The 251191-nt window shown below is 40.1% G+C and overlaps 2 protein-coding genes across 2 annotated transcripts; one reads left to right on the top strand and one right to left on the bottom strand.

Moving 5' to 3' along the window:
* The first annotated feature begins 41606 nt into the window (after positions 1–41606).
* CCDC7 (coiled-coil domain containing 7) lies at positions 41607–221599 on the top strand. Its single transcript, XM_036336754.1, has 16 exons — positions 41607–41923; positions 43789–43881; positions 44845–44928; positions 100736–100756; positions 101120–101152; positions 120159–120325; positions 131205–131266; positions 133008–133064; positions 157468–157543; positions 171457–171487; positions 171924–172013; positions 188198–188283; positions 205744–206160; positions 206668–206809; positions 216383–216448; positions 221357–221599. The coding sequence occupies exons 1-16, from the start codon at positions 41645–41647 to the stop codon at positions 221597–221599; spliced, it is 1947 nt and encodes a 648-aa protein (XP_036192647.1). The 5' UTR covers positions 41607–41644.
* Positions 205136–207252, bottom strand: LOC118676667 (heat shock cognate 71 kDa protein-like). Its single transcript, XM_036350916.1, has one exon. It carries the CDS (start codon positions 207209–207211, stop codon positions 205283–205285), a length of 1929 nt encoding a protein of 642 aa, XP_036206809.1. The 5' UTR covers positions 207212–207252; the 3' UTR covers positions 205136–205282.
* Positions 221600–251191: the final 29592 nt, after the last annotated feature.

Here is a 251191-nt window from a genome sequence, read left to right as displayed (position 1 = left end):
AGATAACAGATCAGGAAAAAGTTACAATATGTGCTAAGGCCCTAAGGCAGAATGAAGTGTGGGGCACTCCAGGGAGTAAATTGAGGCCAATGTCTGTATAGCATTTTGAGAGAAAGGGACATTCAATAAAGTCAGAATTGTAGTCTCATCCTGCAGAGTGATAAGTTACAGAAAAGAGTTCCATACCTAAGCAAGTAAATTGTATTCAGAGAGTAACATGTTGGAATTTAAGATCTGGGAGCTTTTAGTGATGAGAAGATCCAGAGAAGATCCAGAGTTTTGAATTGACATAGCTCAATCAATTACAGTGTTTTGATATTGTATTTTTTAAAATCAACATTTCATCTGCATGTTACAGCCATTGGTTATGACTCAGTTCATAAATAAATATGAATAAGAAACAAATATCTAACATTATACATATTACTAGTAAAATGAAAGGGAAGAACTCATACAACTATTGCTTCAGTTTTCTGCTTCTCTGTAGAAGTGTTGATTTTGGTATTTAGATCCTCTCCCCCCTCCCCACTCTCGAGAATATGCTTTTATTGATTTTAGAGAGAGAGGAAGGGAAAGAGAGAGAGAAAAAAAAGATAAATGTGAGAGAGAAACATCGGTTTCCTCCTACATGTACCTCGACTGGGGTTCAAACCCACAGCCTGGATATGTGCCCTACCAGGAATCACACCTGCAATCTCTTGATATACAGGAGGATACTCCAACCAACTGAATCACAGACCAGGGTGATTTTGGTATTTTTAAATTAAAAAAAACACCTTATATTTTATATCAATAGAACAAAGCTCAATAAACACTTTTTATTAAACAAGTGTGGTAAAGCATTATTAAAGGTAAAATTTAACTAATGGGAATAAAATTAGTTATTCTTTTTTCATTTACTAACTGGTTGTTAGCAAACCCAAATTTTATGTACACATGGGCAGAAGTAATGTGTTCAATTTATTAGCTTTCAAGACCAAGTCAATAGTGTGTAATCCCTTTGAGTGAGCTTTGATAGTAATAGGAACTTCTTAAAAAATCAAATTGTGAACCAGATAAGTAGTACAGTTTTTATTCTAAAAAAATTTTAAAGGTAGTACAGATTTTAAAAATCTTTACCTTTCAGAACTGTGAGGTGAGGGAAGACATTTTGAATTCAGAAGCTAGTTTCTGTGGAGACTCCATTCCATCCAGACTTTTTTTTTTTACATGAGAGATAAGCACCATTTATGGGGTCCCTTCCTCATAGTCAAATTCAATTCTTAGTACATTCAGTGTGAGTAACCTTCAAAGTATTTTTCCTGTTAAAATCAGTGACTATTTTATTGCTGTCTTGTGGAAGGCTGAGAAGGGGAACTTATGAAATGCAAGAAATCTGATAATCTTAAATCTAATAATTTTATGCTAGTAATATGATGCAGTACCCCATAATTAAATACAATAATATTTTGCAGTAAAATATAATCACACTAAATGAGGTTAAAACAGACTACAAGTAGCCTCAGCTTTTGTCACCAAATGCTACAACTCATTTAAAAACATTCAGATGTCAAAGAATAAACTCAAAATGGATAAAAATCTTAAATTAAGTTGGGAAACAATAAAAATCCCACAAGAAACCATAGGAAGCACAATCTCAGACATCTCTTGTGGCAATATGTTTATGGATACATCTCCTAGGGCCATGGTCGGCAAACTGCGGCTCTTTGGCCCCATGAGTGTGGCTCTTCCTAAGCCTGAGGAGTACCCTAATTAAGTTAATATCAATGTACCTACCTATATAGTTTAAGTTTAAAACATTTGACTCTCAAAAGAAATTTCGATTGTTGTACTGTTGATATTTGGCTCTGTTGACGAATGAGTTTGTCGACCACTGTAGGGCAAAGGAAACTAAGAGAAAATAGACAAATGGGACTACATCAAAATAAAAAGCTTCTGCACAGCAAAAGAAACCATCAACAACATGAAAAGGGAGCCCACTGTGTAGGAGAACATATTTGGTAATAGTACATCTGATAAAAGGTTAATATCCAAAATATATACAGAACTTAACCAAAGGAAGACAAACAATCCAATTTGAAAATGGACAAAGGACCCAAATAGACACTTCTCCAAAGTGGACATACAGATGACCAAGAGACCTATGAAAAAAGTTCAAAGTCACTGATCATGAGAGAGACACAAATTGAAACAACGAGGTATCACCTCACACTTGTCAGAATGGCTACCATCAACAAATCAACAAATGACAAGTGTGGGGAGGGTGTGGAGAAAAGGGAATCCTAGTACACTGCTGGTGGAAATACAGACTGGTGCAGCTGTTATGGAAAACAATATGGAGTTTCCTCAAAAAATTAGATATGGAACTGCCATTTGACCCAGTGATCCCACTTCTAGGAATATATCCTAAGAGACCTGACGCACCAATCAGAAAGAATGTATGCACCTCTATGTTCAGAGCAGCACAATTTATAATAGCTAAGGTCTGGAAACAACCCAAGTGCCCATCAGTAGATGAGTGGATAAAAAAGCTATGGTACATTTATTGAAAGGGTTAAAGAGGAGAAACTAAGATGGCAGCATAGATAAACACCGGGAAATTGCTGCCTCCCACAACAATTGAAAGGTATAGAAAAAACACAAAACGGACATCGTCCAGAACTACAGGAAGGCTGGCTGAGTGTAAATTCTACAACTAGAAGGAAAGAAAAGCACACTGAGAGCCAGAGGAGCTGCAGAAGTAAAGTGCAGAGGTACGGCGGCTCGCACGCGCGGAAAGGGGCTGGCACCTGAGGACGCGGCTGTCTTTTTGAATCCGGAGGGAGTCACAAGCTCCCGACGGATGTGAACTCCGGTTCCAGGAAGTATCTGGGGACCCAGGACTCATACGGGGAGAAACTGGACTGTCTGGCAGCTGGCGAACTTGAGGGAGGCTTTCCCTCAGAGGTGCTTGCAGCCATTACCGGGACGCTGAGACACGCGACTCCTCAGGGCAGGGCTGAGGCTCTGCCATAGCTGCTTGCTCCACCCTGTTGACTCCCTGAGACCCCGCCCCACCCAGGCTGAGGCAGAGGCTTTTGCACATGTATGCCCCGGCCCTTTGCAACCTGATAATTACCTAACTGCAGCTGGGCCAGACAGACCCAGAACTTCCAAGAGAAGGCCCAAGGCCCCACAGCGGCTTGCATTGCTTCACAGCTGAGCCTCATCAGGGCACCTCCAAACTCCAAAAAAGGAAGGGGAATCTGCAGTTCTCTTCGTAGCTTCTGCTGTGTAACCTCAGACAGAGGCTAAATTAGCACCTCCTTAGATCCAAGAGCCACTGTACCCAGTGGTCAGAGGGGGACCATCCAGATCACAACTCCTAAGATCCATAAGGGACACACTCAGGGTGCAGTCTCAGTGAGCACCAAAGCCCCACTGAAGCAAGTCTTGCCCCAGAAGGGTGTCTCCAGCACAGAAGTTCTCCCACTGCAGACACAGCTGATTCTCACTGCCAATTGGCCTGGAGGCCAATTCTTCCCAGTGATCCTACAACAACCAAGGCAAAACTACAACAAGACTGTGCACAAAGCCCAAAAGGGGGTGCACCAAGAGTGTCCACCTCAAGTAACTGGGGAGGCTGAGCCACTGGGCCCTACAGGACACCTAGCACACAAAGCCACTCTATCAACACAGGGAAGCAGCCAAAATGCGGAGACAAAGAAACAGGTCACAAATGGCAGAAATGGAGGAAAGCAAACGACTGGATATAGAGTTCAAGGCCACGTTTATAAGGTTTTTCAAGAATTTTATGGAAACCGCCGATAAATTTAGTGAGTCCCTCAATAAGTATAGTGAGACTCTGGAGGACATGAAAAAGGACCAACTAGAAATTAAGCATACACTGACTGAAATAAAGAATAATTTACAGAGATCCAACAGCAGACAAGAGGATCCCAAGAATCAAGTCAAAGCTTTGAAACAGAAAGAAACAAAAAATACCCAACCGAAAAAGAAAAAAGAAAAGAGATTCCAAAAATATGAAGATAGTGTAAGGAACCTCTGGGACAACTTCAAGCGTACCAACATCAGAATTATAGGGGTACCAGAAGAAGAGAGAGGGCAAGATATTGAAAACCTATTTGAAGAAATAATGACAGAAAACTTCCCCTACCTGGTGAAAGAAAGAGACTTAAAAGTCCAGGAAGCGCAGAGAACCCCAAACAAAAGGAACCCAAAGAGGACCACACCAAGACACATCATAATTAAAATGCCAAGAGCAAAAGACAAAGAGAGAATCTTAAAAGCAGCAAGAGAAAGACAGTCAGTTACCTACAAGGGAGTACCCATACGACTGTCAGCTGATTTCTCAACAGAAACCATGCAGGCCAGAAGAGAGTGGCAAGAAATATTCAAAGTGATGAATACCAAGAACCTACAACCAAGATTACTTTATCCAGCAAAGCTATCATTCAGAATAGAAGGTCAGATAAAGAGCTTCACGGATAAGAAAAAGCTAAAGGAGTCCATCACCACCAAACCAGCATTATATGAAATGCTGAAAGGTATTCTTTAAGAAGAGGAAGAAGAAGAAAAAGGTACTCTTACCATTTGCCACAGCATGGATGGAACTGGAGAGCGGATAAATACCACATGATCTCACTCATTTGTGGAATATAATGAACAACATAAACTGATGAACAAGGACTGATCCAGAGATGGAGAGGCATTGATTGGACTGTCAGGCCTTGGAGGGAAGGTAGGGGTGGGTGGGGGTAAGGGGGAAAGATCAACCAAAGGACTTACAGGCAAGCATATAGGCCTAACCAATGGACACGGACAACGGGGGTGGGGGGGGGGTAGAGGGTAACGTGGGGACAAGGACACATATGTAATATCTTAATCAATAAAAAATATATTAAAAAAAAAGAAAGGGTTAAAGAGAATAAAATGGGGCAAGGAAAAATTTATTGTACTTAGCAGATATCTTGCAGCTTTGAGCACAACATAGCTCAGATAACCAGAAGACACCTGGCATGAGACGAACCAAGGATGGACCAGACCCTTACATCAGCAGAGCGGCTTGCAGCCAGCAAAAATTAATAAAAACCTATCTCTCCCTGCTCTCTTCACTGATGCCTTTTTTGGTTTCAGCCCACCTGAACCCAGGTGTCAGGAATAAAATCTCTTTTGATCATTATGTCCTCATGTCATTGTGCGTGGATCTAGCCCACTCTGGACCTTTCATTTATACTATGGAATGCTATGCAATAGTAAAAAAGAAGAATCTGTTACCCTTTGAGACAGCATGGAGGGACCTGGAGAGTATCATGCTAAATGAAATAAGTCAGAGAAAGACACAAGTATCTCATTCATGTGTGGAATCTAATGAACAAAATAAACTGATGAACGAGTGGATCCAGACACAGGGAAGCATGGAACAGAGTGTGGAATATTGGAGGGAGGGAGGGGGAGGATGGACAGGTGGGAGATAATCAACCAAAGACCTTATATACATACTAGAGGCCCGGTGCACAAAAATTTGTGCACTCGACTGTGCACTCGGGGGGGCCCCTCAGCCCGGCATGTGCCCTCTCGCAGTCTGGGACCCCTTGGGAGATAATGCCCTGCTGGCTTAGGCCTGCTCCCGGGTGGCAGAGGGCAGGCGCAATCCCTAGGTGCAGCCCCTGGTCGGGCTCAGAGCAGGGCTGATTGGGGAGTTGGGGCACCGCCCCCTGTCATGCACAGAGCAGGGGGGATTGGGAGATTGTGGCGCCACCCCCTATCATGCACAGAGCAGGGCCAATCAGGGGGTTTGGGCGCTGCCCCCGTCACACACAGAGCAGGGCCAATCGGGGTTGGGGCACTGCCCCCTGTCACTCACAGAGCAGGGCCCATCAGGGGGGTTGGGGCTCTATACCCTGTCACGCACAGAGCAGGGCCCATCAGGGGGTTGGGGAGCTCCCCCCTGTCAAACACAGAGCAGGGCCGATCAGGTGGTTGAGGAGCTCCCCCCGTCACTCACAGAGTAGGGCCGATAGGGGAGTTGGGGCACCGCCCCCTGTTACACACAGAACAGGGAGGATCAGGGGGTTGGGGCGCCACCCTCTATCACCCACAGAGCAGGGCCGATCAGGGTGTTGGGGCACCGCCACTGTCACACTCAGGGCAGGGCCGATGGGGAGGTTATGGCTCTACCCTGTCACACACAGAGCAGGGCCGATCAGGGGGTTGGGGCGCTGCCCCCTGTCATGCTGATCCCCGTGCCAGGAGGCCTCGTGGCTCCTCTGATCCCTGTGCTGGGAGGCATATTACCCTTTTACTATATAGGATAGAGGCCTGGCGCACAGGTGGGGGCCGGCTGGTTTGCCCGGAAGGGTGTCCCGGATCAGGGTGGGGGTCCCCACTGGGGTGCCTGGCCAGCCTGGGTGAGGGGATGATGGCTGTTTGCAGCTGGTCACACACCCTTCAGGGTGGGGGTCCCCATTGGGGTGCCTGGCCAGTCTGGGTGAGGGGCTGAGGGCTGTTTTCAGGCTGGCGGGTGACTGAAGCTCCCAACCGCTCCTTTTTTCTTTTTTTTTCTTTTTTATTCTGGGCCAGCTTTAGCTCTGAGTCTTGGCTCCAGCTCTTAGGCCTCCGCTGCTGAAAGCAGGTTTCTGGCCTTTGTTTACCTTCTGTATTTGAAACAATGTTGCAATCCTGCTGGCTGAAGCCCGTCGGACTAAAGCAGGTTTCTGGGGTTTTGTTTAGCTTCTATATTTGTAACATAGTTGCTTAGAGTTGCAGCTCAGAGGCTGGCAGCGGCAGGCGGGGAACATTGGTTTCCTCCGTCACTGAAGCAAGCAAGCCTCATGTTGGCTTTAAGTTGCCTGGCTGCTGGCTGCCATCTTGGCTGGCAGTTAATTTGCATATTGCCCTGATTAGCCAATGGGAAGGGTAGCGGTCGTACGCTAATTACCATGTTTCTCTTTTATTAGATAGGATATGCATAACCCATGGACACAAACAATAGGGTAGTGAAGGCCTGTGCAGGGGTAGGGTTGGAATAGAGGGGGTCAATGGAAGAAAAAAGGGGACATACGTAATACTTTCAACAATAAAGATTTATTTAAAAAGTTTTTAAAAATGAAAACTTTTAGTTTTCAGACTTTAAGAATTCATAATTATGAATAAGGGATTCTGGATCTGTGGTTTTTAGTCCCATTCAGGTAATTAAAATAATTATTCTTAGCTTAAATCGAAGCTCATTATCATGATGACTATGAGAAATGTTACAATTTGGGGATGGCCAGATTTCCATTTGTGGATACTACTAAATTCCTGTATACTCTATTATTAAATTTCTTTAGTTATTTTTGTGGTCTTAGAGGAATCCTTTTAATTTTACCCTTTATGATTTACCTCATATTTTTCCTCTTAAGAACAGTGAAAAGTTATGCTTTATTTTTATTGTTTTTGGAAAACTTATGTTAAAGGAGTCCCTCACCAGAATTTTTATTTTCAAAATATTGTGGGTTGTTGTTTTGTTTTTTTGGTTTTTTTTTTTGCCTTTTAACACCTTTTTAAAAAATCTCTATTGTTGATTGTATTACATATACCCCTTTATTCCCCCATTGACCCCCTCCAGCCCATCACTCTCCTCTACCCAAGGCCCTCATAAACCCCTTCTTCTGTGTCCATGGGTTATGCATATATGCATACAAAATTTTTGGTTTATTACATCCTACCCACTCACCCTCCCCTGCCTTTCTTCTGAGATTTCTCACTCTGTTCCATGCTTCGGTGTCTCTGGATCCACTCCATTCATCAGTTTATTTTGTTCATTAGATTCCATTCATGAGTGAGATCATGTGATACTTGTCTTACTCTGACTGGCTTATTTTGCTTAGCATAATACCCCATAGCTTTCTCCATGCTGTCCAAAAGGGTAAGAGATCCTGCTTTTTTACTGCTACATAGTATTCCATGGTATAAATGTACCACAGCTTTTTTATCCTTTCATCTACTGATGGGCACTTGGGCTGTTTCCAGATCTTAGCTATTGTAAATAACAATGCTATGAACATAGGCATGCATACATTCTTTCTGATTGGTGCTTTGGGTCTCTTAGGATATATTCCTAGAAGTAGAATCACTGGATCACTGGGTCAAACAGAAGTTCTATATTTAATTTTTTTGGGAAATTCCATACTACTTTCCATAGTGCCTATACCAGTCTGCATTCCCACCAGCATGATACTAGGGTTCCCTTTTCTCTACATCTTGCCAGCACTTGTAATTTGTTGATTTGTTGATGGTAGCCATTCTGACCAGTGTGAGGTGATACCTCATTGTGATTTTAATTTGCATCTCTCTGATAATTAGTGACTGAGCATTTTTTCATATGTCTCTTGGTCATCTGTATGTCCACTTTGGAGAAGTGTCTAGGTCCTTTGCCCATTTTTTAATTGGATTGTTTGTCTTCCTTTCGTTAAGTTGTATGAGTTCTTTACATATTTTGGAAATTGACCCTTTATCAGATCTATCATTTGCAATTATGTTCCCCAATACAGTGGGTTCCATTTTCATTTTGTTGGTGGTTCTTTTGCTGTGTAGAAGCTTTTTATTTTGATGTAGTCCCATTTGTTTCTTTTCTCCTTTGCTTCCCTTGCCCTAGGAGATGTATCTACAAACATACTACTGTGAGAAATATCTGAGGTTTTGCTGTCCATAGTTTCTTCTAGGATTATTATGGTTTCACAACTTACATTTAAGTCTTTTATCCATTTTGAGTTTATTCTTGTGAATGGAGTAAGTTGGTGGTCCAGTTTCATTTTTTTTGCATGTAGCTGTCCAATTTTCCCAACATCATTTATTAAAGAGACTCTCTTGACTCCATTGTCTGCTCTTGAATCCTTTGTCAAATATTAATTGAGCACAATGGCTTCAGTCAATTTCTGGGTTCTCTGTTCTGTTCCATTGATCTAAGTCAGCCGTGGGCAAACTACGGCCCATGGGCCGGATCCAGTGGCCCGTTTGAAATGAATAAAACTATTGAAAAAAAAGACCGTACCCTTGTATGTAATGATGTTTACTTTGAATTTATGTTAGTTCACACAAACACTCCATCCATGCTTTTGTTCCGGCCCTCCAGTCCAGTTTAAGAACCCACTGTGGCCCTCAAGTCAAAAAGTTTGCCCACCCCTGATTAAGTGCCTGTTCTTGTGCCAGTACCAGGCTGTTTGATTACAGGGGCTTTGTAGTATAAACTGATATCTGGTATTGTGATCCCTTCCACTTTGTTCTTCTTTCTCAAGATTGCTGTGGTTATTTGGGGTGTTTTTTGTTGTTATTGTTGTTCCATTTAGATTTTTAGAGTATTTGTTCTAGATCTGTTAAATATGCCATTGGTATTTTGTCAGGGCTTGCATTGAATCTATAGATTGCTTAGTGTAGACATTTTAATGATATTAATTCTACCAATACATGAACACAGTATACTCTTCTACTTGTTTATATCTTCCTCTATAACTTTTTTCAACATCCTGTAGTGTCCTGAGTACAGGTCTTTTACCTTCTTGGTTAAGTTTATTCTAAGTATCTTAATTTTTTTGTTGCTATGGTAAATGGGATTTTTTTTTTTTAAAGTTTCTCTATCTGAGAATTCATTACTGGTGTATAAAAATGCCACCAATTTCTGGGTGTTAATTTTGTATTCCGCTACATTGTCAAATTCATTTTTTAAATTTAGTAGTTGTTTGGTGGGGTCTTTGGGGTTTTCTATGTACAATATCATGTCATCTGCAAATGAGAGTTTGTTTCCTTCTTTCCCATTGGTGTGCCTTTTACTTTTTCTTCTCGTCTGATCGCTATGACTAGGAGTTCCAGTACTATGTTGAATATGCGTGGTGAAAAAGGACATCCTTCTCCTGTTTCTGTTCTCAGGAGAAATGCTTTTAGTTTTTGCCCATTGAGTATGATGGTGGCTTTAGATTTGCCATATATGGCCTTTATTATTTTGAGGTATGATTTCTCTATTCCCACTTTGTTGAGAGTTTTTAGCAAAAATGGGTGCTGGATATTGTTGATGATTTTTTGTATCCATTGACATGATTATGTGATCTTTGTCAATTTGTTTATGTGATGTATCATGTTTACTGATTGGCTAATATAGTGCCAGCCTTCTATCCCTGGAATAAATCTCAGTTGGTCATGGAGAGAGATAGAAACATCAATGATGAGAGTGTCATTGATTGTCTTACTCCTGCCTGCCTGATACTTGGGATCTAGTTTGCAACCTGGGCATATGCGCTGTCTCAGAAGCAAACTGCGACCTCCTGGTTCATAGGTTGATGCTCAACCCATTGAGCCATGCCGTCTGATCAGGGCTTGTTTTTTTGTCTCCCCATGTTGGCTGCTTGTTAGAGTTTGCTTATATGTATTAGGTAGATCTGCTATGACTCCCAGCCTTTTTGTGGGTCTCTGATGCAGGCCAATGTTAGACACTGTGATGGGCCTGCATTCCCTGTTTGGGCTATCAACAACCCACAGCTTGTGGCTCCCTCTGCCGGGGGTAGGTAATTTTGGAAAGGACCAAGATTGGCACAGAGGTAAGCTTTTCCTAGCCTTGGGACGAGAACAGATCAGGCAAAGACTCAATAAACCCAGATATCTTCTTCTGCCTGCAGGCTGATTATTATTCTCAGTCTCTTAATGAGCCTCACACTGTAGACCACAGCAAGATGTAAACTCCACAGGGTGGGACAAGAGGTTTTTCCAGTGGTTGGGGCAATTGCTTCCCCCAGGCTAAAATTGCCTTGTTGGTAAAGGTCTGCCAGAAAAATTATGATCTCTGCATGATGGGGGAATGACTCAGTACAGGAGTCCAGGAGGCTGCCCTCTGACCTCTCTTCCCAGAGCCACCAACCCTGGAGTCTCCTCACACAGCTCTAGTCGACTCTGCCCAAGGTGTGTGGCTGCACATGAAATTTTGTGCATTGTCCCTTTAAGAGGGTGCCTGCATTTCTAGCTGTCGCTCCCTGGCAGACAGCAACACTGCTGCTTTTCACAGCAGACTTTCTTTTAGTTCTGGTGTTCTTGGATGGGGATCCTGGTTTGGAGTTTAGACCCCAGAGTTCTCAGTGGTAACTCCTTAGAGCTGAAATATTCCTCTAGACTTTTTCAGCTGGGTTCTGTGGGAGCTCAGCCAGCCCTCTTGCACCTCTGTGCTTCCTACTAGTCTCTATGTGGTCTTCACTTTTTGTCCTTATTTTTATTTTTTTATTTTACTTTATTTTTTAAATTGTTTTATTGCTTAAAGTATTACAAGAAGTATTGCATATGTCTCCTTTTGTCCCCCGCCCTTGACAATCCCCTGGCCTCCCTACCCCCCAGTGTCTTATGTCCATTGGTTATGCTTATATGCATGCATACAAGTCTTTCGGTTGATCTCTTACTCTCCCCTCCTGCCCCCCAACCCTCCCCTGCCTTCCCGCTGTAGTTTGACAGTCTGTTCAAGGCAGCTCTGCCTCTGTATCTATTTTTGTTCATAAGTTTATAATGGTCTTTTATTATCCATGAGTGAGTGAGATCATGTGGTGTTTTTCCTTCATTGACTGGCTTATTTCACTTAGCATAATGCTCTCCAGTTCCACCCATGCTGTTGCAAATGGTAAGAATTCCTGCTTTTTTAGAGCAGCATAGTATTCCATAGTGTAGATGTACCAAAGTTTTTTAATACACTCATCTACTGATGGGCACTTAGGTTGTTTCCAGATCTTAGCTATGGTGAATTGTGCTGCTATGAACATAGGGGTGCATATATCCTTTCTGATTGGTGTTTCTGTTTTCTTGGGATATATTCCTAGAAGTGGAATCACAGGGTCAAATGGGAGTTCAATTTTTAGTTTTTTGAGGAAACTCCATACTGTCTTCCATAGTGGCTGCACCAGTCTGCATTCCCACCAGCAGTGCATGAGTGTTCCTTTTTCTCTACATCCTCTCCAGCACTTGTCGTTTGTTGATTTGTTGATGACAACCATTCTGACAGGTGTGAGATGGTACCTCATTGTCGTTTTGATTTGCATCTCTCGGATGATTAGTGACTTTGAGGAGGTTTTCATATGTCTCTTGGCTTTCTGAATGTCCTCTTTTGAAAAGTGTCATATTAGGTCCTTTTCCCATTTTTTTTTTATTGGATTGTTTATCTTCCTTTTGTTAAGTTGTATGAGTTCCCTATAAATGTTGGACATTACTGGTGATAACATTGGCAAATATGTTCTCCCATGCAGTGGGCTTTCTAGTTGTGTTGTTGATGGTTTCTTTTGCTGTGCAGAAGCTTTCTTTTTGATGTAGTGCCATTTGTTTATTTTCTCTTTAGTTTCCAATGCCCCCTAGGAGCTATATCGGTGAAGAAATTGCTTTGGCATATGTCTCAGATTTGTTGCCTTTGGTTTCTTTTAGTATTTGTATGGTTTACCGTCATATATTTAAGTCCTTTATCCATTTTGAGTTTATTTTTTTGTATGATGTAAGTTGGTGGTCTAGTTTCATTTTTTTGCATGTGTCTGACCACATTTCCCAGCACCATTTATTGAAGAGACTGTCTTGACTCCATTGTATGTTCTTGCCTCCTTTGTCAAATATTAATTGAGCATATTGGTTTGGGCCGATTTCTGGGCTCTCTATTTTATTCCATTGATCTATATGTCTGTTCTTGTGCCAGTACCAGGCAGTTTTGAGAACAGTGGCTTTGTAATACAGCTTGATATCTGGTATTGAGATCCCACCTACTTCGTTCTTTCTCAGGATTGCTGCAGCTCTTCGGGGTCTATTTTATTCCAGATGAATTTTTGGAGAGTTCGTTCTAGGCCTGGGAAATATGCCATTGGTATTTTATTGGGAAGTGCATTGAATTTATAGATTGCTTTGGGTAGTATGGACATTTTAATGATGTTGATTCTACCAATCCAAGAACATGGTATGTTCTTCCATCTGTTTATGTCTTCATCTATCTCTTTTTTCAAAGTCCTGTAGTTTTCTGAGTAGAGGTCTTTTACCTCCTTAGTTAAGTTTATTCCTAGGTATTTTAATTTTTTTGGTGCGATGGTAAATGGGATTGTTTTTATAATCTCTCTTTCTGTAAGTTCATTATTGGTGTATAGAAATGCCATAGATTTCTTGGCATTAATTTTGTATCCTGCTACATTGCTGAATTCATTAATCAAGTCTAATAGTTTTTTGCTGGAGTCTTTAGGGTTTTTTATGTACAATATCATGTCATCTGCGAGTAAGGACAGTTTTACTTCTTCTTTTCCAATTTGGATGCCTTTTATTTCTTCTTGTCTAATTGCAATGGTTAGTACTTTTAGTACTAGGTTGAACAGGAATGGTGAGTGGGCATCCCTGTCTTGTTCCTGTTCTTAGGGGAAATGGTGTTAGTTTTTGTCCATTGAGTATGATGTTGGTTGTGGGTTTGTCATATATGGCTTTTATTATGTTGCGCTATGATCCTTCTATTCCCACCTTGCTGAGAGTTTTTATCAAAAATGGGTGTTGAATTTTGTCAAATGCTTTGTCTACATCAATTTATATGACTATGTGGTTTTTTCTTTCAATTTGTTTATGTGATGTATCACCTCTATTGATTTGCGGATATTGTACCATCCTTGCATCCCTGGGATAAATCCTACTTGGTCACGGTGTATGATCTTTCTGATGTACTGCTGGATTTGATTTGCTAAGATTTTGTTGAGGATTTTGGCATCTATGTTCATGAGGGATATTGGCCTGTAATTCTCTTTCATTGTGTTGTCTTTACCTAGTTTTGGTATTAGGGTGATGCTGGCTTCATAGAATGAGCTTGGAAGTGTTCCTTCCTCTTGAATTTTTTGTAGTAGTCTGAGGAGGATGGGTTTTAGTTCTTCCTTGAATGTTTGGTAAAACTCCCCTATGAAGCCATCTGGTCCTGGGCTTTTGTTTGCTGTCAGCTTTTTGATGACTGCTTCAATTTCTTCCATAGTTATTGGCCTGTTGAGATTTTTAGATTCTTCCTGATTAAGTTTTGGAATGTTGTAATTTTCTAGGACTATGTCCATTTCCTCCAGGTTGTCTAGTTTGTTGGAGTAGAGTTGTCCATAGTATTTTTTAACAATCATTTGTATTTCTGTGGGGTTTGTTGTTATTTTGCCTCTATCGTTTCTGATTTTGTTTATTTGGGTCCTCTCTCTTTGCTTCTTGGTGAGCCTGGCTAGAGGTTCATCAATCTTGTTTATCCTTTCAAAGAACCAGCTCTTGGTTTCCTTGATTTTCTGTATTGTTTTTTTGGTCTCTATGTCATTTATTTCTGCTCTAGTCTTTATTATCTCCTTCCTTCTGCTCACAATGGGGTTTTCTTGTTGCTCTCTTTCTAATTCTTTGAGTTGTAGAGTTAGATGATTTACTAACATTTTTTCTTGTTTTTTGAGATAGGCTTGTAGAGCTATAAACTTCCCTCTCAAGACTACTTTCATTGCTTCCCATAGGTTCTGTATTGTTGTGTTTTCATTGTCATTAGTTTCCAGGATGTTTTTAATTTCTACTTTGATCTCATTGGTAACACAATAAATACTTAATAACATGCTATTCAGCTTCCAAGTGTTTGAGTATTTTGAGTTTTTTTTTAATTAAATCTTTATTGTGCAGATTATTACATTTGCTCCTCTTTTTTCCCCCATAACTCCCTTCGACCCAGTTTTCACCCCACCCTCCTCTCTCACTTCCCACCCAGTGTCCTCATCCATAGGTGCACGAATTTTGTCCTGTCTCTTCCCGCATCCCCCAAACCCCTTTCTCCCCCAAGAATAGTCAGTCCACTCCCTTTCTATGCCCCTGATTCTATTATAATCACCAGTTCATTCTGTTCATCAGATTCTTCACTTGATTTTCAGATTCACTTGTTGATAGATGTGTATTTGTTGTTCAAAATTTGTATCTTTACCTTTTTCTTCTTCTTCCTCTTCTTAAAGGATACCTTTCAGCATTTCATATAATCCTGGTTTGGTGGTGATGAACTCCTTTAGCTTTTCCTTATCTGTGAAGCTCTTTATCTGGCCTTCAATTCTGAATGATAGCTTTGCTGGATAAAGTAATCTTGGTTGTAGGTTCTTGGCATTCATCACTTTGAATATTTCTTGCCACTCCTTTCTGGCCTGCAAAGTTTCTGTTGAGAAATCAGCTGACATTCGTATGGGTACTCCCTTGTAGGTAACTGACTTTCTTTCCCTTGCTGCTTTTAAGATTCTCTCTTTGTCTTTTGCTCTTGGCATTTTAATTATGATGTGTCTTGGTGTGGTCCTCTTTGGATTCCTTTTGTTTGGGGTTCTCTGCGCTTCCTGGACTTGGAAGTCTATTTCTTTCACCAGGTAGGGGAAGTTTTCTGTCATTATTTCTTCAAATAGGTTTTCAATATCTTGTTCATCTTCTGGCACCCTTATAATTCGGATGTTGGTACGTTTGAAGCTGTCCCAAAGGCTCCTTGCACTATCTTCGTATTTTTGAATTCTTTTTTCATTTTGCTTTTCTGGTTGGGTGTTTTTTGATTCTTCATATTTCAAATCGTTGACTTGATTCTTGTGATCCTCTAGTCTTCTGTTGGGAGTCTGTACAATATTCTTTATTTCAGTCAGTGTATGCTTAATTTCTAGTTGGTTCTTTATCACAACATCGAGGGTCTAATTAGATTACTTATAGATCTCATTAAGTTTATTGGCAGTTTCTAGAAAATTATTGAAAGACCTTAAAAGTGTGGCTTTGAACTCTATATCCAGTATTTTGCTTTCCTCCATTTCTGTCAATTGTGTCCTTTTTCTTTGTCTCCACATTCTTTATGCTTCCCTGTGTTGATACAGTGGTTTTCTGTGCTAAGTGTCCTCTAGGGCCCAGTGCCTCAGCCTCCCCAATTACCTGAGGAGGACACTCTTGGTGCACCTCCTTTTGGTCTTTGTGCACAGTCTTGTTGTAGTTAAGCCTTGATTGGTGTAGGTATCACTGGGAGAAATTGGCCTCCAGGCCAATTGGCAGTGAGAATCAGCGGTGTCTGCAGTGGGAGAACTTCTGTGCTGGCTATACCCCTTTGGGGCAAGACTTGCTTCAATGGGGCTTTGGTGCTCACTGAGTCTGCCCCCTGAGTGTGTCCTTTATGTTTCCATGGAGCTGCAAACTGGATGGTCCCACTCTGTCCTCTGAGCTTCCTGGCTCCTGAATCTTTAGGGATGTGCTAATCTAGCCTTTGCCTGAGGCTATCCAGCAAAAGCATCCCTGCAGGGCTTCGGCAGGGCGGGTGCCACAGAATCAACAGGGCAGTGCTAGCAGTTATGGCTGCTCTTAGTCTTGCCATCAGAGGCTTTGCTTCTCAATGTCCTGCTAATCGCTGCAAGCCCCTCGGAGAGAAAGCTGCCCTCAAGTTCCAACCGCTGCCAGACAGTCCCACTTCTCCCTTATAAGTCTGGGTCCCTAGAGACTTGCCCGGAACTGGAGCTCAGAGCCTGAGACTCCCTCCCGATTGAAAATGACAATCTCACCCTCAGCTGCCAGCCCGCTCTGCACGCACCTCCGCACCTTAGTATTTTACTTCCGCACTGCGCCTCCTCTGAGTCTCTGTATGCTTTTCTCTTTCCTTCTAGCTGTAGAATTTCCACTCAGCCAGCCTTCCTGTGGTTCTGGGTGATGTCCGTTCCATCTTTTAGTTGTATTTTTGAAGTAGTTGTGCGAGGCAGCAATCTCCGGTGTTTACCTAGGCCGCCATCTTCGTTGCTCCTCTTGAGTTGTTTTTGTTGTGGTTTATTTCTAATATTATGCCCTTGTGGTCTGATAAGATGCTTGGTATGATTTCAATCTTCTTGAATTTGGGGAGACTTTGTTTGTGACCCAATATGTGGTCTATTTTTGAAGATGTCCCATGAGCACTTGAGAAGAATGTATATTTTGTGGCTTTGGGGTGAAGTGTTCTGAAGACGTCAATTAAGTCCATCTGATCTAGTGAGTCATTTAGGATTGCTCTTTCTTTGCTGATTGTTTGTCTAGAGGATTTATCCAGTGATGTCAGTGGTGTATTAAAGTCCTCTGCTATGATTGTATTGTTGTCAATCTCTCCTTTGATATCCACCAGGAGTTTTTTTATGTATTTGGGTGCTCCTGCATTGGGTGCATATATGTTTATCAGGGTTATATCCTCTTGTTGTATTGATCCCTTTAGTATTATGAAGTTGCCTTCCTTATTTCTTGTTATGGCCTTCACTTTGAGGTTTATTTTGTCCGATATAAGTATTGCTACCCCAGCTTTTTTTTTTCATTTCCATTTGCCTGAAAGATATTTTTCCATCCCTTCACTTCCAGTCTGTGTGAGTCCCTTATTCTGAGATGGGTCTCTTGTAGACAGCAAATATATGGGTCATGGTTTTTTATCCATTCAGCCACTTGATGTCTTTTGATTGGAGCATTTAGTCCATTTACATTTAAAATTATTATTGAAAGGTACTTGTTTGTAGCCATTTCTATTTTTTGTGCCTGTTTTCTTTCTTAGCTTTTTATTTCTTCTTTTTACACCAGTTCCTTTAGCATTTCTTGCATTGCTGGCTTGGTGGTGATAAACTCCCTTAGCCTTTTTTTGTCTGTGAAGCTTCTTATTTCCCCTTCAATTTTGAATGATATAGACTTGCTGAATAGAGTATTCTTGGATTCAGTCCTTTGCTTTGCATCACTTTGTAAATTTCCGTCCATTCTTTTCTGGCCTGGTGTGTTTCTGTTGAGCAATCACTTAGTAATCTAATGGGAGATCCCTTGTATGTAACTTTCTGTCTCTCTCTTGCAGCCTTTAAGATTCTCTCTTTGTTCTGAACATTTGCCATGGTAATTATGATGTGTCTTGGTGTGGGTCTTTTCGGGTTCACCTTGTTTGGGACTCTCTGTGCTTGTGTGACTTTTTTCTTCCCCACCTCAGGGAAGTTTTCTGATGTTATTTCTTCAAATAGGTTTTCTAACCCTTGTTCCTCTTTCTGTTGTTCTGGCACCCCTATTATTTGTATGTTGTTTCGTTTCATGTTGTCCCATAGCTCCCTTAGGCTCTCCTCCTGTCTTTTAATTTTTTTCTCCAATTGCAGTTCAGTTTGGGTGTGTTTTGCTTCCCTGTCTTTCCCTTCTGATGTTCATGGATTTCATGCACTGGGCCAGTAGTTCTATTATAAAAATACTAGAGGCCCAGTGCACGAATTCTTGCACCAGTGTGGTCCCTTGGCCTGGCATGTGGGATCAGGATGAAACTGGCTCTCTGACATCCCCCAAGGGGTCGCAGGTTGCGAGAGGGCTCAGGCCAGGCTGAGGCACCCCACTTGTGCACGATTGGGGTCAGTGAGGGATGCAGGAGGTTGGCTAGCCTGGGAGGGACCACGGGAGGACTCCAGGGCATGTCTGACCTGTCTTGCTCAGTCCTGATATGTGGGATCACAGCAGCAAGCTAACCTACCAGTTGGAGTGTCTGCTCCCTGATGGTCAGTGCATGTCCTAGTGAGCAGTTGAGCAGCCTTAGCATATCATTAGCATGTTACATTTTGATTGGTTGAACAGCCAACTGGATGACTGGACACTTAGCATATTAGGCCTTTATTATATAGGATATGCTTCTTAAGACTAAAAGATAGGCTACAGATCAGAATTTCTACATCATTGAATTTAATTGTAAATTAACAAATGACAAGTGTGGTGAGGATGTGGAGAAAATGGAACCTTTCTCTTTCTTCTTGTTTCCTTTGCCTAACTTTTTCCTTTCTTTCTCAGTCTACTTGACTTTTTTTGTTTGTTTTATTTTACTATTTCCCTTTTTCTATCCCCTATTCTTATTTTTTGTTCTCTCTTCTTTACTTTTAGAATCTTTTTTCTGCCCTTTTTATCTTCCATATCCTCTTTATTTTATTTTTTATTATTAGCAATATTATCTTTCTTTTCTTGCTTAATATTAGCCTTTTCTCTTTCATAATTCCTTTTTCTCCTGGATTGTTTTCATTCCAATTGTCAGGATATTTTCTATGTTCCTTCTTGTTTCCTGTAGATTTTTCTATGTTTTTCCTTGTCATCACCTGTACAACAGCTCACATGATATGGTAGTAGCTGAGCCTCAAAGATAGCCAGCTTGAGAGGAAAGTCCTCCCACATATGATCCAATAAAAATTAAGACCCAGTTATAGTCCAGCCAGCATGGCTTAGTGGTTGAGCAACTTATGAACCAGGAGGTCATGATTCAATTCCTGGTCAGGACACATTTCTGGGCTGCAGGCTTGATCCCCAGTGTGGGATGTGCAGGGGATAGCCGTTCAATGATTCTCTCTCATCATTGATGTTTCTATCTCTCCCTCCCTCTCTCTTTCTCTCTGAAATCAAATATGTTTAAAAAAATTACCCAATTACAACAGGAGAGACCAAATAATCGACAAAAGGGTAATGTCTAGAGTAGTACAAGGAAATTGCACCACTGGGTCCCACAGGAAATTTGCCACAAAAGCCCTACCCCACAAGACCTGGAGTCATAGCAAGTATATCTAATATATAGATACAAACACAAAGAGATAACAAAAATGGGGAGATGAAGAAACAACTCCAAAATTAAAGAAAAGGAATAATCACCATAAAATGACATAGATGAGATGGTGGTAAGCAAGATACCAGATGTGGATTTCAGAGTAACGATTACAAAGATGCTCAAGGAACTTAATGGGAAGTACAAGAAAATTAATGGGAACTACAAGGAACTTAGTGGAAGCTACATAAGCTTGAAAAATGATAGAGTAATTTTGAATAAGAATGAGGCAGAAATGAAGAATCCTATATCTGGTGTCAAGAATATGCTGGAAGGGATTAAAACCAGGCTTGAATAAACAGATGATCAAATAAGTGAATTAGTAGACAAGGTAAAAGAAAAGCACTCAATCAGAGCAGCAAAAAGAAAAAAATACATAAAAAGCATGGGGACAGCTTAAGGGAACTTTGGAACAACACCCATATCATAGGGGTAACAAAGAGACAAAAAAGTGAGCGAGGAATGGAGAACCTGTCAGAAAAAATAACAATGGGAAACTTCCCTAAAGTTGCAAAATATATATTCTTCTCAAATGCACATGGGACATTCTCAAAGATAGACCACATATTGACACAAAATAAATCTCTACAAGTTCAAGAAGATTGAAATAATATCAAGTATCTTTTCAGATCACAATGGCATGAAAGTAGAAATCAATTACAATAAAAGCACTCAAGTCTATTTCAGAGATCTAGAACAAAAACTCAAAAAATTTATGTGGAATCAAAAAGAACCCAAATAGCCACAGCAATCTTGAGAAAGAAAAAAGAAGTGTGAGGAATCACAATACCAGATATCAAATTATACTACAAAGCCACTGTAATCAAAACAGCCTGATACTGAAACAAGAACAGGCATATAGATCAATGGAACAGAACAAATAACTCAGAAATCAACCCAAGCCGTTATGCTCAATTAATATTTGACAAGGGAAGAGAGAAACCAAGATGGCAGCATAGGTAAACACCAGAAATTGCTGCCTAGCACAACCACTTCAAAAACAGAACAAAAACACAAAACGGACATCATGCAGAACCACAGGAAGGCTGGCTGAGTGGAAATTCTACAACTAGAAGGAAAGAGAAAAGCACACTGAGACTCAGAGGAGGTGCGGAAGTAAAGTGCAGAGGTACGGAGGTGCACATGGAAAGATCTGGCAACTGAGGATGCGGATGTCTTTTTCAATCGGGAGGGGACCTCAAACTCTTAACTGCTCTGAACTCCAGTTATGGGCGAGTCTCTAGGGAACCAGACTCATACGGGGAGAAACTGAACTGTCTGGCATTGGCCGGAACTTTAGGGCGGCTTTCTCTCAGAGGTGCTTGTAGCGATTACCAGGACATTGAGACTCGGGACCACTTAGGGTAGGACTGAGGTAGCTGTTTTCTCTGCCCTTTTGATTCCCTGAGACCCTGCCCCACCCAAGCTGTGTGCAGAAGCTTTTGAATATGAAAGGCCTGGCCCTTTGCAATCTGAAAATTACCTAACAAACTGCAGCTGTGTCAGAGAGACCAAGAACTTCCAAAAGAAGGCCCAAGGCCCCACAGCAGCTTGCATTGCTTCACAGCTGGGCCTCATCTGGGCATCTCCAAATCCCAAATAAAGAAGAGGTATCTGCAGATCTCTTCATAGCTCCAGCTGGGTAGCCTCAGGAAGAGGCTAAGTTAGCACCTCCTTGGAGATCCTAGAGCCAGTGTACCCAGTGGTCAGAGTGGGACCATCCAGATTACAACTCCTCAGATCCATAGGGACACACTCAGGGGGAAGACTCAGTGAGCACCAAAGCCCCATTGAAGCAAGTCTTGCCCCAAAGGGGTATCTCCAGCACAAAAGTTCTCCCACTGCAGACACAGCTGATTCTCACAGCCAATTGGCCTGGAGGCCAATTCCTCCCAGTGGTACCTACAACAATCAAGGCTTAACTACAACAAGACTGTGCACAAAACCACAAGGGGGTGCACAAAGAGTGTCCTCCTCAGGTAATTGGGGAGGCTGAGGCACTGGGCCCTAGAGGACAACTAGCACAGAAAGCCACTCTATCAACACAGGGAAGCATAAAAAATGTGAAGACAAAGAATCTGGTCCCAAATGACAGAAGTGGAGGAAAGCAAACTACTGGATATAGAGTTCAAAACCAAACTTATAAGGTTTTTAAAGAATTTTCTAGAAACCGCTGATAAATTTAGTAAAACCCTCAAGAAATCTAGTGAGACCCTCGAGGTTATGAAAAAGGACCAACGAGAAATTAAGCATACACTGACTGAAATAAAGAATATTATACAGACTCCCAACAGCAGACCAGAAGATCACAAGAATCAAGTCAAAGATTTGAAATACAAAGAAGCAAAAAAAAAAAGACCCAACCAGAAAAACACCCAAACGAAAAAAGTTTCCAAAAATATGAAAATAGTGTAAGGAGACTCTGGGACAACTTCAAGTGTACCAACATCCGAATTATGGGGGTGACAGAAGAAGAGAGAGAGCAAGATATTGAATACCTATTTAAAGAAATGACAGAAAACTTCCCCTACCTGGAGAAAGAAATAGACTTACAAGTCCAGGAAGCGCAGAGGATCCCAAACAAAAGAAATCCAAAGAGGACCACACCAAGACACATCATAATTAAAATGCCAAGAGCAAAAGACAAAAAGAGAATCTTAAAAGCAGCAAGAGAAAAACAGTCAGTTACCTACAAGGGAGTACCCATAGGACTGTCAGCTGATTTCTTTATTTTTGAAATTAAATCTTTATTCAGATTATTACATTTGTTCCTCTTCCCCCCCCATAACTCCCCTCCTCCCAGTTCCCACCCCACCCTCTGCCCTCACTCCCCACCCACTGCCTCATCCATAGGTGCACAATTTTTGTCCAGTCTCTTCCCGCATCCCCCACACCCCTTTCACCCCAAGAATAGTCAGTCCATTCCCTTTCTATGTCCCTGATTCTATTATAATCACCAGTTCATTCTGTTCATCAGATTATTTATTCACTTGATTTTTAGATTCCTTGTTGATAGATGTGTATTTGTTGTTCATAATTTGTATCTTTGCCTTTTTCTTCTTCTTCTTCTTCTTAAAGGATACCTTTCAGCATTTCATATAATACTGGTTTGGTGGTGATGGTCTCCTTTAGCTTTTCCTTATCTGTGAAGCTCTTTATCTGACCTTCAATTCTGAATGATAGCTTTGCTGGATAAAGTAATCTTGGTTGTAGGTTCTTGGTATTCATCACTTTAAATATTTCTTGCCACTCCTTTCTGGCCTGCAAAGTTTCTGTTGAGAGATCAGCTGACAGTCGTATGGGTATTCCCTTGTGGGTAACTGAGTTTCTTTCTCTTGCTGGTTTTAAGATTCTCTCTTTGTCTTTTGCTCTTGGCATTTTAATTATGATGTGTCTTGGTGTGGTCCTCTTTGGATTCCTTTTGATTGGGGTTCTCTGAGCTTCCTGGAGTTGTAAGTCTATTTCTTTCACCAGGTAGGGGACATTTTCTGTCATTATTTCTTCAAATAGGTTTTCAATATCTTGCTCTCTCTCGTCTTCTGGCACCCCTATAATTCTGATGTTGGTACGCTTGAAGCTGTCCGAGAGGCTCCTTACACTATCTTCATATTCTTGGGTTCTTTTTTCATTTTGCTTTTCTGGTTGGGTGCTTTTTGCTTCTTTGTATTTCAGATCTTTGACTTGATTCTTGTGATCTTCTGGTCTGCTGTTGGGAGTCTGTATAATATTCTTTATTTCAGTCAGTGTATGCTTAATTTCTAGTTTTCTTTATCACAACCTCGAGAGTCTCATTAGATTTCTTGAGGATCTCACTACATTTATCGGCGATTTCTAGAAAGTTTTTTTTTTTTGAAATTAAATCTTTATTCAGATTATTACATTCGTTCCTCTTCCCCCCCCATAACTCCCCTCCTCCCAGTTCCCACCCCACCCTCCGCCCTCACTCCCCACCCACTGCCTCATCCATAGGTGTTCGATTTTTTCCAGTCTCTTCCCGCATCTCCCACACCCCTTTCCCCCCCCAAGAATAGTCAGTCCATTCCCTTTCTATGTCCCTGATTCTATTATAATCACCAGTTCATTCTGTTCATCAGATTATTTATTCACTTGATTCTTAGATTCACTTGTTGATAGATGCGTATTTGTTGTTCATAATTTGTATCTTTATATTTTTCTTCTTCCTCTTCTTAAAGGATACCTTTCAGCATTTCATATAATACTGGTTTGGTGGTGATGAACTCCTTTATCTTTTCCTTATCTGTGTAGCTCCTTATCTGACCTTCAATTCTGAATGATAGCTTTGCTGGATAAAGTAATTCTTGGTATTCATCACTTTGAATATTTCTTGCCACTCCCTTCTGGCTTGCAAAGTTTCTGTTGAGAAATCAGCTGACATTCATATGGGTATTCCCTTGTAGGTAACTGACTTTCTTTCTCTTGCTGGTTTTAAGATTCTCTCTTTGTCTTTTGCTCTTGGCATTTTAATTATGATGTGTCTTGGCGTGGTCCTCTTTGGATTCCTTTTGTTTGGGGTTCTCTGCGCTTCCTGGACTTGTAAGTCTATTTCTTTCACCAGGTAGGGGAAGTTTCCTGTCATTATTTCTTCAAATAGGTTTTCAATATCTTCCTCTCTCTCGTCTTCTGGCACCCCTATAATTCAGATGTTGGTATGCTTGAAGCTGTCCCAGAGGCTCCTTAAACTATCTCTGTATTTTCGGATTCTTTTTTCATTTTGCTTTTCCGGTTGGGTGCTTTTTGCTTCTTTGTATTTCAGATCTTTGACTTGATTCTTGTGCTCCTCTGGTCTACTATTGGGAGTCTTCATAATATTCTTTATTTCAGTCAGTGCATGCTTAATTTTTCGTTGGTTCTTTATCACAACATTGAGGGTCTCATTAGATTTCTTGAGGATCTCACTATATTTATCGGCGGTCTCACCAGTCTTTTCGAAGGCCTTACTAAGTTTATCGGCGGCTTCTAGACAGTTCTTGAGGGACCTTAAAAGTGTGGTTTTGAACTCTATAGCCTCCATTTCTGTCATTTGTGTCCTGTTTCTTTGTCTCCGCATTATTTATGCTTTCTTGGTGCACCCCCTTGTGGTCTTTTTGCTCAGTCTTGTTTTAATTCAGCCTTGATTGTTGTAGGTAATACTGGGGCGGGGGGGATTTGACCTCCAGGCCAACTGGTTGTGAGATTCAGCTGTGTCTGCAGTGGGAGAACTTCTGTCCTCTAGGGAGGTGCTAATCTAGCCTTTGCCTAAGGCTATCCCACAAATGCCTCTGTGCAAGGCTTGGGCAGTGCGGGTCCCAGGGGATCAACAGGGTGGGCAGAGTGAGCAGTTATGGCTGCTCTCAGTTCTGTCCCCAGAGGCTCTGCCTCTCAGAGTCCCAGCAACTGCTGCAAACCTTGGAGAGAAAGCTGCCCTCGAGTCCCGCTTCTCCCGTTTGAGTCTGGGTCCCAGAGACTCACCTGGAACTGGAGCCCAGAGCCTGAGACTCCCTCCCAATTGAAAAAGACAACCGGGCCCTCAGCAGCCAGCCCCCTCCCCACGCACCTCTGCACCTTTGTATTTTACTTCCACACCGCACCTCCTCTGAGTCTTGGTATGCTTTTCTCTTTCCTTCTAGTTGTAGAATTTCCACTCAGCCAGCCTTCCTGAGGTTCTGGGTGATGTCCGTTCCATCTTTTAGTTGTATTTTTGAAGTGGTTGTGCGAGGCAACAATCTCCGGTGTTTACCTATGCCGCCATCTTGGTTTCTCGAAAGTTCTTGAAAAACCTTATAAGTGTGGTTTTGAACTCTATATCCAGTAGTTTGCTTTCCTCCATTTCTGTCATTTGTGTCCTGTGTCTTGTCTCGGCATTTTTTATGCTTCGCTGTGTCGATAGAGTGGCTTTCTGTGCTAAGTGTCCTATAGGGCCCGTTGGCTCAGCCTCCCCAATTACCTGAGGTAGACACTCTTGGTGCACCCCATTGTGGGCTCTGTGCACAGTCTTGTTGTAGTTAAGCCTTCATTGTTGTAGGTAACACTGGGAGGATTTGACCTCCAGGCCAATTGGCTGTGAGAATCAGCTGTGTCTATGGTGGGAGAATTTCTGTGCTGAAGACACCCTTATGGGGCAAGACTTGTTTCAGTGGGGCTTTGGTGCTCACTGAGTCTTCCCCCTGAGTGTGTCCCTTATGGATCTGCTGAGTTATAATTGGATGGTCCCGCTCTGACCACTGGGTACACTGGCTCTTGGATCTAAGGAGGTGCTAATCTAGCCTCTGCCTGAGGCTACCCAGCAGAAGCCAGCTGTAAAGCAATGCAAGTTGCCCTGGGGCCTTGGGCAGCTGCAGTTTGTTAAGTAATTTTCAGATTACAAAGGGCAGGCCTTTCATATGCAAAAGCCTTCATGCACGGCTTGGGCAGGGCGGCGCCCCATGGGATCAACTGGGTGCTCAGAGTGAGCAGTATGGCTGCTCTCAGTCCTGTCCTCAGAGGCCCCTGCAATCACTGTGTGTGCCTCCAAGAGAAAGCTGCCCTCGAGTTCGGACAGATGTCAGACAGTCCCGCTTCTCCCGTATGAGTCTGGGTCCCCAGAGACTTGCCTGGAACTGGAGCTCAGAGCCTGAGACTCCCTCCCGATTGAAAAAGACAATCGTGACCTCAGCCGCCAGCCCTCTCTGCATGCACCTCCGCACCTTTGTATTTTACTTCTGCACCGCACCTCCTCTGAGTCTTCGTATGCTTTTCTCTTTCCTTCTAGTTGTAGAATTTCCACTCAGCCAGGCTTCCTGATGTTCTGGATGATGTCTGTTTCATCTTTTAGTTGTGTTTTTGAAGTGGTTGTGAGAGGCAGCAATCTCTAGTGTTTACCTATGCTGCCACCTTGGTTTCTCTGTCAGCTGATTTCTTAACAGAGACTATGCAGGCCAGAAGGGAGTGGCAAGAAATATTCAAAGTGATGAATACCAAGAACCTACAACCAAGATTACTTTACCCAGCAAAGCTATCATTCAGAATTGAAGGTCAGATAAAGAGCTTCACAGATAAGGAAAAGGTAAAGGAGTTCATCACCACCAAACCAGTATTATATGAAATGCGGAAAGGTATCCTTTAAGAAGAGGAAAAAGAAGAAAAAGGTAAAGATACAAATTATGAACAACAAATACACATCTATCAACAAGTGAAGCTAAAAATCACGTAAATAAATAATCTGATGAACCGAATAAACTGGGAATATAATAGAACCAGGGGCATAGAAAGGGAGTGGACTGACAATTCTCAGGGGGAAAGGGGTGTGGGGGGTGCGGGAAGAGACTGGACAATAATCATACACCTGTGGATGGGGACAGTGGGGGTGGGTAATGGCAGAGGGTGGGGTGGGAACAGGGTGGAGGGGAGTTGTGGGGGGAAAAAGAGGAACAACTGTAATAATCCGAGCAATAAAGATTTAATTTTAAAAAAGAGCTGGTTCTTTGAAAAGAGAAACAAGATTGACGAACCTTTAGCCAGATTCAACAAGAAACAAAGAGATGACTCAAATAAATGAAATCTGCAATGAAAGAGGTGAAGTAATGTCTGACACCACAGAAATACAAAGGATTATAAAAAAATGCTATGAAAAATTCTATGATAATAAATTGGACAACCTTGGCCAAATCGAGAAATTCCTATAAACATACAATCTTTCCACACTGAATCAAGAGAAATAAGAATACCTGGATAGACCAATCACATCTAATGAAATTGAGGCAGTAATAAAAAACCTCCCAGGCAACAAAATTTCATGGGCTTTGCAGGGGAGTTTTACCTAACATTAAAAGAAGAACTAATACCAATTCTTCTCAAAATATTTCAATTTTTTTCAAAAGGAAAACTTCTAAGCTATTTTTACAAGTCCAGTATTATCCTAATTCCAAAACCAGATAAAGACATGACAAAGAAAGAAAAATATAGGCCAATATCACTGATGAACATAGATGCTAAAATCCTCAACACAATATTAATAAGTTGGATCAAGCAATACATTAGAAATATAATACAGCATGACCAAGATGGACTTATTCTGGAGATGCAAAGCTGGTACAATGTTCACAAATCAATAAATGTGATAAATGACATTAAGAAAATGAAGGATAAAAATCACAGAAAAAGCATTAGACAAAATCCAGCATCCATTTTTGATAAAATCTCTACATAGGGATCATATCTCAAAATAATAAAGGCCATATATGACAAACCTAAAGCCAATACATACTCGGTGGGCAAAAACTAAAAGCCTTTCCCTTAAGAACAGAAATAAGACAGGGATGTCTGCTTTCACCACTCTTACTCAACATAGTACTGAACGTCCTTTGGATCAGGCAAGAAGAAAAAATAAAAGCCATCCAAATGGGAAAGGAGGAAGTAAAACTGTCACAATTTTCAGGTGACATGCTATTGTATATAAAAAATCCTATAGAATCCACCAAATAACCACCAGAGTTGATATAAGAATTCAGCGAAGTAGCAGGATATAAAATTAATATCCACAAATTGATCACATTTTCATACACCAATAATAATCTCATTGAAAGAGAAACTTTAAAAAAAATCCCTTTTACCATTGCAAGAACAAAAAAATTAGATATTGAGGAATAAGCTTAACCAGAGAGTTAAAAAACCTGTCCTTGGAAACCTACAAGACATTGAAAAAAGAGACAGAGGAAGATACAAACAAATGGAAGAACATACCATGCTTATAGATTGGTAGATTAACATCATTAAAGTGTCTATATTACTGTAAGCAATCAATAGATTCAATGCAATTGCTATTAAAATACCAATGGCATATTTTACAGTTCTAGAACAAATACTCCAAAAATCTAAATGGAACCAAAAAAGACCCTGAATAGCTGCAGCAATCTTGAGAAAGAAGAAAAAAGTTGGATGGATCACACTCCCAGACATCAAAGCCAATGTACTCAAAACTGCTTGGTACAGGCAAAATAACAGGCATATATATATCTATCTATCTGTCTATCTATCTATCTATCTATCTATCTATCTATCTATCTATCTATCTATATCTATATCTATATCTATATCTATATCTATATCTATATCTATATCTATATATATATATATCTATCCTATCTAATAAAAGAGAAACATGGTAATTAGCCATACCTCCACTACCATTCCCATTGGCTAATCAGGGTGATATGCAAATTAACTGCCAGCCAAGGTGGTGGCCGGCAGCCAGGCAGCTTGAAGCGAACATGAGGCTTGCGTGCTTCAGTGATGGAGGACTCCAACGTTCCCCACCTGCCGCTGCGGCCTCTGAGCTTGCAGTTTGAAACATTGTTACAAATATAGAAGCTAAACAAAACCCCAGAAACCTGCTTTCAGCCTGCCAGCCGGGATCTCAGAGCTGGAGTTGAAACAGTGTTTCGATTATAGAACCCAAATAAACCAGATACCTGCTTTCAGCAGTGGAGGCCTAAGAGCTGGAGCCAAGCCTCAGAGCTAAAGCTGGCCTAGAATAAAAAAAAAGAAAAAAAGGAGCGGTTGGGAGCTTCAGTGACCTGCCAGCCTGAAAATGGCCCTCAGCCCCTCACCCAGACTGCCCAGGCACCCCAGTGGGGACCCCACCCTGAAGGGTGTGTGACCAGCTGCAAACAGCCATCATCCCCTCATCCAGGCTGGCCAGGCACCCCAGTGGGGACCCCCACCCTCATCCAGGACACCCTTTAGGGCAAACCAGCCAGCCCCCACCCGTGCACCAGGCCTCTATCCTACATAGTAAAAGGGTAATATGCCTCTCAGCACAGGGATCAGTGTGACAGGGGGCAGCGCCCAAACCCCCTTATCGCCCTGAGGCTCTGTGTGTGACAGGGGACGGGGCCACAACCTCCCTATCTGCCCTGCCCTGTCGTGACAGGGGAAGGCACCCCAACGCCCTGATCAGCCCTGCTCTGTGCCTGATAGGGGGGAGCTCCCCAACCCCCTGATCACCCTGTGGCTCTGTGTGTGACAGGGTGTGGCGCTCCAACACCCTGACCGGCCCTGCTCTGTGTGTGACAGGGTGCGGCGCCCCAACCCCGCTCCCCACAGGCCCTGCTCTGTGTGTGACGGGGTAGAGCCATAACCTCCCCATCGGCCCTGCCCTGAGTGTGACAGGGGGTAGTGCTCCAACCCCCCAATCGGCCCTACCTTCAGCGTGACTGAGGGTGGCATCACAACCTCCTGATCGGCCCTGCTCTGTGCATGATGGGAGGAGCTCCCCAACCCCCTGATTGGCCCTGCTCTGTATGTGACAGGGGTGGCACCAAAACCCCCTGATCTGCCCTGCTCTGTGCATGACAGGGGGTGGCGCCACAACCTCCCCATCGACCCTGCCTTGAGTGTGACAGGGGGCGGTGCACCAACCCCCCAATCGGCCCTACTCTGAGCGTGACTGAGGGTGGCATCGCAACCTCCCAATCCACCCTGCTCTGTGCATGACAGGGGGTGGCGCCCCAACTCCCCAATCGGCCCTGCTCTGAGTTTGACCAGGAGCTGCAGGGCAGGCACCTAGGGATTGGGCCTGCCCTCTGCCACCCGGGAGTGGGCCTAAGCCAGCAGGTCGTTATCTCCAGAGGGGTCCCAGACTGTGAGAGGGCACATGTGAGGCTGAGGGACCCCCCCCCCCCCCCGCCAGTGCACAAATTTTTGTGCACTGGGCCTCTAGTTGAATATAAAAACAAATGTACAAGGAATCTAACGGGTGAAATAAACTGGGGAATAAAATAGAATCAGAGGCATGGATACATGGAATAGACTGATGAATTTCAGAGGGAAGGGGAGTGAGGGTTGGGAAGAGATTAACCAAAGATCTTATATGCATATATGCATTACCTATGGACAGACAATAAAGCGGTAAAGGTCTACGGTGGAGTGGGAACTAGGTGGAGGGGGCAATGAGGGAATAAAGTAGGACATCTGTAATATTCTCAACAATAAAGATTTTTAAAATGGGGTTCATAAAAAAAAGAAAACAATTTCATTTACTATTGCAAAAAAATAAAACTAGACCACCAACTTACACTATACACAAGAATAAACTCAAATCTGATAAAAGTCTAAAATACAAGTTGTGAAACTATAAAAAATCCTAGAAGAAAACATAGGCAGTAAAATCTCAGACATTTCTTGTAGCAATATTTTTACTGAGTTATCTCCTAGGGTACGGGAAGTAGGAAAAAAATAAAGAAATGGGACTACATCAAACTAAAAAGATTTTTGCACGGCCAAAGAAGCCATCAACAAAATGAAAAAAGAACCCACTAAACGGGTGGACATATTTTCCAATGATACAGCTGATAAGGGGTTAATTTCCAAAATATATAAAGAACTTATGTAATTCAAAACTAGGATGACAAACAGTCCATCTAAAATATGGGCAAAGGACCTGAATAGACATTTCTCCAAAGAAGAAATACAGGGGCTAATATAAAAAATGCTCAACATCACTAATCATCAGAGAGATAAAAATTAAAACCACATGAGTCCTGGCTGGATAACTCAGTTGTTTGGATCGTTTTCCTGATGAACCAAGGTTGCAGGTTCAATGCCTGATCTGGAGGCATACAAGAGTCAACCAGTGAATGCATAAATGGATGGAACAGAATCTCTCTCTCTCTCTCTCTCTCTCTCTCTCTCTCTCTCTCTCTCTTCCCCATCTCTCTTTTTATCCCTCCCTCCCTCCCTCCCTCCCTCCTTTCTCTCTCAAATTAAAACACACACACACACACACACACACACACACACACACACACACACACCACAATAAGGTATCACCTCACACTTGCAAAATGGCTATCATCAATAAATCAACAAAAAGCAAGTGCTGGTGAGGATGTGGAGAAAAGGCAACCCATCATGCAATTTTGGTGGGAATTCAGACTGGTGCAGCCACTGTGGAAAACAGAAGTTTCCTCAAAAAATAAAAAAATGGAACTGCCTTTGACCCTGGAATCCCACTTTTGGGCATTTATCCAGAGAAACCTGAAACACTAGTCCAAAAGAATATATGCACCCCTATGCTTATTGCAGCATTATTTACAATAGCCAAGAGTTGGAAGCATACCAAGTGCCCATCAGTGGATGAGTGGATAAAAAAGCTGTGGTGTATTTACACAATTGAATACTGTGTTGTAAAAAAGAAGGAATTCTTATATTTTGTGCCAGCATAGATGGACATGGAGATTTTTATGCTAAGTGAAATAAGCCAGTCAGAGAAAGACAAATACCATATGATCTCACTCATATGTGGAATCTAACAAAATAAACTGACAAAATAGAAACGGACAGGATACATGGAATAGATTGACAGCTGTTGGAGGGGATGGGGTTGGGGAGCTGGATAAGACAAGGTGAAGAGATTAAACAAAAAATCCATAGACACACACAACAGTGTGGTGATATCCAGAGGGAAAGGGTAGTGGGTGTAGGTAAAGTTGGGCAAAGGGGGGATAAATGGGGACAAAAGAGATTTTGCTTTGGGCAGTGGGTGCATGATGCAGTGTGCAGATGATTTTTTTTTTAGTTGTACAATTAAAACCTGTATGGTTTTGTTAATCAATGCTATCTCAATAAATTAAATAAAAAAGGAATAATGAACTCATTTATTTCATAGATTTGAGGCATTGCATAGTTTGATATTCCATGCTTAAATTTATTCACATTTTAGATTTCTTCACTTTTACTTTATCAACACTGATACTTGTCTTTGATTCCAAGCTATGATGGATATTAAGCACAGAGAAATAAGGATGCTGGATTTCTTGATTGACTAATGTTGAGTGGCTTGTTTATGTAATATGACAACTTGATCATTCAGATTTTGCCAGCAAAATAAGAAAATGATTAGATGTAATCAATTTTTAAGGTTCTGAAAAATAGTAGAAATTTGCTGTCAAATCTAGAAAATTTGAGGACCTCTTTTAAATTATAAACATCTCTTTTCTGATTTTTAGTTCCATCTCTCTTACCCTTTGTCTTCATATCAGTTTTCAGAGATTTTGACTTTAGTAATTCAATTTTTTGTAAATTTCCTCCAATTAAATGTACTGCCAATTTTAAAAAAATGTTGGTGTAGTACTTAATAAGTTTGATCACTATACGTGTATTTTTCTCTTTGTTGTTGGTATAATCCATACTGAAAATTGCTGGGGTCCAACCCCAGCAGGTCCAGTGGTTCCCAAAGGCATAGACGGAGTCGGCGAAGAAGGAAGGACACGGAGACAGTGTTCAGTTGATCAGCAGCCTAGCCAGGATCTCCAGCCAGGATCTCCAGCCAAGTTCTGGTCTGGATCTCCAGAGAGGTTCTGCTGTTTATTGTCTTGTTACATCCGTATTTATACCAGTTGATTTTAATCCTGTCAATTTCTATTACAAAGGTTAGGGCGTTTCTTATCTCCATTCCAGGGAGTAAAGATTATGTAGCTTAAGCATGGTTCAATTGGGGTTCATAAAAAGAACTACAAGATTGTTTGTAGTTAAAGTGATTAACTACCCGCCTGGCACTTAGTTAAGGAGTTTCATCCCCTCCCTAACTTCAGGGAAAAATCCCTACCTGGGGAAACAACCTTTCTCGGAGAGATGACCTTGGTTAAAACACACAGCGCTAAGGGGAGCAAACATATTAAGAACAGTATGCTATATACGCCAGGTCCCTTGAAACATATGCTGTGCAGATGTTTCTATCCTGCAGCGACTGTGTCAAGCAGCAAGGATGGACTGGCTTCCGGCAAATTCCCCCGTTTTTATTTTTTAAATGATAGCGCATGCAAATCAGTGGCCACCTCTCAGATTGGGCCGTTTAAAACTCGGAAGAAGACTGACAAGCAATGAAAGTGAGCATAACTATAAACATAGTGGATGGAGTGCACAAGGAGCCCCATTCCTGTAGAAGGTTGCTGGCCTCTTCAGTCAAGGGATTACAGCTGTCCTCAAGTTGTTGGTTTGATTGTCTTTGTTGGTCTGGCTAGCGGGCGGCATCACTGGCGACGGGCTTCCCGAAGCATCAGCGAGTTGAAGGGCTGCATCAAAGGGTCCATCAGGGCCGTGGTTGATGGTGGTGTTGGTGTCCGAGGAGGAGTAAGCTGTGCCCTCTGGGTCAGCTGATATGGAAGATGGAGGGTAGTAGAGAGAAAAAGAAGAGAAAGCAAAAGAACTACAAGTCATGGAAATGCTTAGAAAAAAGAGGGAGAAGAAAGGGAAGAAGGCAGCATCCGACACAGCCCTTTCCTTCAGCTGACCCTTTCCCCATGGTCCAAGGTAGAAATGGGAAACAAGTACTGTTGCAGTGAGAGGGCAGCTGCTGTCAGCCAGTCTCTGTCTTTACCTGGGTCCCGATCTGAGCTGGGCGTGGGAAGCGGGAAGCAGCCATGGGGACAGGAGACCTTCCTCAGAAGGGGCGAGTGTTCAAGCCCCTGAACCATTGGGGGGGTGAGGATCTGTGCCCCACCTCTGTTGAATCCCACGTTCTCTCCTACTGGCCCCCGACTGTGCCTGTCTTAGGTTGCCCCACCCTATGGGGTCTTACCCGTCTTTGACTACCAGCCATCTCTGGGCCAAGTAGGCTGATGTGAGGTTCAGTTCTGTCTCCTTGGTAGCCTATGCCCCTCTGGCCTCCATGCCCAGCAACTGCCTTGGGATCCCCTTGCCTGCTGGCGGGGCCCCGGCATTGATCACATATCTTGGGGAACCCAGGTTTCTTCTCCAGGGAGGGCCCAGCTCACGCTATTGGGTGAGAGACAGATCCATGGTACCAGCCACCATGAGGCTTCAACCTCAGCATGAACAGAGAGCTCAGGCAACAGCTATGGGCAATTGGATTGTAAGAAGAGGGTCCCTCTTGACACAAGGGTAAGAGGGGCCAATACAGGACAAAGGAGAGTCCCGGAAAGGGCTTTCTCAGCCCAGGATGTCAGGCTCTTGGCACAAGACAACTCCATGTATGGTACATATACCAAACACTCCTAGTCACGGCATAAAAGGGAGGTGCCCTTCCTGGAACAGTAGGGTAGGGAGATTCTAGAAAAGGCTGTGTTCAGGAAAGAAGGAGAAAGGCCAAAGAACCAGCAAACAAGTAGTTAGATTTTAAAGAAAGGGAAAAGGAAAGGAGATGTGGGGCAAAGCTGGGACATGTGGAAAGACAAAAAGGAGGCACATGTGATCCTCCCAATGGACAGATTGTTCCAGCTCAGGGCTGCACATCTGCTGCAGCCGGTCCATCCTAGCTGCTTGACACAGTCGCTGCAGGATAGAAACATCTGCACAGCATATGTTTCAAGGGACCTGGCGTATATAGCATACTGTTCTTAATATGTTTGCTCCCCTTAGCGCTGTGTGTTTTAACCAAGGTCACCTCTCCGAGAAAGGTTGTTTCCCCAGGTAGGGATTTTTCCCTGAAGTTAGGGAGGGGATGAAACTCCTTAACTAAGTGCCAGGCGGGTAGTTAATCACTTTAACTACAAACAATCATGCTTAAGCTACATAATCTTTACTCTCTGGAATGGAGATAAGAAATGCCCTAACCTTTGTAATAGAAATTGACAGGATTAAAATCAACTGGTATAAATACGGATGTAACAAGACAATAAACAGCAGAACCTCTCTGGAGATCCAGACCAGAACTTGGCTGGAGATCCTGGCTGGAGATCCTGGCTAGGCTGCTGATCAACTGAACACTGTCTCCGTGTCCTTCCTTCTTCGCCGACTCCGTCTACGCCTTTGGGAACCCCTGGACCTGCTGGGGTTGGACCCCGGCATGTGGCGCCCAAACAGGGACCCCTAGGTAAGCCCCACTCTCAGGATGGATAGGACTCCACCGTAGGAAGAGGGTGGATAGTCTTCGCCGACTCCGTCCACACCTTTGGGAACTTCTGGAACAGGATTCCCTTAGATGTAACAAGATAGAACTTAGAAGACAGAACCTACACAGAACCTAGAGATAGAACTTCGCTGGAGAGAACATGGCAAAAGATCCTGGACAGAAACTGGCAACAGAACCTAGAGACAGAACCTAGCGAGAGAACATGGCAAAAGATCCTGGACAGAAACTGGCCACAGAACCTAGAGACAGAACCTAGCGAAAGAACCTGGCTGAAGAACCTAGAGACAGAACCTGGCTACAGAACCTGGATAGAACATGGCAAGAGAACCTGACTAGAACCTGGTGACTGAACCTGGCTGGAGAACCTGGACAGAACCTGGCTGGAGAACCTAGTGAGGGAACATGGCTACAGAACCTGGCTGGAGAACCTAGCAAGAGAACATGGACACAGAACCTGGCTGGAGATCCTAACCAGAATTTCGCTAGAGATCCTGGCTAGAGATCCTGGCAAGGCTGCTGATCAACTGAATGCTGTCTCCGTGTCATTCCTTCTTCGCCGACTCCGTCCACACCTTTGGGGACCCCTGGACCTGCTGGGGTTGGACCCCAGCAGAAAATTGCACAAATGGATAACTCTTAACCTTTTTGATTTTTTAGCATACCCAGAAAATCAGGGCAGGAAACATTTCTGGCACTCCAGAAAGCTTCCTGGTGCCCCTTTTAATCAATCCCAACTGTAACTACTAATAGTATACTGGAGGTTGCTTGCATCAGCTCTTGTGAGCTGATTGTTAAATTTTCAGGAATTTTGAGAGGCATTTCTTAAACACAACTGATATTAACAATGAAATTATATCAAGTTAATATATTAAATATAAAAAATTACTTTTGTCTACAAAGCTTTGTTTGGAGAGTGTTTTAAATTAATAATTTTCAAATTTTTAAAGACAAAATTAATGTACTGAAGTGAAACTATTGAAAAAACTGTACCTTGGAAATTGCACATCAAAGTACATGGAAACTGATGGCAAGAAACTGCTCATGCTGCACAATTCCTTGGGACTATAGAGTCTGGCAAATGGCCTCCAGAAAAGGTCAGTTGAAGAGGTTTAGACAATGGCAGATGAAGGCCTGGGGCTCAGGTTTTGCTGGTGATGGCCAACTTTTCAAAGTACCCAATCAGCTCGTGTTTTATTTCTACAGGCCAAATGCCTGAAAGAACCTGAGCTTATGAAGGAGCGAGAGTGCAACCAAGAAAGAGGCCGCTATCTGGTCATTACTGCCCCTGAAGACCCCACAGAACCAGAGATTCTCACTTCCGCCCAGGAAAAGCCAGCTGCAGGAGTCCCTCCGGTGGCCAGCCGCTTACGTCAAGCGTCAGCTGTGACGTGGCGTCAACGGCCTGACCTGGCGGTTGGCGCCCTGCGGTCGTTGCTGCGGCCCTGGGCGCAAAAGCCCGGCGCCTTTGCTTTCAGCATCAATGTCAGTGTGTAAAATAGCGGGGCTGGAGCCTGGAGGGTTTTGTGTCTTCCATCTTGAAGGAAATCTGGGCGGCTCAGAATTTTTAACCTGGTCACCTTAGAGCCCCTCGGTCAAGGCAGAACCAGCCGCTAACCTCTCCACAGCCGCAGCAAGTGTATCCACTCCTCACAGGGGAGACTGGTGAGCCACCTCCCTCATCAAGTTGGGAGGGTTTTCATTAGATTCTTGGGCAAAAACATTCTTGTTTTCCTCCTAATTTTAGCGCTGCGTGTCTGCCTCAGTGGCAATGGTTCTTCTTTTGATGCAGAATCTCAGGCAAATCATACTTTTCCAACCCTCTCCCCCCTCCCCCCTCCCCGCCCCTGGTTTTGTATGCTGGATCATTATGGTTTGAAATGCATATCAAATTAACCCTCGAGGGAAAGCCAGAAAACACTTTTCTTTGTGGTGGAAAGTGACTGATAAACTTGGGCTAGTTTACGGTGATATAATGTCAACCTCCTAGAATTGTTAGGAGGGGTTTAAATGAATATACGCATTCACCGCGTGTAACTTTTGTATTAATGTGAACTTCGTGGATCCATTTTTGAGGTGATTTTCTAGCACCGGGGGGAGTACCCCATTCTTCCCTCACTGGTTTCTGGAAATAGCCCATATTTCTGCCTTACGGTCTGTTACTGTAGGTAAACTTTTCCTGTGCCCATCTAAAGCGCGTTGATCCATTTGTGCTTTAAAAACCATTTCTTCTTGTTTGCTCAAGGATATCAGTCCAGCAATTGTCCCCTCCACCACGCATACATTTTGCTTTCTGTTTAATTATTTCCATCAGTATATGTATTAGTGTCCTAAGGCTGGCATGACAAAGTACCACAAACGGGGTGGCTTAAAACAGTATAAATTAATTATCTCACAGTTCCAGAGCACAGAATTCTGAAATCAAGGTATTGGCAGGGCTATCATCCCCTGCTTCTTCCTAGTTTCTGGTTGATGCTGGCAATCCTTAACATTCCTTGGCTCACAGCGGTGCTACTCCAGTTTCTGCATTTGTCATTACTTGGCCTTCTTCCCTGTTTGTTTTTATGCATGTGTCTTCACATTTCTTTATGAATATGGCACCAGTCATTGGATTTTGGGCCCACCCTAATCCATTATGACCTCATGCTAACTTGATTACATATGCAAAGACTGTATTTTTAAATGTGGTCATAGTCACAGGTGCCAAGAGTTAGGACTTGAACATATCTTTTTGGGGGACACAATTCAACCCACAACAATGGGACTAGTCTAAATTTTGACAGTCTACTTCCATGGTCAGGTACATACTTTAAAATTCTTTGGGAGGACTGCCCAGTCCTTACCGCCATCTGGGGTGGTGGGGAGGGAGGAGGTGGGGAGAAACCTTGGCACCATGGCAGCGTTGGCTTCCATTTTCCTCAGCAACTAACGCCTCCTGCTTCCTCCCCAACCTGCGAGGGCCTTCGGGCCATAGGCTGGGACGGGAACCTGGTTGGGTAGCGGCAGACTCAAACCCTTTCCTAGAGGGGCTGAGGGCTGACTCCTTTCTCCCCTTTGCCTAAAAAACAATAACAACAACAGAAACTCTTTGGGAGGACTTACTGTCTTGAGTCTTAATCAGCTTTAGAGAGAAAGAGAAGTAGAGTCAGAGTCTTAAGCTTTAAGGTCTGCTCAATCATGATTTGGTGCTGCCTTGATATTAATCTGTTCATACCCTGCACCTAAGATATTACTTCTGTGGGACTAATATAAAGGGTATACATTAGCTTAAAAATGGGGGAAAGCTAAGAATAATATTTTAAAGTTTTCTAAATATATTCTCTCACTGCTATTACTGGCTTCTTCCCTCCCATCGGCCCCCATTCTTTGTGCCCATACATAAATCAATCTTCAGTCACCTCTCAGGGTTTCTTACAGGTGTTCTGTTTTGTTTTGTTTTTAATTTAAATTTAAATTTTTAAACATGTTGTTGAAAGTATTACAGATGTCCCTCCCCCAACCCAATTGATTCCTTCTAGCCCACACCACTCTCTGCCCCTGCCCTTCACCACACTATTGTCTGTGTCCATAGTTTATGCTTATATGCATACAAGTTGTTTGGTTAATATCTTCCTACTCACCCCACCTTCCCTATGAGATTTGACAGTTTCTTCCATGCTTCTGTGTCCCTGGATCTATTTTGTTCATTATATTCCACACATGAGTGAGATCATGTGATACTTATCTTTCTTTGACTGGCTGATTTCACTTAGCATAATCCTCTCCAGGTCCATCCATGCTGTCTCAAAGGGTAAGAGATCTTTCTTTTTTACTGCTGCATAGTATTCCATAGTGTAAATGTACCACAGTTTTTTTTGTTTGTTTTTTTTAAATATATTTTGTTGATTTTTTACAGAGAGGAAGGGAGAGAGATAGAGAGTTAGAAACATCGATGAGAGAGATACATCGATCAGCTGCCTCCTGCACATCTCCTACTGGGGATATGCCCGCAACCAAGGTACATGCCCTTGACCGGAATCAAACCTGGGACCCTTTAGTCCGCAGGCCGACGCTCTATCCACTGAGCCAAACCGGTTTTGGCAACCACAGTTTTTTATACACTCATCTACTGATGAAAACTTGGGCTGTTTCCAGATCTTAGCTATTTTAAATTGTGCTGCTATGAACATAGGGATGCATACATTCTTTCTGATTGGTGTTCTGGGATTCTTAAGATATATTCCTAGAAGTGGGATCACTTAGTCAAATGTCAGTTCCATTTTTAATTTTGGAAGGAAATTCCATACTATTTTCCACAATGGCTGCAACAGTCTGCATTCTCACCAGAAGTGTACTAGGGTTCCTAATTCTCCACATCCTCACCAGCACTTGTCATTTGTTGATTTGTTGATGTTAGCTATTATGATAGGTGCAAGATGATATCTCATTTTAATTTTAATTTGCATCTCTCTTATGATTAGTGACTTTGAGCATTTTTTCATATGTCTTTTGGCTATTTGTATGTTCACTTTAGAGAAGTATCTATTTGGGTCCTTTGCCCATTTTTTAATTGGATTGTTAGTCTTTTTGTTAAGTTGTACGAGTTGCTTATATGTTTTGGATATTAACCCTTATCAGATGTATCATTGGCAAATATGTCCTTTCATACAGTGGATTACCTTTTCATTTTGTTGATGGTTTCTTTTACTGTGCAAAAGCTTTTTATTTTGATAGTCTCCTTTCTTTATTTTCTCTTTTGATTCCCTTGCCCTAGGAGATGTATCTGTAAACATATTGTTGCAAGAGATGTCTGAGATTTTGCTGCCTATGGTTTCTTCTAGGATTTTTATGGTTTTGTAACTTACATTTAAGTCTTTTACCCATTTTGAATTTGTTCCTGTGTGTGGTATAAATTGGTGGTCTAGTTTCATTTTTTTTTTGCATGTATCTGTCCAATGTTCTCAACACCATTTATTGAAGAGACTGTCTTGACTCTATGGTATGCTCTTTGCTCCTTTGTCAAATACTAATTGAGCATTATGGCTTGAGTCCATAATTTCTGGGGTCTCTTCTCTTCCATTGATTTATATGCCTGTTCTTGTGCCAGCACCGGTCTGTTTTAATTACAGTGGCTTTGTAGTATAACTTGATATCTGGTATTGTGATCTCTCCCACTTTGTTCCTCTTTCTCAAGATTGCTGTGGCTATTTGGGGTCTTCTTTGGTTCCACATAAATTTTTGGAATGTTTATTCTAAATCTCTGAAATATGCCGTTGGTATTTTGATGGGGATTGCATTGAATCTATAGATTGCTTAGTGTAGTATGGACATTTTAATGATGTTATCTCTACCAATCCATGAACACAGTATATTCTTCCACTTGTTTATATTTTCCTCTATCTCTTTTTCAACGTCCTATAGTTTTCAGAGTACAAGTCTTTTATCTCCTTCGTGAAGTTTATTCCTAAGTATCATATTTTTGTTGTTGTTGTTGCAGTGGTAAATGGGATTATTTTTTTAGTTTCTCTTTCTGAGAATTTGTTATTGGTGTATAAAAATGCCTTAGATTTCTGGGTGTTAATTTTGTATCCTGCTACATTGCTTAATTCGTTTATTAAATCTAGTACCTTTTGGTGGAGTCTTTGGGGTTTTTTTGTACAGTATCATGTCATTTGCAAATAATGACAGGTTTACTTCCTCCTTTCCAATATTGATGCCTTTTATGTTTTCTCCTCGCCTGATGGCTCTGGCTAGGACTTCCAGTACTATGTTGAATAAGAGTGGTGAAAGTGGACATCCATGTCTTGTTCCTGTCTTTAGAGGGAATAGTTTTTGGTTTTGCCCATTTAGTATGATGTTGGTTGTAGGTTTGTCATATATAGCCTTCATTATGTTGACATAAGATCCCTCTATTCCCACTTAGCTGAGAGTTTTTATCAAAAAAGGGTGTTGGATTTTGTTGAATGCTTTTTCTGCATCTATTGATATGATCATATGATTTTTTTCTTTCAGTTTCTTTATACGATGTATCATGTTTATTGATTTGCAAATATTTTAGATTTTAAAAAATAATAATTTTTGTTAGGGATGTTTCCATTTTCATTTTTTAATTTCTCCAGAGTTGATTTGGAGATTTAACATCTTTATGGCAATATATAATCCTGCCATCATTTTTAATCTGAAATCTTTATCTTTATTCTCAGGAAGGAATAAAATTTTTTCACCTATAATTTGGAAGTTAAGTAAATAACAAAATGAAGCCAGTAAAGCATCTGTTGCCCTCTAGTAATAAATTGGCAAGTGTTCCAGAATTAAGTTACAACAAAGGATTTCATAATTCACCATTGTCACCTAAACCAAAGGAAAAACAAAGTTCAAAGTTAGTGCGTGAGAAACTTGAACCAATGGTCTTAAGATCTCCACCAACAGGAGAATCCGTTGTGAGGTATGCTTTGCCCATTCCATCAAGTAAGACAAAGGAATTAATAGCAGAAGATGAATTGCTCAGAAAAATTACCAAACATCTAAAGATGGTAAGTCATTTGTTTGTTCCTGTGTGGAGGGTCCCATGACCTTTTCTGGGTTTAGTGATTTGCTGGGTGGACTCACTGGGTTCAGCATATAGTCATATTGATGGTTAAGATTTATTATAGTGAAAGAATACAAAGCAAAACCAACAAAGGGAGAAGAAGGCACATTGGTGAAGTCTAGAGGAAACAAGGTACAAACTCCCAAGAGTCCCCTCCTTTTGGAGTCACACAGAACATGTCTTAATTCCTCCAACAACAAATTGTGACAAAACATATGAAATGTCTACAAGAGAAGTTCATTGAAGACTCAGTGCCCAGGGTTTTATTGGGGCTTGATCACCTAGGTACTCTCTGCTTATCATGTATCAAATTCCAGACTCCCTGGAGGAAAGCAAGTGTTAACATTAGTTGTTATTTGTACAAACAGTGTAGGGACAGATGAGTTAGCGAATGGTGGGAACCCTTCTGAAATCCAAGTTCTGAGATGCATACAGATCTTTTCTTAGGAATAGGTTTTTTGAAGTCTCATGCCTGCTCTGTCACCTAATCTCTGCACTTTAGAAACTTTAGCTCCTGGTTTTGGGAAATAAATTTCCCTTTCTGTGGGGTTCTTTTTGCTCAATGATCCAGAATCTATATATATAAAAGGCTAAGCGACTGGCTGACTGGCTGGTAGCTATGACACACACTGACCACCATGGGGCAGATGCTCAACCCAGGAGCTTCTGAGCGACAGCAACTTTGCAGAGTGCCCTCTCACACTCCAGGACCCCTCAGGGGATGTCAGACTGCCAGTTTCGGCTTGATCCCCGCAGGCCAGGCTGAGGACCCCACCTGCCGGAGGGACCCCGCTCACTTTGCAGATGCCCTTCAAGCCCTGGTGCTGCCCCTGGTTTGGCCAGCCGGGGAGGGACCATAGGAGGTTGGCTCCAGGGCATGTCTGGCCCGTCTCACCCAGTCCCACCCTGCTGGCCACCTTCTAATTAATTTCTTTCAATGTGCGTGAATCTGTGCACTGGGCCTCGAGTTAAATTATAAATGTACCAAATGCCATTGGTATAAACACTGAAAAATGGGGAATATCACAAACATAAAAAAAAAAATAGTTTGCCAAACTTCCAAAATATAAGTTTGCTCAAAGTTTGAGGGGTTAATTCAGATAATTTCCTTTAAAACAGTGGTTGCCAACTGGTGGTCTGCAGACCACTGGTGGTCTGTGAGGTCTGAAAGGTTGGCGACTGATGCTTTAAAAAATGTATTGTTTTCTGATTTCCATCTCTCTATTTTCCCTACTCTCTCCAGAGAAGAAAGTTGAGTCAGTTAAATTTTTAGGAATATGTCAGTGGTAAAGTAAAGTTGATGCTTCAGCTATGCCTAGGTAGACCCTCTCCTCTTAAAATACCTGTCAATACAGAAATGGAAGAGTCATAGAGCCTCTTTTGCTAGGAAGTAGGGTTAAGGACTGTTGCTCAGGACTTCTTCATGATGATATGAGCTGGGGCATAAGATGGAAAATTTAAGTTGAGTACTGGCAAAAATAATTTTTTTCCTTTACTGATTTTAGAGAGAGAGGAAGGGAGAGGGATAGAGAGATAGAAACATTGATGAGAGTGAAACATCATCAATGGGCTGCCTCTTGCATGTCCCCCAACTGGGTATTGAGTCTGAAACCTGGACATGTGCCCTGACCAGGAATCAAACCACGGACCTCTTTGGTTTTTGGATCGACACTCAACTGCTGAGACACACTGGCTGTGCAGAAATAGTCTTATTGCCGAAAAGGTCCTGACATGGTTGATTTAATATATTTTTACATTTAATGTAATAATTTTAAACTACAAATGTACTTAGTTTGCTTTTTCTCTTAGGTTGTTTCTACTTTGGAAGAAACCTACGGAATGGGCAGTGAAAATGTAGAAAAACCACTTGTAAAGTCTGAACTTGAAGAAGTATCTTTATCTGTAAGTATATGCAAATTCTAATGTAGAGAAATGAACACTGAAAAGGGCTAAGATTTTCTTTTGTGTTCACATATGTTTACAGAATAAATTCCTTATCCATTAAAAATGATCCACTTAGGATACTTAAAAATAGTGTACTGATTTTTCCATCCTCTGTCAATGACACTTCCTTAAAGTTTAACACACACACACACACACACACACACACACACACACACGTGGGCAAAAAAGTTTATAGTTGTGAGTACATAATCTTGTATTATTATTTATTGTTGTACTATATTTTTTTCCAAATGAACAACTGTAAGCCTACTTTTGCCCACCTCTATGTACTTTATAATCAGAAGTCATAATTAGCATTCATTTTTATTTTATTTTATTTTAAATATATTTTATTGATTTTTTACAGAGAGGAAGGGAGAGAGATAGAGTTAGAAATATCGATGAGAGAGAAACATCGATCAGCTGCCTCCTGCACATCTCCCACCGGGGATGTGCCCACAGCCCAGGTACATGCCCCCGACCGGAATCGAACCCGGGACCCCTCAGTCCGCAGGCCAATGCTCTATCCACTGAGCCAAACCAGTTTCGGCCATTTTTAAACACAAAGATATTTATAAGGTATACCCATAGTAGTTACTTTTTTTTGGCCATTCATAATATTTCAGGAGTCTAAGGCTGGGGTTGCTTGATTTTCTGCAACTAGATAGACGAAAATGAGAGCAGAGACATAACTGGGAATATGACATTAATGAGCCACTCCCGAGAATGTACTTATAAATTTTCTGGGAGAATTTGCTAGTATAGCATTTGGAGCCTGGTTTCTTGCCTAATGTGTTTGAATTAACCTAAATTACATACACAAAATTATTTTGAAAACTAGTTAAATATACTAAAATATAGATGAATATACATACAGGTTCTAAAATAAAAGCAACTTTCTGTTTGTTATTCTTTTCAAAGGTTGGGGATGATCTAAATTCATTCTTGGTATGTTGTTCACAATTTGCAGCTCAATTAGAAGGAGCAGTTAAAGAGGAGAGTCATGTATGTATTCTGTGTAAACTATCAAGTATAAAATATTGCTTACTATTTTAATAATCTTAATAATAATATAAATAAACAATATTAATAATAAACATTTAAATTATTAATTATTAACACTAATTTATTAATAAAATATTTACTGTTATATTGGTTATTTGACTTGACTGTGATTATCCAGATAGCATTATTAGTCTAGATACGATGCCTTAATTAGTTATAAAGAGCATTAGAAAACATTATTTATTTTTCCTTATTCTTTTTTAAATCTTTATTTTTTGAAAGTATTACATATGTCCCCCTTTTTTCCTCATTGACCCCTTCTAGCTCACCCCAGGCCTTCACCTTCCTATTGTCTGTGTCTATGGATTGTGCATATGGAAATACAATTTCTTTGGTTGATATCTTCCCTCCCACCCTCACTTACCCTCTGAGATTTGACAGTCTGGTCCATGCTTCTCTGTCTCTTGATCTATTTTGTTCATTAGATTTCACATATGAGTGAAATCATATGGTACTTATATTTCTTTGACCAGCTTATTTCAGTTAGCTTAATCCTCTTCAGGTCCCTCTATGCCAATGATGGCGAACCTATGACACTCATTTTTTTTGGTTGATTTTTCTTTGTTAAATGGCATTTAAATATATAAAATAAACATCAAAAATATAAGTCTTTGTTTTACTATGGTTGGAAATATAAAAAAATTTCTGTATGTGACACGGCACCAGAGTTAAGTTAGGGTTTTTCAAAATGCTGACACGCCGAGCTCAAAAGGTTCGCCATCACTGCTCTATGCTGTCTCCTTCTTTTTTACTGCTGCATGGTATTCCATGACGTAAATATAATACAGCTTTTTTATCCACTCATCTACTGATGGGCAGGCACTTGGGCTGTTTCCAGATCTTAGCTATTGAAAATTGCACTGCTATGAACATAGAGGTGAATACATTCTTTCTGTTTGGTGTTTCCAGTTTGCTAAGATATACTCCTAGAAGTGGGATCAATTGGTCAAATGTCATTTCCATATTTAATTTTTTGAGGAAACTCCATACTGTTTTCCATAATGGCTGCACCAGTCTGCATTCCTGCCAGCAGTGTACTAGAGTTCACTTTTCTCCACATCCTCACCAGCACTTGTCATTTGTTGATATGTTGATGGTAGCCATTCCATTAGGTGTGAGGTGATACCATTGTCATTTTAATTTGCATTTCTCTGATGATTAGTGAATTAGAGCATTTTTTTTCATATGTCTCTTGGTCATCTGTATGACCACTTTGGAGAAGTTTACAATTTAGGTCCTTTGCCCATTTTTTAAATGGCATGTTTGTCCTCCTTTTGTTAAGTTGTATGAGTTCCTTATATATTTTGGATATTAACCCCTTATCAGATGTATCATTAGCAAAGAGAATTTCTTTTCATTTTGTTGATGGTTTGTTTTGCTGTACAGAAGTTTTTTTTTATTTTGATCTATTCACATTTCTTTGTTTTCTTTTTTATTTCCCTTGCCCTAGGACATGTATCTGCAAACATATTGCTATTAGAGATGTCTGAGATTAAACTCCCTATGGTTTCTTCTAGGATTTTTATGGTTTCCTGGCTTACATTTAAGTCTTTTAGCCATTTTGAGTTTATTCTTGTGTATGGTGTAAGTTGGTAGTTTAGTTTCATTTTTTTACATGTATCTGTCCAATTTCCTTAAAATCATTTATTGAAGAGACTGTCTTGACTCCATTGTATGCTCTCTCCTCCTTTGTCAAATAATAATTGAGTGTAATGGCCTGGGTCGATCTCTGGGTTCTCTATTCTGTCCCATTGATCTATATGCCTGTTCTTGTGCCAGTACTGGGCTGTTTTGATCACAGTGGCTTTGTAGTATAACTTGATATCTGGTATTGTGATCTCTCCCACTTTGTTCCTCTTTCTCAAGATTGCTGTGGCTATTTGGGGTTTTTTTTGGTTCCACATAAATTTTTGGAATGTTTATTCTAGATCTCTGAAATATGCTGTTGGTATTTTGATGGGGATTCCCTTGAGTCTGTAGATTACTTTGTGTAGTATGGACATTTTAATGATGTTAACTCTACCAATCCATGAACACGCTATATTCTTCCACTTATTTATATCGTCCTCTATCTCTTTTTCAATGTCTGTAATTTTCAGAGAACAAGTCTTTTACCTCCTTCGTGAAGTTTATTCCTAGCTATGTTAATTTTTTTGTTGCAGTGGTAAATGGGATTATTTTTTTTAGTTTCTCTTTCTAAGAATTTGTTATTGGTGTATGAAAATGCCTTATATTTCTGGGTGTTAATTTTGTATCCTGTTACATTGCCAAATTCATTCATTAAATCTAGTAGTTTTTTTGATGGAGTCTTTAGGGTTTTTATGTACAATATCATATCATCTGCAAATAACAGTTTTACATACACCTTTCCCATTTGGATGCCTTTGTTTTTCTTTTTCTTTTCTTTTTTTTGTCTGATGGCTTTGACTAGGACTTCTAGTACTATTTTGAATAAGAGTGGTGGAAGTGGATATTCCTTTCTTGTTCCTGTTTTTAGAGGAAGTGGTTTTAGTTTTTGCTCATTGACTATGATGTTGGCTGCAGGTTTGTCATATAAGGCCTTTTTATGTTGAGGTATGATCCCTCTATTTCCACTTAGCTGAGAGTTTTTATCAAAAAAGGGTGTTGGATTTTGTTGAATGCTTTTCTGCATCTATTGATATGATCATATGATTTCTTTTTCTTTTAGTTTGTTTATGGGATATATCATGTTTATTGATTTGCAAATATTGTAACAACCTTGTATCTCCAGAATGAATCCCACTTCTTCATGGTGTATGATCTTTTAATATATTGCTGGATTCAGTTTGCTAATATTTAGTTGAAGATTTTAGTATCTATGTTCATGAGGGATATTGGCCTGTCATTCTCTTTCTTTTTAGTGTCTTTATTTGGTTTTGCAATCAGGATAATGCTGGCATCACAGAAGGAGCTTGGAGGTGTTCCTTCCTCTTGGAGTTTGGAATATTTTATGGAGTACAGTAGGTCCTTGGGTTACGCCGGAGATCCATACCTATGGCGCGACGTAACACGATTTTCGCCATAAGTCAGAACCCACCTACATAAGTACCTACGTCACTTACATGGAGCCACATACACAGCAGTAATGAAGTGAAACAGTAAAAAAAGTTTAAAAGATAACAATTCCTGACCTTTACTTGTGGTAAATAAATAATAAAAAAATAAAGCATATATGTACATACGTCGAAATGACAGACCTATTTTTAATAAATAAATGGGAGATGGCGTCGTAACCACAAAATGATGTATGTCGAGTCCAACGTAACCCGAGGACTGTCTGTATAAGTGTTAGCTCTTCTTTGAGTGTTTTTGCTAATACTCCCCTGTGAAGCTGTCTGGGCTAGGGCTTTTGTTTGCTGGGAGTTTTTTGCTTACTGCTTCAATTCCATCAGTTGTTATTGGCCTATTGAGGTTTTCTGACTCTTCCTGATTCAGTTTTGAAAGATTGTATTTTTCTAGGATTTTTTCATCCACACTGTCCAGCTTGTTGATATATAGTAGTTCATATATTTTATTACAATCCTTTGTATTTCTGACATGTCAGTTGTTACTTCACTGTTTTTCATTCTTATTTTATTTATATGGGTCCTCTCTCTTTGTTTCTTGATGAGTCTGGCTTGTTCATCAATCTTGTTTATCTTTTCAAAGAACCAGATCTTGGCTTCATTGGTGCTTTTGTATTGGTTTTTTAGTCTTTATGTCATTTATTTCTGCTGTCATCTTTTAAAAAATATTGTTGATAGTACTACAGATATCTCCCATTTCCACCCTTTCACCCCTCTATTCCCAGCCCCTAGCACCCCCCTCCCAGTCTTCACTATCTTATCTTCTCTAATCTTTTTTAAAAAAATATTTTTATTGATTCCAGAGAGGGAGAGAGAAGGAGAGAGAGATAGAAATATCAATGATGAGAGAGAATCATTGATAGGTTGCCTCCCACACACCCCACACCAGGGATCAAGCCTGAAACCCAGGTATGTGCCCTGACTAGGAATCGAACTGTGACCTCCTGGCTCATAGGTCAACACTCAACCACTGAGCCAAGCCTGCTGGGCTCTTTTCTTTTCTTTCTTTTTTTTGAAATATATTTTATTGATTTTTTTACAGAGAGGAAGGGAAAGGGATAGAGAGTAAGAAACATCAATGAGAGAGAAACATCGATCAGCTGCCTCCTGCACACTCCCCACTGGGTATGTGCCTGCAACCAAGGTACATGCCCTTGACCAGAATCGAACCTGGGACCCTTGAGTCTGCAGGCCGACGCTCTATCCACTGAGCCAAACCGGTTAGGGCAGGGCTCTTTTCTTATCTTTATTATTTCCTTCCTTCTACTTACTCTGGACTTTTCTTGTTTTACTCTTTCTAATTCTTTAAGTTGTAGGGTTAAGTAGTTTTTTTTTTTTTTTTTTTTTTAGTTTGGCCTGTAGTGCTATGGACTTCCCTCTCAGTATTGCTTTTGTTGTGTCCAAGAGATGTTGGTTGCTGTGTGTTCATTTTCATTTGTTTTCAAAACGTTTCTTACTTCTTTCTTGACCTTATTGTTAACCCATTCATTGTTTAGAAACATGCTATTTAGACTTCATGTGTTTGAATGTTTTTAATGTAGTTGATTTCTAATTTCATTCTATTGTGATATAAGAAGATGCTATTATTTTAATATTCTTGAATGTGTAGAGAGTTGTTTTGTGTCCTAATATGTGGTCTGTCTTCGAGACTGACCCATATGCCCTTGAGAAGAAAGTTGTTTATTCTGCAGCTTTGCTTGAAAGTTCTATAAATGTCAATTAAATCCATGCCATCCAGTGTGTCCTTTAGAGTCACTGTTTCCTTGATAATTTTTTGTCTGGAAGATCTATCCAGTGAAATCAGTGGGCTGTTAAAGTCCCCTACTATTACTATTTCTGATCTCTCCCTTAAAGTCCTCCAGAAGTGTATATATATATATGCTATTATAGTGGGTGCATATATCTTGTTAGATAGATTCCTTTAGTGTTATATAGTGACCTTTATTGTCACTTGTGATGGCCTTGATTTTGAAGCCCATTTTTTCAGATATGAGTACTGATATCCCAGGTTTTTGTTTTTTATTTTTCGTTTCCATGGAAAATTTAGTTCATCCCTTCACACTCTTCCTGAGTGAGTTTTGTTCTGAGGTGGGTGTCTTGTAGACAGCATATATTTGGGTCATTCAGCTACCTTATATCCTTTGATTGGAGCATTTAATCCATTTACATTTAAGGTTTTATTGGTAGATACTTATTAGTGCCATTTTAATTCTTTATGACTGTGTTTCTATATATATTTCTTATTATTGCAGCAGTTCTTTTAACATTTCTTGTACTGCTGATTTGGTGATGATAAATTCCTTTAGCCCCTTTTTTTGGTCTGTGAAGCTCTTTATTACACAAGCATTTCAAATGATAACCTTGCTGGACATATTAATTTTGGTTTCAGATCCTTGCTTTTCATTACCTTGAATACTTCATGCCATTCCCTTCTGACCTATAGAATTTCTTATGAGAAATCAGTTGACAGCTTTATGGGAGCTACTTTGTAGGTAATAAATTGCTTTTCTCTTGCTGCTGTTAAGATTCTCTCTTTGTCTTTAATTTTTGCCATTTTAATTATGATGTGTCTGAGCATGGGGCTATTTGAGTTCTTACTGCTGGGGACACTCTGTGCCCCCTGAACTTGTGTGACTTGCTTCAGCAGGTTAGGGAAGTTTTCTGCCATTATTTCTTCAAACAGGTTCTCTGGCCCTTGCTTACTTTCTGGTACTCCTGTGATGTGAATATTGTTACATTTCATGTTGTCCCACAGCTCTCTTAAATTGTCCTCCTGTTTTTTCTTTTTGGTTCTCTGATTGAGTGGTTTTCTTACCCTGTCTTCTAATTCATTGGTACAATCCTCAGCTTCTCCTAATCTGCTATGTATTCCTTTCACTGTGTTCTTTACTAGTGTTATGTCATTCTTCAGTTCTGACTGGTCTTTTTTCATAGTTACTATAACTTTTCTCATTCTGTTGAGCATCCTTGCCATCATTATTCTGAACTCTATATGGGATACATTTCTTTTCTCCATTTTATTTAGCTCTTCTTCTGGATAATTCTCTTGTTCTTTCACTTGGGCCTGTTTTTTTGTCTCCCCATTTTGGCTCCCTGATTGGTGTTTGTATCTATATATTAGGTATATCTGTTACCAGTCCCAATCTCTAGTTCAGGACAATGTCTGATGTTGTTTGTGACTGGCCTTGAGTATCCTGTTTGGCGCTATCAGCAATCCACAGTTTGTGGCTCCCTCTGCTGGGACAAGGTACCTTTTTACAGGACTAAGAGTGTACCAGGGTCTGCTTTTCCTGGCCTTGGGCCCAGAAGGAGATCAGGCAAGGACTCAAAGCCTCCAGATATCCACCTCTGCCTGCAGTCTGATTGTTATTAAGTCTTAACCAGTTAACTGCCATGTTTTCAAAATGGAAACCATCCCCACACGCCACAATATTTTTAAATTTAATTTAAAAAATATCTGACTCTGGAGTTGAGTAAAGGATGTCATCCTCTTCTTATGAGGTGCTTGATTCAATTATTTCTTCATCTGATACCGTTTATGGGTATTGAATTTTATTTGCACAATATATTACAACAATAAATTCAATAACAAAATAATGATAATTTTCAATTCTGCAGAAATATCAACAAAAGCGAGCATGAAATAAAAATAAATCATCGACATGAAAACACTAAATTTTGTTGATGTTCCAAAAATGAAATCTGTAAAAAAAAAATGAAGAATGCACACCATGTTTACCATTTTTTGTGTGAAATTCATAACATAAATCTCAAGTGTCACAGTGACCAATAAAAATCTCAAGTGTCACAGTGTTTATCTCTCACGTGTCTGAGTGGCAGCCCTATATATCAATACTGGGATTTCTTCCATATGCACTGGAATATTTATGAATTTAAGTTACCACAATTTTCTTTACAAACCCAGATATGTCACTAACAAGTCTGATTTTAAAATTGGGCAACCAGAGTTGATATGCGAGGTTTACGGCTATTGATGCACATGGCGTGTGGGAAAGGTTCGCTGATTGTGTCCATAGACGCTTATGGTGTGCAAAGGGTTAATTAATTTCAGGCTATTGACCATAGGATAGGGTGAGAGGTTTTCCAACAGGGGCCATTGCTTCCCCCTCAAGCAAAAATTGCCCGGATGGTAAAAGTCTGCCAGAGGAAGATATCCTCTGTAGTATGAGGGAATGACAGTACAGGAAATGGGGGTGGCTGCCTTCCAAGCTCTAACCTCAGAGCCCCCAACACTTGATTCTTTTCACCCAGGTCAAGTCCACTCTGCCCGCCCTCTGCCAGAGCCCTAGGTGAGTGGCTGCACATGAAATTTTTCTGTGTTGGCCTTTTAAGAGGATTCCTGCATATCCAGCCATCTCTCCCTCTGAAGTTTTGCTTCTTTTCGAATCAGAATGCTTTTTATTTTTTCTTACTATCTGATTGCTATGACTAGCACTTCCAGCACTATACCAAATAGGAGTTGATTTCTGATTTTATGCCATGGTGATCTAAGAAGATGCTTGATATAATTTCAATCTTCTTGAATCTGAAGAGACTTTGCCTGTTTCCCAATATGTGGTCTATCTTTGAAAATGTCCCATGTGCACTTGTTAAGGATGTATATTCTGTATCTTTGGGTGAAATGTTCTGAAGATGTTGATTAAGTCCATCTGATGTAGTGAGTCATTTAGTATTGCTGTTTCTTTGCTGATTTTTTGTTTAGAGGATTTATCCAGTGGTGTACATGGCATATTAAAGTCCCTTACTCTGATTGTATTAATGTCGATTTCTCCCTTGATATCTTCCAGAAGTTTTTATCTAATTGGGTGTTCCTATATTGGGTGCATATATCTTTACCAGAGTTATATTCTTATTGTATTGATCCCTTTAGTATTTTGAAGTGGCCCTTTTTATCCTTCACTTTGAAGTCTATTTTGTCACATATAAGTATTGTTACCACAGTTTTTTTTTTTTTATTTACATTTTCCTGAAAATTTTTTTTCCATACCTTCACTATCAGTATGTGTGAGTCCTTTTTTTCTGAGGTGCATCTCTTATAGGCAGCAAATATATGGGTCATGTTTTTTTATCCATTCAGCTACCCTATGTCTTTTGATTGGAGCATTTAATCCATTTGTGTTTAAGATTATTATTGATAGGTGCTTGTTTGTTGCCATTTTTATTCTTTACGCCTTCTTCCCCTTCTGTTTCTTCATTTTACAGCAGTTCCTTTAGCATTTCTTGCATTGCTGGCTTGGCGGTAATAAATTCGCTTAGCCTTTTTTGTCTGTGAAGCTCCTGATTTCCCCTTCGAATTTTGAATGATAGCCTTGCTGTGTATATTATTCTTGGATTCAGTCCCTTGCTTTGCATCAGTTTGTACACTTCATTCCATTCCCTTCTGGCCTGATGTGTTTCCGTTGAGAAATCAGTTGATAGTCTGCTGGGAGATCCCTTGTAGGTAACTTTCTTTCTCTCTCTGGCAGCCTTTTAAGATTCTTACTTTGTTGTTGATGTTTACTAATTTAATTATTATGTGTCTTGGTGTTGGTCTTTTGGGGTTCATCTGCTTTGGGACACTGTGTGCTTCTTGGACTTGTGTGATGTTTTTTTCCCACAAATCAGGGAAGTTTTCTGTCAATGATTCTTCAAATAGCTTTTCTATTCCTTGCCCAGCTTCCTCTCCTTCTGGCAGGCATCCCAATTATGTGGATGTTGTTTCATTTCGTGTTGTCTCAAAGCTCCCTTAGGCTCACCTCCTTCTTTTTAAGATTTTTTACCCCCAGTTTTTTTTCTATCTTGTCTTCTGACTTGCTGATGTGGTCCTTAGCTTCTCCTAGTCTACTGTTGAAACTTTCCATTGTATTCTTTATTTCAGCTATGCCATTCTTAATTTCCTCTTGGACCTTCTTAACTTCTTCTTGATTCTTACACATGTTGTTGAATTTGTCTTCCATCCTTTTCAGTGTCCTTATAATCATTGCTCTGAATTCTTTCCCTGACAAGTTGCTTACCTCCATTTTGTTTCTTTTTTTTTTTTTTTTTTTGCTGGTGATTCTTCCTTTTCTTTCATTTGGGGGTTGTGTCTTTGTCTTCCCATTTTTGCTGTTCCTTTGTGATTGTTTCTATGTATTAGATTAAACTGCTATGCCATTTAGATTTTTTGAGTTTGTCTTATATAGTGGATTTTTTGTGGGACCCAGTGGTGCAATCCCTCAGGTCTTCTGGGCTAGTTATACTAGGGATTCCCTCTTGGGATATTTGGGCTCTCTTGGTTTAGTTGTGTCTTGTGTGTTATTGTCAAATTGGTGTATGGAGTCTCCTGTTAGGATGTCTGTTTATGTGGCTTGCTCTCTACCATGTTGACTGAACAGCACAAAATACAATTTGACAGGACACAATACAAAGGAAACAAAACATGGAATGTACTCATGACACAGATAACCCCAAAAAAGTGATCAACAGAGAAAAGAGAATTAAGAGAGAGAAAAGAGAGCAAAAATGATATCAAGAAAATAAAAAAAAGGTAAGAGAGAATTAGAAAAAGAAGAAGAAAAATACCACAAAACAAACAAATAAACCAAAAAATGAAAAAAAGAAACACCCAGAAAAAGGGGGGGGTGGGGATAGAACCTGTAGAGGCAGAGCTTATATACAGAAAGTAAGGTTCAGGAATTCAATGAATAAGGGAAGGACCATGATTCAGTATAGAGGAGGTAGAAAGAGAATGAGTGTATAAGAAGAAAAGGAAAATAAATAAAAAGATAAAACAGAGAACTGGTGAGGCAATCCATGGATGGAAAGGTTGGAGATTGCCTAGAGAGAGTCAGTGCAGGAAAGAGAGAGATACATAACCAGACACCCTGAGAGGAATGAACAAGTGGAGACAAAGAAACAGCCCTCATATAAAGTAAAAGGAGGAATCACCAGAAAAGGAAGTAAACTAAATGGATGCAAGCAGTATGTCAGAGAAAGAATTCAGAGCAACGATCATAAGGACACTGAAAAGGATGGAAGACAAATTCAACAATATGTGTAAGAACCAAGAGGAAATTAAGAAGAACCAAGAAGAAATGAAGAATGACATTGATGCAATAAAGAACACAATAGAAAGCATCAACAGTAGGCTAGAAGAAGTGAAGGACTGCATCAGTGAGCTAGAAGACAAGGTGGGAAAAAATACGCAAGCAGAGCAGCAACGGGAAAAAAACTTAAAAAACAGGAGGAGAGCCTAAGGGAACTTTGGGACAACATGAAAGGAAACAACTGCTGGGGTCCAACCCAAGCAGGTCCAGGGGTCCCCAAAGGTATGGACGGAGTCGGCGAAGAAGCAATGACACAGAGACAGCGTTCAGTTGATCAGCAGCCTAGCCAGGATCTCTAGCCAGGATCTCCAGCCAAGTTCTGGTCTGGATCTCCAGCGAAGTTCTGCTTAGGATCTCCAGCCAGGTTCTGTGGCCAAGTTCCCTTGCTAGGTTCTCCAGCCAGGTTCTGTCCAGGTTCTCCAGCCAGGTTCAGTCACCAGGTTCTAGTCAGGTTCTCTTGCCAATTTCTGTAGTCAGGTTCAGTCCAGGATCTTTTGCCATGTTCTCTCAATCTAAGTTCTGTGTTCTAAGTTCTGTGTTCTAAGTTCTGTCTCTTGCTGTCTTGTTACATCTGTATTTATACCAGTTGATTCCAATCCTATCAATCTCTATTACAAAGGTTAGGGTTTTTCTTATCTCCATTCCAGGGAGTAAAGATTATGTAGCTTAAGCATGATTGTTCATAGTTAAAGTGATTAATTACCCGCCTGGCACTTAGTTGAGGGGTTTTATTCCCTCCCTAACTTCAGGGGAAAATTCCCTACCTGGGGAAACAACCTTTCTCAGAGAGGAGACCTTGGTTAAAACACATAGTGCCAAGAAGGTGAGCAAACATATTAAGAACAGTATGCTATATATGCCAGGTCCCGTGAAACAGCAAGCATGGACCGGCTCCCGGAAAACAACAACTGCATAATAGGGGTGCCAGGAGGAGAGGAAACTGAGCAAGGATTAGAAAACCTGTTTGAAGAAATAATGACAGAAAACTTCCCTGATATTGGGAAGAAAAAAACTCACACAAGTCCCAGAAGATCACAAAGTCTCAAACAAGACACATTACAGTTAAATTGACAAACACCAACGACAAAGCAAGAATCTTAAAGGCTGTAAGAAGGAGACAAATTTACCTACAAGGGATCTCCCAGCAGACTATTGACTGATTTCTCAACAGAAACACATCAGGCCAGAAGGTAATGGAATGAAATATAAAAGTGCTGCAACACAAGGGTCTGAATCCAAGAATACTGTGCCAAGCAAAGCTATCAATCAAATTGAGGGTGAAATCGGGAGCTTCACAGACAAAAAAGGACTAAGGAAGTTTATTACCACTAAACCAGCAATGCAAGTAATGCTAAAGGGTCTGCTATAAAATGAAGAAATAGGAGGATAAGAAGGAACACAGGCATAAAGAATAAAAATGGCGACAAGTACCTATCAGTAATAATTTTAAATGTAAATGGATTAAATGCCCCAATGAAAAGACATAGGGTAGCAGAATGAATAAGAAAACATGACCCATATATTTGCTGTCTACAGGAGACCCACCTCAGAACAAAGGACTCACACAGACTTATGTTAAAGGGATGGATAAAAGTTTTTCAGGCTAATGTAAATGAAAAAAAGCTGGGGTAGCAATACTTATATCTGACAAATTAGACCTTAAAGTGAAGGCTATAACTATATAAGGAAGGCCACTTCATAATACTAAAGGCAGCAATTCAACAAGAAGATATAACTCTGGTAAAGATATATGCACCCAATACAGGAGGACCCAAATATATAAAAAAACTTATGGAGGATATCAAGGGAGAGATCAACAGCAATACAGTCATAGTAGGGGAGTTTAATACCCCACTAACACCACTGGAGAAATCCTCTAAACAAAAAATTAGCAAAGAAACATCAATCCTAAATGACTTATTAGATCAGATGGAATTAATTGACATTCCATCCCACAGCCACAGAATATACATTCTTCTCAAGTGCACATGGGTCATTTTCAAAGATAGACTACATATTGGGAAACAGGCAAAGTCTCTTCAAATTCAAGAAGATAGAAATATAGAAATCATATCAAGCATCTTCTCAGATCACAATGGAATAAAGTTAGAAATAGACTGCAATAAAAACAATGAAAAAAAAAACACACTAAATAGCATACTATTAAACAATGATTGGGTTACCACAGAGATCAAAAATGAAATAAAAAGCATCTAGGCAACAAACGACAATGAAAACACAACAATCCAAAATCTATGGGACACAGTGAAAGCAGTGTTAATGAGGAAAGTTCATAGCTCTACAGGCCTACCACAAAAAAAAAAAAAAACACACAAGAAAACATGGTAATAAATTATCTAACCCTACAGCTCAAAGAGTTAGAAAGAGAACAACAAGAAAAGCCCAGCATAAGCAGAAGAAAGGGAATAATAAACATTAGAGCAGAAATAAATGACAGAGACCAAAAAACCCAAAAAACAACAAACATACCCCCAAATATCAACAAAACCAAGAACTGGTTCTTTGAAAGGATAAACAAGATTGATGAACCTCTAGCCAGGCTTACCAAGAAGCAAAGAGAGAGTACCCAAATAAACAAAATCAGAAATGAAAGAGGTGAAGTAACAACTGATCCCACAGAAACACAAAGGATTATGAAAAAATTCTAGGAACAACTCTAGTCCAACAAAATGGACAACCTACATGAAATAGACATATTCTTAAAAAATACAAGCTCCCACAACTCAATCAAGAAGAATAAAAAAAACCTGAATAGGTCGATAACTACTGAATAAATTGAAGCAGTGATCAAAAATCTTCCAGCAAATAAAAGCCCTGGTCCGATGGCTTTATAGGGGAGTTCTACCAAGCATTCAAAGAACTAAAACCTATCCTCTTCAGACTATTTCAGAAAATTCAAGAGGAAGGCACACTTCCAAGCTCTTTCTATGAAGCCAGCATTACTCTAATCCCAAAACCAAATAAAGACACCAAAAAAAAAAAAGAGAGAGAAAACTACAGACCAGTATCCCTGATGAGCATAAATGCTAAAATCCTCAACAAAATTCTTGCAAACTGTATTCAGCATTACATTAGAAAGATCATACACCATGACAATGGTAATTATTCTGGGAATGCAAGGATGGTACAATATCCGCAAACCAATAAATGTGATACGTCACAAAAACAAATTGAGAGACAAAAATCACAACCAATGCAGAAAAGCATTTGACAAAATCCAACACCCTTTCTTTATAAAATCTCTCAGTAAAGTGGGAATAGAGGGATCATACCTCAACATAATAAAAGCCTTATTTGACAAACATAGCCAACATCATACTCAATGGGTAAAAACTAAACTCATTTGCGATAAGAACAGGAATAAGACAGGGATGCCCACTTTCACTACTCCTGTTCGATATAGTACTGGAAGTTCTATCCATAGCAATCAGACAAGAAGAAGAAATAAAAGGCATTCAAATTGGAAAAGAAGAAGTAAAACTGTCCTTATTTGCAGATGACATGATACTATACATTAAAAACCCCAAAGACTCCATCAAAAAACAACTAGATCTAATAATTGAATTCGGCAATGTAGCAGGATTCAAAATTAACATCCAGAAATCTATGGCATTTTTATGCACCAATAATGAACTAACAGAAAACGAAGCTAAAAAACAATCCCATTAACCATTGCACCAAAAAAAATTAAGATACGTAGGAATAAACGTAACTACGGATATAAAAGGCCTGTACTCAGAAAACTGCAGGACATTGAAAAAAGAAAGGAAGACATAAACAAATGGAAGAACATACATGTTCATAGATTAGTAGAATTAAAATATCCATACTATTCAAACAATCTACAGATTCGGTGCCATCCTTATTAAAATACCAATGGCATATTTCACAGACCTAGAACAAACTCTCCAAAAATTCATCTGGAATAAAAAAAGAACCCAGATAGCCACAGTAATCCTGAGAAAGAAGAACAAAGTTGGAGGGATCACAATACCAGATATCAAGTTATATTACCAAGCCACGGTTCTCCAAACTGCCTGGTACTGGCACAAGAACAGACATGAGGATCAATGGAACAGAACAGAGAACCCAGAATTTGACCCAAGCCATTATGAAAAATTAATATTTGACAAAGGAGCAAGAGCATACAATGCAGACAAGACAGTCTCTTCAATAAATGGTGCTGGGAAATTTGGTCAGATACATGCAAAAAAATGAAATTAGTCCACCAACTAACACCATACACAAAAACAAACCCAAAATGGCTAAAGGACTTAAATGTAAGATGGGAAACCATAAAAATTCTACAAGACTCCATAGGCAGCAAAATAGCAGACAGATGTTGTAGCAATATCTTTACCAATACAACTCCTAGGGCAATGGAAACTAAGGAGAAAATAAACAAATGGGACCACATCAAAATAAAAAGCTGCTGCACAGCAAAAGAAACCATCAACAAAACAACAAGAAAGCCCCTTGCATGGGAGAACATATTTGCCAATACTATTTCAGATAAGGGTTTAATCTCTAAAATTTACAGGGAACTCTTACAACTTAATAAAAGGAAGATAAATGATCCAATAAAAAAATCAGCAGAGGACCTAAATAGACACTTTTTGAAAGAAGACATATAGAAGGCCGAGAGACATATGAAAACATGTTCAAAGTCACTAATCATCCAAGAGATGAAAATCAAAACAACAATTAGATACCATCTCACACCTGTCAGAATGGCTATCATCAACAAATCAACAAATGACAAGTGCTGGTGAGAATGTGGAGGAAAAGGTACCCTCGTGCACTGCTGGTGGGAATGCAGACTGGTGCAGCCACTGTGGAAGACAGTATGGAGTTTCCTCAAAAAGTTAAAAATGGAACTCCCATTTGACCCAGTAATCCCACTTCTAGGACTATATCCTAGGAAACCAGCAACACCATTCAGAAAGTATATATGCACCCCTATGTTCATAGCAGTACAATTTACTATAGCTAAGATTTGGGAACAGCCTAAGTGCCCATCAGCAGATGAGTGGATAAAACAATAGTGGTACAGCTACACAGTGGAATACTATGCTGCTGTGAAAAAAAGGAACTTTTACCATTTGCAACAGCATGGATGGAACTGGAGAGCATTATGCTATGCGAAATAAGTCAGTTGGAGAAAGATAAATATTACATAATCTCATGTGGGATATAATGATCAACATAATGTGATGAACAAAAATAGATCCAGAGACAAATGGCAATGGAGGTGGGGGGTTTGAGAGCAACCAAAGGACTTGTATGCATGTATATTAGCATAACCAATGGACACAGACACTGGGGCAGTGAGGGCTTGCCTGGGGTGGGAATGGCTGGTGGGGAGGGGGGGTCAATCGAGGAAAAAGACATATATAAAACTTTAAATAAAAAGATAAGATAAAACAGAAAAGTTTTTTTTAAGTTTATTGATTTATTCATTTATTTTTGAAAAGGAGGATAGAGAGCAGATAGGCTTGAGTTTAGTGAGTGAAACTAATTAAAGAATTAGAAGAGAACAAGAGAGGAGAGCAAAAGCATAAAAAATTTACTAGCTAAGAAAGAAAAAAGGGAAGGGTGCATGGATTTGAAGTAGGGAGAAGAAATTAGATATATAAGTAAGCCAACAGAGAGTACAATAATAATAACACATCAATAAAGCAGATACAGAAGATCAATTTGTAATGAGTAAAAAGAAAGTGAAAACAGAATGAAAATGGAGAAGTGAGGAAGAAAAGGGTGGAAATAAAGAAAAAAATAAGATAAAATATCAACCAGAATAAAAAATAGAATGAAGAAAAAATAATACAAAATAAATAAATAAATAATATAAAAATAAGCAGGTAGGACCAATCTGCTTGCTTTGCCTGTCTGCCTGCTGTCAATCTTAATCACTCAAGTGTCTGTTTCTGACAGGGCTTTAGGTGGGGGTGGTTCTGTTTTGCTTTTTGGTACAGAATGGCCCCTCTTCAACCCAGTCCCTGGGGGCTCTTTGGGGCTATTCACATCTTTGTTTCCTTTGTAAAGCTCAAGGTGTAGGTTGGGTGTGTCTATAATTAGCTGTCTCAAGGCTGCTGGGATGTGCTGACTCTTCAGGAGAAAAATGGCTGCTTAGGTTTGGACAGTCATGAATGCCTCAGTGCCGCATTCCTGGTCACCTCTTCCTGTCCTGCGCTCCTCCACATCCTCTCCCCAGTCTCCATAAATCAGCACCTTTATGTGCATCACAGCCTTGGGAGAGTGTTTATAATCGAAAGGTCCTATAAACTGGATTTAGTGGATAAAAGTAAAGACAAAACAGAGGCAAAACAACCACGCAACTACAAGTTTCTCTTCACCTGGTACTGTGCTGCTTGGGCAGCTCATCAGGCTGCCTTTCTGGGTGCAGCCTCTTGTAGCTGTGGACTTAGATCTACATTCCCCAGCTGCCAGCAGCCCTGTGGACTTGCTTTCCACAGTCGGATGTTACACCTGTCTCCAAGGGACACGGACTTGGTGGAGTGCAGCTTCCTCTGACACTCTTGACGGTGGTTGCACGTCTGTCTCCAGCCCAGATCCTTGATCCTACCATTCTCCAGGTGTCCTTTGCCCTTCCTGGCTGCAAATTGTCTCACCAGTTGTATCTAATTCACCAATTCTGGGTGGATGTTATTCAATTTAGTTGCTCCTTTTATCTGCTCCTGGACAAGGTGCAGGACACTTCTGCCTATTCGGCCACCATTTCTCCTCCTTCTGTACCACAGATTTTTTACCCACTCATCTACTGATGAGCACTTGGCCTCTTTCCATATCTTGGCTATTGTATATAATGCTTCTATGAACATAGGGAATTGCTTTAATTCATTTTTGGATTGGTCAGTGTGAACATAAAGGAATTGAACTAATTTTTGAGTCTTGGTTTTATATTCTTTAACTTTGCTGAGTTTTTAAATTAGTACTTTTTGTGTGTGGAATCTTTAGGGTTTTATACATATAACACCATGTTGTTTGCAAATACAATTTTTCTTCTTGTTTTACAATGTCTGTGTCTTTCATTTTTTTTTCTTTGCTGATTACTCCATCTAAAACTTCTCGTAATATGCTGAATAGTGGTGGCAAGAGTGGGCATCCTTGCCTTGTTCTTGGTCTTAGAAGAAAAGCTGTCAGTATTTTCCCATTGAATATGATGTTAGTTGTGGCTGTTCTTACATGGATTTTTATGTTGAAGTAATATTTTTCTATTCTTAGTTTATAGAGTGCTTTTTATTTTTTATCATGAAGTGTTAATTTTTTTTTCAAATGCTTTTTCTGTATCTGTGGAGATGATCATGTGGTTTTTATTAATTTTATTTATGTGGTATGTTACATTGTTACCTACTTGATATATTATGTTGTTACATATTATTACATACTAGAAGTCCAGTGCAAAAATTCATGCACAAGTGGGGTCCCTCGGCCTGGCCTGTGGGATTGGGCTGAAACCGGCTCTCCAACATCCCCTGAGGGGTCCCAGATTGCAAGAGGGCACAGGCCAGGCTGAGGAGCTCCACTGGTGCATGATTGGGGCCGGGGAGGGACGTGGGAGGTTGGCCAACCGGAGAGGGGCTGTGGGAGGGCTCCAGGATGTGCCCGGCCCATCTCACTCAGTTCCGTTCTGCTGGACCCCAGCAGCAAGCTAACCTACCAGTTGGAGCGTCTGCCCCCTGGTGGTCAGTGAATGTCATAGCGATTGGTTGATTGGTTGACTCTCTGCCTCTTGGTAGTCAGTGCACATCATAGTGAGCGGTTGAGCAGCCCTAGCATATCATTAGCATATTACGTGATTGGTTGAACGGACGACCGGACGACCAGAGACTTAGCATATTAGGCTTTTATTGTATAGGATGTTGAGCCGTCCTATGTTCCAGGTATAAATCATACTTGGATATGTTGTGTGATCCTTTTTAAATGCCTTTGAATCTGTTTGCTAGTATTTTGTTTAGGAATTTTGCATAAATATTTATCAGGGATATTGGTCTGTGGTTTTCTTGTGTTCTTGATTAGTTTTGATATCTGGGTAATGCCTCATGGGATAGGTTTGATAGGTTCAATCCTTTTTGGTTTTTGGGAAGAGTTTTAGAAGAATTGGTGTTATTTTTTTAAATGCTTGGTAGAATTCTTTAGTGAATTTTTCTGGGTTTGGGATTTTCATTGTCAGGAGACTTTTGGTTATTGCTTCAAACTAATCACTATTATAGGTCTGTTCAATTTATTTTTTATTTTTTTTCGTGGTTTGGCCATGGTAGGTTTTATGTTTCTTATAATTTATCTATTTCTGGGTTATCCAATAATTTGTCATATAATTTGTCATAGTAATCTCTTATGGTCCTTTGTCTTTCAGTAGACATTATTGTAGTAGCTCCCTTTTTCTTCTAATTTTAGCTATTTGATTCTTCTCGCTTTTTTTTTTTAATTTGGCCGAAGACTTGTCACTTTTGCTGATCTTTAAAAAAAAATTCTTGGGCCCTAACCAGTTTGGCTCAGTGGATAGAACGTTGGCCTGCGGACACAAGGGTCCCAGGCATGTTCCTTGGTTGTGGGCACATCCCCAGTGGGGAGTGTGCAGGAGGCAGCTGATTGATGTCTCTCTCTCATTAATGTTTCTAGCTCTCTGTCCCTCTCCCTTCCTCTCTGTAAAAAATAAATAAAATATATTAAAAAAAGAGTTATATCTTTAAAAAAAAACAACTCTTGGTTTCATTGATTTTCTCTGCTTTAATATTTATTATTTCCTTCCAGTTTTGCCCACTTTGTATTTAGATTGTTCTTTTTTTTTATTGTTTCTTTAGGTATAAGGTTAGGTTTTTAGTTTGAGATCTTCTTTTGTAATGTAAACATTTACTTCTATACATTTCTCTTTATTACTGCTTTTGTTGAATCCTGTTACTTTTGCTATTTTATATTTTCTTTTTCAATTGTCTCCAGATATTTTCTAATTTTATTTGTGAATTTTTCTTTGACCCATGGGTTGTTTAATAGCATGTTACTTAATTTTTACGTATTTGTGGATTTGTCCCCTGTTCTTTCTGCTATTGATTTCTAGTTTTATTCCATTAGGTTCAGGAAGATGTTTTACATTATGCTTGTCCCCTTAAATTTGTTAAAACTTGTTTTAGCCCTGGAAGGTGCACTTGGAAGGTTGTGGGTTTGATTCCCGGTCAGGGCACATACCTAGGTTGCAGGTTTGATACCCAGTTGGGGTGTCTATCGGAAGCAACTGTTCAATGTATCTCTCACATTGATGTTTCTCTCTCTCTCTTTCTCTCCCCTCCTCCCTATCTAAAACCACTATAGCAAAAACAAAAACAATAACAAAAACTTGTTTTGTGTCCTAACGTGTCTATTTTGGAGAATGTTCCACCTGTGCTTGAGAAGAGCAAGTATTTTTCTGTTGTTGGATGGAATATTTTATATATTCTTATTATGTCTATTAGTTCATGGTATTGGTCAAGTCTTCTGTTTCCTTATTGACATTTTGTATGATTGTTCTACCCATAACTGAAAGTGGGTTTTTAAAATCTTATAATATTACTAGAGGCCTGGTGCACAAAAATTTGTGCACTCGGGGGGAAGGGGGGGCCCTCAGCCTGGCCTGTGCCCTCTCGCAGTCTGGTACCCCTTGGGAGATAACGCCCTGCTGGCTTAGGCCTGCTCCCGGGTGGCAGAAGGCAGGCCCAATCCCTAGGTGCAGCCCCTGGTCGGGCTCAGAGCAGGGCCGATTGGGGTGTTGGGGCGCCGACCCTGTCATGCACAGAGCAGGGCGGATCAGGAGGTTGCGATACCACCCCCAGTAACGCTCAAGGTAGGGCCGATTGGGGGGTTGGGGCACCACCCCCTGTCACACTTAAGGCAGGGTCAATGGGGAGGTTGCGGCGCCACCCCCTGTCACGCACAGAGCAGGGCCAATCCGGAGGTTGGGGCACTGCCCCCTGTCACATACAGAGCAGGGCCCATCAGGGGGGTTGGGGCTCCTTACCCTGTCACGCAGGGACCAGGGTCGATCAGGGGGTTGGGGAGCTTCCCCCTGTCACGCACAGAGCAGGGCCCATCAGGGGGTTGGGGAGCTCCCCCCTGTCACGCACAGAGCAGGGCCCATCAGGGGGTTGAGGAGCTCCCCCCTGTCACTCAGAGAGTAGGGCCGATAGGGGAGTTGGGGCGCCGCCCCCTGTCACACACAGAGCAGGGCGGATCAGGGGGTTGGGACGCCACCACTGTCACACTCAGGGCAGGGCCGATGGGGAGGTTATGGCTCTACCCCATCACACACAGAGCAGGGCCCATGGGGGGGGGGGGGCGGGTTGGGGCGCCGCACCCTGTCATACACAGAGCCGCAGGGCGATCAGAGGTTGGGGAGCTCCCCCGTATCAGGCACAGAACAGGGCTGATCAGGAGGTTGGGGCGCCTTCCCCTGTCACAAACAGAGCAGGGCGGATAGGGAGGTTGTGGCCCCACCCCCTGTCACACACAGAGCCGCAGGGCGATCAGGGGGTTTGGGCTCTGCCCCCTGTCACGCTGATCCCGGTGCCAGGAGGCCTCTCGGCTCCGCTGATCCCGGTGCTGGGAGGCATATTACCCTTTTACTATATAGGGTAGAGGCCTGGTACATGGGTGGGGCTGGCTGGTTTTCCCTGAAGGGTGTCCTGGATCAGGGTGGGGGTCCCCACTGGGGTGCCTGGCCAGCCTGGGTGAGGGGATGATGGCTGTTTGCAGCTGGTCACACATCCTTCAGGGTGGGGGTCCCCACTGGGGTGCCTGGCCAGCCTGGGTGAGGGGATGATGGCTGTTTGCAGCTGGTCACACACCCTTCAGGGTGGGGGTCCCCACTGGGGTGCCTGACCAGCCTGGGTGAGGGGCTGAGGGCTGTTTTCAGGCTGGCGGGTGACGGAAGCTCCCAACTGCTCCTTTTTTTCTTTTTTTGTTTTTTTCTTTTTTTATTCTGGGCCAGCTTTAGCTCTGAGGCTCCAGCTCTTAGGCCTCTGCTGCTGAAAGTAGGTATCTGGTTTGTTTCAGATTGAAACAATGTATAACTCCAGCTCTGACTCCAGCTCTGAGATCCCAGCTCGCTGAAAGCTGGTTTCTGGGGTTTTTTTTAGCTTCTGTATTTGTTAAAATGTTTCAAACTGCAGGCTCAGAGGCCTGTAAGGCAGGAGGGGAACACTGGTTTCCTCCGTCACTGAAGCAAGCAAGCCTCATGTTAGTTTCAAGCTGCCTGGCTGCCGGCCGCCATCTTGGCTGACAGTTAATTTGCATATCGCCCTGATTAGCCAATGGGAAGGGTAGCGGTTGTACGCCAATTACCATGCTTCTCTTTTATTAGATAGGATTGTGTTGCTCTCTGTTTCTTCTTTCAATTCTGTCAGAGTTTGTTTCAGATATTTTGGTGCCTAATGTTAGGCACACCTGTATTTATAATAGTTGTATATTCCTGGTGAGTTGATCCTTTAATCCTTATGTGATGTCATTCTTTGTATTTTTTGGGCAGTTTTCATTTTAAACTCTATTTTGTCTGGTATAAAATTGGCTACCCCTACCCTCTTTAGGTTTCTGTTTACATGGAATACCTTCTTCCAGCCTTTCTCTTTTAACTTGTGTCATTCCTGAGCTCTAAAGTGAGTCTGTTGTACGTAACATTTAGTTGGATCTTAAAAAAATAAATTTAACCATAATATCTGTCCTTAAATTAATTTGTTTAATTGATTTATATTTAATGTAACTACTAATAAGGAAGGACTTACTATTGCCATTTTGTTAATTGCTTTCTCTGTCTCTTGGCTTTTTTCTTCCTCTTTACCTTGCTTGCTCTCTTCTTTTGAGTTTTGTTGATTTTTGTGTAGTGACATATTTTGATTTTCTTCTCATTTGCCTTTTTATATATTCTGCAGATACTGATTTTGTGGTTACTATTGCAATTACATGCAATTTTTTAAAGTATGATAACCTATTTTAAACTGATAACAACTTAACTTCAATTGCATATAAAAACACATATTTTCTCCCTTCTAATATATGTTACTGATGACACAAATGACATCTTTTTATATTGCATGTTAATTAACAAATTTATGAGTTTTTATGCATTTCAATAAAAATTCTGTACCTGATTTATAAGTGATTTACTCACTTACTTTGCAATATTATAAGATTTTTGTATTTGTTGATATATTTACCTTTGCAAGGTAATTTTACATTTTTAAATGCTTTGTGTTGATATTTATTGTCCTTTTTATCAGTTGGTAGGATGCCCATCAGCAGCTTTGTATGGAAGGTATAGCAGTGATGAACTCCCTCCACATTTATTTTTAATCTGGGGAAGCCTTATTTTTTTTAATCTTTATTGTTCAGATTATTACAGATATCCCTCTTCCCCCCATAACTCCCCTCCACCCAGTTCCCACTCCACTTTAGGCCCTTACCACCCCACTGTCCAAGTCCATAGGTCCTGCATACATGCATATAAGATCTTTATCCACTCTCTTCCCGCACCCCTCCACTCCCCCTTCCCCCGGAGAATTGTCCGTCCACTCTATTTCCGTGCTCCTGATTTTATTACATTCACCAGTTTATTTTGTTCATAGATTTTTTATTCATTTGATTTTTATTTTATTTATTTTTAAAAAATATATTTTATTGATTTTTTACAGAGAGGAAGGGAGAGAGATAGAGAGTTAGAAACATCAATGAGAGAGAAACATCGATCAGCTGCCTCCTGCACATCTCCTACTGGGGATATGCCCGCAACCCAGGTACATGCCCTTGACCGGAATCGAACCCAGGACCTTTCAGTCTGCAAGCCGACGCTCTATCCACTGAGCCAAACCGGTTTCGGCTCATTTGATTTTTAGATTCACTTGTTGATAGATGTGTATTTGTTGTCATTTCATTATTCATAATTTTTTTATCTTTACCTTTTCCTTCTTCCTCTTCTTAAAGAATACCCTTCAGCATTTCATACCATACTGGTTTGGTTGTGATGAACTCCTTTAGCTTTTTCTTGTCTGTGAAGTTATTTATCTGACCTTCAATTCTAAATGACAGCTTTGCTGGGTAGAGTAATCTTGGTTGTAGGTTCTTGCTATTCATCACTTTGAATATTTCTTGCCACTCCCTTCTGGCCTGCATAGTTTCTGTTGAGAAATCAGCTGACAATCGTATGGGTACTCCCTTGTAGATAACTGTTTTTCTCTTGCTGCACTTTATATTCTCTCTTTGTCTTCTGCCCTTGACATTTTAATAGTGATGTATCTTGGTGTGGTCTTCTTTGGATTACTCTTCTTTGGTGTTCTCCGCACTTTCTGGACTTGTAAGTCTATTTCTTTCACCAGGTAGGGGAAGTTTTCTGTCATTATTTCTTCAAAAAGGTTTTTAATATCTTACTCTCTCTCTTCTTCTGGCACCCCCATAATTCCGATGTTGGTACACTAAAGTTGTCCCAGAGGCTCCTTACACTATCTTCATATTTTTGGATTCTTTTTTTCTTTTTGCTCTTCTGGTTGGATGTTTTCTGCTTCCTCGTATTGCAAATCATTGATTTGATTCTTGGGATCCTCTAGTCCAGCGATTCTCAACCTGTGGGTGGCGAACAATGAAACTACATCCTGCATATCAGATATTTACATTACGATTCACAACAGTAGCAGAATTACAGTTATGAAGTAGCAGTGAAAATAATTTTATGGCTGGGGGTCACCACAACATGAGGAACTGAATTAAAGGGTCACGGCATTAAGAAGGTTGAGAACCACTGCTTTAGTCTACTGTTGAATCCCTGTATATTATTCTTTATTTCAGTCAGTGTATGCTTAATTTCTGACTGGTCCTTTTCCATTCTTTTGGCATTCTCACTAAGATCCTTGAAGGTCTCACTAAGTTCCTTGGAAGTTTCTAGAAGATACTTGAGTAACCTTATAACTGTAATTTTGAACTCTATATCCAGTAGTTTGCTTTCTTCATTTCTTTCATTTCTGACACGTTTATTTGTCTCCACATCACATTTTGGCTGCTTCCCTGCGTTTGTTTCTATGTATTGCGTAGCTGCTAAGTCTCCTTGAGTTGATAGAGTGGCCTTGTGTCCTATAAGTGGCTCAGCCTCCCCAGTCACCTGAGGTGGACACTCTTGGTGCACCCCTTTGTGGGCTGTGTGCACAGTCTTGTTGTAGTTGAGTCTTGATTGCTGTTGGTATCACTGGGAGGAATTGACCTCCAGGCCAATTGGCTATGGGGACCAGCTGCGACAACAGTGGGAGAACTGCTATGCCGGAGACACTCTTATGGGGCAGGACTTGCTTTAGTGGGGCTTTGGTGCTCACTGAGTCTGTCACTTATGGAGGTGAATAGTTGTAATCTGGTATGGTCTTGCACTGACCACTGGGTACACTGGCTCTTGGATCTCCAAGGTAGTGCAAAGTCAGCCACTGCCTAGAGCCATCCAGCAGGAGCTACAGAGTGATCTGCAGATTCCTCCTCTTTGTATGGGTTTGGAAGTGTCCAGATGAGGCCCAGCTGTGAAGCAAGGCAGGCTGGTGCTGGTGTGGCCTTGGGTCTTCTTTTGATAGCTTTAGGGCTCCCTAGTCTAGCTGCAAGCTTGTTTGACAAGTTTTAGGCTGAGAAAGGACAGGCCATTCATATGCAAAAGCCTCTGCACACAGCTTGGATGGGGTTGTAAATTGGGTAGGGCAGGGTCTCAGGGAATCTCCAGGGTGGAGCAAAGAGCAATGGCTGCCAGTCAGCCCTGTACCAGAGAGGTCCCAGCACAAGAACAATGACTGTTGTGAGCACCTCTATCTGGAAGAAAGCCACCCTGCATTCCCACTCTGATGTCAGACAGTCCAGTTTCTCCCTGTAAGTGTCTGGATCCCCCTGAGTCTCGCCCGGCACTGGAGCTCAGAGCAAGCAGGAGCTTGTATCTCCCTTCCGATTAAAAAAGTGGCACACTCGGGTGCCAGCCTGTTCTATGCTTCCGCACCTCCTACCAGTCTCAATGCGCTTTCTTCGTTACCTCTCTAGTTGTAGTTCTTCTACTCAGCCAGCCTTCCCACAGTTCTGGATGATAGTTGTAATTTTCATGTGATTGTGAGGGGCAGCAAGTACATATGTTTACCTATGCCACCATCTTGGTTCCTATCTGGGGCAGTCTTGATTTCTCCCTCATTTTTGAAGGATAGTTTTGCAAGATACAGCATTCTTCTTGATTGCATTTTTTTTCTTTCAGTCCTTTGAATATGTTATTATACTCCTCCCCCCAGCCAGCAGGCTGTTTGGTTAGAAATTCGCTGATGATCTGATAGAAACTACTTGTATGAAATGAGTCATTTAGATTATCTCTCTCTTTGTTGTGACTTTTGACAGTTTGATTATTGATGTATCTTGGTATAAATCCCTTTAGATATTTTTCTAGTTGGAGTTCTTTAAGCTACTTGAATTTATATGTCTATTTTTTCCTTCAGATTTTAGAAAATTTCAGCATTTCTTCAAGTAAATTCTCTTCCCCTTTCTTTGTTCTCCTTGGATTCACATAATGTGTATGTTGTTCTGCTTCTTGATATCTCTATATCCCATAGGCTTGCTTCACTGTTGTTGTTTTTTAAGCTTTAATTCTTTTCCCTTCTTTGTCTCAGTAAATTTGAATATCCTGTATTGAGTTTGCTGAATCTTTTCTCTACCTGGTCAAATTTGCTCTTGAGCCCCTATAATGAATTTTTCAAGTAAGTTACTGCATTCTTTAGTCCAGAATTTCTATTTTGTTTTTCTTCATGGTTTATATATTTTTATTGATGTTCTCATGTTGTTCATGCATCATTTTCCTGATTTTGTTTAGTTGTCTATCTGTACTTCATTTTAACCCATTACACATCCTTAAAATGATAATTTTGAATTATTTGTCTGGCAATTCATATACTGTATTTTGGTTTCTTTAATTCTAGTTTTTGATACTTAATTTAATGTTAATATTTGATGGTTTTCTTTTTCTTTGTATTGTTATTTTTTGTTGTTGGAATTTTGGCATCTGAAGAATCGGCCAATTCTTCCACTTTGTGACCTGATTTTTTTATATGAAAGATTTTTGCCAAATTGCCTTAATTCTGGAGACCTCGCAAACATTTATTTTTGTGTGTAGGTGGTCCCGTGCCTAAATTGCATATAATTATATATTGCATATAGTCTGCTATGGAAGAAATTTGTAGATTTCTATTCAGGCATTCTCCCACTATCTCCCTGTGATACTGCAGTCTGACTGGTGCTATTGTAAATCATAGTACTGGAGCTCCACCTTGTGTCTATTTATCGTACTGCAGACTTTAGTGCATGGTGGATGGCTTGTTCTTAGAGACCCTCAGCTTGGCACTGGGTTCCCTTCAGTAATACTTGGAGAGAGGCAAGAGAGAAACCAGACCCTTGGGCGGTACCCTGGAAATGTGATAAATTTGTATGTGGGTTCTAATTCTTTCTATCCCTAAGTGAAAAATGGGAGTTCAGGAGATCCAAGTGTGCTGCCTTGCAGAGGTAGTGAAGGGGATGTGTCAAGTTGAAGTGGAGAGAGTAAAAAAAATTCCTACTGGGCTTTGATGTGGTTGGCTTTGTCCTCACCTGGGGCTCAGCAGCCTTTTAACTGATTTCTGGATTTGTCATGGAGGCATCTAGTTTGTTTGATGTTAAATCTCTGTCTTCATGGGGGAAAGAGGATATCAGGCTTCCTATTTGCCATTTTGCTGAAGGAGCCTTTTTTTTTTTTTTTTAAATTTATTTTATTGATTTTTTACAGAGAGGAAGGGAGAGGGATAGAGAGTTAGAAACATCAATGAGAGAGAAACATTGATCAGCTGCCTCCTGCACACCCCCTACTGGGGATGTGCCTGCAACCAAGGTACATGCCCTTGACCGGAATCAAACCTGGGACCTTTCAGTCTGCAGACCGATGCTCTATCCACTGAGCCAAACCGGTTAGAGCCCTTATTTCTTTTTAATGTGAAATTTTATTAGGAATCAAGATCTAATTGTTAATTGTACCCACTTGATCCTAGAGTGTCTTAGCTTTTCTGCCCTTTCAGCAGACAGAATTAGGGAACATATGCAAGTGTATATATACATTTGATATATTCATACATACATATAAAGTACACAAATATCCTATATAATAAAGAGCCAATATGCAAATGGTTGTCATGCCCTCATGCCATCATGCTGTAACAGCTCTGACACTCAACACTGGGGAGAGAGGAATGGGGACCAGCCAGGCACAAATGAGCTCACGAGAGAGGAATGGGGACCAGTCAGGCTGTGGCCTGGAAGAGGGACAAGCTGCCCGCCCCACAGTCCCGGGGCCAGTTGCTGCGCCTGTGCCTGCGGCTGGCCAGAGGGAGGGAATCCTGGGTCCTGGGTGCAGGGTGAGGCAGAGGCAGTTAAGGGCGATCAGTCCAGCAGGGGAGCAGTTAGGGGTGATCAGGCCGATAGGGGAGCAGTTAAGAGACAATCAAGCAGGCAGGCAGAGGTGGTTAGGGGCAATCAGGCAGGCAGACAGGCTAGGGGTTAGGAGCCAGCAGTCCTGGATTGCAAGAGGCAGTTGGACATCCTATGAGGGGTCCTGGATTGAAGAGGGTGCAGGCCAGGCTGAGGAACCACCCCCCTGCCCTGTGCACTGGGCCTTTAGTATGTATATAAACTTGAATAGACATATTTAGAAATCTGGAGTTTTTATAGACACCTTCATTTCCACAGTGAGAATCCTAACTCTCAACATCAACATATACTCATTTGCTCAACCCTATAATATACTTCTAGGACTGTTTAAGAACTTCTTCACCCATGCCACTATAAAAAAACCCAAAAAACCTGCCAGAGAGATTTCATGATTTTTTTTTTTTTTTTGCAATTCCTTCCCTCAACTCTTGTCCAAGACTGAGTATAACGTATGTTAAAGTCTGTATTCATGAGTTGGATTAGTTCTTTGCCTTTTCCTTTGTTAGTTTCATCTGTTTAAGTTTGCTTTTAGTTTTAATTCCACCTTTTTATCCTTTTTTTAAAAACTTTTTCATTTATTTTATTTTATTTTATTTCCCTTTATTGAATAAGATATTTCAAATGTGTCCTTATCCCTCCAATGTCCCCCTCATCCCTCCCAATCCTGCCCTCACCCTCACCCCTTGTTGTCCACATCCATCACTTATGCTTATATGCATGCATACAAGTCCTTTGGTTGATCTTTCCCCCTCACCCCCACCCTCCCCTGCTATCTCTCCGAGTTTTGAGCATCTAATCGATGCTTCTCTGTCTCTACATCTGTTTTAGTTCATCGGTTTAGGTTGTTCATTATAATCCACAAATGAGTGAGAGCATGTGATATTTATCTTTCTCTGACTGACTTATTTCACTTAGCATAATGCTCTCCAGCTCCATCCATGCTGTTGCAAATGGTAGGAGTTCCTTCCTTTTTACAGCAACATAGTATTCCATTGTGTAGATGTGCCAAAGTTTTTTAATCCATTCATCTGCTGATGGGCACTTAGGCTGATTCCAAATCTTAGCTATTGTAAATTGTGCTGCTATGAACATAGGGAAGCATATATCCTTCTGATTGGTGTTTCTGGTTTCTTGGGATATATTCCTAGAAGTGGGATCACTGGGTCAAATGGAAGTTTCATTTTTAGTTTTTTGAGGAAACTGCATACTGTTCTCCACAGTGGCTGCACCAGTCTGCATTCCCATCAGCAGTGAACGAGGGTTCCTTTTTCTCCGCATCCTCGCCAGCATTTGTCATTTGTTGATTTGTTGATGATAGCCATTCTGACAGGTGTGAGATGGTACCTCATTGTCGTTTTGATTTGCTACTCTCAGATGATTAGTGACTTTGAGCATGTTCTCATATGTCTCTAGCCTTATGTATGTCCTCTTTCAAAAAGTGTCTATTTAGGTCTGTTGCCCATTTTTTGATTGGGTTGTTTATCTTCTTTTTGTTAAATTGTATGAGTTCCCTATAAATGTTGGAGATTAAACCTTTATCGGAGATATCATTGGCAAATATGTTCTCCCATGCAGTGGGTTTTCTAGTTGTTTTGTTGATGGTTTCTTTTGCTGTGCAGAAGCTTTTTATTTTGATATAGTCCCATTTGTTTATTTTCCCTTTAGTTTCCATTGCCCTACGAGCTGTGTCAGTGAAGAAATTCCTTCGGCATATATCTGAGATTTTGCTACCTGTGGATTCCTCTAATAATCTTATGTTTTCCTGTCTTATGTTTAAGTCCTTAATCCATTTTGAGTTTATTTTTGTGTATGGTGTAAGTTGGTGGTCTAGTTTCATTTTTTTGCATGTGTCTGACCACATTTCCCAGCACCATTTATTGAAGAGACTGTCTTGACTCCATTGTATGTTCTTGCCTCCTTTGTCAAATATTAATTGAGCATAGTGGTTTGGGTCGATTTCTGGGTTCTCTATTCTACTCCATTGGTCTATATGTCTGTTCTTGTGCCAGTACCATGCAGTTTTGAGAACAGTGGCTTTGTAATACAGCTTGATATCTGGTATTGAGATCCCACCTACTTTGTTCTTCTTTCTTAGGATCGCAGCAGCTATTCGTTTTTTTTTTGTTGTTGTTGTTGTTTGTTTGTTTGTTTTTTATTCCAGATGTATTTTTGGAGCATTCTTTCTAGATCTGTGAAATATGCTGTTGGTATTTTAATGGGGAGTGAATTGAATCTATAGATTGCTTTTGGTAGTATGGACATTTTGATGATGATGATTCTACCAGTCCATGAACACGGTATGTTCTTCCATCTGTTTATGTCTTCCTCTATTTCCTTTTTCAATGTCATGTAGTTTTTTGGGTAGAGGTCTTTTACCTCCTTGGTTAAGTTTATTCCTAGGTATTTTAATTTTTTTGGTGCAATGGTAAATGGGATTGTTTTTTTAATTTCTCTTTCTGTAAGTTCACTGTTGGTGTATAAAAATGCCATAGATTTCTTGGCGTTAATTTTGTATCCTGCTACATTGCCAAATTCATTTATTACGTCTAATAATTTTTTGATGGAGTCTTTAGGGTTTTCTAAGTACAGTATCATGTCATCTGCTAATAATGACAATTTTACTTCTTCTTTTCCAATTTGGATGCCTATTATTTCTTCTTCTAGTCTTATCATTTTGGCTAGCACTTCCAGTACTATGCCGAACAGTAGTGGTGAAAGTGGGCATCCCTGTCTTGTTCCCGTTCGTAAGGGAAATGGTTTTAGTTTTTGTTCATTGAGTATGATGTTGGTTGTAGGTTTTTCATATAAGGCTTTTATTATGTTGAGGTATGATCCATCTATTCCCACTTTGCTGAGCATTTTTATCAGAAAAGGGTGTTGGACTTTGTCAAATGCCTTTTCTTCATCAATCGATATGATTATGTGATTTTTGTCTCTCAACTTGTTTATGTGATGTATTGTGTTTACTGATTTGCGGATATTGTACCAGCCTTGCATTCCTGGAATAAATCCCACTTCGTCATGGTGTATGATCTTCCTAAGGTAATGCTGGATCTGGTTTGCTAGAATTTTGTTGAGGATTTTAGCATCTATGTTCATCAGGGATATTGGCCTGTAATTCTCTTTCTTTGTGGTGTCTTTATCTGGTTTTTGGATTAGGGTAATGCTGGCTTCATAGAAAGAACTTGGAAGTGTGCCTTCCTCTTGAATTTTTTCGAATAGTCTGAGAAGGATTGGCTTTATTTCTTCTTTGAATGTTCAGTAAAACTCCCCTGTGAAGCCATCTGGTCCAGGGCTTTTGTTTGCTGAAGCTTTTTGATTACTGTTTCAATTTCATCAGTAGTTATTTGCCTATTCAGGTTTTTTTATTCTTCCTGGTTGAGTTTTGGAAGCTTGTATTTTTCTAGGAATGTGTCCATTTCATTGAGGTTGTCCACTTTTTTGGAGTAGAGTTGTTCGTAGTATTTTTTGTCAATCCTTTGTACATCAGTAGGGTCAGTTGTTACTTCACCTCTTTCATTTCTGATTTTGTTTATTTGGGTCCTCTCTCTTTGTTTCTTGGTGAGCCTGGCTAGAGGTTCATCAATTTTGTTAAACATTTCAAAGAACCAGCTCTTGGTTTCATTGATCTTTTGTATTGTTTTTTTGGTCTCTCTGTTGTTTATTTCTGCTCTGATCTTTATTATTTCCTTCCTTCTGGATACTGTGGGCTTTTGTTATTGCTCTCTTTCCAACTCTTTGAGTTGTAGGGTTAGATCATTTATTGCCAGTTTTTCTTGTTTTTTGAGGTAGGCCTGTAGAGCTATGAGCTTCCCTCTCAGGACTGCTTTCATTGTGTCCCATAGATTTTGGATTGTTGTGTTTTAATTGTCATTTGTTCCCAGGATGCTTTTTATTTCTTCTTTGATCTCTCTGGTAAACCAGTCATTGCTCAATAGCATGCTATTTACCCTCCAAATGTTTGATTTTTTTCAATGTTTTTATTGTAGTTGATTTCTTATTTTATGCCATTGTGATTTGAGAAGATGCTTGTTACGATTTCTATTCTCTTGAATTTGAAGAGACTTTGCCTGTGTCCTAATATATGGTCTATCTTTGAAAATGTCCCATGTGCACTGGAGAAGAATGTATATTCTGTAGCTTTGGGGTGAAATATTCTGAAGATGTCAATTAAGTCCGTCTGATCTAGTGAGTCATTTAGGATTGCTGTTTCTTTGCTGATTTTTTGTTTAGAGGATTTATCCAGTGTTTTCAGTGGGGTATTAAAGCCCCCTACTATGACTGTATTGCTATTGATCTCTCCCTTGATATCTTCTAGAAGCTGTTTTATGTATTTGGGTGCTCCTGTATTGGGTGCATATATGTTTACCAGAATTATATCTTCTTGTTGAATTGCTCCCTTTAGTTTTATGTAGTGGCCTTCCTTATCTCTTGTTATGGCCTTTACTTTGAGGTCTATTTTGTCAGATATAAGTATCGCAATCCCAGCTTTTTTCTCATTTCCATTTTCCTGAAATTTTTTTTTCCATCCCTTCACTCTCAGTCTGTGTGAATCCTTTGTTCTGGGTTGGGTCTCTTGCAGACAGCAAATATATGGGTCATGTTTTCTTATCCATTCAGCTACCCTGTGTCTTTTGATTGGAGCATTTAATCCATTTACATTTAATGTTATTATTGAAAAATACTTGTTTGTGGTCATTTTTATTCTTAATGTTCGTGTTTCTTCTTGTCTTTCTGTTTCTTCTTTTTACAGCAGTCCCTTTAGCATTTCTTGCATTGCTGATTTGGTGGTAATAAACTCTCTTTGCCCTTTTTTGTCTGTGAAGCTCCTGATTCCACCTTCAATTTTGAATGATAGCCTTGCTGGGTATAGTATTCTTAGATTCATCCCCTTGCTTTGCATCACTTTGTATATTTCATTCCATTCCCTTCTTGCCTGGTGTGTTTCTGTTGAGAAGTCAGCTGATATTCTAATAGGAGATCCCTTGTAGGTAACTTTCTGTTTCTCTCTGGCAGCCTTTAAGATTCTTACTTTGTCGTTGGTGTTTGCCAATTTAATTATGATGTGTCTTGGTGTTGGTCTTTTGGGGTTCATCTTTTTTGGCACTCTATGTGCTTCTTGGACTTGTGTAGTTTTTTTCTTGCCAGTATCAGGGAAGTTTTCTGTCATTATTTCTTCAAACAGGTTTTCTATTCCTTGCTTCTCCTCCTCTCCTTCTGGTATCCCTATTAAGCGAATGTTGTTTCATTTTGCATTGTCCCAAAGCTCCCTTAGGCTCTCCTCTTGCTTTTTAAGCTTTTTTCCAGTTGCTCCCGTGTTTGTGTGTTTTTTCCTACCTTGTCTTCTAATTCGCTGATGCGGTTCTCAGCCTCTTCTAGTCTGCTGTTTAAGCCTTCCATTGTGTTCTTTATTGCAGCTATGTTGTTCTTCATTTTCTCTTGGTTCCTTTTCATGTTGGTGACATTCTCATTCAGCTCCTTATAATTCTCATTGAGTTGTGTGCATTTGTCATCCAGCTGTTTGAGCATCCTTATAACCATTACTCTGAATTCTTTCTCTGATAAGTTAGTAGCCTCAATTTCATTTAACTCCCTTTTTGGTAATCCTATTTTTCTTTCCTTTGTGGGTTGCTTTTTTGTCTTCCCATGTTTTGCTGTAATGTTTTAATTGTAGTTCCAATTGCTTTGCTACCCAGTTTCTTTAGGGTGTGTTGCTCCTGGTGTTACCTCTCAGGTCTCCTGGGCTTGGTAGTCTAGTGTAGCTCCCTACTTGGGCTATTTGGGTTCTCTTGATGTAGGCCTGTGAGGTGGAAAGGCGCAACTGAGGTGTCTAGAAGTCAGCAGCTGTGGAGGGGGTGTTCCAATTTTTTCTGTCTTATGCCCTTGATTGAAATCACGCATGCCCCGCAGGGACTCACAGTGGCACCCAGGAACCTTCTATTGGGGTGGTGGGGCTGAGGAAGCCTGCGTTCTGGCAAAGCATGACTGTGGTGTTCAGAGTTCTGTCGTTGTGGGTTGGGTAGACTCAGCTTTTGCTGCTGCCTCCCTGGTTGGATACATGGGATTCCAGCAGCAGCTCACAGAGGCACCTATGGTGTATTTGCCAGCAGGGTGTACTGACACACTCTGAAGGGCCCTGGCACTGAAGTCACTGGATTGCAGTGTCTGTGGGCAGGTATCCCAGAAGAGGGAAATCAGGGTTTCTACAGCCTAGTAGTGCACCCCTGTTTGTTTAAGTGCACGACCAGCAGGGCTCGCAGTGGGGCCCCAGGGCTGCCTGTGGAGCGGTGGTCTTGGGAGACCTGCACGCTGGAAAAGCATGCACCTGTAGTGTCCAGAGTTCTGCAGCTGTGGGGTGGGGAAACTCAGATTTTGCTGATGCACTTGTGGTGGATAGGCTCGTGTTCCCCGTAGCGGCACACACAGGAGCACCTGCAGCGAGTTTGCTAGCGCAGGCGCACTGAAGCACTCTGAAGGGCCCTGGTACACTTTGGGCAGGTATCCAGGATGGATGAATTCCGAATTTCTACTGCCCAGGGGAGTGCGTCCCTATTAGTCCAAGATCGGACCCAGCAGAGGCTCACTGCAGCTTCCCCAAAGTGCCCTGTGGATAGAGGGGCTCAGGAGGAGTGAGCAACTGTAGCGGTGCAGTTTTCAGGCGCAGTTCCCTGGCACTGAGCTCTGACACACTCTGAGGGGCCCTGGTGCTGAGGGGCCCTGGCGCTTAAGTTGCACAGCTGGGTGTGTGGGGGCAGTTATTCAGGCAGAGGGAATTCAGAATTTCTACTGGGTGGCAGTGAGCCTGTGTCTACAAAATCACACCCAGGTGAGTCTCCCAGTGACTCCTAAGAGGAGTCTATGGAGTGGTGTGCCTCGGAGACCTGGGCGCTGGAGACAATGTCGGAGGTCTGCCACTGGGGAGGGGGAGGCTGCACTTACTGCGTTGCTCCTTTGGCGCAGAGTCCCAGAGTCTGTGGGTGGGGCTGCAGGATTTTGGTTGGAGTGGCTGCTGGGTCACGGGCAGTGTCCAAGGCCTGTCTGGGTGGTGGTGCTGCTGAGTTCCTAGAAGAGGCTGCTCTCCCCTTTAAGATGGCATGGGCTCTGTGCCTGGGTTCGCAGTACAGGGAGTGCCGCAGCGTTGGTAGTCTCTCCGTGTCCCAGAGAGCCTGGTCTGTCAGCCTCTGCTGCTCCTGCTGGATTTAACTGTCCCTCACTCACTCACACACCACACATTCTCCATTCATCCCCTCACTCACTCACTTCCTATCCCTCACCTCCGTCCTGCCAGCCGCCATCTTTTTCCATCCTTTCTATCCTTTTTAATTTAATTTTATTTTTGGGACATATAGAATCCTATATAATAAAAGGATAATATCCAAATTGACCCTAACAGCAGAATGACTGGGAATGACTGGTCACTATGACACACACTGACCACCAAGGGGCAGACGCTCAATGCAGGAGCTTCCCCCTGGTGGTCAGTGCGCTCCCACAGCGGGAGCTCTGCTCAGCCACAAGCCAGGCTGAAGGCTGCCATCACAGCAGTGGTGGCGGGAGCTTCTCTCACCTCCTCAGCAGCGCTAAGGATGTCCGACTGCAGCTTAGGTCTGCTCCCCTCTGGCAAGTGGACATCCTCCGAGGGCTCCCGGGCTGCCAGAAGGATGTTTAACTGCCAGCTTAGGCCTGATCCCCCAGGGAGCGGGCCTAAGCCAACAAGTGGACATCTTCCAAGAGGTCCCAGACTTCGAGAGGGTACAGGCCAGGCCGAGGGACCCCCCCCACCCCCGAGTGCACAAATTTTTGTGCACCAGGCCTCTAGTATTAATATATTTGTAGAAGGAAAAATTAATGCAAATGGTATAGTTACAGAAGTATCATCCACCCCCCTCATATACCTCTTTTTCTTGCATTCCTCAGCCCCTTTTCTTCTCTTGTTGGTAACCAGCTTCATTGTTTTTGATTTATCTTTCTTATATTTCTTTTAAAAGACAAGTATTTATCTATTTCTGCAGTTGTTCCTCCTCTGTTTGTTTCAAATATATATATTTTTGCTCTAGTCATTCTATTATTATCATACTAGAGGCTCGGTGCACAAAAATTTGTGCACTCGGGGGGAGGGGGGTCACTCAGCCCGGCCTGTGCCCTCTCGCAGTCTGGGACCCCTCGGAAGATAATGACCTGCTGGCTTAGGCCTGCTCCCGGGTGGCAGAGGGCAGGCCCAATCCTTAGGTGCAGCCCCTGGGCGGGCTCAGAGCAGGGCCGATTCGGGAGTTGGGGCACCGCTCCCTGTCATACACAGAGCAGCGCGGATCGGGAGGTTGTGATTCCACCCTCAGTCACACTCAGGGTAGGGCCGATTGGGGGGTTGGGGCACCATCCCCTGTCACACTCAAGGCAGGGTCAATGGGGAGGTTGCGGCGCCACCCCGTCATGCACAGAGCAGGGCCAATCAGGGGGTTGGGGCATTTCCCCCTGTCACTCACAGAGCAGGGCCCATCAGGGGGGTTGGGGCTCTGTACCCTGTCACGCACAGAGCAGGGCCAATCGGGGGGGTTGGGGTGCAGCCCCCTGTCATGCACAGAGCAGGGCCCATCAGGGGGTTGGGGCGCTGCCCTCTATCACCCACAGAGCAGGACCGATCAGGGGGTTGGGGTGCCGCCACTCTCACACTCAGGGCAGGGCCGATGGGGAGGTTATGGCTCTACCCTGTCACACACAGAGCAGGGCCTGTGGGGGGAGGGGGTTGGGGTGCCGCACCCTGTCACACACAGAGCCACAGGGCGATCAGGGGGTTTGGGCGCTGCCCCCGTCACGCTGATCCCGTTGCCAGGAGGCCTCTCGGCTCTGCTGATCCCGGTGCTGGGAGGCATATTACCCTTTTACTATATAGGGTAGAGGCCTGGTACATGGGTGGGTGCCGGGTGGTTTTCCCTGAAGGGTGTCCTGGATCAGGGTGGGGGTCCCCACTGGGGTTCCTGGCCAGCCTGGGTGAGGGGATGATGGCTGTTTGCAGCTGGTCACACATCCTTCAGGGTGGGGGTCCCCACTGGGGTGCCTGGCCAGCCTGGGTGAGGGGATGATGGCTGTTTGCAGCTGGTCACACACCCTTCAGGGTGGGGGTCCCCACTGGGGTGCCTGGCCAGTCTGGGTGAGGAGCTGAGGGCTGTTTTCAGGCTGGGGGTGACTGAAGCTACCAACCGCTCCTTTTTTTCTTTTTTTTAAAATTTTTATTCAGGGCCAGCTTTAGCTTTGAGGCTTGGCTCCAGCTCTTAGGCCTCTGCTGCTGAAAGTAGGTTTCTGGTCTTTGCTTATGATGTTGCGATCCTGCTGGCTGAAGCCTGGCTGGTTTCTGGGGTTTTGTTTAGCTTCTATGTTTGTTACATAGTTGCTTGCAGCTCAGAGGCCTGCAGCGGCAGGCGGGGAACATTGGTTTCCTCCGTCACTGAAGCAAGCAAGCCTCATGTTAGTTTCAAGCTGCCTGGCTGCCGGCCGCCATCTTGGCTGACAGTTAATTTGCATATCGCCCTGTTTAGCCAATGGGAAGGGTAGCGGTTGTACGCCAATTACCATGTTTCTCTTTTATTAGATAGGATATTAAAATTCTGCATACCTCTGTGTCTATTCCTGGTGTCTCGTTTTTACTCTGTTAGTTGATCTATTCATATCCCACATTGTGTTAATTATAATAAAAGTAATTATAATGTTTTAATACCTTTCAGAACTAACTCATCTTTCCTTACATTTTTGCTTTTTAGTGTTTTGTTAGCTGTAGTGAATTGAGTTGTGGACCCCAAAGAAATATGTCTAAGTCCTCATCCCCATTACCTATAAGTGTAACTTTATTTTGAAAAGAAGGTCTTTGCATATGCAATTAAGTGTCTTGAGATGAGATTATTTTAAGTTTTTCTTTCTAAATTTAATAACAAGTATCCCACCCTAGCTGGTTATGCATTGGCTTGATCCCTGGTTCGATTCTGGTCAAGGGCACATGCCTGGGTTATGGGCTCAAGCCCCAGAAGGGGGCATGCAGGAGGCATCCAATCAATGATTCTCTCTCATCATTGATGTTTCTATCTCTCTCTCTCTCTCCCTTTCCCTTCGTCTCTGGAATCAATAAAAATGTATACAATTTTTAAAAAGTATCCGTATAAGTGATAGAAGAGAAAAAGCCACAGAGGACAAGGTCATGTGAAGACAGAAACAGAAACTGGAGTTATGTATGTATAAGCCAAGGAATACTTAGAACCATCAGAAGCTGGAAAGAGGCAAGAAACAAAAGCTCCCCATGAGCCTCTACATGTCAGAATAGGTAGTATATTAGTTTCCAAGGACTGCCAAAACAAATTCCCACAAATTTGGTGGTTTAAAACAAAAATACATTCTCTCACATTTCTGGAGGATAAGAACTTCAAAATCAGTGCTTCAATAGAGCTCATATAATATTGTTTTTAAAGAGTGCTTTGTTTTCTCCATATAGAAAAATGGAAACGTTTAAATGTTTATTTCTAATGTTTTACTTTTTGTTGCTAGTCACGCACCACATAATGACATTTTAGTAAATGATAGAATGCACATACAATGGTGGTTCCGTAAGATTATAATGGAGATTTACTGTACCTTTTCTAGGTTTAGACATACAAATACTAACCATTGTATTACATTTTCTAGTGCAGTAACATGCTGTATAGATTTTGTGTAGTAGGCTAATTCACCAATTAGTTATGGTGTATGATGTTTTTAATGTACTGCTGCATTGGATTTCCTAATATTTTGCTGAGGATTATAGTGGTTATGTTCATCCGGCTTATTGGCCTGTAATTCTCTTTCTTTGTAGTGCCTTTATCTGGTTTTGGAATTAGGCTAATGCTAGCCTCATAAAGAGCTTCCTCTTGGAGTTTTGGAATAGTTTGAGGAATATAGGTTTAGTTCTTTTTTGAATGTTTATGAAAACTCCTCTGTTAAGCCATCTGAATCAGAGCTTTTGTTTGTTGGGAGTTTTTTTTATTTTTATTATTATTGCTTCAACTTCATCAGTAGATAGGGGTCTATTTAGCTTTTCTGATTCTTCCTGATTGAGTTTTGGAAGATTATATTGTTCTTGGGATATGTTCATTTCATCCAGGTTGTCTAGTGTGTTTGAATATAGTTGTTCATAGTATTTTTAATGATCTTTTGTATTTATGTAGGGTCAGTTGTTACTTTGCCTTTTTCATTTCTGATTTTGTTTATTTGGGTCCTCTTTTTGTTTCTCGATGAGTCTGGCTAAAGTTTCATCAACTTTTATTATGTTTTCAAAGAACCAGCTCTTGGTTTTATTGATCATTTGAATTTTTTTTTTGTCTCTATGTCACTTATTTTCACTCAGATATTTATTATTTCCTTCCTTATATTTAATCTGGGTTTTTCTTTGTTCTCTTCCTAATTCTTTTAGGTGTAAGGTTAGATAGTTTATTAGAAGTTTTTCTTGATTTTTGATGTAGGTTTGTAATGCCATGGACTTTTCTCTCAGGACTGCTTTCACTGTGTTCCATAGACTTTGTTTTGTTGTGTGTTTATTTTTATTTTTTTTCAGGAAGTTTATGATTTCTTCCTTGATCTCATTGGTAACCCATTCATTGTTTAATAACATGCTATTTAATCTCCATGTGTTTGAATGTTTTTGATTGTTTTTATTATAGTTGATTTTTTAATTTTATGCCATTGTGATCCAAGAAGATGCTTGATATGATATCAGTCTTTTTAAACTTGTAGAGATGTAGTTTGTGTCCTAACATGTGGTCTGTCTTTGAAAGTGTCCCATGTGCACTTAAGAAGAATTTATATTCTATATCTTTGGAGTGAAGTGTTTTATATATAAATTAATTCCATCTAATCTAGTGTGCCACTTAGAATCACTGTTTACTTGTTGATTTTTTTTTGTCTAGAAGATATATATATAAGTTATGTCAGTGAAGTGTTAAAGTCCCCGACTATGATTGTATTGCTTTCCATCTCCCTTAAAATCCTCCAGAAGATTTTTATGTGCTTGTTTGCTCTTGTATTCAGTGCATATATGTTTACCAGAGTTACTAGTATATCCTCTTGTATCAATCCCTTTAGCATTGTGAAGTGGCCTTTATTTTCTCTTTTATGGACTTCACTTTGAAGTCTATTTGGTCAGATATGAGCATTGTTACTGCAGCTTTTTTACTAGTATTTTTCATTTCCATTTGCCTGGAAAAAATATTTTTCATCTCTTCAGTCTTATCCTGTGTCAGTCTTTTGTTCTGAGTAAGGTTTCCTGTGGACAGCATATATATGGGCCATGTTTTTTTATCCAGAGCCATTTGCATTTAAGGTTATTAGTGATAGGTACTTATTTGTTGCCATTCTTATTCCTTAGGCCTGTGTTATTCTCTTTCCCTCTATTTCTTTTTCTTTCAACATTCCCTTTAGCATTTCTTACAGTGCAGGCTTGGTGGTAATAAATTCTTTAAGTCTTTTTTGGCCTGCAAATCTTTTTATTTCACCTTTGTATTTGAAAGATAGCCTTGTTGGATAGAGTAGTCTTGGGTTCAGTCCTTTGGTTTTCATTCCTTTGTATACTTCAAGCCACTCCCTTCTGGCCTGAAGTGTTTCTATTGCAAAATCAGCTGACAGCCTAATGTGAACTTTCTTTCTGGTAACGCTTTGTCTCTGTCTTGTAGCCTTTAAGTTTAGTTCATTGTTTTTAATGTTTACTCTATTTATTATGTGCATAGGTGTGGGTCTTTTGGGATTAATCTTCATTGGGACTCTCTGTATTTCCTGAACTTGAGTGACTTAAAAAATTTTTTTTCTTTATTGATTAAAGTATTACATATGTGTCCTTATCGCCCCATTGCCCCCCCCTCCCCCATATCTCCACTCATGCTCTCACCCGCCTGGTGTCTGTGTTCATTGGTTAGGCTTATATGCATGTATACAAGTCCATTGGTTGATCTCTCCCCCTTGCCCCCACCCTCCCCTACCTTCCCTCGGAGGTTTGATGGTCTGATTGAGGCTTCTCTGTCTGGATCTGTTTTTGTTCATCAGTTTATGTTGTTCATTATATTACACAAATGAGGGATATCATGTGATATTTATCTTTTCTGACTGATGTATTTCGCTTAGCATAATGCTCTCCAGGACCATCCATGCTGTTGCAAATGGTAGGAGTTCCTTCCTTTTTATAGTATGTAGTATTCCATTGTGTAGATGCACCACAGTTTTTTAGTCCATTCATCTGCTGATGGGCACTTAGGCTGTTTCCAAATCTTAGCTATTATAAATTGTGCTGCTATGAACATAGCGGTGCATATATCCTTTCTGATTGGTGTTTCTAGTTTCTTGGGATATATTCCTAAAAGTGGGATCACTGGGTCAAATGGGAGTTCCAGTTTTAGTGTTTTGAGGAAACTCCATACTGTTCTCTACAGTGGCTGCACCAGTCTCCATTCCCACCAGCAGTGCATGAGTGTTCCTTTTTCTCCGCATCTTCGTTAGCACTTGTCATTTGTTGATTTGTTGATGATAGCCATTCTGACAAGTGTGAGGTAGTACCTCATTGTTGTTTTGATTTGCGTCTCTCAGTGATTTTGAACATGTTTTCATGTCTCTTGGTCTTCTTTATATACTCTTTCAAAAAGTATCTATTTAGTCTGTTGCCCATTTTTTGATTGGGTTGTTTATCTTCCTTTTGTTAAGTTGTATGAGTTCCCTGTAAATGTTGGAGATTAAACCCTTATCGGAGATCACATTGGCAAATATGTTCTCCCATGCACTGGGCTTTCTTGTTGTTTTATTGATGGATTCTTTTGCTGTGCAGAAGCTTTTTATTTTGATGTAGTCCCACTTGTTTATTTTCTCTCTAGTTTCCATTTACCTAGGAGCTGTATTGATGAAGATATTGCTTCAGCATATGTCTGAGATTTTTCTGCCTGTGGATTCCTCTAAGATTTTTATGGTTTCCTGTCTTATGTTTAAGTACTTTATCCATTTTGAGTTTATCTTTGTGTGTGGTGTAAGTTGGTGGTCTAGTTTCATTTCTTTGCATGTATCTGTCCAATTTTCCCAACACCATTTATTGAAGAAACTATTTTGACTCCATTTTATGTTCTTGCTTCCTGTGTCAAATATTAATTGAGTATAGTGGTTTGGGTCAATATCTAGGTTCTCTGTTCTGTTTCATTGATACACATGTCTGTTCTTGTGCCAGTACCAGGCAGTTTTGAGAACAGTGGTTTTGTAATACAGCTTGATATCTGGTATTGAGATCCGACCTACTTTGTTCTTCTTCCTCAGGACTGCTGCAGCTATTTGGGGTCTTTTTTTTATTCCAGATGAATTTTTGTTGAGTTCGTTCTAGGTCGTGAAATATGCTGTTGGTATTTTAATGGGGATTGCATTGAATCTGTAGACTGCTTTGGGTAGTGTGGACGTTTTAATGATGTTGATTCTACCAATCCATGAACATGGTATGTTGTTCCATCTGTTTATGTCTTCCTCTATCTCTTTTTTCAGTGTCCTGTAGTTTTCTGAGTACAGGTCTTTACCTCGTTAGTTAAGTTTATTCCTAGGTATCTTATATTTTCTGGTGCGATGGTAAATGGGATTTTTTTTTTAGTCTCTCTTTCTGTAAGTTCACTATTGGTATATAAAAATGCCATAGATTTCTTGGCATTAATTTTGTATTCTGCTATATTGCTGAATTAATTTATTAAGTCTAATAATTTTTTGATGGAGTCTTTAGGTTTTCTATGTACAGTATTGTGTCATCTGAGAATAATGACAGTTTTACTTCTTCTTTTCCAATTTGGATACCTTTTATTTCTTCTTCTTGTCTAATTGCTATGGCTAGCACTTCCAGCACTATGTCAAACAGGAGTGGTGAAAGTGGGCATCTCTGTCTCATTCCTGTTCTTAGGTGAAATGGTTTTAGTTTATGCCCATTGAGTATGATGTTGGCTGTAGGCTTGTCATATAAGGCTTTTATTATGTTGAAGTATGACCCATCTATTCCCACTTTGCTGATGGTTTTTATCAAGAAGGGTTTTGGATTTTGTCAAATGCTTTTTCTGCATCAATTGATATGACTGTGATTTTTATCTCTCAACTTGTTTTTGTGATGTATCACGTTTATTGATTTGTGGATATTGTACCATCCTTGCATCCCTGGGATAAGTTTTTTTTGGTCATGGTGTATGATCTTTCTGATGTAATAAATGGATTCGATTTGCTAGAATTTTGTTGAGGATTTTGGCATCTATGTTCATGAGGGATATTGGCCTGTAATTCTCTTTCTTTGTGTTGTCTTTACCTGGTTTTGGGATTAGGGTAATATTGGCTCCATAGAATGAGCTTGGAAGTGTTCCTTCCTCTTCAATTTTTTGGAATAGTTTGAGGAGGATAGGTTTTATTTCTTCTTTGAATGTTTGGTAAAAATCCCCTGTGAAGCCATCTGGCTGCTGGCTTTTGTTTGCTGTCAGGTTTTTGATGACTGCTTCAATTTCCTTCCTAGTTATTGGCCAATTGAGATTTTTAGATTCTCCCTGATTGAGTTTTGAAAGGTTGGATATTTCTAGGAATATGTCCATTTCCTCTAGGTTGTCTAGTTTGTTAGAATAGAGTTGTTCATGGTATTTTTTTTTTTTTACAATCATTTCTATTTCTGTGGGGTCTGTTGTTATTTCGCCTCTTTCATTTCTGATTTTGTTTATTTGGCTCCTCTGCTTCTCGGATAGATGTTCATCAATCTTGTTTATCCTTTCAAAGAACCAGCTCTTGGTTTCATTGATCTTTTGTATTGTTATTTTTTGGTCTCTATGTCATTTACTTCTGCTCTGATCTTTATTATCTGCTTCCCTCTGCCTCACTCTGGGATTTTCTTGTTGCTCTCTTTCTAATTCTTTAAGTTGTAGAGTTAGATGATTTATTACCATTTTTTCTTGTTTGTTTAATGTAGGTTTGTAGAGCTGTAAATGTTTCTCTCAGGACTGCTCTCACTGTGTCCCATATATTTTGGATTGTTGTGCTTTCATTTTTATTCATTTCCAGGATGTTTTTTTATTTCTTCTTTGATCTCTTTAGTAACCCAGTCATTGTTTAATAGCATGCTATTCATCTTCCAAGTGTTTGAATTTTTTTGATTGTTTTCATTGTAGTTTATTTCTAATATTATGCCATTGTGGTCTGAGAAGATGCTTGATATAATTTCAATCTTCTTGAATTTGGAGAGACTTTGCCTGTGACCCAGTATGTGGTTTATCTTTGAAAATGTCCCATGCACACTTGACAAGAATGTATATTCCATGGCTTTGGGGTGAAATGTTCTGAAGATGTCAATTAAGTCCATCTGATCGAGTGAGTCAATTTAGGATTGCTGTTTCTTTGCTGATTTTTTGTCTAGATGATTTATCCAGTGATTTCAGTCAGATATTAAAGTCCTCTACTATGATTGTATTGTTGTCGATCTCTCCCTTGATATTTTCGAGGAGTTTTTTGTGTGTATTTGGGTGCTTCTGCATTGGGTGTATATATGTTTACCAGGGTTATACCCTCCTGTTGTATCGATGGCCTTCAGTTTGAGGTCTATTTTCTCAGAAATAGGTACTGCTACCCCAGTTTTTTTCCCCTTTTGCCTGGAAGATATTTTTCCATCCCTTCACTTTCAGTCTGTGTGAGTCCCTTGTTCTAAGGTGGGTCTCTTGAGGGACAGCATACATATGGGTCATGTTTTCTTATCTATTCAGCCACTTGATGTCTGTGATTGGAGCATTTAGTCCCTTTTCATTTCAAGTTATTATTGATAGACTAGGGGTCCAGTGCACAAATTCATTCACCTTGAAAGGAACTGTGGACTGTGAGGCTACGATGGGCACAGGGACGGGTCTCAGCCCATCCTCTGTGCTCCCATCTAGGCCTCCCACCTTGGCCTCCGATCACCTGTCTGCCGGCTGCCCCGCTCCCACTGCCGCTGCTCCCACATGCTGAGGGCACTGGCCCCACTCGCACCCGCTGATGGCACAGAGTGATTGGGGCTGACGCCAGCAGCAGGTGCAAGTGGCGGCTGCTGCCCCAGTTGCCCCTCAGGAGCAGGCAGAGGTGGAGAAGCCCTCAGAGGTGATCAAGTCCAGCAGCCTGCCTGCTGATGGCGCCAAGCGATCAGGTCCAGCACCAGGCACCGAACGGTGGGTGCTAGCAATTGCTCCAGTGCCAGCAGCGGGTGCAAGCGCTGGGCAGGACCATGGTGCGCAGGAGCAAAGGATTTTCAGTAACCACCAGAGGCTCACCCTGATGACAGCGACCAGCACCCCACCTTGGTCTGGTGCCACGGCTCACCTGCTCCACCATCCTGCTGTGGCCAACTCCTGTCATGTTTTGCACATGCCCCCCTGGTGGTCAGCACATGTCATAGCGACCGGTTGTTTGGTTTTTCCAGTTCCACCATTCAGTCTATTTGCATATTAGACTTTTATTATATAGGATACTTGTTTGTAGCCATTTTTATTTTTTTGTGCCTGTGTTCCTTCTTCCCTTTTTATTTCTTCTTTTTACACCAGTCCCTTTAGCATTTCTTGCATTGCTGACTTGGTAGTGATAAATTCCCTTAGCCTTTCTTTTTGTCTGTGAAGCTCCTTATTTCCCCTTCAATTTTGAATGATAGCCTTGCTGGATAGAGTATTATTGGAGTCAGTCCCTTGCTTTGTTTCCTTCCATCTTGTAGCCTGATGTGTTTCTGTTGAGAAATCATTTGATAATCTAATGGGAAATCCTTGTACATAACTTTCTGTCTCTTTCTTGCAGCCTTTATGATTTTCTCTTTGTCTTGAACATTTGCCATCATAATTATGGTGTGTCTCAGTGTGGGTCTTTTTGGATTCATTTTGTTTGGGACTCTCTGTACTTGTGTGACTTTCTTGCCCACATAAGGGAAGTTTTCTGACATTATTTCTTCCAATAGGTTTTCTAACCCTTGTTCCTCTTCCTGTCATTCTGGCACCCCTATTATTCATAAGTTGCTTCGTTTCATGTTGTTCCAAAGCTCCCTTAGGCTCCCCTCCTATCTTTTAATTTTTTTCTCCAATTACAGTTCCGTTTGGGTATATTTTGCTTCCTTGTCTTCTAATTCACTACACACGACCACACAGTCCCCTTTCACTCCCTCACTCACACCCTCTCCCTCTTCCATCTTCTTGCCTCTGTAGTTGTAATAGTATTTTATTACTATTATTTTTTCTCATTAATTTCTACTTTTTAAATTATTTTTTAATCTTTATTGTTGAAAGTATTACATAGGTCCCCTTTTCCCCCATTGTCCCCTTCTAGCCTGCCCTTCCCCTTCCCCCACCCTTTACTACCATGTTGTTTGTGCCCATGGGTTATGCTTTTTTTCTTTAGTATTTTTTACTTAAAATTAAATTTAATGGGGTGACATTGGTTAATAAAATTATATAGGTTTCAAGTATACATTTCTATGATACATGGTCTGCATGTTGTATTATTTCCTTACGTTATCTTTTCATTTATTTTTTTTCTATGTTTTGAGTTTTACTTTATTTGATTTTTGTGTTGATATTTTTGGGGCTATGAGTTTTCCACTGATCAATGCTATACATTATGATATGCATTGTTTTAGTTATTATTAGTTTTCAGAAATTCTGTAATTTCTATTCCCTATTCACTTAAGAATTGTTCAGTAATATCCTAATGGAAGGTCCTTTTTGATTACATTTTTACAGTCCAATTTTATTGTGTTGTGATCAAGGAGTGTTGTTTGTAACATTGCCACTTTATATAACCTACTGGTTTTCTTTATGTCTTAATATACAACCTAATTACGTGATTTTTTTCCCATGTGCACTTGAAAGAAGGTATGTTTTCTATTGTTTGAGTATAGTCCGGGCCTGTCAGAATATATTTCATATATTCTACTTTATTAAGTAAAGTAGAATGAGTTTTCACATTATAAAGCATCCTTATTTGTCCAGAGAAATGCTGTTTTGGTTTAATATTTTCTTTAGGGGTAGTATCTTCCACTTTCTTAGTAATTCCATTTTTGTGATGAATATTTGTCCATCATCTTATTTTTAACTTTTTGAAACATTGCATTTAAGGTGTGTCTTTTTAAAATATATTTTTATTATTGATTTCAGAGAGGAAGAGAGAGAGAGAGAAATAGAAACATCAATGATGGGAGGGAACCATTGACTGGCTGCCTCCTGCATGCTGGGATCAAGCCTGAAGCATGTGTCCTGACTGGGAATTGAATCATGACCTCTGGGTTCATTGGTCAATGATCAACCACTGAGCAACACTGACTGGGCTAAGGTGGTGTGTCTTTTATATATAGCACAATATTCATTGTTTCATGAATCAGTTTGAAAATTCTTTTAATATGCAAGTTATGATCACATTGATATGATTCTCAAATGTTAGCATGCAAAGGAATCTACTGGGGGGGCTGGTTTAACACATATTGCTGGCCCTGCTTCCAAAGTTTTTGATTTAGTAGGCTGAAATGAGGCCTGAGAATTTGCATTGGTAACAAATCTGGTTGTTTAGGTCTTGGGTTCACACTTTTTTAAAAAAAAATTTTTTTTTTATTGCTTAAATATTACAAAGGGTATTACATATGTGTCCTATTTTTTTTCCGCCCTTGACAATCCCCTGGCCTCCCCTATCCCCCAATGTCTTATGTCCATTAGTTATGCTTATATACATGCATACAAGTCCTTCGGTTGATCTCTTACCCCCCCCTTCTGCCCCCCCAACCTCCCCGGCCTTCCCGCTGCAGTTTGACAATTTGTTTGAGGCAGCTCTGCCTCTGTATCTATTATTGTTCAAAAGTTTATAATGGTCTCTATTATCCATGAATGAGTGAGATCATGTGGTATTTTTCCTTCATTGACTGGCTTATTTCACTTAGCATAATGCTCTCCAGTTCCATCCATGCCTTTGCAAATGGTAAGAGTGCCTTCTTTTTTACAGCAGCATAGTATTCCATAGTGTAGATGTACCACAGTTTTCTAATCCATTCATCTACTGATGGGCACTAAGGCTGTTTCAAGATCTTAGCTATGGTGAATTGTGCTGCTATGAACATATGGGTGCATATATCTTTTCTGATTGGTGTTTCTGGTTTCTTGGGATATATTCCTAGAAGTGGAATCACAGGGTCAAATGGGAGTTCCATTTTTAGTTTTTTGAGGAAACTCCATACTGTCTTCCATAGTGGCTGCACCAGTCTGCATTCCCACCAGCAGTGCACGAGTGTTCCATTTTCTCCACATCCTCTCCAGCACTTGTCGTTTGTTGATTTGTTGATGATAGCCAGTCTGACAGGTGTGAGATGGTACCTCATTGTTGTTTTGATTTGCATCTCTTGGATGATTAGTGACTTTGAGCATGTTTTCATATGTCTCTTGGCTTTCTGAATGTCCTCTTTTGAAAGGTGTCTATTTAGATCCTTTGCCCATTTTTTGATTTGATTGTTTATCTTCCTTTTGTTAAGTTGTATGAGTTCCCTATAAATTTTGGAGATTAGGCCCTTATCAGATATGACATTGGCAAATATGTTTTCCCACACAGTGGGTTTTCTTGTTTTGTTGATGGTTTCCTTTGCTGTGCAGAAGCTTTTTATTTTGATGTAGTCCCATTTGTTCATTTTCTCTTTCGTTTCAAGTGCCCTAGGAGCTGTATCAGTGAAGAAATTGCTTCGGCATATGTCTGAGATTTTGTTGCCTTTGGATTCTTCTAGAATTTTTATGGTTTCCTGTCGTACATTTAAGTCCTTTATCCATTTTGAGTTTATTTTTGTGTATGGTGTAAGTTGGTGGTCTAGTTTCATTTTCTTGCATGTATCTGTCTAATTTTCCCAACACCATTTATTGAAGAGACTATCCTGGCTCCATTGTATGTTCTTGCCTCCTTTGTCAAATATTAATTGAGCATAGTGGTTCGGGTCAATTTCTGGGCTCTCTATTCTATTCCATTGATCTATATATCTGTTCTTGTGCCAGTACCATGCAGTTTTGAGAACAGTGGCTTTGTAATACAGCTTGATATCTGGTATTGAGATCCCACCTACTTTGTTCTTTCTCAGGATTGCTGAAGCTATTCGGGGTCTTTTTTTATTCCAGATGAATTTTTGGAGAGTTCGTTCTAGATCTGTGAAGTATGTCGTTGGTATTTTAATGGGAAGTGCGTTGAATTTATAGATTGCTTTGGGTAATATGGACATTATAATGATGTTGATTTTACCAATCCATGAACACAATATGTTCTTCCATCTGTTTATGTCTTCCTCTATCTCTTTTTTCAGTGTCCTGTAGTTTTCTGAGAAGAGGTCTTTTACCTCTTTAGTTAAGTTTATTCCTAGGTAGCTTAAATTTTGGTGCGATGGTAAATGGGATTGTTTTTATATTCTCTCTTTCTGAAAGTTCACTATTGGTGTATAGAAATGCCTCAGATTTCTTGGGATTAATTTTGTATTCTGCTACATTGCCAAGTTCATGTATTAAGTCTAGTAGTTTTTTGATGGAGTCTCTAGCGTTTTGTATGTATAATATCATGTCGTCTGCAAATAAGGACAGTTTTACTTCCTCTTTTCCAATTTGGATGCCTTTTATTTCTTCTTCTTGTCTAATTGCAATGGCTAACACTTCCAGTACTATGTTGAACAGGAGTGGTGAGAGTGGGCATCCTTGTCTTGTTCCTGTTCTTAGGTGAAATGGTGTTAGTTTTTGTCCATTGAGTATGACGTTGGCTGTGGGCCTGTCATATATGGCTTTTATTATGTTGAGGAATGATCCTTCTATTCCTTTCTTGTTGAGAGTTTTTATCAGAAATGGGTGTTGGATTTTGTCAAATGCTTTTTCTGCATCAATTGATATGACCATGTGGTTTTTTTCTTTCAATTTATTTATGTGATGTATCACCTTTATTGATTTGCAGATACTGTAACATCCTTGCATCCCTTGGATAAATCCTACTTGGTCATGGTGTATGATCTTTCTGATGTACTGCTGGATCCGATTTGCTAAGATTTTGTTGAGGATTTTGGCATCTATGTTCATGAGCGATATTGGCCTGTAATTCTCTTTCATGGTGTTGTCTTTACCTGGTTTTGGTATTAGGGTGATGCTGGCTTCATAGAATGAGCTTGGAAGTGTTCCTTCCTCTTGAATTTTTTGGAATAGTCTGAGGAGGATAGGTTTTAGTTCTTCCTTGAATGTTTGGTAAAACTCCCCTGTGAAGCCATCTAGTCCTGGGCTTTTGTTTGCTGGAAGCTTTTTGATGACTCCTTCAATTTCTTCCATAGTTATTGGCCTATTGAGATTTTTAGATTCTTCCTGATTGAGTTTTTGAATGTTGTATTTTTCTAGGAATTTGTCCATTTCCTCCAGGTTGTCTAGTTCGTTGGAGTAGAGCTGTCCATAGTATTTTTTAACAATCATTTGTATTTCTGTGGAGTCTGTTGTTATTTCGCCTCTATCGTTTCTGATTTTTTTTGGGGGGGTCCTCTCTCTCTGCTTCTTGGTGAGCCTGACTAGAGGTTTGTCAATCTTGTTTATCCTTTCAAAGAACCAGCTCTTGTTTTCCTTGATTTTCTGTATTGTTTTTTTTTGGTCTCTATGTCATTTATTTCTGCTCTAATCTTTATTTTCTCCTTCCTTCTGCTCATTCTGGGCTTTTCTTGTTGCTCTCTTTCTAATTCTTTGAGTTGTAGAGTTAGATGATTTACTACCATTTTTTCTTGTTTTTTGAGATAGGCCTGTAGAGCTATAAACTTCCCACTCAGGACTGCTTTCATTGTGTCCCATAGGTTTTGTATTCTTGTGTTTTCATTGTCATTAGTTTCCAGGATGTTTTTAATTTCTTCTTTGATCTTATTGTTAACCCAATCAATATTTAATATCATGTTATTCAGCTTCGAAGTATTTGAGTATTTTGGGTTGTTTTTATTGTAGTTTATTTCTAATATTATACCATCGTGGTCTGAGAAGATGCTTGGGATGATTTCAATCTTCTTGAATTTGGAGAGACTTTGTTTTTGACCCAATATGTGGTCTATTTTTGAATCTGTCCCATGAGCACTTGAGTAGAATGTATATTCCGTGGCTGTGGGGTGAAGTGTTCTGAAGATGTCAATTAAGTCCATCTGATCTAGTTAGTCATTTAGGATTGCTGTTTCTTTGCTGATTGTTTGTCTAGAGGATTTATCCAGTGATGTCAGTGGTGTATTAAAGTCCTCTACTATGATTGTATTGTTGTCGATCTCTCCTTTGATATCTTCCAGGAGTTTTTTTATGTATTTGGGTGCTCCTGCATTGGGTGCATATATGTTTACCACGGTTATATCTTCTTCTTGTATTGATCCCTTTATTATTATGAAGTGGCCTTCCTTATCTCTTGTTATGGCCTTCACTTTGAGGTCTATTTTGTCTGATATAAGTATTGCTACCCCAGCTTTCTTTTCCTTTCCGTTCGCCTGAAAGATATTTTTCCATCCCTTCACTTTCTGTCTGTGTGAGTCCCTTCTAATGAGGTGGGTCTCTTGTAGACAGCAGATGTATGGGTCATGTTTTTTTTTTTTCCATTCAGCCACTTGATGTCTTTTGGTTGGAGCATTTTTTCTGTTTACATTTAAAGTTATTATTGAAAGGTACTTCTTTTTTTGTGTGGCTGTTTTCTTTCTGAGAGCTTTTTATTTCTTCTTTTTACACAAGTCCCTTTAGCATTTCTTGTATTCCTGGCTTGGTGGTGATAAACTCCCTTAGCCTTTTTTTTGTCTGTGAAGCTTCTTATTTCCCCTTCAATTTTGAATGATAGCCTTGCTGGATAGAGTATTCTTGGATTCAGTCCTTTGCTTTGCATCACTTTTTAAATTTCTGTCCATTCTTTTCTGGCCTGATGTGTTTCTGTTGAGAAATCATTTATAATCTAATGGAAGATCCCTTGTATGTAACTTTCCGTCTCTCTCTTGCAGCCTGTAAGATTCTCTCTTTGTCCTGAACATTTGCCATGGTAATTATGATGTGTCTTGGTGTGGGTCTTTTTGGGTTCACCTTGTTTGGGACTCTCTGGGCTTGTGTGACTTTTTTCTTCCCCACCTCCGGGAAGTTTTCTGATATTATTTCTTCTAATAGGTTTTCTAATCCTTGTTCCTCTTTCTTGTTGTTCTGGCACCCCTATTTTTCGTATGTTGTTTCGTTTCATGTTGTCCCAAAGCTTCCTTAGACTCTCCTCCTGTCTTTTAATTTTTTTCTCCAATTGAAGTACAGTTTGGGTGTGTTTTGCTTCCTTGTCTTCTAATTCACTAGTTTGGTCCGCCGCTTCTCGTAGTCTACTGTTGATACTTTCAGTGGTGTTTTTTTTTTTATTGCAGCTATATCGCTCTTCATTTCTTCTTGGGTCTTACTTAAGTTGTTGATTTTTCATCTGTTTCTTCTAGCTTCTTGTATATGTTGTTGATTTTTTCCTCTATCTGGTTTATGCACTCTAGGACCCTTATTCTGAATTCTTTTTCTGTCATGTTGCATGCCTCTATATCACTTAGCTGCTTTTCTGGCGAGTCCTCCTTTTCTTTCCTTTGGGGGTTTCTTTGTTTACCCATGTTTGATCTCACCGATATATATATAGATATTGAGTTGCTCAGTGGCTGCTCCCTGGGTGGCAGTGGCTCCTCGGGCTGTGGTTGCTCCTTGGGTGGTTGTGGTAGCAGCTGTTCCTCCGTTGGTAGCAGGTCCTCGGATGGGTGCTGCTCACAGCTGTGGTGGCTCTTCTGGCTGGTGGAGGGAGGCTTCACACACAGCAGCTGTTCTTCAGACAGAGCGTGCGGTCATCAGGAGGCTGCTGTTGCTTGGATCTACTGCGTTGATGTAAAGGCACAAAATACAACACAAGGCACGACGTACCAGGCACTGAACACAAATGTATTTACGGTATTAATAATCCCAAATAAAGGTGGCCACCCGAGCTAAGAGAGTTGGGGTATAAGGAAGAAAGAAGAGAAAAAGATAGAAGAGAAAACAGAAAACAAAAAAATGTAAGAGAGAAAAGAGAATGAAGTAGAAGAGGGGAGGAAACTATTCATATGAGGAGAAAACTCCAATAGAACCGCCACTAATCCCAACAAATTCCAGCAACTGATCCCTGGAGATGAATACAATCTACAAACAACCAATAATATCAAGTGAGGCAAGGGAAAACAGAAGCACAGAAATAACCCGGGGGGGGGGGGGGGGGGGGTGAGAAACAGAAAAAGAAAAAGCAGAACAACCTCACAAACAATCCTTAAAAAAACCCCAATATACTCAATAATCAAGCAAACAACAACAAAACAATAGAGAAAAGAAGAGAAAAAAAATTTGGATAGCCGAAACCGGTTTGGCTCAGTGGATAGAGCGTCAGCCTGCGGACTGAAAGGTCCCAGGTTCGATTCTGGTCAAGGGCATGTACCTCGGTTGCAGGCATATCCCCAGTGGGAGATGTGCAGGAAGCAGCTGATCGATGTTTCTCTCTCATCGATGTTTCTAACTCTCTATCTCTCTCCCTTCCTCTCTGTAAAAAATCAATAAAATATATTTAAAAAAAATTTGGATAGTGAAGAAAGTTAAGGGAGAGTTGTATAAGGATTTAGAGCAGGTGATTGGAAAAGGGATATATAAGTAGGGTGAAATTTAGACAGGGGGTTAAAAGAATAGGGAATATCTAAAGCAGGAATAGGGTAAGAGAAACAGGACAGCAAAAGGGGAAAAGTGGGGAAGAGGGTTTTAGCACAGAGGCAAAATTGAGGTAGAGGAAAATGATGCTAAAGCAGGGGTGTGCAAACTTTTTGACTTGAGGGCCACAATGGGTTCTTAAACTGGACTGGAGGGCCGGAACAAAAGCATGGATGGAGTGTTTGTGTGAACTAATATAAATTCAAAGTAAACATTACATAAAAGGGCATTTTTTTTTTTTTTTTTTTAGTTTTATTCATTTCAAACGGGCCGGATCCGCCCACGGGCCGTAGTTTTCCCACGGCTGTGCTAAAGGAACAATGAAAATAGAATGGAGAACCCTAGTCCCAAAATAAAGAGAAAATAAAATGACACTTTAAAAAAAATGGTAAAATGGTAACAGTAATAATACTGGTTAAAAATAAAAATGTAGTAATTAAAAGGTTAAAATCAGGTGATGAAAAAAGAAAAAAAAATGGTTTCTTAGTTAAAAGGTGAAAAAATAATTTAAAAAAATAATTAAAAATGTGCTGTAATGAAGGTGCTTCAGATCTTCTGCTCTTCTTTTTGGCACGCCAGGTATTCAGGAGAATGTTGAATTTCCCTCTGATACACTGTTCCTCCGTGTTGTAAGCCACAGTCTTGACTTTAAGGCAGGCCATATTGGTTTCCCAGACAGCCTTTATCTGTGTTTACAGAAGAGTCAGTTTGTGGCTCTGCCTCTGGGTGGCAGTGTGTCGGGATTGACCTCCGAGGCTATAAGTCCTCTCTGAGGAAGTGTTCTCTATTGTACCTGAAACTGGTTTGGTAACGTCTTCCGCCCAGAGCTGGTTCCCCAGTCGTCACTCCCAGCTCTGTTTCCCAGGCTCTCCAAAAACAACCTTCCCTTACAGCCTCTGCGACTGACCCCAACTGGGTAATCCCATGCACAGATTTAAGAGGAAGTGTAAAAACAAGAGCCTGGAAAGTTGTGCGAACTCGCAAGGCTCCACCTTCCAGATCTGCGCAGAGTCTCTGTGCGCGCTCTGGCCCCTGGCACCAAGTAGCCGGCCGACTGGCAAAATCTGAGGCTGCCCATTTGCGTCCAGTCCAACTGTGGGCTTATTTATAGTGTTCCCTTCTGCCAGCAGCCCTGGGGGAGCCCTTCTACACTCGTGGGTTACACTGGCTCCAATGGCCGCGGACTTTGTGGGGTGCAGAGTCCCCCCCCCCCCCCGCACGTCCCACTCTCCAACCTAAATTGCAAACCGCACCTTTGGGGGAAGAAGCAGGGCTCCTCTGAGTTCACGTAGCTGCGCTGCTTGAGAGCCGTTGCTTCCAGGTTAGTAGCTGGTCCCTGGATGCCAGTAATAGCCACTCCAGATGGCACGGTCTCCATGGCTGAGCTGGCGCACCGGGAGAGGTTTTAGCCGCAGTCTTTAACCGTTCCCTTTTTCTAGGAGTTCTCTGTCTTTCCTGGCTGCAGACTGTCAGCTGAATCTCCTCTGCTTATTCGGGCTGTATGTTACCCGTTTCAGCTGCTTGCCCTTATCTGCTCTGGGACAAGGCACCGACATGTCCGTCTAAACCTCTGCCATTTTTTTTTTTCCGGGTTCACACTTTTTGAACCATTGATCTATAGTTAGTGTTGCAGAAGGGAAACTTTAGGCTATCCTGATTTTTTTGTTTTGTTAAGTACTGTTTCTTCTGCCTGAATGCATGTAGTAATATTTTTCTTTAATAGTATATGTCAAAACTTTTATCTCTGATAGTGTTTTTTTGTGTGGCAAGTGTAATCATTTTAGCATTTCATTTTCTAAGTGGTAAATATTGATATTTTAGACTGTGTGATTGGTTTAGTGTATTTAGTTTCTCTTACAAGCTCCTATACCAGATCTTTGCATTTTCTGTTAAAATATTTAGTAGTAGTATTTTATATTTTGATTTTTAGGCCCTTTAGCAGAAAAATATTATATTAAAGAGGTAATGTTTGGTAAGGTAATTCTTGCTTTTCATTATTGTACTCTTTGCTATATGAAAAAATAATGCTCTTTTGAGATGAATTTGAATTTTATTTTCTAAACCTAAATTAAAAAATATAAAATCATATATGTAAACTATTTTGGGATTTATTTTAATATAGATCTATAAAGATGGAAATATTTCTCTAAAACTAAGTTGTCTATGCAAGCTGTATTAAAACCTTTCTATTAATATTAAAATATTGTTATTTTGGATTATAGACTTATGTTTTAATAATTTGTACGTTTTTGTGATTGAAAATTGCAAGACTTGAATGAAATGTTTTATCACACATTGTGAAGAATTTTATTTTAAAATGTTTAATTACAATTTTATTTTCCAGATTTTGGAATCTCTTTTTAAGGTATGTTCAAAATATTGCAGTTTAAGTTTACTAAAATTAAATGCAGAAATACATGTAAATGAAGTTTCTAATGTTTGAAGTAGTAAAATTCTTTAACTTGCTGATACATATATATTTTAAAATTTTATATTACAATTGTATGTTACACTAGCCTTATTCTAAGTCCTAGGATAAATGATGTTTGGTTCAGTACTAATTTTTGATATATGAAAATTCTCTCTTTCTCTCTCTTTCTCTCTCTCTCTCTCTCTCACACACACACACACACACACATGCATACACATATATCCATTTATTCCACTTCAAAAATTTAACTTGTCAATAATTATTTCTTTTCTGGTCCTTTTTTTTTATTTTTTAAAGTGGTTTCAGCGACAGGTCAATCAAATGGAAGAGGTAAGTAAAACATTTCTTAATTGTTAATTAAATTAATATTTTATCTCATCTATAAACAAATTTGGAATATGTTAAAATTTTTTGAGTAACCATTGGTTAATATTGATTTACATAGAGAAAGAATGAATGGATAGATAAAAGTGTCTCAGTGATTTATACACTACATTCCTGTATGTATCTGCTATACTCTGAGTTTGGTACATTCTTTCACCTAAAATTGAACAATAGAAATTTAATTATTATTCTTTCCCTAACTTACATAAAATTATAAGTGACAAGAGAAAACTTATCAACTTAAAATTATCCTCTATTTAAATAATCATGCATAATATATATGCTTACTATTAAATTATATATTCATATTTTTAAAAATGTAATGTTATTTTAATGACTTTTTTGTACTTCTTGATTTTCAGGTGCTTTAGTACCAGTTTGAAAACTATTGGTGTCTGTTTTTAGGGGTTGTAAATTATGTTTTGGAGAAGACTTTATGTTATCTGTTTATATAGCAAAATGATTTCTAGGATAGCTTTAGTTATTCATGGAATTATTTTAGTTCTCCCTTGGATATGTTTGTGGCTCAGCCCAATTAAACACTCTTGAAGCCCAGACACTTTAAATTAAAAAGATTTATTTATTTGGGATATAAATTAAAGATTAAAGTTAGAAATGGAATCCTAGCAGTTTTTTATTATTTTACCTTTGGCCCCAGAGTAAACTTTTATGATCTTGCATTCTTTGCTTCAGATATGGCTGACAGTGGAAGAATATTGGTAGTTGTTCTTTGATTATGGTAGATTGGTCATCATCTTTCCAGAGAAGTAGGATTGGGGTGAAGTTTACTATTTCCCCCCACCCTCTTATAAGATTGGTATTTCTTTGCAATTTGGGTAGTGCAGCTTACCTTTTGCCTTCTTCTTTTTGTATCAACCTCTTTTTATTCTATTTTTTTATGCAGTTGTCTCACTCTCTTATTTATACACTTAGTTGTGTCAATGTGTGAGACCCATCCAAAACTCTGGTTTCTCAGTTCCTTGACCGTCTTATCTCTGAAGATCTGTGTCCTTTATTTCTGGCTCCACTTCCAGTCACACTCCAGACCTTACCATTTATCGAATTGTTTTACTTTAAACATTACTAATTCAGGCAACTCATTCCTAAACTAGAAATATCTATATTTCCAATTAATATTTTAAATACTGCTCTGGCCACTTTTTAAGTCAAGACCATTAGTTCATTTATTCCTCTATCTCCTTGCAGTCTTTTTTACTCACCTTTCTTCACTTTGGAGACTATGTACTCCATCACAGTGAATTTCTTAACTTCCTAATCTCTTTAACCTCTTTCTTTCTTTTGTTCTTGTTGCACTTGTCTAATAAAACATAACCCTGAATAAATGTCATTATTCACTCTTTAGGTTTAGCTGTGAAACATTGCTGAAAAAGTGACATAATAGGTCAGACGCAAAAAGTGCCTGGAAATTCTGTCGCATCTGAAATTGATTTCAACCTTTTTCAGACATCATCTCAAACTCACCCACTTTGTCCCATTTTCATCTTCACTGTCACCCAAGTGCTTGAAATGCTTGAAATACAAGCCACTGGTTAGAATTCCTGTTAGCAGCGCGCGCGCGCGCACACACACACACACACACACACACACACACACACACACAAACAACTTATTTACATGCATACTCATTCTATGTTCCTTTCCTCCTGTTAATTAGAGTTTATTGTTCCTTCTCCTACATAAAATTCATTCTTATACTTCTGTTTGGTCTCATCTCGACTTCTCACGAAATTTGATTAATCATTCTCTCTTGTATATTAAACTTTTGTCATTCAAACTGTGTCCTTCCTTTCAGTTTTTAAATATGCTCATGTCTTTCTAATTTAATGCCACATTCCCCTTCAGTTATAGGTCTATCTCTCATTAGCCCTTCATAACCAATTTTAAAAATTATTTTGGAGATTTGGGAGAGTGACGTCAGAGCAATGGTGGCATGAGAAATAGCCTTGTTTCTCTCCCCTTGAAGCTTCAACAATTTGAATGGTTATAATTCAACAAAGGATTCCCTGCCCAATGCACAATGTCTGAGATATCTGTGCATTGAAACACCAAAAAGTGGGCAAGTAGCTCTGCCTCATGGAGCATTATCCCGGCCAGAGCATATACCCAGGGTGCAGGTTCAATCCCTGATGGTTGTTTGTGTGGGAGGCAACTAATCAATTGCACACTGATATTTCTCTCTTCCTCTCTCCATCTTTCTAAAAAAAAAAAATCAATAAAAAAGCATATCCTTGGGTGAATAGTTAAAAAAAAGAAATAAAGGTGAGCAAGTAGGAGCCAATGGGGGAGTTAAGGTGGGAGAAGAGCTCAAAGGAGCTACGAACACTGACCAGCAGCCTGGAGCTCACTGCATGGCTCAGCCCAGAGAGTGGAGGAGTCAGGTTATGGCTGGCACTCCCTTCAGCCAGGAGGAGCACTTAGTATTTCTGCAGGAGTGGGCAGTGGTAGCTGTGGCTGAGCCCAGTGACCTGGGCAGGGACAAAGCACAGAAGTGTGGTCATGGTTTTCTGGAAGAGCATTCCAGACAGAGAAACAAAGCCATGGAGCCTGCCCATCTTCCCTTAACCTCCCAGAGCTTGTCTTCCCTCCCACTTTGTGTTGGGTTCTAGAGCACATTATCTGCAAACCCAAGAACTGGGTCTACAGAAACACCTTTTGCCCTGAGCAAAGAGGGCACTCTGCAGCTAGTCCCAGGATCAAGTGGAGGCATCAGGAGACATTGTGGAGATATGCTGATTACCATTGCTAGTAGGGCAAAGCAACAAAGGAGGTGGCTGGGTTCCCCCAGTTCACTCCACCCCCATACATTGGCAGCTGCTCTGCTGTCAGTGTCTGCCTGGGGAGGACAGTACTGGGATTTTATAGATTTGGAGTCCATTGCCTACTACATGCCCCTGTGGGTGACCAGATCACAGGGGAGGCACCCACTTTCCCAAGGAACACAGGCCATTTACCACCACCCTACAGAGACCTGAAAAGCCCGAGAAGTGCAAGAGAGTTGAAAAACGTGTGATTCAGTGTCATCCACCAGAAAACAACTGAATATTCGACTACCTCTTATCAATCTACTAGAGAAGTGCCACTCATACATAGATGCCTAAAAGAGAAGGATCACATCAAATACCATGTAGAACCAAGATAACGAGGCAGCTCAGACAGAAAATGAAAATTCTTCAGAAGATAAACTTAAAAACATGGAAATACATTATTTAAAATAGTGGTTGCCAACCGATGGTCTGTGAGGTCTGAAAAGTTGGTGACTGCTGGTTTAAGGAAACCTTTGTAGCAGCAGTCGCCAATTGGTGGTCTGCAGACCACTGGTGGTCTGTGAGGTCCAAAAGGTTGGCGACCGCTGATTTAAATGACAGAATTCAAGATTGCAGTTCTGAAAAAAACTCAACAGGATGTAAGAAAATACAGGCAGTTTAATGAACTCAGAAACCAAATCAACAAGCAAAACAAGTACTTCACTAAAAAGATTGAAACTTAAAAAAAGAAGCAAACAGAAATTCTGGAGAAGAATTCAATAAAAGAGATCAAGGATGAATTAGTAATTCCACATGTGAGTGAAATCATATGGTACTTGTCTTTCTCAGACTGGTTTATTTCACTTAACATATGCTCTTCTGCTCCATCCATGCTATTGCAATGGGTAAGATTTCCTTTTTTATAGCGAAGTAGTATTTTACTATGTAAATGTACCACAGCTTTTTTTATGCACTCATTCACTGATGCACACTTGGGCTGCTTCCAAATCGTGACTATTGTAAATAATGCTGCAATAAACATAGGGGTGCATATATTCTTTCAAATTAGTGTTTTAGGTTTCTTTGGATATATTCCCAGAAGTGAAATTCCTGGGTCATAAGGCAGTTCTGTTTTTAGTTTTTTGAGGTAACTCCATACTGCTTTCCACAGTGGCTGGGCCAATCTACATTCTCACCATTGCACAGGGATTCCCTTTTCTCCACATCCTCACCAACAACTTGTTGTTTGTTGATTTATTGATGATTGCCATTCTGACAAAAATAAACTAACACACAAAATAGAAACAGACTAATAGAGAACAGACTGCCAGCTTTCAAGTGGGACGGGAATTACAGGGCTGGGTGAAAAAGATGAAGGGACTAAGGAAAAAAAACCCTTATAGACACAATCAACAGTATTGTGATTATTAGAAGGAAAAGTGGATCAGGGGAAATGGAAGAAGGTTTAAAAGGGATAAATGGTGATGGAAGAAGACTTGACCTGGGGTGGTAAACAACACAATGTAATACACAGATGTGTTATACTTGAAACCTCTGAACTTTATTAACCAATGTCACCTCAATAAATTCAATAACAAATAAAATAAATTAAATAGAAAGCATAGGAAATTGAGTGGACCAGATGGAGAAAAGGGTTAGGGTATCAAAGATAGAAACCTAGAAATGATGCAGAAGAAAAAAGAGACTTGAGCATAAAAAATGAACTCTAAGAACTATCTGACTCCATCAGAGCATTGTAAGAGTAATAGGCAGGCTTATTTCACTTAGCATAATGCTCTTGAGTTCCATCCATGCAGTTGCAAACGGTAAGAATTCCTTCTTTTTTACTGCAGCGTAGTATTCCATTGTGTAGATGTAGGGGAGGGTGGGAGTAAGGGGGAGAGATCAACCAAAGGACTTGTATGCTTGAGTATAAGCCTAGCCAATAGACACAGACACTGGGGGTGGGGGGTGGGGAGAGGTGAGGATATGATCAACAGTGAGGAATTTAACAACCATAAAAAATTTTCCCCAAAATAGAAGTCTAGGACCAGATGGCTTCATCAGTGAATTTTACCAAACATTCAAAGAAGATTTTATACCTATCCTCAAAATCTTCCAAAAAATTGAAGAAGAGGCAATACTCTCTACAACACTCCCTACCACATTTTATGAGGCCAACATAAGCCTGATATCAAAACATGGCAAAGTTAATACAAAAACAGAAAACTACAGACCAGTATCTGATGATTACTGATGTAAAAATCCTACACAAAATGCTCACAAATTGAATATAACAATACATTAAAAACAGTACATCACACTGTGGGATTTACTGTGAAAACAGTACATCACAGGGTGGGATTTATTTCAAAGGCACAAGGATGATTCAACAAACATAAGTTAATTAATGTAATATACCACATTAACAAAACAAGATAAAAATAATATAAATATAATCTTTATCAGTAGATGCAGAGAAATAATTTGATAAGATACAACATCAATTTATGATTAAAATACTCAATAAAATGGGCACAGAAGGGAAATAACGCAACATACTAAAGGCAATATATGACAAACAAACTAATATAATGGTGAAACCTGAATGCTCTTCCTCTAAAATTAGGAAACATACAAAAATGCCCACTCTCACCACTCTCATTCAACACTAGAGACCTGGTGCATGAATTCGTGCACCAGTGGTGTCCCTCAGCCTAGCCTGCAGGGATTGGGCTGAAACCGGCTCTCCAACATTCCCTGAGGGGTCCCAGATTGTGAGAGGGTGCAGGCCAGGCCAAGGGACCCCATTGGTGCATGAATTTGTGCACCAAGCCTCTAGTATGCATATAAGATCTTTGGTTAATCTCTTCCCACCCTCCCCCCTCCTCCCTTCCCTCTGAGACTCATCAGTCTATTCCATGTTTCCATGCCTGTGGTTTCTGCTCCTGCATTGAGTGTCTGCCCCCTGGTGGTCAGTGCGCATCATAGCTACTGGCCGGTTGGCCAGTCTACCAGTTGCTTAGGCTTTTATATATACAGACTAGAGGCCTGGTGCACAGATTCGTGCACCATGGGGTCCCTTAGCCTTGCCTGCGGAGATTGGGCCGAAACCTGATGACATCCCCTGGGGATCCCAGATTGTGAGAGGGCACAGGCCAGGCCAAGGGACCCCACCGGTGCATGAATCTGTGCACTGGGCCTCTAGTATGCATATAAGATCTTTGGTTAATCTCTTCCCAACCTCCCCCCTTCCCTCTGAAATTCATCAGTCTGTTCCATGTTTCCATGTCTGTGGTTTCCGATCCTGCATTGAACGTCTTTCCCCTGGTGGTCAGTGCATGTCATAGCTACCAGTTGAACGGTCAGCCAGTCGCTTAGGCTTTTATATATATAGATAGTACTTGAAGTCCTAGCCAGAGCAATCAGGCAAGAAAAAGAAAAGGCATTCAAATTGGGAATAAAATATATTATTCTTTATATAGAAAATGCTAAAGACTCCACCAAAACTATTAGAAACAATAAACAAATAGAATAAAGTTGCAGGATACAAAATAAATGTACAGAAATCCACTGCATTCCAATATACTAACAAATTTCACAAAAAATTAATGAAAAAGAACAATTCCTTTTGCAATTGAAACAAAAAGAATAAAATACCCAGGAATAAATATAACAAGGATGTGAAGGACCTACATATTGAAAACTGCAAAGTATTGTTAAAAGCCATTGAAAAAGACACAATGAAATGGAAAGATATTCCATGTTCATGGATTGGAAGAATCAAAATAGCTAAAATGTCCATATTTTCCAAAGCAATATACAGATTTAATGCAATCCCCACAAAAATCCTCAGATATATATGGAACCACAAAAGAGCCCGAATGACAAAAGCAATCCTGAAAAAAAGCTAGAGGTATCACACTATCTGACTTCAAATTATATTACAGAGCAGTGACAAAACAGCATCCAATTATATTATAAAGCAACAATAATAAAAACAGACACACAGACCAATGGAATGGAATTGGATGCCCAGAAATAAAACCACATGTATATGGGCAAATTATTTTTGACAAAGGACCAAAAAAACTTCCAATGGAGAAAAGAAAGCCTCTTCAATAAATGGTATTGGGAAAATTGGAAAGCCACATGCAAAAGAATTAAACTAGATTACAATTTATCCACATGTACAAAAATTTATTCAAAATGGATCAAAGACTTAAATATAAGATCTGAAACAATAAATTACATAGAAGAAAACATAGGTACTAAACTATGGACCTCGTTCTTGAAGAAGATTTTATGAATTTTACTTTAAAGGCAAGGGAAATAAAAGCAAAAATAAATAAATGGGAATGTATCAGCTAAAAAGTTCCTGCACAAAAAACGAAACTTCCAGCAAAATAAAAAGGCAATCAACCAAGTGGGTGAAGATATTTGCAAGCAACAGCTCCAACAAGGGGTTAATATCTAAAAAATATAAAAAGAACTCATACATCTCAACACCAAACAAACAAACCAATTTAAAAAGTGGTCAGAGTACCTGAACATACACTATCATGAGAAGATATTCAAGTAGCCAACAGATATATGAAAAGATACTCAACTTCACTAGCCACTAGGGAAATGCAAATCAAAAATACAATAAGATACCACTTCACACTTGTTAGAATGGTTATTATTAACAAGACAATAACAAATTTTGAAGAGGTTGTGGAGAAAAAATCCCTCATTCACAACTGGTGGGAATGTAAACTGGTACAACCATTATGGAAAACAGTATGGAAGTTCTTCAAGAAATTAAGAACGGAATTAGCATATGAACCAATTTCTCTTCTGGGTATTTACACAAAAAATTTGAAAACATGTATTTGCAAAAAAAAAAAAAATGTACTCCTGCATTCATTGCACAGTGGTTAAGACATAGAAGCAACAAAAATGTCCTTGGATAGATGATTAAGTTAAAAAATGTGGTACATAAGAGTTGATTTTTTGAAAAGATATACAAAATTGATGAACCTCTAGCAAGACTCCTCAAAAATCAGAGAGAAGATCCAAATAAACAAAGTCAGATAGGAAAGAGGTGAACTAACAACAGACACACAGAGTATCATAAAAAAATATAATGAATGACTATATTCCAACAAACTGGACAACCTAGATGAAATGGACATATTCCTAGAAAAATACAATCTTCAAAAACTCAATCAGAAAACCTGAATAGGCTGATAACTACTAATGAAATTGTAGCAGTAATAAATTTCCAGCGAACAAAACTCATGGTCTGGATGGCTTCAGAGAGGAGTTTTACCAAACATTCAAAGAAGAACTAACACCTATCCTCCTCAAACTATTCCAAAAAAATTCAAGAGGAAGAAACACTTCCAAATACTCTTTATGAAGCCAGAATTATCCTAATTCCAAAACCAAGTAGAGACACTAAAAAGAGAATTACAGGCCAATATCCCTGAGGAACATAGATGCTAAAATCCTCAACAAAATATTAGCAAATCAGATCCAACAATACATTAAAAAGATCACACACCACAACCAAGTGGGATTTATCCCAGGGTTGTAAGGCTGGTACAATATTAGCAAATCAATAAATTGGATCAACGAGAAGAGGATTACAAAATGGCAGTGGAGTAAGTGGATGTTGCACTGACATGCTCCCAGAATGAAACTGGAGTTGCAACTAAAATGCATCCTGAATAATTGACTAAGACTAGCTGGAGAGGACTCTGATAACAAAGGACAGAAAGTAGGGGCCAACAAAGAAGCTAGTTGGAAGTGCTGAGGTGCAAAAGGGCTGGTTGGGCTTCCACAGAGAGAAGCTTAGGTTCTGGAGGGACATCTCAGCTGTTTTCCACTGAGAACTCTGCTGTTTAAACTCCAAGCTGGGCTCCCCAGCCCACAGCAACAGAATTGAGAATGGTGTCCTCATAGCATCTGGGTGTGAAAAGCACCAGGGTTGCTGTCTTCCAGGGAGAGATGGCTGGAAATCCAGGCATACTCTTAAAGAGCCAATGCAGAAAATTTTGTGTGCAGTCACTGACTTTGGGCTCTGGCAGAAAGAGGGTAGGGTGGACTGGAGCTGAGGGAGCAAAAGCCAGTTTTGGGAGTTCTGGAATTGGACCTCGGAATGCAGAAACCCTGGTTTCCTGTGCCTTGGAGGACATCTTTCTCTGGTGGATCTTTGCTATCCAGGTAGTTTTTGCCCCACCCTACTGGAAAACCCGCTTGCCCTACCCTATGGAGTTTTTGAGGCCCATTAAGAGACTGAGAATAACAATTAGCATGGAAGCATAAGCAATTGCCCCACCCTGTTGGAGAATCTTTCTCCTCAGGCTATGGTTGATAGCCTGAGGCTAATCAAGACTGAATATCAGATGAGATTGGGCACTTTCAGGGTGGTATGGCCTAGAGAAGCATTGAACAGACTGTCAAACTACAGTGGAAAGGCTGGAGAGGGTGGGGGGGGGGGAGGTAAGAGATCAACCGAAGGACTTGTATGCATGCATATAAGCATAACCAATGGAAGCAAGACACTGGGGGGAGGGGGCAGGGCATGTGCTGGGGAAAAGGAGAGGCTGGGGGAAGTTCAATTGGAAAAAAAGGAGACATATGTACTACTATTTGTAATACTTTAAACAATAATAATAATAATAATAATAATAATAATAATAATGACTGAATATCAGAATGCAGGCAGAGGAGGCACAGAGAGTCCCAAGCAAGAAGAACCCAAATAGACTCACACCCAGACACATCATAATTAAAATGACAAAAATTAATGACAAAACATCTTAAAGGCAGCACAAGGAAAGCAATTTGATACCTACAAAGGAGCTCCCATAAGGCTGTCAACCAATTTCTCATCAGAAACTCTACAGGCCAGAAGAGAATGGCATGAAATATTCAACATAATGAAAAGCAAGGATCTGAAAGCAAGATTTCTGTATCCAGCTATCATTCAAAATAGATGGTGAAATAAAGAGCTTCCCAGACAAAAAAAGACCAAAATAGTTTATTACCACCAAACCAGCACTGCAAGAAATGCTAACGGGACTGTTGTAAGAAGAAGAAATAGAGGGAAAGAGAAGATCACAGGCATAAAGAATAAGAATGGCAACAAATAAGTACCTATCAATAATAACCTTACATTTAAATGGATTAAGTGCTCCAGTCAAAAGACATAGGGTAGCTGAATGGATAAGAAAACATGAACCATATATATGCTGTCTACAAGTCACCCACCTCAGAACAAAGACTCACACAAGATGAGAGTGAAGGCATGGACAAAAATTTCAATGCAAATGAAAATAAAAAAGGGGTACAATACTCATATCTGACAAAGTAGATGTCAAAATGAAGGCCATCACAAGAGATGATAAAGGTCACTATAAATATTAAAGTAATCTTTCCAACAGGAGGATATAACCCTGATAAATATATGCACCCAATATAAAAGTACCAAAACATATAAAAAATTTCTGGAGGATGTTAAGGGAGAGTTCAACAGCAATATAATCATAGTTGGGGACTTTAACTCCCTACTTACTACACTAGATAGATCTTCCAGACAAAAAATTAACAAGAAAACAACTCTAAATGAAACACTGTATCAGATGGATTTAATATTGACATTTATAGAAATTTCACTCAAAGCTGCAGAATATACATTCTTCTAAATTGCACATGGGTTATTCTCAAAGATAGACAACATGCTAGGACACAAAACCAGTCTCTACAAATTCAAGTAGTTTGAAATAATATATAGCATCTTCTCAGGTCATAATGGAATAAACTTAGAAATCATTTACAGTAAAAACACTCAAAAACATTTAAACACATGGAGGCTAAATAGCATGTTATTAAACAATGAATGAGTTACCAATGAGAACAAGAAAGAAAAAGTTCTTGGATTGGAGGGATCAAAATACCAGATATCAAGCTATATTACCAAGCCACGGTTCTCAAAACTGCCTCTGGTACTGGCTCAAGAACAGACATATAGACCAATGGAACAGAACAGATAACCCAGAAATCAACCCAAGACATTATGCTCAATTAATATTTGACAAAGGAGACAAGAGCATACAATGGAGTCAAAACAGTCTCTTTAATAAATGGTGCTGGAAAATTTGGACAGACACATGCAAAAAAGTGAAACTAAATCACCAACTTTCACCATACACAAACTCAAAATGGCTAAAGGACTTGAATGTAAGATGGGAAACCATAAAAATCCTGCAAGACTCCATAGGCAACAAAATAGCAGACATGTGTCACAGCAATATCTTTTTAAAAAATATTTTATTGATTTTTTTACAAAGGGGAAGGGAGAGGGATAGAGAGAAACATCGATCAGCTGCCTCCTGCACACCCCCGACTGGGGATGTGCCCACAACCAAAGTACATACCCTTGACCAGAATCGAACCTGTGAACCTTCAGTCCACAGGCTGATGCTCTAGCCACTGAGCCAAACCAGTTAGGGCCCACAGCAATATCTTTACAGACACAACTCCTAGGGCAATGGAGACTAAGGAGAAAATAAACAAATGGAACTACATCAAAATAAAAAGCTTCTGCACAGCAAAAACAATCAACAAAACAATAAGAAAGCCCACTGCATGGGACAACATATATGCCAATGATATTTCTGATAAGGGCTTAATCTCCAAAATTTACAGAGAACTCATACAACTTAACAAAAGGAAGATAAACGATCCAATAAAAAAATGGTCAAAGGATTTAAATAGACACTTTTTGAAAGAGGACATACAGAAGGCCAAAAGACATATGAAAACATGCTCAAAGTCACTAATCATCCAAGAGATGAAAATCAAAACAACAATGAGATACCATCTCACACCTGTAAGAATGGCTATCATCAACAAATCAACAAATGACAAGTGCTGGCGAGGATGTGGAGGAAAAGGAACCCTCCTGCACTGCTGGTGGGAATGCAGACTGGTGCAGCCACTGTGGAGAACAGTATGGAGTTTCCTCAAAAAGTTAAAAATGGAACTCCAATTTGACCCAGTAATCCCACTTCTAGGACTATATCCCAAGAAACCAGAAACATCAATCAGAAAGGATACATGCACCCCTATGTTCATAGCAGCACAATTTACCATAGGTAAGATTTGGAAACAGCCTAAGTGCCCATCAGCATATTAGTGGATTAAAAAACGGTGGCACATCTACACAATGGAATACTATGCTGCTATAAAAAGAAGGAACTTTCAACATTTGCAACAACGTGGATGGAACTGGAGAACATTATGCTAAGCGAAATAAGCCAGTCGGAGAAAGATAAATATCATATGATCTCACTCATATGTGGGATATAATGATCAACATAATTTGATGAACAAAATTAGATTGATCTAGAGACAAATGGTAGGGGTGGGGGAGGGTTAGAGAGCAACCAAAAGACTTGTATGCATGCATGTTAGCATAACCAATGGACACAGACTCTTGGCAGTGGGGGCTTCCCCAGGGTGGGAATGGTTGGGGTTGGGGGATTAATTGGGGAAAAAGGAGACATATGTAAAACTGTAGACAATAAAAAATAAGAAGAAAAGGAATGGCAATATATGTATGGCAATATATGTAACACTAAAAAATAAAAGTTCTTGGAAACAAATGAAAATGAATGCACAACAACCCCAAATCTTTCTGACATAGCAAAAGCAGTTTTAAGAGGGAAGTTGGTAGCATTACAGGCCTACCTCAAAAAAACAAAACAAACAAACAAACAAACAAAAAACAAAACAAAAACAACAACAAAAACAAAACCCAAGAAAAATTAATCTATTTAACCCTATAATTTTATTAGAAAGAGAACAACAAGAAAAACCCCAGAATAAGTGGAAGGATGGAAATAAAGAGTAGAGCAGAACTAAATGACATAATGACTAAAAAAAATACAAAAGATCAATGAAACCAAAAGATGGTTCTTTGAAAAGATAAACAAGATTGATGAACCTTTAGCCAGACTCATCAAGAAACAAAGAGGGTCCAAACAATTAAAATCAGAACTGAAAATGGTAATGTAACAACTGACAACACAAAAATACGAAGGATTTTAAGAAAATACTTTGGGCAACTATATTTCAACAAACTGGATAACTTGGATGTAATAGACAAATTCCTAGAAAAATACAATCTTCCAAAACGAAATCAGGAAGAATCAGAAAACTTGAATAGGTCAATAATAACTGAGGAAATTGAAGCAATAATAATAATAAAAAACTTCCATCAAACAAAAGCCCTGGCTTTACAGGGGAGTTGTACCACACATTCAAAAAGAACTAACACCTATCCTCCTCAAACTATTTTAAAAAATCCAAGAGGAAGGAATATTTCCAAACTATTTCTAGGAGTCCAGTATTATCCTAATTCCAAAACCAGATAAAGATACTACAAAGAGAATACAGGCCAATATCCCTCATGAACATAGATGCCAAAATCTTCAAAAAAAATTAGCAAATCAAATCCAACAATACATTAAAAAAATCATACATTATAACCAAGTGAGATTTATTCCAGGGATGCAAGGCTGGTACAATATTCACAAATCAGTAAATGTGATACATCATATAAATAAATTGTAAGACAAAAATCACATATCAATAAGACGCAGAAAAAGCATTCGACAAAACCCAACATCCATTTTTTATAAAAGCTTTCAGCAAAGTGGGAATAGAAAGATCATACCTCAACATAATAAAAGCCATATATGACAAACCTACATCCAACATCATACTTATTGGGCAAAAACTAAAACCATTTCCCCTCAGAACAGGAAGAAGACAGAGATGTCCACTTTCAGCACTGTTGTTCAACATATTACTGGAAGTCTTAGCCATAGTGATGAGACAAGAAGAAAAAATAAAAGGCATACAAATTAGAAAGGAAGTAAAATTTATTATTCGCAGAGGACATGATACTGTACATAGAAGTCCCTAAAAACTAAATATTTAATAAATGAATTTGGCAATGTATCAGGATACAAAATTAAGACCTAGAAATCTATGGCATTTTTATGCAGTAAAAATGAACTGTCATAAAGAAACTAAAAAAAAAAATCTCATTTCCCATAGCAATAAAAAATTAAGGTACTTATGAATAAATTTAACCTTGGAGGTAAAAGACTTGTACTCAGTAAACTACAGAACATCGAAAAAAAGAGAGAAGATATAAACAAATGGAAGAATATACCTTGTTCAAGGATTTGTAGAATCAGCATCAGTAAAATGTCCATACTACCCAAAGCAATCTATAGATTCAATGAAATTCCTATTAAAATACCAACAGAATATTTCACAGATCTAGAACAAGGACTCCAAAATTTATATGGGACCAAAAAAAAAAAAAAAAAAAAAAAGGTCACTGTATTCAAAACAGCCTCGTACTGGCAGAAGAACAGGCATATAGGTCAATGGAACGGAACAGAGACCTCAGAAATTAACCTAAACCATTATGCTCAATTAATATTTGACAAAGTAGGAAAGAGTACACAACAGAGTTAATGCAGTCTCTTCAATAAATGGTGTTGGGGAAATTGGACAGATACATGCAAAAAAATGAAATAGACTCCCAACTTACACCATACACAAGAATAAAAATGGATAAAAGACTTAAGTGTAAGTTGTAAAACCATAAAAATCTTAGAAGAAACCATAGGCAACAAAATCTCAGACATCTCATCAATATATTTACTGATACATTTCCTAGGGGAAAGGAAACTAAGGAGAAAATAAACAAATGAGACTACATCAAAATAAAAAGCTTCTGCACAGAAAAGAAATCATCAACAAAATGAAAAGGGAGCTCACTGTCTGGGAGAACGTATTTTGCAATGATATATCTGATAAATGGTTAATATCCAAAATATATAAGGAACTCATACAACTTAACAAAAGGAAGACAATCCAGTTTAAAAATGGACAAAGGACCTAAATAGACATTTCCCCAAAGTAGACATACAGAAGGCCAAGAGACATTTGAAAAAATGCTCAAATTGACTGATCTTCTGAGAGATGCAAATTAAAATGACAGTGAGCTACCACCTCACACCTGTCAATGCATATGAACAAATAAAAAACATGTGCTGGTGAGGATGTGTAAAAAAGAGAACCCTGGTACACTGTTGGTGGGAAAGTGGACTGATGCAGCCATTGTAGAAAACAGTATGGACTTTCCTCTTGGGCCCTCCCCCCAACCCCCTGGGGTGCCAGCAGCATCAGGGGAGTGTCGTGGGGTGCCAGAAGCATCTGCGGAGTGTGTGAGGAGTCGTGGGGTGGCGGACATGGCCATGATGGCAGGCTAGGCCTAGGGGGCCCTACACATGTATGATTTAATCGTGTGCTATGCCTCTAGTCTATATATATAAAAGCCAAATGACTGGAATGCTGGAACAACCAGAATGACCAGAATGACCAGTTGCTTTGATGTGCATTGAGGCCCCAATTGGCCCCCAAACCTATCGGGGCGGTGCTGGCTGGCTGACCTCCTGCGGTCCTCCCTGCTGGTCAACCTTTGTGGCCCCTCCCCCTGGCAGGCCTCGTCCCCAATTACCCCCCAATTAAGGGCGGAGCCGGCCAGCTAACTGCCTATAGCCCCTCCCCCTGGTCAGCCCAGCCCTGATTGGCCTCAATTGGGGCAGGCCGGCTGGACCCCACCCATGCATGAATTCGTGCACCAGGCCTCTAGTTATACATAATTCTCTTTGTATGTTGCTAATTCAATAGGCAATTTTATTTACATTGGCTATAGTTAATATTATTGATTACTTCCTTATTTGTAGAAAACTATTTCTTTGGGTTTTGTGAATTATACTTTCCAGGCTTTTTTTTTTTTTTTTTTTTTTTACCTCTTTGGTGGTCTCCTTTTTTAAAGTTACCTTTATCTAACAATTAAATACTGGAGTGCCTCAAGATTTCATCCTGCCTTTCTTAAATTTTTTTGTTTCAAACTTTCCCCCCTAGATAATCATCCCCTTTTTTTCCACTCAAGTATTATCAATTATTATCTTTGATAATAATTTAGAAATATACAACTCTTGCTATGAGCTACAGACATGTGTCTAATTAACCTACTAAATCATTCTACCTTAAGCCCAATAGATCAAAATAAAATTTCCCTCTACTAAACTCATCCCTCTTCCAGTGTTCCCTGTCTTAGTGAGTGGTAGTAATACTATCCAACTGGGTAAATCTGTATCTTTTTAATTTTATGTTCTAAATAGCTGTCAAATGTGTCAACTTTACTCTGTATCTAATGGTTACATCTTTGTGCCAGTATCCATCATCTATAGTATGCTTAAAATCCTGAGTTATGAATTCATACCCACTGGGAGGAATTTTCAGTATACAATTAAACTTCTGATTTTGGATTCCAAGTTTTTCAGTGTTTCAACCCACAATTACTTGATATGTTCTTAATTAAGTGTATATGATCACATTCTCTAAGTATTTGTATTATCTTGAGCCTTTCAATGAATATTTCTTAAAGTATAATTGATGGACCATGTTTATATATCACCTAAGATACCTATTACAAATGCACATTTCAGAGCTCCAAATCAGACTTACTGAATTAGTTTTGTTGTTGTGTGTTGGTTAGGTTATCTTCTCCTTTAATAGACTCTCATAGAGGATTATGATGCATGTTAACATTTGAGGATCTTGGAATAATTTTGTTAATATTGCTGACACATTTTATTGTTAGTACATGCTAGTGTGGTTAATGCAGTGGTTTTGTTGCAAAAACAGAGATGCATGTTGAAGCCTTCAGAGTGTATGGCGAGCTTTGCTGGAGAAATGTATAAGCATGTAGCCTATATGCTTCAGAGTTGTGCTCGAACCTGTCCCCTCCAGATCTCTTTGATGAAGTCTAATAGCTGACAGTTCCACTGTCTTGTCCATATTTCCTTAGTTTTGTGACATCATCTTTTCTACCAGAAAAGACTTATGTTTAAATTTAATCCCTATTGGGAAATATAATGTATCAATTAGGGTCAAATCAACAGACAAAAATGACACAGTAATCTGAATAGGGACGTTTAGCCCAGAAAATTATTAAAACAGAATACCTGCAAGAAAAGGTTAAAAAAAACCTCTAGAGAATACAGGGATAGAAGATATAGAGAACAGCCTCTACCTCTAGAATTGAAGCATTATCACTCAAGGAAAGAACAACTCTGAGTACCCATCCCCCCCCCCCCCGTCACCCCACATTAATCCAGGGCTGATTCAGATCTTGTGAAGGAGTAGTTGTTATCATCAGATGGCAAGAAGTTTGTTGGGGTGCCATGGTGGTGGAATTGGAACTCTAGGCAGCTGCACATAGGATTGGGTATACTGGAAAGCCATCATCTGTGGTGCTGGGAGAAACCATCTTCTAGGGAGGTGCTGCACTTCTTGCTAGGAAGCTATCCACAGGCTGGTATGCCAGAAAGCTTCCCAAAGGAGGTTTTGTATTGGTGGTGTCTTTTGATAAGCAGTTTTGGGATTGTACCATACCAGGGACCTTGCTGGAAGCCACCCATGGGGGTGGTCCTGTTGAGCTAAGTATATACGGTACACTGCTCTAGGACTGGAAAGAGAGAGAGAGAGAGAGAGAGAGAGAGAGAGAGAGAGAGAGAGAGAGAGAGAGAGAGAGAGAAAACTAAAAAGAAAAGCTCTTTTTTTCTAGTGCCTATAACCCTCTACTAACAAAGTTTACCTTCATGCCACCTGTCAAAAGAGAAACATTCATTATAAGCACGACAATGAAGAATGGATTTTAGATGAGAGACAGTAAATTGATAAGTGTAGCTGATTGCTACACCACTTTTTAGCGCAATTTATGATTGTTGTCCTCTTCTTTATGATTTTGCCTTTGTCCATAGAGTTTACATACATTTTCTGCTTCCTTTCCATTTGTTCTGCATCTCCCAATCTCAGACTTAGAATAAATAGCCCCATATTTACTTGTGATGTTTATAGCCTAATCCCAATCCAAATAGCCATTACTGAAATTAAGACTCTTAAATCCCCAATGCTAGAATTCAGTAGTGAAGCCTGGATTTTTACTTTTCTCTTTGCTAGGTCCTATCAAAGGTTTCTGATTTCACTGTTACTTTTCTTGCTTATGTCTGTACCTAGGTTTTTTTTTTATTGTGTTTTTTTGAGCACTCATTCTTGCTGAAATTTCTTTAAATAGACTTACTTCCTAGAATACCGATTATCATTTGTCATCTATACTAATAAAAGGGTAATATGCTAATTAGACCAGATAGACCAGATGTCTTCCGGATGTCCTTCCAGACAAAGCCATGGTGGCCGGGGCTGAGGCAGAAGCGGTTAGGGGCAATCAGGCAGTTAGAGGCAGTTATAGGCGTTTAGGGTGCTTAGGTGGTTAGGCAGGCAGAGGCAGTTAGGGATGATCAGGTAGGCAGGCAGAGGGGTTAGGGGTGATCAGGCAGGCAGGCAGGTGAGCAGTTAGGAGCCAGAGGTCCCAAATTGCGAGAGGGATGTCCAACTGCTGGCTTAGGCCCAATCCCTGTGGGCCCACTCTCCTCCCCATGTACAAATTTCGTGCACTGGGTCTCTAGTCTTATATAGTGGGATTTGCTGATTCTCTCAACTGTTCATTACTCTGTAGCTTGGTATATTCCAAAAGGCTTGAACAACCAAGTGGTTCTCAGTCTTCCCCATGCAGACTGAGGCATGCCAGCTCTATAGACCTTTATATATTAACTTCTCAGAGTCAGTAGTAGAAGATATTAGTCTTTGACAACAAATTATTGTGTCTTTCCATAATTTATCACAATAATAGTATTCTTAGAATGGATTTTGAGGAAGTGATTGCTTTAAATTTCCTTGTCAATAATTTGAATTGCATTTAATGCTGCTACAATTGTTATTGCACTTGCTTGAAATTCTTAAATGTTAAAATAATAAGAATATTGGATTTGAGTTTTGACATGTAAAAGTCAACACTTAGCTGTTATTATGTTGCTAGGTAATTTCTCATATCAGTATTTTGTAAAATATTAGTATTTGATTATAACTATGGATAGGAATAATATAAAGTATTTAGATACAATAAATGAAACAATGACATTTCTTTGAGATAAGAGAACAAAATGGGTTATTTCCTAATTACTTTGTTAATTTTGTTGTTTTAGATAAGTAAAGATCAAAGTTTTTCAGAAGTAGAGTTTCCAATACCTGATAAAGCAGTCACTATAAACATTGCACAAGTAGTAAAGCACGTGCAAAAACTTGAAGCACTGAAAAATCGGCTTAAAGGACAATCTAAACAACCTTCGAAAGTCATGCTATTTAAGCCCAAGTAAGTAAAATATGAGTTAATAAAATTGAAAACAAGAGTGGGTATGTAATTAATAATGAATGTAAGATAAGGTTTTAGATATACTATGTGTAGAGCTGCTAAGTTAAATCAGAAGGTCTAGTCAGTTTGTACCTATTTGAAAATTTTAATAGTTTGAATTGTTACTATTTAATACATAGACACTAGCCATATGTGGCTAATAAAGTTAAAATTCAATTTAATTAAAAAAACAATTTCTTAGTCATACTAGCTATATTTCAGTTACTCTTTTTAGTATGATTGGGTGGGAAACTAAAGTATAATTAAATATTTTATTATTCATAAACATCATTATTTAAAATTGCATAGGAACCGGGTATGTTCCAATAAGTAAATTCCTACTTTTTAGTTGAGAAAACCCCCTTCTCCCCACTGGTTGGTGGAAGATTAAAATGAATTGATTACAGTGACACTCACATTGTCTGTTGATGCTGATTTTTGATATTTGAGGGTTAGATGCCTTGGAATAAATAGATGAATAAATCATCATTATAGAATATCTTCAGTGATTTTTTTTTCACCTCACATAGTGTGTGTGTGTGTGTGTGTGTGTGTGTGTGTGTGTGTGTGGTGAGAAAACTTCAGACCCACTTTCTTAGCAAATTTCAAGTATACAATAGCAATATTAACTGTAAATATCATGATGTACATAAGATCTCTAGGATTTACTCAACTTATAACTGAAAGTTTGTACCTTTTGAACAACATCTCTGAATTTCACCAATGCCCTAACCCTTGGAAACCACCATTGTACTCTCTGGTTCTAAGAGTTTGACTTTTTTATGTTTCACATATAAGTGAGATCATTTGTCTTTCTCTGTCTGGCTTATTTCACTTAGCATAATGTCCACTGGGTTTATCCATGTTGTGACAAATAACAGCATTTCCTTTTGTTTATGGCTCAATAAATTTCATTGTATATATTTGCCACAATTTCCTTATCCATTGATTGTAAGTTAGGTTGTTTCCATATCTTAGTAGTTTTAATATTGCAGTAAACAAGGGAGAACAAATATCTCTTTGAAAATAGATTTCTTTTTTGGGGGTGGGTGGGGGATATTTACTTGGAAATGGGATTGCTGGATCTTATGGTGGTAGTTCTTTTTTTAAAAAATTCTTTATTAGTTAAGGTATTACAAATGTGTCCTCATCGCTCCCATTAAAACCTCGTCCTCCCCCCCCCCCCGCCACTCATTCTCTCATCCCCCTGTTGTCCATGTCCATTTGGCTTATATGCATGCATGCAAGTCCTTTGGTTGATCTTTTCCCCTTGCCCCCTCCCTCCCCTACTTTCCCTCTGGGGATTAGTAGTCTGATCGCTGTTTCTCAGTCTTTGGATCTGTCCCTGTTCATCAGTCTATGTTGTTCTCTATATTCCACAAATAAATGAAATGATGAGGTATTTATCTTTCTCTGACTGGCTTATTTCACTTAGCATAATGCTCTCCAGGCAGGAGTTCCTTCTTTTTACCACAGCATAGTATTCCATTGTGTAGATGTACCACAGTTTTTTAATCCAATCATCTGTTGATGGGCACTTAGGCTGATTCCAAATCTTAGCTATGGTGAATTGTGCTGCTATGAACATAGGAGTGCATATATCCTTTCTAATTGGTGTTTCTGGTTTCTTGGGATATATTCCTAGAAGTGGGATTACTGGGTCAAATGGGAATTCCATTTTTAGTTTTTTGAGGAAGCTCCATACGGTTCTCCAGAGTGGCTGCACCAGTCTGCATTCCCACCAGCAGTGCAGAAGAGTTCCTTTTTCTCCACATTATCTCCAACACTTGTTGTTTGTTGATTTGTTGATGATAGCCATTCTGACAGGTGTGAGATGATAGTGCATTGTCGTTTTGATTTGAATCTCTCGGATGATTAGTGACTTTGAGCATGTTTTCATATGTCTTTCAGCCTTCTGTATGTCCTCTTTCGAAAAGTGTCTATCTAGGTCCGTTGCCCATTTTTTGATTGGATAGTTTATCTTTCTATTGTTAAGTTGCAAGAGTTCCCTGTAAATGTTGGAGATTAAACCCTTATCAGTGATATCATTGGCAAATATGTTCTCCTATGCAGTGAGTCATCTTGTTGTTTTGTTGATGGTTTCCTTTGCTGTGCAAAAGCTTTTTATTTTGATGTAGTCCTATTTGTTTATTTTCTCTTTAGTTTCCATTTCCCTAGGAGCATTATCAGAGAAGAAATTCCTTCAGCATGTTTGTGATTTCACTGTCTGCGGATTCCTCTAGTATTTTTATGGTTTCCCGTCTTATGTTTATGTCTTTTATCCAGTTTGAGTTTATTTTTGTGTATGGTGTGAGTTGGTGGTCTAGTTTCATCCTTTTGCATGTATCTGTCCAATTGTCCCAACACCATTTATTGAAGAGACTGTCTTGACTCTATTGTATGCTCTTGCCTCCTTTGTCAAATATTAATTGGGCATAGTGATTTGGGTGTATTTCTGGGGACTATTCTATTCGATTGACCTATTTGTCTGTTCTTGTGCCAGTACCAAGCTGTTTTAAGTACAGTGGCTTTGTAATACAGTTTGATATCTGGTATTGAGATCCCGCCTACTTTGTTGTTCTTTCCCAGGATTGCTGCAGCTATTCGAGGTCTTTTTTTTTTTTTTTTTATTCCAGATGAATTTTTGGAACGTTTGTTCTAGATCTGTGAAATATGCCGTTGGTAATTTAATGGGGATTGCATTGAATCTATAGATTGCTTTGGGTAGTATGGACATTTTGATGATGTTAATTCTACCAATCCATGAACATGGTATGTTCTTCCAGTGTAAGCAGAAGGAAGGAAATACTGTTTATGGAAGGAAGGAAGACTGTTTATGTCTTCCTCTATCTCTTTTTTCAGTGTCCTATAGTTTTTTGCATATAAGTCTTTTACCTCCTTAGTTAAGTTTATTCCTAGGTATCTTAATTTTTTTGAGGCGATGGTAAAAGGGATTGCTTTTTTAGTCTCACTTTCTGTAAGTTCATTATTGGTGTAAAGAAATGCCATAGATTTCTTGGTATTAATTTTGTATCCCGCTACATTGCTGAATTCATTTATTAAGTGGAATAATTTTTTGATGGAGTCTTTAGGGTTCTCTATGTACTGTATCATGCCATCTGCCAATAAGGACAGTTTTACTTCTCCTTTTCCAATTTGGATGCCTTTTATTTCTTCTTCTTGTCTGATCGCAATGGCTAGTACTTCCAGTACTATGTTGAACAGGAGTGGTGAGAGGGAGCATCCCTGTCTTGTTCCTGTTCTTAGGGAAAATGGTTTTAGTTTTTGCCCATTGATTATGATGTTGGCTGTGGGTTTGTCATATATGGCTTTTATTATGTTGAGGTATGATCCTTCTATTCCTTTCTTGCTGAGAGTTTTTATCAAGAAAGGGCGTTGGATTTTGTCAAATGCTTTTTCTGCATCAATTGATATGACCATGTGGTTTTTATCTCTCAATTTGTTTATGTGATGTATTACGTTTATTGATTTGCAGATATTGTACCATCTTTGCATCCCTGGGATAAATCCTACTTGGTCATGTTGTATGATCTTCCTGATGTACTGCTGGATCCGATTTGCTAGGATTTTGTTGAGGATTTTGGCATCTATGTTCATGAGGGATATTAGCCTGTAATCCACTTTCATGGTGTTGTCTTTGTCTGGTTTTGGTATTAGGGTGATGCTGGCTTCATAGAATGAGCTTGGAAGTGTTCCTTCCTCTTGAATTTTTTGGAATAGTCTGAGGAGGATAGGTTTTAGGTCTTCCTTGAATGTTTGGTATAACTCCCCTGTGAAGCTGTCCGGCCCCGGGCTTTTGTTTGCTGGAAGCTTTTTGATTATTGCTTCAATTTCTTCCATTGCTATTGGCCTATTGAGATTTTTTGATTCTTCCTGATTAAATTTTGGAAGGTTGTATTTTTCTAGGAATATGTCCATTTCCTCCAGGTTGCCTAGTTTTTTGGAGTAGAGTTGTTCATAGTATTTTTTCACAATCCTTTGTATTTCTGTGGGGTCTGTTGTTATTTCTCCTCTTTCATTTCTGATTTTGTTTATTTGGGTCCTCTCTCTTTGCTTCTTGGTGAACCTAGCTAGAAGTTCATCAATCTTGTTTATCGTTTCAAAGAACCAGCTCTTGGTTTTGTTGATCTTTTGTATTTTTTTTTTGTTCTCTATGTTGTTTATCTTTGCTCTGATCTTTAGTATTTCCTTCCTTCTGCTTACCCTGGGCTTTTCTTGTAGCTCTCTTTCTAACTCTTTGAGTTGAGGGTTAGGTAATTTATTCTCATTGTTTCTTGTTTTTTTTCAGTACGCTTGTAGAGTTATGAACTTCCTTCTCAAGACTGCTTTCACTGTGTCCCATAGGTTTTGGATTGTTGTGTTTTCATTGTCGTTTGTTGCCATGATGTTTTTTATTTCTTCTTTGATCTCTTTGGTAACCCAGTCATTGTTTAATAGCATGGTATTTAGTCTCCATGTGTTTGATTTTTTGATTGTTTTTATTGTAGTTGATTTCCAGTTTTATGCCATTGTGATCTGAGAAGATGCTTGATATGATTTCTATCTTCTTGAATTTGAAGAGACTTTGCCTGTGACCCAATATATGGTCTGTCTTTGAAAATGACCCACGTGCACTTGAGAAGAATGTATATTCTGTGACTTTGGGGTGTAATGTTCTGAAGAGGTCAATTAATTCCATCTGATCTAGTGAGTCATTTAGGATTGATGTGTCTTTGCTGATTTTTTGTTTGGAGGATTTGTCCAACGGTGATAATGGGGTGTTAAAGTCCCCTACTATGATTGTATTGCTGTCAATCTCTCCCATGATCGCCTCCAGAAGATTTCTTATGTATTTGGATGCTCCTATATTGGGTGCGTATATGTTTACTAGAGTTATTTCTTCTTGTTGGATTGCTCCCTTTAGTATTATGAAATGGCCTTTTTTATCTCTTTATGCCCTTTAATTTGAGATCTAATTTTTCAGATATAAGTATTGCTACTCGGCTTTTTTTTCATTTCTATTCGCCTGAAAAACCTTTTTCCATCCCTTCACCATCAGTCTGTGTGCGTCTTATTTTTCTGAGGTTGGTTTCCTGTAGACAGCAGATATATGGGTCATGTTTTCTTATCCACTCAGTTACCCTATGTCTTTTGATTGGGGCATTTAATCCATTTACATTTAAAGTTATTATTGATAGATACTTATTAGTTGCCATTTTTATTCTTTACCCCTGTGTTCCTTCTTTGTTTCCTATTTTTTATTTTTACAGCAGACCCTTTAGCATTTCTTGCATTGCTGGTTTGGTGGTAATAAACTCCCGAAGTCCTTTTTTGTCTGTGAAGCACCTGATTTCACCCTCAATTTTGAGTGATAGCCTTGCTGGGTATAGTATTCTTGGATTCAGACCCTTCCTTTGCATGACTTTGTATATTTCATTCCATTCCCTCTTATCTGATGTGTTTCTGTTGAGAAATCAGTCGCTAGTCTGATGGGGGCTCTTTTGTAGGTGACTTTATGTCTCTCTCTGACTGCTTTTAAGATTCTTGCTTTGTCGTTGGTGTTTGCCAGTTTAATTATAATGTGCCTTGGCGTTGGTCTTTTGGGGTTCATTTTGTTTGGGACTCTGTGAGCTTCTTGGATTTGTGTGAGTTTTTTCTTCCCTATGTCAGGGAAGTTTTCTGTCATTATTTTTTCAAATAGGTTTTCTATTCCTTGCTCTGTTTCCTCTCCTTCTGGCACCCATATTATGTGGATATTGTTTTGTTTCGTGTTGTCCCAGAGTTCTCTTAGGCTCTCCTCCTGCTTTTTAATTTTTTTTCCTAGAAGCTGCTCTGCTTGGGTATTTTTTCCTACCTTGCCTTCTAGCTCACTGATGTGGTCCTCTGCTTCTTCTAGTCTACTGTTGATGCTCTCTATTGTGTTCTTTATAGCAGTAATGTCATTTTTCATTTCTTCTTGGTTTTTCTTCATTTCCTCTTGGTTCTTACACATATTGTTGAATTTGCCTTCCATTCTTTTCATCCACCTTATGACCATTTCTCTGAATTCTTTCTCTGACAGGTTGCTTGCCTCCTTTGCCTCCATTTCCTTTACTTCCTTTTCTGGGTATGCCTGTTTTTCTTTCATATGCGGGCTGGTTCTTGGTGTCCCCATGATCTCTCTTCTCCAAGTGTTTGGTTATGTAGTTATCTCTCTGCTGCATTGATTTAAAGGCACAAAATACAACACAACAAGGCACAATGTACAAGGCACTGAACACAAATGTATTCACTATACTAATAACCCCAAATAAAGGTGACCATCCAAGCAAAGGGAATTAGGGGATAAGGAAGAAAGAAGAGAAAAAGATAAAAGAGAAAAAGAAAAAAAAAAGGAGTGCAAAAATGAAATTGGGAAAAGGGAGAAAAAAAAAGTAAGAGAGAAAAGAGAGAGAATGAAATAGAAGAGGGGAAGAGACTATATGTGGAGAAAACTCCAATAGAACCGCCACTAATCCTAACAAATTCCAGCAACAGATCCCTGGAGATGAATGCAAACTACAAACAATCACTAATATCAAGTGAGGCAAGGGAAAACAGCAGCGCAAAAATAACCGGGAAAGAAAAAAAAGAGAGAGAAAAAACCCACAGAAAAAGCAAAAGCAAAAGCAAAACAACCTCACAAACAAGCATAAAAAACCCCAATATACTCAACAATCAAGCAAACAACAACAAATCTACAGAGAGAGAGAAAAAAATTTGGATAGTGAAGAAAGATAAGGGAGAGGTGTATATGGATTTAGAGCAGGGGATTGGAAATTGGATATATAAGTAGGGTGAAATTTTGATGGGTAAAAAGAAGGAATAGGGAAAATCTAAAGCAAGAATAGGGTAAGAGACAGGACAACAAAAGGGGAAAAGTGAGGAAGAGAGTTTTGGCATAAAGGTAAAGTTGAGGTAGAGAAAAATAATGCTAAAGGAACGATGAAAATAGAATGTAGAACACTAATCCCAAAATAAAGAGAAAATAAAATGGCACTTTAAAAAATGGTAAAATGGTAGTAGTAATAATACTGGTTAAAAATAAAAATGTATTAATTAAAAGGGTAAAATTAGGTGATGAAAAAAGAAAAAAATTGGTTTCTTAATTAAAAGGTGAAAAAAGAATAATGAAAAATAAATAAATAAAAATGTGCAGTAGTGAAGATCCTTCAGTTCTTCTACTCTTCTGTCTGGCACACCTTAGTCCTGCCAGGTATTCAAGAGAGTGTTGAATTTCCCTGCGATACACTGTTCCTCCATGTTGTAAACCACAGTCCTGATTTTAAAGCAGGCCGTATTTGTTTCCCAGACTGCCTTTATTTGTATTTACAGAAGAGTCAGTTCGTGGCTCTGCCTCTGGGTGGCAGTGTGTCTGGATTGACCTCCGAGGCTATAAGTCCTCTCTATCCAGTAGTTAGAGTTTATTTTCTCTATTGTACTTAAAACTGGTTTGGGAAAGTCCACTGCCCAGAGCTGGTTCTTTAATCGCTACTCCCCGCTGTGTTTCCCAGGTTCCACAAAAACAACTTTCCCCTGCAGTCTCTGCGAGTGTCCCCAACTGGGCAATCCCATGCACTGGGTTTAATAATCAAATGCAAAGATTTAAGGGGAAGAGAAAAAAACAAGAGCCTGAGAAGTTGCACGAATTCGCAACCCTCCACCTTCCAGCTCTGTGTGCAGTCTTCTCTGTGTGCCCTCTCTCCCCTGGCACCAAGCAGCCGGCACACTGGCAAAATCTGAGGTTGCCTATTTGCATCCAGTCCAGCTATGGGCTTATTTTTAGCGTTGCCTTCTGCCAGCAGCCCTGTGGGAGCCCTTCCACACTTGTGGATCATGCTGGCCACAAAGGCCGCGGACTTTGTGGGGTGCAGACCTCCCCGCGCATGTTCCTCTCCTCAACCTGAATTGCAAACTGCATCTTCAGGTGAAATATGACCTTTCTGTTGAAATATGACCTTTCTGTGAGGAGAAGCAGGGCTCCACGTAGTCGCGCTGTCCCAGATACGGTGTTTCCGGGTTAGCCGATCTCTGGATGCCAGGTCTTTGGATGTATACGCTTGCAATAACAGCCACTCAAGATGGCACAGTTTCCGTGGCTGAGCTGATGCTCCAGGAGAGATTCCATCTGCAGTCTCCAACCATCCCCTTTCTCCGGGAGTCCTCCGCCTTTCCCAGCTGCAAACTGTCTCTCAGCTGAATATCCTCTCGGTGGTAGTTCTTTTTAAAAAATGTTTTTGAAACCTTCTGTTATGCAAAAAGGTTGTATCAATTTACATTATCAATAGCAGTGTACAAGTGTTCCCTGTCTCTACATTCTTACCAACACTTCGCTATTGTCTTTTTGATAATAGCCACCCTAATAGGTATGAGGTACTATTTCATTGTGGTTTTGATTTGTGTTTCCCTGATGATTAGTGATGTTCAGTACCTTTTCACGAATCTGTTGGCCATTTGTATGTCTTCTGTGGAAAATGTCTATTCATTTGTCTATTTCTTTGTGATTTTAAAAATTGGGTTACTTAGTTTTTGCTATTGATTTGTATGAGCTACTCATATATTTCGGACATTAATCTCTTATCAGGTATATAGTTTACAGGTATTTTCTCCTTTTCTGTAGCTTTCCTTTTCATTTTGTTGATATTTCCTTCAGGGTACAGAAGCTTTCATATTTGATGCAATCGCATTTGTTTGTTTTTGCTCTTGTTGGCTGTGATTTTAGTGTAATACCCAAAGTATCATTGCCAATACCAATTTCAAGTAGTTTGTCCCCCATGTTTTTTTCTAGGAGTTTTATGGGTTCAGGTCTTACACTTAAGCCTTTAATACATTTTGAGTTCATTTTGTGTTATGGTATAAGATGATGGTTCTATTTAAATCTTTTACCTGTACATATTCTGTTCTCTCAGAAACATTTATTGAATAGGCTATCCTTTCCCCATTGTGTATTCTTGGCATCCTTGTCAAAGAAGAATTGACTGCATGCATGAGGGCTCTCTGTTCTGTTCCATTGGTCTGTATGTATTTTTTATGCCAGTACCACAATGCATTAATTGCTATAGTTTGAAATCAGGAAGTAAGATTCCTCCAGCTTTGTTGTTGTTGTTCTTCTTTTTTAAACCATTTTTTTATTTTTCTGAAGAATTGGCTATTCAGGCTCTTTTCTGGTTCCATATGAATTTTTAGGATTCTTTCTCTTTTTTTAAAAAAAACTTAATTTTTATTGTTGACACTATTCCAGATGTCCTTATTTTTCTCCCCTTTGCCCACCTCTACCCATCCCCTGCCCGTCTCCCTCTGGTCATCACCACACTGTCTGTGTCTATGGGTTATACATATGTGTTTTTTGGCTATTCCCTTCACCTTCTTTCATCCAGTCCCCTCTTACCCTCCCCTCTGTCAGCTGTCAGTCTGTTTCATATATCCATGCCTCAGTTTCTATTCTGTCAGTTTATTTTGTTAATTAGACTCCACTTGTAAGTGAAATCATGTGACATTTGTCTTTATCTGACTGGCTTATTTCACTTAGCATAATAATCTCCAGGTTCATTCATGCCATTGCAAAAAGTAAGATATTCTTCCTTTTCACAGCTACATAGTAATCCATTGTGTAAATGTCCCATATCTTTTTTATCCACTCATCTACTGATGGATACTTGGGCTGTTTCCAGATCTTGGCTATCATAAATAACCCTGCAATGAATATAAGGGTGCTTATATATTTTTGAATTGGTGTTTCAGGATTCTTAGGATATATTTCCAGAGTTGGAATCACTGGGTCAAGAGGCAGTTCAATTTTTAATTTTTTAAAGAAACTCCATATTTTCCACAGTGGATATACCAGTCTGCATTCTATTTTTGTGAAAAGTGCCATTGGAATTTTTATAGGGATTATATTGAATCTGTAGATCACTTGGGATAGTATGGACATTTCAACAATATTAATTATTTCATTCCATGGAATATCTGTTTATTTGTTCCTCTATCATTCTGTTATTTTTAATCACATCTGGTATAGTAACTTATCTAAGTAAAAATTATCATTTATAAACAACTTGTTTTGCATTAAACATAAACCAAACCTTTTAATTTTATAGTGTTAAAATAGAAAGTACCTGTAATTGGGAAGGGCTACTATTTATTATGCAATTACTTTATTGGTAGCTCCATCTATCACTGACTAGCCTTAAATGAATGAAGGGAGTGGTACATGAGTTGGCTCCAATGGGGTTGCATAATAGAGCATTGTTTCAGAGGCTCAGCTATATTCCCTTGAGCATCTTTGTGAGGCATGAAATTAGTTTCTAATCATATGTTAATATTAATCCCTGAAATTTAATTGTCTGATATTTGCTAAGTATTTTCCTTGTAACTTTACATTTACCTTTGGTCCTTACAAATGCTTTATGCAATAGGTACTCTAATACCTTAGTTTTAATAGATGAAGAAACTGAAGCTCAGAGAGGTTAAGTAACTTAAGTACCCAAAGTCACATAATAAGTGAGTAAAACAGATTTTAAGCAATGTATTTTGACTCTAAACTTGTATTTTAGTGCATACACATTAATAATAATTGACAAAAATTTCATGCTTCTACCCAATTTAATTTTGCTATTTTTGTTGTGAATATTTTTGGTATATCTATAGAATTTATAGAATTACATAGTTTGACCTATTTACTTGCTAATAATTTACTTTACTGTCTGTGAATAAAGGTTAAAGAACATCTTAAATTTTATTTTACAAACGGTATATATCCTAGTTCTTATTTAAGAATCTTATTCTTTGATAATAAATGTTTTATTTATTGACATTTTAACAGGGATAGTGAAAGTCCACAAGAAGCAGTGCAAAGTTATGTAAATGTACAGGAGAAAATTGAAGGTGATCTTTTATATATGTTTGCCTTTATGATGTTTTCTAAATACATTAACATTTTGAGACTTATAGTTTAAAAGCTCATAGCCATAAAATTATACAATAGTAAATTTCAAAAGATTTTACTAGAGGGAAAGGAGGAGAGGTAGTAAAGGGTAAAGGGAGTCAAATATGTGGTGATGGAAATATATTTGACTTTGGGTAGTAAACAAGTAGTGCAATACATAAATGATGTATCATAGAACTGTACACTTGAAACCTATAAAATTTTATTAACCAATGTCATCTCAATACATTTTTTTATTTTTTGTTAATCCTCACTGGAGGATATTTTTGCATTGATTTTTTAGAGTGCATGGAAGGGAGAGGGAGAAACAGAGAGAAACATCAATGTGAGAGAGACACATGAATTGGTTGCTTTCTGCATGCACCTCAACCAGGGCCGGGGAGCCTGCAACCAAAGTACGTGCCCTTGACCAGAATCGAACCCTTCAGTCCGGGGGCTGACAATGCTCTATTCACTGAGCCAAACTGGCTAGGGCACCTTGATACATTTAATTAAAAAGATGTTTAATGGTGAATTTGAAAAAAAATAGTGAGTTTTATATTTTCAATAAAAATTCTTATTATATTGCAAATTCTAGGAGTGTAAAAATGAATACAATTTGGTTGTTGCTCCCGTAAAACCCACAACTGACTAAAGGCACAAGCACATGATATCACATTTTATAGTGTAATGCATGCTAATTGTTTGTATAATTCTCAGTGAGTCTACAGAAAGGAGCCAACTTGTTCTATTTGAGTGTTAGGAAGATTTTATGCAACCTTAAAACATGAATAGGACTTAGTTAAGTGAAGAAGGGAGATATTTGGTACTTTAAGAAGATATAATATGAACAAACAGTATGAATGGAGAATTACAACTGGAATGGTATTAGACTAGACGAGTGGTCGGCAAAGTCATTAGTCAGCAGAACCAAATATCAACAATACAATGGTTGAAATTTCTTTTGAGAGCCAAATTTTTTAAACTTAAACTATATAGGTAGGTACATTGTTATTAACTTAATTAGGGTACTCCTAAGGCTTAGGAAGAGCCACACTCAAGGGGCCAAAGAGCCACATGTGGCTAGTGAGCCGCAGTTTGCCGACCACGGGACTAGACTATAAAGCCATAGTTAGGGATATGGTAGGGGTCAGAGGGATTGAATGTTGCGCTAAGGATTTTTAAAAAATTAATTAATTAATTAATTAATTAAATATAATAGGGACTCATTGATGATTTTTTGTAGGGAAGTGACATTGTTGTATTTAATTGAAAGATTATTCTGGCCACATGGTAGAAGCCAGATTAGGGGTTTGGGAGTAGGAAAGATAAGTTATTATTGTATATAAGTGCCTATGTTAGAGCACAAGTGAAAAAGAAGGGTCATATTTGAGAAATATGTGCCTGGTAAAATAGACAAAACTTGGTGATTGGATATGAAAGGAAGGGGGATTATATGATGGTAACATTAAGAGAATATAAGATGAAAACCAAGTTTTGTCAAAAAAATGATGATTTCACATCACTCAGTTATAGATATTACCATTGTTACCCAGTTGGGAGGATCTACATGTTGGTAGCTCTATTGTTTTTCTTAGAATTTTTTTCTCTTGAATTAATTATTAAAAAACTATAAAATTTAAAGTCAATTAATATATATATTATTTATATTTTAAAACAACAAATTCACCATTATTTCAGAATTCATAAAAACTCACTCAACTGAAGACTTTATAGATGTTTCTGCATCTGAATCACGTAAGTTTTCACTTATTTAAGCATCAGTGTTACTAACCTCTATTGAGGGCATTGATTTCTATAATTTCCTATAATTTAAAGTAATAATTATTAAGTTATAACATAGATTCCCTGAATTTTAGAGTCATACAATCAAGCTGGTTATCAAGCAAGTATTGACATTTCTAGTTAAGGCTACATGTTTCAAAAAATAGACTCATTTTTGAGGAGCACCATGTTATTACTGGGAATGGAGGATTTTAGTTGTGATTAGAGTGTACTAAAATGTTGCAGGAGTGGCAGGTCTTTAAGATGGAGCAGTAATAAAATTAAGAGATTGTTTTTAGACTTTGTTACTATTAATTATAGATCATCTCATAAACACTAATGCTACTGGTAGATACTCAGCTGTAGTCACAGCTGCTAGAACTAGGATGTGAAAGTTCTGACAACTTGTCAACAGGAAGGAGACATTACCTTACATATGTCTTAATAATGGACAGAATTTTCTAACAATCATGTAATATATACTATGGAATACAGTTTAGAAATGGAAAATAAGAATTGATTAGAAATAGTTGATGGGAATCCTGTCCTCTTGCAACATGAGCTTTAAACCTTAATGTTGCCATGTATAAAACAAAGACAGATATACATTCCTTAGTATTGCCAGGTTCTATATAGACTTCTGATCAAGAGATTCTATCTAGGTAGGATAGAATGGTATCTAGAGCTTTGGAGTGGATAGTGAGAGCCTCTCTCTACATCAAACCCTCTGCACATCTACGGAGCTCTCTCTTAACCTGTGTGGCTTGCTTCTCTTTAGTACTGTCCCCCATTAATTCTAGTTGCCAAAACTCTAAACTTTGTCTTTGAACTCAAGGAAACTTTTTTTGCTGTGACCTAGAAACACCAGGCAATAAGCTGGCATGAATGTCATAAGTCTTTTTCCTTTTTGTTTTTTTCAGGGATTACTGCCTTGTGCTTTCTGTTCTCCAATGTCTAAACATTGCTGTTCCTTTATTTTTGTCCAGTTTTTCATTATTTAAAGGTGGAAGGGTAATTCTGGTCCATTATGCTTCATTATGGTTTTAAAAAGAAGTCTCGTGCCTACTTATATGCCAATAGAACACATCCTCCAACAACAAAAAAGTTCCCAAAAATATAATAGTAAAAATTTTTCCTTTCAACATTATTTTGTTTTGGTTTCGGTGTACAGTACAGTGGCTAGATAATCACAAACCTTAGAGTGTTTCCTCCCCTTCCCCCTATAATTTCAGCACCAACCTGGCACCACACATAGTTATTGCAACACTATTGACTATACTCCCCAGGCTTTAACCGGCATCCTTGTGATTATTTTGTAACTACCGATTTGTACATTCTAATCCCTCCACCTTTTTCAACAGTATCTAAGGCTCCTTTCCTCTGAGAACCAGTAGGTTCTCTGTGTTTACAAGTTGTTTTCAATGTGTTTGTTCATTTATTTTGTTCTTTATATTCCACACATAAGTGAAGTCACATGGTATTTGTCTTTCTCAGACTGACTTATATCAATGAACATAATACCCTCTAGGTCCATCCATGCTGTCACAAATGGTAAATTTTCATTTTTTTTTTATGGCTGAGTAATACTCTACTGTATATATGTAGCACTTCTTTATCCAATCATCTATTATTGGGCACTTGGGTTGCTTCCATATCTTGGCTATTGTACATAATGCTGCAACAAACATGCATATATTCTTTCAAATTAGTGGTTTGGTTTTATTCAGATAAATACCAGGAGAGGAATTGTTGGGTCATAAGGCAGTTCCATTTTAAATTTTTTGAGAAACATCCATAATGCTGTCCCAGGTGGCTGAAACATATGCATTTCCACCAACAATGCATGAGGATTCTTTTTTCTCCATATCCTCACCAACACTTGCCACTTGTAGATTTATTAATGGCTAGAGGCCTGGTGCACAAAAATTTGTGCACTCGGGGGGCGGGGGGGTCCCTCAGTCTGGCCTGTGCCCTCTCACAGTCTGGGACCCCTCGGGGGATGACCACCTGCTGGCTTAAGCCCACTCCCTGGGGGATTGGGCCTAAGCTGGAAGTCAGACATCCCTCTGGCAGCCTGGGAGCCCTTGGGGGATATCCACTTGCCAGTGGGGAGCAGGCCTAAGTTGCAGTCAGACATCCTTAGTGCTGCTGAGGAGGCGGGAGAGGCTTTCAACACCACTACTGTACTGGCAACCTTCAGCCTAGCTTGTGGCTGAGCAGAGCTTCTCCTGCATTGAGCATCTGCCCCCTGGTGGTCAGTGTGTGTCATAGTGACCAGTCATTCCCAGTCATCCTGCTGTTAGGGTCAATTTGCATATTACCCTTTTATTATATAGGAGTGCCTGGCCAGCCTGGCCAGCCTGGGTGAGGGGCTAATGGCTGTTTGCAGGCTGGCCACAGCTCCTTTAGGGTGGGGATCCCTCTGGGGTGCCTGGCCAGCCTGGGTGAGGGCATAATGGCTGTTTTCAGGCTTGCCACAGCCCCTTCCGGTTGGGAGTCCCCCCTGGGGTGCCTGGCCAGCCTGGGTGAGGGGCTGAGGGCTGTTGCAGGGTACCCTCAGCCCCTTCAGGGTAGGAGTTCCCCCTGGGGTGCCTGGCCAGCCTGGGTGAGGGGCTGATTGCTGTTTGTAGGCTGGCCATAGCACCTTCAGTGTGGAGGTCCCCACTGGGGTGCCTGGCCATCCTGGGTGAGGGGCTGATGGCAGTTTTCAGGCTGGCCAAGCCCCCAAGCAGGGACCCTCACCCCATGAGGGTGTGTCCAGCCTGGGTGAGTGGCTGATGGCTGTTTGCTGGCTGTCCACAGCCCGTTCAGGGTGGGGATCCCTGCTGGGGTGCCTGGACAGCCTGGGTGAGGCTCTGATGGCTGTTTTCAGGCTGGCCACAGCCCCTTCAGGGTGGGGGTCCCTGTTGGGGTGCCTGGCAAGCCTGGGTGAGGGGCTGATGGCTGTTTGCAGGCTAGCCACAGCCCCTTCAGTGTGGGGGTCCCCACTGGGGTGCCTGGCCATTCTGGGTGAGCACCATTTGCAGGCTTGCCACAGCCCCTTCAGGTTGGGGGGTCCTGCTGGGGTGCCTGGCCAGTCTGAGTGAGGGGCTGAAGGTTGTTTTCAGGCTGGCCACAGCCCCCAGCCATCCAAGCTCCCAGCAAGGCTGGCTGGAAGCGGGTATCTGGGATTTATTTGTCTTCTATAATTGAAACTTTGTTGCCATGAGTGGAAGCCACAGCCAGCTCAGGGCAAGGGGGAAGCTTGGCTTCCTCCATCACCCGGGCAACCAAGCCTCATGCTTGCTCCAGCTCCGTGGCTGCCGACCACCATCTTGGCTGGGTTAATTTGCATATAGTCGCTCTTATTGGCTGGTGGGTGTGGCTTAGGATGTAGCGAAGGTACAGTCAATTAGCATCTTTGTCTTTTATTAGTGTAGATAGCCATTCTGATAGGTGTGAGCTAATATCTTATTATGGTTTTGATTTGCATTTAAACCATAAATGCAAATGCTTGTGACATTAAGCATCTTTTCATATGTCTATTGAGGTCCTCTGCCCATTTTTAATTGGTTTGTATTCTTTGGTGTTGAAAAGTATGAGTTCTTATAAATTTTAATATTAACCCCTTATCAGATGTATCATTGGTGAATAGCTTCTTCCATTCAATAGGTTGTCTTTTCAATTTGTTGATGTTTTACTTTGCTATTCAAAACTTTTTAGTTTGATATAGTGCCATTTGTTTATTTTTTTTGTTTCTCCTGACTGAGGATATATATCAGAAAAAATATTGCTACAAGAAATTTCTGAGATTTTACTAACTATTATTTTCTAGGATTATTATGGTTTTGAATCTTACGTTTAAATCTTAATCCATTTTGAGTTTATTCTTGTATATGGTGTAAGGTGTACTCATTTCAATTTTCTGCATGTCTGTCCAATTTTCTAAGCACCATTTATTAGAATAGATTGTTTTTACCCCATTGTTATGTTTTTCCTCCTTTGTCAAATATTAATAGATCATATGGATTTATTTCTGGGCCATCTCTTCTGTTCCATTAATCTATATGTCTGTTTTTATGTCAGATCCTGCTGTTTTAATTAATATGGTTTTGAAGTATAATTTGATGTCAGGTAGTGTGATACCTCCAACTTTATTCATTTCGCAAGATTGCGGAGACTATTCATGGTCTTTTGTGGTTATGTCTAAATTTTTGGATGATTTGTTCTAGTTCTGTGAAATACATAATTGATATTTTGATAGGAATTATGTTGGAAGTGTAGATTGCTTTTGGTACTATGGACATTTTAATGATGTTAATTATTTCTATCCATGAACATGGCATGTTATTCCACTTATTTGTATCTTCTTCAGTTTCCTTCTTTAGTATCTTCTAATTTTCTGAGTATAGGTCTTTTACCTCATTGTTTATATTCTTAGGTATTTAATTATTTTAATGCATTTGTAAATGTGATTGGTTTCTTAGTTTCCCTTCCTGATAGTTCATTATTGGTGTATAAAAATACCACTGATTTATGAATATTAATTTTGTATCCTACTATCTTACTGAATGTCTATATCAATCCTAGTAGTTGTGTTTTTTGTTTGTTTTTCTTGGCGAAATCTTTAAGGTTTTCAACATACAGTATCATGTCATCTGAAAATGACAGTTTTACATCTTCCTTTCCAATTCGGATGCCTTTTATTTCTTCTTTTAGTATGATTGCTGTGCCTAGGGCTTCCACTACTATGTTGAACAAGAGTGGTGAAAGTCCCTTTCTTGTTCCTGATGTTAAGGGAAACTGTTTTAGTTTTTGCCCATTGAGTATGATGTTGACTGGGTTTGTCACATATGGCCTTTATTATGTTGAGGTATGTTCCCTTTATTCCCACTTTTCTGAGAGTTTGTATCCTAAATAGGTGGTGGATTTTGTGAAATTCTTTTTCTATGTCTATAGATAGGATCATATAATTTTCATTTTGTTTATGTGGTGTGTCAGGTGAATTGATTTGCAGATATTGTACCAACCTTGCATCCCAGGAATAAATCTCATATGATCATGGTGTTTAATATTTTAATGTATTTCTGGACTTGGTTTGGTAATATTGTGTTGAGGATTTTTGCATCCATGTTCATCAGGGAAATTAGCTGATAATTTTTGTCTTTGTAGTATCTTCATTTGGTGTTGGAATTTGATTTGGATAATACTGTCTTTGTAAAATGAGCATGGGAGTCTTTACTCCCCTTGCATTTTTTGGAATAGTTTGAGAAGGATAGATGTTAGTTCTTTTTTGAATATTTGGTAAAATTCACATGTGAAGCCATCCAGACCAGGACTTTTGTTCGCTGGAGTTTTTATTATTATTATTATTATTAAATTAGTTGTAATTAGTCTGTTCAGACTTCCTATTTCTTCTTGATTCATTTGTGGAAGATTGTATGTTTCTAGGAATTTATTCATTTCTTCCATATTGTGCAATTTGTTGGTGTATAGATGTTTGTAATATCTATGTATATAAAAGCCTAAGTGACTGTTACAACCGAACAACCGGAACAATTGTAACGACCGGTCAACCAGTCGCTATAATGCGCACTGACTACCAGGGGGCAGACGCTCAATGCAGGAACTTCCCCCTGGTGGTCACTGTGCTCCCACAGTCAACCTCCTGTGGCCCTAGCCAACCAGTCCCCGATAGGCCTCGATCACTGACCAGGCAAAGGGACCCCACTCATTCTTGAATTTGTGCACTGGGCCTCTAGTTTTCTTATAATCTTTTGAATTTCTGTAGTGTCAGTTGTTACTTCTCCTCTTTCATTTCTGATTATATTTATTTGAATCATCTCTCTCCTTGATGAGTCTGGTTAAATGTTTACCAATCTTGTTTATCTTTTCAAAGAATGAACTCTTGTATTGATCTTTTGTATTGTTATTTTAGATTCTATTTCATTTATTTCTGGTCTGATCTTTTTATTTCCTTCCTTCTACTCACTTTGTGCTTAGTTTGCTGTTCTTTTTATAATTTCTTTAGGCATAAGGTTAGATTGAGTTTTTAAAATTTTATTATGTATTGTTTTTGGGTATATAGCTTAGTTGGTTAGACAACCATATCCTATAAAATAAAAGCCCAATATGCTAAGTGTCCGGTCATCCAATCGGCCATTCAACCAATCAAAGTGTATTATGCTAATGATATGCTTAGGCCGCTCAAATGCTTGCTATGATATGCACTGACCACCAGAGGGCAGACACTCTGACTGGTAGGTGAGCTTGTTGCTGGGGTCCAGCCAATTGGGACTGAGTGAGATGGGCCAGACACACCCTGGAGCCCTCCCATAGTCCCTCCCTGGCTGGCCAACCTCCCGCATCCCTCCATGGCCCTGATCATGCACCAGCGGGGTCCCTTGGCCTGGCCTGGGCTATCTCATAATCCAGGATCCCTTGGGGGATGTCCGAGAGCCAGTTTTGGCCCAATCCTGCAGGCCAGGCCAAGGAAACCCACTGGTGCACAAATTTGTTCACTGGGTCTGTAGTACTTTATGAAGTATTGCCCTTTGATGTCTCCATTACTCCAACTGGCACCATACATAGTCATCACAATATTATTGGCTATATTTCCTATGCTTTTCTTACTTCCCTGTGACTATGTTGTACCAATTTGTGCTTCTTAATCCCTTCACCTCTTTCACTCAGTGTCCCAACACCCCCTTCACTCTAGCACCTAAAAGTTCTCTCTTTATATCTATGAGTCTGTTTCAATTTTGTTTGTTCATTTATTTTCTTTGTTCTTTATTTTTTAAAATATATTTATGATTTCAGAGAGGAAGGGAGAGGGAGAGAGAGGTAGAAACATCAATGATGAGAGAGAATCATTGATTGGCTGCCTCTTGCATGCCCCCTACTGGGGATTGATGCTGCAACCCGGGCATGTGCCCTTTGCTGGAATTGAACCTGGGACCCTTCAGTCCACAGGCTGACGCTCTATCCACTGAGCCAAACCTACTAGGGTCATTTATTTTGTTCTTTAGATTTCACATATAAGTGAAACCATATGGTATTTGTCTTTGACTGACTTATTTCACTAAGCATAACTTCTAAGTCCATCCATGCTGTTGAAAATGATAACATTTCATTATTATTTTTATTTATATTCAGCTTTTATATCCACTCATCTATTAATGGGCACTTGGGTTGCTTCCATAGCTTGGCTATGGTAAATAACCCTGCAATGAACATAGGGGGTGCACATATTCTTTAGAATTAGTGTTTTGTGTTTCTATGGATAAATCCCTAGAAGTAGAATCAGTGATTTTAAAGGCCCATTTATTTTTAAAATTTTAAGGACCCTCCATACTGTTTTCCATAGTGACTGCACCTGTCAGCATTCCCACCAACAGTACATGAAGGTTCTCATTCTCCATATCCTCACCAACACTTGCTATTTGTGGATTTACTGAAGACAGCCATTCTGACAGGTGTGAGTTGATATCTTATTGTGGTTTTAATTTGCATTTCTCTGGCTGTTGGTGATGTTGACCATCTTTCACATGTCTATTGACTATATGATCTGTTTGGAGAAATGCCTATTTGGGTCCTCTGACATTTTTAAGTGGATTTTTTTTGTTTTTCTTGTTGTTGAGCAGCATGATGTCAGAGTCAGCAGGTCACTTATTGGTGGCAGGGCAGATGGAGAAGCCATGAGAAGTTGTGGGTGTATAAGAATGAGTCTTTATTGCAGAAGCCAGTGGCCATATAGCCATCAGACAAAACAATTCTTTACAGCAAAGTCTATACAGGCAGGCAGCTGGACACTGGCTGGTGAATACATATCCTTTTCTACACAGCAGTAGCATTAGTCTCTGTACTCACAGTCCTTAGCTGAGCAGCTGTGCAGTGCCTCTAAACTCATCACCTTACATTGTAGTGGTATCTCAGCTCTCTGGCTCAGCAGCTTCCCCTGTGTCCCCTTCCCAGAACACTGGCTGGTTAACATGGTAGCTATATCTGAGCCCGCTATGAACTCTTAGCCTTATATTGTGGCAGTACCAGCTCTCAGCTCTGTCTGAGCTCTCTACACACATTGGAGCAATTTTCTGTGCTCCTGCCTCTGCTTCTTGGAGTTCTCTGCCCAGCTGCTCTCTCTAACAGATTAACTGGTCAGTAATTTGTATATTACTCCAGAGACAAAGAAGGCTGATTGCCAACAGTGACATCAATCATATTTTGGCTACAGAAGTGCACAGTGTACTGTATGTCCTTGAACCCGCTTGGTATCTTAGCCTGATTATGATTCCCAGGCTCAGAGTCCTTGGACATCCCATTTAGGCTCATGCCAGAATGGCCTTGAACACCCCAGTGTACGAATACAAGATCTCTGTGCCCTCATTGGCGTGGTTCCCAAATATGAGTTTTGAATAAATGTTGGATATTAACCCCTTATCAGATGTATCATTGTCAAATATGTTGTCTCATGTAGTAGGTTGTCTCTTCATTTTTTTGATGGTTTCTTTTGTAGTTTAAAATTTTTTTAGTTTGACGTAACCCCATTTGTTTATTTTTTTTGTTTCCTTTGCCCAAGGAGATGTATCAGAAAAAAGATTGCTCTGAGAAATGTCAGATATTTTACTGTATATGCTTTTTCTAGGATTTTTATGGTTTTGAGTCTTACATGTAAGTCTTTAATCCATTTTGAATTTTTTCTTGTGTATGTTGTAAGAAGTTTCATTTTGTTGCACTTATCTGTTCAATTTTTCCAAGACAATTAATAGATAGACTATATTTACCCCATTGTATGTTTTTGCTTATAGATATGGGTTTATTTCTGGGATCTCTATTCTGTTTCATTGTTCTATGTCCGTTTTTATGGTTATACCATGCTGTTTTGATTACTATGGCCTTGTAGTATAATTTTATATTGGGTAACCTGGTACCTCCAACTTTTTTCTTCTTTCTCATATAGCTGAGGCAGTTTTCTGTGTGGTTCCATACATATGTTTGGATTATTTGTTTTAGTCCTGCAAAAATATGCCATTGGTATTTTGACTGGGCTTATTTTGAAGCTATAGGTGGTTTTGGTAATATGGATATCTTAATGATGTTAATTCTTCGTATTCATGAATACGATATATGCCTCCATTTATTTGTATCTTCTTTTTTAAAAATACTTTATTGATTAAAGTATTACATATACTCTCTCCTTTTCCCCCCATTGTCCTCTCCCAGGCCACTCCCACTTCCCAGTACATGCCCTCACCCCGATATTGTCTATGTCCATTGGTTATGTATATGCATGCATACAAGTCCTTTGGTTGATCTCTTCCCCCTCACCCCTTCCCCTGCCATCCCTCTGAGGTTTGAAAGTCTGTTCAATGCTTCTTTGCCTCTGGATCTGGTTTTTTTTTTTTTTTATCAGTTTATGTTCATTATATTCCACAAATGAATGAGGTCATGTGATATTTACCTTTCTATGACAGGCTTATTTCGCTTAGTATAATGCTCTCCAGTTCCATCTGTGCTGTTGCAAATGGTAAGAATTCCTTCTTTTTTTACAGCAGAATAGTATTCCATTGTAAGGATATACCAGAATTTTTTAATCCACTCATCTTCTGATAGGTACTTAGGCTGTTTCTAAATCTTAGCTCTTGTAAATTGAGCTGCTATGAACATAGGGATGCATATGTCCTTTTGGATTGGTGTTTCTCATATAACTGAGGCAATATGATTTTTTTGGATATATTCCTAGAAGTGGGATTACTGGGTCAAATGGGAGTTCCATTTTTAATTTTTTGAGGAAACTCCATACTGTTTTCCACAGTTGCAGAACCATTCTGCATTCCCACTAGCAGTGAACGGGGGTTCTTTTTTCTCCACATCCTCGCCAGGACTTGTCGTTTGTTGATTTGTTGATGATAGCCATTCTGAATGGTGTGAGATGGTACCTCATTGTCATTTTGTCTTGCATCTCTCAGATGATTAGTGACTTTGAGCAAGTTTTCATATGTCTCTTGGCCTTCTGTATGTCCTCTTTAGAAAGTGTCGATTCAGGTCCTTTGCCCATTTTTTGATTGGATTGTTTATCTTCCTTTTGTTAAGTTGTATGAGTTCCCTATAAATTTTGAGAGATTAAGCTCTTATCAGAGATAACATTGGCAAATATGTTCCCCCATGCATTGGGCATCCTTGTTGTTTTGTTGATGGTTTCTTTTGCTGTGCAGAAGCTTTTTATTTTGACGTAGTCCCATTTGTTTATTTTCTCTTTAGTTTCCATTGCCCTAGGAGCTGTAATGCAAAGACATTGCTACGAGATATGTCTAATATTTTGCTGACTGTGGATTCTAAGATTTTTATGGTTTCCCATCTTATGTTTAAGTCCTTTATCCATTTTGAGTTTATTTTTGTGTTTGATGTTAGTTGGTGGTCTAGTTTCATTTTTTTTGCATGTATCTGTCCAATTTCCCCAATTCCATTTACTGAAGAGACTGTTTTGACTCCATTGTATACCTTTGCCTCCTTTTTCAAAAATTAATTGAGCATAGTATCTTTGGTTGATTTCTGGGTTCTCTGTTCTGTTCCATTGGTCTATATGTCTGTTCATGTGCCAGTACCAAGCAGTTTTGAGGACAGTGACTTGGTAATATACCTTGATATCTGGTATTGAGATCCCTACTTCTTTATTTTTTTTTCTCAGGATTGCTGTGGCTATTCAGGGTATTCTTTTATTCCAATTTTTGGAGAGTTTGTTCTAGGTCTGTGAAATATGCCATTGGTATTTTAATGGGTATTGCTTTGAATCTGTAGTATGGACATTTTAATGATGTTAATTCTACCAATCCATGAACATGGTATATTCTTCCATTTGTTTACGTCTTCTTCTATCTCATTTTTCAATTTCCTGCAATTTTCCAAGTACAGGTCTTTTACTTTCTTAGTTAAGTTCATTCTTAGGTATCTTAATTTTTGTTGCAATGGTACATGGGATTTAAAAAAATTTTTTTCTTTCTGTACTGTCACTATTGGAGAGTAAAGAAACCATAGATTTTTGGGTGTCAATTTTGTACCCTGCTACATTGCTGAATTCATCTATTAAGTCTAATAATTTTTTGATGGAGTCTTTAGGGTTTTCTATGTATAATATTATGTCATCTGCAAATAATGACGGTTTTAAATCCTTCTTTCCAATTTGGATGCCTTTTATTTCTTCTTGTCTAATTGAAATGGCTAGCATTTCCAGTACTATGTCTAACAGGAGTGGTGAAAATGGGCATACTTGTCTTGTTCCTGTTCTTAGGGGAAATGGTTTTAATTTTTGCCCATTGAGTATGATGTTGGCTGTAGGTTTGTCATATATGGATTTTATTATATTGCAGGATGATCCTTCTATTCCCACTTTGCTGAGGGTTTTTATCAACAAAGAATGCTGAATTTTGTCAAATGCTTTTTCTGCATCAATTGTTATGACTATATGATTTTTATCTCTCAATTTGTTTATTTGATTATCATGCTTATTGATTTGAAGATATTGCACCATCCTTGCATCCCTGGAGTAAATCCCACTTGGTCATGGTGTATGATCTTACTAATGTAATGCTGGATTTGCTTTGCTACAATTTTGTTGAAAATTTTGGCTTACATGTTTATGAGGGATAGTGGCTTGTAATTCTCTTTCTTTGTGTTGTCTTTATTTGGTTTTGTGATTAGGGTATAATGTCTTCTTAGAATGAACTTGGAAGCATTCCTTCCTTTTGAATTTTTTTGAATAATCTTAGGGAGATAAGTTTTATTTCTTCTTTGAATGTTTGTTAAAACTCCCCTGTGTATACACATCCAATACAGGAGCACCCAAATACATAAGAAAACTTCTGGAGGGGATCAAGGGAGAGATTGACAGCAATACAATCATGGTAGGGAACGTTAACACCCCATTATCACTATTGGAAAAATCCTCTAAACAAAAAATCAGCAAAGATCATCAATCCTAAATGACTCACTAGATCAGATGGAATTAATTGACATCTTCAGAACATTTCATCCCAAAGCCACAGAATATACATATTTCTCAAGTGCACGTGGGTCATTTTCAAAGATAGACCATATATTGGGTCACAGGCAAAGTCTCTTCAAATTCAAGAAGATAGAAATCATATCAAGCATCTTCTCAGATCAAAATGGCATAAAACTGGAAATCAACTACAATAAAAACAATCCAAAAAAATCAAACACATGGAGACTAAATAGCACGCTATTAAACAATGACTGGGTTACCAAAGAGATCAAAGAAGAAATAAAAAACATCATGGCAACAAACGACAATGAAAACACAACAATCCAAAACCTATGGGACACAGCGAAAACAGTCTTGAGAGGGAAGTTCATAGCTCTACAAGCCTACTGAAAAAAAACAAGAAAAATGAGAATAAATTACCTAACCCTCAACTCAAAGAGTTAGAAAGAGAGCAACAAGAAAAGCCCAGTGTAAGCAGAAGGAAAGAAATAATAAATATCAGAGCAGAGATAAATGACATAGAGACCAAAAAAACAATACCAAAGATCAACAAAACCAAGAGCTGGTTCTTTGAAAGGATAGACAAGATTGATGAACCTCTAGCCAGGCTCACCAAGAAGCAGAGAAAGAGGACCCAAATAAACAAAATCAGAAATGAAAGAGGAGAAATAACAACAGATCCCACAGAAATACAAAGGATTGTGAAAAAATACTATGAACAACTCTACTCCAAAAAACTAGGCAACCTGGAGGAAATGGACATATTCCTAGAAAAATACAACCTTCCAAAACTTAATCAGGAAGAATCAAAAAATCTCAATAGGCCAATAGCAATGGAAGAAATTGAAGCAATAATCAAAAAGCTTCCAGCAAACAAAAGCTTGGGGCCATATGGCTTCACAGGGGAGTTTTACCAAACATTCAAGGAAGAACTAAAACATATCCTCCTCAGACTATTCCAAAAAATTCAAGAGGAAGGAACACTTCCAAGCTCATTCTCTGAAGCCAGCATCACCCTAATACCAAAACCAGGTAAAGACAACACCATGAAAGAGAATTACAGGCCAATATCCCTCATGAACATAGATGCCAAAATCCTCAACAAAATCCTAGCAAATCGGATCCAGCAGTATGTCAGAAAGATCATACACCATGACCAAGTTGGATTTATCCCAGGGATGCAAGGACGGTACAATATCTGCAAATCAATAAATGTAATACATCCCATAAACAAATTGAGAGATAAAAACCGCATAGTCATATCAATTGATGCAGAAAAAGCATTTGACAAAATCCAACGCCCTTTCTTGATAAAAACTCTCAGCAAGATAGGAATAGAAGGATCATACCTCAACATAATAAAAGCCATATATGACAAACCCACAGCCAACATCATAATCAGTGGGCAAAACTAAAACCATTCCCATAAGAACAGGAACAAGACAGGGATGCCCCCTCTCACCACTCCTGTTCAATATAGTACTGGAAGTACTAGCCATTGTGATCAGACAAGAAGAAATAAAAAGCATCCAAATTAGAAAAGAAGAAGTAAAACTGTCCTTATTGGCAGATGACATGATACAGTACATAGAGAACCCTAAAGACTCCATCAAAAAATTATTACACTTAAAAAATGAATTTGGCAATGTAGCAGGATACAAAATTAATACCAAGAAATCTATGGCATTTCTTTATACCAATAGTGAACTTACAGAAATTGAGACTAAAAAAGCAATCCCTTTTACCATCGCCTCAAAAAAATTAAGATACCTAGGAATAAACTTAACTAAGGAGGTAAAAGACTTATATGCGAAAAACTACAGGACAGTGAAAAAAGAGATAGAGGAAGACATAAATAGATGGAAGAACATACCGTGTTCATGGATTGGTAGAACCAACATCATCAAAATGTCCATACTACCAAAAGCAAGCTATAGATTCAATGCAATCCCCATTAAATTACCAATGGCATATTTCACAGATAGTTCCAAAAATTCATCTGGAATAAAAAAAAGAAGACCTCGAATAGCTGCAGCAATCCTGAGAAAGAACAACAAAGTAGGCGGGATCTCAATACCAGATATCAAACTGTATTACAAAGCCACTGTACTTAAAACAGCTTGGTACTGGTACAAGAACAGACAAATAGGCCAATCGAATAGAATAGAGATCCCAGAAATACACCCAAACCACTATGCTCAATTAATATTCGACAAAGGAGGCAAGAGCATACAATGGAGTCAAGACAGTCTCTTCAATAAATGGTGTTGGGACAATTGGACAGATACATGCAAAAGGATGAAACTAGACCACCAACTCACACCATACACAAAAATAAACTCAAACTGGATAAAAGACTTAAATGTAAGACAGGAAACCATAAAAATACTAGAGGAATCCACAGACAGTGAAATCACAAACCTGCTGAAGGAATTTCTTCTCTGATAATGCTCCTAGGGAAATGGAAACTAAAGAGAAAATAAACAAATGGGACTACATCAAAATAAAAAGCTTCTGCTCAGCAAAAGAAACCATCAACAAAACAGCAAGAAAGCCCACTGGGTGGGAAAACATATTTGCCAATGTTATATCTGATATGGGCCTAATCTCCAACATTTATAGGGAACTCATACAACTTAACAAAAGGAAGATAAACAATCCAATCAAAAAATGGGCAAAGGACCTAAATAGACACTTTTCAAAAGAGGACATTGAGAAAGCCAAGAGACATATGAAAACTTGCAAAAAGTCACTAATCATCTGAGAGATGCAAATCAAAACAACAATGAGGTACCATCTCACACCTCTCAGGCTGGGTATCATCAACAAATCAACAAATGACAGTGCTGGAAAGGATGTGGAGGAAAAGGCACCCTTCTGCTCTGCTGGTGGGAATGCAGACGGGTGCGGCCACTATGGAAAACAATAAAGTGGAACTAAAAATGGAACTCCCATTTGACCCAGTGATCGCACTTCTAGGAATATATCCCAAGAAGCCAGAAACACCAATCAGAAAGGATATATGCACCCCTATGTTCATAGTATTACAATTCACCTTAGCTAAGATTTGGAAACAGCCTAAGTGCCCATCAGCAGATGAGTGGATTAAAAAACTGTGGTACATCTACACAATGGAATACTATGCTGCGGTAAAAAAGAAGGAACTCTTGCCTTTTGCAACAGCATGGATGGAACTGAAGATCACTATGCTAAGTGAAATTAGCCAGTCAGAGAAAGATAAATACCACATGATCTCACTCATTTGTGGAATATAGAGAACTACATAGACTGATGAACGGGGACAGATCCAAAGACAGTGAAATAGTAATCAGACTATCAATCCCCAGAGGGAAAGTAGGGGAGGGTGGAGTTAACGGGAAGAGATCAACCAAAGGACTTGTATGCATGCATATAAGCCAAACCAATGGACATGGACAACAGAGGGATAAGAACATGGGGGCTGGAGGTTGGAGGTTAATGGGGGGATGAGGACACATTTGTAATACCTTAACCCAGGGGTCCTCAAACTACGGCCCGCGGGCCACATGCAAATACAAATATTGTATTTGTTCCCATTTTGTTTTTTTACTTCAAAATAAGATATGTGCAGTGTGCATGGGAATTTGTTCATAGTTTTTTTTTAAACTATAGTCCGGCCCTCCAACGGTCTGAGGGACAGTGAACTGGCCCCCTGTTTAAAAAGTTTGAGGACCCCTGCCTTAACCAATAAAGAAATTAAAAAAAAACTCCCCTGTGAAGCCATCTGGCCCAGGTCTTTTGTTTGTTGGAAATTTTTTGATGACTGCTTCAATTTCCTCCATAGTTATCGGCCTATTCAGATTTTTTGATTCTTTCTGGTTGAGTTTTGGAAGGTCGTATTTTTCTAGGAATATGTCCATTTCTTCTACATTGACCAGTTTGTTGGAATAGAGTTGCTCATTGTATTATTATTATTATTATTATTGTTATTTACAATCGTTTGTATCTCTGTGGGATCTGTTGTTATTTCGCCTCTTTCACTTCTGATTTTGTTTATTTGGGTCCTCTCTCTTTGCTTCTTGGTGAGCCTGGCTAGAGGTTCATCAATCTTGTTTATCATTTCAAAAAACCAGCTCTTGGTTTCATTGATCTTATGTATTTCTATTTTTTGGTCTCTATGTCATTTATTTCTGCTTTGATCTTTATTATCTCCTTCCTTGTTCTTAGGTGGGTCTCTTATAGACAACATATATATGGGTCATGTTTTCTTATCCATTCAGTCACTCAATGTCTTTTGATTAGAGCATTTAGTCCACTTACGTTTAATGTTATTATTGATAGGTACTTATTTATAGCCATTTCTATTCTCTGTGCCTGTGTTCCTTCTTCCCTTTCCATTTATTCTTTCTACAACAACCCCTTTAGCATTTCTTGCATTGCCTGCTTGCTAGTGATAAACTCCCTTAGTCTTTTTTTTTTTTTTTTTTTTTTTTTGTCTGCAAAGCTCCTGATTTCCCCTTCAATTTTGAATGATAGCCTTGCTGGATAGAGTATTCTTGGATTCAGTCTCTTGCTTTGCATCATTTTGTATACTTCATTCAATTCCCTTCTGGCCTGATGTGTTTCTGTTAAGAAATCATTTGATAATCTGATGTTAGATCCTTTGTAAGTAACTCCCTGTCTCTGTCTTGCAGCCTTTATGATTATCTCTTTATTTTTAACATTTGACACTGTAATTATGATATGCCTTGGTGTGGGTCTTTTGGGGTTCATCTTGCTTGGGACTCTCTGTACTTGTGTGACTTTTTTCTTTTCCATATCAGGGAAGTTTTCCGTCATTATTTCTTCAAATAGATTCTCTAATTCTTGCTGCTCTTCTTTACCTGCTGGCATCCCTATTATACGTATGTTATTTTGTTTCATGTTGTCCCAAAGCTCCCTTAGGCTTTCCTCCTGCTTTTTATTTTTTTTCTCCCATTGCTGTTCAGATTGGGCTTGTTTCTCTACCTTATCTTCTAACTCACTAATTCGGTCCTCTGCTTCTTCTAGTCTACTGTTGAAACTTTCCAGCACATTTTTGATTGTAGCTATGTCATTTTTGATTTCTTCATGATTTTTGCATAGTTGTTGATTTTCTCATCCATCTGGTTTATGAACTCTATGACCATTACTCTGAATTCTTTTTCTGACATATTGCACGTGTCCGTTTCACTTATTTCCTTTCTTGGTGATTCCTCTTTTTCTTTCCTTTGGGGATTGTTTGTTGCCTTCCCATTTTAGCTCTCACAGGAAGGTCCAAGCACCGAGTTGCTAGGGTCTGAGCCATGTGAGGCTGGAGCATTGCACCATCTGAGCGTTACTGAAGAGCTCAGACACAGAGATGTCTGGATGCTGTGGTCAGCAGGAGCCTTGTGCACTGAGAGTCCAAGTCCCTGTGTGCCTGCGCTGAGAATCAGAATCATCGGTGCTCAGTGCAGCCTCGTGCATGTACCAAGAATCAAGGTCCCCGCGTGCGTGCTGAGAATCATGCACACCTAGAATCAGGGTCCTTGCACATGCACACTGAGAATTAGAGTCCCTGCATGCATGCACCAAGAATCTGAGTCCCCAAGCGCGGTCCAGGTATCAGAGTCCCTGTGTGTGTGTGTGTGTGTATGTGTGTGTGTGTGTGTGTGTGTGTGTGTGTGTGTGAGAATCGAGAATTGGAGTCTCTGGCTCTTTGTGCAGCCTTGCACGTGCTCCCAAGAATCAGGGTCCCTGTGCACACATGACGAGAAACAGAGTCCCTGTGTGTGGGCGCCAAGAATCAAAGTCACTGGTGCTCAGTGGAACCTTGTGCACGCACCTAGAATCAGTCTGTGTGTGCTGATAATCAGAGTTCCTGTGCACGCGTGATGAGAATCCCTTGGTGTGTGCGCCAAGAATCAAAGTCAGTGGTGTTCAGTGCAGCCTTGTGCAATGCCAAGAATCAGTCCACATGAACGCAACAAACAGAGTCCCTGTTTGCACGTGCCAAGAATCAGTGTGACCTTCAGCACATGTGCCGGTAATCAAAGTCCCTGGCCTCCCAGGGGGGCGGGTTTGCACCGTTGCCCGGTGTTGCGGGAGGCCCTATGCCACTTTAGCGGGCTGGCAGGATGGGGGATGCGCTCTGTGACTCACAGAAATCTGTGGCCAGGATGTCTGGTGTCTTGGTGTCCCTGGGTCTGCAGCTATGGTAGCAGGTCTTTGTCCAGTAGAGTCCCAGTTTGTATCTGAGGTCAGTCTGGGTGGTGGTGAGGCTAGAATCCTAGTCACAGCAGTTCTGTCCTTCAAGACGGCATGGTTTCTGTGCCAGCGCAGGCTGCCTGGGAATGTTTGCAGCAGCAGCAGGGTCTCACAGTCTAAGACTGCCCAGTCTGCCAGCCGCCAAAAATCCTGCAGGATCTAACTGTCCCTAGCTCACACACACACTCACTACGCATGTCCACACACTCTCCTTTTGCTTACTTACTCTCTCACACACACTCTCTCCTCACCATCTTTCTTCTTTCGGATTGGGTGTTTTTTGATCTTCTGCCTTCCAAATCACTGATTTTATCCTTTGCTTTATCTAATCTGCTGTTGATTTTTTTCTAGGGTATTTTTCATTTCAGGTTTTGTTTCTTCATTTTTTTTTCTTTCTTAAGAAGAGTGTTTTTTTTAAAATATATTTTATTGATTTTTTACAGAGAGGAAGGGAGAGGGATAGAGAGTTAGAAACATCGATGAGAGAGAAACATCTATCAGCTGCCTCCTGCACACCCGCCTCTAGGGATGAGCCTGCAACCCAGGTACATGCCCTTGACCGGAATCGAACCCGGGACCCTTCAGTCCGCAGGCCAACACTCTATCCACCAGCCAATCCAGTTAGGGCTCTTCATTTCTTATTATTATTTTTTTTAATAGTTTCTGCATTTTAAAGAATGTTCATTGTTTTTTGTGTGAGTTCTTACTGAGTTTATCTGTACATCCCCTTGAGAATTCTTATAACTATTTTCTGAACTCTGTTCTGGTAGCTTGCTTGTCTTCATTTCATTTAGGTTTTTTTTTTCTGTGTATTGCTCCAGTTTTTTCATTTGGGACATGTTTCTTTTTCTCCCCATTTAGGCTACCCCTCTGTATTTGATTCTATGTATTAAGTAAATCTGCTATGTCTCCCAGTTTTGGTATGATGCCCTTATATACTAGAAGTCTGCTGGGGCTCAGTTGTACAGTGTTACTGATCACCTGAGCTAAGTGCCCCAGGAATTTCCTTTTTGTGAGTGATGTGAACCCTCCTGATGTAGTTGAGTTTTTATTGCTTTTGGCCTGTTGGTTGGGTTGACCCTCTAGCTTGCTATGAATATTGACCTCAATCTGTAATGTATGAGCTCTGTGTACTGACCCCATGAAACAGATTTCACTCTAATTTTGTCTGGTGCCTGCTGAGATATCCTTTTGTGTATGTGCTACTTGTGGAGCTAATTGGGTCATGCTATGGTATGGTCTGAATCGCACCACTGAATATGTTGGTTATGGGGCCACTTTGGAGGTACTCCAGTGCAGATGAATATCAGGTGTTGCTTGTGACAGGCCCTGGGATATCTATTTGGAGCTACAATGTGATCCACAGTTTGTGATTGCTTCTGCTGGGCTTGGGTGTGCATGGGAAGGGCAAAGCTGTGCACCAAGGCCCATGTTCATAAGTATGGAGCCCAGGGGCAGGTCAGCAAAAGGCCCAAGGCTTCCCAAAATATGCCTCTACCTCTAGCTGATTGTTAGTTTCACTTAATTGAAAAAGCCTTTGGAGATATGTGAGTTGCATGAGGTAGGTTCTCAGTGAGTCACCAGGTAGGGGTGAGTGGTATTCACCAGATTGATACAGTTTCAAACTTGATGCCAAAACTGGATCTGAGGCCACTCACCAAGAGTCTCAGGATATAGCCACACAACTCAGTTTTTCCCAGAGTCTGCTTGGACCTCCTGGAGAGTCTTCTGCACAATGGGACGAGGCTGGCCAGAACCCACCGACTTTCCACAGAGTGCATGCTGGGCAGGTTGGGGCCACTGGGAGTCAGGCAGGTGGAAATTATGGTTCTCCATGGTGGACCTGTTGGAACAACTTTGGGAGTGTGGAATGCCACTGCTCTGGCATCAGGGGTAAAGTTTCTGGGTCACTGTTCTGGAATTCCTTTGTGGGGGTAGTGCATGGCTTAGAGAGTGTGGTGCTGCTGTTCTGGAACAGAGGGTGCCACTGCTCTGATTGCTTGGGGTCAGTGCCCTCTTGTGCTGCTCTGTCACACAGATGGCATGAAACTGCTGCTATCTCATGGCTGGATGAAGGGAAATGGCCGAGCCTCAGAGCCACACAACTCAATCTCTGATTCCTCCTGAGTTCACCTTCAATATCCTTCAAAAAAGTGTATACCACAGTCTTTTGCAGCAAACTTCTTGAAGGGTGTGAGCTCAGCAAGGCCAAGGCCAGGGATTTAGGGGGGTTGGTCTAATGCATTCACTAAGGCTGAGGTCTTAAAGAGGGGAATGCTTGATCCAGGAAGGATGGTGTCTATGGTGGTGTGGAAGAGTGACTAGGCACAGTAATCCTGGTGGCTGTTCTTTTAGCATTCTCACTGGAGCCACAAAACCCAGTCTGTCTTTAAACAACTCCAGTGTGCTCTGATGCACCCTTCCTCTACAAGGGTGAGTGGCTCTGGATGAAATTTGTGCAGTGGACTTTTAAGAGGGTGCCTGGATTTCTAGCAGACTCTGTCTCTCCCTGGCATAAAGAATCCATGCTAATTTTCACAGCCATATGTGATGTGGACATCTCTTCCTACCTCTGGTGCTTTGGGCTGTGGAGCCTGGTTTGTGGTTGAGACCCTACATAACTCAGGGGTGGACCTTTGCAGCTGAGATATACATCAGGATTCTCAGCTACCACACATGGGAATGAGGCCAGCCCTCCTTTAGTCTCTGCCCTTCTCAATGTGGCTTCTTCTGTAAGTCCTTGATTATAAGACTTTTATTTATCCAAAAGGTTAGTTATTCTATAATTTAATTCCAGCTTGGTTTTGAGAGGAGGTGAGTGTAACTTTCATCTACTCTGCTGCTTTTTCCTCCACCTGGTTGTTTGCTTTCTTATTGTTGAGTTTGAAGAGTTCTTTGTATATTTTGAACACAAGTGTTTCATCAGCTATGCATTTTGTAAAGATTTTCTTTCAGCCTATGGCTTATATTTTTACTAGAGGCCCAGTGTATGAAAATTCAGCCCGGCCTGCCCACTCTCACAGTCCGGGAGCCCTCAGGGGCTGGAGGCAACCTGGCAATCAGGGGGAGGCGACACCCCATTACACCTCTGCTGCTGCCACTGCCAGCAGCACAAGCCTCGGCTGGCCCTGGTTACCTGAGCCTTGGGTGGCCCTGGGTGGCTAGGCAGACGCCATCTGAGGCTTACCTGCACCTTGGGCCAGCCCTGGACAGCTGGGCAGCCACCATCCAAGGCTTGCCTGTGCCTCAGGCCAGCTCTGGGTGGCTGGGGGGCTGAGGGGACTGGGGGTCTCTGGAGGCAGGCACACAGAGTGGCCGGGCCCTCCTGGGGGGTGCCCGGCCTTGCTGTGCACCTGTGGCCCTGGCAGGGCTGAGGGGACTGGGAGCCACCATCTTGTGGCTGTGGGTGCTGCCATCTTTGAGGGCATGGCAATCAATTAGCATATTCCTTCCTTATTGGCTGTGGGCGCTGCCATATTTGAGGGTGGAGCAGTCAATTAACATATTCCCTCTTTATTGGCTGTGGGCACTGCCATCTTTGCAATGGCATGAGGGTAAATTAGCATCCCTTTTTATTAGATAGGATTGTCTTAGCAAGCATCTTGTACAGAGTAGAAGTTTTTAATTTTAATAAAGTTCAACTTTTTAGTTTTTTCTTTCACGAATTGTGCTTTTGGTGTTTTATCTAAAATATTATCTTTAAAGGCTAATCTAGGTTTTATCCTATATTCTAGAAGTTTTATAGTTTTGTATTTTACATTTAAATCTGTGATCCATTTTGAGTTAATCTTTGTAAAGGATGTAATGTCTGTCTAGATTATTATATTTTTTTGGCATGTAAATTTACAGTTTGTCCAGTCTCATATGTTGAAAAGACTAATCTATTTCCATTAAGACTAACCTTTTTGCCTTTGTTCTTTTGCCAAGGACCAGTTGACTATATTTGTATGAGTTTATTTCTGGGATCTCTACTCAGTTCCATTGATCTGTTTGTTTATCCTTTTGCAAACTCTCTGAATTATTGTAGGTTTTCTAGTAAGTCTTAAATTTGGATAGTGTCAGTTATTCTGCTTTATTCTCTAACTAGTGGCTCAGTGCACAAAATTCGTGCACAGAGGGATGTCCCTCAGCCCGGCCTGCACCCACTCCAATCTGGGACCCCCTGTGGGATTGGGCTTAAACCGGCGGTCAGACATCCCTTTCACAATCCAGGACTGCTGGCTCCTAACTGTTCACCTGCCTGCCTGCCTGATTGCCCCTAATCACTCTGCCTGCCAGCCTGCTTGCCCCCAACTGTCCCCCAACCAGCCTTCTCACCCCCAAATGCCCCCCCTTGCTGGCCTGATCCCCCCCAACTTCCCCCCTCGCTGTCATGATCACCCCCAGTGGCACCCCCTGCCATCCTGCTTGCCCCCTACTGCCTTCCCCACCAGCCTGCTTGACCCCAACTGCCCTGTCTACCAGCCTGCTCGCCCCCAACTGCCCCCCATGCCACCATACTTGCCCCAAACTGCCCCTCCCGCTGGCCTGAGCATGCCCAACCGAACCCCATTGCCAACCTGCTTGGCCCCAATTGCCTCCCCTGATGGCCTTCTTGCCCCCAACTGCCTCCCATGCTGGCCTGCTCGTCTCCTAGTGCCCCCCCCCCCCTTTCTGGCCTGCTTGGCCCCACCTGACACCCCCCCCCGCTGGTCTGCTCACCCCCAACTGCCCTCCTCCACCCCAGCCGCAGTCCTGCTCACCCCCAACTGGCTTCCCCTGCCAGCCTGCTTGCCCCCAACTTCTCCCACCACCTGCCTGATCACCCCCAACTGCCCTCCCTTCCTGGCCTGATCACCCTTAACCACCTCTGCCTTGGCCCTTCCACTATGACTTTGTCTAAGCAGCAGCCATGGAGCCTGGCTTGGATTCCTGGGTCTCTGGGGCGACCCAGGAAGCCAAGTCTCCTGCCTGCTCTGGCTGGCTCTGTGGTTCTGACCGGTGCTGCCATCTTCCTTGCACCAATTTGCATATTCCCTCCTTATTGGCTGGGCACCACCATCTTTATCGCAAACTGATGGTTAATTTACATGTTACTTTTTTATTAGATAGGATATTGTATTGGCTTCTCTTGATCTCTTGCCTTTCCATATTAAGTTTAGAATTTAGGTTGTTGATATCCACAAAATAACTTTCTGGGATTTTGATTGGGATCACATTGAATCTAAAAATCAAATTGGCAGGAACTGGTATCTTAAAATATTGAATTTTCTTATTGCAGTTATTCCCTATATACAAGCAATGAACAAAATAGAATTTGAAACTTTACACACACCATTTACATCCACACCAAAACCAAATACTAAGATACTAATCTAAGTAAATATGTACAAGATGTATATGATGAAAAGTACAACATTCTGATGAAAGAAATTAATGAAGATATAAATAAATGGAGAGACATCTCATGTCAATGAATAGGAAGGAACTGTGGTATGCTTTCATGTTACTTAACATTTTCTTTGCACTTGTAATGTTTTGTTTATATAGCAAAAACAGTGCAGGGACCGTTTTTTGTCGTATAATTCTTGTGTTTCAAGATTGAAGAGTCTTGTGTTACTACCCTAAGAGTTCACTGTTATGGATCCTCATTATCTTGAGTCCCTTTTAAGTAGCATCTTAGGTAACTTTTTGGGTTATTTGATTCAGCTGAAAATATTTAGCAAGGTTGTTAGATTCTTCCCATAGAATTTACTGGCTTAGCAGCAGCAACCAAAGCAGTTCTCTAAGCATCCTAAAGTCTTCTTATATACAATTTCAGAAGGAGGTCACACACACTGGACCTCAGTCCACTTTTGTCACTTATAGATGCATAGTTTTGATCATGTTATATAATCACTCTGAGCCTCAATTTATTTATTTGCAAATGGAGATAGTATCTTCCTTTTTTTTTGGTTTGAGAATTGGGAAACTATAAAGTAGTGTAGTGTCTTGCAAATGGCAACTATTTTTATCTTAAGCATTTTGTTCCTTGAGTACTTAATATGACCCTGCTGTCTCTTCCCTTTGCTTGTGTAGTTCTCACACATATAGACGTGAGTTATATCACCATGGAGGTAAACTTCAGTCATTTATAATATCTTTAAATATTTTCTTTTTTTTAAACAATAGAAACTATGTATTCAGTACCTAATCGACTGGACACCATGTTGAAAATATTTGAGAAACAGTCAAATATGTTAGAGAGGTAAGCTTTTAAAATAATTTTTTTCAATTATAAAACTGAATACGTATTTATTTTAGAAAAATTGGAAATAGAAGAAAATAATATTACTATTAAACTTTAGTGTTCTTACATCAATTTTTATGATATGTATAATTTTAAAGCTTAAAATTATAATCACACAGAATGTAAAATTGTATAGTTACAATGTGAAATAGTAGATCAGCTCCTCAAAATTTTAAAAATATAATTACTAAATGATTCAGCATTTTCATTTCTGGGTATATAACCCTCAAATTAAAATTAACATGTTGAAGAGATATTTATACACACATATTCATTGTAGCATTATAACAAGAGCAAAGAAGTGGAAGTAACCCAAGTGTGCAATGATGAATGAATGGATAAAGAAAATGAAATATATAAATACAATAGAATATGATTCAATATTTAAAAAGAAGGAAATTCTGACACATGGTACAACCTGAATGAACATTGGGGATATTATGCTAAGTAAAATGAGCCAGTCACATAAAGACAAAAGTTTTATGATTTCATTTATATGAGGTACACTGTGTAGTCAAATTCATAGAGACAGAAAGTAGAGTGGTGGTTGCCAGGGACTGGGGAGAATGGGGGATAGGGACTAGTTGAATGGGTACAGAGTTTCAGTTTTTCAAGATGAAAGAGTTCTGGAGATTGTTTGCACAACAATGTGAATATTTTTAACTGTATTATACACTTAAAAATGGTTAATAGACAAATTTTGTGTTATGTATATTTTAAAATTTAGAAAGTAAAAATTACAAACATACAAAATGTCACTTGTATATATATTTTTGACTTATTGATAATTTTTATAAATTCATAATTATTTTTAGGTGAATGTTTTAAAGTTAAACATATTCAGAAAGTTCATATCACTTAGTGTTTTCAAAAATTTTTATTTAGATTCAACATTGAAAAAGTAGGAAGTTTTGCATGATCATATTTTCTAGTTATAAAATCCAGTGATCAACAATTAATAAGGGGTGTCCCAAAATTTACGCAAGAAATAATTTTGATAGAAAACACAGGTTTATAATTAAAAATTATAAATTTTTATTGATTCATAAAGTATACTGTATAAGGATATGTAGGGAATAGCATATCAGGTAAATGGCCTCCACGGCTTTGCTGGCACGTACACACTCTTTTGTTATTGCCTGAGTAGCCGCATTTTCGAAGAAGAATGGTCCGATGATCCCTCCAGCCCAAAATCCGCACCAAACAGTGACACGTTGTGGATGCATTTGTTTCTCAACAATCACTCGTGGATTTTCTGAACCCCAAATTTGACAATTTTGTCGATTAAACAAGCCATCAGGACGAAAATGAGCTTCATCGAAATTCAGCCACATTTATGCAAAACAGTCATAGAAAATTTCAACAAAAGTTTAAAGAAAATGTAATGAAAGTCCAGGGAAGCTGCTAATAATGGAACTAAAGGATGTATGGCTTGTGCTCATTAATGGCCAGATTTTTGGTATGTAGGCCCTATTTACCATTTTCCCTTTTTAGAATCCTCCCTATTAGAAGGATAGGGTAAGAACTTGCGCAGCTTTGTCAGATGAAAGCTTTAACATGTTCTAGGGACATTATTAAAGAAGGAGGTTAATTTCCATGAATATTCTTTCCGTTGGACCATGGTATTAAAAGACATGTATACTATTATTTATTCTAGCTCCTCATATTAACTATTGGTGCTAATTACAGCTGGTTTTATAATTCCTGGGTATAACAGAAAGCTTTAGAAAGAATAGCTGAAGGGGTTACTTTATAGGAGAGAATTTCCAACTCAAATTGTGTTATTGTCAAAATAAGTTTCATAACACTTGTTTGGTTAGAATACCTTTTGTATATTTCTTTGCATGTCAAGAAATATCTTCAAAAGCACTGTGGATGACCTACTGTTCTTTCTGGTGGCTAAGGTTATATTAGTTATACAACTAGTATGCTGAAAAAACACATATTGTGGAATGAAATCACAAAGCTCTTTTTTTCCTTTGAATTCATTTATATTTGCTAATTTGGGTTAATTTCCCCTTGCTCCTGAATAAAAATTAGGGTATTCTGATTACTCTTAAAGAATAATTCATTTACATCTAAGTCACAAACACTGCTTTAAGTATAAAATTAATATTTCTTGTCAAATATTATAGTCAATATTTTAATTTTTATTCAAAGTTAAGACTTCTCTTCCTCTCCCATCCCAGTATCCCAGCTGGAGCTTGCTGGGACATGTGGTTAGCTTTTAGCTTTTATATTTTTAAAAACATATTTTTATTGATTTCAGAGAGGAAGGGAGGGGAAAAGAGAAATAGAAACATCAATGATATTTCTTCATACCCTCTGCCTCCTACATGCCCCTTACTGGGTATTGAACCTGTAACTCAGGCATGTGCCCTGACCAGGAATTGAACCGTGACCTCCTGGTTCATAGGCTGATACTCAACAATTGAGCCATGCCAGCCAGGCTGGCTTTTCTCTTTTATTGCTTTCTTTCCCATTAAGTAGTTGTGGTTTCTGTTCTTCATGTGTTTGGAAAAGGAGAGAAGAAAGGTAGGATATACAAGAAAGGTCTTGATTGTCACTGCCTTCCTTCTCTATAACTAGAGATAACATAAGAATTTTTCTGAATATTCTGTTTAAAGTGCCTTTCTAGGCTTGAGATAAGGTTAACCATATTCACCCCTCCCTTAAGGGTTTGGGTTAGGGCCCAAGACACCTGATAGTTCTATACAAAGAAATATTCTTTCTAAATCTTCTGTCACAACTCTTTTATATTGTTCATATTGGTGAAAGGTTTTAGCGCTCTTTCTTGAATGCCTATTTTTTTTCCAAGTGATAATAGTCATCTGCCTAACCTCATATTTTGATATGTGATGCTGTTAATACAGGATGTGTCAAATGTCTTAGTGTGGTTTTAAACTTTAAAAACGTCAGAACTATAATAATACAGGTATTATAAACATTGCAATTTGATTATATACATTTGTTTTGCACTTATTTAAAATTTTTTGAATACAAATTAAAAAATATTTTTTTTGCCAAAACCGGTTTGGCTCAGTGGTTAGAGCGTCAGCCTGTGGACTGAAAGGTCCCAGGTTCGATTCCGGTCAAGGGCATGTACCTGGGTTGCGGTCACATCCCCAGTAGAGGATGTGCAGGAGGCAGCTGATCGATGTTTCTCTCTCATCGATGTTTCTAACTATCTCTCTCCCTTCCTCTCTGTAAAAAATCAATAAAATATATTAAAAAAAATTTTTTTTAGTTAAATTTTTTGCTTGGGTCTGCATTTTCTATATTCAGTCAGAGAGATTGAAACAAAATTTATTGTTCAAAATTCACAAAACTATCTTATGTTAAGGAAGTGGAAATAATTAAGCTGTCAGATTTTTTATTTTTTGTAAGTCATGGCATTTATATCTCTGAAGTCATTGGTGCTTAAAACTACATTAAAACTTTTAGAACATACTGAATTTATTGAACTTCTACCAGGTGGCTGAGTGCTTAGGTCAAAATCCTAAATCAAATTAGTCTGAGCAGAAGACATTTTATTACTAAGATTATGGGTAGTTCATTGAGCCTAATGATAGCAATATGGCTCGGTATTAGAAACAAGTATAAACCAGAACTTGAACACTATCAAGATACTTTTCAAAACATTTTTATTATTATTTTGTATTAGTTTTAGCTGTACAGCTTGGTGGGTAAACAACTGTATAATTTACAAAGTATTCCCACTGATATTTCTATTACCTTTCTAGCACCACACATAATTATTATAATATTTTTTATGCTATACTTTACAAGCCCATGACTACTTTGTAGCTATCAATTTCTCCTTCTTTAAAAAATAATTTTATTGATTTCAGGGAGGAAGAGAGAGATAAAAACATCAGTGTTGAGAGGGAATCAACACTGGGCCCAATTTCTACTTCTTAATCCCTTTACCTCTTTCATCTGGTCTCCCAATCCCCATCCCCTCTGGCTACTATCAGTCTGCTTATCTGTGAGTCTGTTTCTGTTTTGTTTGCTCATTAATTTTGTTCTTTAGATTCCACATATAAGTGAAATCATATGGTATTTATCTTTCTCTGACTGAATTATTTCACTGACCATAATACCCTTGAGGTCCATGCTGTTGCAAATTGTGAGATTTCAAATATGGCCAAGTAATATTCCATTATATATACCACAACTTTTTAAAATGTTTCTTTTAAATATATATATATATATATATATATATATATATATATATATATATGTATATATATATATATTTTTTTTCTTTCTTTCTTGATTTCAGAGAGGAATGGAGAGAGAGAGATAGAAACATCAATGATGACAATCATCAATTGGTTGCCTCCTGCATGCCCCCTGCTGTGGATTGAGCCAGCGACCCTGTGCCCTGATTGGGAATCAAACCTGACCTCCTGGTTTATACATTGACACTCAACCACTGAGCCTCATTGACATCACTACACCACAATTTTTTTATCCACTCATCTACTAATGGGCTTGCTTCCATATCTTAGCTATTGTAGATAGTGCTGCAATGCACATATGGGGTGAATATATTCGTTCAAATTAGTTTTTTGGGTTTCTAATATGAACTAATAACTGGGTCATAGGAAGGTCGATTTTTATTTATTTATTTTTTTATATTTTTATTGACTTCAGAGAGGAAGGGAGAGGGAGAGAGAGATAGAAACATCAATATGAGAGCGAATCATGGGTTGCCTCCTGCATGCCCCCCACTGGGGATTGAGCCCACAAACTGAGCATGTGCCCTTGACCGGAATCGGACCTGGGACCCTTCAGTCTGCAGGCCAACTGAGCCAAACCAGCTAGGGCCCCATTTTTTTTTTTTTTTTAAAGAAACTCCGTACTGTTTTCCATAGAGGCTGTACCATTCTGTATTCCCATGAACAGTGCACAAGGGTTCCCTTTTCTCTGAATCCATGCCAGCACTTGTTGTTTGTTGATTTATTGATGATAGCCATATGACATGTGTGAGGTGATATCTCATTGTGGTTAATATATGACAAAGGAGGGAAGAATGTACAGTGGGGTAAAGTCAGTCTATTCAATAAATGGTGTTGTAAAATTGTACAGACACATGCAAAAAAAAATGAAACTAGACCACTTTCTTATACCATACACAGAAAATTCTCGAAATGGACTAAAGACTTAAATGAAAGACTCAAAACCATAAAATCCCTAGATGAAAACATAGGCAGTGAAATTTCTGACATATCTCTTAGGAATACTTCTTATGATGTATCTCCTTGGGCAAGGAAAACAAAACAAAAATAAATAAATGGGATTACATCAAATTAAAATGTTTTTGCACAGCGGAGGAAACCATGAACAAAAGGAAAAGACAACCTACTGTATGGAAGAAGATATTTGTCAATGATACATCTGGTAAGGGGTTAATATAAAAAATTCATAAAGAACTCATACTACTACTCAACAACAACAAAAAATCCCAAAATATTCAATTAAAAAATGGGCAGAGGACTTGAATAGATACTTCACCAGAAAGGACATATAGATGGCCAATAGACACATGAAAAGATGCTTACGACCCCCCCCCCTTTTTTTCTACTCCATACATGAACGTTATTTTCTCCCATTGCAGACCCTTTCTTTCCATTTTTTTTTTTTTTTGGTTAATTTATTTTTCCCATAGGTGGGAAGCCATCCTTGATTGCTGACAATTCCTAAGGTTTAATCTTTCAGCTTTAGTCACTGTGAGGGATAGTACTGAATAAGTCTATAAGTGAGAATATCTCTAGTTCAGCTGGAACAGGTACCTATTTTTGGACCAACCAACTCTAGTCAAATTATATTGATTCAGAGGGGTGAAGGAGGGGATTCTCAAAAAAAGGGGTGAGGTCTATTTCTGAAATACTTAGTAATGATCAGAGTAATGGGATGAAAGTCATGTTAATATAGAATAACATAAAGAAAAAAGGATAGTATTTTATTATTATGCATGAATTATACAGTGGCACAATAGGGTAATCATGCTGGTTTTGGGGAGAGCTAATAGACCTATTCATGAGGATCTGGTCAAGTTGTTGGTCTAACTGTTGATCTGTAGTGAAAGGGGGGAATGAAAAAATAAGTATATATCCAGGGGACCTTGAAAAGTTCTTACTTTATTTATGGGACAAGTTGGGGTTCCAACTAAAGATTGGATTATAAGATGGTTTGTGAAAGCATCCTATCTAATAATAGACAAACATGGTAATTGACCGTACCTTCGCTATGCCTCCCATGGGCTAATCAGCGTGATATGCAAATTAACCGCCAACAAAGATGGCTGCTAATTTGCATACTGCAGGCAGGGCAGGTCAGAGCCATCCAGCCTGCCCTGCTGCTATCCGGGCTTTCTATTTGCCACCTGGGGCGGTGGGGCGGGACAGGGCCATCCTGCCTGCCCTGCCACCATCCGGGCCTGCAATCTGTGACCTGGGGCGATGAGCATCCTATGTGCTACCTAACCCGGGGTGGCTGGGGGCGGGGGGCAGCAGCGATCGGCCGGCCTGCCCTGGCGTCCCATGTGCGACCCGACCCAGGGTGGCGGGGCGGGACTGTGTAGCTCCTCTGTCACCCCAGCTTCCTCATCACAGCTCCCTTGGGGGCCTAAGCCTTTAGTCGGACATCCCCCGAGGGCTCCCTTGCTGCCAGCAGGATGTCTGATTGCAAGCTTAGGCCTGATCCCCCAGGGAGGGATCCCCCAAAGGGTCCTAGACTGCAAATGGGTGCAGGATGGGCTGAGGGACCCTCCACCCCTCAAGTGCACAAATTTTTGTGCACTGGGCCTCTAGTACTACAGAATGCTGAAAGCTGTAGTACAGTGTTGGTGATGAAATTGTCAACATTGGTGAGAACACTGCCTATCGTCAGAATCATGTATAGTCCTGATGGAAAAGCAGGCCTTTTAAGAGATCCATCATGTTATCTCTAAGAACGCATAGGGTCAGAAGTGAGGTTAGCAGGCTGTTTTATCTTTCCAATTGTCTTTAGCTCAGCTACATGTGTCATAGGAAGTTATATAAAAATGGAGTCATATTATCTCCAACTAGAGGCCCAGTGCATGAAATTTGTGCACTCAGAGGGGTCCTTCAGCCCAGCCTACACCCTCTCTCAGTCCAGGAGCCCTGAGGGGATGTCTGACTGATGGCTTAGTCCCGCTCCCAACAGAAGCCAGAAGTCGGATATCCTTAGTGCTGCTGTGGAGGCGGGAGAGGGTCCCACCACTGCTGCTGCGCTTGCCAGCTGTGAGCCCAGCTTCTGGCTGAGTGGTGCTCCCCCTGAGGGATTGGGCCAAAACTGGCTCTCCAACATCCCCTGAGGGGTCCTGGATTGTGAGAGGGCTCAGGCCAGGCCGAGGGACCCCACAGATGCATAATCAGGGTGCGAGAGAGATGCGGGAGGTTGGCCAGCCAGGGAGGGACCATGAGAGGGCTCCATGGCACGTCTGGCTCATCTGGCTCAGTCCTGATCGGCCAGATTCCAGCAGCAAGCTAACCTACCAGTCTAAGTGTCTTCCCCCTGGTGGTCAGTACATGTCATAGCGACCGGTCAACCAGTTGACTGCCCCCTGGTGGTCAATGCATGCCATAGTGACTGGTCAACTGTCTGCCCCCTGGTGGTTAGTGTATGTCATAGCGAGCGGTTGAGTGGCCTTAGCATATCATTAGCATATTATATTTTGATTGGTTGAATGGCCGACTAGACACTTAGCATATTAGGTTTTTATTATATAAGATGCGGCAAATTTAAAGTTGTTGAATGAACTTCAGTGGCCAGCTAGGGCATTGGCAAGGCAAAAACATCCATCTGATCAAAAATATAATGACAGAGTCTTCATACCATTAAAAAAAACTAAATTTAATGTTGATTACAGACCTAAATGTAAGAAAACAAAATTATAAATATAGGGAAATGCATTTTATTCTATCAAAATTTGAAACATCTTGTTCAAAAAATGAATCAAAGTTTAAAGATAAGCCATGGACTAGGAGAAAATTATTGTGCACATACAAGACAAAGGAATGATAATAAGAATATATAATTCCATAAAAAGGCAAACAATTCTCAAAAAATAGGCAAAGTATATATAATTTAAGGAAGAGACAAAAATGGCCAGTAAACATTTTAGAAGATGCACAATCAGAATTGTGATCTGGGAAATACAAAACAAAATAGCAAAAATACATTTAATAAAAAGAAAGAAAAAAAAATAAAAATGAATCTTGTTGCCTATGTTTTCTTCCAGAATTTTAATGTTTTCATGACTTACATGTAAGTCTTTTATCCATTTGAGTTTATTCTTGTGAATGGTGTAAGTTGGTGGTCTAGATTTATCTTTTTGGTATGTATCTGTCCAATTTTACCAGCATCATTTATTCAGGAGACTGTTTTTACTCCATTATATGCTCTTAGCTCTTTTTTCAAATATTAATTGAGCATAATGGTTTGGGTTGATTTCTGGGTTGCTGTTCTGTTCCATTGATCTATATGCCTGTTCTTATGCCAGTACCAGGCTGTTTTGATTACAGTGATTTGTAGTATCCTATCTAATAAAAGAGAAAGATGGTAATTAGCGTACGAACGCTACCCTTCCCATTGGCTAATCAGAGAGATATGCAAATTAACTGCCAGCCAAGATGGCGGCCGGCAGCCAGGCAGCTGATGTGAACAGGGAGGCTTGCTTGCTTCAGTGACGGAGGACTCCAACGTTCCCCGCCTGACTTTTCGGCCTCTCAGCTGCAACTCTAAGCAACTATGTTGCAAATATAGAAGCTAAAAAACCCCCAGAAACCTGCTTTACTCAGCCAGGCTTCAGCCAGCCGGACCGCAACATTGTATCAAATACAGACGGTAAACAAAGGCCAGAAACCTGTTTTCAGCAGCCGAGGCCTCAGAGCTAAAGCTGGCCCCCAGAATAAAAAAAAGAAAAAAAGGAGTGGTTGGGAGCTTCAGTCACCCGTCAGCCTGAAAATGGCCCTCAGCCCCTCAGCCAGACTGGCCAGGCACCCCAGTGGGGACTCCCACCCTGATCCAGGACACCCTTCAGGGCAAACCAGCCAGCCCCACCCATGCACCAGGCCTCTATTCTATATAGTAAAAGGGTACTATGCCTACTGGCACCGGGATCAGCAGAGCCACAAGGCCTCCTGGCACCAGGATCAGCGTGACAGGGGGCAGCGCCCAAACGCCCTGATCGCCCTGCAGCTCTGTGTGTGACAGGGTGCAGCGCCCTAACCCCCTGATCGGCCCTGCTCTGTGGGTGATAGAGGGCGGTGCCCCCCCCCCCCACCCCACGGGCCCTGCTCTGTGTGTGACAGGGTAGAGCCATAACCTCCCCATTGGCCCTGCCCTGAGTGTGACAGTGGCGGCGCCCCAACCCCCTGATCCGCCCTGCTCTGTGTGTGACGGGGGGCGGTGCCCCAACCCCCCTGATGGGCCCTGCTCTGTGTGTGACAGGGGGCGGTGCCCCAACTCCCCTATTGGCCCTACTCTGTGCGTGACAGGGGGGAGCTCCTCAACCCCCTGATCGGCCCTGCTCTGTGTGTGACAGGGTACGGAGCCCCAACCCCCCTGATGGGCCCTGCTCTGTGCATGACAGGGGGCAGTGCCCCAACCCTCTGATCCTCCCTGCTCTGTGCATGACAGGGGGTGGTGCCGCAACTTCCCTATTGACCCTGCCTTGAGTGTGACAGGGGGCGGTGCCCCAACCCCCCAATTGGCCGTAACCTGAGTGTGACTAGGGGTGGCATCACAACCTCCAGATCCGCCCTGCTCTGTGCATGACAGGGGGTGGTGCCCCAACTCCCCAATCAGCCCTGCTCTGAGCCCGACCAGGGGCTGCACCTAGGGATTGGGCCTGCCCTCTGCCACCTGGGAGCAGGCCTAAGCCAGCAGGTCGTTATCTCCTGTGGGGTCCCAGACTGCGAGAGGGCACAGGCCAGGCTGAGGGACCCCCTCTCCCCCCCCCGCCCCGAGTGCACAAATTTTTGTGCACTGGGCCTCTAGTAGTTTTATATCTGGTATTGTGATCCCTTCAAGTTTGTTCTTGTTTCTCAAGATTGCTGTGGCTATTTGGGTTATTTTTTGGTCTTATACAACTCTTTAGAATATTTGTTCCAAATCTGTGAAATATGCCGTTGGTATTTTAAGAGGGATTGCATTGAATATGTAGATTGCTTTGGGTTGTATGGACACTTTAATTATGTTAATTCTACCAATCCATGAACACAGTATATTCTTCCAGTTGTTTATATCTTCCTCTATTTCTTTTTTCAGTGTCCTGTAGTTTTCCAAGTACAGGTCTTTTATCTCTATTACCTGGGTTAAGTTTATTCATAAGTATCTTTATATTTTTTATTGTAATGGTAAGTAGGATTGTTTTATTCATTTCTCTATCTGAGAATATATTATTGGAGTATAAAAATGCCACAGGCCCTAACCGGTTTGGCTTAGTGGATAGAGCGTCGGCCTGCGGACTCAAGGGTCCAAGGTTTGATTCCAGTCAAGGGCATGTACCTTGGTTAGAGGCAAATCCCCAGTAGGAGGTGTGTAGGAGGCAGCTGATCGATGTTTCTCTCTCATTGATGTTTCTAACTCTCTATCCCTCTCCCTTCCTCTCTGTAAAAAATTAATAAAATATATTTTTAAAAATAATAAGAAAATGCCACAGATTTCTGGGTATTAATTTTGTATCCTTCTACATTGCAGAAATCATTATTCAATCTAGTAGTTGTTTGGTGGAGTTTTTAGGGTTTTCTATGTACAATATCATGTCATCTCCAAATAATAACACTTTTACTTCTTCTTTTCAATTTGGATGACTTTTTTTTTTTAAAATATATTTTATTGATTTTTTACAGAGAGGAAGGGAGAGAGATAGAGAGTTAGAAACATCGATGAGAGAGAAACATCGATCAGCCGCCTCCTGCACACCCCCTACTGGGGATGTGCCCGCAACCCAGGTACATGCCCTTGACCGGAATCGAACCTGGGACCTTTCAGTCCGCAGGCCGACGCTCTATCCACTGAGCCAAACCGGTTTCGGCCAATTTGGATGACTTTTATTTCTTCTTCTTATTTGATCCCTGTGGCTAAGCCTTCCAGTACTATTTTGAATAAGAGTGGTGAAAGCAGACATCCCTGTCTTGTTCCTGTTCTTAGGGGAAATGGTTTTAGTTTTTGCCCATTGCGTATGATTTGATTGTAGAGTTGTCATATTTGGCCTTTATTATGTTTAGGAATGATCCCTCTAATCCCCTTTGCTGAAAGTTTTTTTTTTTTTATCAAAAATGGGTGTTAGATTTTGTTTAATACTTTTTCTGTGTCTGTTGATATGATCATGTGATTTTTGTCTTTCAATTTGTTTATGTCATCTATTGACTTGTGGACATTGTACCAGCCTTGCAGCCTTGAAATAAATCTCACTTAATCATGGTGTATCATCTTTTTAATATATTGCTGGATCCAATTTGCTACATTTTGTTGAGGATTTTAGTGTCTATGTTTATCGGGGATATTGGCCTGTAATTCTCTTTTTTGGTAGCATCTTTATTTGGTTTTGGAATTAGGGTAATGCTGGCCTCATAAAAAGAGCTTGAAAGTGTGTTCCTTCCTTGGGATTTTTTGAAATAGTTTGAGCATGATAAGTGTTAGTTCTTCTTTGAATATTTGATAAAAATCCCCTGTGAAGCCATCTGAACCAGCACTTGTTTTTGCTGGGAGTTTTTTTTTAAATTACTGTTTCAATTTCATCTCTTGTATTAATGTGTTTGCTAATATATCTCTTCAGGAAAGGGAAACAAAGGGAGAAAATAAACAAATGAGACTACATCAAAATAAAAAGATTCTGCATAGTAAAGGAAACCCTCAACAAAATGCAAAGGGAGCCCACTATGTGGGAGAACATATTTGCCAATGATACATTTGATAAGGGGTTAATTTCCAAAATATATAGGGAACTCATACAACTTAACAAAAGGAAGACAAACAATTCAATTAAAAAATAGGCAAAGGACCCAAATAGACACTTCTCTAAAGTATACATAGAGAAGGCCAAAGACATATGAAAAATGCTCAAAATCACTAATTATCAGAGATGCAAATTAAAATGGCAATGAGGTATCAACTCACATCTGTCAGAATAGCTGTCATCAACAAATCAACAAATGACAAGTGCTGGCAAGGATGTAGAGAAAAGGGAACCCTAGTACACTGCTAGTGGGAATGTAGACTGGTGCAGCCACTATGGAAAACAGTATGGAACTTCTACTTGACCCAGTGATCCTACTTCTAGGAATATATCCTAGAAACCTGAAACATCAATCAGAAAGAATGTACTAGTATGCACCCCTATATTCATAGCAGTGCAATTTACAATAGCTAAGATTTGGAAACAGCCCAAGTGCCCATCAGCAGATGAGTGGATAAAAAAGCTGTGGCACATTTATACCATGGAATACTGTGCAACAGTAAAAAAGAAGGATCTCTTACACTTTGAGACAGCATGAAGGGATCTGGAGAGGATTATGTTAAGCAAAATAAGCTAGTCAGAGAAAGACAAGTATCACATGATCTCACCCATATGTGGAGTCTAATAAACAAAAAAAAAATCAGATGCACAAGTGCTAGCAAGGGGCTGATTGGGGGCTGGGCTGGCCAAAGGGAGGGGCCACAATTGATTGGTGACTGGCCCCGCCCCCTGATCAAACTCCTGGTTGAAGGGACAATTTGCATATTAGGCTTTTATCATATAGAATAAGCATAACCCTTGGAAACAGACAATAGTATGGTGAAGGCCGGGGGCATGTCAGGGGGCAGGCTAGTAGGGGGTCAGTGGGGAAAAAAAGGGTGTACATATATATATATATATATATATATATATATATATATATTTTTTTTTTTTTACCAATAAAGGTAAATTTAAAGAAATGTATCTTGTTGGAGCCATGGCCAAGTGGTTGGTTCAGTTGGTTTGGGTGTCATCCTGTACACTAAAATGTTGCAGGTTCTATATTCGGTCAGGGCCCATACTTAGTTTGTAAGTTTGATCCCTGGATGGGAACCAACCAATGGATGATGTATCTCTCTCAAACTGGTCTCTCTCTCTCTCTCTCTCTCTCTCTCTCTCTCTCCCCCTTTCTCAAATCAATAAACATATCTTTGGATGAGGATGAAATATAATGTATCTTGTTAAGTAAAAAAGAAAGAAAGAAAGAAAGAAAGAAAGAAAGAAAGAAAGAAAGAAAGAAAGAAGAAAGAAAGAAAGGGAAAGAAAGAACTGGTATTTAAAATAAATGAGTTGATATATGTTTAGCAATATAAATAGATCCCAGAAATTGTGTTAAGTGAAAAAAAAAATAAGTTGAGAATATATAGTGATGTCATTTATGTGAAAAAATACAAGGGACATCCAAACCAATAATAAAAATTGTAGAATCTAATAGGTTCATGCAGTATTTACAAATTCATGCAACAGTTCTGGAAAGATATACAGCAATCGAATATCTCCAGAGCCAAGGGTGTAATGTCTGGCCCTCAAACTGTATAAGGCCCACAAAATCATGTGGCCTGGGCCTTGCCAAGACATTAGGGGTGAGTTAATTAAATGTTTGACCAAATATAGCAGGCTAATTTTGTATGGCCCACGAATGATATTATAAATATCCAAATGGTCCTTGGCAGAAAAAAGTTTTCCCACCCCTCTGGGGAGAGCATTGAATTTTTGGAATGGTAGTCAAAGTATAGTATAATCTTATCTGTTATACTTAAATTATTTTACAAAGAATATGTATAAGTATGTCACATAAATAAAACATACAATTATATATATTTTTAATTTTTTTCAGAACTAGGAATGATAAAATTTTGTTAGAAACTGTAAGTATGCCACTCTCAATTTGAAATTGTACTTTGTCCTTGTTGTTAATGGATTCTAGAAATTGTCAGAATGTGTCATCTTAAAGATCCAATGATTAATTAGTTTATTCAAAAGATTTCTATACATATGTAAGCTGGAAAGCTTTTTTTATTTTTTTTATTTTATTAGACCTTATAATCTCTCAGAAATACTTCACTTATGAATACTTAACTGTAATACCCTTTAGTTTTCTAAACTTTAATTCATTGTCACTTCTAGTTCCTTTTGACTATTTCTGCCTCAATTACAACTTCCCATTAGAGATTAGTACCAATGGTTCATTCTTTTCATGATCTAATGAAGACTTTCTTACTTTAATAATTAAGTACTCAAATAAATTCTCTATATTGATATTTTGCTTTTCATTGTTACTAAAATTATAATATTTGTTTTTAGAAATACAAACAGATGCAAAATGATTTCCAAATGTTATCAGAGAAGAAATTGATGCTGGAAAGTGAACTCGAAAAATTGAGGATTACAGAGGTTAGTTAAATTTTAGTGGCTGAAAATGGAATACAGTATCTGAAAAGTCTTATTATATTAAAAAAGGAATAAATATATATTTAAATGTTTTATTATACATTTTCAATATTTATAATTGGTAACATCTGTATTTTAAAACTTAAAAAATGCTGTATTTAAATTATATTATTTATGAAAACCAAAAGAATGCTATAAAAAATAGACTAAATTTTAAACATTCTGAAAGACATTTCTAGACCAAATATTTACCTTTATTTAAAATACCAATCAATTAAGGTTTTCAAATACATCTTAAATGCATTTTATTGTATTCTTTGCAATTATATAATGTGTGTCCCAGTTCATTGAACCAAATAGAGAGAATAGAAGTATCCAGCATAAAATTTGTTTCCTAATTTTATCCACTTTGCAATTTTTATAAAGCTTATAAATTTCAAAATGTAGACAACAAAGTCAAATGGACAGGAAGCAAATTTTTACTAACTACTTAAAACCACAGGATGTATGTTTTAACATGACATCAACATAAATTGAAGGAAAATACTCTTTCTTAACTGTATTAATGGTGGTTACCAAATAATTTTTCCTTACCAGATGAGGAAGCAGAAGTAGTACCAGGAGATTTTCTACTTAATCAGTTAGAGAAGTAGTGATCCTACACAGGTGTCAAATATAAGGTCAGGACTGTCAAACACATCCAATTAGGAATAGTTCAAGTTAGGTACAGTTCCAACTAGAAATAGAAAATAAATAAATTAATTAAATAAAAATAAAGTAGTAAATTATTTTATATATATATGCATATATGCTTAAGTGACCGTTACAACCGAACGACTGGAATGATCAGCTGGTAGCTATGACACACACTGACCCAGACCTTGCTGCTGGTGTCCTGATAGCCCCAAATCTGGTTCACCTGCACCCCAGACCCAGACAAGAGAGGGGAGGGAGCCCGATTCCTCACAGAATTGGCTGTTGGTTTGCTTGCTGTGGGGGCCAACCTCCCATGGTCTCTTCCCCCAGCACACTGGCCCCCTGATCAGCTCCGATTGCTGGCCAGGCCGAGGGTGCACGAATTCATGCACCGGGCCTCTATTATTAAATAATTGAGTAGTATGGCCAAATGTAAGCATTTTGCAACACTTAATCATGCACCATTACATCCACATTTAAAAACAACAACAACACCTTTAGAGTGGGTTTCTGTTCAAGATGGCTGTGTAGGTAAATACTGTGCACACCTTCTCTCACACCTCATCAAAAGTACAAAACAACCATCATTCAGAACTGCCTGAAGTTTAGCTAAACAGAAATCCTTATAACTAAGGATATGCAGAAGAGGCCTCATATTTATTAGTAGGAGGGGTAAATATGTGGAATGCGCTGGTCCCACACTCACATGTGTGGGTTACAAATCAGAAGGGATATCTCGGATGTGGAGGTCCTCCCTGATGAGGGAGGGGTCCCAATGCTGGGAAGAGAAGTCCCCATAAATTCTGGATGTGATAACTAGTGGGGACTGTGGCTGAATAAGACAGGAGGCTGCTTGAGTTCCAGGTGTTCCTCTTAATGTTAGGGCCTGCACATGGACTTACTTGGATTCACTCACTCTGAACTCTAGCACTGCAATAGCAACTTGAAAAGCACCAGGAATATATGGGATGGAACTGAATTGTCTATCAAAGGCTGGAAGGACAGCATTTTCTCAGACAGAAGTGCTGACAGAAACCATTATTCCTTTCCTAAGCCCTCCCCACACAGACTTGGCAGGCAGATGCCATATTTGAATCTCTATCAACCTGCCCTGGCCTGGTGATTCCCTGAGACTCTACCTCACTCAATTTGCAGGCCTACACAAGCTGCTTTTCCATTCAAATGGCCTTTATTGGCTCATGATGTGGACTTTCCTAAAATCTCTCAAGTAACATCTCGCCTTTGGTTGCCTTGGACTGCTTACTAAGCAACCCTAGGCCCAGCACTAGCTACAACTGGCCTTGGTTTGCAGCTTGGCCTCTTTTGGGCACCTACGAACCCAGCAAAACTAGCAGCCATCTGGAGATCACTTTGTAGCTCATGCCTAGTGGCCCTGAATAGGGCACAGGTGGTAGCTGACCTTGCCTGTATTTCTCCGGAGGCCCCAGAGCCATCACACCTTGTAGAGAGCTTCAGACTTCAACAAAGCACCACCAAACCATTTCCACAAGATCACAGTTAAGGGACAGACTAAATGAGCACCATAGCCCTGCTGAAGCCAGTTCTGCTCTGTGGGGTCAGCCCTTGAACAACAGATTCTCCATGGTAGTTGTGGCCAGTCCTTGCTGCCAATTGGACTGGAGATAGATCCCTCCCATTGATGTACTATTAACAATCAAGGCTTAACCACAACAGAAAGGTGCACATAGACCATACAAGGTGGGGGTGTGTGCGCCTGGAGTGCCCAGGTAAGGTGAATGGGGAGGCTGTGCCACTGTGCCCTACAGAAAACCTACTATATTAGGCCACTTTACCAAGACCAGGAGATATAGCAGCTCTACCTGATACATAGAAACAAACACAGGAGGAAGCCAAATGACTTGATCAAGAAATATATCCCAAATGGGGAAAAACAAAGAACAAAACTCCAGAAAAAGAACAAAACAAAATGGAGACAAGCAATCTATCAGATGCAGAGTTCAAAACACTGGTTATAAGGATACTCAGTTATCTCAGTAAGAACTTCAACAAAGAGATAGAAAACATACCAAGGAGATACATAGAAAAGCACCAGTCAGAAATGAAGAATACAATAACTGAAATAAAGAGTACATTACAGAGAATCAATAGTAGAGTAGATGAAGCAGAGAATACCACATAAGAACAGAAAAGAAAGAAAGAAAAGGAATTTCAAAAATGAGGATAGTTTAAGGAGCTTCTGGGATAACTTCACATAATCATTAAAAATTGAAGGTGAAGTAGAGAGCTTCCGAGACAAGATAAAAGCTAAACGAGTTTATTACCACCAAACCAGTATGATAAAAAGAGTTAAATGGTTTTCTTTTAGAAAAAAAAAGGAAAAAAGGAGGAACGTAGTTAGAAAGAATAAAATGGTAATAAATATATACCTATCAATAATCACTTTAAATGAAAATGGGTTAAATGCTCCAATCAAAAAAAAAAAAACATATAGGACTGAATGGATAACAAAACAAGACCCTTACGTATGTTGTCTATGAGAGACTTCAGATTGAAAGACATATACAGATGAAAAGTAAAGGGATGGGAAAATATTTCATGAAAATGGAAACAAACAACAACAACAAAAACCCAGAAAGCTGGGGTAGCAATACTTATACCAGACAAACTTTAAAACAAAGGCTATAACAAGAGACTCAAATACCCATCACTTCCACTTCTGGGTATTTATCTGAAGAAACCCCAAATACTAATTTGAAAGACTAAATACATATATTTGTTCATTGCGGCTATGTTTACAATAGCCAAGATATGGAAGAAACCTAATTGTCCATGAATAGATGAATAGATAAAAATGTGGTGCATACATACAATGAAATATGACTCAGCCATAAAAATATCTCACCATCTCCAACAACATGGGTAGACCTAGAGGTTATTGTGCTGAGTGAAATAATTCAGACAGAAAAAGACAAATGCCAAATCATTTTACTTATATGTGGAATCTAAAAAACAAAATAAATGAACAAGCAAAACAGAAACAAACTCATAGATACAGAGAATATGTTGATGGTTGCTGGATGGGAGGAGGTTTGGGGGACAGGTGAAAAAGTTGAAGGGATTAAGAAATACAAATTGGTAGTTACAGAATAGTCATGGGGATGTAAAGTACAGCATAGGGAATATAGTCAAAAATGTTGTATTATCTATGTATGATGTCAAATGAGTTAACTAGATTTATCAGGGTTATTACTTAGTAACTTATATAGTTGTCTAATTACTGGGTTGTCCACCTGAAACTAATACAATATTGTATGTCAACTGTAATTGAAAAATTAAAAAATAGTAAAAAATTGTGGGGCTTCTTAGATAACTCGAAGGTGCTGCAGCAGTTTCTGGTTTTCTTTCTTGTATTGTTTCTTTAGGTTTTGTGTGTGGAAACATAAAGAAGTATAGAAATGTAAAGGAAAAATATGGAAGGATCATGTCTACATGTATAGTAGTAGTATTATATCCCAAGATATCTATGAGGATAAAACCCAAGATATCTATGAACCCAGGGGTGCATATATTCTTTCCAATTCATGTTTTCAGTTTTCTTAAGATATATTCCTAGAAGTGGGATCACTGGCTCAAATGGCAGTTTAATTTTTAATTTTTTAAGGAAACTCCATAGTGTTTTCCATACTAGCTGCACAGTCTGCATTCCCATCAGCAGTGTACTAGGGTTCCCTTTTCTCTAAATCCTTGCCAGCACTTGTCATTTGTTGGTGTGTTGATGGTAGCTATTCTGACAGGTGTAAGGTATATCTCATTGTGGTTTTAATTTGCTTTTCTCTGGTGATTAGTGATGTTGAACATCTTTTCATAAGTCTCTTGGACATTTGTATGCCCACTTTAGAGAAGTGTCTATACAGGTCTTTTGCCCATTTTTAAATTGGATTGCTTGTCTTCCTTTTGTTAAGTTGTATGAGTTCCTTATATACAATTTACAATAGCTAAGATCTGGAAACAGCCCAAGTGCCCATCAGTGGATGAGTGGATAAAAAAGTTGTGATACATTTTAGAGAGGAAAGGAGAGGAGGAGGAGAGAGAAGAAACTATGTTGCTAGAAAAAGAATGATCTTTTACCTGTTGATACAGCATAGAGGGACCTGGAGTGTATTATGCTAAGTGAAATAAGCCCATCAGAGAAAGACAAGTATCACATGATCTCACTCATATGTGGAATCTAATAAACAAAATAAACTGATGAACAAAATAGATCCATAGACATAAAAGCCTGAAACAGACTGACAAATCTCAAAGGGAAGGCAGGGTTGGGTGGGTGGAGAGAGATTAACCGGGGAATTTATAGGCACATATGCATAGCCTTGGACACAAACAATAGCTTAATTTTCTTTTAATAATTTTATTTTTGTAGACAACCACATTTTTAAAAATTATATTTTTATTAATTTCAGAGAGGAAGGGAGAGGGGGAGAGAGAGAAGAAACATCTATACTAATAAAAGGGTAATATGCTAGTTAGAGTGGATGTCTTTCGGACGACCATCCATATATCCTTCTGGACAAAGCCGCGACAGCTGCTGTGAGGGCTGGGCCCAGGCTCAGGCAGCTGCGGGCGGCTGTGAAGGGCCCAGGCTCAAGCAGCCACGGTCAGCTGTGAATGGCCCAGGCTCAGGCCGGCAGTGGCAGCAGCAGAGGGGTAATGGGGGCAGTGCCTTCCCCTGATCCACCAGGTCGCCTCCCATAGAGGGAGGCCAAACTGTGGCTTAGGCCGGGGGCCAAAGCAGAGGCAGTTAGGGTTAATTTGGCCGGCAGGGGAGCAAGTTAGGGGCGATCAGGCCAGCAGGGGGGCAAGGTAGGGGTGATAGGCCACCAGGGGGGCAAGGTAGAGGAGATCAGGCTGGCAGGGGGCAAGGTAGGGGTGATCAGGCCAGCAGGCAAAGGCAGTTAGGGGCAATCAGGCAGGCAGGCAGAGGGGTTAGGGGTGATCAGGCAGGCAGGCAGAGGGGTTAGGGGCGATCAGGCAGGCAGGCAGGCGAGTGGTTAGGAGCCAGTCATCCAGGATTGCGAGAGGGATGTCTGACTGCCTGTGGGATTGGGATAAACTGGCAGTCGGACATCCCCCGAGGGGTCCCAGATTGGAGAGGGTGCAGGCTGGACTGAGGAACCCCACTTCGTGCATGAATTTCATGCACTGGGCCTCTAGTTGGTTATAAGACTTGTGTTCAGTTAATATTCAGTTGGTTAATCAGGTTGATTGTTCTATAATTTAGTTGTAATTTTCTTTGGACCTGAGATGAGGTGAGTGTAACTTCCATCTACTTCTTAGCCATTTCAGATCTTTTTAAAAAAGTTAATTTAACTTTATTCTCACCTATAAATGTTACAGAAATTTGGAACTAAAATTAAAAGCATTTGGCCCAGCTGGTATAGCTCAGTGGTTGAGTGTTGACCTATGAACCTGGAGGTCACAGTTCAATTCCCAGTCAGGGCACATGCCCGGGTTGCAGGCTTGATCCCCAGTGTGGGGCATGCAGGAAGCAGCCAATCGATGATTCTCTATCATCATTGATGTTTCTATCTCTCTCTTCTTCTCCCTCTCTGAAATCAATAAAATATAAATATATATTTTTTAAAAAGCATTTGTGGTGCCTAGATTAAAAAATAAATTATTTCCAACTCCTTCCTATTATGAAAGATAGCTGCAATAAACATGGGTTTGCAAATATCTATGTATGACCTTGCATTCAATTCTTTTGGATATGTACCCTGAAGCGTGATTTCTGTTCAAAAGGTCATTCTCTTTTTAATATTTTGAACAACGTCTGTATTGTTTCTAAATAGTTGGGCAATTTTACATTGCTCCCGAGATTGCACAATATTTCCAATTTCTCCACATCCTGATACTTATTTGTTTTAATAAAATTTATTGGGGTGATACTGATTAATAAAATTATATAGCTTTCAAGTATGCAATTCTCTAATTCATCATCTGTATATTGCATTGTATGCTTACCACCCAAAGTCAAATCTCCTCCCATCACCATATATTTGATTTCCCTTTATCCATTACGACCTCCACCCCCTCCCCTCTGGTAACCAACATACTGTTGTCTGTGTCTATGAGTTTTTGTTGGTTTGTTTTTCTTGTTTGTTCATTTGTTGCTTTCAGTTTCATCTCACATATGGTTCTTGACTTTTTCTGTCTGACTTCATTGTGCTTATCATCATATTCTCAAGATCCAAGCCCTCAGCTAATATCATATTCAATGGTGAAAAACTGAAAGCTTTTCCTTTAAGATCAGGAACAAGGTAAGGATGAATAAACACCATGTTTATACAACAGAACACTAGAAGGCCTAGCCAGAGTAATCAGGCAAGACAAAGTTAAGTCATTCAAATTGGAAATGAAGAAACAAAAGTGTCACTTTTTGCAGATCACATGATATTTATATAGAAAACCCAAAGACTCCACCAAAAAATATTAGAAACAACCACCAAAAACCCCACAGTAAAGTTGCAGGATACAAAATTAATATTAAAAAAATCCATTGCATTTTTATATGCTAAAATTAAAATTTCAGAAAAAGAAATGAATAAAAAATCTTTTGCAATTGTAACAAAATGAATAAAATACCTACAGATAAAATTAACATAGCATGTGAAGGACGTATGCACTGAAAAGTACAAAGTGTTATTAAAAGAGATTGAAAAAAAACACAAAGAAATAGAAAGATATTCTATGTTCATGGATTGGAAGAATCAGTATAGTTAAAATATCCATATTATCCAAAGCAATATACAGATGTAATGGAATCGCCCATCAAAATCCCAAAGGAATTTTAAAGAGAAATAGAGCAAAAAATCATCAGATTTGTATGGAATAACAAAAGACCCTAAATAGCCAAAACTATCCTGAAAAAAAGAAGAATGAAGTAGGAGGTATCACACTCCCTGACTTCAAATTATTATTCAATAATTGTTATGATTATAACAATTGTTATGCTATTGTTATGATTAATTCTCACCCAAGGATACATTTCCATTGATTTTTTTTATCTTTATTGTTGAGCGTATTACAGATACCCCTCCCCCAATTTTTCCCCTTTGCCACGACCACCCAGTTACTGCCCCACCCCAGGCCTTTGTAACTTGATTGTCTGTGTAGCAGTGGCAAGCTCATACATACATGGATGTTGGGTTGCAGCAGTGGGGCTGGATGCACCTGTCTGTGGCCTTGGGGTGCTCGTTCAGGGCTGTTTTCCTGTAGACTCCTCTAAAACAGCACACTGTACAATCTTAAGCACCAAGAAATGCCCAGCTGAGCAGCATACAGAGATAGCTACCAGCTCCTCTGCCAGGAGCAACAGAACACATGCCAGGATTTCCCACACCAACAGACAGATGCCCAACACACACACCCACACACACTCTCCCTTGAACATACTCACCCTCTAACACTCTCACCCTCACTCCAGTCCTGCATGCTATTAGGCAGGTGGGCAGGTGAGCGGTTAGGAGCCAGCGGTCCCAGATTGCAAGGGGGATCCCAGATTGGAGAGGTTGCAGGCCGGGCTGAGGGACCGCCCCCCATCCTATGCACTAATTTCGTGCACCAGGCCTCTAGTCAATGATAAGATAGAATCATTGATTGGTTGCTTCCTGCACATCCCACATTGAGAACTGAGCCTTCAGCCAGGCTTGTGCCCTGACAGGGAGTCAACCATGACCTGGTTCGTAGGTTGACGCTCAACTGCTGAGCCATGCTGGCTGGGCTAGACAACCAATTTTAATAATCAAAAGCCACATTTGACTTTTAGCCTGTCCACCACATGGTAATCAGTAGTTTCCTGTGTCAGTTAAGGGTTTTATTATTATTACTAGAGGCCCTTTTGCACAAAATTAATGCCCTAGGGGGGTCCTTCAACCCAGCCTGTGCCCTCTTGCAGTCCGGGACCCCTTGCTCCTTACCGCCTGCCTGCTCGCTGCTCCTTAGCACTGCCACAGAGGTGGGAGAGGCTCCCACTACCGCCACTGTGCTTGCCAGCCATGAGCTCGGCTTCTGGCTGAGCAGTGCTCCCCCTATGGGAGTGCACTGACCACCAGGGGGCAGCTCCTACATTGAGCATCTGCCCCCTGGTGGTTAGTGCACATCATAGCAACTGGTCATTCTGGTCATCTGCCATTAAGGTCGCTTAGGCTTTTATTATATAGACTAGAGGCCCATTGCAAGAAGATTCATGCAATAGGCCTTCCTTCCCCTGGCTGCTGGTACCCAGGACCCAGGCCTTTGGTCTGGCCTCGAGTCTTGGCTTCTCTGCTTGGGCCACAGCAGTGAGGCTTGGCTTCTCCGCTCCGGCTGCAGTGGAGAAGCCAAGCCTCTTCAGTCTTCAGTCATCTTCAGTCTTCAGTCATCTTCAGTCTTTGCTCACACCTGCATATGCAAATTAACCACCATTTTTGTTGGGTTAATTTGCATACTCATCCTGATTGGCTGATGGGCGCAGCAGAGTGACACCAATTTGTATGTTTCCCTTTTATTAGTGTAGATTGTTGTTTCTTTTTAAGTAGAAGAAACTGACCCTCACTATCTAAAGCAAAAAATTTTTTGGACAGGTAACTCAGAATTAAAGGAAAATTGAAAACATATTTGGTGAGGGATAGACCTAGGGCAGTTCTTGGAGTCAAAATAATAGAAGTTCATGGACAGACACTACATCTGTCATTTTAGGGAATTTTCAGAGAGGGAGCTTATGGCTATTGCCCCCCTCCCCCCTGCCCCATCCCTTTGTTTACTGGTTTTGGAATTACTCATTTCCATAATAGACAATTCTTAGGTTATTATATCTTACTGACCTTGCTTGGGTCACATGTCAGCAGGACAATTTGAGATGAGGGAGGTGCAGAACCCTCCTAAAATGTGGTGCTGTTTCTTAATACAAGGGTAAAAGGATACTGGGCACAAATACCTGGTGTTTATTGTACTTGGTAAAGTTTCCCTAATTATTATCTTATCTCTTATTCCAAGTATCAACAAACTTTTACTCTAAAGAGCTAGATAACTATTTATGTTTTGAGGCCACACCATCTCTATTCCATCTACTCAGATCTGCTTCTGTAGTATGAAAATAATCCCAGACAATACATAAATGAATGAGCAGGGCTGTGTACCAATAAGAACTTATTTACAAAAACAAGCAGCAGGGCAGATTTGGTGTACAATTTGCTGACTCCTTATTAACTCTGTTTCTGCTATCACCTGACTTTCTACTTTAGCTTCCTAATTGGATCTCCTAGAAGCATATGCTGTCACAGGAAAATACTATTGCTTAAAGAAAATTTGTTTTTGCTCTTTCAATTCTGTTTCATTGTCCTTGTCTTTTCCTACTCCAGTGTCTGAGATCCTTGATGATTAAAAATTTAGATTAGGCCTGATTTTTTATAGGGCAAGTCAACCTCCCTTGTTTTTTTTTAATAAGAAATTATTATATGTGTATATAATGAAATACTTCTCAACCCTAAGAAAAGATTAAATACTGCCATTTGCAACCACATGGATGGATCTTGAAAATATTATGCTAAGTGAAATAAGTCAAACAGAAAAAGTTAAGAACCATATGATTTCACTCATATGTGGGATATAAAACTGAAAGCAATAAATGAACAGACAAAAACAAGTGAACAAAAACTCACAGACACAGACAAAAGTATGGTAGTTACCAGTGAGAAGAGGGGATAGTAAAGGGTAAAGGGGGTCAAATATATGGTGGCAGAAGAAGGTTTGACTTTGGGTGGTGGGCACACAATGTAATATACAGATGACATATCATAGAAATGTATACTAGAAACCTATACAATTTTATTCACTAATTTCACACCAATAAATTTAATTTAAAAATAAGTTAGTTATTTTTGGCTTTTGCACTTTTATATAAATTTTAGTGTTAAATGTCAAATTCTATCATTGCACTGAATCTGTACATCAAATTGGAGAGATTTACATCTAGGATATCAAGACACATCTTTTTGTTAGTTATTAAATGTTTCCATTTTTGAAGGTTTTCTTTAATTTTAATGATAAATGCTATGGTTTTCTTCTTAAGCTTTCACTCATTTTTAATTTTAGGTGCTTCATATTTTTATGCTACTTTAACTGCTATCTCTTAAAAGATATTTGTAACTATTGATAGAGAAGTACAATACTTTTTTTGTATGTTGAATTTGCATCCACAATTCTAGTTACACTGTCATATGATTAGATTTTTATTTCTTACTTAAATAATCAAAGCTATGGATAATGATAACCTGACTTTTCTTGCTTTATAACTTAATATTTTCTATTCTTTTTTTTATTGCATTGCTACACTGGCTATAATAGTATTGAATAGATGATGAAAGCAGGTATTTTTCATTTTTCCTAATTTTAAAGGGGATCTCTCTCCCTCTCCCCCCCCCTCTCTCTCTTTCTCCCCCCAACCCCCACCCTTTCCCTATCCTGCTCCTTCTCTCCTTCCCTCCTGTTTATCAAATTAAGGGACTAGTCTTCTTTACATAATTTTCTAAAAATATTTTGTATGCTCCACAAAATTCTTCCAGCCTTTGCCCTCTGTTCAATTACAAATCCAAGTCTAAAATGTTTAGTTGTAGCTGAAACCGGTTTGGCTCAGTGGATAGAGCGTCGGCCTGTGGACTCAAAGGTCCCAGGTTCGATTCTGGTCAAGGGCATGTACCTTGGTTGCGGGCATATCCCCAGTAGGAGATGTGCAGGAGGCAGCTGATCGATGTTTCTCTCTCATCGATGTTTCTAACTCTCTATCTCTCTCCCTTCCTCTCTGTAAAAAATCAATAAAATATATTTTTAAAATGTTTAGTTGTATATTATAACAGCACCCCATTTCCAGGTAGAAAAATCTGTATTACTTTATATTGACTGCTCAATTGTTTGCTTTACTGGTTACTTTAGGGTTGACGGTCTTGTTTTTAATGAATGCAGTCATATTCAAGTGACATTAAATCACTTCACGTACATGAACCTTCAAATAATAGGCTTTCATTTCTCCCTTTCCAGCCTTTGAGCTATTGTTTTCATACACATCATATGGCTTACTACATATAATATAAATTGCACAACACATTGTTATTAGTTTTTCTGTAAACTATTACCTTTTTTAAAAAAATTCTCTATTGTTTAAAGTATTACATGAGTCTCCTTTTTTCCCCATTGACCTCTCCCCTGCCACCTCCACCCCCAAGCGGAAGCCCTTTTAAAGAGATTTAAATAATAAGAAAAACAGTCTTTATATTTACTCATGCAATTATGGTTTCTGGTGCTCATCTTTAATTTCTGTATTTCTTATTTATGTCTGATACCATTTTTCTTCTGCTTAAAGGATTCTTTTATCATTTTCTTTTTCATTGTGCAGTTTTCCTAGTGATGTATACTTTTAACTCTTTGATTTCTAAAAAACATATTTTATGCCTTCAATTTTGAAAGATATTTCTTTTGGATAATGAATTCCAGGCTGATGTTTTTCTTCCAGTACTTTAAAGATTTTGCTCTTCCTTCCTCCCTCCCTCCCTCCCTCCCTCCCTCCCTCCTTCCCTCCCTCCCTCCTCCCTCCCTTCCTTCCTTCCTTCCTTCCTTCCTTCCTTCCTTCCTTCCTTCCTTCCTTCCTCCCTTCCTTCCCTTCCTTCCCTTCCTTCCCTTCCTTCCCTTCCTTTCCTTCCTTTCCTTCCTTTCCTCCTCCCTCCCTCTCTTCCTTTTTTCCTCACCCAAGGATATTTTTCCATTGATTTTTAGGGAGAGTGGAAGAGAGAGGGAAAGACAGAGAGAAACATCAAGGTGAGAGAAACACATCAATTCGTTGCCTCCTGCACAGGCCCTGAGAGAAGCCTGCAACCAAATAATGTGCCCTTGACTGGAATAGAACTGAGACCCTTTGGTCCACAGGCTTAGGCTCTATCCACTGAGCAAAACTGGCGAGGGCTACTTGTATTGTTTCTGATAAGAAGAAGTCTTCTGTCCTCCTTATTCTTGTATGTAGTCTGCTTTTCTCTTCAGTATTCTTTTAAGATTTTACCACTGCTTTTAAATAATTTTATTATGATACTAGTGGCCTGGGGTGGGAACGGGCCTAAACCAGCAGTCGGACATCCCTCTCACAATCTGGGACTGCTGGCTCCTAACCACTTACCTACCTGCCTGATTGCCCCTAACCGCTTCTGCCTGCCAGCCTGATCACCTCCTAACCACTCCCCTGCTGGCCTGATCACCCCCAAGGCTTTTATTAGTATAGATATGACCCTTCACAGAAAATTTCACTAACCTTGCTTTTTATAATAAGGGCTTTATGATTGAATCATTGGGTCCATACACCAAGATTTCCTTTCTTTGAATAGTGAAGGGAATAATTATCTTGTCTTTAAGTTGCCCTGAACATCAAATGAGATAATGACTTAGAAAGTATAAAAGCACCATATAAAGACAACTGTCTTTTTCATTTACTGAAAAGACAATAAAGTGGTAAAATGAAAAACACTATTTCTATTTTCCCCCTTCCTTCCTTTACAGCCTTTATTTAAACTTTGAAATTCATAAAAATTTCACTCCTATTTTCATTTCTTTACATTCAATATTATTTTATATTAGTTTCAGGTTTTATATTAGTTACAGAATAGAGGTTAGACAATCATATTCTTTACAAAGTGTTCCCCAATATTCCAGTACCCACCTGGCATCATACCATCATTACAACACTGTTGACTATATTCTCTATTTAAATGACAATAGGTTTGCAGGTTCCTTCCAGTCTTTCTTTTGTGTTTCTCGCCCTTCCTTTTCTTTCTCATTTCTTCCCTCATTTTCTTTATATAGTATTTCAATTGGCCCTCAAAGCTCAGTGAAGGCACTGGGACATGCTTAATCCATTTTTCAGACCAGGAAACAGGCCAATTCCAGTTGGCTATGGAACTAGGCTCAGCGCACAGGGAGCCCTCACAACTGCGCTGTCCGCCTTTCCTAAGGGACAGTCGAGGTCCTCGCAAATAGAAAAAACCTCCCTGTGAGGCTTCTGAGCCTCGTTCTCAAGCACCTTTTCATCCTGTATGCTCCACATTCTTTCCTCTCCCCCGTCCCCTGCTGCCATTCTTTACTGCCCGCCAACCCCCCCCCCCCCCCCCCCCCCCCCCCCCCCCCCCCCCCCCCCCCCCCCCCCCCCCCCGCTTCTGAAGAGCACATGGTAGGCTTCGCACTCACCATGAAGATGCGTGCCTCCGTGGGACTGGGTGGGAACTGGGGGTGGGGCGGGAATTGGCTTGCTTTTGGGCCAAGGCGGGAGCAGGAGTCCTGGCCTCTCAAGTGCGCAGGCCATGGCAAGGCAGGTTAGCACCGGGAGTTTCCCCGAACCGCTGTAGTGGGGTACCTGGCAGTGCGGTGCCCCTCCACTGAGGTGGCGTCGCCCCTCAACACCCGCCTCAGGGCTGCGAGTCCGCGCCCCTTCGCCCAGGCATCCTTCCACACTGGCTGTCATCGCCTCTTGTTTCCCGCATCTTTGGGCCACTGCAGAACCTCGCTCTCCTGGGCGAGGCAGATCCCCGCCCACCGGCCCCCTGCCCCAGCCTGAGCCCCCTCCTCTGCACCCCACCTTGGCGCCGCTCTGCGCCCCTTGGACTGCCTGCCTCCTGGACAGCTGCTTTACTGAAGCTGCCCCTCAGGCGGAGGCCTGTTCATGCGCCTGCAGACCCCCTGGCAGGCCGCCGGCTCCAGGCCCGCTGCATCGCGGAAGCTTCCTCCTCCTTCAGGTGCTCTTCTCAGACCCCTGGGAGCTTGGCTCTGGCAGCCCTGTCCCTCCATGGCTTCCTGCAGCCCCTGCTCCACTTTGCTTTCCCGGGCCACCTGTCAGGACACTGCCAGGGTGCCCTGCTGCAGGCAGCGTGGTCCTGGGGTATGGGGTGGGGTTTTGGGGAGCAGATCCAGTGAAGTTAATAAACCCCAGGTCAGCATTGGGATTTGGCTGTAGGCTGCGGGAGAATCTGCCTGGGTGGGACGAAATCAGGCATAGACCCTGAGTGCCGCCCACCTGTGAACGGTGGTGATGTGATGGCATCCCAGACAAATTTGCATATTCCTCCATTATATATAGAGATATATTAAGTAATTGTTTTATATTATTGTGGTTTTGTGCATAGTTTTCCTCAAATTTGAAAAGCATTTAGCCATTATTTATTTAAATACTTTTCCTTACCCCTTCTCTTCATCATGAATTACAATTATAAGCACATTAGTTCACTTGAAATTGTCCTACAGCTCACTCATGATCTGTTCATTATTTTTTAGTCTTTTTTCCTTTCATTATTTTAGCATTTTGATTGCCAACATGTATTAAACTTTTCTGAATACTAAGTATATCCAAAGATTCATATTTAAGTTAGAAAATATTATTCGGGGGCCTTAACAATTCTCATTAAGAATTTATTCTATTTATTTTTCATATTTTATGAGAAATTGTTATACTTTATGTTTAATTTGTGAGAACTTTTCCACTGTTGTGAATTTGATATCTGTTGGAAGTTGTGGGCTGAAACAGGAAATAACCACCTAATACTTTAATAGGTCTCCTATATTAAGCACATCTAAAATTTTCAATAATCTAATTTTTCTCTACTTTCTTGAATAAAATAATCTGGTACTATGTGGTAGTTCAAGAATACTTTAAAACATGTAGTCAGTAGTGCCATAATATTTGTTTTGAAATGCAAATTTGAACACAGTTGAACAATTTGAGCATAATGTGAATTTTATATTTGCTTTATGCTCATTTTATCTCCAAAAAGTATAGATAAAGGCAGAAAAGAGTATCTATAAGCTACCTTAGTTCACCGTGTATATAGTGTACCACACCAGTTCATATCTGGTGTTACGACTTTTCATTTTGTTTCAGATAACCAACCTTCCAACACTGCACAAAAATTCACAAGTTGCAACCTATTCAACACTCACTTCCACAAACTAACTCGTGTCTTTTTCAAGATAAAAAGCTATGTTTTTCATAGTAAATGTTTTGTAATTATTTAACTGTATAAAACTGTATTAATGTTTTTATTAGGTTGTTATTTTAAAAAATGTATCACTGACAACTTTTTTGTGCGCTGTGCACCTAACCCTACTTCCCCATACATCCTGCAGTTTATATTGCATGAGTTTTCAAGGTGAGGTGGTTTTCATGAAGGTATATACCATATTATAGAAGAACTGACTATAATTTATTGGGGGAATTCAATTATTTTTATATGTGTTAACTTATATACAACTTACATTATGTAAAACACTATAATAAACATTCTGAATGTATCATTAATTTTTTCCTTTTATTCAGATAATTTTCCTTGAAAAACAGTATAGTGATTCTCAATGTAAAATGGAAATCTTAATAATGTTTATTATCATATATTTCCCTATAATTTATTGTCTCATTAATGTTTTCTGGCTTATATAAAATTACACAGACAACAAAGCCGACATATGATCGAACAAAGAAAACTATGAAAATGGAGAAGAAAAAAGCTAAAGAAAAATCTGAGGATTCAGAACCGTAAGACATAAAGATACAATGCTAATGTTTTCTTTCCTTGTTAATTTACATTTTTATTTTATACAATTTGAGGTAATATAAACATAACTTATTAATAGGTTTCTTAAAAAAATAACATTAGCAAATATAGTCATGAGCCATATTACAACAACATATTGGTCAACAACAGATGACATGGGCAGTGGTCCCAAAATATTATAATGAGCTGAAAAATTCCTATCACGTGGTGATATTGTAGATGTTGTAATGTCATAGTACATCACATTACTCTGTTTGTGATGATGCTGGTGTAACAAACCTACTGCACTGCCAATCGTAAGAAAATATAGCATATACAACTTTGTACAGTAGATGATATTGATAATGATAATAAATGACTATGTATTTACAATTTTTATTGTTATTTCAGAGTATACTCTTTCTACTTATAAAAAATGTTTATTGTAAAACAATATGTCATGTTATGCTGGAAGCAACCTCATATATATTCATGTTACTGTGTCTCTTAGTTGCATAATTTTCTCTTATGCTTTATTTAATCTCATGTTATTTATGTTTCATGTAGCATAAGTATCTACACTAATAAAAAAGAAACATGCAAATTAACCATCATTCCGCCACTCTGCTAAACCCACCAGCAAATCAGGAGCAAGTATGCAAATTAACCCAACTAAGATGGCAGCGGCCATGGAGCTGGAGCAAGCAGGCAGCTTGGGTTGCCTCCAGCGATGGAGGAAGCCAAACTTCCCTCCTGCCCTGGCCAGCCCTGGGCTCCGCTCAAGACTACAAAGTTTTAATTATAGAAGATAAATAAATCCCAGATACCTGCTTCCAGCCCACCCTGACCTCTTCTCAAGGAGGTGCTGGAGAAAAAAAAGAAAAAGGAAAAAAAGGAGAGGCTGGGAGCTTGGGTCACCAGGGGACATGGGCAGCCTGAAAATGGCCATCAGCCCCTGACCCAGGCTGGCCAGGCACCCCAGCAAGACCCCCCCCCCCCCATGCTGAAGGGGCTGTGGGCAGCCTGAAAACGGCCCTCAGCCCCTCACCAAGGCTGGCCAGACACCCCAATGGGGACCCCCACCCTGAAGGGGGTGTGGCCAGCCTGAAAACGGCCCTCAGCCCCTCATCCAGGCTGGCCAGGCACCCCAGCGGGACACCCCCCCACCCTGAAGGGGCTGTGGCCAGCCTGCAAACAGCCATCAGCCCCTCACCCAGGCTGGCCAGGCACCCCAGCGGGCCCCCACCCTGATCCAAGACACCCTTCAGGGCAAACCAGCTGGCCCCCACACATGCACCAGGCCTCTATCTATAATAAAAGGGTAATATGCTAATTAGACTGAGAGACCTTCCAGGAGACCTTCCAGATGTTCTTCTGGACAAAGCCATGGTGGCGGGGCTGAGGTAAAGGTGGTTAGAGGCTAAGAGGGGAGGGCAGTTGTGGGTGATCAGGCCAGGATGGGACGGCCATTGTGGGTGATCAGGCTGATGGGGAGCGAGGCCATTGGGGGTAAGCAGACCAGCTGGTGGGCCAGTTGGGGGTGAGCAGGCCATCAGTGGGGGTCAGTTCGAAATGATCAGGGCAGCTGGGGGGGGGGCAATTTGGAGTGAGCAGGCCAGCAGGGAGGCAGTTGGGGGCAAGCAGGCCAGTGGGGAGGGACAATCAGGGAAGAAGGCAGGCAGGCAGGTGAGTGGTTATGAGCCAGCAGTCCCAGATTGTGAGAGTGATGTCCAACTGCTGGTTTAGGCCCGATCCCTGTAAACCGGCAGTAGGACATCCTTTGAGGGGTCCCATATTGGAGAGGGTGCAGGCCAGGCTGAGGGACACCACCCCCCCCCCCTCCATGCACCGGGCCATTAATAGTGTTTATAAAATCTACAGTATTGTACAGTAATGTTCTAGTCCTCATGTTCGCTCACCACTCACTCACCTACCCAGAGCAACTTCCAGTTCTCCAAGCTACATTTATGATCAGTGCCCTACATGGATGTACCATTGTAAATTTTTATACTATATTTTTACTGTATCTTTTCTATATTTATATATATTTAGGTACACAAGTACTATTGTGTTACAACTGTGTACAGTATTCAGCACAGTAACATGCTACATAGGTCTGTAGCCCAGGAGCAATAGGCCTAGGTGTGTAGGTGGCTGTACCATCTATGTTTGTGTCAGTGCATACTCTCTGATGTTTGTACAATAATAAAATCACCTAACAATGGATTTTTCAGAATGTATCCTTATTGTTGGTGATGCATTACTATATATAGTTTTATAAGCAAATAAGGATATGATTGTGGGAGAAAGCTGAGAAGTGAAGCATGAACTAAAGAGGAGGAGAATGAACCACAAAACATTTAGGAACAGGCAGGCAGAATTAAATTTGTAAATAGTTTTAGGGGAAAGAATTTACATTGTGTCCTTGATGGTTTAGCTAATGATTTGTAATTTGTACATTAACTCCCTAGTCTGGGCTATGATTTTTTATTTTTAACTGAAATTCTTGCTTTTTTTAAAATTATCAACCAAGGATATATTTTTTAAATTGATTTTAGAGAGCGAGGAAGGGAGAAATGGGGAGAAATAGAGAGAGACATTAATGTGAGAGAGAAATATCAATCAGTTGCCTCCCATACATGCCCTGACTGGGGATCAAACCCATAACCTTTTAGTGTATGGGAAGACACTCCATCCACCTGAGCCACCCAGCCAGGGCTTTACAGACTTCTTCATTGTACTTATTTTATAAAAACAATTACCTATATTTTAATGTAAATGGATTTTATAAACTGGTCTTATTAAATGAATACCATCTTTAGTAAAATAAAATAACTTTTGCATTTAAATTGGATTGGTCAAGCCCTTATATAAATATATAGTTTAAAAAGAAATGAAGAATTCCATGTTTATGCAGCTCCACAAAATCTATAAAGAAATTTATTGGACAAATGACTTTGATCTTTGACTTAGCAAAGAAAAGATGACCAGAGGGAAAAAAATGGACCAATGTATTTTGAAACTCCTTGCCCTATCTCATCTTTCCATATTTTAATCATAGCAATGAGAAGTTCATTTGAGAAATGTTATTTAATTATTTATCATTTAACCTATGTGGAGTTTATGGCTTTTAAAAATATATAAATTTCTTTTAAAGATATTCATTTTTATAAAGGGTTTAATTAAACATTTAAAAATTAGCTGTGCAATTAAAAAATATCATGATATATTTTAAAACATTTTTAATTACAGGAAAAAGTCTCCAGCCAAAGAGCTTAAAACAGAATTCCTTAAAGCCCAGGTAATACACTCTCTTTATGCCTCTAAATTTGATTAATAAGTGCACTGATAATTATATGTATAGACAGTATTGGTATGCACATGAACATAAGTGTGTATGTGTATCTGTGTATATAGTGTACTGAAGTTCTTTCTAAGATATGTCTTTCTTGTTGGTTGACTCTTCTTAGTAAGTTTCACAAAATAAAATGCTAAGTCTAGGAATGTTTATTGTCAAGGTTATGAAAATTATGTTTTACTCAACCATAGGCAATATCATGGAGGAAAGAATATCATATTGGTAGTCAACAGGGACTTACTAGTTATGTGACATTGGACAAGTCCCTTTTTTTCTGGACCTAAACAAATATTCATTAACTAGCAGCCCAGTGCATGAAATTCATGTACTGGGGAGGGGGGAGTTGTCCCTCAGCCCAGCCTATGCCCTTTCGCAATCCGGGACCCCTTGGGTATGGTCCCTAGCCTGGCCGGTGATCAGGGCTTATTGGGGCTTTCCTTCCCCCAGCTGCTAGCACTGCCGCTGCCACTGCTTGCCATCTGTGAGGTGCTGCCCCATCTCCCCTGCCACCAATCGTCTCCTTCTGTGGGCAACAGGCATGGGGTGTAATCGCTTGGCTGGCCTGGGACTCCCTTTGTGGGGTGATCAATTGTTGGGCTCTGTGATCAATTTTCCCGCAGAGGGAGGCCCCGCCCACCTGGCCGGGGCTCCACAATCGACTGCCATGTAGAGGGTGGCCTGTGCCTCCCTCTTTGGGGTGAACAATTAATCACAGAGCCCCCCAATTGATCGCCCCACAGAGGGTGAACTGAGCTTCCTCTGTGGGGCGATTGTGGGGTGATGGTAGGGCCCCCAGACCAATCACCTTGCACCTGCCTTGGCTGGCCTGGTGCCAGTGTGTGTAATAGCATGGTTATCCGGAAGGTCATTCTGCTGTTTGGTTTTTCGGTTGATTTGTATATTATGCTTTTATTATTATAGATAATGAAAGGTTTGCTCTTACAAAGATATATCATGTATCTGTTTTTGTCTTTATATATCTACTAGAGGCCCGGTGCACGAAATTAGTGTACAGTGTGGGGGGAGTGGTCCCTCAGCCTGGCCTGCACCTCTCCAATCTGGGATCCCTCTCGCAACCCGGGACCGCTGGCTCCTAACCGCTCACCTGCACACCTGCCTGATAGCCCCTAACTGCCTCTGCTTGCCAGCCTGGTCACCCCTAACTGCCCGCCCCTGCTGGCCTGGTCACCCCTAACTACCCTCCCCTGCTGGCCTGGTCACCCTAACTGCCCTCCCCTACCAGCCTGGTCATCCCTAATTGCCTTCTCCTACCAGCCTGGTGGCCCTTAACTGCCTTCCCCTGCTGGGCTGGTCGCGCCTAATTGCCCTCTCCTGCTGACCTGGTCGCCACTAACCACCTCTGTCTCAGCACCTGCCACCGTGGCGTTGTCCAGAAGGACATGTGGATGGATGTCCAGATGACGACTGGTCTAATGAGCATGTTACCTTTTTATTAGTATAGATACTAGTGGCCCAATACATGAAAATTCGTGTACTTGGGGGGATCGCAGTCTGGGACCCCTTGAGAGATGTCCATCTGCTAGCTTAGGCCTGCTCTCCTGGGGATTGGGCCTAAGCTGGCAGTCAGATATCCCTCTGGCAACATAGGAGTGCCTCGGGGATGTCCAACTGACAGACGTCCTTAGCTCTGTGGAGGAGGCAGGCGAGGCTTCTGAAACCATCACAGCACTTGCAGCCATCAGCCCAGTTTGAGGCTGAGCGGAGCTCCCTCTGTGGGAGCCCACTGACCACCAGAGGGCAGCTCCTGCATTGAGCATCTGTCTCCTGGTAGTCAGTGCGCGTCATAGTGACCAGTCATTCCCAGTTGATCCGCTGTTAGGGTTAATTTGAATATTACCCTTTTATTTTATACTAGTAGCCTGGTGCATGAAATTCATGCACATTAAAAGGGAATTAATTGCCCTAACTGGTTTGGCTCAGTGAATAGAGCATCAGCCTGTGGACTCAGGGTCCTGGGTTTGATTCCAGTCAAGGGCATGGACCTTGGTTGCTGGCACATCCCCAGTGGGGAGTGTGCAGGAGGCAGCTGATCGATGTTTCTCTCTCATTGATGTTTCTAACTCTCTATCCCTCTCCCTTCCTCTCTGTAAAAAATCAATAAAATATATTTTTTTAAAAAGGGAATTAATTAGCAGAGATATTTTAGCATTGCTGTTTGCCCTTTCTCTATAATAGAAATGTGAGAGATGAAAGGAAATTAGTAAAATGTATATGAAAATAATATATAAATTTATTAATAAATAAACAGTAACAAAAGGATATAACAATAACAGAGGCATGATATAAAAACGACAAAAACATGATATGAAAACAACAAAAACGTGATATGAAAATAAAAAAACATGATATAAAAACAACAGTGATGCAATGACTGATAAAATGATTAAACTTATTCTAATATCTCCCTGTACACCACATTAAGAGTGAAAACACTTTCAGAGTGCTTGACTAATTTCCCTTGTGATGAAGTACTTAGAACTTTGACTGTAACATCACATGCTCTTCAAACTCAAGAGAAAGCAACATATAATTGACCATGTGCAAAAACGGGTTCAGGTAGGAACATGCCTACTCTGTCTAGAGTTTGTCCTTATGATTTATTAATAGTCATCAAAAATGCTGGCGTCACGGGAAACCATTGTCAAATCAATTTAAATGGGAGGCCAGTGTCAGATGGGGACAAATTAATTCTTGGAATCTGAACAGCCTCTCCCTCTGCAGATCCTGTTAATACTTCAGCTTCAATAATGTCGTAATCTTAGGTCATTAGATTAGGTCGTAAGATTAGGTCGTAATCTTTTGATAATAAATCTGGTACCATTACCAAGATCCCATTTACTATTGAGATTTCTCAATAGCATGATGATTGCACCCACTTTCAATTTTAATTTATGACACGGCATTCCCGAAGGAATAATACTATTCAGAAATTCGATGGGGAAATTTTCCTTTGTTTCTTTGTTATGGGGTGGGGCCACAACATTAGTAACAAAGAAACAGAATTAAAACATTATTGTGGGGAGCCGCTACAGTGTTTTGGACAGGTTCAAGCCTTGAACTGATGAGAGGGCATAGTCCTCTCATTGCCACGTGCAAGTCCTAGTTTGGAGGGCAGGGCCCTCCCAGCACAATTATAGCCAACAGCTGTAGTTGTAAGCTTGAACCTATGGTCCGAACACGTGGCCCCACGTGCCTGAGTGATGTGGGCTTGATAGAGTTCAGGTGCATGTAGTTGAGTAGGATTGAAACCCAGGAGAATGTTTGTAAACATCTTGGCCACGCCCTTACTTTGCCTCATAGCTTCTGCTATAAAATAAAGGCACAGCTGTGGGCCTGGTCGCTGTCTCTCAGAGAAGCAGCATCCCACCGAGACCCAGCTTTCATTCCCTTGTCTGTCTTTTCTAAGCCTTTCAGCCGCCCCACTCAGGTTCAAACTTTAGAAAAATCTGCCTCCACACTCCCAGGTGGGTTCCTGCCTCAAACTCTGCCCTTACAGGAAACAGCTCCGGAAAACAGCTTGTGGGAGGGTGCAGCCATTGCCAAGACAACCCCTGTAGGATTGACTTCCTTCTACTGGTCGTTGTTCGTCCATATGTGACGAACACCACCCATCATTTATATATATATATATATATTGTTTAAAGTATTACATATGTCTCCTTTTTCCCCAATTGATCTCACCACGCTACTCCTTCCCTCAAGGGCAAGCCCCCACACTACCAGTGTCTGTGTGCATTGGTTATGCTAATATGCATGCATGCAAGTTCTTTGGTTGATCTTTAACTCTGCCTCCCCTGCACCTTGTCTCTAGATCTACTTTTGTTCGTCAGTTTATATTGATCATTATATCCCATATATGAGTGAGATCATGTGATATTTATCTTTTTCCGACTGGCTTAGTTTGCTTAGCATAATGCTCTCCAGTTCCATCCATGCTGTTGCAAATGGTAAGGATTCCTTCTTTTTTATAGCGGCGGCATAGTATTCCATTTTAGAGCTGTACCACATTTTTTAATCTGCTGATGGGCACTTAGGCTGTTTCCAAATCTTAACAATTGTAAATTGTGCTGCTAAGAACATAGGGGTGCATATATCCTTTCTAATTGGTATTTCTGATTTCCTGGGATATATTCCTAGAAGTGGGATTACTGGGTCAAATGGGAGGGGCATTTTTAACTTTTTGAGGAAACTCCAAACTGTTTTCCACAGTGGCAGAACCAGTCTGCATTCCCACCAGCAGTGCATGAGGGTTCCTTTTTCTCCACATCCTTGCCAGCACTTTTCATTTGCACAATTGTTCATGATAGTCATTCTGACAGCTGTGAGAGGGTACCTCGTTGTTGTTTTGATTTGCATCTCTCAGATGATTAGTGACTTTGAGCATGTTTTCATGTCTCTTGGTCTTCAGTATGTCCTCTTTCAAAAAGTGTCTATTTAGGTCCTTTGTCCATTATTTGATTGGATTATCATCCTTTGGTTAAGTTGTATGAGTTCCCTGTAAATTTTGGAGATTAAACCCTTATTGGAGATAACAATGGCACATATGTTCTCCCAGGCAGTGGGCTTTCTTGTTGTTTTGTTGATGGTTTCTTTTGCTGTGCAGAAACTTTTTATTTTGATGTAGTCCCATTTGTTTATTTTCTTTTTAGTTTCCATAGGCCTAGGAGCTGTATTGGTAAAGATATTGCTATCTCATATGTCTCCTATTTCGCTGCCTGTGAATTCTTCTAAGATTTTTATGGTTTCCCATCTTACATTTAAATCCTTCATCCATTTTGAGTTTATTTTTGTATATGGTGTTAGTTGGTTGTCTAATTTCATTTTTTTGGGCATGTATCTGTCCAATTTTCCAACACCATTTATATTTATTGAAGAGACTGTCTTAACTCCATTGTATGCTCTTGCCTCCTTTGTCAAATATTAATTGAGCATAATGGCTTGGGTCAATTTCTGGGTTCTCATTCTGTTCCATTGTTTATATGTCTGTTCTTGTGCCAGTACCAGTCAGTTTTAAGAACAGTGGCTTTGTAAGATAGCTTGATATCTGATATTGTGATCCCTCCAACTTTGTTCTTCTTTCTCAGGATTGCTGTGGCTATTGGGGGTCTTTTTTTTTGTTTCATATGAATTTTTGGAGAGTTTGTGAAATATGCTATTGGTATCTTAATGGGGATTGCATTGAATCTATAGATTGCTTTGGATAGCATGGACATTTTACTGATATTGATTCTAGCAATCATGAACATGGTATATTCTTCCATTTGTTTATGTCTTCTTCCATCTCTTTTTTCAATGTCTTGTAGTTTTCTGAGTACAGATCTTTTACCTCCTTACTTTTATTCCTAGGTATCTTAATTTTTTTGGTGCAATGGTAGATTGAATTTTTTTTTTTTTTTAGTTTTTCTTTCTGTGAGTTCATTATTGGTGTATAAAAATGCCATAGATTTCTGGGTGTTAATTTTGTATCTTGCTATATTGATGAATTCATTTAGTAAGTCTAGTATTTTTTGATGGAGTCTTTAGGGTTTTCTATGTACAGTATTATGTCATCTGCGAATAAGAACAGTTTTACTTCTTCTTTTCCAAATTGGATGCCTTTTATTTCTTCTTCTTGTCTGATCGCTATGGCTAGCACTTCCAGTACTATATTGAACAGGAGTGCTGAAAGTGAGCATCCCTGTCTTGTTCCAATTCTTAGGGGAAATGTATTTAGTTTTTGCACATTGAATATGATGTTGGCTGTAGGTTTGTCATATTAGGCTTTTATTAAGTTGAGGTATGATCCCTCAATTTCCACTTTGCTGATGGTTTTTATCAAGAAAAGGTGTTGGGTTTTGTCAGATATTTTTCTGCATTGATTGATATGATTATGTGATTTTTGTCTCTCAATTTGTTTATGTGATGTATCACATTTATTGCTTTGCGGATATTGTACCATCCTTGCATCCCGGAATAAATACCACTTGGTCATGGTGTATGATCTTTCTAATGTAATGCTAGATCTGATTTGCTAGAATTTTGTTGAGGACTTCATCATCTTTGTATATCAAAAATATTGGCTTGTAGTTCTCTTTTTTGTGGTGTCTTTATCTGGTTTTGGAATAAGCGTAATGCTGGCTTCTTAGAAAGAGTTTGAAGTATTCCTTCCTCTTGAATTTTTTGGAATAATCTGAGGAGGATAGGTGTTAGTTATTTGAATGCTTCATAGAACTCCCCTGTAAAACCATCAGGACCAGGGCTTTTGTTTTCTGGAAGATTTTTGATTGCTGCTTCAATTTCATCAGTAGTTATCAGCCTATTCAGTTTTTTTGATTCTTCCTGATTGAGTTTTGGGAGCTTATAACTTTCTAAGAATATGTCTATTCCAACTAGGTTGTCCATTTCATTGGAATAGAGTGTTTATAGTATTTTTTCATAAAATTTTGTATTTCTGTGGGGTTGGTTGTTACTTCACCTCTTTCATTTCTGATTTTGTTTATTTGGGTCCTCTCTGTTTCTTGGTGAGCTTGGCTAGAGGTTCATCAGTCTTGTTTAACCTTTCAAAGAACAAGCTCTTGGTTTTATTGATCTTTAATATTGTTTTGTGTTGTTTTTTTTGGTCTCTATGTCATTTATTTCCTCTTGGATCTTTATTATTTCCTTCCTTCTGCTTACTCTGGGATTTTCTTGTTGCTCTGTTTCTAATTTTTTGAGGTATAGGGTAGATAATTTATTACCGTTTTTTCTTGTTTTTTGAGGTAGGCTTGTAGAGCTACAAACTTCCCTCTGAAGACTGCTGTCTTTGTGTCCCATAGATTTTGGAATGTTTTGTTTTAATTGTCATTTTTTTACTAGGATTCTTTTTATTTCTTCTTTGATCTACTTGGTAACCCAACCATTGTTTAATAGCATGCTATTTAGCCTCCAAGTGTTTGATTTATTTTCATTTTTTTGAGGTTGATTTCTAATTTTATGCTATTGTGATCTGAGAAGATGCTTGATATGATTTCTATTTTCTTGAATTTGAAGAGACTTTGCCTGTGTCCCAATATGTGGTCTATCTTTGAAAATGACCCATGTACACTTGAGAAGAATGTATATTCTGTGGCTTTGGGGTGAAATGTTCTGACGATGTTAATTAAGTCTATGTGATCTAGTGAGTCATTTAGGATTGATCTTTCCTTGCTGAATTTTTGTTTAGAGGATTTATCCAGTGGTGTCAATGGGGTATTATAGTCCCATACTATGACTGTGTTGCTGTCAATCTCTCCCTTAATATCTTCCAGAAGTTTTCTTTATGTATTTGGGTGCTCCTGTATTGGGTGCATTTATGTTTACCAGAGTTATATCCTCTTGTTGAGTTGCTCCCTTGATTATTATGAAGTGTTATTCCTTATCTCTTGTTATTGCATTCACTCTGAGGTCTAATTTGTCAGATTTAGTATTGCTACCCCAGCTTTTTTTTTTCAGTTCCATTTGTCTGAAAAATAATTTCCCCATCCCTTCACTATCAGTCTGTATGAGTTCTGTGTTCTGTGGTGGGTCTCTTGTAGTCAGCAGATATATGGATCATGTTTTCTTATTCATTCAGCTACCCTATGTCTTTTGATTGCAGCATTTAATTCATTTACATTTAAGTTTATTATTGATAGGTACTTGTTTGTCACTATTTTTATTCTTTTGCCTGTGTTCCTTTTCTACTTCCTATTTCTCCTTTTTACAGCAGTTTCTTTAGCATTTCTTGCATTGCTGGTTTGGTGGTAATAAACTCCTTTATCCCTTTTTTTTTTTTGTCTGTGACGCTCCTGATTTCCCCTTCAATTATAAATGATAGCTTTGCTGGGTATAGTATTCTTGGATTCAGTCCCTTGCTTTGCATCACTTTGTATATTCCATTCCATTCCCTGATGTGTTTCTGTTGAGAAATCAGTTGCTAGTCTAATGGGAGATCCCTTATAGGTAACTTTCTGTCTCTCTCTGGCCACCTTTAAGAGTCTTACTTTGTCATTGGTGTTTGCCTATTTAATTATGATGTGTCTTGGTGTCAGTCATTTTGAGTTTATCTTGTTGGGGTCTCTGTGAACTTCTTGGACTTGTGTGAGTTTTTTCTTCCCAATATCAGGGAAGTTTTCTGCCATTATTTCTTCAAACAGGTTTTTTATTCCTTTCCTAGTTTCCTCTCCTTTTAGCACCGTATTATTTGGATGTTGTTTTATTTCATGTTGTCCCAAAGCTCCCTTAGTCTCTCCTCCTGTTTTTTCAGGTGTTTTTTTTTCCAGTTGCTGCTCTGCTTGGATGTTTTTTCCTACCTTGTTTTCTAGCTCACTGATGCAGTCTTCAGCTTCTTCCAGTCTACTGTTGATGTTTACTATTTTGTTCTTTATTGCAGATATGTCATTCTTTATTTCTTCTTGGTGGTTCTTCATTTCCTATTGATTCTTAAACATGTTGTTGATTTTGTCTTCCATCCTTTCAACGTCCTTATGTCCATTGCTCTGAATTTTTTCTCTGACAAATTGCTTGCCTCCATTTTGTTTACTTCCTTTTCAGATGATTCCCCCTTTTTTTATGTATAGGGGATATTTTTGTGTCCCCATTTTTGCTCCTCTCAGGGTGTCTTGTTATGTGGTTCACTCTCTACCATGTTGACAAAAAGGCACAAAATACAACTCAACAACGCACAACACAGAGGGAAAATAACACGAATTATTCACAAAACCAGTAACACCAAATAAAGGTGACCATCAGAGAAAAGAGAATTAGGGGAGAGAAAAGAATGCAAAAATGATATTGAGAAAAAGACAAAAGGTTAGAGAGAAAAGAAAAAGGAGAAAAAAGAAGGTGAAAAATGTATGTATATGGGGAGAAAACTCTGCAAAACCAATAACTAAACCAAAAAAATGCAAACAACAAACACCCAGAAAAAAAGGAGGGGAGCTGAATCTCAAGAGACAGAGCTTATTTCCAGAAGGTAAGGCAAAGGAATTGAATGAATGGAGGAATGGCCATGATTCAGTATAGAGGAGGTAGAAAGAGAATGAGTGTATAAGAAGAAAGGTGAAAAACAAAATACTCAATTAAAAAATAAAATATTAATAATAATTAAAAGATATATATTAAGTATATATATATGTATGAAAAATTTTATGTATAAAAATTTTTTAAAATTCCCCTTTAATCTATCTATCTATCTATCTATCTATCTATCTATCTATCTATCTATTTTTTTGGAAAAGGAGAATAGAGTAGAGAGCAGATATGCCTGTATCTGGTGAGTGAAACGAATTAAGCTATTAGTAGAAGAAGAGAACAAGTGAGGAGAGGAAAAACAAAAGCATAAAATAAAAAAAGAAAAACAACAAAATGAACTGAAATTCACATTTTACTGGCATCCTGTATTTTTTATCTGGCAAACAGCTCAGCGGGTGCCACTCCAATTCTTGGTCCACTTCCTAAAATCTTAGGTTGCCTTGGTGCACTGCTATCGTTAACTTGGCAAGAGAGAAAAGGGCTTTAGCTAGGACATCACCAGGACTCAGTCATCCTTGCAGAGGTGGGGGTGAGGCAGTGCAGGTGTCATGGACATGCTGAGGCCTGTTTTTGTCTTTATATTATTTTTTCCCATCTCCTTTACCCTGTTCTACCTTCCTCACAGCTCTCCCCCCCATCCCCGCAATCATCACACTGTTAGACAAATCCCTTTTACGTACTTAAACTTCATATTTTCCATTAACAAGGTAGATAAAACAACAGCTGCCCTATCTGTTTCAAAAAGATGTAAAAATGATAAGAAGCCAATAAAAATTTCTCCAGAAATTGTAAATTATGTAGCCCACTCTTTTTTATGTAATCTAATAAAAGGAGTACAAGTAATCCTTTATTTTAGCTTCACTTTGGAATATTTTATTTTTCTACAGTTTAACTTCTAAATACCCATTAGAGCATCATACCACCCATTTTAGTGAGTGGCTAAAGTTTATTTTCTCACAGCATGTGCCTGAATGATTTAAGAATCAGATATCATAAATTTGGGAAGAATGTAAGAGCACTGCTTGTGGTATTGAATGTAGAATTTTATGGCATTATTTTTTCTATTCTTGCATAACATGTTACCACTAATTTTGAAACATACAACAACTTATATTTTCCCATGGTTTGAGAGGGTTAGGAGCCTGAGCATAACTTACCTGTGTTTTATGCTCAGTGGCTTACCAAGCTGAGATGAAGGTATTGGCTAGGTTCTATTCCAGTCTATAACTTGGGGTCCTCTTTCCAGTTCAAATGGATGAGGCAAACTTTAGTTTCTTGCAGTCATAGAACTGAGACATGTAAGCATGTGGCCATCTCCATAGGCAGCTTACATCATAGCAACTATTTTCTTCAGGCCAGCCAAGGGTCTGTCATGCTTGCCAAGGGAGAGTTTTATATAATACTAGAGGCCCAGTGCATGAATTCATGCATGGTGGGGTCCTGCAGGCCCGGCTGCAATCAGGGTGTATCAGAACCGGTCCAGTCAGGAGGAGGAGATGGTGGGAGGCTGGCCAGCTGGGGGGAGGGGCCGTGGGCAATTGACCAGTGACCTCACTTCCGATTGGGGTTGGGGGGGTGCAATTAGGAGTGGGGCTGGCTGTGGGGAGGGGCTGTGGGTGGTGGACTGGCCAGCCCCACCCCTGAATGGGGTAGAGGGGGATGATTGGGGGTCAGCAGCCAGGGGAGGACCCATAGGATATTGGCCAGTCCCACCCCCAATTGGTGTTGGGGGTCGATTGAGGGTGGAGCTGGCTGGGGGGGGTGGGGCCGCGGGTGGTTGGCTGGCTGGCCCTGCCTCTGATCAGGGTGGGGGGCTGATCTGGGGTGAGGTCAGGTGGGGGGAGGGGCTGCAGGATGTTGGCCAGCTGACCCTGTTCCCTATTGGAGTGGGGAGGGGTGATCAGGGGCAGGGTCGGCCTGGGGGGCTGTGGGCCAATCAGGGTAGTGTGGGCCTATCGGGAGTGGGCCAGGCCAGGGGGAGGGGCTGCAGGAGGTTGGCTGGCCACCCTACCCTCGATTGGGGTGGAAGAGGACGATGAGGGGTGGGGCCCACTAAGGGGAGGGGCTGCAGGAGGTTGGCTTGCTGGCCCCATCTCCTGATTTGGCCAGTTCGCTGGCCACAGTGGGTGTCATAGCGACCAGTCATTCTGGTCATTGCAGTGTTTTGGTTGCTGACTTTTTATATATAGATAGATAACACAATCATGGGAGTGACATCATGTCACTTTAGCTATATAATGCAATCTAATAAAGGCAGTGGTATATCATCACTTTGTGATATTCTATTGGCTAGAAGTAAATCATAGGTAACACTAAAAGAGAGTGGATTATATAGGGAATAACACCAGGGATGAGGATCTTGGAGGCCATCTTAGAATTATTCCAATCAATACTTATGAACTTATTTCATTTAGAACATTATTTTGTATATTTAAAAAATTACTATAATCCTACTAGAGGCCCCTTTGCAGGAAGATTCCTGCAAGAATAGGGCTGCCTTGGGCCTATTCCTATAAGAATAGGGCTTCCTGCGGCTGGAGCAAAGCAGAGAAGGGAGCAAAGCCTGATGAGGCAGGCTTCACTCCCTTCTCCACTGCCTTGCTCCGCTCTTGTGTCCGCTGCCTCGGCTCCGCTCCAGTGTCCACTGCCTTGGCTCCACTCACGTCTCTGCAGCCTTGGCTCCCTCCCTTCTCTGCCACTTCACTCCCTTCTGCAGTGCTTGGTTTCCTTCTAGCTGTCTTCAGTCTTCACTCCACACCTGCATATGCAAATTAACCACCACCTTTGTTGGGTTAATTTGCATAATTGCTCTGATTGGCTGGTGGGTGTAGTGGAGTGACACCAATTTGCATGTTTCTCTTTTATTAGTGTAGAGATTAACATTAGAAGTCATTAAGATAGTATTTGTTTGATTTTTAATTTGGGCTGTGTCTTTTAAAAAAATGCTATTGTTGAAAATATTACATAAGTCCCCATTTTTCCCCCATTGACCTCTTCTACCCACCCTGCATCCCCCCCCAGGCCTTCACTACCTTATTGTCTGTGTCCCTGGGTTATGCATATGTGCATACAAGTTCATTAGTTGATCTCTTCCCACCCAACCTCCTCTGCCTTTTCTCTGAGGTTTGACAGCCTGTTCCATGCTTCTATGCCTCTGGATCCATTTTTATTCATCAGTTTATTTTGTTCATTAGATTCTACATATGAGGGAGATCATGTGATACTTATCTTTCTCTGACTGGCTTATTTTGCTTAGCATAATACTCTCCAGGGCCATGCAGGCTGTTCTTAGTCTATTCATACTATTCTAACAAAATATTAGGGACTGGATAATTTATAGGCAAGAGAAATTTGTTTCTAACAGTTCTAAGGGCTGAAAGTTTGAGATCAGGGTGCCAGCATGGTGGGGTATAAAGGCCTCTTCTCAGTTGAAGACTTCTTGTTGTATTTCCACATGACAGAAAAGACAGGGGAGGTCTCTCAAGCCTCTTTTATAAGGGAATTAATCTCATTCATGAGGGCTCTGCTCTTGTGAACTAATTATCTCTCAAAAGTCCCACCTTGTAATACCATCACACTGTGCATTAAGATTTCAACATATGAATTTCTTTTAAGACACAAATATTAAGACCATAATAGGAGCCCTGACTGGTTTGGCTCAGTGGATAGAGCGTCGGCCTGTGGACTGAAGAGTCCCGGGTTCAATTCCGGCCAAGGGCATGTACCTTGGTTTCGGGCACATCCCCAGTTGGGGGTGTGCAGGAGGCAGCTGATCGACGTTTCTCTCTCATCAATGTTTCTAACTCTATCCCTCTCCCTTCCTCTCTGTAAAAAAAATCAATAAAATATATATTTTTTAAAAAGATACCCTTAAAAAAAACCATAATAGGTAACAAAATATCATAGACTGGTGGCTTAAATAACAAACATTTATTTCTCACATTTCTAGTGACTGACAAATCCAAGATTAAGACACCATCTTCACATGGCAAAAAGGGCAAAGGAGCTCTCTGGAGTCTCTTTTAGAGGTTGCTCATCCCATTAGTAGGGCCTCTACCCTCATGACCTAACCATCTCCTAAAGCCTTCGTCTGTATATACCAGGGATGGGCAACCCCTGGCACGTGTGCCAAACATGGCACGCCAGTAACTTTTGCTGGCACGTGAAACCCTCTCTTATAATCTTCCATTTACAATTTTTTTCTTAATATTGACTTTTTTATTTTTCAGATAAATTCAGTGTAGGTGCATCTTAGATAAATAAATAATTTTACATAACAAGTTATCTTAAAGACCATAGACATGGATTGACGAGAGAGGGGAAGAGCAATTTCAGTAGTGTCAAAAACGAACTATTGAGGACTTGAGATGCCATTCCAGAAAATTTTTTTTTTTTATTGTTTTATTTAAGACGCCGCATTTTCCACTTTACAATACAGTTATAAAGTGCATTATATTTCCTTTCCCTGTGCACAGTCCGTATTCAAGTATCAAGAATGCCCAGTTATTTACTATACAGCAGCTCAACTTTTAAAACTGCCATGGAATTTGCTACAAATTTGGGTCCTTCAATATTTTGTGTGGAACAATGCTAGATCTATGCTCAAAGCTGGCTTAATCAACCTCTTCAATGGTGGGCCCAGAGGAGGCACCGCCAGATGGTGGAGCTCCGCCACCAGGGAAGCCCCCAGGCATGCCTCCTGCACTCTGGTACAGCTTGGTGATGATGGGGTTGCAGACTTTTTCCAACTCTTTCTGCTGATGTTCAAATTCTTCCTTTTCTGCGGTCTGGTTCTTATCAAGCCAGTTGATGATTTCATTGCACTTGTCAAGAATCTTCTGTTTGTCCTCATCAGTGATCTTGCCTTGGAGTTTCTCATCTTCAACGGTTGCTTTCATGTTGAATGCATAGGACTCAAGTGAATTCTTGGAAGACACCTTGTCCCGCTGCTTCTCATCTTCAGCTTTGTACTTCTCAGCTTCTTGGACCATGCGCTCAATGTCTTCCTTGCTCAGACGACCCTTGTCGTTAGTGATGGTAATCTTGTTCTCTTTTCCTGTACTCTTATCCACAGCAGAGACATTGAGGATGCCATTGGCATCAATATCAAAAGTGACTTCAATCTGAGGAACACCACGAGGTGCAGGAGGTATGCCTGTGAGTTCAAACTTGCCAAGCAGGTTGTTATCCTTGGTCATGGCACGCTCACCTTCATAAACCTGGATGAGCACACCCGGCTGGTTGTCGGAGTAGGTGGTGAAGGTCTGCGTCTGCTTGGTGGGGATGGTGGTGTTGCGCTTGATCAGCACCGTCATGACGCCGCCAGCCGTCTCGATGCCGAGGGACAGAGGCGTGACGTCCAGCAGCAGCAGATCTTGGACATTTTCAGATTTGTCTCCGGAGAGAATGGCTGCCTGGACAGCTGCACCATAAGCGACAGCCTCATCAGGGTTGATGCTCTTATTCAACTCTTTTCCATTGAAGAAGTCCTGTAGGAGTTTCTGAATCTTGGGGATACGAGTAGAGCCACCCACCAGGACAATATCATGGATCTGGGACTTGTCAAGCTTGGCATCCCGAAGGGCTTTCTCTACAGGGTCCAGGGTGCCACGGAAAAGGTCAGCATTCAATTCTTCAAATCGGGCACGGGTGATAGAGGTATAGAAGTCGATTCCTTCATAGAGTGAATCAATCTCAATACTGGCCTGGGTGCTGGAAGAGAGGGTACGCTTAGCACGTTCACAAGCAGTATGAAGGCGGCGGACAGCCCTCTTGTTCTCACTGATGTCCTTCTTATGCTTGCGTTTGAACTCTGCAATGAAATGGTTGACCATTCGGTTGTCGAAGTCTTCTCCACCTAAGTGGGTGTCCCCAGCTGTAGATTTGACCTCAAAGATTCCATCTTCAATTGTGAGGATTGACACATCGAAAGTGCCACCTCCCAAGTCAAAGATCAGCACGTTTCTTTCAGCTCCAACCTTTTTGTCTAAACCGTAAGCAATAGCAGCAGCAGTTGGCTCATTGATGATTCTAAGTACATTGAGACCAGCAATAGTTCCAGAATCTTTGGTGGCCTGACGCTGAGAGTCATTGAAGTAAGCAGGTACTGTGACAACAGCATTCGTAACAGTCTTCCCAAGGTAGGCTTCTGCGATTTCCTTCATCTTTGTCAAAACCATGGATGACACCTCTTCTGGATAAAAGCTTTTTGTCTCTCCCTTGTATTCTACTTGGACCTTGGGCCTGCCAGCATCATTCACCACCATGAAAGGCCAATGCTTCATGTCAGGCTGGACAACAGCATCGTCAAATCTACGTCCAATCAAGCGCTTGGCATCAAAGACCGTGTTGGTAGGATTCATTGCTACTTGATTCTTTGCAGCATCACCGATCAATCGCTCAGTATCAGTAAAGGCAACATAACTCGGGGTGGTTCGGTTTCCCTGATCGTTGGCAATTATTTCCACTTTTCCATGCTGGAATACACCCACACAAGAGTAGGTGGTGCCAAGATCAATGCCAACTGCAGGTCCCTTAGACATGGTTGCTGGTGTGCACGCTCGGCTGGCACAGACCGATCCGAACTGGTGTCCCCGCGTTCAATGAGACCAGAAAATTTTTTCTGTTTAAAAAACTTTGCAGCAGTGTTACTCTCCATGTTTTCATCCACATACGCTTGTGAATCTTTGTTCTCAGTGATGAATTTTGTTAAGTTTCATAATAGGAGTAGCCTGACGGTTGAAAGTAGTAGCTCATGTATATCTCTGAAGGTCATGAAATATAAACCTGATTTAAAATCTCTGTCATCAGTGATGCAGCAGCAAAAGTCCCACCGATAATATCAAACGGAGTCATAAAGTGTTCTGTCGGTCTATCAGTGTACATGTGTACATTAAAAAATAAATGTATTTTCATCATCATATACTGTGTTTTTGTTGCTCGAATAAATTTTATTTCTTCAAGGTTCTTCACATACATACACCTTAAGAGATATCAAGTAGGCATAACATGTTCTAAAAAAATTAGGGTTGGCATGCAGAAGAATTTTGAGTCCGAGATTTTGCTGGTTTTGGCGCACACTCACAAAAAGGTTGCCCACCCCTAGTATATACCATCACATTAGGGATTAGGTTTCAACTTATGAATTTTTTGGGGGTGGGGTCGGGTAGGGACACAAACATTCAGTCTGTAGCAGCTGGTGATTGTCATTTTAAATTATTTTTTATGAAGTTAAAGTCAAAACTTTCTGTAGGTATAATTTTTTTCTGGGGAAGGTTTATGGATTTAATGAGAATTTCAAGAGAATTTCTCCCACCTCAAAAACTCCTTTATAAATCATTATTGTTCTAGAGCAGTGGTTGGCAAACTGTGGCTCAGCAAACTGTGGCTCGAAAGCCACATGCGGCTCTTTAACCCCTTCAGTGTGGCTCTTCCGCAAAATACTGGCTCTTCCACAAAATACTGACTTCTGCACATGGGCCACGATGTTTCAATCACACTGTATGTGCATGCCTGCACGTGGTATTTTGTGGAAGAGCCACACTGAAGGGGCCAAAGAGCCACATGTGGCTCGCGAGCTGCGGTTTGCTGACCACGGGTCTAGGCCATTTTACGGAGATCAATAATAGTTAAAAGAAGTGACTTGCTTAGTGTTAGAGAAGAAAATAGTAGTGAAATCTGAACTGCAAACATGGAGTCCTGCTCAGAATTTGCAACATGTGAAAATATATTCTGTTTTGCTTCCTCTAACAGGCATGGATAATAGAATCAGTTGGCATTGCTATCTATCTGCCCAAGTAATTTAATGCTTATAAAGTACTTAATAAGACATATAAAACTGTATTTTAGTTTTTAAGTTAACTAGTTTTTTTTTTACCTGTAACATTTAAAGTATGTAGAGAAAACAATCCATTTGGACCCAAGGCTATCTTTATGTTCTACAAATTGTACCTTGAACAAGGGAGGGGCTTAAGGCAAAAGTGGGTGTTGAAATCCAACCCATGGTTTACTTGCCAACTGTACACCCTAGCATAGGGCTGCATTTGCTTGAAAGAAGGCTCCTTTTTCTAATTCATCAAAGATACTATATACACTAGCAGCCAGTAGTCAGAGTTGTACTTAACAAAATCATACTTAGATAAAATGATACAAATTTTTTAATTCTATTAAATTTTGATTTTTAGACTATTTTGTTAGAGAAATAGAATATATTTATTTCAAGCAAGTATCTACTAAGTGGGTGATTAGCAGCTTAATCATATGGATATAAGAAAAGACATGCATTTTTTAATTATTTCTGTCTGTTTTAGTCTAATATGATGGTGTTTCTCTTAAAAACTTTATTTTCCATGTATGTTATTGTGGCTAATTCTTTTACTCAAAAGCCCATAATTCTGAGATAGATTCCTTTTTGCTAGCCTTCAGTATTTTCCACCCTTCAATTTTCTAACCTCACTGCCTTTTGTAACTTCCACTAACAGATTTTTTGCCCTTCTTCCAGTCTTCACCTATAACCTTCTGGCTATTTTTCTGGTCTTCACTGAGTGTGGTCTTCACCACAATTTCAGCTTCTGTTCATCTGTTGAACCCAGAGCCAGTGCCACATGTTTTAAGTTTTTGTTTTTGCACCACCCCACTTCCAGGTATTTCTGTTGCTTCATATCAAACTACCCCAAAATTTAGTGGCTTAAAACAATAATGCCATTATTTCTCACAATTCTTTGGTTTGCTGCACTCAGCTGGGCAGTGTCTCTATTTGATGTCATGGTGACTAATGCCATTTATATGGATACATTCAGGTGGGAACTCAGCTGGAGCTGGAAAAGTCCAAGATAATTTCTCTCACATGTCTGATTTCCCATCATGTACTAATTTAGCCCAAACTTCTCTACATGGTGGCTGGGACCCAAGCAGGCAAAATCAAAAACAATAATCTTGTAACAAACTGGGATCATAAGTCCTTGAAGTTTTTTCACCACATTCTGTAAAGAAATTATAAGGCTAGCCCATATTCAAGGGGAGGAGTGGCATAGAGTGGGTAAAATTGTTGGTGGCCATTTGTGGAAATAATATAATACATTTTTTGTAAATGTTCTAATGACATAAAATAATGCACATTATCTATTGCTTTGTATACCAATGAACTTTTCCTAAATAACAAATTAAAACTTGGTGTTTTAAAACAGTAGTTATTTGGGGGAGGCATCAGTAATAGTAACAATTAAAAAACAAAGTAAAAAAAATAAAGCAATGAAGGAGATACAGAAAAAAATAAACCATCAGATATTCATTATTTCTCTTAGTGACTGGATAAGTATTCTCTCTGGGCAGGCTTGGGTTGGGTTGGGTGGTCTAAGATAGCTTTATTCACATTGTATGGGGTCCTAGCTGGGACATCTAGGACAGATAGGACCTCTTTACAGTCTTATCTTCCAGAAGGCTATCCCTAGATAGTTTATTGTACAGTAGGATTCTCAGTAGCAAGAGAGCAAAACACAGCTGGAAGACTGCTGAGAGTTAAGTTCAAACCTCAGATAGCGCCATTTGCATTGTATCCTATTGGCCAAAGCAAGTGCTAGGCCAGCCCAGTTTCAGGGAGTGAAGAAATTGACTTCACCTTTTGATGAGAGCTACTGCAGGGAATTTATGACCAGTTGTAGGCTATCATAGTAGAGTATGTATTCTCTTTCCCATTCTTTCTCACTTCTCTCCTTCTCTCATTATAAAATTTAATTAAATCTAGATTTGTTTCATTATTTTAATTCTCTATATACTTATTAGTTAGAAACTAGGCTAGACTGCTAAATAAAGAGACCCCATAAAATTCAATAGCTTAAACAAAATAGAATATTATTTATCTCTCATGGAAAGTTTGGGTAGATGTGGATATAGTAGTTTGATGTTTTCTGGGATCCTGTTTCCTTATTTTTTGCTCTCATTTCTCATTGAAATTTAGAAATTTTACAAGATTTTAATTTTTACTTAGTTCAAAAAAGTGTTGTTTTCCTAGTTATTTCTTTATTATTTATCTTTTTTCTTCCTTTTATCCCTCTGGAACTTTGTTTTCAACAGTTTGACTCTGATGTGTGTGGGCATCATTTTCTTTTCTTTTTATTATTATTACTAGAGGCCCGGTGCACAAAAATTTGTGCACTCGGGGGGAAAGGAGGGGTCCCTCAGCCCAGCCTGTGCCCTCTCGCAGTCTGAGACCCCTCGGGAGATAATGGCCTGCTGGTTTAGGCCTGCTCCTGGGTGGCAGAGGGCAGGCCCAATCCCTAGGTGCAGCCCCTGGTCTGGCTCAGAGCAGGGCCGATTGGGGAGTTGGGGCACCACCCCCTGTCATGCACAGAGCAGGACAGATCAGGAGGTTGCGATGCCACCCTCAGTCACGCTCAGGGTAGGGCTGATTGGGGGGTTGGGGCGCCGCCCTCTATCACCCACAGAGCAGGGCCAATCAGGGGGTTGGGGCGCCGCCACTCTCACACTCAGGGCAGGGCCGATGGGGAGATTATGGCTCTACCCCGTCACACACAGAACAGGGCCCATGGGGGGGGGAGGGGGTTGGTGCGCCGCACCCTGTCACACACAGAGCCGCAGGGCAATCAGGGGGTTGGGGAGCTCCCCCTATCAGGCACAGAGCAAGGCTGAGCAGGGGGTTGGGGCGCCTTCCCCTGTTACGAACAGAGCAGGGCGGATAGGGGGGTTGTGGCCCCGCCCCCTGTAACACACAGAGCAGCAGGGCGATCGGGGGTTGGGGTGCTCCCCCCTATCAGGCACAGAGCAGGGCCGATCAGGGGGCTGGGGCACCGCCCCCTGTCACACACAGAGCAGGGCCCGTGGGGCGGGGGGGTTGGGGCACCACACCCTGTCACACACAGAGCAGGGCGGATAGGGAGGTTGTGGCCCCGCCCCCTGTCACACACAGAGCCACAGGGCGATCAGGGGGTTTGGGCGCTGCCCCCTGTCACACTGATCCCGGTGCCAGGAGGCCTCGCGGCTCCGCTGATCCTGGTGCTGGGAGGCATATTACCCTTTTACTATATAGGATAGAGGCCTGGTGCATGGTTGGGGGCTGGCTGGTTTGCCCTGAAGGGTGTCCTGGATCAGGGTGGGGGTCCCCACTGGGGTGCCTGGCCAGTCTGGGTGAGGGGCTGAGGGCTGTTTTCAGGTTGGCGGGTGACTGAAGCTCCCAACTGCTCCTTTTTTTCTTTTTCTTTAATTCTGGGCCAGCTTTAGCTCTGACTCCAGCTCTGAGGCCTCTGCTGCTGAAAGCAGGTATCTGGTTTATTTGTGTTCTATAATCGAAACACTGTATCAACTCCAGCTCTGAGATTCCGGCTCACTGAAAGCAGGTTTCTGGGGTTTTGTGTAGCTCAGGGGTGGGCAAACTTTTTGACTTGAGGGCCACAATGGGTTCTTAAACTGGACCGGAAGGCCGGAACAAAAGCATGGATGGAGTGTTTGTGTGAACTAATATAAATTCAAAGTAAACATTATTACATAAAAGGGTACGGTCTTTTTTTTTAATAGTTTTATTCATTTCAAATGGGCCGGATCCGGCCCGCGGTCTGTAGTTTGCCCACAGCTGGTTTAGCTTCTATATTTGTAACTATGTTTCAAACTGCAAGCTCACAGGCCGGCAAGGCAGGTGGAGAATGTTGGTTTCCTCCGTCACTGAAGCAAGCAAGCCTCATGTTAGTTTCAAGCTGCCTGGCTGCGGGCCGCCATCTTGGCTGGCAGTTAATTTGCATATCTCGCTGATTAGCCAATGGGAAGGGTAGCGTATGTACAGCTAATTACCATGTTTCTCTTTTATTAGATAGGATTATTTTATATATTTTTATTGACTTTTTACAGAGAGGAAGATAGAGGGATAGAGAGTTAGAACCACTGATGAGAGAGAAACACCAATCAGCTGCTTCCTGCACATCCCCTACTGGGGATCGGGCCTGCAACCAAGATACATGACCTTGTCCAGAATCAAACCCTGGGACTTTTCAGTCCATGGCCTGACGCTCTATCCACTGAGCCAAACTGGTCAGGGCTCTTTTTATTTTTAAATTTTTATTGTTGAAAGTATTACATAGGTCCTTCTTTTCCCTCCATTAACCTCTTCCAGTCTGCTCCCATCTTGCCCCAGACCCCCTGCCCTCACCACCCCATTGTCTGTGTCCATGGGTTATGCATATATGCATACAACTTCATTGGTCAATCTCTTCCCACCCACCCTCCTTGTTTTACTTTTGAGGTTCAACAGTTTGTTCATGCTTCTATGACTCTGGGTCTACTTTTGATTATCAGTTTATTTGGTTCATTAGACTATTTTCTTTATATATATCAACTTAGAGTTTACTGAACAACTTGAGTAGGTAAATTTCACCAAGTTTAGAAAATTTTCAACTATTTTTTCCAAGCCAACCAATTTTTCTACTCTGTTCTCTCCCTCCCTCTCTGCCTCCCCTGCCCTCAAAGCAATTACTTGTTATTTGATATTATTCCAAATGTTTTTCAGTCTATTCACTTTTTCCCATCATTGTTCTCTTTGTCTTTAGATACATATTTTCTATTGATATATCTTCAAATGATCTCACTCTATACGGCCATATCCAATCTGCTCCCTTGTTCATCCATTCAGTTTTTAAAATCAGATGCTATATTTTCTATACTACAATTTATATTTGGCTGTTTTTAGTTTCTATTTCTATGCTGGGATTTCCATAATTTAATTCATTATGAACATATTTTATTTTGGATACTAGAGTCCCAGTGCACGAAATTTGTGCACCAGGGGAGGGGGTGTGGTCCCTCAGCCCGGCCTGCACCCTCTCCAAATAGGGACCCCTCAGGGGATGACCAACTGCCTCTCGCAATCCTGAACTGCTGGCTCCTAACCACTTGCCTGCCTGCCTGCCTGCCTGATCGCCCCTAACCCTTCTGCTTGCCTGCCTGATTGCCCCTAACCACCTCTGCCTGCCTGATTGCCCCTAACCAACTCTACCTGCCTGATCCCTGCTAACCACTTCTACCTGCCTGCCTGATTGCCCCTAACTTCTCCCCTACCATCCTGATCGCCCCTAACTGCTCCCCTGCTGGCCTGATCACCCCTAACCGCCTCTGCCTTGCCCCACACCCAGGACCCAGGCTTTCCTCCCTCTGGCTGGCTGCAGGCACCCAGGACCCGGGCTGGCTTTGCCTGGGCTGGTTGCAGCTACAGGGGACCTTGGGTGGGTTGCTTCACCCGGGCTTCAGCCTCAGGTACCCAACACCATGGAGTGGGTGGCTTGTCCTTCTCCTGGGCAGCAGCCGCAGGTGCTAGTGCCCAGGACTGTGGGGCAGGAGGCTTATCCCTCTCCTGGGCTGCAGGCACAGGTGCAGCAGCTGGCACCCAGGACTGCAAGGAGGGCAGCTTGTCCCTCTCCCAGGCCATAGCCCTAGCTGCTGGTGCCCGGGATCATGGGGTGTGTCTTGTCCCTCCCCTGGGCCGCAGGCGCAGGCACAGCCACTGGTGCCTAGGACTGCGGGGCAGGCAGTTTGTTCCACTCCCAGGCCACAGCCTGGCTGGTTCCCATTCCTCTGTCTCGCAAGCTCATTTGTGCCTGGCTGATTCCCACTCCTCTCTTGTGAGTTCATTTGTGCCTGGCTGGTCCCCATTCCTCTCTCCCCAGTGTTGAGTGTCTGTGTTATGGTGTGACAGTGTGAGGGCATGATGACCATTTGCATATTAGCTCTTTATTATATAGAATTGTTATAAGAGTTGCTTTACAATTTTTATACTAATTCTAAAATCCAGACTATGTTGGGATCATTCTCTGTGATTGTCTTTTATCTTAAGAGTAAGGATAATTTCCTATTTCTTCAAATGTCAAGTAATTCTAAATTATATTTTGGATATTGGGAATGTCATGTTGAAATTCTGGATTCTGCTATATTCTTGCAATGATTGGTATTATTTTGTTTGTTTTGTTTTAATATACACTGAGTGGCCAGATTATTATGACCACCTGACATTTGTAGGCAAATTAGTCATACACTGCATCGTATGGGATATGGAAGCTGAAGGCCTGTTCAAACACCTTTGCTGTCTGCGGTTACCAAGATAAAATGTCTCCAATTCACACAGGAAGACAAGGATTGGACAGTCGAGCATTGAATAAAAGTCATGTGGTCCGATGAATCATGTTTCCAGTTGCATCATGCAGATGGCAGAGTGAGAATTTGGCGGAAACAGCATGAAAGCATGCACCCCACATGCATGAGTACAACCCTTCAAGCTGGTGGGGGCAGTGTTATGGTTTGGGGCATATTTTCCTGACATGATTTGGACCCTTTAATTCATGTGGAACAATGCCTGAATAGCACAACATACCTAAGTATCATTGCTGATCAGGTTCATCCTATCATGTTGATGGTGTATTCCAATGGAGATGGCTTCTTCCAACAAGACAATGCACCATGTCATGGTGCTCGTATTGTGCAGGAGTGCTTTCAAAAACATGAGGGAGAATTTACCTTGCTTAGGTGCCCCCACAATCACCAGATCTCAATCCAATTGAGCATTTGTGGGATGAAGTTAAAAGAGCCATCAGGCAGCTGGTTCCACAACCATCAAATCTCACAGAACTGGACAGTGTTATTCATCAGGCATGGTGTCAGATTCCTCACGTCATCTTTCAACATCTCGTGGAGTCAATGCCAAGAAGAATCACTGCAGTATTGAAGGCAAAAGGTGGCTCAATGAAGTACTGATGGGGTGGTCATAATAATCTGGCCATTCAGTGTATAATTAACATGATTGGATGAAAAATAAAAATTCTGTGTTTAGGCAGGCGCTCCAATGACATTAAAATTTTTTAATTTTTGCTGAGCTCTTTACATTCTTCCCTATACATATGTGGTTTGGGGGAGATTGGGCACAGATTATGCAAACAGTTTGGGGCTCCTTGTCTCTGGCTTTCTTCTTTGTGTGACTTTCCCCTAACCTTTCTAGTGGTTGTGATTGCCCTGAACTCTGTCCTCTGGTTTGTAAAGTCTAAAAATTAGGCATTCTATCAGTTATTAGGTGCTTTGCCTGGTTCAGCTAGGGCTTGCCCTCAGACTAGGAGCCAAAAACCAACAATCTTAATACTCTTGGTCAACTTCTCTCAAGAATCTATTCAATAATGGGATAGCTTTCAAATGTTAATATTTATATTTTGTTCATAGTTTATGGTGGTTATATATGGCAGGGCTTGTCTAGTAGGAATTTGCTCTGCTATGCCAGAGCAGAATTGGGGACTTTAGGTATGGTTCCTCAAACTTTCTTCCATCTGCTAAAGAATTCTTGATCTATTTCATGTATGATAGAATCCACTCCTCACAAAGTCAGAACTAAGCTTATTTTGTGTTAAGAACAAAGTTGTTTCTTTCTATAAAACTTGAAATGTTTATATTTAAGTATTTTAGGCCTAAAGAAACAGAGAAAAGAAATGTTTAATTTACTCTAGTTATAGTTTGCCAGATTCAAAGTCAAATTGCATATGGAAAATGAATAGGAACTTAAAGCTACAGAAATTATCCACCACTATGACTGTTAAGTATGTAGTAAATGTATATGCTCAAATCATCATCTGGGCTGTATATATGTATTTTAGAAATGTAGTAACTATAATAATAAGTTAATAAAAACAAAAGTACCAAAATAAATACCTCCCTTCTCCCCTTATATTGCATCCTAGAAATCAGCAAATACTCTGGAAACTGAGAACAAAATCCTTCAGGAACAACTCAAACAAGCATTACAGGTAAAGAATATCATGTTCTTTTAAAATTGTTAACAAGTGAAGAAAATATCTATAAAGAGATTTTTTTAAGTTTGAAAATTGAGTTTATTGGGGTGACTCACATTGTTTAATAAAAGTATACAGGTTTTAAAAATGAATAAGTTTGACCTTATTAACTAATAAGTCTGTACTAAGTATTTTTTCCAGTTTTAAAGTGTATTTATTTTACACACTATGAGTATATTAATAAAATTTAACATCACTCATTTTTTCACAACACTGAGAGTTGTATTTTATTCTTTTTAATTAAATTTATTTGGGTGACAGTGATTAATAAGATTATATGTTTCAAATGTATATTTTTGTGATACATGATCTCTATATAATTACATTCTGTACCCACCACCCAAAGTCAAATCACCATATATTATCACCATATATTTGATCCCCTTTACCTTTTATTACATCCCCAACCCCTTCCCTCTGGTAAGCATCTTATGTCTGTGTCTATGAGTTTTTCTTTGTTTTTCTTATTTGTTCATTTGTTCCCTTGTTTTATATCCCACATATGAGTGAAATGATATAGGACTAAACTAGAAATAAACGTAAACATCCTTAATCAAACAAAAGAAATCTATTTCACACTGAGGCAATATTATAAATAAAATACTGTAGTCATTCCAATTGAACTAAGTTAAACGGGATGCTGGCTCTTACTGCTATTTTTCAAATGGTTGCTAAATGACCAAAGAAAGAAGCTACATTTTTATAAGCAGATAGACAAAAATAATATTACTAAAATATTACATAGTTTTCCTTTTGAAAAGTGCAAGAAAAATACACAAATTTGTTATTAATGATATAGTTTAAAAAGGTGGCTGAGGATAAAATAGATAAAAAAGCAACAGTTTTTCTTTTTAGCAGAAGCAGTCATTTAATGACTGTGTTGTACATCCAAAACTAACATAATGTATGTTAACTGTAATTGAAAAGTAAAAATTAAAAAACAATAAAAAGAAAAGAGAAGCAATTATTTAGAAAAATTCTATTCATCATATTAGGATAGCATAATTAACAAAAATATATAGTTTTTTATGAAGAAAAATACACTTTACTGAGAGTATAGGTGAACAGTGAAGAAATTTATATTTTTGGTTTTGAAGCCTCAATATTATAAATAATTTAGTTTTCTACTTTCTCCAAATTGATATACAAACTTAATGCAATTTATGACTAGATTTAAATGGAATTATTTTTGAGCTTAATAGTACTATTATAATAATATATATATAAATAAGAAATTGGTAAATATTTAAAAGAAACAATTAAGGAAGGTTTGCTCATCTAAAAATCAATACATAGCCAAAGCCGGTTTGGCTCAGTGGATAGAGCGTCGGCCTGCGGACTGAAAGGTCCCAGGTTCGATTCCGGTCAAGGGCATGTACCTGGGTTGCGGGCATATCCCCGGCGGGGGATGTGCAGGAGGCAGCTGATCGATGTTTCTCTCTCATCGATGTTTCTAGCTCTCTATCTCTCTCCCTTCCTCTCTGTAAAAAATCAATAAAATATATTTTAAAAAAAAATCAATACATAAATCAATATATAATGTAAAACTACAATAGCTAAAGCAATGTGGCTCTGGATTTGGTATTGGATAGAAGAAACAGTTGGTAACAATTACCTGGTCTTGGATAGAGCAAGGTTTTCTAAGCATTCTACTACAAAGAAACATGTTAATATACTTATATATTTAACTATATACACTTAAAACATTTAATGGTAAAAGGTATGAGATATGAAGATAAATGGGAGATTTTTTACACTTGATCTTCGCCAAAAGGCCGAGAAGTGATAAAAATGGGAGATTTTTTACATAATCTATTAGTATAGATTCTATACTAATAAAAGGGTAATATGCTAATGAGACCAGGGCAACCGGACATCATCCGGATGTCCAACTTCCTTCTGGACAAAGCCACGGTGGCAGGGGCCAAGGCAGAGGTGTTTAGGGGTGATCAGGCCAGCAGGGGAGCAAGCAGTTAGGGGCAATCAGGCCAGCAGGGGAGGGCAGTTGGGGGCAATCAGGCAGGCAGACAGGTGAGCTGTTAGGAGCCAGCGGTTCCGGATTGCAAGAGGGATGCCGGTTTAGGCCCAATCCCGGCAGTTGGACATCCCCCAGTGGCTCCTGGATTGGAGAGGATGCAGGCTGGGCTGAGGGACACACACCTCTGGTGCACGAATTTCATGCACCGGGCCTCTAGTCTATAATAATAAAAGCATAATATGCTCATTAGACTGGACAATTCTTCTGCATATTCTTCCAGACGACCTTCCAGGTGAAGCTGGGGCTGTGAGGGCTGAGGCAAGCCACCGCGGCTGCAAGGGCCAAGCCCCTTGCACAAATTTTGTGCATCGGGCCTCTAGTATTTTATAAATCTAAAAGAAATATAGACAAGGGACAAAAATATGCAAGTTATAACTTAGAAGCACACATGCCCAATAAATGAATACTAGTGTATTCAACCTCACTTTTTTTTCAAATAATTGCAATTGCAAATAAGGAAATATATGGTGATGGAAGATGATTTGACTTTGAGTGGTTGGGACACAATACCATATACAAATCATGTATCATAATAATGTACACTTAAAGCCTGTATAATCTTAACCAACGTCACCCCAATATATTTAATGAAAAAAAAATAACAATGGGATAGATTTTTAACTTGTCATTTTGTCAAAACTTAAAAAGCAGAAAAATCTAATGTTTGTGACTATGTGCAGAAGTGAGCAATCTTTCACATACTTCTGTTAGTGTGAATTGATTCTTTCTTGAAGAAAACATATAGCAAAAGTCTTGGAAACACATATCTTTTTCATTGAACAGTTCCTCTTCTAAAAATGTATTGTAAGGAAGAAAAAAGTGTACGGAGACTTTTTACAAGTATGTATAATATAAAATTTTTAATAGGAAAATATTTAAAATTACCAATCTTTGATAAAAAATTATTACATAAATTAAGGAATAGTATTATTATATATTATCTTAGCTATATTATTATTATTAGGTATATAATTATTATTTTTAGATATATTATTAAGATATATTGTCTTAGCTATTTTGATTACTTACATGTTTATTGTCATGGAAACCTATCTATGGCATTATATAATAAAAAGGTTGTGTTATGTGAGTATGTATAGTATGTTGTTAAATATAAATAAATATTTAAAATACACATATGCATTATTTATAATTATAAATAATGAAAAAGGATATACATTGAAATGTTGACAGTGACTTTTCTGTCTGTGGTGAGATTATTTGTAAGCTTAATTTTGTCAATCTATAGTCTTTCATACAAACTAATTTTTGTTGTTGTTAATCCTCACCCGAGGATGTTTCTCCATTGATTTTTAGGGAGAGTGGAAGAGAGGAGGAAAGACAGAAACATTGATGTGACAGAAACACATTGATTGGTTGCCTCCTGCACGAGCCCTGACCAGGGCCCAGGCCGGGGAGGAGCCTGCAACCAAGGTACGTGTCTTTGACCGTAATCGAACTTGGGACCTGTTGGTCTGCAGGCAATGCTCTGTCCACTGAGCAAAACTGGCTAGGGCCAAAACAATATTTTAAAGAAAAATTTTATTCTAGAAACAACAAATTATTTATTTTTTACATTTTATTTTTTTAGATAGGTACTATCATGGTTACAATTCAGCAATTTGTATAATGTATATCTTTTTTTTAAAAAAAATATATTTCTTCATTGATTTCAGAGAGGAAGGGAGGAGAGAGAGATAGAAACATCAATGATGAGAGAGAATCATTGATTGGCTGCCTCCTGCACACCCCCTACTGGGGATTGAGCCTGCAACCCAGGTATGTGCCCTTGGCTGGAATCAAACCTGGGACCCTTCAGTCCACAGGCTGATGCTCTATCCACGGAGCCAAGCTGGGTAGGGCTATTATGTATATCTTTTATTAACTTTTATTGTACCTATATAATAATTATAGCTTTTACAAAATAAGAGCTGATTTTCTTCTTTTTTATTGCTGAATAGTATTCTATTGTATAAATGTATCATAGCCTTTTATATCCACTCATCTACTGATGGGCACTTGGGCTGCTTCCAAATTTTGACTATTGTTGAATAATGCTGCAATGAACATAGGGGTGCATATATTTTTGAGTTAGTGTTTTAGGTTTCTTTGAATATATTCCAAGAAGTGGAATTTCTGGGTCATGAGGCAGTTCCTTTTTTAATTTTTTGAGGTAACTCCATACCACTTTCCACAGTGGCTGTGCCAATCTGCATTCCCAACAACAGTGCAGTAGGGTTCCACATCCTTACCAACACTTGTTTGTTGATCTATTAACGGTAGCCATTCTGAAACCTGTATAATTTTATTAACCAATGTCACCACAATAAATTTAATAAAAAAGAAAAGAAATAAGAGCACTAAAAACTCCTGGATATAAAAATAGCTCTAAAATGGAAGAAGATTTTCATAGTTTAAATCAGGGGTGGGCAAACTTTTTGACTGGAGGACCACAATGGGTTCTTAAACTGGACCGGAGGGCCGGAACAAAAGCATGGATGGAGTGTTTGTGTGAACTAATATAAATTCAAAGTAAACATCATTACATAAAAAGGTACGGTCTTTTTTTTTTTTAGTTTTATTCATTTCAAACGGGCCGGATCCGGCCCGTGGGCCGTAGTTTGCCCATGGCTGGTTTATATGAAACTGAGGATCTATTAAACTATGGATTATATCAGTGATTTAACTTAGGTTCCTTCAACTCAGTAAAAATAAAATTGAGAGGTAATATGGGTATGAATATATGCATATTTTTGAAAGTTGCAATATTGGCAGGAAAATGTCACAGAAGTAACACTTGATAAATGGTTACTTTTTTCAAATAGGAAGCTGAAAAAGCTAAGCATCAACTAAAGTATTTCCTAAATCAAGGGGAGTTACTTAAAAGTGACAGGAAAACCAAGACAACAATGGAAAGGAGTACAAGTGACACACAAGTTAAAGTTGTAGATTCAACATCTCTACCATTGGAGAGAGAAACAAGAAAAATACAAATTGCAGATTTAAGTGGACAAAAGACAAATGCTAAAATCCAAGAATATCCACAGGTAAAGAAATACTCAAAATAAAGATAGTAATATGTGCTGTTAGAATTCAATCTTATTATTATTTGCATTATTTAATTCTACTTTTAAAAATTCTCTATGCCTTTTCTTTGCTTGGATTTTTTTCCTTTTATTATCTGGGTAAATAATTCATTATTATCTTTAATATAAATGTAAAAATTAGGTATGTATTGATTTTGTGATTAATTTTTTATTGATTTTAGAGAAAGAGGAGGGGGAGAGATAGAGAGAGGGAGAGAGATACATCAATTGGTTGCCTCCCACACGTGTTCTGACCAGGCTCGAACCTGCAAACCTGGGTATGTGTCCTGACTGGATGAACCTGTGATCGTTTGGTGCATGGGACAATGTTCCAACCAACTGAGCCATACCTGCCAGGGCTTGTGATTAATTTTTTAGACAGTCAAGTGTTGACATTTTATTTTCCAGATAGTTATTTCAATACAGGCTAGTCATATATAAAATATTGTTTAATGCATTTATTTATTTTTAAATTGAGCTATTATTGACATTTATTAGTTTCTGGTATATAATATAATGGTTTGACATTGCATATTTTGCAAAATTATTAGCACAAGATGTCTATTTAACATCTGTCACCACACCTAGTTACAAAATTTTTTTCTTATGATGAGAATTTTAAGATTTTACTGCCTTAGAAACTTTCAAATATGCAATACAGTATTATCCTCTCTAATAATAGACAAACATGGCAATTGACTGTACCTTCGCTATGCCTCCCATTGGCTAATCAGCGTGATATGCAAATTAACCACCAACAAAGATAGCAGCTAATTAGCATACTGCAGGCAGGGCGGGACAGCAGGAGCTGCCAGCGCGAGCCACCATCCAGGCTCCTGTGTGTGACCGCCTGCCTGCCTGCCGCCCGTGATCAGATCCGATCCCGGGCCGCAGGCCGGCCCAGAAGCCACCTGATATGGCAGTAACTCTATCAGTAAGCACTCTGAAAGTCAGTGGCATAAATGCACCAATTAAAAGACAGATTATGAGGGTGAATCAACAAGAAGACCCACTTTAAATATAAAGACACATATAGATTAAAAGTAAACGAATTAAGCTGCAGCCTGTTTTGCTTAGTTGATAGAGCATTAGCCCATGGACTGAAGGGCCCCAGGTTGGATTCCAGTCAAGGGCATGTACCTCAGTTGCTGGCTTGATCCCCAGTTCCTATCAGAGCATGTGCAGGAGGCAACCAATCAATGTGTCTCTCTCCCTTTCCCATCACTCTCTCTAAAATTCAATGGAAAAATATCCTTGGGTGAAGATTAACAAAAACAAAGTAAATGGATTAAGTAACATTAAAGAGATTATAAGAAAAATACATTCCAAATTTTGTTAGTTGTATAATGGTTACGTTTAAATTATCAACACCTAAGAAATTGGGTGAAGGGTACATATAATATGCTGTAGTATTTTACAGATTTTTTTTTACATGTATGAGATTATTTCAAATTAAAATATTAAAAATTAAAAATTAATAAAATATTAATTGAAATGTGTATGCATTACATGAAAAATCTCCTAATTGCTTCCAGCATAATTTATTAAATTGTGCTAAAATTTACAAGGGTTCAATTAAAAGATATCTTAATTCTAAATGATATAATATAAAATATAAAATAGTGCAGTTATAAGCAATTACCTGAAAATAAAAATTTAAAGAAGTGAATTTAAAGAAGGGATTACCCAAAGAAAATATATTCACAACCCATGGACACAGACAACAGTATGGTGAGGGCCAGAGAGAAGTGGCGGGCAAGAGCTGGGTAGAGGGGGCAAAAGGGGGGAAATAGGGACAACCTATATCCTATATAATAAAAGGCTAATATGCAAATTGTCCCATTGACCAGATGTTGGACTGGGAATTCGACTAGGGGGTGGGGCCAGCTGGCCAACCTCCCACAGCTCCCCCCGCCAGCCCTGAGATTGGTCCTCCCACCTTCATTGGGGGTGGGCCTGGCAGGCCAACCTCCTGCGTTCCCTCCCCAAGCTGGCCCATGCTGATTGGCCCCAATCAGGGCCAGACCCCACCTGTGCATGAATTTGTGCACTAGATCTCTAGTAATAACAATAAAAGGCTAATATGCAAATTGACTAAAAGGCAGAATGACCGGTTGCTATGATGCGCACTGGCCACCAGGGGGCAGACGCTCAATTCAGGAGCTGCTCCCTGGTGGTCAGTGCACTTCCATATGGGGAGTGCCACTCAGCCAGAAGCTGGCTCATGGCTGGCCAGCGCAGAGGTGGTGGCAGGAGCTTCCCCCACCTCCATGGCAGCACTAAGAATGTCCAATTAACGGTTTAGACCTGATCCCTTGGGGGCCTAAGCCTGGTTTATAGTTGTTCATATGGAAAATAATAATCCTATCTAATAATAGGCAAACATGGTAATTGACCATACCTTCGCTATGCCTCCCTTTGGCTAATCAGCAAGATGTGCAAATTAACCCAACCAAGATGGCAGCCAGCAGCCACTCAGCTGAAGCGAGCAGGAGGCTTGCTTGCTCCAGTGATGAAGGAAGACAAGGTTCCCCGCCTGCCACGGCCCTGCTCTGAGCTCCTAAAGCAACAAAGTTTTAATTATAGAAGCTAAACAAACCCCAGATACCTGCTTTCAGCAGGCCATGGCCACAGAGCTGGAGCGAGCAGGAGCCTGGCTCTCAGCTCCAGTGATGGCAACAAAGTTTCAATTATAGAAGGTAAATAAATCCCAGAATAAAAAGAAAAGAAAAAAAGGAAAGGCTGGGAGCTTCAGTTGCTGTCCAGCTTGAAAACGGCCCTCAGTCCCTCACCCAGACTGGCCAGGCACCCCAGTGGGGACCCCCACTCTAAAGGGGGTGTGGCCATCCTGAAAACAGCCATCAGCCCCTCATCCAGGCTGTCCAGGCATCCCAGTGGGGACACCCACCTTGAAGGGGGTGTGACCAGCTGCAAACAGCCATCAGCCCCTCACCCAGGCTGGCCAGGCACCCCAGCGGGACCCCCACCCTGATCTGGGACACCCTTCAGGGCAAACCAGCCAGCCCCCACCCGTGCACCAGGCCTCTATCCTATATAGTAAAAGGGTAATATGCAAACTGACCCTAACAGCAGAACAACTGGGAATGACTGGTCATTATGACACACACTGACCACCAGAGGGCAGACACTCCATTCAGGAGCTGCCCTCTGGTGGTCAGTGCGCTCCCACATGGGGGAACTCTGCTCAGCCACAAGCCAGGCTGATGGCTGCCAGTACAGCGGTGGTGGTGGGAACCTCTCCTGCCTCCTCAGCAGCGCTAAGGATTTCCAACTGCAGCTTAGGTCTGCTCCCTGCGGCAAGTGGACATTCCCCAACGGCTGCCGGGCTGCCAGAGGGATGTCTGATTGCCAACTTAGGCCCAGTCTCCTGAGGAGCAGGCCTAAGCCAGCAGGTGGTCATCCCCCGAGGGGTCCCAGACTGCGAGAGGGCACAGGCCTGCTTGAGGGACCACCCCCCCCCCCCGCCCGAGTGCACACATTTTTGTGCACCAGGCCTCTAGTCTATAATAATAAAAGCATAATATGCTAATTAGACTGGACAGCCAAACGACCTTCCGGACAACCTTCCGGAAAAGCTGGGGCTGTGAGAACCGAGCCTAGCTGCCACAGCTGCAAGGGCCAGGCCCATTGCACGAATTTCATGCTTCAGGCCTCTAGTTAGTAAATAATAGTGCAAGGTAACTTGTGTTTCACATACTCACAACTATAAACCTACTTTTGCCCACCTGTATGTCACAGGTTCTTTATTCATTCATCCATCTATGTACACTTAGTTTGTTAGCTATTGTAAATAATGGTGCGATGAACATGGTGAATATATTTTTCTGATGTAGTATTTTTTTCTTTGAGAGCTTGTTTGGAGGTTCTAGCAGGAGAGTGCAGCTACTCATATGCCCTTGACTGAAGACTGGTCCTCTCTTCGGGAAGGCTGCACATGGATAGGTGAGGGAGGCAGGGGACACCCACCTAGCCAGCCATATTAGCCTAATCAACCCTGGCGATCAATGGGGTGACAGATGTTGCAACCAGATTGTCCTCACATCCAGTATTTTTGTTTTCTTTGGATAAGTGGAATTGTTATGTCATGTAGTAGTTCTATTGTTTTTTTAGGAACTTCCATACTGTTTTTAACAGTGGCCATGCTAATGTATATTGCCACCAACAGCACATATGTTATCAATGAGCCCGATAGTAACCATAAAGCAAATAAAAAACTATAAAAGGTAATGAAAGGAATCTAAACCTAACATTACAGAAAATCATGAAGCCACTAGGAAAGAAAGCAACAGAAGTAGAAAGGAACGGAGAGGAACTACAGAACAGCCAGAAAAAAACACAAAATGTCAATAACTAAATAATTTGGACTAAATTCTTCAATCAAAACACATAGGTTGCCTAATATATAAAAATGCAAGACCTGTCTATGTACCCATCTATATGCAGATGTTAAGACACACACACCTGAAAGTGAAAAAATAGGAAAAAAGATATTTCATGCAAATGGAAACCAAAAAAGCTGGAGTAGCTATACTTACATCAGAGAAAATGGACTTTAAAATAAAGACTGTAATAAAAGACAAACATGAGCATTACATAATGATAAAAGAGCCAATCCAAAAAGAGATGATACATTTGTAAATATTTATGTATGCAACATAGGAGCACCTATGTAATAACAAAAATATTAACATACCTAAAGGGAGAAATTGACAGCAATACAATAATGTTGGGGGGACTTTAATATTCCACTTACATCAATGGATAGATTATCTAGACAGAAGATCAATGAGGAAACTTTGGCCTTAAATAACACTTTAGACCAGATGGGTTTACTAAACATATGAGAGAATTTCATCAAAGCAGCAGACTAAACATGCTTCTCACATGCACATGAAAATTTTCCAAGATAGATCATTTGCTAGGCCACAAAATAAGTCTCAATAAATTTAAGATTAAAATCATATAAATCTTCTCTGAACATATTGATATTAAACTGGGAATCAGTTACAAGAAGAAACTGGAAAATCCTAACTATTAAAGAGCTAATAGGCAAATGGTCATCACGCCCTCACACCCTCATGCCCTTGTGCCTTCGCGCTGTGGCCGGGGGACCTGAGGCTGTGACCCCCATCCTGGCATTAGGACCGGGGGACCTGAGGCCAGGCCAGGGGACCTGAGGCCATGCCCCCTGCCTTGGCACTGGGGGACCTGAGGTCATGCTCCTCACCCTGGCACTGGGGTTGGGGGACCTGAGGCTGGTCCAGGGGACCTGAGGTGTGCCCCCTACCCTAGCATGGGGATCCGGGGGACCTGAGGCCATGCCCCCCACCTGGCGCTGAGCCGGGCAACCTGAGGCTGTGCCTCACGTGATTTTGAGGCATGAACGGTTGGGCAGGAACTTGACTCTGGGTCCTGCAGCGTACCCCAGACTCTGACAGGAGGGAGATTTTCATATACATTTTACTAATTTTCTTTCATCTCTAACACTTTTATTATAGAGAAAAGGCAGATTGCAATATTAAAATATTTCCTCTAATTCCCTTTTAATGTGCATGAATTTTGTGCACTGGACCACTAGTTATTAATATGTGAGGATTTAAAAAAAATGCCACCAAAAAGACAATGAGTTAACAAGGACATCAAATGAAAGTAGAAATACAACCCACTAAAATATGTGGCATGCAGCAAAAGCAGTTCTTTTTTATAGGAGCATTTTCTGATATAATCTTTTTTTTCTGATATGTTTATTTTTTTTCAAAAGCAGTTCTAAAAATGAAGTTTATAGCAATGCAGACCTAAATCACACAAACAGAAAAAAGTCAGCTAAGCAATCTAACCTTATATCTAAAGAATCTAGAAAAAGAATAAAAAACAAAGCCCAAAGTTAGTAGAAGAAAGGAAATAAGAAATAAAGATAAGAGCAGAAATAAATAAAATATAGACTTAAGAGACAATAGAAAAGATTAGTGAAATAAAACTGGTTATATGAAAGGATAAACAGAACTGACAAAACTTTAGCTAGACTCATTAAGAAAAAAGGACACAAATGAATAAATCAGAAATAAAAGAGAAGTTACAACTGATTATCAAAGAAACACAAAGGATTAAAAGATACTACCTTGAACAATCATATGCCAACAAAATGGACAACCTACAAGAAATGAATAAGATGAGGATCAAGACAAGGATGCCCACTCCTACCACTTTTATTTAACACAGTATTAGAAGTCCTATCTAGAGTTATTAGGCAGGAAACAGAAATAAAGGGAATCTAAATGGGAAAGGAAGAGGCAAAACTGTCACTATTTCAGATGGCATGATTTTTTATATTGAAAACTATAAAGACCCCACCAAAAACTGTTGAAAGTAATATATTCAGTAAATTTTGAGGAACAAAATCAGTATATAAAAATCTGTTGTGCTTTTGTATATAGCCAACAATCTTCAGAAAGTGAAATTAAGATATTCTGAGAAATGGGATGACTGAATCAAATGGGAGTTCCATTTTTAATTTTGTGTGGAAACTTCATACTGTTTTCCACAATGGCTGCACCAGTCTACATTCACACCAACAGTGTACTAGGGTTGCCTTTTCTCCACAACATCTCTAACAGTTGTCGTTGGTTGATTTGCAGATGATAGCCATTCTGATGGGTGTGAGGTGATATTTCATCATTGTTTTGATTTGCATCTCTCCGATGATTAGTAACTTCGAGCTTTTTTTCATATGTCTCTTGGCTTTCTGGATGTATGCTTTGGAGAAGTGTCTATTTAGGCCCTTAGCCTAGTTTTTAATTGGATTGTTTATCTTCCTTTTGTTAATTTGTATGAGTTCCCTATAAACTTTGGAGCTTACCCTCTTATCAGATGTATCATTTGCAAATATGTTCTCCTATGTATTGGGGTTTCTTGTTATTTTGATGATAGTTCTTTTTCAGTGTAGAAGATTTTTATTTTCATGTAGTCCCATTTGTTTATTTTATCCTTAGTTTCCATTATTCTAGGAGATGTATCGGTAACTATATTGCTATGAGAGATGTCTGAGATTTGGTGCCTACTGTTTCTTGTAGGACTTTTATGGTTTCATGTATTACATTTAAGTCTTTCATCCATTTTGAATTTATTCTTGTGTGTGGTATAAGTTGGTGGTCTAGTTTAATTTTTTTGTATATACCTGTCCAATTTTTCCAACACCTTATTGAAAAGACTGTCTCTGCTCCAATGTATGCTCTTGCCTCCTTTGTTAAATATTAATTGAGCATAGTGGCTTGGGTAGATTCTGGGTTCTCTGTTCTATTCCATTGATCTATATGCCTGTTCTTGTGCCAATACCAGGCTCTTTTGAATACAGTGGCTTTGTAGTACAACTTGATAACTGGTATTGTGATTCCTCTAACTTTATTCTCAAGACACTTCTCCAAAGTGGACATATAGGAAACCAAGAAGCATATGAAAAAATGCTCAAAGTTACTAATCATCTGAGAGTTGCAAATCAAAACATCAATGAAATATCATCTCACACCCGTCAGAATGGGTATCATCAACAAATCAACCAACAACAAGTGTTGGGGATGTTGTGGAGAAAAGGGAAACCTAGTACACTAATATGGCAATGCAGACTGGTGTAGCCACTGTGGAAAACAGTATAGAGTTTCCTCAAGAAATTAAAAATGTCTTGTAGTTTTCAGTGTATAGGGCCTTCACATCCTTTGTTAAGTTTATCCATAGGTATTTTATCCTTTTTGTTGTAAATAGTATTTTTAAAATTTCTTTTTCTGAACTTTCATTATTAGTATATAGAAATGCAATGGATTTTTATACATTAATTTTGTATCCTGCAACTTTACTGTATTTGTTTATTGTTTCAAATAGTTATTTGTGGTGGAGTTTTTAGATTTTTCTATATAAAGAATCATGTCATCTGAAAAAAATAACTTTTTTCATTTCCAATTTGGTTTGGGTGAGGTAGAAGGGGATAAAGGAAGTCAAAATATATGGAGATGGAAGGAGACTTGACTTGAGATGTTGAACACAAAATGCAATATACAGATAAAGTACTATAAAATTTTAAACTTGTTTTCTTATTAACCAATGTCAACCCAATGAAGTTAATCTATCCTAATAAAAGCTTAGGTGGTCCTTGCACCCTCACACACAACATTGTCACAAGATGGCCACGCACACGGTGGAGGTGGTGTGGTGAGGCCTGAGGGTCCCGTGGCTCCATGTGGCATGGAAGGGGCCAGTCCCGGCGTCTCTGACGCCTTGCACGGAGGAGGCAGGTCCTGGTGGAGGAGGCAGATTGTGGCGGGGGAGGGCAGTTGTAGGCTATCAGGTCGGCAGGGGAGGGCAGTTGAGGGTGATTGGGCCAGCAAGGGAGGGCAATTGGGGGCAATCAGGCTAGCAGGGGAGGGCAGCTGGGGATGATCAGGCTGGCAGGGTAGCAGTTAGGTGTCACTCAGGTCAGCAGGGGAGCAGTTAGGGGGCGATCAGGCTGTTGGGCAGAAGGAGTTGGGGCAATCAAGCAGGCAGGCAGGTGAGCGGTTAGGAGCCAGCGGTCCTGGATTGTGAGAGGAATGTCCGACTGCTGGTTTAGGCCTGATCCTGGGCCTAAACTGGCAGTTGGACATCCCCTGAGGGGTCCCAGATTGGAGAAGGTGCAGGCCGAGCTGAAGGACACCCTCCCCATGCATGAATTTCATGCACTGGGCCTCTAGTAAATTTAATAAAAAATAAAGAAACCATCAACAAAATGAAAAGGGAGCCCACTGTATGGGAGAACATAGTTGTCAATGATATATCTGATAAAGAGTTAATATCCAAAATACAACTTAACAAAAGGAAGGCAAACAATCCAATTAAAAAATGGGCAAAGGACCCAAATCTACACATCTCCAAAGTGGACATACGGATGGCCAAGAAACATATGAAAAAATGCTCAAAGCCACTAATTATCAGAGAGATGGAAATTAAAATGATAATGAGGTATCACCTCACACCTGTCCGAATGGCTATCATCAACAAATCAACAAATAGCTTCTGGTGATTATGTGGAGAAAAGAGAACCCTAGTGCCCTGCTGTTGGGAATGCAGACTGGAGCAGCCACTGTGGAAAACAGTATGTAGTTTCCTCAAGAAATTAAATATGGAACTGTCATTTGACCCAGTGATCCCACTTCTTGGAATATATCCTAAGAAGCCCAAAACACCAATCAGAAAGAACATATGTACCCCTATGTTCATAGCAGCACAATTTGCAATAGCTAAGATCTGGAAACAGCCCAAGATGAGTGGATAAAAAAGCTGTACATGTACACCATGGAATACTATGCAGCAGTAAAAAGAAGGAAAGCGTCTCTTACCCTCTGAGACAACATGGAGGGACCTGGAGAAGAATATGCTAAGCGAAATAAGCCAGTTAGAGAAAGACAAGTATCACATGATCTCCCTCATATGTGGAATCTAATGAACAAAATAAACTGATAAACAAAATAGACCCAGAAACATAGAAGCATGGAACAGACTATTGAATCTCAGAAGGAAAGTGGGGATGGCTGAGAAGTGATCCAAAAAAGAATTTGTATGCATATATATATGCATAACCCATGGACACTGACAATGTGTAGTGAAGGCCTGGGGTGGGGGAGGTGAGCTAGAAGGGTCATGAGGAACAAAGGGGACATATGTAATACTTTCAACAATAAAGATTTTTAAATATATATGAAGTGATGTTCTAATAGTCCAGTATTTATCTGACACCCTGTATAGTTATTATAATATTGTTATATTCTTAAAACAATTTTCAGTTACAGTTAACATTTACTAGTATTTTATATTAGTTTCAGGTATACAGTGGTTAGACTTTTATATAATGGATATAGACAATAGTGCAATGAAGGCCTAGGGAAGGAGGTGGGGTGGGGTGGGTTGGACAGGGGTAGGTGGGGGGAAATGTGGGCATCTGTAATACTTTCAATGATAAATATAAATTTTAAAAACTGAATTTATTCTTGTATGTGATGTAAGAAGGTGATCTAGCTTTCTTTTTTTCATGTACCTGCCCAGTTTTCCAAACACTTTTTACTTACTACCCCATTATATATTCTTCCTCCTTTGTCATCAATTAATGACCATGTAGGTGTGGATTTATTTCTGGAATTCCTATTTTTTTCCATTGATCTATATGTCTATTTTTATGATAGTACCATGCCATTTGGAATGCTCTATGCTTGTAGCTTGTTTGATATCAGAGCAACTTTTTTAAATTAAATTTATTTGGGGGGCATTATTAAAATTACATAAGCTTCAAGCATTACAATTTTGTTATATCATTTGTATATTGCATTCTGCACCCAACACCCAAAGTCAAATCTTCTTCTGCCACCATATACTATATTTGACAACCTTTATTCTTCACTACACCTCCACCGTTCTTTCCTCTGGTAACCACTATACTTTTGTCTGTGTCCATTGTGACAACATGAATGGATCTTGAGAATATATCATGCTAAGTGATACTAGTCAGTCAGAAAAATTTAAGAACCATATTTCACTCATATGTGGGGTATAAAACTGAAAACAACAAATGAAAAAACAAGAAAAATCATCTTTGTTCTTTTTTTCCTCAAGGTTGCTGTGGCTAGTCAGGGTGTTCTGTGGTTCCATATGAATTTTAGAATTATTTGTTGTGTAAAGTTTGTGTGTTTGTTTTCCCCCCACATCCCGCATGGTTCAGGGTTCAGGATCTGGAAGAGGAGCCACACACAAATGAAAGAGAAGAGACAAGAGATAATTTGGAAATACTGGGGGGCCAGGCGGGCAAGTCCAACTCAAGGAGAAGGACTTCCACTGGTGCTCAGGCCTCGCCAACCTTTTATTGGTTTGGGATACACCCATAGCCCTTAGGCAGGCAATTTCCAGTAACAGGCAGACTAGCCCATCAGCAAGGATTTACATAATAATAAATGGGGAATTTGCTTCAGCTACCATTGTCTGGACTAACAGTGGGTGCACAGCTCTGACCTTTGCCAGGGCTTCAAGGATCACCAGCCTTCCAGGTTCCTTGTCCACACCTCTCTGCTAGTGAAGACAATAGGCAGCTTCCCACATCTCTCCCTTCTCTTTTCCTTAAAAAATCTTGAAAAGCGAATGCCACCTAAAAGGGTTCAAGCCCTTTCAAGACTCTTCATTCCGCATTTGCAGACTAGAAGTAAACATGAGAACAAAAATGAGACAAGCAATAGTGGTTATGCTGAGAGGCAAATGTCATGTCCTTTTTAAATTGCTGCCAGGTATCCAAGGAATCAGTCTGTAGTAAGTTTCTTTCTGGGCGAACAGTTCTTTGAGTCCCAATTTCAATGTCCAACAGTTCATGTGTACATGCCAGCAATGATATGCTAGTTCGGGATGGTGGGAAAATGGTGGCAATGCAGGTCCGACCTCATCTGGCTGGGCCCTGGGCAACCTGCAGCGATGCACAGCTGCTGACTGCTAGCATGGCAAGGCATCTTCACCATCTCCATCTCTGGACTGTTTCTCCTCTTGTCTTCATGGCTGGAGCAATCTGGTCAGTTTCTCTCTGGGATCTGTTGTTGCAGGAAATCCACACTGGTTTGGAGGAGTTTTCTGGAAATATACAAACATATTCTTGACCAAAGGTTAATAAAGAAATCTTTCTAAAAACTAGACTTGGGATCCCTTCATATTTGCCCGAAGAATTTTCCTTTGGCTTATTTTGACACCATGTGTGTTTTCATGGGTGTCTTGTCTTCAACATTACAAGTGAAAAATAATTTTTAAAGTAAAATTTTCTTGATGTAATTTACTCACAGGGGATTATTCCACTATCCCCCTTCTTTTTTGATTTAAATAATATTAGGAGGCTTTTAGAAATTTTGCAATGCAGTCTTGATAACTTTTTAATTTTCAATTTTATGCACAGAAATATGACTGCTTTGGATTCATTGCATGTTCAGATTTTACTATGAGATAAACCATTAATAAAAAAATAGGTAATGCTTCAGGAACAGTTTTCTGCCCAGTACAACAAAGATTTTATGAATATTCATTTGTTTTAATTAGCCAATTTAAATCAATCTGAAATAAGATTTATTTTTTACTAAACTGCTAAGTTATGGACAGTAAATGACATTAATTAAATTTCTGCTATTAGTCTTTGGGTAACTTTACATAAACTTTGTTTAAGGAGGCAAAACACAAATTATTTACTTTAGCTTATGAGGCCCAATATATTGATTTTTAATTATAGTTAGATATCTGAAGGAAACCTCTTTTTATTTCCTTCCAGACACTTTTCTTTCTTACACAAGCAACAAATGTAAGAAACATGGCTGCTTTTTGAGATTTTAACAAATACTGCCACAAAAGCCATATATTTCAAGTGATTTTTCATTTATGTTGAGTGTAATTATTGTCAGATTTCGTATTTTAACAACAGTCTTAGTTTACCCTGTAAATCAGGGGTCCTCAAACTTTTTAAACAGGGGGCCAGTTCACTATCCCTCAGACCGTTGGAGGGCCGGATTATAGTTTAAAAAAAAAACTATGAAGAAATTCCTATGCACACTGCACATATCTTATTTTGTTGTAAAAAAACAAAACGGGAACAAATACAATATTTGTATTTGCATGTGGCCAGCGGGCCGTAGTTTGAGGACCCCTGCTATAAATATTAGCAATTATATTTTTAAAGAGTATCCCCTTTGGCTTATTTGCATATACAGAGGAATTATGGGAGGTTTCAGTAATTTTCCTAGACTTTACTTGGATTCAATTATAATTTCAGCATATAAAGAATAAATAATATGTAAGATTTTAAAATGAGGCACATGGCTTATTGAAAGCAGTGTATTCAGCATTGAAAATAATTCATAAACTCCCAATCTGTGAAATGCAAATACCTAGAGCATCACTGGCAGACGCACCCATGGGGGATCCTGACTCTTGGCTTGCCTCATGTTGCTGACAGGACACATGGTACACCCCCTGAAAGTGTCCTGTTTGAACTTGGCTCTGAATCTCTGCAAGTTTCTGAAGCAGATGCCTTAGCAACCCACGTGATCTATTCCTTGCTCTTGATTGGAGCTCAGGTACACAGTCTCTCCCGGTTGGCTAGTTCAAAGGGAGGGGTTGGCCTTTGCTGTTTCAAGATGGTGGCCCCCAGGGGAGCTGCAAGCCTTGCAGCCAACATGGCTGCTGCCAAGTCAGGCAGCCCAAAATGGTGGCTGTCTACAATGTTCTTTGCAATTAAATTTAAACTGGTTTTTGTATTAAAAATTTCAGTTGAGATCACAGAATTACTCCTCTTTTTTTTAATCAGACCAATAAGCAACATATTTTGAATTCCTAATTATTGCAGAGAAAACAAAAATTATTTTCTCAAAAATAAATTTCTACATTTTAGGCATTTAGCTACCACAACTACACAATTTCTCCCAATTCAATCCAAACCTTAAACTTTTAGCTGGCAAGTCAAATATTTAGCATTTCTTTAGATTAATAACATTAAAATTTTTTCAAGAGTAAATTTCAAAAATACAAGACATAATCAATTAATAGATTTAATTCTGCCCTCTAGATTTTTCATGAGGCAAATTTAGATTAATATTTCAGTATTTTGTCATTTCAAACATACCTAAATATAAGTTTTATCATTTGATTCAGTAAACAAGGTCCCAGGTTTCCAGCGGCTCTGGAAAACCATGCTTGAGGCTGGCAAAACAGGCTTGGCCTAGCCCTTGACTTTAAAATGACCATAATTTTTTCTGGGGAAAGTCAAGAAGCAAACTTGTAGCTACATTGTTTCCTGCCGGTTGCTTGCCTGCGGGAAATTTCATAATTGGCCACAAGATCGCAGCTGCGGGGAAACTGCTTTTCGCTGGTGAAACAAGTTTGGTCTAACCTGGTCCATTTAAATGTCAAAGAGCTAAGCTAGTTTCTCCCTGGGCCATTGGACCTTCACAATCAATACATCATTCATTAACTTTTGAACATGGTTCACTAGCATCACCAAAACTACCCTTTTATTTTAGAAACACCAATCCTGCCTCTAGAACCAGCCTGCACCCTTCCCTGGATCAAATACGCCATCCTTCTTAGGAAAAAAACAGTCCTGGGGTTTATTCTGTACCATGTGCAAAGAGATTTCAGCTCAAAACTATCTACTATCCGAAATTGGATGATACGCACATTTTGTCTTAAGCCAGCTTTCTCTTTACAGGTGCACAGAAATCCCAGACACATTTCTAAAGTTTGTAAAACTTTTCATGGCGAGAAGGAGACTTTTCCTAGCTTACTCGGGAAGGGGACAGGATCACCACGTGTCTCCCTTCTCCCACCTCCTGCTTGCTTTTCATAAGTTATTTGAGCATTCAGCCGGTGGTTTGCATGGGCTTGCTCCTGGCAGTTCTATGATAGAAAAAGCAAGCCTTTCTTCTACCATCATGTCCTTCAATCCTTCTCTGATGGCTTTTTGCATAGGTGATTCTATTAACGGCGAGTTAAACATTTCAGGATTAGGACATGGAGGTGGAGGGGGCCATGAAGGCCATTGCTCCCATTTTTTTCTTTTCTGGGCAAAGGAGCAGAGGGTGCAAGGGGAGAAGATTTATCCTCCTTAGCCTCTCCTAAAGGCTCTAGCAAATGAAATACCGTGTTCCACAAGGGAAAACAGTTTGGAGGCAAGTTTTTTTCCTGCCGCTGACCTTTTATTCAAGTTCTGACTAACTCTTTGGCAAACATTCAAGATCTAATGTAACTTCTTCAGGAAAACAAGGGTTATGTTCTATAACATCAAGCAAAAATGATAAGAGATTACCTTCTGAAACTTTAATCCTTAAGCATGCAAATCAAAAGTCTATAATAAAGTTTCTTACTTTTTAAGCCAAATTCTGCCCCATAAGCCTGGTTAGAAAGACGTTCCCACCCTACTTACAGATCACGATTTCTGCAGCTGATCGTGGGCTTTGCGTGCGGTGAAATATCTCCCCACATTTACGGTGAATTCTTCCCCACCTTGCCAGTGAAACTTCGTTTTTTCACTCTAGGTGAAGTCTTCTCTTCCAGATGTCCCGTTGAGGCACCAGATGTGTAATGTTTGTTCCCCCACGTCCCGCGTGGTTTAGGGTTCAGGATCTGGAAGAGGTCCGCACGCAAATGAAAGAGACAAGACAAGAAATAATAATTTGGAAATATTGGGGGACCAGGCGGGCAAGTCCAACTCCAGAGGAAGGACTTCCACTAGTGCTCAGACCTCGCCAACCTTTTATTGTTTTGGGATACACCCATAGCCCTTAGGCAGGCAATTTTCAGTAACAGGCAGGCTAGCCCATCAGCAAGGATTTACATAATAATAAATGGAAAAGTTGCTTCAGCTATCATTATCTGGACTAACAGGGTGCACAGCTCTGACCTGTGCCAGGGCTTCAAGGATCACCAGCCTTCCAGGTTCCTTGTCCACACCTCTCTGCTAGTGAAGACAATAGGCAGCTTCCCACAATTTGTGAAAAATGCCATTGGCAATTTGAAAGGGATTTCATTAAATCTATAGATTACTTTGGTAGTATCAACATTTTAAAGATAATTCTTCCTCTATATGAGCACATATATGTTTCCACTTATTTATATCTTCTTCAATGATTTATATTTTCAAGTCTTTTACCTTCTTGGTTAAATTTGTCCCATTTTATTTTTTGATGTAATTGAGTTTGTTTTTTTAATTTCTCTTTCTGATAGTTTGTTGTCATTGTATAAAAATGCAATTGATTTCTGAATATTAATTTTGTATTCTGCTACTTTACTAAATTCATATATGTTTGAATAGTTTTTTGTGTTTTCTTTTTTTGTAAACTCTTTATGGTTCTCTCTACATAGTATTCTATCATCTGCAAATAATGACAGCTCTATTTTTTTTTCAATTTTGTTGCATTTTCTTGCTTTTTTTTTTTTTTTTTTTTTTGTATGATTCCTGTGGATAGGACATCCAGTACTGTCTTGAATTAGAGTGGTGAAAGTGGACATCCTTGTATTGTTCTTGATCTTAAGGGAAATGTTTTCAGCTTTCCCCATTGATTATATTGAGGTATGTTCCCTCTAATACCACTTTGCTGAGTGTTGTGGTTTTTTTTTTTCATAAATGGGTGCTGGATTTTGTCAAATGCATTTTATGTATATCTTGATGTGATCATATTATTTTTATCTTTCCTTTTGTTTATGTGATTATGTTTTCTTAATTGATTTGCGGATGTTGAACCAACCTTTTATTCCAGGAGTAAACCCCACTTTATCATAGTGTTTGATTTTTTAAAATATATTGCCAAATTTGGTTTGCCAGTATTTTGTTGAGGATTTTTGCATCTGGGTTCATTTAGGATATTGTTCTATAATTTTCTTTTGTAATGTCTTTGGTTTTGTAATTAGTGTGATGCTGGTCTCACAAAATGAGCTAGGGATCTCTTTCTCCTCTTGAAGTTTTTGAGAAAGTTTGAGAAGAATTGGTGCTAATTCTTTGGTATAATTTACCTGTGAAGCCATCTGGTCCAGGACTTTTGTTTGTTGAGAGATTTTGATTACTGATTGGATTTTGTTCTTAGTAATTGGTTAGTTCAGACTATATATATATATATATATATATATATATATATATCATATATACATATTATATATATGATATATACATAATTTTATTCAGTCTTGGAAGATGTTATTTATTAAATTTGTTATATAATTGTTTATAGTATTTTTTAAAATAATTTTTATTTCTTGAAGTATTACAAAGAGTATTACATATGTCTCCTTTTTTCCCCTCTTGACATTCCCCCGGCCCCTACCCCCTAGTGTCTTGTATCCATTGGTTATTCTTATATGCATGCATATAAGTCCTTCAGTTGACCTCTTATCCCCCCCAACCCTCCCCAGGCTTCCCACTGTAGTTTGACAGTCTGTTCAATGCTGTTCTGCCTCTGCATCTACTCCTGTTCATCAGTCTTTACTGGTCCCCATTATCTGTCCCAACCTCACCAGGGCCATCCTCTCCTCACCAGGACCCTCACGGCATCACTGGGGCTGTTTCAACCTCACGGGGGCTGTCCCAACCTCACCGGGGCCGCGTCAACCTCACCGGGGCCGTTTCACCCTCACCAGGGCCGTCCTGACCTCACCGGGGAAGTTTCAACCTCACCGGGGCCATCCTGACCTCACTGGAGCTGTCCCGACCTCACCGGTGGAGTCTCGACCTCACCGGGGCCATTCCGACCTTACCCAGGCCGTTTCGGCCTCACCGGGGCCATCTCAACCTCACCGGGGCCATCTCAACCTCACCGGGGCCATCCCAACCTCACCGGGGCCATCCTGACCTCACCGGGGCCGTCTTGACCTTTCCAGGGGCATCCCGACCTCACCGGGGCCATCCCGGCCCTCACCGGGGCTGTCTTGACCTCACCGGGGCCGTCCCAGCCTCACCGGGGAAACATGAAGTTTGGCACTCTGTCCCCTGCTAGGCAGCTCCCCACCAGACAGAATCTCCAGGCGTTCCTGGTGGCTGAACATCCAGCATGCCTGCTTGGACTTCGCCCTCCACCAAGTGCACAGACTGCCCGTCTGCCATCCCCCAGCGTCCCACGCGAGACTGGAACCAGTGGGCGTGCTTGTGTACCCGCTAGTACAGCAGTTCCACATCGCCGGCCCAGCCGGGCCCGGCCCTGGCCTGCCCGGAACCCGACTCCGCCCCCCAAGTGCATCCCTCCTGAATGCAAGGAGCCGAAATCTGCAGCCTGCTGGGTTGGGCTCTGTACTTGATGCCTCTGCACATCCTACTCAGTCTCAAAGCTCTTCTTTCTATACGAGGAGTTGAAATCTGCAGTTTGTTGGGTTGGGCACTGTACTTGGTGTCTCTGCACATCCTACTCAGTCTCAATGCTCTTCTTTCTTTCCTTCCAGTTGTAGAACTTCCACTGGGCCAGCTTTCCCATGGTTCCGTATGATAGCTGTTTGTCCCACAGTTGGTAGCCTCGATGTTGTTGTGGGAGGCAGCACACACAGGTCTCTTCCTTACGCCGCCATCTTGGTTCTCCGGGGTTTGCTTCTTGAGTGTGTCTCCCATGGGTGTGAGGAGTTGAAGTCTGCAATTTGTTGGGTTAGGTTGCAAAAGTGCAGGTGGGTCTTTTTGTGCACCTGGCACAGCTTGGATGGGGATGTAAATTGATTAGGGCTGGGTCTCAGGGAGTCACCAGGGCGGAACAAATAGCAATGATGGCGTCTCCGCGGGCCCCTCACCTCTCCGGAACACCAGGGCTTCACGTCCCCCAGTGCTGGTGAGCAGCTGCACGCCAGAGCCTCCCTCGCTTTCCGACCACTGCAGGGCTGTGCCGGCTCTCCCCGTGGGGTCTGGGGCCTCATGATCCCGCCCGAACCAGCTCAGTGGATTCCAGAGTTTGTAAAAGCGCAGGCGTTTTCTTATGCCTCTGGCACAGCCTGGATGAGAATGTAAATTGAGTAGGGCAGGGTCTCAGGTAGTCACCAGGGCGGAGCAAATAGCAATGGCAGCATCTCCGCGGCTCCTCGCCTCTCCAGGACACCGGGGCTTCGCATCCCCCAGTGCCGGTGAGCAGCTGCGCGCCAGAGCCTCCCTCACTTTCTGACCACTGCAGGGCTGTGCCGCCTCTCCCTTTGGGATCTGGGGCCTCAGAGACCCACCCCGAGCAAGCCCAGAGGATTCAAGTGTTCATAACCGCTTCCTATTGAAAAAAAACGCACATCCAGTTGCAGCCCGCCTGGCGCACGACTGTGTACCTCTGTTTTTGGCGCCTCTGTAGCTCCTACTCAGTCTCACTGCGCTTCTTTCTATCCTTCCAGTTGTAGAACTCCCACTGGGCCAACTTCCCCATGGTTCTGAATGGTGGTTGTTTGTCTTATAGTTGATAGTTTCAATAATGTTGTGGGAGGCAGCACGCACAAGTCTACATCCTACGCAGCCATCTTGGTTCCTCCATTTTTCTGTATCTATAGTATTTTTATAATCCTTTTTTTTCTGTTATGTCAGTTGTCACTTCTCTTTCACTTCTTTTTTTTTTTTCTTAATTAAATAATATTAAAAGTAACTATTCAGGTATTTTTCTGTGACAGTACAAAGAGATTTAAGATCTGAAAAGGCAAATTGAAAATTACAGAATTTTCTTTATAAAATAGCATATTTACACAAAGTAAGCTGTAATATTGTATTCCTATTTCTGTAATGTTTGAATGTTTTAGGCAAAAACAAATGCATTGTGGTAGAACTAACAAGGAACCATTTATCTTCCAAAATTACAGAGGGAAAAACAAAGAAATTGAAAGTTCCAAGTTGTATAGTAACTTTTAGAAGTGAACAAATCTTTCTTAAGCTATTCAAAATACTCGAGGTAGTGGAGGATTTCTGATCATTCCATTTTTGGACAATGAGTTGCTAAGATAATAATTTCCCTTCCTGTGCCTACAAATTGTTAGGGGACCACTGGAGATGTGCTACAGTAGAGAAATGAAAATTCTCTCATGGGATAAGGGAGGAAAACAATCTAAACAGTCTGCCCAACTTAGCAGCTCTGGCTGGGCCTGTAAATCAGACTGGCAAGACAGAAAAGCAAGCAAGAGCATCATGGCTGAGTAACCCAAAGGGGTGTCATTTCTGATTTTATTTATTTTTTTCCTTTTCAGTGTCATACATTTATTGGAAGATTACTATATACAAAATAGGTTTGAAAGGTTAACATGAGAATCTGGCTTCATGACTTTTAGTTTCTTTCCATAAGCATAATTCAATGCCATCAATTCTCCAGCTAAATAATATGTTATTACTTCTATTTTCAAATTAGGCAAAGTGGCAGAGAGATGATTACATGTTAAATAATTTATTCTAGAGTTATTTAGATAGTGGTTTAGAAAATTCTGGCAAACTGAGAGTGACTGATCCAAAGTTAAAATTCCTTTTGCGCTATTATGTCTTCTTGGCTATGGGAAATTTAGGTAGGCAATTGGGCACATGTCAGGACTGATGTACTAACCTCTCAGGTAGTTTAGTTATTTCAAAGGCTATCATGGAGTTAGGCCCATATAACTCAACTGAATGAAATTCAGTTTAAATAAACTAAGAAGATTTATTGGTTGCCTGATATTGCTCACAGTATTCCACAGTCTAACAGTCATGAAACCTGCGCAACTATTCTTTGCAATATAGTGTGAAGGTTGGGGGGAAGATGTGAGAAGGTGTAGAGGTACAAAATGGAGAAGTGAAGTCTGAATAGGATTTCTCACTGGGGCCACGCAAGGGCATTATTGGCAGGAAACAACTTGAGCAAAGGCAGGAGGGAAAAAAAGGCATGACGGATGAAAAGTGCACATAATTGTTTGCTGGAATACAAAGTAACTGGGAGGAACAGCAGGAGATGAATTTGGAGAAAATGGTCGAGATGCTCCAGAGAGCACTTTTGCATATGACACCATAAGTCAAAGGGATAATAATAGCATGTCAACACTCCCAAACTCCCTGAACAATATAGAATCACTAGAACAGGGGTCCTCAAACTTTTTAAACGGGGGGCCAGTTCACTGTCCCTCAGACCGTTGGAGGGCCAGGCTATAGTTTAAAATAAAACTATGAACAAATTCCTATGCACACTGCACATATCTTATTTTGAAGTAAAAAAACAAAACGAGAACAAATACAATATTTGCATTTGCATGTGGCCCGCAGGCTGTAGTTTGAGGATCCCTGCACTAGAAGATGTATCAGCAAAAATATTGCTACTCAAGATGTCTGAAATTTTACTGCTTATGTTTTCTTTATGGTTTTGCAACTTACATTTCAGTATTTTATTCATTTTGACTTTATTCTTGTGTATGGTGTAAATTGATGGTCTAGTTCCTTTCTTTCTGTTTTTTTATTTTATTTATTTTTTTGCATGTGCCCGTCCAATTTTCCCAGCACCATTTAAGAGACTGTCTTGACTCCATGGTATGCTCTTTCCTCCTTTGTCAAATGTTAATTAACCATAAATGTGTGGGTTAATAATGGGCACTTTGTTCTGTCCCATTAAGCTATAATACCTATTCTTGTGCCAGTACCAGGCTGTTTTGATTAAAGTGGCTTTGTAGTATAATTTGAATACAGTATTGTCATCCTTCCAAGTTTGTTCTTGTTTCTCAAGATTGCTGAGGCTATGTAGAGTCTTTTCTTAGTTCCATATAAATTTTGTCAAACATTTGTAATAGATATGTGAAATATGCCATTGGTGTTTTAATAGGAATTGTGAATCTATAGATTGCTTTGCATAGTATGGACATTTTAATAGTGTTAATTCTTCAAATCCATGATCACGGTATATGCTTCTATTTGTATTTTTCTCAATTTCTTTTGTAAATTTCCTATAGTTTTCTGAGTTCAGTTCTTTACCTTCTTGGTTAAGTTTATTCATAGGTCATTATATATATATATATATATATATATATATATATGTTTAATATATATATATATATATATATACATATATATATACATATAATTAGCTTATTATATAAATATAATTTGTTGTTGCAATGGTAAATGGGATTTTCTTGGTTTCTCTTTCTGATAGTTTATTATTGGTGTATAAAAATGACACTGATATCTGGGTATTAATTTTGTATCCTGCTGCTTTCCCAAATTTGTTTATTAGATCTAGTAGTTTTTTGTAGAGTCTTTAGGGTTTTCTATGTACAACAGCGGTTCTCAACCTGTGGGTCGTGACCCCTTTGGAGGTCGAATGACCCTTTCACAGGGGTTGCCTAAGACCATCGGAAAACACATATATAATTACATATTGTTTTGTGATTAATTACTATGCTTTAATTATGTTCAATTTGTAACAATGAATATACATCCTGCATATCAGATATTTACATTATGATTCATAACTGTAGTGAAATTACAGTTATGAAGGTAGCAATGAAAATAATTTTATGGTTGAGGGTCACCGCAACATGAGGAACTGTATTAAAGGGTCACGGCATTAGGAAGGTTGAGAACCACTGATATACAATATCATGTCATCTGCAAGTAATGACAATTTTACTTCCCTCTTTCCAATTTGGGTGCCTTTTTTAATGAAAAAGATTTAAAGTTGACATTATTGCAGACTTGCCCCATTGCCCATCTCCCCCACTTTGTCCCTGCCTCCTCCTCTTTTGGCCTTAATCACATATTTGTTCTTCTTTTCTGATCACAGTAGCTAGGCCTTCCAATATTATCTAATCTAATAAAAGACAAACATGCAAATTGACTGTACCTTTCCTACACCTTAAGCCATGCCCACCAGCCAATCAGAGTGACAATATGCAAATTAACCCAACCAAGATGGTGGCCGGCAGCCATGGAGCTGGAGTGAGCAGGAGGCTTGGTTGCTCCAGTGATGGAGGAAGCCAAGCTTCCTGCCTGCCGCGGTTGGCTCTGAGCGCCACTAAAGGCAACAAAGTTTCAAGTATAGAAGATAAATAAACCCAGATACCTGCTTTCAGCCGGCCGTGGCCATGGAGCTGGAGTGAGCTCAGGAGGCTTGGTTACTCCAGTGATGGAGGAAGCCAAGCTTCCCGCCTGCCGAAGCTGGCTCTGAGCTCCACTGAAGGCAACAAAGTTTCAATTATAGAAGGTAAGTAAATCCCAGAATAAAAAAAAAAGAAAAAAGGAGAGGCTGGGAGCTTCCGTCACCGGGGGGCTTGGCCAGCCTGAAAACGGCCCTCAGCCCCTCATCCAGAATGGCCAGGCACCTCAGCGGGGTCCCCTCACCCTACAGGGGGTGTGACCAGCCTGAAAACAGCCATCAGCCCCTCACCCAGGCTTGCCAAACCTTCATGGAGTGAGGGTACCCACTGGGGGGGCTTGACCAGCCTGCAGACAGCCATCAGCCCCTCACCCAGGCTGGCCAGGCACCCCAAGGGGACACCCACCCTGAAAGAGGTGTGACCAGCTGCAAACAGCCATCAGCCCTACACCCAGGCTGGCCAGGCACCCAGCAGGACTCCCACCCTGATCTGGGTCACTCTTCAGGGCAAACCAGCCGGCTCCCACTCGTGCACCCGGCCTCTATCCTATATAATAAAAGGGTTATATGCAAACTGACCCTAACAGCAGAAAGACTGGGAATGACTGGTCACTATGACACACACTGACCACCAGGGTGCAGGTGCTCAATGCAGGAGCTGCCCTCTGGTGGTCAGTGCGTTCCCACAGGGGGAGCTCTGCTCAGCCACAAGCCGGGCTGATGGCTGCCAGTACAGTGGTGGTGGTGGGAGCCTCTCCCGCCTCCTCAGCAGCACTAAGGATGTCAGACTGCAGCTTAGGCCTGCTCCCCGCTGGCAAGTGGACATCCCCCGAGGGCTCCCAGGCTGCCAGAGGGATGTCTGATTGCCAGCTTAGGCCCTATCCCCCAGGGAGCAGGCCTAATCCAGAAGGTGGTCATCCCCTGAGGGGTCCCAGACTGTGAGAGGGCACAGGCCAGGCTGAGGGACACCCCTCCCCTCAAATTTTTGTGCACCGGGCCTCTAGTGTTCAATAAGAGTAGTGAAAGCAGTCTTGCTTCTAATCTTAAGGGAAACACTTTTAGTTTTTTCCCATTGAGTATGATGTTGGTTGTAGGCTTTTCATGTATGCCCTTTATTGTGTTGAGATATGATCACTCTATTTTCACTTTGCTGACAGTTTTTATCATAATAGGTACTGGATTTTGTGTAATGCTTTTTCTACATTTATTGATATGATCATATGAATTTTATTTTTCATTTTGTGTTATATAACATTTATTGATTAGTGAATATTTTACCAACCTTGCATCCATGGAATAAATCTCACTTGGTCATGGTGTATGACCTTTTAAATGTATTTCTGATTCTGATTTTCTAATATTTTGTTGAGGATCTTAGCATCTATGTTCATCAGGGATATTGGCCCATAATTATATGTCTTTGTAGTGTCTTTATCTGGTTTTGGAACTAGGCCTTGTAAAAGAGCATTGAAGTTTTCCCTCCTTTTGAATTTTTTGGAATAATTATAGGAGGATAGGTGTTAGTTCTTATTTTAATATTTGGTAAAATTTAGTTTTCTGGAAATTTTTAAATTACTGCTTAAATTTTTTTTGGTTATCATTCTATTCAGGTTTTCTGATTCTTCCTGATTCAGTTTAAGAATATTGTATGTTTCTTTATTTGTCCTTTTTTGTCCAGATTGTCCAATTTGTTGGCATGTAGTTGTTCATAGTATCTTCTTACAATCATTTATATTTCTATATAAACGATTCTGTGATGTCAGTTGCTACTTCTACTTTTTTTATTTTACTTATTTGGGCCCTCTTTTTTGTTTCTTGATGAGTCTGGCTAAAGGCTCATCAATCTTGCTTATCTTTTCAAAGAACCAGCTCTTGGTTTCATTGACTTTTTGTATTCTTTCTTTAGTCTCAATGTCATTTATTTCCTCTCCAGTCTTTATTATTTTTTCCCTTCTACTTACTCTGGGCTTTGTTTGTTGTTGCTTTACTAGTTCTTTTAGGTGTAGGTTTTGTTTATTTGATATTTTTGTTGCTTTTTGAGGTAGGCCTGTTATGCTATGAACTTCCCTCTCAGGACAACTGTCACGGCATTCCATAGATTTTGTGTTGTTGTGTGCTCATATTCATTTATTTTCAGGTGACTTTTGATTTTGTGTTTGATCTCTTCTGTAACCCATTCATTGTTTAATAACATACAATTTAGCCTCCTAACAGTTGAATGTTTTTGAGGTTTTTAAAAATTGAATTGATTTCTAGTTTCATGCCATTGTGATCTGAGAATATGCTTGATATGATTTCAATCTCAAATTTGTTAAGACTTAATTTGTGTTCCTACATGTGGTTTGTCTTTGAGACTGTTCCATGTGTACTTAAGAAGAATGTATATTCTGATGTTTTGGGATGAAATGTTCTTAACTATCAATTAAATCTATTTGATCTGGTGTGTCTTTTATGGTTGCTGATGTTGATTTTTTGCCTGAAAGATCTACCCAGTGATGTCAGTGAGGTGTTAAATCTCCACTATGACTGTATTGCTGTCAATCTCTCACTTAAATTTCACCAAGAGTTTCTTTGTATATTTGGGTCCTCATATATTGGTGCATATGTATTTACCAGTGTTATTTCCTCTTGTTTGATCAATCCCTTAATATTATGTATTGGCCTTCTTTGTCTCTTGTTATTTTGAAGTCTATTTTGTCAGATATGAGTATTGCTATTGCAGTTTTTTTTGGTTTGTTTCCATTTACAAGATTTTGCTCCATCCTTCACTTTCAGTCTTTATGAATCTTTTGATCTGAGGTTGGTCTCTTGTAGACAGAATGTATATGAGTCACTTTTCTTATCCATTCAACTACCCTATGTCTTTTGATTGGAGCATTCAATCCATTTACATTTAAGGTTATTATTGATAGGTACTTATTTATTTCCATTTTTTCTTTATAACTATATTCCTCTCTCTGACTTCTTCTTCAAGCAGTTTCTTTAACATTTCTGGCAATGGTGGTTTGATGGTAATGTACCTCTTTATCCTTTTTTTCTGAGAAGCTCTTTAATTTGCTTTCAATTTTAAATAATAGCCTTGCTGGATAGACTAGTCTTGGATTCAGGTCTTTGCTTTTCATTGCTTTTAACACCTAATGCTTAACAGTTGAGAATTCAGCTGACTGTCAGAGCATGAAGTAGGAGCTCTGCACAAGCTCTGGTGCTCTGAGTTGTTCAGTGCTCTGGTGCTCTGAGTGGCTGTGAGTCCATGTATTCTAAGTTCTCCTATATGACTATGTTAGGACTGATTCCTGTTTGAACCCTGCTAACTGTACTAACTGTTGGGAAATTAGTCCAGGTTCCACCTTTATCTTCTGCTCACTAGGGGCTGGACCTCCTAGGACCCCAGGTCTTAGATGGAGAAGCCATGAGAAGTTGTAGGTATATAAGAATGAGTCTTTATTGCAGAAGCCAGTGGCCATATAGCCATCAAACAAGAACAGTCCTCACAGCAAAGTCCACACAGGCAGGCAGCCGGACACTGGCTGGTGAATGTATATCTTTCCCATAAAGCAGCATCAGTCTCCGTACCCACAGCTATTATCTGAGCAGCTGCATGCTGCCTCCTAGACTCACCACTTCACATTGTAGCAGTACCTGAGCTCTCTGGCTCAGCAGCTTCTCCTGTCTCTCCTGCCCAGCTGCTCTCTCTAGCAGACTTCCTCACCCACTCCATCCTAGATGCTCTCTCTAGCAGACTTCTCACTCCATCCTCAGCCGACTCCAGCTTACTGGCTGGTCAGTAACCTACTTTTACACTATTAGACAAAGAAGGCCAACAGTGACATCAATCATATTGGCTACTAAAAGGCACAGTGTACCATGTTTCCTTGCACCTGCTCATGGTATCTTGGCCTGATTAGGATTCCCAGGCTCAGAGTCCTTGAATATTCCATTTAGGTACATGCCCAAAGTGGCCTTTGGCTATTCTGGTGTATTGATAACAATGTCTTTGTGCTCTCACTGGCCTTGACTATCTGGGGAACTGGCATGGTTCCCACACTAATGGCAACTTCCTTTTAGATAACTTCCTGGCTCTCTCTTGCTGCCTTTAAGATTATGTGTTTGTTTTTGTCTTTAACATTTGCCATTTTAATTATGATGTGTCTTGGTGTGAGTCTTTTTGGGTTCATCTTGATTGGTACTACTGTGTTTCCTTAACTTGTGTGACTTTTTCTTTGACCACTTAGGGAAGTTTTCTGTCATTATTTTGTGAGCTGATTCTCTATTCTTTGCTCACTTTTTCTCTCTATGGTAACCCTATGTAGCAGATGTTGTTATGTATCATGCTGTCCCATAGTTCCCTTAAACTATCCTAATTCTTTTTTACTTCTTTTTCTGCTCTAATTGAGTGTTTTTTTTTCCTACCTTGTATTCCAGATCAATGATTTGTTCCTATGCTTCATAGGAACAAATAAAAGTAGATTTTATTTCCTTCCAATGTATCTTAGATGTCAGATATGATATTCTTCATTTATGATTGATTCTTATTCATGTTTTCTATTTCCCTTTTCATGTTGTTTTAGTTCACATTAAGTTTCTTATAATTCTCATTAGGTTCCTTGAACATTCTTTTTTTAAATATTTTTTATTAATTTCAGACAGGAAAGGAGAGGAAGAGAGAGATAGAAACATCAGTGATGAGAGAATCATTGATTGGCTGCCTCTTGCACGCCCCACACGGGGAATGGAGCCCGCAGCCCAGGCATGTGCCCTTGACCAGAATCGAACTTGGGACCCTTCAGTCCGCAAGCCGACGCTCTATCCACTGAGCCAAACCAGCTAGGGCGGTTCCTTGAACATTCTTATAACCATTACTTTGAACTCTATATATCTGATATATATTGCTTGCCTCCATTTCTTTTTTTAAAATTCTTTATTGTTTAAAGTATTACATAAGTCTCCTTTTCCCCCCATTTCCTTCCCCCGAACTGCTGTCTCCATTTCTTTTAGCTCTTTATGTGGAGATTCTGCCTGGTCTTTCATTTGAGGCCCATTTCTTTGTTTCTCTATTTTGATTGCCTCTTTGGGTTGGCTTCTTTGTTCTTAGATAGATCTGATAGGACATGCAATCTTCTTGGGGTGGCCTATGTAGTAGGTGTACTGTGGGATGCAGTGGCTGTCTCCTTAATCTCCTGAGCAGGATGCTCTAAGAATGTCCCTTGTGTGATTATGTGAACACTCCTGCTGTAGTCAGGTCTTGATTTCTCTTTGTCCATTCTTGTGTGAGATCAACCCTCAGGATGGTCAACTGTGAGGCTCAACTTTGATCACATCAGGCAAGCTGTTGTGCAGGTGCTGACAGAGCAAAACAAGACAAAACACAGCAAAACAAAAAATAAAACACAACTAAAGCTCAAAAACAACAAAATAAATAAGAAAAGAAAATAGAAAAAAAGAATAAAAGACAAAAAAATGAATAATAAGAAAAAATATGAAAAGAAAGAAGAAAAAATGAAAAAAGATTAGGCAAAGAAAATCAGAAAAAAATAAGAAAAGAACAAAGAAAGAATATAAAACTAGAAAAGGAAAGAGAAAAATGTGAAATTTTAAGAACAAAATAGAAGAAAAAAGAAATTAACAGAAAAAATAATAAAATGAAGTAAAAATAAAAATTTAAAGGTAAAGTATGTCTGATTCTGCTTTGATGCTGTTCAAAGGCCACTTCACTTGCAGGTTCCTGGCCTCCTGGCAACCTGTTTGCAGCTGAAAGTGATCCACAGTATGTGACTGCCTCTCCAGGGCGTGGATACTCCTGGGACAAACCAAGCTGCCCTCCAACTCATGTTTTTACCAGCATAGTAAATGTCCCAAGGCACTCTGGAATCTGACTTTGCCTGACTTGGCTTGCTAGCTGACTGCCAGGCTTAGACACTGAAAAGGCTTAATCTCTGAAAGAGGCCCTGGTAGAATCAGGAGGATGGGGTTCCTGGATTTTCCATGGGGGTAGGGGTACTATTCATACTTCAGGGAAGATGGTGGGTGTGTTTCCCCTTCCCTAAGACATATGTCTGAGTCTGCCCTGGATTTTTCCCTGATCTCAGCAGAGCAGAGTCCCTATTAGCCAGGTGGGTAGAGCCTACAAAGGTCAAAGGTTGGATTTGCCAGAGGGGATGGTGTTTCTATCATATATCCTGTGAGGTTCCCTGGTAAGTGGGGGAAATGACCCCATCCCAAGGCAAGTCACTGACAATCCCTGAGACTGCTCAGCCTTCTAAGTCCAAGCCCATGCTATTGACTTCTCAGAGGGCTTTAAAATTCAGAGTGGGGTGAAGATGATTCCAGAAGGCTGAGCCAGTAGAATGCTGGAGGGTGGGGGTAGCTGTTTTTCCCCAGGCTGATGCTGCTTGGAGGGGATTGTTCCAAGAAAAGTGGCTGCTGTGGTTCTCTTTGCCCTTCTCCCACACCTTTCCCCAAAGCCAGCCACCCCAGACTCTCCTGATGCAACTTCAGTCCGAATTGCCCTCTCTCCACTGGAGCTCTGGGTAACCAGCTGTGAACAAAAGTTTTGTGCATTGACCTTTAAACAGGTGGCATTAACTCCAGCTGACTCTGCCTCTCCTTGACATACAGAAATCCCACTGACTTTTAATAGCTGGATGTTATGTAGGCTTCTGTTTCTGACTGGCATTTGGGGCTGAAGCACCCAGTCTGGGATCTAGTCTTCACGGAGATAGGCAATTGTTCCTAAGCCACACAGTTTGGTAACTGTCTTGGTCTCTGATAAAAGAAAAAAAGATGGTTCTTAGTCACTGCTGTGTGTAGCCAGCAGACCCTTCTGCAAGTACAGTGGCCAAGCATAGCAGTCGAAGTCTGGACCTTGAACTCCCCAGGCTTGTGCTGTAACAATAGGAGTGCTCATCCTTGGGAGGGTGCTGTCTGGGTCTCCCAGGTGGACTGAGTCCCCATTGATTTTTACAACCGGATGCTATGTGGGCTTTTCTTC

The sequence above is a fragment of the Myotis myotis genome, unplaced genomic scaffold (genome assembly GCF_014108235.1).
Source record: "Myotis myotis isolate mMyoMyo1 unplaced genomic scaffold, mMyoMyo1.p scaffold_m19_p_1, whole genome shotgun sequence".
NCBI classification, from domain to species: Eukaryota; Metazoa; Chordata; class Mammalia; order Chiroptera; family Vespertilionidae; genus Myotis; species Myotis myotis.
This window is presented reverse-complemented; position numbering and strand designations above follow the sequence as displayed.

Excerpts from the sequence above, each read along its gene's own strand:
- CCDC7 (XM_036336754.1), top strand. The coding sequence starts at position 41,645 with ATGAAGCCAGTAAAGCATCTGTTGCCCTCTAGTAATAAATTGGCAAGT. Across the intron at positions 157,544-171,456 it reads CAGTCAAATATGTTAGAGAG|AACTAGGAATGATAAAATTT; the intron begins GTAAGCTTTTAA and ends AATTTTTTTCAG. Across the intron at positions 171,488-171,923 it reads ATAAAATTTTGTTAGAAACT|AAATACAAACAGATGCAAAA; the intron begins GTAAGTATGCCA and ends ATTTGTTTTTAG.
- LOC118676667 (XM_036350916.1), bottom strand. The coding sequence starts at position 207,211 with ATGTCTAAGGGACCTGCAGTTGGCATTGATCTTGGCACCACCTACTCT.